At 39.2% G+C, this 284,095-nt stretch overlaps 6 protein-coding genes and 1 long non-coding RNA gene across 17 annotated transcripts; 5 read left to right on the plus strand and 2 right to left on the minus strand.

Annotated features, from left to right (window-relative positions):
• Window positions 1-3,093: 3,093 nt before the first annotated feature.
• LOC114454074 (solute carrier family 12 member 7-like) lies at window positions 3,094-73,745 on the plus strand. 9 transcript variants are annotated; one of them, XM_028434202.1, is made up of 28 exons: window positions 19,471-19,547; window positions 23,511-23,559; window positions 25,680-25,829; window positions 43,822-43,916; window positions 44,288-44,419; window positions 44,695-44,841; window positions 50,526-50,580; window positions 50,737-50,867; window positions 52,542-52,783; window positions 52,894-53,105; window positions 53,218-53,385; window positions 53,955-54,053; window positions 56,521-56,578; window positions 58,002-58,176; window positions 58,255-58,373; window positions 58,542-58,640; window positions 58,969-59,088; window positions 62,010-62,114; window positions 62,414-62,582; window positions 63,032-63,227; window positions 63,315-63,484; window positions 63,618-63,749; window positions 65,697-65,804; window positions 66,002-66,118; window positions 67,814-67,989; window positions 69,103-69,117; window positions 70,115-70,248; window positions 72,309-73,745. In XM_028434202.1, exons 3-28 carry the CDS (start codon window positions 25,730-25,732, stop codon window positions 72,398-72,400), a joined length of 3,366 nt encoding a protein of 1,121 aa, XP_028290003.1. In that variant the 5' UTR covers window positions 19,471-19,547; window positions 23,511-23,559; window positions 25,680-25,729; the 3' UTR covers window positions 72,401-73,745. The 9 variants fall into 9 exon arrangements, with proteins under 9 accessions (XP_028289999.1, XP_028290001.1, XP_028290000.1 ...); XM_028434201.1 differs by lacking the exons at window positions 19,471-19,547; window positions 23,511-23,559 and adding an exon at window positions 3,254-3,384; XM_028434205.1 differs by lacking the exons at window positions 19,471-19,547; window positions 23,511-23,559 and adding an exon at window positions 9,099-9,114.
• A 410-nt stretch (window positions 73,746-74,155) lies between these two features.
• cubn (cubilin (intrinsic factor-cobalamin receptor)) lies at window positions 74,156-153,041 on the minus strand. The gene is made up of 67 exons (XM_028434413.1): window positions 152,812-153,041; window positions 152,538-152,667; window positions 145,530-145,625; window positions 144,560-144,598; window positions 144,378-144,479; window positions 143,486-143,589; window positions 141,719-141,845; window positions 141,460-141,628; window positions 141,188-141,319; window positions 139,670-139,765; window positions 139,353-139,477; window positions 139,051-139,243; window positions 138,536-138,654; window positions 136,719-136,953; window positions 135,746-135,927; window positions 134,116-134,278; window positions 132,656-132,846; window positions 131,892-132,048; window positions 131,065-131,240; window positions 128,993-129,158; window positions 127,680-127,905; window positions 124,142-124,272; window positions 123,757-123,946; window positions 121,638-121,798; window positions 120,864-121,045; window positions 120,109-120,265; window positions 119,424-119,611; window positions 117,961-118,120; window positions 117,423-117,604; window positions 117,074-117,242; window positions 116,596-116,777; window positions 115,576-115,732; window positions 115,175-115,291; window positions 114,988-115,101; window positions 114,068-114,196; window positions 113,722-113,854; window positions 110,017-110,222; window positions 109,553-109,734; window positions 108,353-108,545; window positions 106,522-106,719; window positions 106,179-106,325; window positions 105,495-105,685; window positions 102,217-102,385; window positions 101,182-101,356; window positions 98,700-98,878; window positions 98,103-98,312; window positions 97,641-97,781; window positions 97,076-97,260; window positions 94,934-95,105; window positions 92,609-92,812; window positions 92,112-92,261; window positions 91,883-92,004; window positions 89,404-89,629; window positions 88,091-88,278; window positions 87,442-87,598; window positions 84,487-84,636; window positions 84,209-84,394; window positions 82,682-82,811; window positions 82,299-82,516; window positions 80,805-81,004; window positions 80,442-80,604; window positions 78,623-78,831; window positions 77,152-77,296; window positions 75,574-75,755; window positions 74,843-75,008; window positions 74,463-74,698; window positions 74,156-74,382 (listed from the first exon to the last, which is right to left on the minus strand). The coding sequence occupies exons 1-67, from the start codon at window positions 152,919-152,921 to the stop codon at window positions 74,275-74,277; spliced, it is 10,878 nt and encodes a 3,625-aa protein (XP_028290214.1). The 5' UTR covers window positions 152,922-153,041; the 3' UTR covers window positions 74,156-74,274.
• Window positions 153,042-157,099: 4,058 nt separating this feature from the next.
• trdmt1 (tRNA aspartic acid methyltransferase 1) lies at window positions 157,100-165,937 on the minus strand. Its single transcript, XM_028434443.1, has 11 exons — window positions 165,606-165,937; window positions 164,858-164,967; window positions 163,015-163,091; window positions 162,844-162,915; window positions 161,034-161,099; window positions 159,781-159,850; window positions 159,618-159,701; window positions 159,016-159,314; window positions 158,761-158,818; window positions 158,418-158,547; window positions 157,100-157,412 (listed from the first exon to the last, which is right to left on the minus strand). The coding sequence occupies exons 1-11, from the start codon at window positions 165,667-165,669 to the stop codon at window positions 157,312-157,314; spliced, it is 1,131 nt and encodes a 376-aa protein (XP_028290244.1). The 5' UTR covers window positions 165,670-165,937; the 3' UTR covers window positions 157,100-157,311.
• Window positions 165,938-166,341: 404 nt separating this feature from the next.
• Window positions 166,342-196,734, plus strand: rsu1 (Ras suppressor protein 1). 3 transcript variants are annotated; one of them, XM_028435007.1, is made up of 9 exons: window positions 166,342-166,421; window positions 167,058-167,188; window positions 168,709-168,759; window positions 172,196-172,316; window positions 176,679-176,797; window positions 177,921-178,003; window positions 178,298-178,412; window positions 179,456-179,588; window positions 194,071-196,734. In XM_028435007.1, exons 2-9 carry the CDS (start codon window positions 167,080-167,082, stop codon window positions 194,171-194,173), a joined length of 834 nt encoding a protein of 277 aa, XP_028290808.1. In that variant the 5' UTR covers window positions 166,342-166,421; window positions 167,058-167,079; the 3' UTR covers window positions 194,174-196,734. The 3 variants fall into 3 exon arrangements, with proteins under 3 accessions (XP_028290808.1, XP_028290807.1, XP_028290809.1); XM_028435006.1 differs by lacking the exon at window positions 166,342-166,421 and adding an exon at window positions 166,849-166,959; XM_028435008.1 differs by lacking the exons at window positions 166,342-166,421; window positions 194,071-196,734 and adding an exon at window positions 166,849-166,959 and having other exon boundaries at window positions 179,456-179,589.
• Window positions 196,735-206,872: 10,138 nt separating this feature from the next.
• On the plus strand, window positions 206,873-212,175 carry c1ql3a (complement component 1, q subcomponent-like 3a). The gene is made up of 2 exons (XM_028434592.1): window positions 206,873-207,724; window positions 211,887-212,175. Exons 1-2 carry the CDS (start codon window positions 207,134-207,136, stop codon window positions 212,064-212,066), a joined length of 771 nt encoding a protein of 256 aa, XP_028290393.1. The 5' UTR covers window positions 206,873-207,133; the 3' UTR covers window positions 212,067-212,175.
• Window positions 212,176-230,820: 18,645 nt separating this feature from the next.
• On the plus strand, window positions 230,821-240,419 carry dtx3la (deltex E3 ubiquitin ligase 3L a). Its single transcript, XM_028434659.1, has 5 exons — window positions 230,821-230,952; window positions 233,904-233,986; window positions 234,069-234,217; window positions 237,122-237,330; window positions 239,447-240,419. The coding sequence occupies exons 2-5, from the start codon at window positions 233,905-233,907 to the stop codon at window positions 239,514-239,516; spliced, it is 510 nt and encodes a 169-aa protein (XP_028290460.1). The 5' UTR covers window positions 230,821-230,952; window position 233,904; the 3' UTR covers window positions 239,517-240,419.
• Window positions 240,420-248,534: 8,115 nt separating this feature from the next.
• On the plus strand, window positions 248,535-254,203 carry LOC114482178 (uncharacterized). Its single transcript, XR_003676314.1, has 3 exons — window positions 248,535-248,605; window positions 252,964-253,100; window positions 254,119-254,203. It is a non-coding gene; the product is annotated as an uncharacterized LOC114482178 (long non-coding RNA).
• Window positions 254,204-284,095: the final 29,892 nt, after the last annotated feature.

Here is a 284,095-nt window from a genome sequence, read left to right on the forward strand (position 1 = left end):
AAAACATATGTCTGGAAAAAAAAAAAAAAAACTTCCTGGAATATTAAATATATCTATATATCTTATTCACTATGAAGTGCTCACTGTAAATTCAAAACATGTAAACACCAACAATTATAATATTCAGATGTCTTATTCAGTGAAATATAAAATTTCTTTTTTTTTTTTTATTGTGGTCAATGGTGCCAGCGGGCCACATATTACTGATTTCATGACAGTAGAAATTGGCCCCCGGGCCGGACTTTGGACATGCCTGATTTAAGCATACTGGTAAATCAGTCTCGTCAGCACTGTTGTGCTAGTTACTGAAAAAAAGTAACTAGTTACCGTTACTAGTTACTTCATTAACAAAGTAACTCAGTTACTATTTTGATTACTTACACCAAAAAGTAATGGTTTACTGGAAAAAGTAACTTTTGAGTTACTTAGAATTAAAGAATGTATTATTTATTTTGGGTCATTTGTGTCCATACAGCTTCATATTAGTGCTGTAATAATATAATAATCCACTGTTGATCAACTGCTATAAAACAATCATAAATGATGTGCATATAAAGCACAAAACAGCTGCTCCAAAATTAAAACAGTAATTTTTCAGCCTTAGCACAGTAATGTAAAGTAAGCTGTGCATATTCCAGGTGCACATTCTGCTGTTGAAAATGTTATAAAAATAAATGTGGAAAAACTAATAAGCCAAATCAGCATTATCAGTACGCATGCGCGATTCCCGGGTCAATATATCCGGGTCAGAGTTCACGACTACCCAGTGTGTCAACAAAGCCCCTGTCTAGCGGAACAACCGGCTACTTATACGGACTTTTAGGCATTTACTTTGCTTAAGGTCGTTTTAAGGCAATATGCCAGGGTCCCATTGTTCAGTGCGTGGCTGTTCCAACGGTACACGTGGGCTTAATACGTGGATGAAAGAGTTTTGCCCCGTTCACGAGTGCAATAAACGAACCTCACGATGTATATGCGACCCGCCATACGTACTCATCCCATTTCCTACTGAAAGAAAAGATCCAGAACGTCGTGCCGAATGGATTAAATCAGTAAGTTTGACATATACTGTACTACATTAAAGCTAACTAGTAAACTAGTTAATAAATATTATATTGTGGTGTACATGTTAAAGAGGTGTCTCTCACCCAGCAGGTTTCGGGGGTTTGTTGGCGTCCTTTTCTTTCTCGCCACAATATGCCCGATCCCCCCAGGATCAACTGTCAACATCGATCTCGAGCAGAGATTTATAATCAAGGTTGACAGCCTCTCGTTCCTGCTGTTTTGTCAAAACTATAGGCGCTTTTTGAAATGACAATGCCCAAGCGAGGGCCACCAGTTCTTTCTTCCTCTTCCCAGTAACAACGTGTCCACGTCTCTTACAATATTCTTTTAAAACATCCACTTTACAACGCTCAAAATATTCAATATCTTTGTCAGACTCGGCCATGTTTACGTTTTATGATACGAGCTAGGCGGGAGCTGGGTAGTCCTGACCTTTGACCCGGACCAGCATGCTTTGCGCGCGGCGAGATGCCGAATCCGCTTATTCACAGCATTTTTCTCAGCTACACAATGCTAAACATATCAGGCTAATGAGCTGCTGTTAGCAGTGACTCAGCAGTAGCAACAGGCTTCTGATTTAACAACATACCGTGCAATAGTTTGGCTGATCTGTCCCTGTATAATAGTCACAGTCCATTAAAATACAGCCGCAGCATTAGCTTAGCTTCACTGATGCATCTTTTGGAGACAAAAATAATGCACGTATTTCCACTCTTAGAAGCACGTAATGCTCTCGCATTGACTCGCCATGATTGGCGCACGTGATGTAAACAGAGACATGCTGACAATGCTTCTTCTTCTATTGTTTTACTGTGTTTGGCACGGCGTCCCGCAAAAATATGTAGTGCCACTGTAAACAAGAAGTACACTGCTGCAAACAAAGTAACGGACAAACGCACCATAATGTAACATAACGCCGTTATTTCTTTAGAAAAATATTGCATTACAGTACGAGTTACTGTCAAAAGTGAGGTTGGGGTGGTAACGCATTACTTGTAACGCATTCAGTGTTTCCCAAACTTTGTTGCCCCATGTACCCCTTAGCCTTTTTTTCTCATCGCAAGTACCCCTTAGCTCATGTTATACATTATTTATTTGTGTCTGAAGGCTCGTCCAAACTCTTTCGTCCATCTTGTCCAATATTAACCTTGAATTTAGGCATTTTTATTCATTTATTTTTCATATTGTGCTACTTTTAGAATTTTAACTTTACCTTTACCCCCCACAAAGCCACAGCAGAGGCATGAAAAAGCCACGTGTGGCTCTGGAGCCATGGGTTGCAGACCTCAGCACTATACCAAGGTGCACCCTATTCATTTTATAGTTTATTCTATTTTTTTTTTTTATATTCCTGTTTAGTTATTTTTATTCATTTATTTATTTATTTATTTATTCAGTTTATTTCCGACATGGTTGCAATCACAGAAATTCATTTTGACATTCAGAGCAGAATCACATTATTATTTATTTATTTATTTTTTATCCTTTTGCATGCCGGAAAGGGCGACGGAAAAAAGCATTATGCTTATCCAGATCCGTCCCCTGATTTGAACACAGATAATTTTACATCAAACCTCATTTCATTTATTTATTTTTATTTATTTTATTTATTATTTAGTTGAAAATATTACATCCAGAGTAGGTATGTAATAGGCCCAGCTTTAAAGTTTTTTTTTAAAAAAAACAAAAAAACAAAAAAACTTTTTTTTCCTACATAATTTTTGTGTTTTTTTCCCTTTCCAAAATATTGTATTGTTATCGTGAGCTTTATTATTCTCAACTCAACTCAACTTTATTTATATAGCAAAAATTACAACAAAGTCATCTCAGTGCGCTTAACAAAATATTAAGTCCATAGTAAGAAAAAGAACCCAACAAGCATTTAGCGACAGTGGGAATAAAATCCCGATGGCCCATATTGGACTCTCTGGCAGGCCGGTTTCGGTCCGCGTTCCTCATGATACCAAATGTTCAAAAATATTGAAAGACGCTGGAGGGCGGGTTCAGCTGTCAGTGAGTGAAGGGAGGGGAGGGGTTCGTTGGTACGGAGAGGAAAATAGTTTGCCCCCCGGTTCGCTCTAGTGCCACCACGGATGGCCAGGAGCGGGGTTATGGGGGAGAGGTTTGTCGTTGTTCTCGTGGACGGAGGAGCAGCGGTGCTACCGAGTCCCGTAGACGGGGAACATGTGCAGGAAGTTGGGTCGGACTCAGCACCTGACCCGGACTCCGCCGAGACGCAGGGGGGTCCGACGTTGGAGCTGCAGGATACGGTCGGTGTGGTGCCCATCCTGGAGTACAACCGTGAGCCCAACAAGTACGGTAAGATAAAAAAGAGGTTCTTCTTCTTCTTCTTCCTCTTCTTCTTCTTCCGTTTAAAACATGTAAACACGCACAGGTTTTTTGGTCCGGGGCTCAGCGGGGAACCTCGGGTTGTGACTTGGTGCTCATTGTGTTCCACAATAGAGGGATGTAGAAAACATACCTGTCAAGTTTTGGATTTGAAAATAATTATGGGACATTTTCTGGCGCCTGCTCCGAGCAGACCCACCACCTCAACCAAGCTCCAGTAGCCCTTATATTTTACAACAAGTGTAGAGGAGATGTAAAATACCCACTTACTAAATACAATGAAGTCACGTGACTTAACATTGAAATGCTGTGAACTTTCCTACTAGGGCTGGGCGATATGGACCAAAACTCATCACAATATTTTTTTTCTCAAAATGCTGATATATGATATAAATCTAGATAATTTTATTTCAAATGAAGTCTGACCAGAAATACATTTCTGGATTAAATTTGCTGATGTAAAATGCCACACAGGCTCATTTATAAACAGCTGCACAATATATGCCACTTTTGGTTTTTTCTCCTGTAAGGGACAGCACGTGTGAGTGAGTGAGTTCTGTAGTATGTGGCTTGTTATGGGGAAGGTCTGGGTTAGGACGCACTCAATAATCCATCTAACTGAGCTTTAGAACAAGTATTTTAATACAAAATAGGCTATATATATTTATATACTGTATATATTAGGGATGTTACAACAACTGTTTCATTTCCGATACAATATCGATATTGCAGCCTTGCGTATCGGCCTATACTGATATTGATCCGATATCAGCATGAATCATGCACGCATACTTTTTTTTCCTTTTTTGATTATTTTTTAAATTTAATTATTTATCTCTCTGTTTTCTTTAATAAAAGAGTCAGCAGCAGTAATATGAGAAACACTGATAACATAATATCTACTGTATTCTACAATTGATAAAAATAAATAAAAAAATGAAAAAAAACGGAAAATACGGAAATTTTAATCCGATATTCGCTTTCAGGCCAACATCGGACTGATATCCGATATATATATATATATATATATATATATATATATATATAAATGCAATATTTAAGTTTTCTATATTGCCAAAATAGAAAACTCAATATACTGTATCTTGAATCTCGATATATCGCCCAGCTCTAATTCCTACAATTATAAAACAGCCTAAACGAAAACATAAATGTGTATATGAAGCACATGTTTATTTAATATATTTACAGTTTATATACAAGTCAACACATTGCATATTTACTGTTAATTTCACGTTGCTTGTCTTTAAGTTAGACATTTACATTTTATTTTCATTATATATTTTCTTATAATTTCTCATGCCCACACATGTGGTTCTCTGGTATTCACTAATGACTTATTAGACACATTTGTTGCAGAATTTACATAATCACTTTTTGAAAGTAGTGTATATTTGTGGTGCTTGTGATTGGCTGATTTTTCATGGTGACTTACGTCGCTAGACGCTAAAATCTCAGTTATTAATCTAACAGAACGTGTAACTGTGTCCCATCCTGCTGCTCTTTAGGAAGATAAACTCTGTCACATTTTACAATGTATTTACACCAGTTCTTTGTTGTTTTTGCCAGAACGTCTTCTTACATCCATCTCACTTCTGAGTTGTTTATGGGTTTGTTCCCACTGTCGACACTAATCTCACGAGAACTGCCACTCAGGCCATTTCAGGTGCAGCTCTCGCGAGGCTAGCGACAGCGTTATTTATCTTTGAATTATTATCACATTAAAATGCGGGATATTTACGGGAAAATACCTTGACAGGTATGGCATAAAATAACGTGTTATTAATTTGAATTACAACTAATAACAAATAAAACAGAACGACAAAGCTTCTGTTAAGGCATAATACAGTATGCAACTTTTGATTGGAAGCTAAATAAACAAATATAGGAAAATAAAGTCTTCCTTTATTAAAAAAAAAAACAGTGGATTTTGGCACACAAGTGTCTTTTTGTTTCCTATATTAATTAACAGTAAAAATACTATTTAAAACACAAAACAAAACCACACAAATGATCCACTATGCATAAGGTTTTATTTGTATGTTCAACATCAAAATGCTGGAATAAGTTTTACAATTCAAACTCACAGCTCTTTGAAGAGTTTATTTGACTCCTCTACCTTGAATTTAACAGCTTCCAATTGCCTTCTTAAAAAAGTATTTAACAAGGCAATGCATTGTGGGCTCTTTATTTTAGACCTCAGTAAAACAGGCCCTCTGTGTCAAATATCACTGTAGTACACTCGTGTCGCTCTCCTTCCCCCTTGTTTGGTGTGCAGCACATTGTACTGTGTCCGTAGCCCTGCTCCTCGCAACACAGAGACGCAGACAGAGCGTCATACGTGAGGCCGAAAAACTAACACAATTAATTCTATCTATCCTGTTCTATATTAGGTATCTGCATATTTGACTGCTTGGAGGCAATCCTGATTGTTATATACTGTATATGCAATATTGGAGTATGACATGTGATTACAGAATCTCTCCTGGTCTGTTCTGGTCACACTGCCTTAAGCAGGCCAGATACCGTTGTACCAAGGTCTCTTCCAGGAAGCTCTGTCATTGTTATCACCAACTTTCTCAAACTCAATGGCAATAAATCAGAAATGTTCATCATTACTCCTAAATCCCTCCTCCCCTCCGCTCAGGATTTTACACTTTTCATCAGTGGTTACGTGGTCACCCCCTCCCCGCTGATCAGAAACATTGGAGTCATCTTTGACTCTACAGCCCTACGTACGCCTAATCACTAAAAGCCTTCTTTCATCTTCAAAACATTGCCCGCCTTCGTCCAGGGCCCTATGAAATCTGCGCTTAGTCCGTGTTGTCTTTTAGTTCTTTTTATTCCAGCCTTTTGTCTGTGCCTCATAGGTACACATTCACAGTCAGCGAGCTACCTCAAGTACAACCGTTTCAGTGGGAACTTCCGGTTTACAAAATAAAAGTCTGTTGGAGCAACGTTATTAGAATGTAACATTCTAACAACATCTCACCAGAGCTACAGAAGATAGGGTCATTTAAATTAGGTTAATTTAAACTAAGTTGATCAGAACTTCATTAATAAACCTGCTCAGATTCAGTAAATCATTGATCCCTGAGAGGAAATTGGGTGACATTAACTTTGTTCTCATACATCTTTTTATATGACATATAAATAATTAAAAAGGAGCAGTCAGAATAATCCATGTCACTACAATTTATATCTACCTTTTAATTGTATCTTACTTTATTTTTGACATACATTTTTGTTTAATTATGAGTTTTTATATTTATTAGTATTTATTTTGTTTAAAAACTAATATTTTCTTTAAAAAATGATGAATATTTATAAAAAAAAACAAAAAAATAAAAAACGGAACTTGAGAAATTTAAGTGAAAAACATGGTATTTGGGAAAAAATGAAACAGATTTTATAGGGACACAGAAACCCTAATCCATGCCTTCATTTCCTCCAGACTCCATTACTGCAATAGCCTCCTCTATGGTCTTCCCTTCACCTAAAGTAGAGGCTTTAATCTTTCAGAATCTGGTGTCAGATTTCAGATAGTCATAGCAGAAAAAATTCTGTGGGTCTTTAAAAATCAGTCAAAATGGTCAAAAACGGCTGGCACTGAGAGGGGTAGAAAATGTGAAAATGGCTGGCACTGAATGAGTTAATAAATGTTCCTGTGTGGCATTTTTCATTAGCAAATTTAACCCAGAATTGTGTTTTTGGTATTACTTTATTGAGTTAAAAATATACAGATTTATATCGTATAAATATCGCCATTTTGAGAAAAAATATCGAGATATGATTTTTGGTCCATATTGCCCAGCCCTACTCTGGAACTCTCTTCCTCCAAACATTTTGGTATTAAATACTGCTGTTGATTGATCATAGTACAACTTTAAAAGTATATTCATTCATCGTATTTACGTAGTTGTGAAATGTCTGAGTGACTGCCCTCTAAGGGTTGAACGCTGGCTTTTACAATTGAATTTTGCTATTGGCTGAGACAGATAATGATGCTTCATTGTGACCATTGTGCGTCACCAATTTTCACTGTTTGGTCCCGCCCCTTTTATAAAAGCTGAGGGGAGGGACTAGTTTTCCTCCTATCTCAGCCCTCAGTAAGTATTGATTGACAGCCCCAATGCAGAACTCCATGCATTCTCTGTGTGTGTGTGTGTGTGTGTGTGCGTGCGTGTATGTGTGTGTACAGACACATCGTGTGTAGAGCTGCAACTAACACTTATTTTTGTAGTCGACTAATCTATTGATTATTTTTTCGATTAGTCGACTAGTCACGATTATTTTTCTGTTTTGAAGCACATATTTTACAGTTATTTGAACACCTGTGAACGTGTCCGTGTTGTACTGTGACATCATGTCTTATACAGAGGAATTAAAACACACAAAACATGTATTTGTGGTGTAGTTCTTATATTTAACACATAAAATATAGTTGAAATCACAATAAAATCATGGATAAATGAAATATCATAAACTTAAAGTGTAAGTTGTCTTGAACAAAGTAGTAGTAGTAAACAAAGAGTAAATAAGTAACTTTAAAAAGCAGGAGATAACCTGTAGGTTTGTATAGGTAATGAGGTTTAAACCAATCACAGAGTTCCTTTGACATCTTGTTTGAAACAAGTTAGGAAATGTCTACTCAATGTTACCCAAATCACATGTTTGATATTAAATTAAAGAGGTTTCCTGTTCAATTACAAATTGTGATCCTTTTTTTTTTTGTTTGTTTTTTTTGTTTTTTTTGTTGTTTTCAAAAAAAAAAAAAAACAAATTGTGATCCTTTGCTCTCTTTTTTTGTGCACTACTGCGGAAATGCTATGCTAATCGTGCCTCCGTGACAGTTGCTGTTGTTGGTGTTATTCTGTGTAGTAGAGACATGGGCAGCACGCACATGCACACATGAGCTGGTAGGCGGGGCTGTCGGTCATCTCACAGCAGAAGGGTACAGTGGCTGACTTTATGACAGACTTTAATATATTTGCAGAGGTAGAAACGATTGGTGGAAAAGATCAGTTTCATATGCATGGATCGGCAGATATCCAATCCCCCAAAATCAGGGAAATCGGCACCGATCGATCGGCCGGCCTGTCATTGCCCAATCGCGTTAGATTCCTGACTACTAACCAGGTCTGGGCCTGGTTAGTAGTTGGATGGGAGACCACTGAGAATTCCAGGTGCCACAGTGGGGGGGACAGTCGCTCCAGTGGTGTCTGTCATTGTGTCCTTGGGCAAGGCACTTCACCCATATTGCCTGGTATGACTGTAGTGTGTCAGTGAGTGTCGGTGGTGGTCGGAGGGACAGATGGCGCACCATGGCAGCCTCGCTTTCGTCAGTCTACCCCAGGGCAGCTGTGTCTACAATAATAGCTTACCACCACTAAGTGTGGAGTGAAAGAATAATCCCTTCATTCTGTAAAGTGACTGAGTGTCTGTGATAAAGCGCTATATAAAATCCAATGCATTATTATTACTGAGGTGCAGTTGTGTCCTTATTTGGGTTTTTTTCAACCCAGCCTGTTCCTGTAAACTGCTAATCATTTCAAAGTGATGTAGTGTTTCCAGTAATGCACTAGAAAGAGTTTCCTCGTCTGTTCCCATGAGCCTTCACCTGACTTCAATCTCCGTCCTCAGGAGTGCTTTTGCTGAAAACAAAGTGCTTCTATAGCAACAGTAGGTGATTTGCTGGGGTAATGGCTGAGAGTTTTGTGTGTGTGTGTGTGTGTGTGCGTGTGTGCGTTGATAGGTGATCAGTGGAGCACACACACGAGTTAAAGGTTTACTCAGCATAGAGAACTGGCCCAATGTTGTGGTTGATTTAGATTGTAATTTTTATGTATACCTTAGCCACACAGTGATTGCTTTAGTCTTTTACTGTGGATTACCGCAGGTTACGTTTGAAAGCACATATTCAAGTGAACTACTGTCTTTAACCAACTGGAGGATGTTAGTAAATGGAATAAAAAGAGATTCTGTTGTCGGCAGGTCTTGACTGCAGTGGTCTGATTGTGTGAGAGCTGTTGTCTACAGTGTTATTTTCAGTCAAACGAAAAACTTCCTCTGACGTGTGATCGCTGTGTGGCGTCATAGCCGTGGACGTTAACAATCCACTCATCTACTTGAGCGCAACTGTTTTAAATATTTACACATCTGTATGCAATCCAGTACAAATCAGTGTGTAGGGCAGGGGTGTCAAACTCATTTTAGATCAGGGGCCAAATACGGACCAGTTTGACCTTAAGTGGGCTACGTCATTTTTGTGGGAAAAAGAGCAAATTTCACATTAATGTCCCCATTTTTGCATTTCTGCTTATAAATGATATATAAATGTAAGTATGTGAGTATTTCAGTCCCTGCAGGATCTTCACTTAAATTTTACAGATTTTGGGAATTTGGGTCATTTTGTAAACGAGTTTGAGGACAATTTGCCAGTTTAAAAAAAAAAAAAAAAAAAAAAATAGCTTAAAAATGACTGCCGGGATGTAATATACAGTACAACCTGGGAAACTGAGCTCTGCAAATATTGTGGATTTTAATAATTTTTTTGTATTTGTAGGTGTTGAGAACTGAATTAGTTGGTCATTTACAAAATGTTTCATGTTTTTCTGTCATTTTGACTTTATCGAGCGGGCCAAATTTGATGCTCGAAAGGGCCGGATTTGGCCCCCGGGCCTTGTGTTTGACACAGGTGGTGTAGGGGAACAAAAGGGTAATTCATATTCGAAAATATTGATTATTAATTTTAATATGTTTGTTGCCAGAGGTTCCATCTAGTATTGAGTTTTAAGTGTCCTCGATCACCTTATTTTTTTTATTTTTTTATTTTATTTTTTAATTTATTTATTTATTTTTTATTTCGATCACCTTATTTTTTTAAATTATTTATTTATTTTTTATTTCGATCACCTTATTTTAATTAATTGTAACAGTTCCCTGTTTATGTAGTGGATTCTTGACGTCAGAATAGAGGTTTAATAAAAGTTTAAATGTCAATGAAAACACAGCGTTTACAATATGTACATGTTTATTTTACAGGCGTATTAACATGATGGTTAATTAGGCAGTTTCCCATTTTTCACAGTTATTTTGACTCATTGGCATCACACAAAATGTACATTTTAACATACACACTCTGAGAGTTTTAGATGTTTGTGTAAATTTGGGATTCATAGGGGTTTTCTAACGCTCTGAGGAGGAGGAGGAGGAGGAAGAAGGAAAATCGAAAGTTAAAGTAATGAAATGAATAAAACTTTACCAAAATGAAAATTATAGGCTATGAATCTAGAATTTTCGATTGAGAGAATTTGTGTTCGTTTTTCCTTTTCTGTACCGAAGCAAAAGAGCTTGAATTTGAAAAACAAGGCGATTTCCGTTTTTTCATTTTGGTTTTGGAAACAAGTATCAAATATTGAGTATTTTTTTTTTTTCATTTTTCATGTTTTTGTTACAAAATGAAAACGAATGATACACGGATTAGTACACATTTAATCAGTGATTTCATTGTATGTTTCTGAAGATTCAGCCTTCTGTGTTTTTAGATAAACTGGTGAGTATTTTAATATTTTTAAGCAATTGACTGCCGAGTCATGATGAACTCTTTAACTGCTTTGTGAATGTACTGAGTCATGGCTGTGTGATAATTACTGCTCATCAGTGTTACTAGGCAAGGGAGGCAATGGGTTTTTATTTATTTTTTTCCAAAGAGAAGTCTCATTCTCACTGTAGCTGTTCCCACTCAACGTTTTTTGAAGCCAGAATACGGCTCGCATTTTGCAATTTTGGAGCCAGAGTCTGCGCAGTAGGGTCCGGCAGAAAGATCCCTGGTAACAAGCCCCGCCCATTTAGCATACCGCCCTGATGACTTATGAAGCCCAGCTACGCCAAGAACATATCAACGGCTTAGAAATGTTTACTGCAGAATAACTCATTTTGACAACTCAGAAAAGACAAAAAACTGAACAGAAAAGTTAAATGGCGTCTCCACTTTCCTTCATAACGTAACTGCTATTGGCAACGAGAGCTATGCAAGATCCGCGGCTGTCAATCATCCTCATATATGACGTAAAATTCCGTTTTTTCAACCTCAAATAACTTATTTAAAACGAACTTCACAGAAAAATGAGCACTTGAACACAATGTAGAGGGATAATAACTATTGACCACAGCAGAGTTTAGGTTTGGAAAAAAATTATGTGATAAGTATTTTAAACTTTACAGTTTGACCCACATCCCGTCTGTTATCATTGAGGACCTGTCCATTCTTTTTACAGTCTATGGTCTCATTAGCACCTGGTTTGTGTTTGATAACCAGTGTTTTGGAGGCTTGTAGGAGCTCTTCCAGATGAAGTTTTTGTGTCCCTTTTTGTTGCTCTGTCTATATTCACAGAAAGAGCACATTGCACACATGTCAGGTAGCCGAGTATGAGCATTGTCAAACTGACACCTTCAAACACCAAATTGATGAAATACAGTAAATAAAGATTAATTATTAAAGCTGCAACTCTTATAAAAGTGACTTTTTGTCATATTAGCTAAAGCTGTCACTGTGTAAGGCTCATTGAGTCCCTCCTGCTGCTCCTGCAGCCTTTGGCAGATTGCCAGAGTGCACCGCGACTGAGCAAAAAGAACCAATCAGAGCCAGGATTGTGTTTGATGGGCTGTCTGATAGCTGTTGCTCACAGGCCCCGCCCCTTTCCCGGGGCTGCAGCGTCGTCTTTTTTTTTTTTTTTTTTACAGTGTATGGTCTGGAGGAGTAGAAGATGGAATTAGCAACTTTTCTGCTTAAAAGGTAATTACTGCTTGATTTACATTATGTTTGATGTGTAATTGTTACACTAGAACTCTGTAGTGCATGTGTTGTTCATGTGTGCGCAGCAGCCTCCGCGTGGGCTGCTGTAAGTGACACTGTTGCTGCTGAGGTGTGTGCATTGCAGTAATATGCTTTTAACAGAGCATGTTACATTACTGTGATGTTGCTGTCTGGCTAACATTAGCTTGTCAGCTCCTCTGAGGGAGGGACTTTGGAAAGTTTGGAGGCAGGGCAAGAGCGCAGCAAGGGGAGAGAGGGATCTGACAGTTGCGGACTGCACCTTTAAATGTGTTTTATATTTAATTAGCAATTGATTGTGTGCCAGGACTTTTCCATACCATCTTGTTGTATTTGAAAACACCTCCAATTCTCTTACTTTTAATGTCACTCGTAACTTTTCACACACACATTTTTGCATATTTCATATGGGTCATTTGTGTTCACACAGCAACAGCCTGTAGCGGTACAGAGTTGTAAACAAACACTGTCTCACAAAGCTGCTGGTCTCTCATTGGTCAGAAATCCTGGACGAAAAAATGCTAGAAATTATTTACAACCAAGCTTCCTCAGAACAGCTCAAGAAATAACGAGACGTTTCACAGTTACGGATGTTTTTGTTGTTGTTGTGGAATTAGACCCAAATTGTACCCATTTGTAAATACCTGTGTGTGCGCACACGAGAATGTTTTATGTACTTTGTATTGTGGGTGGATAAGTTTTTGTTTTGAACGTATTCGACTGTATTGTAGAAAGGCCCAACCAGGGACAGGAGGTGTAAACTATCACTAGCTTTAAACTAGGGTTGGGCAAAAAATCGATTTCAGTGATTTATCAAATTTGGAGATCAAAACGATTTTTATTTTGCAAATTCGAGTTTTCTAAAAAAAAAAAAAAATGTTTTGCATTTATTTTTTTCTTTATTTTTCTTTATTTTGTTTTTCCCAACCCTTTTTTTCTGACTTTTTTGCGTTCTGTTCTTGTGGGTTACCGTAGCGCGATGTGCGCATTTGTAAACTTTTTGTTTAGATTTGTTTACCCTTTGAGCAGGCTATATGTGTGCCACAGACATGTTTACTGTTTTATTCACACTATGCTGAGATGCTAAGGGAAGAGTTGATTTTTTTTTTTTTAATTGTAATGTTATATGTTATAAAATATGTAGTTATGTGATTTCTTTATCAGAAAATTGAAGTTGCTGTTGCACTTTTGTTTAAACCTGGGTTAAAGCTTGAAATTCTTGAATGACAGAGAATCATTTACTTTGTATTTTGAGATTGTTCTATGTATTTTAACTCTTCAGGACAATCACAGCAACAAAATTGCACCTTTGATAATATATCTGATGTCTGCAGTCATTTTTAAGTGCATTGAAAAAAAAAAATACAATTTTTTTTTTTTTTTTAGGCAAAATGTACATCACATCACCTGCAAACTTATTTTGTATCTATGTTGAATTGCATTGTTCCTGTCAAAAAATAAATGACATCGAGGGCTTTAAAAGGTGAGTGGATACTTTAAATTCTCAGTGGTTACTCCTAGTCCTAACATCAAATGTTGATGTTTTCATTATTGTTATCTTATTTGTTGTTACTAGACTGTTTCTATACCTGTGTTGCCTTTAAGAGTGTTCCTGTCTCGATTTGAACTATTGTACTTTAGCTAATGAATCTAAAATTACAACAATAACTAAAAATAGGTAGCACATAACAAACAATTTGTCAATGGTAATCATTCTTGTTATTGTTAGCATTGCTGTAAACTATGTGCCTTTTTGTAAACCTGTGAGCGTCCCTACAACGTCACAATAATTATCGGTAACACTTTAGTTGAGGGAACACTTATTAACCATTAATATTAGTTGCCTATTAGCATTAGTAACATATTGGCTCTTAATTAGTCATCATTAAGTATTTATTAATGCCTTATTCTTATTAATGCTTTATTATACACTCCAAACAGGATTAGGCTTAACCTAACATTTTCATGTTGAGATCATAATTCATATACAGTAACTTCCTTACTTACTACTACGAAGTAATAATTCTGAGGTTATTGAGGGAAAACTCTTAGTTAATGGCTTACTGGTTGTATAATAAGGCCATGCATTTGTTACATTTGTGTTGTGGCTCGTTTAATACACATATCAAACGGAACTGCAGGTTTGTCCATTGACGGTAAGAAAAATGCATTGAGAGACACAACGTTCACCATCCTTTCATTATCCTCGCCAATTTGTTGTGGGCTGGTGTCATCGACATCATTGGTAATAATGAAATGAACTGGCAAACTCGTGCATTAACTACAGCCCACTCAATACAACCTTACGGCGTCTCCTCAGCTGTGGGGGAGTGACTGCTGCATACTTATTTCAACTGCATACTGTCTATTTATACTGCATTATTGATCCATATTCATATTAGTAAATGTGGTTATAGTGCTTTGTTGTACTTGTACAGTGTCAATAAAGATATCTTACACTACAAACCAAGATGTATCAAATTACAAGCCTCTTAACCTCTTGTTTCATTTGCCGTGTTAGGAAAATTAGGTATAATGATAACTTGCCGAGCACAGTTTTTAGTTGCCAGTGGCAAGCGGGCGCATGAAAATATTTATTTAGCACTGACATTCCAATAATGCACAATATCAAATAAAAAATACAATGTTTAACTTGTCCCCACTCACACATACATTAAATAATATTGTACAGGCCTATAACTGACTGAGCTGCTGGAAGAGAGTCCGATTAAATATGTTCTCGCATTAAAACACTGAGGGGCGGATTCACAAAAGGTTTAGTGGTATTAAAACGTGTGCAAACGTCACTCCACGCGCTAATAGGGAGTACAAAGGGCAAGGAATCAGAAGTGCACATGAGCTGCACTTTGTAGTGATAGTTTTAGTATGGAAAAATAGTACAACTGAGGAGGAGGTGCAAACACACATGCAGAGATCATCGCTGCAGTGAATGTGGACAGAAAACACAGCAGAGATTAACAGAAGGCTCCAGTTATGTGAGAAAAACAGGTTCTCTGTGCGCAGAGATGGATATATGGATATGACTAGGGGTGGGAACCTCTGGGTACCTTGCGATAGGATACACAATACAAAGCTCACGATAACGATGCTGCGATTATCGATATATTGGTCAGAAATCAATCTACGATATTCTATTACATAAGAAAAAAAAAAGATTAGGTGAAAAAATACAGTTTTTATTTTATATCTCTGAAAGACAATAAATTGAAAAAGTGTCATATGAACAGTGACACTATTTTAGTGCAACATTTCTGTAAATAAGTGTCAACGAATAATTATCTCCAATAGTGCTTTCTGTAAACAAAAAAATAGTCTTTCTTACCAGTGACACCATTATAGTGCAATATTCCAGTAAACAATATATTGGTTCCTTCAATAAACAGTGACAACATTTCTGTGAAGACGTACCTGCACATTTTAGTGAAAAAGCAGAAAAGCTTTTGAAAAACAAAAAAAAAACAAATCACAATCGATATCGATAATCGATCGTGCTAAAAAAAATTTGCGATATATCACTGTATCGAGATATCGTCACACTCCTAAATATGACCATGGATCAATATCGCTTTGGACTCACTGCTCCACTGATCTCCTTTCTCACCTTGTTTAGACCATAAAAGATTTTTTTATTTTTTTATTTTTTCATTTTTTCAGTTTATTTCCGACATGGTTGCATTCACAGAAGTTTTGTGTTTCTTTTTTTTTTTTTTTTTTGTACATGCCGAAAAAGGAGACGAGAGAAGCAGTTTGCTTATCTAAGTCCCGTCCCCTGTTTTGAACACAGAAAATTTACATCAAAGCTTGTCTCTCTGGTCAAACAGTTGTTCTAAACACAATTTCATTTTTTTTTTTTTTTTGTCCTTTTTTATGTAGGATTTATTCTCATCTGTAGTCAGTGTTGTCTTTTTTCATTCCTCCTCCTCTCCATCGTTGTTCATGTTGTCCTTTGTTTGCTCTCCTCCAGTTCAAAATAAGAGTTCCTCTTCTTTCGAAGTTCCTTGTTATCTTCAGATTCGTGTTGTTGTGATCTTCTGTTCGTGAAGATTGAGTCGATTGCGTTCATTGACCAGTTGATAAGTTCCATCTCGTTGATGTGTTGATCTCATATTTGCGTAAGAATGTGTTCCGAGGTTTTTCTTTATATCTAGTCAAGTTTGCAGCTTGTTTTGTCTCTGCATCAAGGTTATTCCAGCTGGTAATAGCTCTATTTACAGTGCTGTGTTTTCCAATGTTAGATTTAACCCTTTCTTGTATAAACACATTACTATGTCTTAGGACATATGTCTGGATATGAAACGTTTCTGTATTTGATATGGGAGTGTTTTAAGTGATGCCCTAAATGCGAGAATTTGTGTGTTGTAGTGTATTATTTCTCACGCAGTTTTAGGTATTTGGCCTTTTCAAATAGTTCGTTTGTGTGTGCGTTGTGTGGTGCTTTATATAGAATTCTAATTGCTTTTTTTTCTGAAGATCAGATGTTTAATTTACGCATAATCACTGATGGCACAACGGTGACATATGAGAGTGTGCGTGACACAGCGCTGCTCAGACCTGCGCTGGATGATGGTCATTAGTTCATCTTCAAAGAATGCAGACTGATTGACAGACTGTGTTGCTGTATTAACTCAGATCAATGGCAGATCAATAGGACGGTTTCTGTCCTAATCTGCCTATTTTGCATGCACTGATCAGAGCAAAGTTACAGGACCGGACGGAGCACCCACATTAAATGAAGGGGAAAAAAATATCATTAGGTTTTTTTTTTAAAGTTTTTTAAACATTTTTATTTGTTTGATTAGTTTTCTACATTATTAAATGTTTGTGCAGCAGACAGAGAAGCCCATCTGCCTCAAATTTAAGTCAGTGTGCTTGTGCGCTTAGTAAAGAGCATTTCTGTAAAACGTGCACTGACTGACTGAAACCAGATCCTACTGCTGAGGGGCAGCGACGTGCATGGCTGCGTGTTAACAGAGGGCTACACGTGACGTAACTACAGTGTCGGCGTGACACAGAAACATAAAACACACTTATGTGCTCTGTCATGTCTGATCAGAAGACACTTTAGCGCTCAGATGTATTGAAATACAGCTGCTACGCGAGTCCAGACAAACGCGTCCCTCATCACCACATCCTGTTTTGCTCGGCTTTTTTCGGTGAGATAACTGTTTCGGCCAAAAACTGAAATTGCACTTTTGGGCCATTTTCGACTGAAAATGTTAGGTGGCCGGAATTTCGGTTGCATCACTGTTCTAATTACGCGCAATGGGAATATCAGGAGCCTGGATGAGAGAATACACGTAAGAGAAAAGCGGGAAAACCGCTTAAGCCCAAACATGACAATAGGGCCCTTAGTGACGATTTCCAAACAGTGTTAGGCCATGTGCTATCCGTGCACCCCCCACAAACCTCCTGCAGCATATTTTTCTGATGCTTTAGGGTATTCTGAACATGAAATACAATGCTGACATTGCATGAGTTCGGACGAACTTGTTGTTTTGACATAAAGTTTCCTAATCCATCTTCACGTTTAACATTTTGGTCATAATAATTTAATTATATACTGTATATGTAATATAATATATAATTACTATCCTCTACCAGAAACTGTGTATAAACACCTTTAATTTGACACTAAAACAAAGTTTCTAACAGATTAAAATGTCAGTTGTGATATTTGTGAACATCCCACAATCTTGAACATAGTTGAATTGCTTTAGCAGTAATATATAGAAAACATAGTATCAAATTAAATCTATGCTTCACGAGACTTATTAGCTAAAGTATGACCACACCCATTGTATACATTTGAATCATGCCCATGGCCTACATGTTAGGGGTGGGAACCTCTGGGTACCTCGCGATACGATACGATACGATACGCGATACAAAGCTCACGATAACGGTTATCTCACGATGTGACGATACTGCGATTATCGATATATTGGTCTGAAATCAATCTACAATAATCTGACATACCAAGAAAAACAAAAAAATTAAGTGAAAAAATAAAATTTTTAATTCATATCTCTGAAAGACAATACATTTAAAAAGTGTCCTATGAACAGTGACACTATTTTAGTGCAACATTTCTGTAAATAAGTGTCAACATACCAATGTAAATGAAGAAGTATCTCCAATGGGGCTTTTTGTAAACAAAAAATAGAGTTTTTCTTATCAGTGACACCATTACAGTGAAATATTCCAGTAAACAATATAGGGGTTCCTTCAACAGTGGCCACATTTCTGTGAAGACCTACCTGCACATTTTAGTGAAAAGCAGAAAAAGTTTTGGGAAAAAAAAAAAACGATACTTATAATCGACTACTATATGTTATGTTCCCCTTGTTTGAGACCCCTACTGAGCAAAATAGTAAGTGTCAACTGAGGAGTGAACAGCTCACTTGTATTCAAGGCTATTTCCTGATGTGGTTCAATAATTTAAAATATTATATATATTTTGACATAATTGTTTATTGTGTGATCTGTTGACATAAATGTAATCAACTATTATTAAAGGGTTTTTAGCATGACACAATGATACATCCCTGACTCATGCTATTAATCACTTTTATAGATGAACATATGTCATAGTTTAGAGAAACAGGCGGTAAAAGGAGGAAGGGAACATTGGAGCAGGGCACACATTCCTGGGTCAATATGAACCACCATGTCACACACTGTCAGTGCGTTCATGTTAAAGGAATTCACCCTGGGTGTCATATGCTGCCCTTGCTTTATTTGGAGCCCAGCCGTCAGTACATGGACACCAACTGTGCCCCTGCCATTCACTCTGTCTGCAGCTCATGTGTGGACTGGGATGTCATGGGATGCCTCCAGTTGACGTCTCCACTTTCCATTAACCGCTACACCTGATAGATCAGTGATTAAACTGAAGGTATCGTTGGTTCTAGTCTGCATTAGGGGCTCTTTCTTTGAGCTGGGAATAGTTTCTGTTTCTCTCTCCCTAGCACACTACATGTGCTTGGCACCCACACACACACACACACACACACACTAGGTTTCATAGACGTGGTGAGAATTGGCCCTGCTCTAATTATAACCCTGTTGAATTTTTTATACAGCTCACACACATGTCTCCAGCTTGTCTGTGTTGTGGGAGCTTCAACAGATGCTTGGTATAGTGCCCCCTGCTGCTCAGCTGATATGCTACTCTGAGTTAAGCAAATGACTGGTCGACCCTACTGAGGGCTTCTCAGCACAACTAAAAGGCTTAATTGGGATTTAATTCTGAAATCATGTAAGTAAGACACTGCGTCCTTGGCATTATTTATTTATTTATTTATTTATTTATTTATGTATTTATTTATTTGATAGGGACAGTGCATAATATATTCATGAACATCTGTAATACAGTGTAAATATGCTAGCAAAAAAGCTCATTTCCATATGTTGTCCCTAGTCAATAGGGCTGCACGATTTTGACAAAAAACCTAATTTCGATTTTTCTAGCAGATATTGCGATTTCGATTCGATTTGCAATTTTTAAAAATATTTTATTCTTTTAAATCCATATGCATTTTATTTTTTTTTTCAAATTCTGTTTTCCACTTAATTTTTTTTAATTCTGTTTTTTTTTTTTTTTTTTTTTAGAAATATGAATCCATCATTTTTTCAGAAAGTATTAGTTTTTAACTTCTGTGAGGAAACAAAATACTAACAGATAAAAAAAACAACCATTATTAAACAAAAATGTGTGTCAAAAACAAAGTGAGATGCGTGAGGAAACAAAATAAATACTAATAGAACGGAAAATTGGATTATTCTGACTGCTCATTTTTAATTATTCATGTCATATAAAGATGTATGAGAGCAACATTAGTGTCACTCAATTTCCCCACAGGGATCAATGGTTTACTGAATCTGATCAGGTTTATTGATTAGGTTTTGAACCCTTAATATCGATGCGATTAAGGTTAATCGTTAATAGGCAGGTAACGTAAAATAGAAATACATATAACAATAGCAAAAAGTAAAAACAAACATTACATCCACAGTTTAAGGTGAAGTTTAAAAGAGGACAGTGTGGCACGTTGGATGTACATCTCTTTGTACATCCAACCTTCAAACACATACTCATTTGGCCATAATTGACAACTCTACTTAAGCTCCCACTGTATGAATCCAGGTACTGTAAAATAAAATAGGTCCCAAAATGCTGCCTTGGGGGACCCCTGCTGGACACATGAGGTATTACGATTTGTTGCCAGAGATGGATACACAATGTTGTCTGTCGGATAAGTATGATTTAAAACAGAGCAGTGTTCTTGTGAAAAATTGAATATGAACAGTTTTGAAAGGAGGATATCGAGATTTACTGTATCAAAGGCCTTCTTGAGATCTAGAAAGACACCCCCTACGCGGGCATTTTTATCAAGAAGACCTTTGATCTTCTCCACAGACATACAGTTTGCAGACTCTGTTGAGTGATTATTATGGAAACCAAATTGCATGTGGTGTCGAGATTTGTGTCCAGTGTTTAGATGTTCATTCAATTGTTTTGACAACTGTTTTGTCTCCAGGTTTAAAAACTGGACAAATCACTGCCAACTTCAAAATATGTGTCAACTCCAAAGGCATCTTTAGATTCTGAGAAATTTAAGGAATTGATGTTGTTAAGCACTTCTGTGTTAGATATTTCTTCAATAATTAAAGACTGCGTGATTGGGATTAGTAGGATGGACGGTACAGTCGGATGGAGTACATTTCCGAGCAATTTCATTCACAGAGTTGATGAAGTACTCATTTCTTTCTGTTGCTATAGCAGCAGGATCTTGTGTATTAACACCATGTTATTGTATTTCAATGTTTTCTGTGCTGCTTTTGTGCTGTTTGCCCTTTTTTGTCGCTACGACATATTGTAGGTCAGTGGTGCACACATTTCTACCATGGAAAGCTCCCCGCGATCTACTGAGTTGGGGCCTATAATTGTAAATAATTTATGTTGAATATTTATGCTATTACAATTATTTGATAATTATTCACTATTTTTACAATAATAATATTGAAATGAAGTTTGTAAAATATACAGAGTAAAAATGTAGCCTTTCCGTTTCATGATGGCAGAACCAAAACTGTGTGAAAGTTTCATTGTCAGCAGTTTTTTTTTGTCCCAGCAGCTTCTCAGATCATCTCACAGTTGAAATCCACTGAGGCTCCAAACCCAGCTGCTCACTTCATTAAAGACCCACAATAAAAAGCACATTTAGTGGTGCCAGTCAGTAGCACACTACTCCTATCTCCTTTCCTATCCACTTTTCCATAACCCCGTGGATGACGTCGCGAGGTTAAGGAAAGATGTTAGGAGAGAAGCTAAGGAAAGGTGATCACGTTTGTTTTGACCACAGACGTCCACTTCCTTTTTTGGTCTCCTTTCCTCAGTTTAAAGACAATTTGAATGTTCTTTTATCATGGCCTCCACTTAAACACTTCAGGTGGTTAAAGAACAGTAGAAAGGAAAGGAGATAGGAGGGACTTCTTCTACTTGTTATTAAAGGTTGTAAATTAACACTTAACATTTGTGCACTAGCGCCCCCTCAAATTGTGGTCATAAGCTGAATTGTTAGGTTTCATTTCTGGTATATAACATGTGACTGTGCTGTTCTCATTCGTGTCATGCGGCCCACATTCGCACTCAAAATGCATCCGTGATGGACCGGTAGATCGCGATCGACGCATTGAGCACCCCTGTTCTAGATATTCTAGAATGATAGGAGAGAAAAAAAATGTGATGAAGGTAAGAGCTAGTATTGATCCAAAGCTGAGAGGTACAGAGCTTCACTGTGAAGACAAAAACACATGCTGTTAAACAACCAAAGACTTCAATGCAAAGATGTGAAGGTTTATGATCAATAAGTCATTACCTTTAACTTAGCTGAGCCTGTAGCTTATTTTCTAAAGACTGAAGTTAAAGTAAAATGGTCCAAGAACACAGCTGCAGGTCACGCTTGGTAGAGCACCATCAGGGACCATATGGTGATTTTCAGTGAGCTCTCCAGACTTCAGGCAGTTATTGATCTCAATCGATTTGCCTCCAACTCTGAGTGAAGCTTTGATTTTTTTTAAAAATTTTTTTATCAGGTCTGTTTTTCCCAAATATATTTGGTCACTGAACAAGTGAAGCACTCAAATAACATCTGCTTGAGTCAGACACTCTCACCTTGAATTGTAATGAAGCTGAAAGTTTGCATCTAAACTTTGTATAACTTTTTCCCCAAATGATTGTGCTTGTGTTGAGTTGAAATGCGTCAGTAGTTGAGTATAGTCCTGTTACCACTCATAATCATGTCTGTTACTGAGCCCATCTCTGAAGGTGCAGTCAGAAGAACGACAGTGTGAGCACCCCCTTAGAGAGGTGTGGGGTGTCAGAATTGTGTAGGACAGTGGTTCCCAAACCTTTCCCAGTCCCGTACCCCTTCACACCTTTAATCTGGTCATGTACCCCCCACACTTAATAAACATAATGTCATATACAATGTAGAACTACAGTGAAATTTGTCCCTGAATTATATGAATAATAATAACTAGAATATTTGCATTTCCTAAAGAAAATGCAAGTGAGGATGCAGGTGATGGCCCCCGTCGTCCTGCCTTAGCTTAGCATTAGCATTAGCTAGCATTAACCCAACATTAACATTAGCCTAACAATAGCATTAGCCTAGTATTAACATTGGACTAGCATTAGCTTTAACCTAGCATTACCATTAGCCTAGCAATATCATTAGCCTAGCAATAATTTAGAGTTAGCATTAGCCTAGCATTAACATTGACTTAGCATTTGCTTTAACCTAGCAATGGCATTAACCTAGCATTAGCCTAGCAACAGTATTAGCCTAGCCTTAGCCTAACATTAGCATTCATTTAGCATTAGCTTTAACCTAGCATTAGCCTTGCAACAGCATTAGCCTAGCATTAGCATTAACCTAGCATTAGCATTAACTGCTTTATTTATATTCTAGTTTCCAATGTTGTCACAGTGTTGTTAATTTTCATTCATGTACCCCCTATGACAATTTGCGTACCCCTGGGGGTGCCCGTACCCCACTTTGGTAACCTAGGGTGTAGGAGGACATGGTATGTGGGTCATGTTCTTTCCATCTGGGCCTGACATAATTTTGTTAGTCTTATTCAAGTCAACATATATGTTTCTTGTTACTCGTCTATCCATTCATCCATTTTCTGACCCGCTTGCTTCTTCTTTCAGGGTCGCGGGGGTCTGCTGGTGCCTATCTCCAGCTCTCAATGGGCGTAAGGTGAGGGTACACCCTGGACAGGGCATCAGGCCATCGCAGGGAAAGTAAAAGTCTAATTTCAGTCAAATAATTAGTTGACTAAAATGACTTCTACCTATATTTTCTACCTGGTATTTGTGTCTTCTACCTTCTATCAGTTTATCAGTTTTATTCATTGAATCAACTTCCACCTTCCTTCTTGGGATTTTGTCCTTATTGACATTTTTGTAGTTTCTTTACATTTTCTCCAAAATCTTTATTGTGTTTGTTGGAGTTGTTGGAAATACTTTTAACTTGACTAAAGTTGTTAAGGAGCAGCCAAAGCCGGTGGCCAAGCAGAGTTTACAGTTGGCAACCTCGTTCTGTGGAATTTGTGAGAAGAAGAGAGAGACTAGGCATACTTGCAGAGAAAACGAATGATTCCCAGAAGGAAAATTCAACCAGAGACAAGAGCGACATCAGTTCCAAAACTACCCAATTTTCCGGCGTATAGGCCGCTTTTTTCTGTTAAAGTTTATGGTGCGGCCAATGTGTGTGTAACCCAGATAAAATATGCATTCAAAACAAAACGCGAGAAAAGCATCAAATTATAAATATCAAAGACATAATTTATAATTATTTGTATTGTTGAATTTTATTAAAAAAAACCCAAGTTCATGGTACAGTTGTTTAAAATATGTTCATGGGTAAACAATATGAAGTTATATAAAGTTTAGGGAACAAAATCAACTTATTTTTGTTATTGTTATCTGATCTGCAACCTTTACTCTCAAAGGAGCCATTTTGCCTCATCTCACCTGGATTAAAGTCCTCCTGGAGCCGGAAAAAAAAACCTTCTCAATGAAGACAATACAGTGAATGAAATTCTATACAGTTAAAATGACATAGAATAATGTTTGATTTCATGATTTGATTTATATTGATCATGTAAATGGCAACTTAAAAACAGATTAAAATAAAATGAAATAAATTAACATCAAGAAATAACAACTAAACAGTATCTTGCATCTTCAAATTCTTACACATCTCAGTTTACATGAACACAATGTCATATAAAGAAGATTATTTTTAGTTAATGTACAAAAGGTAACTTGAAGTTTGATAACACATGATCATGTGATCAACACATGCTAATTTCTCATTTCTTGCCACACATAAAACATGCATATTTAACCTGCACATTGGTGGTTAAATTAATCTGTCCCCACACAATTAAAATCTCTATTTTCTTCCAGAATAGTGTTTTTGTTTGGTTTAGTTATTTACCAGGGATTTAAAACTTAAGGTTAGCCACAGGTGCAGGAAAGTTGATGGTCTGTAGATGTTGCAGGAAGTGAAGTAGGAAGGTGCTGAGTCATTGCACAATGTCATTTATTTTTAGGTTAACAAATTGTTATATCTTGATTTTATTTGTCATTAATCAATAATAGCCTCTGTAGGAAAATAACAACTCTTTATTTCAATAGGTTTTTTTTAAAGCTATAGGGAGCCATTGCAAAAGAGTCAAAGAGCCACATGAGGCTCCAGAGCCGCAGGTTGCAGACCCCTGTGATAGTGGAACAAAGAGGCACCACTATGCTAGAAAATCAGTCTCTCCAATCCTCTGCTCCACCCATCCATTCCTGTTTCCTGCAGCCCCCACCATCTGCTATATATTGATCTCCCATGACATCATGTCAGAGAATCTCAGAATAATTTGATGACATGTCCTCCTGATATATTCCCTTTCATTTTTGGGTTGCTTGGAAAAAATATACAACATTTTCAAGCAGCAAAAAGATGAACAATTAAAAATAAAATATTTTCTCCTTAATGTAATTAAAGTCTGACTTTAATAGTCACTGTGCATCATTTACTACCGCGTCTTATACACTTTTGATCTTACACAGTGTCAACAAGGAAGTGTGTGTGACTGTGTGTTTGAGTTTGTGTGGGTGTCTACGAACAGCCCACATTGGGCGAGGCAGCCCAGCTCTTATTTGGATAACTGGTGTGTGGTGGGAGCCAGGGGTACATAGGTGGGCAGGGCAATTGTAGCAATAGGGTAAAAAAGTGAGTGAGTTTCTGCTCAGTGAGTTAAGTAGAGCAGGCAGAAAATGAGATCATCAACAATGAAGAAACAGAGGATCTTATTTCTTTAGCTGCAGAGTAAAGCACCAGGAGACTCTAAGAGGAAGCAGATGGTGTCAGAATGCCCACCAGCTTCACCGTGGTCCCCGTGAAAGACGGCACGAGAAAGACAGCCAAAGAGAATGCAGACGACAACAAGGAGGAAGATGAACGTGTCTCGGGTGAGATTAGATGTTTCAGATATTTTCAAAGGACAACTTCAGATAATATTCTGCATCATAAAAGGCTTTTTAGAAATAATTTCCAACCGAATGTGAGACGAGGAGAGTATCTGTTTGTTGTTGGTGTATTCTGGGGGAGCTTGTTCTAGCAATTAACATTTGCATTACATTTATGACAGTCAACTTTTGTATTGACTCGTCTCCTAAAGAACTTGCAGTAAACGCTGTTACACACCAAAGGAGGATGCCAAAATGTGCATTAGGCCCCACCATAATTCTAATTGTAATGAAACATGGATACTAGTGGATGCCCCAGTCTCTTACATCGACTATGATGCTCTTTTAAAAAGATATCAAAATGTTTCCAACACATTGACAAACCTAATGTCAAACTAATGACATCAGCGTTTAATGTTGGAACATTTTCTTTGGCTTTTGATTGTCTAAAAAACTCCTAACAGGACAATGACTCTTGGATCAGAACAGTCAATATTAGGAGTTCATGAAGTGCATATTTAACTAACTCTTCCTCCCACGCTATGTATGTCAGTTTTATAGCCCCGACTGAATGTTCTCCTGGAATTCAATCCCTGTTGCACAGTTAGTTATTGTAGTCAGTTGAGGATTTTTCTAATGCTGTATACATTTTTATTTGTCCACGCTTCACCTGGGCGTTTTAGTAGATTTACATACCAAAGCATTAAGCCATCTCCACAGGATTGATTAAATAATAATTTTCCTCACCTGTGTAAGACACATCATTTCTTGGTACACATAATATTGATACAGTGTTCACGTATTCCTTTAAAAAAAGAAAAAGCATAGTCCAGACAAAGGAGACAAACTGTATGTCTTGACTTGCACAGACAATATAATGCAGCAAATGAGGAGTTGAGTTGCAATAAAACCTTTAGTGTTCAATGCTTTGGGGGCTCCAGAAAGACTACAATGAGTTGGCTCTTGAGCATGCATACTGTGAATAGAGTCAAGTAATATTAACTATTATTGATTGTGGCACTGGCTGGTTTCCCGTTGGCTGAGTGAGGGGAGGTGAAGCTCCACTCCCAGACTGTGTCACAACAGCCAACATGACCCTTCCAAGCAAAACAGCAGCGATATCTCCTGCTGTACTAAAACGATTGATGAAAATAACATGACTAAACCTCTACTATTATATATGATCTTTTATGGAGGTTGGAATTAGCATTCACTCCAGGTAGCATTCAAAAGTATAGCAGTGGCCAATATCAGTGGTGATTATACGTCCCCTGGTAGTATCTCCATGCACACATTTACAAATCAGAACACATCCAATCTAGAGGTTGATATTTACAGATCACACATCAAAATTACTTAAGAAACTACTTTAGCTGTTAGGAGTGTGTATTGCCTGCCATCTGGCGATACGATTCATAACCGATACATATGTCACGATAGTATACGATACGATATATCCCGATATTAAAGTATAAGGTGATTATTGCGGTTTTTTTTCATATATGACTTAAGAAACAACTAATCTGCAAATGTCTACACCTTCATGAGAACATTATGTATGAAATATATTTTATTGGCATATTTTACACTAAAAACATTGGCTTTAACATGTCATGTGCCAACAACTTAAAATAAAAAAATAACATACAACCTGCCTGTGGCTTTTAAACCAACCTTGACTTTAGTGCAACATGACTTTAGTGCAACTTTACTGAGGTATATGCCTAGAACAATAAATAGATGCAGAAAGTTAGTACTTTCTTTTTATTGAAAAAACACAAGCTGGTCAACATGCACAGGTTTCAGTGCACTTCTTTGTAGAGTTACAATGTCTCCTGCAGTGTGAGTAAAAAAAAAAAAAAAAACATATATAAAAGTCTTCCTCACCCACCGCGGGCGGTCTCTTCTTCCTCCAAGCTCGGGTCCTCTATCAGAGGCCTGGGAGCTTGAGGGTTCTGAGCAGTATCTTTCCTGTTCCTAGCGCTGCACTTTTCTGGACCGAGATGTCTGATGTATTTCCTGGGATCTGCTGTAGCCACTCCTCCAGTTTGGGGGTCACTGCCCCAAGCACCCCGACGACCACGGGCACCACTGATGCCTTCACCCTCCAGGCCTTCTCCAGCTCTTCTCTGAGCCCCTGGTATTTTTCTAGTTTCTGGATTGTCTCAGGGGCCTCTTTGCACAGTCTACACATGGGGTCTTGTCTGGTGTGGTAGATCTGGGCCTCTATTGCTCTGGTGCTCAAGGTCTCTGCTGTCCTTCAGTCCAGCTCTGTCTAGCCATTGGTACGATTTCCTGATATCCGCCACTTCAGTTATGTTTCGGTGGTACAACCCATGTAGGGGCTTGTCCTCCCATGACGGAACCTCATATATATATATATATATATATATATATATATTATTTATTCTTTTTAATTGAAAAAAAAAAATTCAATATGGATGCATTTAGAACCAATTCCAGAATCGCACGACGTAATATGGCAATATATCGCCAAATCAATTTTTTTCAACACCCCTATTAGCTACAATAATGAGCCCCATTATATATACCTGATTATCTTAAATGCGTAAACTCATCTGTTTGTGGCCCCTGTTAATCACCTTTTATTGAATCACATGTTTATTAAATATGCTTTCTCTATTTTTAACATGTCTGAGAGGATTAGGTTGGTACTGCAGTAAACATTCTTCTTCCAGTTTGTCAATTCTGCATTAAGGAGATTCTTACAGGAAAAGTATTTATTCTTTTTATGAGTTTCTGTTTTTATTGCCCTTTTCTGTATTATTATTTTTTTGACCTCTTTATGCACAGTCATGGAAAAACTTCAAAGCCTTTAAAAATATTGCACCTTTTGCAGCATTTTTTGGAAAAAGCTGTCACAAAATCAGGTGTTTTAGGCCACAACCATCACACAAATTGGCCTCAAAATTCTGGAGGCAAATATGATTACAACTAGGGCTGAACGATTTTGGAAAATCATCTAATTGCAATTTTTTTCCTCAATATTGCAATTGCAATTTTTTTCCTCAATATTGCAATTGCAATTTAATATGCAATAATTTTTTCAAGCGCCTCTTGTCATGTATTTTTCAATGAACACAAGCAATAAATCAATCTGTTTCATAATAAACAATTTCAGATTAATTTAAGCTTGAAATAAATGTAAAATATAAATTTTAAAGCACAGAGTACAACAATAAAGCAAACAAATCTGTGGCTTTACCTCTTCAACATATCTAACTAACTTCACGTCTCATGACTGCACTTCTTAAACACTCTCTGAACTTAACAGGACAGTAGGAGACAGGACAAGAAAAAATAAAAATAAACAATTGCAGCCTTTGCGATTAGAAAATCCCATTTTATATTGCGATAATATCGCAAATGCAATTAATCGTTCAGCCTTAATTAGAACGACAAATGAACGTTCATTTCTTCTGCTGACTATTGGTTTGTTTTCTTTAAATATAAGAACAAATAAAAAATATTTCTGCTCTCTGTCAATAATGCGGATCGGTGAACACAGCAGCCCACATCGGCCAATACCGATACACGTAAAAAAAAATGCAAAAATCGGCCGATTACGCGCGTGTGTGAAACCTACAGGTGCGACAGACATTAGGTATTTATATCAGAGCCCGACCTGAAACTGACAATTAAAACCAATTTTTTTCCTCATACAAATGACATATTTACGTTTGTTTTAGTGGTGAGCCAGTTTTTATTAACAGACAGCTGTCAACATCGGTTCAGCGTAAGAGGAAACCAGCATGTCAAACACATACAGGTGCACAGTGGATCTACTTAGATAATCCATGTATCAAATGAAAAGATAATCCATGTCCTTGTGCAGAAAAAAGATTTATTTGATAGTGTAAGCTTGTGCTTCAAGCCAGTTGTCTTCAGTCGTTCCCTCTCTATTTTCTGCTCTGAGGAGAGCACACTGCACTGACAGCTGAAAAACAACATTTTTTTTTTTTTTTTTTTGCAGCCAGCACTCACTTAAGCTGTTGCTGGTCATAGAATCATGTTTAGGCATTACATAAATTATATTTGTTATTTAATCTTTATCTCCTATATGCATTTTTATTTAAAACGGTATTGAAACTGATTCCGTTGCTATTTCATGACATGGTGGTACACGGTAATACTGTATTACTGCCCAAACCTAATAGTTAATTTCTGGGAAATCAAACCATCGGCCAGTTCTTCTAATGTTCCCTATCATTTACAATTAATGGGATGTCACTCTAAGGAGAGAGAAAGAAGTGCATTTTATTTATGTTTTTTTTCATTTATTTTTTATTTATTTCTGTTCTAGTAATTAATGTTGCTACCATGATTGGTAGCCTTGGCATCTGGATAGATGGGAGGTCTTTGCCCATGGCTGACAGACCAAGTGGTGCTTGGCTTGGGGGTGGGAATCGACCACAGGAAGTGTGGTAGGGTCTCTTCTTTGGTCCAGGTCCATCATAAACATGGAGGGCAGGCTCCCTCCTATGATTTGCCCTCCATGCGGGGGTTTAAATGGCGCTGGGCTAGCCTTTTTCCTAAATAGGTCTGAAGGCAGCCCAGCACCGGAGGCACCTGGACAGGGAAGTCCAAAAGGCCCGCTCCCACGAGCCCCCTCCCCACCCCCTCCTGTGCAAGTAGGTTCTGTCTGGACCTCTCTGTTACTTACTTCATTCATTCAATAGTTTTATTTCTTCTGCCTCTTCACTCTGCTTGCACCCCACCCCCCAAACACACGGCAGGGTTCTTGCCAGCACCGCTGAGTGGAGGGGCCCTCGACGGTTTACTTTTTCTCCCCTATGGAGCAATGGCGCCCCCTACGTTCCATTTTCAGCAACATAGGGGGGATTTTCTGTTGTTTTTTCCACTTCCAAACTATACTGTCCTGCCAAATTAACAATAATAATTTCTTGGACACTCAAAGCACTTTACAATGATGTGCAATATTCTTTAACGCCACACTTAGTGGTGGTAAGCTACTATAGTAGCCACAGCTGCCCTGGGGCAGACTGACAGAAGCAAGGCTGCCATAGTGCGCTATTGGTCCCTCTGACCACCACCACACACACTACATTTATATTAGGCAATGTGGGTGAAGTGTCTTGCCTAAGGACACAGTGGCCATGGTTTCATGATGTTTTTTAATTCGGAATTAAATTGTTCGGAATTAAAGTGTTCTGCTTCATGTTTACATGGAAATAGTAATTCCCGAATTGAGGTTTAAATGGAAAATCAGTTTATTTGGCTTTATTTAATTCCACTTCATGTCTGGGAGTTGTGAAGGGCTCTGATTGGACAGGGGGAGAACGAGACGTGTCACGTCTATCAAGATAAACACACAACAAACCTTTTCTTTTCGGCTACAACATAGAAGACCACATGAGAAAATCTGAATAAATCAGGCACCTGATGAACATGTAATGTACACAATCATAAGTCTGATAAAAAGAAAAATATAAATAGAAAATAAAATACAATTAAATTAAAATAACACGTTTGAAAGGGAGTAGGAAGAAGTTAAACTTATTTGATCCTACCCCCCATTTCATTCTGAATTAAAGGTCCCATATAAACGTGGCCAATGACAGATACTAGTAGAGCGACTGCCCCCCATTGTGGCACCTGGAATTCTCACTGGTCTCTTTTCCAACCAGGCCCAGCCTACTCAGCTTCCGAGATCTGACGAGATCAGGCAATGACAGGCAGGTATGTCTACAAATACAAAAATGAAATAAATATTTTCTAATTCTAATTATACTATTTATATGCTTTTTTTTATGACCGTATGCCTGCCTTTGGATTCAGACGTACGCTTATTTCACTACATTTTGCATGCAAGTCTTTGTACACAAGGCATCTGGTCACCAGCAGCCTGACCCAACAAGGCCATGGAGGTGGCAGCTGCGTATGTGTTTTTGGATATAGTTTTTTACTTCTGGCTTGGAGAGTACCAGCTCAAACAGCACCTTTCAGGGTCAATGTCCAATCCTATATAGAGTGTTCATATTTGGCATGAGGACTTGATTGACAGTTCTTCTGATTGGATACAGCTGCTTCATACTCAACTGAGCTTGTACAGGTGCCTGGACAGAGGAGCCGGGGCAACCAGGACTAGCCAGAGCTCCTTCTAATGTTTGCACAATGAATCAGGGAATTATCCAGTCAGGGGCTTTTTTTTTGCCCCTACCCACACAAGGACTCATTATTGTTTCTACAAATGCATGTCTCTTGGATGTCCTAATGTCCAGAACACACATACTAATTGCCCACTAATGGTGGCGGTGGAGGGGTGGGTGGGGATGTGTGGGGGGGGTGTAATGTTGTGGCAGGCCGACTTTAGAATGCAGGAAAAACCCCTGGAATCAAAGCCATACCTTCCTCTTTGCTAGATCCTTGACAAGGCTTTTGCACTTTATAAAAAGGTCAGGCTTAGTCTAATCGGGTTAAGCGATTAGAGTTCACTTCACTTCACATGCTCCTTGACGACGAGATTAACGAGAAGCCAATACAAAGGCAGGGCAAAGTTACTGGTAGCAGTGTCAACTTCTGTGTGTGTTGGCAGTGTGGCTTTAGTTTGGATGAAGAGTTTGATCTGACGGCTTTGTTTTCAGTCTGAAGCTACCCGAGAATAATCAAAAGTTTCACAATGTTTAAGGCATATATGAAATGTTATTACACATTTTTAAAGCTTTAAAAAGTCTTTAAAACTATTAATGTGTCAGTATAGTATAGTGCGATATTCCCGCAAACAATATATTGGTTCCTTCAACAAACAGTGACAAAATGTCTGTGAAGACGTACCTGCACATTTTAGTGAAAAAGCAGAAAAGGTTTTGGAAAAAAAACAAAAAAAAGATACTTAGCGGTAGCATATCAATAATCGATCGTGCGGAAAAATATCGCGATATATCACCGTATCGAGATATTGTCACACTACTAGTTAGGAATGAACACCCTATGATGTCCTTTAACATTTAAATGTGCTTAAATGGGGTACGTGTAGGACAGGTCTGCCATCAAGAGATACATGGAGCATATACCACTGTAGATGACACCAAGATAGTTGAAGCTACACACTTCTAAGCACATACCAAAGACCACCTGCTCTTCAAAATAATGATTCATGTGTGTTCACTGCTTAGCTTGACTTTAGACCAAAGCCAGGATCCTCTTCTCTGTCTCCTTCTTATTGAGTTGTCATTTGGTTTGATTTTCATCCTTCATCCAGCCATTATTGTATCTGCTCTCACTCATCATGTCTGCCTTCTCTTTGCTCCTCCCCTATGTCTGCACAAGCAAGGATCAGGGCTGTGGATGTTGGAGGATTTAAAAAAGCGTGTGTGTGTGTGTGTGAGTGAAGAAAGGATTAGGCCTACGTGTATGCGCTTATTTATTTGTAGATAGATGGGAGGGTGAGAGTGCTTTGTAATGCATGACTGATGTCGCTGATGTTGTCGTCACAGGCCCCTACACCAACTCACACACACATGTACACACGCTGTCACAGGAATAGCTTATCCTCGTACTGTCCTGCACAGCACAGGCAGCATTCCTGACTGCTGCATCTCACAGAGGGTCATCCTGTTCCTCTGGAACCACTTTTGCCGGTGTTCCTCTGGGGCCTCTCTTAAGACCACTGTCCCTTTGACCTCCTTTTTCAGTGCATGCTCCCTAGGATGGAGCAAAGGGGAGGCTCTCGTCGGAAAGGTACGTTTTTTTTTCCTCTCGTCTGCAGTGTTTCCTGAATAGGCCTTCAAACGAACCACTGGGTTTATTTACTGTGAGGCAGGAAGTATAATTAGTTATATCATGACTTTCCTCTGTTATTAATTTACACATCATTTTTATGGCTACTCTAATTTCGGGTAAACTTCCACACCAACTTGGATTCACAAACTAAAGAGCACTGGCTACTGCAAAGCTATTTACTATAAATTTAAATATTGAAGCATATAAAACAGTAAACAGTGTACTTGTAGTACTTGGTGCACTGAGCCAAGAGTTACCACTGGTAGTGGTAGGCAGCTTAGAGCATTGTGACTGTGGGCAGCTTAGCAGGTATTAATAGATCCATAGTCATTTATCACTAAAGTGATGACAGAGGCTTAGTGGAATCATCAGTACATTGCAGTAAATTAGAAAAGCAGCTGTGTTGGGCTTTGTGTGGAGCTTGTGAATGGCACACGCCAGAGAAGCATCAGCTCAGAGGTGAAAGTCCATCTCAAGTCCCTTTCAATCAAAGTGTGAAGATCCTCTCTGTGTTGTCATTATCTAACAGCGCTCACTGTGATGTAAGACAACACTCTTTAAATCTCAAGTTGTGTGTCATGAAGACATTTCAGTCCCATCTGCACCCCTGCTGTAACTATTCACTCTTTATTATCAGAGATAATCTGCACAAAGAATGAAATAAATGAACGTATTGTCTAAATATATTTATTTTCGAATATATATTAAAATCTAAATTAATTTAGAGTAAAACTGCTTATTTGTTCATATATCTCGAGGTAGAGATTAAATAGAATAAAATAGGTTTCAACCTTTGGGCGATTGTGACTCAGCTGATAGAGAGGTTGGGGGTTCGATCCCAGGGATATTCCATGTTGAGCAAGACACAGAACCCTAAGTTGCTCCAAATGGTTAACTAGCATCTTGCATGACAGCTCTGCTCCATTGGTTTGTGAATGTGAGTATGAATGGGTGAATAAGCTGTTCGTGAAGTATTTTTGGGACTACCTCAGTGGTAATAAAGTGCCAAATAAATCAAGTTCATTTACTACTTTCAACTTATGTTACACTTTAAAGTGTACCTCAATTAAAGTTATGATGATTTTTGTAATGTTTATGAAGTAATATTGCACAGTGTCTAGCAATGTGCTAGTCTTTGAGGTTGTCAGATTTAGAAATAATTTATTGTCATTGATGCAAGAACCAGAGAAATACGAATACTGCTCCTGGGTGGGAGAGAACATAATACATTCATAAAAATGTTCCCAAATAAATTAGAAAATACATAAATACAACAGATTGTGCTGATGAAGACATATCCGTGTCACATAAGAAATGTGTTACTTCGTCCGTATTATTAGGAGCCTTCATGGCTCAAGGATTTAAAAAAAAAAATGTCTCCAAATTTAGAAGTGTTCTGGTTTACCTGTACAGCCTTCTTTAAGAAGCAGCATGACATGGCTATGGCGAGGGTGTGATGAGTCATTTCTGATTGTTTTGGCTCTGCTGAGGTAGCGAGACAATGCAATGTTGTCCAGGGTGGGCAGAGAGCAAGCAGTAAATTTATCTGCTGAGTGTAGTAACTTTTTGTCTGTTGTCTTACAGCTTGTGTACTAAGTAATCAGGCAGGATGTGAGGATGTAATCCATAGCCAAGCAGTAGAGGGACACCAAAAGCTTCGTCTCCGTGTTTGGAGTTCTTTTTTTACAGTGTCAGGAAGTACAGTTGCAGCTTGGCCTTTCCCTTTCTGATGACTCTGGCGGTGTTAACAGAACCCTCTGCACCGACTCTGTTAATCGGCAATGGGGTCGGATCCAACTACCGCTTCCTCCAGGTGTCCAGGATGAGCTTCTTTGTTTTTGCAACGTTCAGATGCAGGCTGTTTTCCTGGTACGACGCTGACGGTCTTGGTAGAGAGTCTTATCTCCCTCTGTAATTAGACCAACAACAGTGGTTTTATCTTTGAATTAGATTATATTGTTTGTTGGGTGGACTGCAGTAGTACATACCCAGGTGTGGAGGGATGAAAGCAGGGAAACCAACACACAGACTTTTGGAGCAAATCTGTTGAAGTGGCTGTGTACACAAATTCAAGCTGTATGCTTTATAACTACAAAGAATAGGCTAAACAACTGATAGCCTCTACCACTTATTAGGGCCTCCCCTAATGTTTCAATATTTTCATTTCATTCTCTATTTTACCTCTACAACATTTTCTGTTGTAGAGATACACCTATCTCTTACGGTAGGGATGCTTTAAAGTACATGCTCAGGGTTGTGTTGTTAATAACTACTGATCATAAATGTTCAGGCTCCTAGCTGGGACAGGGTTTCCCCTGTTATATGTGCAGTATGTCAGTTTAAACAGGGCGCATCAGACCGTGTGAACCTGCACAGGGTAGAGGTTAGATCAGGCCCAAGAAATTCAGCCCGACCCGACCCGGGCCCGTGGGCACAAAGCCCAACCCCAGCCCGACCCATTCACTTAAATTGTACGCCCGAGCCCGAAGCAAACCCGACGCAAATTATTACTTTATTGAAAGTATTATTGCTGCTGGTAGATTAATAGCACGGTGCCTCGCGTGGCGAATTGGGGGGGGTATTGTAATGACGTGACTCAAGCCGTTATCACAGTTTTACAGGCTTTAATGCAGGTCGTAGTAACACGCCAAAAATTAACCATCAGACACACAAAGAACCGTCTTAAACTGTCATACACTCACACTACCGTGGGAACAGAATTGTTCACTCTTTTACGCCCGCCCTTTCCCACACATTGGCAGAGAAAGCTACACATAACCATGATGCCTTTGCGGCCTTGGGAAATCTCAACATCAGTTAACCACTGAATACACACAAGTGGAACATAACCAGAACATAGAACCCAGTCCGTTACAGTATGTAGACCAGACCGGGCGACCCGTGCGTGGAGCGCAGACCTGACTGAAGCGCCAATCATATTTGTTTCCTGCGTTCCAGCAGCAAATGAGGAATGAGCAAAATCAGCAAATAATATTCAGTGAATGTGAAAGCTGAACAACTAAAAGCAACACAACACCGTCAATATCCCGTCCCACTACCAGCAGAAATCGCTTTGGAAATGATACTACAACAATATAGAAGTCTTTTTGTGTTTATTAAAATATAATATTAATGCGATAGAAATTTGCGAAAAAAAAATTAAAATCTTGAAGCACGACCTGACCCTAACCCGACTCTAATGCGTGACTTCTCAGCCCGACCCTGCCCAAATTTTGGGTCGGGCTCGGGCCGGCCTCCAGCTCGGGCCTAAAATCTAACCTCTAGCACAGGGTCAGCTGGTAATGCAGGAGAACAGTCAGGCCCTCTTGGTTATATGAAGTTGGGTGTCTTAATCTGGAGTATTTGTACACATGGGTTGAATATGGTCTATTTTATTTTCTTATGAATCCTCGAATGTAACAACTTTTTAAACTGGAGCTGACTGTAGTGCATTGGATGTTGGGGATGCTCCTCTAACTTTATTGGTTATGAATATGAAATGATTTTGACCAATGAGAATGCCAGTAGCATTTCACGTCACAAATTCACGGCGGAGGAATGAAGTTCAGCAACTAACCAAAGATCAGGGGCCAAATTTATAAAGATGATTACGACACTTTCCACGCAAAGTTTGTGATTTACCAAATCAGATAAATGCTCACAAATCAGAATTTGTGACCACAAAACTTTGCGCTGAGCTGGCAAACTTCCTGGGCACGTCAGCGCCAGCATATGATTAGAGCAAATTCTCTGAGGATACGGTGCTAAAACAGCGCCGATGTTGAAACTGCGGCGCTATCAGCGTTTGTGCTCCATTCTTTGTGGATGTGGACCAGTGTTATATAAATGAGGCCCCTGCAGTCTTCACTGCTTGGAATCAAGAAGAATGTTAAAAACAAATGCAATGTCAATTTTAGTCATTGAAGTACATGAGCTTTATTCGTTAACTGCTATATGACTCTGCTTTGTGGTTTGCATGAGAGACGATGCCACAAGATTTGTGGACTTCTACGTGGTGTCCGCTGATAATGTAGTCGGCTGGTCTGGAACGAAAATGCCAGAGCTGAATTTTTGCTCACAGAGATACAGATGCAGTGAATATTGCCAGAAGAAGTATCAGAAACGAAAGAATGAATGTTTAATGCTCCAGTTTAATCAAACATAGTCTATATTAACCAATCAAAGAAACAAGCAGTAGAAACTGTGTGAGGTGCAGAAACAGAGCTGAACAGCTGAGTCGGCCTAGTGTGGTAATCTGGTGGACGCTCTGGTGCACAGATTTCTTCCACACCCCCAATTTTTTACTGGATGCGTAACTGCAACAGAGCTGATGTGTTTCCAATAAAGTCCAGCACAGCTGCGTGATTACTACGGCTTGCCGAATCCCTCCACAACAGATACACAGCCCTTTTATTTTTGCCGGACACCAGAGCAATGCTGCATAAATTAAAAAAGATAATCTTGTGTAGGGCAGGAAGTAGTGTACAGACAAAGAATTAAATATCCTGTTTATTTTCAAAATAAAATACAGTTACGCAGTTCTGCAGCAGAGACGATACGGAGTAGTTATTACTCCTTGCAGGTTCTCCGTACTCTGCCCTCCTCTTCATGTTTCAGCTGCAAGGATCATGTTCTGGGGTTTCGACTGACGTCAAACACTTTTCCCAATTTCATGAAATTTCATTTGGTGAAAAAATGTAACATGTAGTTTTTTTTAATGCAATTTCAGGAGTCGTTAACACCACCTGGCATTTCTGACTTTCCACTGGTTTGAACTACAATTTTGACCTTAAATCTAAATTCAAAGTCTTCAATTTTAAATTTAGTGGGCCAAATTTGGCATTTTTTCCTCAATTTTAGGCCAAATCACATCTTCTTTAAAAACAAATTCCTCCTAGTATTTATAATTTCCACTTGAAATTTTGGATTTATGCTCTTGACAAGTTGGATACACGTTGTTAAAAGTTTTATCATATTGCCAGGCCTAAGGGGATGCTTAAGTTGCATCAATTTTAAAACTGAAAATTTTGAAAAATTAACTCAGCCAAAACTCCTTCAATCAAAACACAAAGTCATTTGCAGAACGGGGAACATGTTTCGCACCCAATGACATGACCAATGGTGTTGATAGAAAAACACTTTTTACATTCTACTATGCATTGTGTTGACCGTTTTGAACACTTTCTTACCAAATGTGTTCAGAAATGCTCTGGACAAGTGGAAGATCATTTGTCATGAAGATGATGAGTTTTTATGGAATGCACTTCCTGTGGCAGAGGATCTGATTTCAGTGACTCACATTTTAGACTAGTTCTGACCATAGAGGAAAACTTGTGCACATCACTAAAGGACTGATAAGACGTCAATAGGTCTTGAAAGTATTCCCATATCTCACACAGTGTGGGTGTGACAAGCCTTCAAATCTGGTCTAGATCGCCATTTTAACTCCTGAAACAGTAAATATGCAATATCTTTGTTGTACGTGGTCTTACCAAGCACTACCTACTTGTGAGCATGAGATTTTTCCCCCACAAGGTCCGTGGACCCTGCGACCTGCCTCTCCTTAATCAGCATTCCATGGCTGACATTTCATACACTGCAACTTATGGTTTACAAAGACGTCCATCACTCTAACTTAAGATATAAGGTATTATCGGGCGACCGTGGCTCAGGTGGTAGTGGGTCGTCTTCTGATCGAGAGGTTGGGGGTTCGATCCCAGTACCTGACTGTGTCGAAGTGTCCTTGGGCAAGACACTGAACCCTAAGTTGCTCCCAGTGGTTGACTAGCGCCTTGCATGGCAGTCCTGTCCCACTGGTGTGTGAATGTGAGAGTGATTGGGTGAATGAGCTGATATGTAAAGCGCTTTGAGACTGCTTCAGTGTGGTGATAAAGGGCTATATAAATCTAGTCCATATACCATAGTCCATATATTATCATAGGCCAAGAACAAACACATATAACATATCACTGCGTTATTTGGAAAACACACCTTTTTGCAAGCTAATGGCTCTGATTGTGCCCTTACTAACAACGTTTGAACAGTCCAGATCAGACCAACATTTGGATTTCTATAAATATTGAACTTAATCATTTAGTGTGTCTCCCGTCTTTCTGCGCATGGCTAAAAAGCATCATTTTAGAAAGTTGATAATTAATTAATAGTACTTGACTCTAATATAGCAAAATTTGGTCAAAATATTCTCATCAGACAGTTTTGCTACATTTTTGTTTTTTCACATGAAATGGTTGTGACTGTGATAAATCACTCCTCCCCAACCCTGGCTGTCTGAGTACTGCTTCTCAGGTTACACACACGTACACACACACACGTACACACACACACACACACACACACACACACACACACACACACACACACACACACACACACACACACACACACACACACACACACACACACACACACACACACACACACACACACACACACACGCCTTTAGACAAGGCGCAACACAGACCCAAGACAGACAGAGAACGGAAACACAGAGACAAACATGGAGACACACAGAGGGACGGAGACAGACAGGGAGACATGAATGTTGCTCTTTCTTATTATTTCTTATTTTTAGGTTATGTAAATGATTCTTCTTTAATGTTTTTTGTGTGTACATTGTTCAGTGTCACACTTGCTTTGGCAAATATGTTTGTCATGCCAATAAAGCTCTTTTAAATTTAATTTACAGATTGAGACAGAGCGGATCACCATAATGATCAAACTCAAACACACCTAAGCACACTTACACCTGTGGTCAGACGCTTAAGAAAGCCACCATAGACACAACACCTTAACCCACTGAGCTGAGGAGAAAGAGACAGAAAACCTCAGAAATACTTGGATACAGGGGGTCACAGACACTTTCCCCCTTTTTTCTTCTGCTTTTTGTGTTAATATTTACCACAATTTCTTCTACTAAATGTTTTTCTTGCATGCTGCTCCACTTTGAAAACCCCTGTTCTAGAGCATAAGGACAATTTATGAAACATAATCATTTTCATTGCATGGGGAAAAAAATGTACAGACACCACACAGATGCTGATAGAAAACAGATGCCCCACTCCACAACCAGACCACGTGCCGTACGGAATTAGGTTTTACTTTGAACGGGGCCGGTCGAAAGAAATCTCCTCATGCCTCAACGGGCGTGGCAGGTGTGAGGGCCTGTCGTCACGTCACTGCTTGCAGTTTTAATTTCTCTGTTGCTGCAGTATCTCATTATCAATGTCATCAATAGAACAGTAGGAAGAAACTGTCGGTTTTTCATGGGTAGATTATGAGCAATGCGGCGGGGACTGACGGAGTAGCCAAATTATAGGAAAAAACATTACATTTTGAAGTTCATTTAAGTAACAGCACTTTCATAATAATGTTTATATTGTTGGCTACATAACTGTATAGTTTGTGCAGTAGACCAGGACGTCCAGCTGTTGCTCGATTGCACATTTACCTCAAATTCAACTTCTTCAAATGTAATTTTGTGCTTTTGCCCACACAGTCCCCCTACATGTTGAACACACAAAATGCTCATTTAAATAGAAACCACTTCTGCACGTGCACAAATTTACGCTACAATCTTTGTTAATTCCCCACAATAGGTAAGGAAATAACGCCACCAAGGTATTTAGACAGTGGCACGCAAATGGCTTATCATACTTTATTTGAGATCTTAGTAAATCCACCCATATATGTTTTGTGTTCTCTGATGATAAACATACACCACTTATGATTCCTAATCTAAAAAATACATTAGAGGTACCGTTGGATGAGGGTTTAATATCACTCAAAAAGTGCATGCATATTAGAGTAGTTGAGGAAAAACAGAATGGTGAAAATACTTTAAAGAATGTACATAATTCACAGCAAGGTATATTATGTTTATATCCCAATGTACTAAACAATAAAGTCAACCCAGCCATGCTTTGTTCGCTATAGAGCAATGTAGACTTTTTCTCATGTATGATCAAAACAGATGGATATATTTAAATGGAATAATGGATGGATGGGTGATGAACACCTTTGTAATTGTACTGTAAAGACACCTGTGTCTGGAAGGAACAAGCCAATCTCTACCCCTGTGTTATATCATACAAAGCTAGAATATAAAAGAACATAAATATTATTGACACATTTTCATAATACAAGTGATATAATGGTGTATTCTCAGATTTAAAAAAAACCTACAATGTACAGTATCAGCATCTCATTAAGTGCTCAGTAAGACCTTGCCAAGTACAGTGTTTTTACCTCAAAGCAACAAGGCATGTTTTCTGTATAAAGTTAGAAAAAGGTATTGAGGGAGAGACTTTCAAATACATTGGCCCTGCCTAAGATGGTTAGACTGGGAGCGTGATGTCCAAACCAAACAAGCTGCTCACCTGGTTTGGAAGCAGCAGTGCCAGGTTTAGCTCCACCTTGTCTTAGAGAGGATTTAACCTCGATGTCAAGACCGTGATTACTTGTGTTGTTAGTGGTTTGACAGAGCGAGGTAGCAACAGGTATTTTTATTGTGTATGTAGAAGCAACACAAACTTTAATCCATTTCTCTTTGTCCTCTATCACACATAAACTCAACTAAACTGTGTGTCATAGCACTCAAGCCTCCTTTTAAAGAACTAAACAGATCAAGGACATAATGACTTTCTCTGTGATTACACGTCAGCTAAACCCTGCTACAAACCCCTTAATCCCTCTTTCACTGCAACAAGCAGTAAAAGTTACCCAATAAATCCACCAGAAGTCACAGGTTACAACAGCTGCCCTGATACACAAAAGAGACTGGTACTCAGTCGGATTCATTCACTGATTCATTATTCTTAAGCCATCATCCATCCATCCATTTTCTGACCCGCTTGGTCGCGGGGGGTCTGCCGGTGCCTACTAAAGCATCATTATTATTCTCAAACCTCATATATTTCCTTTAATTCAACTAATATGTGGGTCAAACACAAAAAGAAGTGCAGATTGTGTGCACAGTGATGCTTCCAATGTTATGATTGATCAAACTGAACCAGGAGCAAGCAAGTTCAATTTTTGTGAGAGTAAAAAAATTGAGCGCTGAAAAATATATTCAACAAATTAAATTCTACTCTTAAACCAACACATTTTGTTCAGGCAGGTAACCCGACTTATTTAGGACCATGGAATAGAAACATGGGATTACCTAAAAATGAGAACAGATGAGCGTCTAGCATGTGGGTAGACGCAAAGGGCAGACAGGCCTTTAAAAAAACTGGACTCTCCTGCATAATGCTATTCTCACCCTTAAGCTGCAGTGTGTCATTTTCATTTTTTTTGCCGTTGAGCATATTGTAATTCAAAATGTTCTGATAAGACAGTGTAATTTTGCAGCTAAAGTCTAAAGTCACAAACATACTCCGGCTGAACGTACTCCGCAGAGGTCCGGTTTGAGTCGGACCTTCATGACTGTGCATGGTCCGCCCCTCTTACTGGTTTCACAGGGAGAGCGAGAACAGATGGGATAAATCGTGTGCAAACCTAAGAGAAGCATGTCTAAGGTGGAGAGAAGAGACACAATTCATTTGCAGTCTGGATGTGGAATGGAGTGGGTTTGATTGGCAGCTGGTATTGCTGTAGCCATCTGTGTGAGCTGTGTGGCGGGGGAGAAGCCGTTCTGCAGGGCAGTAATTACAGAGTGATATGTGCATTCATGTCAGGGTCTCTAAAACAGCAGAAAACTCTCCAATAACACAACATAAAGTCCCTACATATATATATATATATATATACATATAAAAAAACTCACTAAGGGCTCCTCAGTTGTGCACGTTCGAGGGGATACTGATAAAGGATGATTTCAAAACAGGGAGAGGAGGGGGTAGCGTGGCTGTTTCTATACAAGTCTCACTATTATACATACTGCAGCATTAAGAGGATTGACAAAATCTTAGCAAATATGCGGCAATCTATGAGCACAGATTGAGACATTTTTCAATTAATAACTATAAAGCTACATGTATTAATTGCTCAAAATAGATTTAGGTATGCTATTTTTCAGTTTTTTTCAATTTAAACTTTCTCTTAAAAATGTTGAAACTGCTTGAATGTGTCTTTACTTGTTCAGAACTGTGGCCATTCTTGAGTGATCTTGACGATTTCCACTTGATATGAATTTGTTCACAGCATTTTTTTTTTGATCCAGCTTCAAAAAATGTAACAGCTCTGGAATAATGTTGACATTATGTGTCTGCAGGTGATGGCATTCCAAAAGAAAACAGCCCCTTTATCAACAACACCGACAACGACAAAGGAAACACCTATGATGGCACCAATATGGCACTTTTTGAGGTAACTGCCCTCAAGCTGTTATTATCAGTAGCAGGCACAATGTGCCCAGCACAATATGCACCACAGGATGTTTGGCTGCAACAGCAAGTACTGTTTTACTGTATGTTCACAACTCAACAGGAGAGTATGTAAATTATGTGTTTAAGCTTGTGGCAAAAATCAACACCGTGGCTAAGATACAGATGTAGTCTTTGCTTGCACCAACACTAAACATGTTAGTCTGTGAACTTTACTGCCGTCGGAGAGTTTATTCCTCAGTTTTGTCCAAAACAGCACTCACTCTAAGCTTAATGAGTTGCAAAAGTTGACAAAAGATGGAGAGAATGATGCTGTTTCTTCTCGGTATGATGAAGCATATTTTCTCATTGAAGGAGGAAATGGACAGTAACCCTATGGTGTCATCACTCCTTGATAAACTGGCAAACTACACCAACTTGACTCAAGGCGCCCAAGAGCACGAGGAGGCTGATGATGATGAGGGGCAGAAGAAGAAAACTGTCAAGGTGAAAGCTCAATGTGCTGTTCAATGCAGTGAATATCAGTGACAGAGTGATCTGCAACAGGACCATTAAGACAAACACATTTTTATAAAATGAGAGTAAAGCCTGGTTAAAGGTTCAGCATCAGGAGGACCTACTCGTGCACTGAAACACCAGAGTTTATACATGAAGTCCAGTCACAAACGATCTTCCTGATAACCAACCTCCACTTAAGAGATTTGAGTGTGTTAACCCTTGTATAGCTGATGTTTTCTCCTCAACATCCTCCCAACATACAGAGCCCTCAGATGGGGACCTTCATGGGTGTCTACCTTCCATGCCTCCAGAATATTTTGGGGGTCATTCTCTTTCTGCGCCTTACCTGGATTGTTGGGACTGCTGGCATTTTGGAGTCCCTGGCCATTGTTGGCTTATGCTGCTCTTGTGTGAGTACATAATTACAATGAACAATATGACTTCTCCTAGTGTTTTGATCCTTTTCCAGTTTTGAAGCACAAAGCCAGTCTGATAATAAATAAATAAAAGATGCAACAAAGCCTTAAAAATCCGTGTATCATTCGTTCATTCGTTCATTCGTTTTTCATTATGTAACGAAAACATGAAAAACAAAAAAAACACTCATTATTTGATATTTGTTTACAAAACCAAAATGAAAAAACAAAAAACGCCTTGTTTTTCAAATCCAAGCTCTTTTACTTCGGTACAGAAAACGAAAAACGGAAAACAAACATCTTTATTAATTTTCTCCATTACCGATTTGCCAAAGTACGTGATCCGGAACTGTATTTTGTATTGTATTGTATGCACTGTATGTATTGTGAAGCACTTTGTGACTCCTGTCTGTAAAAGGTGCTATATAAATAAATATTACTTACTTACTTACGTACGCACGGACATTGGCAAACGGAACAGGCTTCATTGAGGCATGGAGCACCAGACCTTCACTAATGACGCACGGATCATTATAAAGTTAATTTCTCACTCAACGTCCTGCATAGTAGAGGTAGAGCAGCTGTCTTAGAATGACCAAAGTACGGTGTTCTCCACTGCTCTATCTCCCTTATCCTGCTCAGCTGGCGAAAGTGAAACCGTGTGTTATTGTCAAGCTGCTGCTTGAAAACTACAATTAAAATAAAAGTGAAAGCAGTTCTTGATATGTGGTCTTATATGTTATAGCCGAAAAGAAAAAGTTTATGTGTTCTTTCCAGATAGACATGATTCGTCTCGTTCTCTCCCTGTCCAATCAGAACTCTTCCAAGCCCCCAGACCTAAAGTGGAATTGAATAAAACGGAATAAACCTGTTTTCCATGTAAACCTCAATTCGGAATTATTATTTCCATGTAAACACGAAGCAGAACACTTAAATTTGGAATAATTAATTCCGAATTAAAAAACATATGCAACTCCCGTTCTATTTCATCTTACTGACCGCCAGAGGCGGTGCTTAAAGCACTGGATGACTTATACCAGAAAGGTCATGAAAGAATCTTAACCTACTCAAGGTCTGAAGCTGTGGACAGCACGGCCATTGCCATAGGCTGGACACCAGCAACGTTCACCCTGTAGAAACTTCCAAAGGTGCATGATGAGCACAGATGTCCTGCAGGGGAACGCCCCTCAAGGCGGCCCATGATGCAGCCATGCCTCTAGTAGAAAGTGCGGTCCGCCTTCTACAGCCTCCATGGCAGACAAAAAGGTTGTCTGTCATTTGTAGGCTAGCTGTCGCCTCCATGTAAGCCTTAAGCGCCCGCACGAGTCACAACAGTGTTGATGGCTCGTCATTCCCCCCAGAGGAGCCCGGAGGACTGAAGGCAGCCAACTTGATAGGCTGGTTCACATGATGAGGGGGCAACCGCTAGGGCAAAAATTAAAGGATTTGGCCTGAGACTCACCCCAGAGCCATCAGCCTTCTAGCGTAGACATGCCTGGCTCACTGACAGAGCATTGTCGTGGCCACAGCAAGAAGAAAGGCAAGAAGAGACAGCCACTTCAAATCAGTGTGTCCCAGCGCCGCTCAGCAGCAACGTGCCGTTAGACCAGTGTTGGCCTCACACCAGCAAATCCACCTGTCAGGGTAACCACAATGGTGCTAACAGAGCAGCGTAGCAACACAGCAGATTAACCTTAGATGTTTAATCACAGTCAAGAGACAGCGGTGTAGCTGCAGAGCTACTGAGTTTAAGCCAGCACACAATCACAAGGTGAATCACTGCCAATGACAATAAAGTGTACAGTACTCACCTCAGGCAGCCCCTGGTTAACTGGTCACTAAGTCGAAGCGGTGCACTCACCTGCTGCAGACTGTGGTGTCCCTGCCCACGTAAAGGGAAAACAGCGAGTCGCAGCTTCTAGCAGATGAGAACACTTGAGGCGCCAACCTTATGGTTATGAAGCTACAAGCGAAAAACTGTAAATAGCAAACAACCGACCTGCTATCGTAATCGCGAGAAGATAGAAGGGAACAGCGGTAGATATAGACTCTCTGGGTCTTCCAGGGGTCACAGGTGACTTTGTTGATATAATTACTCGACCTGCACATGTGCGAGTTGGAACATCCAGTGCTTTGATTATCGCCTTTGGCGGTCAGTAAGGATGAAATGGAACCAGCCATTACCTCTGTGACATATTTGACAACCATCCCCAATTGACCCTTTCCTGAATATTCCAAGACAGCGACCAATTGGCTTAGGCTAACTAGCTAAATATTGACTCTAATCAAAGCTAATACTTTGGTATTTTTAAACAGGCATCTAATGTGGCTAATAACCTAAAAGCTATTAATAACAAAATAAAACCAACATGAAAAATTACTCTGACTATTCATAAAATATCTCCTTATCTTGTTTGTTCTCTGTGAATGAAATGAATATTGCAAACGTTGTGGATGAGCTGGGACATCCTTACATGTGGGTTCAGAAGCTCGAAGGACTTCATTTTCCCAGCGATACCTCGAAAGTGTGTACTACTGACATCAATGATAAACCAGTAAATAATAAAGCACAGCTCAGATGTTTGGTGTGTGTACGTGTGTGCGTGCGCTTGCAATGCCAAAAAGCAAATGCTGAATGTCTGCATTAAATATTGGCTTGCTAGTGTCTAAGTTGAGCTGCAGTAAAACCCAAATTTCTGGTGTTTTGCCTAGAACTTGAAAAGTAAAATTACATAAACACATTTTTTTCACATGTAGAACAAAGCATTACTTCAATTTAGGTGGAGCAAACAATGTAAGAACCTTCAAGCAACGTCTCAGTTTTCCAATCTTTACGAGATGCTTTTACATGTTCATGCATGGAATTTCACTCTATGACTAAAAAGCAACATGCTTTGCAATAGTCACACCATATTCTTTATTTGTCACAGCTACAGAGCTCTTAAATAGTCACTGTCACCCTGACTTAAAAGGGACTCATCAGGGTTCACAATTCTCCATCCACTCAACGTTTCCAATGATTTATGCTTTTAGTGTGTTCAAATGTCCATGTACATTCCAAAATAGCATGTACGCTGGGTGAATCAGAGGTTTACTCAGTTTCCTGTGCCTCTAAAGAGGAATATACAAGAATATAGAAAATGGCTCACAGGAGCACAGCTTACTTCTGTTTTTCTGATTCTACTTATTTAAAACTATAGAATCCTGTAATAATTTTATGCATCAACATAGTGAGCTATCAAAAAAATACATTTCTTGCCTATACCTTTTTCTCAGGGCCGGCTTTAGGTCATTCAGTGTCCTAGACAAGAGTGGCCCTTGACTTTGTTTTATTTAAATTATTTTTTTATACTAGAAAATATACATTTGTTTCCTTTTCTGCTGTGTTTTGTGTCAATATTTACTGTAATAAAGAAAATAAAAAATAAACTGGGGTGGTGCAATTTGGCGCCCTTCCAGCAGATGGCGCCCTAGGCGACCGCCTGGGTTGCCTGGCGGGAAGGCCGGCCCTGCTTCTGCTTTCATACATACCAGTTCCAAATTTTCCACCTGCACAAAGTAGGATGGAAGTTGGTTTGGTAGAAGTCTTTCCTTAGTCAAAAATGCCAGGAAATGCAGGCATTAATCAATACAGAGGCAGTGGAAATGGTTAAGGAAATGGGCTCGTAAAAGGAGGGTCACCAGTTTTTAATCCAGACCCTTAACCCTAACTGCTTCCGGATCATGATTGCAAATGATAACTTGTTCTCAATAACTTTTGTGGTTAAATAAAATTTAAAAAAAAACGTATTCAGTTCTTGGGACTGCAGAGTCAAAAGGTAGACAGAGGCACAGCTGCTGAAAGCAGTAAGGTTATTTCAGTCAGCAGTCGAGACAAAGTGCATCTACAGCCATCCACCGCCTCCGCTTAGCTGCTGTTACATAAGATGTGAGCTTAGCAGAAACAGATTAATGTTCATTTCCACGCATGATGTTGCACTGCTTTCACATCAGTAACACATTCAGCTCATGGCTGATTTAGATAATTGTGCCTCAGCAAAGCTTTTAGTTTTTAATCTTTACTAGCATCTGATTTTGCAGCCTTGACTCATTTGGGGAAGCAGGTGATTTTGTTTTTGTTGTTGTTACTTTACTTGTTTTTGGGGTCCGTAAATTACTGCGGATGATGAGATGATGACAAAAAGTCTATTTTATTGTGTATTTTATTTTTCATGATTAGTTTGAAATTTGAAAAGCTTATACAGAGTTGAAAGTTAAATTAATTTTGATATACTACCACTACTACTACTACTTATACTAATAATAATAATAATCATCATTATATTAATAATACCACTAATAATAATAATACAAAGAAAGAACACTGATCATTTTTTGGTCTGTTTTTACCTTTCAAAAATGGTTTTGGTCTCGTAAAACCAGTACAGTGTATTGTAAAATATTGTAAACTCAGTGTATTGTCCATAACCTTGCCTGCAAGATGGTTTCTCCTGGTGTTCATAAACACCAGAACCCATCTTGTGCTGCTGCAGCCCTTACCCTTCGTAAGCGAACCAATCATTAGGCAGTGTTGTGGTTTAGGGCGGGATATCCGGGTGTGACGAAGGCAGAAGCTTCAAAGCAAAACTTTTGCATGCGCAGTTGAGGGGAGAGGAACTAGCCGGGGCTACCGCTAATAGCATAGCTCCGAATCAAAACAGAAAGATGTCGACGCAGGAGGATGAACGTGTGGAAGCTGCTATGAACTCAGTTTTAGAAGAATCCAGCATTTCCTTTTTGAAGCAACAATAGCGAGAGGTGCTTTGTGCATTGTTGGACGATGGAGACGTATGTTTTCACCAGCGGAGCCTTGTTGTTGTTGTAGCAATAGCAGCGTCTCTGCCGTGTGATTGGCTAAAACAAATCATAGTGGACAGGTGCTTTGCCCAATCAGCTATTTTTTTTTTTTTTTCCACATGCTACGTGTGTGAAAAATCCTGAAACTCTTAACTTTAAGGGACATTTGAATATTACTCTTACAGTTTGCGAATGTCTGTCCACCTATTCTCATGTCCACTACCCAAGCACTCAACTCAGTAAGGCACTTTTGTCATTAACCTTAAAACTGATTCTACACGCGATATACAAGTGTGTCTCAGTTCCTGGTGAATGAAAGGTTTTTGTTGTGATTTGTGGGGCTTTGACCAGCCTGCCTGTTCACTTGGTGAGTCCAACCTGCTAAGAGGTTCTGTAGAAGCTGCAGGTAAAGCTGTCAACTAATAGGCTTTTCTTCAACGTGTGTCCAGCAAAGTGCACATGGTCTATCTTAGTCCTGTCCTTGTCCTTTCACCTCTAAACTCCTCAGTTCACAACGCTCTCCACTTTAGCCTCTCTTTCACTTTTTTTTCTTGAAGCTCTTAGCTTGTCCCTCTCTTTCCCTCCCTGTCCTTACACTTATGCTGAAGCTCTGTTAGGTAACAGGCTGATGGGAATATCCTCCTTTCAACAGAAATCCTAGATCCATTACCAATCCTGAAGATTTCCAGAATAAGCCCCAGATAAGAGTTCTAATGGACTAAATATTGGATCAACTCCCCAGGGATCCCCTTTTAAAAGGAAATATGGAGAACATGTTGAAGCTTTTCTGATACATTATGGAACATAATACATTTGTGATTATTACGCATCTCTCTTCTCAGACAATGCTAACGGCCATATCCATGAGTGCGATCGCTACCAACGGAGTTGTACCAGGTAGGGAAGTCATGTATTTATTTTCTTCAATCATTGAAATTTAAATATAATATAATATTAACCAATATTGGCTCAACCCAAAACAAGCACAGAACTTTACTGATCACCTTCACAGTTTGATACTACATTGAGTCCTGTGTGTTTCTGTCTCTGCAGCTGGAGGATCATACTACATGATATCCAGGTCTTTGGGTCCAGAGTTTGGCGGTGCTGTGGGCCTTTGTTTTTACCTGGGAACAACCTTTGCTGGCTCCATGTACATTCTGGGGACCATAGAGATTCTACTGGTAAGTAAAACTTAGGTTAACAGAGAGTCATAGTAATAAGGATATGATGCAATAAGTATGTGAAGTATTATTGAAATCCTGTCTTAATCAGAAGAGGAGGCAGAGATTTAAACATTGCATAGGTTAGGAAAGGGGCGATACACACGGAGAAGGCACTGGCAACAGGTCAGGATGTCTGTGCACCAACGGCTATATAAACACCACAAAACTGGTTTTATGTCATAGCTGGCCTGTGATGTCAGTTTTTCACAATTTTTACAATCACGGCAACCAGTGTGTGGATTGAAAATTGTTTATCTTGACCAACGCTTTTGCTTTTTTTCATATTTGGTGAGAACAGTACTTTTTTCATCACCTACAAATTCTCTACCTAACTTCAGCTTTAGATGTCACCTGCTTCCCTCCCACATACTATTATTTTTTGAGGAAAGCTAAATAACTATTTCTGTTTTAGTTTGATTTTAATTATGCTGCCTTGAATTTGGGACATGAATGAGGACCTCTTCAATGCAGCCCATTCTTCATGGGTTTTATTACTGTCTGGTGCAGTGTTTCTAGCCTTGCCCGCAAGATGGATTCTCCTGGTGTTCACAAACACCAGAATCCATCTTGTGCTGTTCCCGCCTTTGCCTTTCGAGACCGAACCGAAACGGTTAACACCAATCACGAGGCGTTGTTGGTTGGTTTAGGGCGGGATATGCCGGTGTGACGAAGGCAGAAGCGCCGAAGCAAAACTGGCGCATGCGCAGTTGCAGGGAGAGGAACTAGCTAGGCTACTGCTATTATCATAGCTCTGAATCAAAATAAAAAGATGTCAACTCAGGAGGATGGTTAACGTGTCCTTAACTCGCATACTCGTGTTGCAAAAACGTCAAAAGTCACTCAACGACATAATGACCCGCAGCATTAATATCCCAAAAGAAAGTTTTCACTAGCGGAGCCTTGTTGTTGTTGTAGCAGCGTCTCTGCGGCTCATGCCGATGACGACACCATCATTTGTTACCTTGTGATTGGCTAAAACAAATTATGGTAGACAGGCACTTCGCCCAATCAGTTTCAAGCATTCTGTTCATGTCCCTCCCTGGTTCCGAAAGGTATCGCCAGACACAGACCCAGGATGATGTGGAGAACTCGAGTTAGAGGGAGGGGCTACACATCAATCTGGCTCCTGCCATGTTACAGTGTTACCATGTTTGGCTCAAACTCGTTGATGAATAAACTGTTCCATTTGTTCACCTAATAATTCATTTTTTGGTTTTTATAGTCAAATCATGACTTTCAGATCAATAATAAAACATGTCGATGAGCCAGAAAATGAGGTAATTATCATCTATGATAATCAAAATGAGGATTCAAAGTAATCAAAGGATTGAAAAAAAAAATGTATAAATGTCTATTCGACTGAGCAAAAAATACACTAATATATTGAAGTAAACTTTGACCAACTTAAATTATGCATTGATTAGCACAGAAAATAGAGAGGAAAAAAAAAACAACTACAAATATGGAATTTAAACAGTGGCGCCCCTCTTTATCATGCCAAGTCTTCATTTATAGCAATTCTATAGTACTTCTCTATTGGGCAAATCAATTTGATACCTTGTGAAAAGCACTAGTACTACTCACAAGGAACCTGTCCAGGTTGACAAATGTGTTTTCTCTCTATTCATGCAGACCTACATAGTGCCTAAAGCAGCCATCTTTGTTGCTGAGAGAAAGGAGGATGAAGTCAATGCCTTGCTCAACAACATGCGTGTTTATGGGACCTGCTGTCTGGCACTGATGGCGGTGGTTGTCTTTGTTGGTGTCCGATATGTCAACAAGCTGGCATTGGTGTTCCTGGCTTGTGTTATTCTCTCTATCCTCGCCATATACGCAGGAGTTTTCAAAACTATTTTTGAGCCTCCAGACTTCCCGTGAGTCCAGTTTGTGAGGACCTCCAGAGGTCACCGTAGATTATGAAGAATACCTTTCAGTGCGCAGGGAGAGGATCATGGGTAAAATGTGTTTCTCCTCATCCTCACAGGGTTTGCATGTTGGGAAATCGCACTCTGCAAAACAACAATTTTGATAAGTGCCTCAAAACCGACATTGTCGACAACCTGACTGTCACCACTCGGCTTTGGAAGCTTTTCTGTGATGGAACTGAGACCAACGCCACTTGTAATGAGTACTTTCTGAATAACAATGTAACATTGGTACAAGGCATCCCCGGGCTAACCAGTGGAGTGATTTCTGGTGAGTTTCTTCTCTCCTCCTCCAGAGTATATCATATATGATATATGCATTCTTAAAATGCAGCTGCATTGTTTATATACATTTTCTTGCTTTGTGTTGTTCTTTCCTGAAGAGAACATGTGGTCCCAGTATGGACCGCTAGGCATGTTGGTGGAAAACCAGAAGTTGGAATCCGTCGGGGGAAGCGATCCCGCCCAGGACATTTATCTTCCCTATGTAGCCAATGACATCACCACCTTCTTCACCTTGCTCGTAGGCATCTACTTCCCCTCCGTCACTGGTGAGGCTGTAATATATATATATATATATATATATATATATATATATATATATACATTTTTTTTTTTTTAAATGTCATGATAATGACATCATTTTTAATATTAGACTAGCCTGAATTGTCTCTGGATTTGCATTATATTTGTAGAGTGGCACTTTTTGTACTTTAAAAAGGAAAAAAATGATCTCATTTATGTTATTTTTTATTCTTTTCAATTTTTTTTACTGAGTTCAAAAAGTCATACCCAGTGTTAGCATGCCCAGAGTTAAAGTCAAATAAGGACGTGGTTATTTTCATCTTGTCATCTATACCTGCTTTTTCCTACATATGATAGCAGGGGATGCTGGAGCCTATCCCAGTAGATATAGGGGACAAGGCAGTGTAAAGCCCCTTGGATAGGATGCCAGTCTATCACAGATTTTTCTTTTCCAAAAAAATATTGTTTTGTTATTGTGAGCCCTGTATTGTATATTGTATTGTAACGTGAACTTTGTATATTGTCCCACCCCTATTCGGTACCATGGCAGCACAGTCATGGAAGTTAAAAATCTTGCTGTCACCTCACTTCTCAGGTATCATGGCTGGCTCAAACCGATCAGGGGACTTGAGAGATGCTCAGAAATCCATTCCAGTTGGGACCATCTTGGCGATTGCTACTACTTCCTTCATCTGTATCCTTAATCTAAGCAAGGCCAGGCCTGGTTAATATTTGAATGGTAGGCCACTGAGATTTCCTCGTGCCACTAGTGGTATCTGTCATTGTGGAGGGGCTGATGGCACACTATGCCAGCCTTGCTTCCTTCAGTCTGCTGTGTGTGGAGTGATATAATAGTGCAATGTAAAGCACTTTGAGTGTCTATGAAAAGTGCTATATAAACCCAATGCATTAATTTTATCATTATTAATCCACACACCAAAAGTCAAGCACTAGAGAACATAATGCTGTGTCTTGACCCATGGCTAAATCAGTGAGGATTAACCAGCTACTCACACATTTTTCCCTCAGTGCATGCATCTAAAACCAGCTTTCATGATGCTTTCAGACCAGGATTGTCAAAGCATTGGTCTGTATGGGCAGAGAGAGGATAATATTTCTAACTCCAGTTGCAAACTCGCCAAGACTCGGCAAGTGGACCAAGTTCTGTTTCTTTAATCTGTGCCAGAGTCTTGCTTGTGCATTCAGGCAAGGAAAAACAAGCAGACAAGGGTCTACAAACCTTGGCACAGTTATGAAGAGCTAAAGGGGGCTGGTGTAAATATACTCTAACAGGCTGATTTACTAAGATCTCAGATAAAGGCCACAAAATGTCTTGTGTGCTTAAATGTCGGATAACATTGTATTCTCACTTTTATCTTGTAGTCTAGGGCATGCTTATAATGAATCATTGGGGTGACAGTTGATATCTGTTAGGGAACTCATGATATTACCTCTTTTTTCTCGGATACAGCCAAATTCTGAAATACTTCAGATTCTTCTGCTTTTTTTCAACTAAGTATGCTGAACAAATGTGAAATATGCTTATATTCTGCAATAATTGCAGTATAATATTGCGAATCAACCCTTCCCCCTCAAATTTTTGTCATGTGGTGTGAGCGTTGGTCATGAAAGAATGATGGCTGTCACTTTTGCCCCTCATGTCTTGGAAATTAGTTTAGGGCCTGGTTACTGAAAAACACTTCAGATGGCACTGTGTAGTCACTATTGTTTTAAACACGTGTTTATCATGCCTTTATTCAAAGTTCTTTTACTTAGGAAAGAGCACCTAATGTAAGTAAAAGTACTAAAGCATCACTAGAATGGTGTATGTTCAAAGTTTGATCAAGTTTAAGGCCAGTTTTAAGTGTGTTTTAATAGGATTAGACAAGCACTCACAATTAACATGTTCTGCCATCACATTTGGTGAATCCAAGGTTTGTGACCTGAATGTCATCTAATCAAGCCTGTGCCTGTGTGAGCTGTGTGGTGGGGGAGGAGCTCAGAGCAGCAGCCGCCGCTGCTTTGGAGGACAGTAACTGAGTGATACGAGCTTTCCTGTTTTTAAAACATTACAAACTCTAATAATAGAAGATAAAGTTCATTCTTTTGTCACGAGTCTCTATTGAGAAAAAAGTCACTAAGGGCTCCACAGTTGGAGCGTTCACCAGGATAACGGTAAGGGATGAAACAGGGAGGGGGGAGCATGGTTGTTTGTGTACAAGTTTATTCTACATACTGAAGTTTTAATGCAATTCCTCTGTTTACAATCTCCAGTGTAATGAGTATGCCATGTTCACCTGCTCACTTCCAAGGTCTTTGGTTGAGACATTGTAGGCCTAGTGAATACATAATATAAACAATTGCTTGATTTCTGGGCTTTGACAAATAGGTAGAAACTTCATATTACTGTTTGCATTTTGCATTATTCTTTCCTTTTTTACTTTGGGTTTTCAAAGTCTTGCGACAGTCTTATGACAATTTGTTTTGTAGTAATGGCCAGAAAAGGGTACTGTAAATTATCTTCTATTGTGATATGCCATCCAGTATTAAACATTGTATAAATGAATATACAGTTTCACAAATTTGAAGTGTTTAATGGGAATTAATATAATTGAATCATAGGAAATCCCCATGGTCTGATGATTTGGGAGTGTTGGAGATGAAGGGGTTAATAGATCAAATTGCCCAAAGGGTATCAACTGTTACCCCAGTGATTCATGATAAGCATGCCTAAAACTACCTGAAAGAAGAGAGAGAAAAACAACTTTATCCGACAAAACTAGATTCACCCTTGTGGCTGCTGGACTGTTCTTCTTGCCTTTGCGTCGTCTTCTTCCAACGTTCACTGCAGCCCTTACTGTGCATAAAGCTGTGTCTTTTGAATGTGGTAAATTCATACACAAAAGCAGGCACTGCAAACAGATTTGACAAATTAAATTGCACATGCTGCATTAAGGTATTTGTGTTCCCTTTACCCAATATTTAGCGCACCACAGCTGATCCAGCCACATTGCATATTCATCAGATGCAAACACTCTAAATGGATTGTAGACATTGTGGGTTTATAGATGCCCAGCAAAACATTTTTACAAGCGCAGACCTTTAGTAGATACGCCTCTCAGAGTTGCAGGTGAATTTGTTCTCCTAAACTGCTTTCTCAGACGTAACATGTGTTGTTCTCTTTGGCGCCTGCATTGATGGAGTTCTCCTCCGAGACAAGTAAGTATTACAGTATTCCCTGATCAACAAACTGGGACACCAGTCCTAGCTTTGATTGAGTTAAACTGAGAAAAACGTTCCTGCTTAAAAATGAAATAGCCATCAGTGATATCTCACAAGAAGTAATATGGATTATAATAGGGGCCCTATTATTAGGAATATGAAAGCTACTAATGCTGCGTTCATACCAAACACGTTTCGGGCGCCAAAATTGTGCGTCACGTCCCTAGTTGGACGCTTGTGCTCATTGAATCAGTAAGCTTGTCACCAGTGTCAAAGATGCTCTGGACGCGCATCCAAACAAGTTGGGAAGAGAGCGCGTTTAAGGGGAGGGGCTTCTCTGTTGCCGGTGGTGTTCATACAATGGATGATATTGTGACGATCAGTCATGTTCATAATTCATCCAGTGACTGTAAAGTAATGGGTAACATTGTGTTGAGAAGTCTGTTTCAGGTCGGATGTATTTTGGTGTGACTTAGTGTGTGCACTGGGATGTTAGAGGGCTATAGAGAAGTGTGGGTGAATAAAGTTTGGGACGTGCAGCGGGATCTCTCGACGCTCCTTGAAGCATGTCCACCATATATTGTCTATGTAAACCTGACACTTTCGACGCATTTGGTGTCAACGCGCCATAATAGTTTTAGCACTAGCCACAGTTAGGCTTACCGGAGACTTTCCGAGCTGCACTATTGGGACAACATTTCTGGTGGTCAATCGTGGTAATATCTGTCTAGGCCTGGGCAATATATCCATATTGAAGATATATTGAGTTTTCCACTGGCGATATAGAAAATTACAATATCCCCTATATCAATATTTGTTTTGTTTTATAGCTTATTTTCTATTAATATACTTGTTTTAGCAGTCACTGCTTTTGCTACATCTGAAAACAGCATTAAAAGCACCGTTAGATGGATTGCTGAGTGCGTCCTAACCCTGACTTTCCTCTAAACATGCCACACTACAGAACTCACTCAACCGTGCTGTCCCTTAGAGGAGAAAAATACTAAAGTGGCACATATTATGCAGCTGTTTGTTAATGAATTTGCCTGTGTGGCATTTTTCATTAGCAAATTTAACTGAGAGTTTTCTTTCAGATTTATATCGTGTATCGCCATTTCAAACATAAATATCAAGATTTGAGTTTTGGTCCATATTGCCCAGCCCTACTGTCAACTGCATAACTCTGCCTCTTTTTTTTCACATAGTCCCGTCATCTTTTCAGATATTTTGAAGACGGGGCACTTTTCCCTTTAATCTAATTATGTGCATTAAGACGATTGAAATCTCTATGTTCTTTTGACAAATTACAGAAAATTGTTGCCTAATATATGAAAAGAAGCTCCAAGTCCTTCAATTAACAATCTTACTTCCATCTATTCTTTGAGATTTCATCATTGCTGTATCTATGCTTTATTGTCAGATTCGGAGACTCTGTAAAAGGGAACCTTGTGATCGGCACTCTGTCATGGCCCTCACCCTGGGTGATTGTGATTGGCTCCTTCTTCTCCTGCTGCGGGGCAGGTTTGCAGAGTTTGACTGGCGCTCCTCGTCTGCTGCAGGCTATCGCACGAGATGGAATTGTGCCTTTCTTACAGGTAAAATGTATTTAAACACAGATGGTATGGCCACTTCCTGTAATGCCTAAGCACTCCACTGATTTTGTGCAAGTGCAGGTCTTTGGTCATGGGAAAGCTAATGGAGAACCAACATGGGCCCTGCTGATGACAGCAGGGATTTGTGAGATCGGCATCCTCATTGCCTCCCTGGACTCAGTGGCACCCATTCTCTCAATGTCAGTATCTGCTTTTGAAGATCTTCACATACCCTCTTTTTAACAAAGCTGATTACCAAATGAAACATTCAACCTCCTGAAGCCATTCCCTACAGGCCACAAAGGAAAGGATAGAGATAATGTTTGATTTGTGGAATAATTTTGTTGTTGTTTTTTAATTTCCTGCAGGTTTTTTCTCATGTGCTACCTGTTTGTCAATCTAGCCTGTGCTGTTCAGACTCTGCTAAGAACCCCCAACTGGAGGCCACGGTTCAAGTTCTACCACTGGTAGGGGGAAAAAAAACAAACACATTGGAGAGTTGCATGTCTTTTTGATAACATGGAAGGTAAAAAGAAATGCTAGCCTGCCAGACACTCACCTTATGTGGGCACAATCATGACTAATGAAGACTGTTTCACTCCTATGAGCATGTGCTGAATTAATGATAATTGTGGATTAGTGGAGGACAGGGATGTGCTATTGTTTGCTGGGGCTTTTAAGGATTTTACTTAAATCCTCTTAGCAACTCAAAACTGCTATTGTTTCAAACGCATCGATCGATACAATACAAATCCTAATAATTGTGCTCTCATCTGTTTCTATATTTTTTTTCAGGGCTCTGTCATTCCTGGGAATGAGCTTGTGTCTAGCTCTGATGTTCATTTCATCCTGGTATTATGCCATTGTTGCCATGGCTATCGCTAGCTGCATCTACAAGTACATTGAATACCGAGGGTAAGATGGCCTTTGTGTCTAGCAGATCAGTTTTGAATATAAAAGACACACACACTCACAGCACGGTTCTGTTTTTGGCGGTTGCTTACTCACTAAGGGCCCTATTCTCCAATGCATGTAAGTTGGAAAAGCCATGCAGTTGTGGGGATTGTGGCTGCGTAGTATTCTCCCCCTCCCCTCAAGTGCTACTGCACCCCTTGATCCTAGATCCACGCTCTGTGTGGAGCAGCCCTGAAATGTGGGCATTCCCAGTCAAATCTGGCCGTATGCAATCAGCTGTTTTTAGATGCGTCACACCAGGAAGACTGTCTTTGACAACTCTGATGAAGGCTGTAGTATCAGCCAAAACTGTTAGCAAGGTAAGAAGACATCCTTACCTAATACTTATAGTTTTGTCTGAAAAAAGTATTTAAGTCATCTGCAACACACGCAGCTACCCTCCCTAACCAGTTCCATAGTGCGCTAATCAGTTCCACAGTGTGCACCCAAAACAGATACACCTTTGATGCACACTCACAATAGGGGCCATAGTCTCTTCAGTGTGTCCTTGGCCTTCCCCTGGATTGCCTACCAGAGGGACGTGCCGTAAACATCTCACCAGGGAGCTGTCCAGGAGGCATCCTAATAAGGCAACAGTGCCTCATCTGGTTCTTCTCAATGCGGGAGACCAAGGCAAGGCAAATTTATATTTAAAGCGCATTTCATACACAAGGCAATTCAATGTGCTTTACGTGATGTTCATCAATCTGAGAGACCTGATGGGTTCATACCTGACTAACATCTCACTGATATATTCTGGAACAAACCGATTCACAGATTTATACACCAGCAGCAAAACTTTAAAATCTATTCTGAGGCTGACTGGGAGCCCCTGTAAAGACTTTAAAATTGGAGTAATGTGCTCTTACCTCTTTCTTCTGGTTAATACCTGAGGTGCAGCATTCTGAACCAGCTGTAGCTGCTTAATACTCTTTTCAGGGATTGCTATCAGAAGACCATTACAATTATTCAGTCTGCTGGAGATAAAAGCATGGACCAGCTTCTCCTGATCTTTCTGAGTCATGAAACACTTCACTCTGGAGATGTTCTTTAGGTGGTAGAAGGCTGTTTTTGTAATTAATTTAATCTGACTGCTGAATGTCAGAACTGACTCAATCACAACACCAAGGTTTTGGACTTTGTCTTTAAATTTTAGAGATCGAGAATCAAGATACTCGCTGACAGCAGTCGTCTTTTCCCTGTGATCAAAGACAATCACCTCCATCATGTCATGGTTTAGTTGAAGGAAGTTTTCACTCATCCAGCAGTTTACTTTTTCTAAGTAGTCACACAACATGTCTTTGGGACCATAGTAAACTGGGTTCAGTGATATAGTTGTGTGTCATCTGCTTAGCTCTGATGATCAAACTTAGAGTTCTGTAGAATTTATCCTAAAGAAAGCAAATACATGCTGAACAGAATGGTTCAAAGAACAGAGCCCTGAGGAACCACACAGAATATTGTTATTCAGATTCAATATTTCGTATGCTTACAGAATAACTTTGTTACTCCAAGTAGGACTTAAACCATTGCAGTACTTTTCCATTTAGCCACTCACGTTTGCAATCCCTGCAACAAAATGTTCTGGTCCACAGTGTCAAATGCAGCACTTAGATCCAATAGAATGAGAACAGGAACATTTCCTGACTCAGTGTTCAACCTTATGTCATTTGTCACTTTGATAAGAGCAGTTTCTGTGCTGTGATGAGAACGAAAGCCTGACTATAATGTATCAAATAATCTGTTGAAGGTTCGTAATTAACTCAGTTGGAGGAAAGTTGGTGATCAGTCTATAGTTAGCCACAATGGAGGCATCTGGGGAGGGGGTTGGGTCCAAGACAGACAAAGGCAGACGAGCAGGAACAGGCAGAGGAAGGTCCCAGAAACGGAGACCACAGGAGGCAGAGGCAATCTGGTGAGATTCTCTGTGTTGAGCTCTGAGTAAGCTACGGTCTGGCAATGACTGATGGTTAGGGTGCCGCTTATATGGACTGTTGATTGCCTCCTGCAGCTGGAACTCATCAGCAATCAGGCCACTCACTCACAGCACCACTGAAGATTCAAAAAGAAAAGCAAACAGGGAAAACAGCGCCCCTAAGAGGCGCTAGAGGTGGAGGGCGTGACAGAGTCCTATCAGGCCTTTTTCACCTGTGGGAAAAGACAGGTGCCAACGAGCCAAGTGGAGTGAAGCCGCGGCAGTTGCTGAGGCAAAAACCTGGACGTGGGAGGAGTTTGGTGAGGCCATGGAGAACATCTTCCTGGATGGCTTCGAGGAGGTTGTGGACTACCACTCAGCACCCTGGGAGGTGGAAGCATGGCCCTGTAAACATTATGTATGGTGGGGATGGTGCGCTGTTGACCTCGACTCGTGATGTTGTTTATCAGTGAAAGCAATACTTGGAAGACCTCCTCAGCCTATCCCTTCCCATATTAATTGTTAACAACAAATTGTTTTAGGTTTTGCATTTAATTTCCTTCACTATACTCAAAATGTAATGTAAATATCTAGTTGCTAATACTTGACTACTATGGTAGTTCCAATGACCCAGTACTTATTGGTATTATTCTAAGTCTCAATACCTCTACTGGTAAACATTGTTTTTAACTACATTTTATTTTTCATTGTATTAATATAAATGAAGCAAATGTATAATGTCCTCAATCAAAGCTCACAGGTTCATCAGTTGAAAAAAGTTAATATAGTCAGAGAAAGCTCTAGAAAATGGTTTGTGTGAATGGACTGGAGACCTTAAAATATAATACATCCCCACACATTCATTGTCACTGACCACATGTACTGGAGCAGCATCACCTCTTTATTATTGCTCTCTTTCCAACCTACCTGGTGAACTCATCCTTGGCTCTGTTTTCTGCCTCTTTAGGGCAGAGAAGGAGTGGGGAGATGGGATTAGAGGGCTCTCCCTGAACGCAGCACGCTATGCTCTCATTCGGCTGGAAGAAGCTCCACCACACACTAAGAACTGGCGGTATGTGTGAGACTTGATCCAGACGTATTTATGTTGTGTTGTGTGTTTTCAGGATAAATAATAAAGATTAATATTATACAACAATAAGGCTAAAATCGCTCACCTCCTCTTCTACTCTACTTGAAAAAGTAGGGAGTATTCACAGAGGTGTGCAGTGGTGAGGTTGCTTCTTTTATCAGTTTGCTCTTTTTGAACTAGAATCCTTCACAGGAAAGTGTTTGTTTTAATAATACAATAATAAATGCTAATCAAAAGTTTGGATTGACAGTGTTTGACCCTGTTCCTTGCTTTGTTTTTAGGCCTCAGTTATTGGTGCTTCTGAATCTGGACTCTGATCAAGGCGTCAAACACCCTCGCCTGCTGTCTTTAACCACTCAGCTAAAGGCTGGAAAAGGCCTTACCATTGTCGCGAATGTTCTTGAAGGAACATACCTCACTAAAGACACAGACTCCAAGAAGGCTGAGCAGGTGCTCACCCGCTTTGTGTGTAAATGAAGGTCAACAACATACAATGCTGGTTTACCCTTCCATAGGGAAGGCTGATGACGTCCACAGTTAAGCAAAAATAATAGAATTTAAATATTTAAACATGCATATCTGTCATGCAAAGATTACACTCTGTACAGTGTTAACATCTGACAACGTATTAAGACATGGGGGAAAAAACAAGACAATGTTTCTGCTGTAGTCACTCATCCAGTTACATGAAGCATGGATTCCTTGTACCTTTTTCAAACCATAAGAACAGACAGTGATGGTCGTAGAAGATAGGTAAAAGATGGATAAATACGGCACCAAGCAGAAACTCTTCATTAGAAAAAAATAAGCAGCTTTTCAGTGTGTGCTGTCTGAGGCCAAATTCAGTTTACTTCTGCTCATTTCCTCGTCATATTGCTGATGAATACGTTCCTCTCTAGAACATCAAGTCTGCTATGTCAGCAGAGCGCACCAAGGGGTTCTGTCACGTTGTGGTGTCTTCAAACCTCCGCGATGGTGTGTCCCACCTCATTCAGTCTGCAGGTCTAGGAGGCATGAAACACAATACAGTGTTGATGGCTTGGCCTGGGACCTGGAAGCAGTCAAATGACCCGCAGTCATGGAAGAACTTCATAGGTATAGTGCTGGAGACACGATAGAGAGCATATGGCAGGAACAGTAGATTTTGTGATTGTTCTTAAGTTGATCCTTGGTGTTCTCCAGAGACGATACGAGAGACCACAGCAGCACATCAGGCCTTACTTGTAGCCAAGAATGTGGACAGTTTTCCCAACAACCAGGACCGTCTCGGTGAGGGCACTATAGATGTGTGGTGGGTGGTTCATGATGGAGGCATGCTAATGCTCCTGCCGTTTCTGCTGAGACAACACAAGGTATGTTTTTGTGTCTTTTCTCCGCTCTCATCCACACAGTCCCACAGAATATTTTTGCCTCTCTGCTTTTGAATGGTTCCGCCTCTTGTTTCTACTCTCCCTTTTAACCTTATCTTTACTTTCCCCTCTGCAGGTTTGGAAGAAATGTAAAATGCGCATCTTTACCGTGGCTCAAATGGATGACAATAGCATCCAAATGAAGAAAGATCTCCAGATGTTCCTGTATCACCTGCGACTCGATGCTGAAGTAGAAGTAGTAGAGATGGTGAGGTTTTGATCTCCACTCCTCACAGTCTGTATATACACTATTTTATTGAGAAGTATCAATAAACCTGTCCAAGTAAAAATATGAACTCAAGTACTTCCATATCACAGGTGAATCAGATACTGATAATGTTAAATAAATCATTGTGCAATCAGCACCTCCAGAAATTAAGTATGCAAATTCAGCCAATCCCTGCAAATTCTGCGTGGCCCCACAATTATGATTAAGCACCGCAACATTTCCGCAATTTTGAGCAATATGGCTAAGCCCAGAGTGCAGTGATGTTGATAGGTTTTCAATGTAGTGAGTCCCCGGGACCCACAGGTGGTGATTTGAGTGGGTCCCCAATAAAAAAAAACATATTCTTTATATTTCTTATATTCCTTAAATTATAGTGTCAGACTCTCTTAATGGTGGTATGATATGGCTATAATTAGCAGATATTCATGTATGTTCAAAATGTATCTGAAATTAAACAAATACAATTTCAAATCTGAAAAGTTTATTGCACAACTGTCACAGTGGCAGGTTGTATTGCACTTTTGTAGCAACACAAAAGAGCACCAAAATAAATGACTAAAATTCAAATGAAAACAAAACATTCTCATCACCATGACCAGAGTCAAAAAATAAATTGTCACCAAAATAAGACCAAAATCTTTTTGTCTGAAGATCAACTAAATCAAATGAACTGAGTCAATCACTATGAAACTTATAGCACAAAAATGTAACTTAACTAACACAGTGCAATGTCTGTTGGGCAAAATAAAATGATGCAGATACGTTTGTGGTGTATTGTAAGCAGCTAGTTTACTGGCTGATTGTTGTTGTAGCGGCTAAACTAGCATGTACTCAAGGCGATCATGTCTGCGCTGATTTAATGCGTAAAAGGGTCAGCTGACGGCTAGGTTTCTTTTGCTAGTTACTGTGATTTTAAACATAAGTTGATGCTGACAATGTATCTAACCTAGCAACATCACTGCTTACTACTAAGAAGTTTGTATCTTTCACTTAGGGCCCTAAAATCTGTTTTATTTTTTTCCAAATTTCGTTTTACTTTTTCCCAAATTCTGTGTTTTTTAAAAGAAAAGATTAGTTTTTAAATTCTGTGAGAATGAAATAAATACTAATAAATACAAAAAAAAAAATCATAATTAAACAAAAAATGATGTCAAAAATTAAGGGAGATACAATTAAAAGGTAGATATAAGTTGTAGTGACATCGATTATTCTAATAGCTCCTTTTTAATTATTTATATGTCATATAAAGATGTATGAGAACAGCATTAATGTCACCATATTTCCTCTCAGGGATCAATGATTTACTGAATCTGATCAGGTTTAATGATTAAGTTTTGATCAATTTAGTTTAAATCAACCTAATTTAAATGATCCTATCTTCTGTAGCTCTGATGAGAAATTGTTAGAATGTAACATTCTAATAACGTAGTTCCAACTGACTTTTATTTTGTAAACCGGAAGTTCCCACTGAACCTGTTGTACTTGAGGTAGCTTGCTGACTGTAAATAAGTAGCTACAAGACACGGACAAAGAGTTATTTTTAGTTAACCAGGCACAACACTTCAAACACTGAGCAGGTGAAGATGATTTAAGCTGATCACGTTCTCACGGAGCACCGCCGGACGGAGCTTTCTGCTACTTGATTGAAATTGTACTCAAGTACAAGTAAGTCATACATAAAATACTCAGGTACAAGTAAAAAGAAGCTCAATTTAATATTACTCAAAGGAAAAGTTACTCGTTACTTTCACCTCCCAAGTTTATTTTTGGTAATAAATCTCGCTTCGGTTCTCTTGCATACAGTAAACATCTCACGTGTTAACCTAAACAGACCTGTATACAAACGCACACATTAAAGTCAATACATATTAAAGTAATTGTCATGACGATGAGTCATGTTGGTGGTGCTGTTTCTTTTCTTTACAGCATGATAATGACATCTCAGCCTTCACCTACGAAAAGACGCTGGTAATGGAACAGAGGTCCCAGATGCTGAAACAGATGCAGCTTTCCAGAACTGAGAGAGAGAGAGAGGTGAGGTCTATGTTATTACTTTAAATCTGATCATTTTCTAATCCATGCATTCAAGATTTCAGAGCATCTGCTCAAATCGTTCTGTGTTTTTCTAATGGCCAATAAGTGTAATAAGAGTGGGGGGTGTTAACCCATATAATGCCTGGTCCCTGTCGTCCTAATCCACAATCCTCCCTGGTCCACGTTGCATTACTCAGATTCAGAGTATCACTGATGAATCTCGAAACTCCATCCGGAGGAAGAACCAGACTGCTGATGAGAGCAGCAACCTAAGCCAGCAGTCCTCACAGATGGAGGATACACAGGAGGACGAGGTAGCTGACATCGTCATTTTTTTTATCACCCCATCATCCCTCAGCTCCAGAAACCCTAGATTGTCTTCACAAAACTGTACTATTTTTTTGTGAAAATTAACCCATGGCAGCCTGAGACCACTGCTCTCCCTTTGTCATCCCAACCCCCTCCTCAGTTTTCTGAAATGCCTTTTCGACCAAAACGGCCGAATGTTCGTGCGGTGCCATTTAGTGCGTAGGTAGCTCTAATCCTTTTTTTCTAAGAACCTTAAGTTGGAGCCACGTCCTTGCGTCACCGTTAGCCGTCAGTACATCACTGCATACTTAGCGGTTTACCCAACAACCCCTCACGCCATGATGAAGCCCAGGCATTTGTCTGAATGCTACTGATGACCCAACATGAAGATTCAGGGGCAAACAACGCTACCCATTTTCAGTGTAGTCACAGGAAACCGAGACAACGTTTGAGAACACAGGTAACAATGTCCTAGCCTTTGCTAAGCTACTCACCTTCCACTGTGCTTGCATTAAGTACACAGCAGACAAAAGCAATGAGTTGATTTTGATATGTTTATCATTATAGATCGTCTTAAGGCTGACTGCCTGGTCCGTGATCGCCCTGCTGGTGGGACTCAATAGATTTCAGCACAAGTTTATGCAAAAACTTCTGTGTGTTCTGGTGTCATTCCATTCCATCTGCAATCAGACCACTTTATGTGTGACTGAAGAGATGCTGTTCTATGTAAATAAACATGTGTTTGTGTGTTCTCTTCATCGTGTTGTTCAACTTGCATTTGGTGCTGTTATTAATGCTCAAGGACACACCTTATTGACATCAACATTTGTTCTATATCCACCGCTGCGGTTTGATTTGTTTCAAGAAATTGTTTGTGTCGAGGTAATCACAATTACATTATTCTACTCCTTAGAACAGTATTGCATGAACTTTACATTCCCATAAATGTATGAAAATCAACAATACAAATCTAATAGTATGTGCTCCAGCATAGCAGTTTATTTATCTAGCTTGTGGCAAAAAAAAAAAACCCAACACGCATGCTGCAGATGTTTGAAACCAAGAACGTGTTCATGAAAAGAGCAACTGAATACTTATACAAATGTGTGTATGCATTAGTAATCATCATAATGTATTGGATTTTTCATAGACACTCAAAGAATTTTACATTGATGTGCAGAGAAGCGAGGCTACCATGGTGCACCAACGGTCCCTCCGACCACCACCAACACTTAAACACATTCATACTAGGCAATGTGGGGAGGTGTCTTACCTAAGGTCACAATGAGCGACTGCCATCCCACTGTGGCACCTGGAAATCTCAGTGGTCTCAAACTACTAACCAGGCCTGGCCTGCTTAGCTTCTGAGATCTGATGAGATTGTGCAATAACAGGCAGGTATAGCCATGGAACAAAGGACAAAGTCCCTGTAGAATATAGTCGAAATATGCATATCTTATCACAAATAACTTTATTTACACAAAGTAAAAATTATAGGTTCCAAACTCAAACTGCAATTCAGAAACTTCATCCGGTGCAGCACCGTGACTGTCTGAAACTGTCCCTCAGTTTGATAAACTGTACCCATTTTGTCTGTCAAAGAAATACAAAACTTTACATCTCCAGTTACTCTTCTGCTTCAATTCTACGATAACACTTTAATCTCCTTCTCCTGCACTGAAACTCCTTTTGTTATCCAGGCCCAGCTAATCCATGACAGGAACACTGCCTCTCATGCTGCAGTCAATGACAAGGTTGACAGTGGGCCTGAGCATGTTCACATGACCTGGACAAAGGACAAGTTCTTCACAGAGCGCAATCGGAACCGCGATTTCAATACTAACATGGCGATGCGGGACCTCTTCAACATGAAACCGTAAGTATATATTTGGAACCCTGCACATTTGAAACGTGGATATCCAGTTTGAAAACACTGTTCTTGCATAGTGAGAAATGTCTGCCAATTTAGCAGTTTCTGTCAATGTTGCAAAGCAGGGGTCCCCAATCCTGGTCCTCAAGGGCCATTATCCAGCATGTTTTAGATGTTTCCCTCTTCCAACACACCTGATTCAAATGATAAACTCATCATCAAGCTCTGCAGAAGCCTGATGACGATCCTGGCCATTTCAATCAGGTGTGTTGGAAGAGGGAAACATCTAAAACATGCTGGATAGTGGCCCTTGAGGACCAGGATTGGGGACCCCTGTCGCAAAGTGTTTGAGCGGAGTGAAGCGGGACCTGACCATGAATCCCTGCATCTTTTGAGCTGAGCAGGGAGGAGTGGGACAGCTGTTTGCATGATGTGAACCAGCTGCATTTTGTCTGAGCGCATGTGCGTGTTCACCTTTTGCCTTTTTAGCTGCAGTGCATGGCCAGACCATGGCCAACATCATTATAAAAGACTAACTGTTTCACCCCATGCTTATGATAGTGACGCAGAAACAATTATTAGCTTTCTTTAAAGGCATAGTTAATATTTCCACCTGGTTTCTTCTTGGACAGTGAGTCCTTGAGTCACTGATCTCCATCTCCAATCCGGTTTTCACTGGCCCATGGTCTGAATCGACCCTGTTCATGAATTATCCTTCATTGGGCGAACACACAGAAACCCGTCCACCTTAATTGGACTCCAGTGTAGCCATCATACCTTTTTTTTGTTTCCTTGGGTATTAATGACAGAGTTATTTTTATGATAACTGTTTTTTTTTTTTCATTCTTATATGATTGATTGAATTTGAAAACCTCAGAATGATTGTTTGAGCCTATCCAACCAAAACATGAATTCCAGTCAATAACTGAACTGAATGTTCTGGGAAGCGGTTGAAGTCTGGCAGCCCAGAGTTGGAGCTGATCTCTACCTTACAATTAATGACAATACATTGTTCTTATCAAATAGGTTGATATATCCGAGTTGATTGGGACTGTGCAGAGGCATGGTGAAAGCATCTAAGCCTGTTTCTGTTGTTTTGTTTCGTTTTCCTCCATCTAGAGAGTGGGAGAGCCTGTAAGTCGCATTCTATTTACCTAAGTCCTTTTGTGTAGTGCTTCTGTATCATGTCCTTTGTGATTTTGCTTATGTGTGTATCTGTCCTCACCCAAACTGTTGGAATATTGGGGAGAATTTTTGTTTTCCTTTAAGTTGGCTTTCTAAAAACATGTGACTTGGACTAAGACCTTAACCTGTGCTGCTGTGTATAAACGAAAGAACTCTGTGCTTTGTCTTGTTTAACCACCTTCATGTAATTTAGCTTCTGGCTGCTTTGCCGACTCCTAGTGATGAAGAGGGAACATTAGGCAGAAAACAGAATTTTTTTTTTTTTCTGATTAAATGGTAAAAATAAAAATACAGGATGTTTCTACATGGTAAAAACTCAAGTGAAAAGCATCACTCCATTTTGAAGGTGTGTTCTGTTCTAACATGTGATCTCTTCATCCAAGCATGCATGTCCACCTAAACTCTAGTGTCTGCTTGAAGCTCAGTACACTGTCCACAGCAGACTGTGTTTCCTTTGTGTTTGTGTTTTCAACTGAGTGAGCTTTTCATCTAGATCTCGCAGATTACCACAGCTGCTTGGACCATCTTGGAGATTTCTTCAAAAAATGTCAACCGTTAATCTCAGAAATGTGGAAGACTCTCGGAAACTCCAAATAAGTCAATTTGCTTTAATAATTAAAAAAAAAAACAAACAGATAATCAGGTTCTGATTGAAAGAGATTGTTCTACACTATAAAGTCTTATTGGGAAAGCTCACTGGAGGATTTTATCACCTTGTAACATTCTCAGAGACACTTAGACATGCCCCAGCTCATAATGTCATATGCAAAACTGCTGACAATCACTGTCGTCTGTGTCTGTCGGGAAGAACAGTTGCTGCTCAGTTAGCATTACACCTGTAATCCCCAGAGTGTCATAGAGGAAAAGCTCTGAAACAAAATAATATTAGTGTGATCCTAGTGTGATCCTCACTGCTGCTTCTTCTCCTCACTTTCTCTGGAACCAGGAACCAGTCGAATGTGCGCCGCATGCACACGGCTGTGAAGCTTAATGAGGTGGTGGTTAACAAGTCACAGGGGGCTCATTTGGTTCTTCTCAACATGCCCGGACCACCACGGAGCCGAGGAGGAGACGAAAACTGTATCCTTATGGCATCGAAACTGTCACTGTTACCTCTTTACGCCCAGAAAGGTGAAATCAGTCTCTGCACCATGATGCAGCTGTGGATGATTCTGCATGATTCAGGTGGTATGAACTGTACATCTGACCTTTGAGTGTCACTCCTTGACTGAATGTGACTGTATGTAAAGCACAGGTAGTAAACTTACATGTAGAGGGATGAGGGAACAGGATTGCTGACTAATTAGAAGTATATCTAAACAGAACTGATATTAATATTTGAACAAAGTACAAAACAGAAAATTCCAGGAACAAAATAAAGCACCAGTAGAAACATAAAGAAAAACAAAAAAAAACATCAGAAACATGGAGTAAGTGCAATCACTGTAAATGAGGAAAACACATCAAAGGAAAACACATCAAAGCAATCTAACATCAAACATATGGTATGCAAACAGTCTTTCAAGGGGTTTCAAAGGGTTTCACCTGGGACAGCGAGGGAGAGAGATCAGCACGTGCATTCTGCACTTAACGAGCATAGGGCAGGATCAACAAAGACTCCATAGTGACACGACAACCGTTAGGCCCTGTTTACACGAGAATGTTTTCTAGTCAAAACGCAAACGTTTTTGTTGTATTTTGGTGGTCCATTTACACGGCAATGGCGTTTTGGTGCTTAAAAACAGAACTTTCAAAAAGTGGCGTTCCTCATCGTCTCCTTGTAAAGAGGGAACAACTTAGGTTTATTTAATAGCCACTCTTTCTGCATACAGCTGTAAACATGACAAGCAGCTTCATGTGATGCTGCACGCTACGCACCGGTTTACCGCTGCAACACACACAACTCGGCAACCTGCTCTCTACATATGTGTGTAGGGGGACAGGGTGTTTTAGGAATGATAATTTTAATTAGTATTATTATTACATTATCATTTTGCTGAGGTGCCATCTGAGATATAGTTATAGAATTGGATATTACTGAATGAACCAGGGACAAATAGTTAAGTTTGAGCATTTATGAATTAATCAACATTTCTTAATCAAATGTGTCGGTCAGTACTTTAGTACCTTGACTTACGATGAAAAGAGGCTTTTGTTCTTAGATAAAGTCTAATAAAAGAAAACACTGTGATAAAGAAAGAAATCTAAAAATGCATCGCAACCGGCGCCCGCCAAAATCCAAAGAATTTAGTGGTTTAAGCGTTCCTAATGGTCAACGTTCTTGTGGCAGCAAATCAGACTGCTTTTGGGTGTTAACAGAAAGGAAATGGCATGTTAGGAATATAACAACTGGCAAAGAAATAGCTGGCTTATTCTAAAAACATGTTCTCATATTCGACACTGACCTTGTTATTTTGCTCGAGCCTGTTAAGCTTGAATGTCATGTGATATATTGTAAGTAGCCTGAAGCAAAATGTGTCTTTCAGGTTGAGGAGCCACCAGAGCTCAATAGAACAATAAATCTAAGATTGTTTCCTCGAGAAAAAGATGTGAAAGGTTGAAATTGCTCCTCAAAAGTTTGTTTAGATCTCCACTATAAACACTCTTTATTGAAATTGTCTGAATAGTTTAGCTCATTGCATTGTGGGATGTGGAGTCCCGTAGACAGATGCATAAAAGTGTATTTACTTCATTCTTATCTCCCAAAACACTGCCAAAGTGACTTCCCAATACATTTTCGGAGTTTTCAAGGATAAAAAGTTGTGGTAAAACCCAAAACCATCTGAATCCAGTTGAAATTGAAAGTACGAGATCACATGTGAATTACTGTCCTACTTGTCTGGCACAGAAACAAAAGAAATATCAATAAGACTGAATGAAATACACTTGTGTAAATCTGTTTACAGGACTACACATACCACAATGCAATGTGCAAAACTTTCCTGAAAATGTCAATGAGTGAAAATCAGTGTCCAGTGGAGATCGAAACAAACTTTTGAGTCGCAACTTTAACCTTTTCAACTGTTTCTCAGAGTGAAATGAAAAGTCACAGTGCAGATGAGGAGGAGTTTACTCAGCTGAGGTGATTGCCATGTTTCATTAATAATTGTGTGGATCAAACTTTGACTGTGGCCTGTCAGACATGGAGTTTTTGGAGGTCCTTCTCGAGGGATTGAACCGGGTACTGCTGGTGCGAGGTGGCGGCCGTGAAGTCATCACGATCTATTCCTAAGAAACTTGAAACTCTCACTCCCCACCTTTCACACCTGAGTGTGTGGACACTGCTTGATGGGCATTTTCAAGAAAAGCTGCCTATTGGTTAAAAGGTGAGGTTTGTTTAAAGGTGGGACCTCTTGCGGTTGATGGACAGCATGCTGAAGGACAGCTGGGTGAGGAGAAACTGTTTAACGAGCTGAGTGTGTCCACACCAGGCATCAAACTCTCTGGACATGGGGCATAGAGACACCTTATACCTTGATTTTACTGTGACATCTGTCCCTCCATCCTTTCTTTTTCTTCTGTCCATCCTATATGGATCACTGTCCCTGTGAAATGCTGTAAAGAGATGTTGTTGACTAGGAGGTGTGGCTTTAACTGGAAGTGTAAGGGAGCACGTGGTATTTGCATGCCACCACACACATACACATTTATTTAACTCTGTCTGACAGCATATAGACAACTTTATTGAATATTGGGTTCCCTTCCTTACTCAGTGACTTCAGACCCGAAATCATTAGCGTAACGCACCGCACATACAGAGTTTGGCCAGTTTTTCCTGTAGTTGCAGCCCTGTTGACTTTTCACAACAGCAATTAAAGTGCTTCTGTGCACCACTGAGATGCAGACCTTCAAACTGTGCAGTAAACATTGCTTATACAATCCTTAACCAAGTAAAGATTGGTTGGCTTTTAACCCCGTATTGAGTGCAAGAAGAGTTATGTAGGAAGAAATAAGTGCCAAATGACTTCAGAGAAACGTATTATTTTCATGGAGTGTGTTCAGAGCTCTGTTGTACTTCCACAGATTCTTTGCACACATACTATTGTGAATGCAACCGATGATAAGTTCCTGGGCAGGGAGAGTGTGACCTCCAGCTTGCCAGTCACGCAGCATGTGTATTTTTGGTGTTTTATTGATCAAGAGTAATGGTAGCCCTGCCCTTTGTGTTTGTTCTCACTGATCTTTTGTAATTGTACATGTTTATATTGAGCTGAACAGAGAAGTAGGAGGGTTGGTTTGTTCCCCACAGAATGGAAGGAAAGAGGGGAGCTCCTCACTGACTGAAAAAGAAAACTTCCGATGTTTTATTTGTTGCAATTGTGAAGATAATTTTAAAGAGCTTTGTAGCGTTAGCTGTGCATGAACAACATGCATGTCAGTGATCAGAGGATGCTAAGTGAAATAAGAGTAAAGATCCAGCAGGTCAACTGTGTATTCTACCTCAAGGAGTGTCTAAGGCTTGTCTCACAAAATGGGCACAATCACGAGACGGTCTTTAGCTAGGGGAGAGGAGCGGCCGAGTGTGTTTTGCTGTGGGTGTGTCTGTAGCAATTAGCCCTGTAATCTGTATCTGTGCCTCTGGGTGAATAATAAAATGCTAAAATGAGCCAAGTGTCAGCCAGCCTCCTTTTGTCAGCCGTAACATAGACCTGTTATCTGATGAAAGTCAAGTGACAAATGTATCCCTGTCATTCTGATTGTTTTACTGTTATTCTGCAGCTGATAATGCTTGGTATTAAAAATAAATAACATTTATAAACCATGTAGGAAATGCTTGTTGAAAGAAGTGAGTAAATGAGCACCGGTCTTACAGATACTCACAAATCTTTATTAGTGCTTTACAAACTTCAGAAACAATAAAGTCAGGCAGGTTGGGACAGAAACAGATCTAGGTATAAACCCAGTGCAGGGGTGTCTTTTCTCACATCAGGAGTCTATGTAATAGGATTAACCCATTCAATATTTAAAAAGAGAAGATTAAACATCATTGATCTTAAAAAAATATTCATTTATTATTACACAGAATTTATTTTATGAATTTCATGTGTCACTTTGGCTAAAGTAAAGTGAAATCTGAAACTGTGGGATGCGTAGGGAATAGAGATTTTAGCTGTTCCAGGTGAGTCTGAATCCTGATGGCAGAGTGGAGTATTGACCTTGGAAAACCACGAACACTTGGTGGGAGGAGGCTGTGAATGGAGCGATGTTGTTCTCCTACACAAAGAAAGACATCTCATAATAAACACACGTTGAGCCATTAACCATCTGCATTAATCATTAGTGGTATTACATACCAAACCACAGAAGCTTCCTGCCAGCGGTGAGGACACACTTGGACCATCATACACTTTAAGGAAGTTTCTTTCACAGTCTCCGGGGTCATCAATGCTGATCTGGGCAAAAGTGAGTGTCACCACGCTCCCTCTGGGGGCCATTATGTCCCACTCACAGTAAGTCCCATTGTCATAGGTTCCTGGGTAGTTTGGACTAGAGAATGAACCCCGGTCTCCAAACAGAGTGCCACCACAACCTATCACAAGACAAAGATTCAACAGAAGTACTTCATTCTGACTTTAAATGTGATACAATATATAAGTTTATTCTCTCCAATTAGCATAAGTTCAAGAACAGGTCTGTTTGATGAAGGGTCAAAGAGTGACCATGCTGTGCTGACCGTTGGGGGAGGATGTCCATGTCACTTCAAAGCCGTCTCGAGCAAAGGAATAGTCACTCTTGAAACGTAAGTAAAGCAGGTTAAATTGTGGGAAAATAGGGTTGGGTAAGGCGCTGCCGCAGAAGCGACCAATCAGAGGTGACTGCGCTGTGGTCCCATTGCGTACCTGACAGACACATAAAGGTATGGTAAAAGAGACATCTCACCTTCAGTCAACAAAAGCTTAATGACTATAGAGAAACCCAGTTAGAGATAAGTAAGAGGGAATGCTGGCATGTCACGTCGTTTCCCTATTCTTTTTGCTTAGGTTACAAAGGAAGCTTTTCAAATAATGGGAGATAAGCAAACACTCCCATTAACATCAGATTGACGGATGTCTATTGTCACACTGTCACTTGTAACAGTGAATCAGATGGGAGCTCTTTCTGTTGTCTTGGTGAAGAGTTTAGTTACTTTTTAGTTGAAGGATTTGTTTCAACCAAACAAAATGATAGATAATAGTTTTCATGGACATTGCTGAATGAGATAACTGATCCCAAGACTTTTTACATGTCCTTCTTTAGGAGAGAAAAGAAACGGCCATTCATTGAGGGCCAGTTTGTGCCCCGTCATAAAGAGATTCCTCCTTTTTGTTCTACATTTTTAGACCATTGTGAGACAAGTTAGTTCCACCCTGATGATCTGAGCTTCATTAAAGATATTTACAGTGGCTGAATGTGCTTCAGTTTTACCTCCAGAAAGTCGAACTGACAGTTGCTGTGGCTTTCCAGCTCAAAGCTGTTAAAGAATAAGGAGATAGAGCTATTCTGTGGAGCCTGAAGGATAATAGTGCAGTCCATGTTGTGAGGATAAATGTCTGGCCAGCCCGGACTCTTCAGGTAGCCATACTCCTGCTGGTAGGTTCTGCTGCATCCTGAAAATGTACCAAAACAAATGAAGGGGTGATTCACTGAGGTATGAAATAAATGGTGGTAAACCAGGTGCGTCCCTAAATCCTTTAGTGGTGCTGTTTCCTCACCTGCTGTGGGGAATTCACTACAATGCGGTGAAGACGCGGTTGAGAATGACCTATTTAAATCAACATTTTACTCGTTCAACGTGGAGCGGTGAGGCGCACACTTTGAAAAAGTTAAATTGCAGGCAGGGGGACTTCTCTGTCTGCTGCACGAACATGTATTAATGTAGATAACAAAATAAACAAATACAAGCATATTTAAAAACAAATGTTATTTTTTCCCCTTAATTTAATGTGTCTGCTCCATCAGTTCCTCTAACTTTGCTCTGATCAGTCCATGGGAGACAGGATCAGCTTTGTACAGGAACCGTCCTATTGATCTGTTGATGCCATTGATCAGAGTTATTGCAGCCACTGAAGACGATAATGAGCATTATCCAGCAGGTCTGTGAGCTGTCCTGAGTAGCGCTTTGTCCGAACCTTGTGCCATCGCTGCGTAAATTGCACAGCAGATCAGCTGATTCTGGCCTGACGCTGCTTAGAATCAACGCGACACGAGATTTTGAGTCAAATCATGGAAAGAAAGACACAGCAAAACACAGCTCAGGTGTGTCTGGAGCGACATCCATGGAGCTCGGCGCACAGTATCCTCAGCACCGCAGCATGACACACCGGACTCCACAAGGCCTGTTTCTGTCCCTCACACACACTTTACTCTGCAGTATTACTCTGAGTATTTCAATGGCTGTTAATATTGACTATTGTTTCATTTAAATTGTTTTCTTACTAGAAAGGTTTACTGCAGCCTTGTTGTTTTTAAATCTCCGCTGTGTATTGTGTCAGCATTGACTGCAGCTATGATCTCTGTGTGTGAGTTTGCACCTGCCAGTGGGTCGTACTATTTTCAAGTGCAGAAATAGTCACCGCAAAAAGTTCCAGATTTGACAAATTGCATTGAGTTCACTGCAGCAATTTATTTGCATTTCCTCCTCCCGGTTTTTTTGCTCCCCTTCCTTATTTTATACATTACATATTCATCAGAGGGAAACGAAATGGATTGTGTGCGCATTGTGACGAGCTGACTGCGTGCAGTCCTGATTCCCTGGGATTTGTACCCCTTATTAGCGTGTGGAGTGACGGTTTGATACCCCTAAACCTTTAGTGAATCCGCCCCAAAGTGTTTCTTTCCCCTCACCTGCTAAATTTATGTTCTAGAATGATGACCATGATAGTCAAAGAAATCAATTCAAGTGTTTCATTCCTTCTACTAAAAAAATATTGAACAAGGAAAATGAAAGCTCAATGAAAGTTTGTAATAAGTTTTCATGACATTTCTCTTTATGAGTTTAGGTACCTGCTATTTGATGTGTGAAATTGAGGCCATTTCCAGTTATGAAGGTGTCTGATTTGAAGGTCATGAGAACTGTTCTGCTGTGACTGTAGAAGTCTGGAGGATGGCCATCTGTTGAACAGAACTTCAGAGACTGTCCATAGTCTCCCTGGAATGAGGAGGAACCAATCAAAAAACAAATTGTATTATTAATTTAAAATCAATCACTGCGATTGACATTTAGCCATGTGCTTATACCATATGCAAAGCAACCCAAATAAGTCAGTTGGGGATGCTGTAAAGCATGATCACTATAGAGATTGTTGTTTTTTGGGTACTATAGGTTATTTGAAAGGTAACCTGCCCCCCACCTTTACTGTTAGAATTAGCAAACCTAAAGGTGTTATAGTTGTTGTCATGTAACAATTATAGAAGAGGGTAAAGGTATAAATACAGTAAGGGCTGTGAGCCCTTTGTCATAGGTTCTTGGGTAGTTTGGACTAGAGAATGAACCCTGGTCTCCAAACAGAGTGCCACCACAACCCATCACAAGACAAAGATTCAACAGAAGCACTTCATTCTGACTTTAACTCATTCAGTGCCAGCCATTTTCAGATTTTCTACCCAGCCGTTTTTGAGCATTTTGACTGATTTTAAAGACCCACAGAATATTTTCTACTATGACCATCTGAAATCTGACACCAGATTCTGAAAGATTGAAGCCTCTACTTTCATCACTTTCGTTCTTTTGTAATCAGCTGTTGAATAGAGCAAGTTTTACACAAATATTCAGTTTCAGAGCAAAAAACTGAGAAAAAAAGCCTTTTTCTAAAAAAAAAACCCTGTCAGTGACTTTAAAGCTATTTTTTTTTTTTGCTTTAGTGACAACTCTAACATCTGAACATCGTTTCCTTATATAAAACAAAAAAAAAAAAAAAAAAAAGAACACTGAGACAGGGCTTTTGATGGCAAAACTATTATTATTATTATCCGCCAGGGTGTTTTCTAGTAATCCCCATGAAAAAAACGCAAATGACGAGTTTTCTCATCAATGGCACTGAGCGTTTGGATTTGAAATGATGAGTTATCTTGTCAATGGCACTGAGTGAGTTAAATGTGATACAATAGGAATCTGAGAAGTGTATCATCTCCAATAAGTGTAAGAATAGGTCTGTTTGATGATGGGTCTAACAGTGACCATGCTGTGCTGACTGTTGGGGAGGATGTTTTAGATAACAGCAATGGTATAAATAAGGGCTATGAGCCCATTCTCAGCCTCCCACCCACCAGGGAGTGTTGAAATGACCCTGCACAAGATTTGCAGATATATTGAAATGAATTAATAAGTATAACACTTACAAAAATGCCAGGACATAGAAAGATTCTCAATAGTCAAATGGTTTGGTTTCTTCATGATTAGCACAACCTAACTTAACATGGCTGTGGTTGGCTTGAGTTTTTCAACAAATAAGATCACGTAGTTGGTTCTGCTCACCAGTGGCCAGTCCTTCAGCTCCACATAGTTGGTGGAGCAGCTCTGACTTGGCTGAAGGGCAAATGTTTGAAATGATACTTTGATGGTTTCCTGGGCCGGAGCATCAAGTACCCAACGGCAGGAGGTGTACGGAGGATAAGCACCAGGAAAGGATGGCGAGGTCAGGGCTTGGGTGGTGGTTGTGGCATTGAAAGTCCCACCACAAATCACTGAGGAAAAGAAGATGTTTAAAGTTGTTTAGTGGAATAAATCTAAATAAAATTATCAGCCTCAAAGCAGTGTTGCAAAGAAACCTTTAAACTATCATTTTTGTATTTAAAATTTTGAACATGAATCATACATACTTTTATTACTTATTTTGTAGTTTGGAATGTTAGAAAACAATAGTCAGCAACAGTAGGTTACTTTGTTGGAGTGTGAACCACAGTCACCTATGAATAAAGTGCTGGAGCAGAAAATTTTATCGAAGTGCTTTTATCGGTGATTTTAGATGAGTCCGATAAAATCCGATTTTCGTTTTCTGGCTGATATTGGACCGATATCAATATTCGGTTCGGGACACCTCTATTGAGGGCAAATATAATATGTAGGGATGTAATGATTCACTCAACTCCCGATACGATTTGATTCACGATACTGGGTTCACGATACGATTCACTCACGATTTATTTTACAAAATGGGACTGTAGACAAATGACTGAAAAATATTTTTCATTGTTTTTATTTTTAATTGTCAAAAGAATCCCTTGATAAACTATTCAAAACAATGCAATTTAACTAAAAATAAATCTTGACTGAAATAAATAAAGGAATCATACAAATGAAGAAGAAGCCTATTAATTTGAATTCTGGTTCTATAGTAAACAATGCAAAACTGCATAATAGTTTTTTTTCTTTTTAAAAGTGCAACTAAAAATGTTTTTTTGTGCCTTAACAATTGGACTTAAAAAAAAAAAAAAACAGTCATTGCACTGTATTTACATCAGATATTTGTTTGGACCAGCAGATGGCGCTGGTAACCCAGTGGTCGATTGGCATGCAGATATTGTTGCAGTGAAGAAGAGATGCTATGCGCTAGCAGACAGATCTAATACAAAAACGTGACTTTTACAGATATTCACGTAATATTACAGATATTCTTTCGGTGCTAAAGGGGTAAGGAATCATTTATGAGCATGTTTAAGAGTAGAAGGCGGCCAGAAAAGTACTGTGATTACGTTTTCAGAATATCGATGTGAACCGTGATACCTATGAATCGATTTTTAACTGCCTTACGATTAATCGTTACATCCCTGATAATATGTTAATGTAAATCATATTAAAATGGTTAAATCACCTGTTAACAACTTTATGTCTGAGCAGACCGCCGCAGAGTCCATTACCAGTATGTTTGGGCCTTCGAACTGTTGGTTCTCCTTGTCAGTCTTGGTTTTTGTTGGCTTGCTTTGCCATGTAAGCTGTTGTGTGTATAACGCCGTGATGGGGACAACTGCCATTACACCTTCACTACTGATAAGAACTACCGGTAGGAGGTGGACGCGTATCAATCTTTCACGAGTATTCAATAGCAATGCCCAAAACCGCTCATGGAGCATTTCTAAAGCTTCAAAACAGATCCAAGAGACTGCGCAGAGGTCCAGTGTCCTCTCAGAACACTTTGAATTACAATATTGTTCATTATGTTATTATGGATTTTTGACCAAATGATGCCAAAAAAAAAAAATACTTAGATACTGCAGCTTCAAATCAACTTATTTTCAAACAGTGTCTGTTGTGTTTAAGCCAAAGTTTCATCTTTGACTGCAACATAGTGTCTTACTTGGAATTGCTCTATATGTAGCATTGAAGCCTCGTCTCTGCACTGAGCTGTCAGTGACAAATCTAACAGTAAGAATGTTCCCACTCGAAACAAAAGGAGCAGGGATGTTGTTTCCACAGTATGTTCCAACCAGCGGGAAGTTGGTGTTGTCTCCATCATACACCTGAGAAATGAGCAAATGTTTTAGAGACAAAACAAGTTCGGAGAGAAGAAAAACTGTACAAATAGGAAACAGTGAAAAGGTTTGACAGCTGGACCTCAACATATAGCAGGAAATGTAATGATGTATCTCATTAATTCTAATTGAAGCTCCTTTTTTTTAGTGCAGCTTCAAACGTGAGATTTGAGTGTTGGAGACCCTACTTTGACGTAGTCATATCGGCAGTTGGACGAGCTCTCCAGCTCAAAGGAGGTGAAGGTCAGATTGACTGCTTTGTTGACTGACATGTCAATGATCCAAAGGCAGTCCATCCTCATCTCATAGATGCCATCCAAGTTTGGATCTGGAGAACCGAACATGCCCATAGGCGTGGACAAATAGCCTCCACATCCCTGGGCTGGGCCTGCAGAAAAACAACTTACATTATTCACTGTGCACTTTAAATGCCTTATAAGTCCTTTATATTTCAGTACATCAGTAAAATTACAACCCTATGGTAAAAACTATGTATGATGCTACAGTGGTAAGAATAAAATGTCTGATTTATGTAAAAGAAACACAGTTTTAACATAATTGTGCCCTAATTTTTCATCTGTAGGTATGAATTACTACTTACTGAACAACGGGCATCTGCTCAAGAGCAAATAATTCAGTCATAAACATTAGAATTTGAACATTATGATGTTTTACTAAAGAATCAGTTTTCCTAGTGAGGCCAAACATAAAGCCTGCAGAAGAAGCAGCCCAGGCTTTTTCCTGGATGAAATCAATGGCGATGACAATGCAGACACGCTTTGTGTGCACCAGTCCTGAAGTGAATGCAGCCTGTGATTGGGGGGTGGGGTATGTGTGTATTGTCTGATCGGCAGAGTTGTAGTGTTTTAGTCATGTGCCTCAGTGCCGCAGATAACCTATCAACGGCCAGCACTCGGTCACGTATCTAAAAAAATCCACTATTGTCTGACTACAGGTACCCTCCATCCATCCATCCATTCTCTGATCCGCTTGTTCCTGTTTTCAGGGTTGTAGGGTTCTGCTGATGAATACCTCCAGCTCTCAATGGGCGTTAAGTGGGGCTACACCCTTGACAGGGCCACAGTCCATGACAGGGCAACACACAGACAGACACACACTCACATTCACTCCTAAGGGCAACTTTGAGACTCCAATTAACCTAACAACCATAGTTTTGGATTGTGGGAGGAAGCCAGAGAAAACCCACAAACAAGCATTTCAAAAAGCAACGACGACTATTGGAAAATGTATGGATGAACATATTGTGGCCATCGGACTCTTTTGCTTGTTGGTGAATAACACAGGGCACATACTGTTTCAAATACTGATGCTGACAGAGACTGAATACATTTTCTCAGGGGGTTATTTGAAGAGTTTGAAACCTGCTATGAATCCTTCAAGTCATGTGATCATTTCTTAGAGTTTGATCCTTCAAGATGGCCTCAGGAAATGCAAGACATCCACAGTTTTGGAAGGAAACTGAAAATGTTACGTTGTGTGCACCCCTGCATTTAATAGTCTTTCAGTTGAGCTGTCTTTGTAATTTTGGAAGAGTATTTATTATCTTTAAAAAATGTATAAAAGGGACAATGCATATAATAAACATTTAAGTCAGTATGTGAGATTGTAGACTGCATGGCCTATGTGGCATTTCCCTTTAACATACACTCATTTAGACCTACCAAGAGTTTCCATATAAGTTGCTCTCCATCCAACTCCACTAATTGAGGCATCCGTCCTGAAGACAATGAACAGTTGATTAGAGGACGACTGCAGCTTTGGTGGGAGCACGGTGCCACAGAATTTTCCAAGCAGTGGGGCCGAGGTGTCTTGTCCATCATATACAGCCACATAGTCATAGCGACAGGAAGAGGACGCCTCTAGGTGGAAGGTATTAAACCTGCAAAGACAGAAGAAGGCAGTGGTGAGGTCTATACAGAAATAATGCCACATTTTCAATCTCTACATTTGCAATTACTATTGTTTAGCTTTGCAACATTAAACTTAGTTATTATGTCAATGTTTCAAATATCATTTCAGTTCAGTGATTTTAGTGCAGCCTTACTTGAGGTCCATGACTCTGCCTACTTGGACACTAATGTGGTAGGTGCAGTTGATGTTATGGTGATAGTTAGCGATGGAGAGCGCTGGACTGCTTACTGTGCCTGCAGAGCTGTTAAAGAAACCACCACATGCTACAACACACACACACACACACACACAGAGAGATACAGTTTATATGTACTGTAGTTTCTAATACAGGTATTTGTTGATTGCTCTTTCTGTTTTGAGAGAAACACATGAGGAAACTGAAATGTCCTCTGTCGTTTGACTCTGAACTCTTCCTCTCAGGTTTAGTGTGTGACTGCCGAGTATGCACAGGTGGAAATATGGTCGGGACTACAGTGTCGGCCTTAAGCAGTTCGGTGCCCTATGTGAAAATGTAGGTGGCGCCTCTTTGCGCCAGAGTAAAATTCTACCACCATTTCAGAAAACCTCACACAAGAATCTAAATATCTTTGCCAATCAAAATAGTTCCATAAAAATAATACACTTAAGATATTAAATTAAAATGCATTTCAAATAATTAGACACTAAATATTATTTATATACTGGCTAACTATAGACCAATCAGCAACCTTCCATTCATAGTCAAGATCATTGAGAAGGTGGTCTTCAACCAAATGAGTCAATTTTTAACATTCAACAAAATATTTGATAAAATTCACTCAGGTTTTTGTTCTCATCACAGCACTGAAACTGCTCTGATCAAAGTGATCAATGACATAAGGTTGAACACTGATTCAGGAAAAGTATCTGTTCTCATTCTATTGGATCTAAGTGCTTCATTTGACACTGGAGATCATACAATTTTGTTGCACAGATTGCAAACATGGGTTGGACTAAATGGAAAAGTAATGCAATGGTTTGAGTCATACTTGGAGGAGCGAAGTCACTAGTGATCCTGGCCATATCAAAAAAGTGAAATACTTCAAGACAGATGTTGAGTGGTCCCGGAAGTAAATGTCATGCCTGTTTGTGGTGATCTCAGACTTCTTGGGACAAACTCAGGTTTTAGAATAACTTGTTGGCCAATACCAGCAACACATAGAGTCACAAATACTGAACTCCAACAAGGAAGAATAAATGAAATGAATCCAAAAGATTGCTATACTGTACATTAGGGCCTGGGGTGTGATAAGGGGTACAATGCAGTGTTCATTTTGTAGATTACAATGTTTCGTTGACAACATTTTTTCAGGTGACAATAACTAGATGAAATGGATAAAAATGCATGTTAACAAAAACTATTTCAAAATATTTCTATATAATTTTGTCACATGACACAAAACCCAAACTAAATTCATGTTTGTGGGCATTTAGTTGACTGAAACTAGACTATAACTGAAATAGTCCTGATGACTACATTTTGACATCTGAACTGGGTCCGTACGCAGTAAATACAAATACAAAAATACAAGTAAAATCACATGCAGAGGAGGTTAGTGACGTGTAAAATCAAAAGGTCTTCATGAAAAGGCATTATTTATTTCTACACACTGTCTATGATGGGCTCTTTTCATCTACTTACGGATGACTTGGTATTCTGCCATGAAGCCTCTACTGGTGATTACAGAGTCGGAGTAGAAGTGTAGCAACATGGGACCAAAGGTGGAGAAAGGCCCTGGAATACTGGAGCCACATAAAGTAGCAATAGCAGCTCCACTCTGGGCCTGGTTATAGATCGTCACACCATCATAGCGACAAGTGGAGTGAGCTTGGCAAAAAAATAAATACATAAACAGACTGTAAAAGAAGGAAGACTGACTACAATGCAACACAAGCTGTATATTAGTGATGTAAACTTGCCTTCTATCTGGAAGCTCTTGAAGGTGAGGAGAACCACAGCCTGCTCTCCAGCATCTAGAATGTAGTTGCAGTTTGAGTTGTCGGGGTAATCTGATGGATAGTTCGGAGAAACCACACGGCCACTGGGGGCTGTGAAGTTTGCGCCACACCCTGGAAGTCAGAAAACAAGATGGTGCTACTTGTGCCACAAGAGACTCAAAGAAACCAAACTGAACATTTCATTTACAGTTATCAGTAATCTGTTCCTATAGTGAGAAAAGTTCAAACCCTTTATGCCAGCACAGTGAGGTGGCAATAGTAACAACCAATCAGAATCAACTTTATTGGCCGGGTATGTCATACACATGAAGAATTTGACTTTGTGAACTTTGCTCTCTCAAACAATGTGAACATTAAATCAGTGGTTCCCAAACTTTTCACAGTCCCGGACCCCCTTCAGACATTGAACCTGAAGCCATGTACCCCCTATACTCCTGCTCACTTAAAAGCATAATAATGTAATGTCATATACAATGTAGCCCTACAGCACAGATCTGTCCCTTTAGACCATCAAATTCAGCCTGCAGGAGAAAGTTAAAAAGACAGAAAAAACATAAATTATTGATAACTCAGTATATTTGGAGAATCACAATTTTCTAATGCTTTTTTTCCCCCATGACTGCATTCGTTTTAAATTTAAAATTGTTAAGTCAATTTTCCTGCAATTATTTAACATCATTTCCCCAAATTAAATAAAAATTGGTCTCAAAATTAATGAAATTTGATAGAGAAAGTCCTGCAGGGACTGATATGTCACTTATTGCTTGGATATTGTTGGCGCCTTATATACTTTATGTATGAGTGTAAAGTACAAACTTGGGTACATTAATTAATGTTTTTTTTTAATTTTTTTTTTATTCTATTCACCCTATGACAATTTGTGTACCCCTGGGGGTACCCGTACCCCACTTTGGGAACCTAGGCATTAAAAAATAACAAACAACTAGAAAATGTAAACAGTAATTAAAGACTAATATGTACAAAACTACATAGGATAATATAATAAGATAATACAATTGTTGGGTTAATATTGCATACTAGGAATATTATAAGTACTTTATGTCAAAATGAGAGATTTATATAATTTATTAACACCTAAAAGATGTTGCGCTTTCTTCATATTTTATGTACTCGAGAAATTAGCATTAGTTTAGTGAGCTTAACGCTCTGTAGTATTGTTTGTTTAAAAATGTGCTTGTTGATAACAAAAATGCTTAAACGTAACCATTTGTCTGTGAGTCATGTTATCAATATGGTTTTGCAATAGAAGAGTGTATAGTTTGACAATAATTCACACCCTGAGCTGTTATGAATTATTGATAACTGCTTTACAGCATTATTCCTCTTTTATTGAGGTGGGACCCCAAAATATTAAACATAAATTCATAATATAACCTATTATATTAACCCCGACACGAATATTTAATTGTAATGTTTAATACCGCAATTAACCGTGAAAACGGGTAATCGTGACATTCCTTGTCACTAGGGATGTAACGATTCACTCAACTCCCGATACGATTCGATTCACGATACTGGGTTCATGATACGATTCTCTCACGATTTTTTCGTTCACAAAATGGAACTGTAGACAAATTTTTTTTTTTTGGGGAAAATACTGTATTATTTTCCTTTTATTTTTCATTGTCAAAAGAATTCCTTGATAAACTATTCAAAACAATGCTATTTAACTAAAAATAAATCTTGAAATAAATAAATAAAGGAATAATACAAATGAAAATGAAGCCTATTAATTTAAATTCTGGTTCTATAATAAACAATGCAAAACTGCATTTTAGTTCTTTTTCTTTCAAAAGTGCAACTGAAAATGTATTTTGTGCCTTAACAATTGGACTTAAAAAAAAAAAAAAACCGTCATTGCACTGATTTACGTCATATTTGTTTGGACCAGCAGAGGGCGCTGGTAACACAGTGGTCGGTTGGCATGCAGATATCTTGCAGTGAAAAAGAGATGCTATGCTAGCAGACAGAGCTATTCTTTCGGTGCTAAAGGGGTAATGAATCATTTATTAACATATTTAAGAGTAGAAGGCGGCCAGAAAGAAAGTATTAGCAGACTCCGCCCGCCGCCAACATTTCCGGATGTACTGCGATTCAATTTTCAGAAAATCGATATCAACCGTGATACCTATGAATCGATTTTTAACTGCCTTACGAGTAATCGTTACATCCCTACTTGTCACGACTAGAATAGTAAATGTAGAACTGAATAATTGTGTGTTTACATCTATTTCTTACACTATAGACTGACATCTACTTCTTGATGTTGCCTTGTGGTTGATATTGGAAATGAAATGATGTGTTTGTGACTTTTCAGCAGATTCAAAAAAGCATGAACATTCCGTAAAACACTCATTTCTCACCGCGCTGACAGCAGAGCCACAACAGGAATAACTTTATAGGAGGATCAATACAACCAGAAGAGACATGAGACTTGACTTGGACTCATGAGCAAAGACTGCATTAAAACTTGACTTGCAAGAAAAGAACATCTTGTGAACATCTCTGTGCTGTTATACTTGAACTGTCATCATGTTATTTTTTCCAAATGTACTGTACACTATCCATCCCCTTTAAATATGTCATATCCGCCCAAGGACAATAGGCACTGGCATCAGTTACAGTTTTGATAAATTTGATTGTGAATGCTACAATATTGTATTTCCATATTCTTCTCCCATTATTTTGCACCCCATAGCTAATCTGTGATTGTTATGTTGCATGCTTCACACATGTAATTGTTATTGCATAGCGTTAGTAGATGCCCTGCAACACATATCATTGTCACTGACATTTCATTAAGTAAGAAAGTAAATAAATATACCAGGAAGAAAACAGAAAGTTGATAAATATACTGTAGCACACTAAGCACGATTCCATAGCATATTTTCTTACTTGATATGAAGTTAAGTGAGAAACCTCTTCCTGGGGATTCTGCACTTTGAAACCGGCTGGTGATGATGTTATAAGGAGCAATGATGGGTCCAGGTGCCACCGAACCACAACCTGTTGCCAGCAGATCCTCCTGGTTCTGAGACGTGCCAGACCACAGCTGGAAGAACACAAATTCAGTTTCAATGGCTCCTCTGTCTCCTCACACTTTTAGTATGTTACCTTACTCTCTAAAGATAACCAAGAAGTTCACCTTATTATTATTATTATCATTCAAGTTAAACAACACGCAATGACTTTGTTTAGAGCAGGATTGGAGGTCCATGAAGATTTCATTAAAACGTACACAAAAATGTTAGCAATAATGATTTCACCAAGTGATGCAAAGCCATAATCAAACTCTGAAAGCTGTCATGTTGTTAGGTGGTTCTATGGACTAAGGATCACTGCAGGTTGGTTGTTGTACCACTGTTTTTTAAGGGTTGCCAAAAAATGTAATGTCAACGTACGAGTACAAATAGGGCCTTAGAAAACAATAAAAAAAAAATCCCAATTCTGATTGACCTGAACTAACTAATACCAGAATCAGAGTAGCTAAAATCACATTTCACTGGTAAATATGTAGGCAGTAGCAGTATATTAAGGTTGAAACCTTAATATAACTTCTCTGGCAGGCTCCGGTGCTGTCTGGAATCTCAAAATCACTGTTGAATGTCATTTCCAGATGGTTTCCTTCATGGGCAACAATCTGCCAGGAACACTCCACATTTGCTGGAAAGTTCTGGGGATAGTTAGGGGACTTTAAGGTCCCTGAGTCTGCATGGATGACTCCTCCACAGCCTAGCAGGAAAAACAAAAAGCAAAAAACTGCAGATTTGTTTTGACTGAACACAGAGAAAAAAAGGCAGAATGGATGATCTGCTTTTCATGATTTCTAGTGGAAGCCTGTACCTCACAAGAAGTCTGTGGTTTAATCCTTTAAGTGGTAAGATGTTACGAGAATAAGTTCATCCACATGAGTGCATCTTTGTTTATTATTGATCCCCTTGGATGATAATATATATTATTGTTAATATTCTCAAACCTAGTCTACCTTAAAGGTTAATTTAAATCAATTTTTCTGTACTTTAAACATCATAAAGTGTTATTAGGGCTTCATACACATGCTCAAAGTGTTTTTTTCATTAATTCTCTCAATCATTAGTTAGAGGGTGATTTGCTCCTTTCTTACTGCAGGGTGAGCACAAACACCTCACTCCAATTTGATGACGCGTTCCCACTTTGATGACAAATTTGACGCAGCACTGATCTGGAGAAGCCGCGCCTCCAGGAAGCTCTCTGCCGTGATTGACATGTAAATAGACATGCCCACAACGGTGAGCATGTCAGCCTCCTTCACACAGTGATATGTATGTATTTTCTACAGTCTATGTATGTACCGGTGAACACCCCGCCCCCACGCTCTGTCTGGTGTTTATAAAGCAACATGAGCTCAGCTACGGAGTGGGTGGGAGGAGGGCGGGCCGTCCTCTGGCCCTACGTCACCGTGCGGGGAGGAGGAAGTCAGTGTCCCATCTATAGACACGCCCACTCATGAATATGCATAAGTAGGACGCAAATCAGCCTGTTTGTGTAGAGTTGCTCAGAAAGTGACTTTTCAGAGGCTAAAACTCTGGAAAACCTGCGAGTTTAGGAAAATAAACCTCAAATACTATGTTTTTGGGGTTCTTAGAACATATAGAGATGGGTAAAAAATAGCATGATATGACATTAATATTAATGTAAAAACAATGAAATTGTATCTCTGTGCACACTCTTTGTTTCATTTTCACATTTATTGCCCCTGTTTAGTCACCAACTGAGAATAACATGTTCATTGTGCGGTTATGTTTATGGTAAACCCTACTCATCATGCTGGCACATTGTCTGATACCAGCAACAAGTTTTTTGTTAACGTGAACCCACCTGAGGAATCTGCATGCCAGGTTGCCAGGAAGCCTCCCCTGGATACGCTATGGTCAGCAAGAAAAACCACAGCTAGTTTGTTTGATCCTGATTGGATGCTTCCTGGGGAGGTGGAGCCACAGTACTGGCCAATGATCGGAGAGCCAGGAGATCCTCCATTAAAGATGGTGAGAGAGTCCCAGCCACAGGAAGTGTGAGCCTCCAGGTTAAAGTAGCTAAAGGTGAGCTGCAGAGGAAGGACAATTAGTTACAGAAAGATAAACATTCCCCAATGGGAAAAAAACTAAAAACAAAAAACTTTCTGTGTTTACATTTTTTGAGAACGGTACATTTGGCTCAATTTCAATATGAATGTACCATGTAAATGATTTTCATATAAGTTTCTCATCATCAACTCCCTCAGTCTGTACAAATACGTTTCTGTGAGGTGAAGTAAGGTCTTTCAGACTGGAAATGAAAAGTTTGACTAATAGTCAGTGTTTAACTCCCATAACCTGACTGGGAGCTAAGATGACTTATACATGTGTTGATGGACAGCAGTTGACATTGAATAGTTTAAACCATGCTAACCTACATACCTGTTTGAAAACACATTTGATAGGTACTCCTAGCTGTGAACTCGCAATGAAACGGACAACAACAGACACACCTACACTTTACACTTTAGAGCGGCGGCTACTCCTCCAGCCCAGCACTGCTTTGCACCCCAGCCTGACCGACCCAGCCCTTAGAACCAATCCTCATCCCGAAGTTACAGGTCAACTACTGTCTGCATACACAATCAAAAGACAAGGGAGGCTGACCCGACTGACTGTTTGTTGATTTTTGCAACAGTGCTGCGGTCACTTGCTAGGGGCGTTTGAAGTGAAAGTTACAGGTCTAGCGCCCCCTAGTGGTGAAAAGTTATACAGTGTGCCTTGAAGCTAAGATTCCTTGCTAGGAATTGTTAGGCTAAGTTAGGACCTCTCTGAGAGGACTCTAAATAACTTTGTGAATACAGACACTGGGGTTTTGGCTGAGCATGCCAACATCTTTTACACATGGTGCGGATTCACTAAGATCTAAAATAAAGGGTGGTAAACCGCTAGCGTCCCTAAATCCTTTGGTGACGCAGTTTACTGAGGAATTCACTAAGATTGCAGCAGTCATTTGTCCACACGCAGAAGTAGTTGAGACCGCCTTATTTAAAAGAGCATTTAGTGTGTCTTATTTTGAACATGGAGGGTGAAGGAGAGCTGAGTGCACAGAAGCGAAACATTACATTTGAAGCAGCAGAATTGGAGATGCTGTTGGTGGTGGAAGCAGATAAACACATGATTGAATTAGAGCAAAGAAATTTCATTGTTACTATAGGAGAAATGCAATATGGGAGGAAATCAGTGAGAGACTTAATACATGGCATTTATTGAGTTACTTTATCTGATAAAAATGAAATGAATGTTACTTTGTAATCCAGCCAAAAATGAAAAAGTTGCTGTGTGTATTTAATTGTACAATGAGCACAATGACATACCATTCCTATAGGGAAAATAAACAAATAAATAAATAAGTCGTCTAAAAAATTTAAAAGATGGCCTCAAGTCCATAACTGCGGAGCTCAGACCAGTGTTGGATGGGAGGCGGGAGCTTGATACGTTCTTAAAATTGTGGATTCATTCTCCCCACTCACTACTCGTGGTCTGAAATTGCGATCTCTCGGTCGCCTTTCCTCTCGTCTGCGTCATCTCCTCACAAATATCACTACTGCTGCCATCACTGTGCAAAAAACTTTGACAGTTATCATATGGCCGTGGGGCATGCTAAATTTAGAGAAAAAATGGGTGCCACAATCAAGTCCTGGTTTGATGAAATGCATTGTGTCCACTGCATTCATTTATTTGCATTTCCTCCTCCCATTTTTTTGCCCCCCCTTATGTGATCTGCCTACATTACATTTCATCAGAGGTAAACGCGCTAAATGGATTGTGGACGCATTGTGATGCACTGAACACGCACAGTCCGGATTCCCTGGGGTTTGTACCCCTTATCAGTGTGTGGAGTGACGTTTGCACACGTTTTAATAAACCTTTAGTGAATCCGCCCCATTGTGTTTTGGATCCTTTTGAGGTCCTTTTAAACTGGTGACTGACATCTGATTCCGTCACTGAAGAGATGCATTGCCTTTAACTGCATTAGATTATGGATGCTCCAAACAGATCAAGAACCGGTTGTGATCTGATCATATATACAAAAACAAATCAGTCAAAAACAGTCTCTCACACTGTGAGAGACTGCTTAGGTGTGAATGTATATAAAAATAACATTTCTAAGTCACAACCTCATTCATTTGATGGCAGAACACAACCAGTTATGACCTTAGCATTCTAAATGTAAGTCATTGGTAAATAAATCCACATCACCCTGTAACAGTAACTGGAAATTGCCATGTTTGAAATAAAAAAATAAAAAAATGAAAATGCCAATGCCTGTACACACTTACTGTTATAGTGTGACCTTGTGGTGCTTCTAAAAGCCAGGCACAGCGGCTGGGGCTGGGATAGACATTGGGGTAGTTGGGAGTGGATATAATTCCTCCTTCACCAGTCTGCCAGCCTCCACATTCTGCAAAGAAGAAAATCACCTATAACCTTTTGAAATGACTGCTATATTACTACATGACTGGTCTAAAGGTAAGTTACAAAAAGCATTCAAAACTCATGGCTCCATACCAGAGAACATGTATTTGGCCTTGAAACCCAGATCTCCCTGGGAAGCATCCGTCCTAAAATGGACCCAAAGCTCTGGGGTGAAAACGACAATGGGAACTCTGGGTGTCGTCTGCCCACAGAATTTAGCTAGCAGCTCGCCATCTGAGTCACCTGAAAAAGAGAAAGTTTGATCACATGTGCACATCATGCGGCACACACTACAACGCCTAGTGAATGCTTGGAGTAAAGGCAGAGTGATGGTTTAAAAGTCTTGAAGGGGAGGTTGGAGAGAAAGTTATAAATAACTAAAACAAGTGCATGGAAGGACACACTGCTGGTATTTAAAACATGGGTCTTTGCGATTTATCCATGTCTTAATCTTTAAACAAATGATCCATAAAGACAATAATTGTTATTTCGGTTAAAGCTTAACTTGTATGTGCTCCAAGCCTACTATTTGGTGTATCTAGCAACCCCAGTGATATAACTGGTATTAGGAGTACATGCATGAGGCTCACCTAAGCGGAACTGCAGGTAATCTGAATCACAGGTCTGATGAGTCTCCATGTGCAGGTCCTCCAGTAGCACCACGATAGAGGAGTTGGTGTGCTGTGAGTTTTGAATCAACCACTCACAGTTAAGGTTGTTGCTGTAGTTACTCATAAGGTAACCAGGAGATGTAAAGTTTCCACCCGCTGGGTTGTTCAGAAGTCCACCACAGTCTAAAAACAAAAAAATGGGAACGCTGTTTAATCTATCAATAACAATGGAAACATAACCCCAATTATAAGTCTATCAATCAACAAAATGCTCAACAAATGACTGCTATGCTCAGAAGATACAGGGAATATTGTATATAGCCAGGAGGGTTATGGGGGTCCTGTCCTGGACCAAGTATAGGGGCCTGTTGACAAGCACCTATGTGGCCTTTGGGTCTGAGCAAGGCCAGACTCACCTTCTGCAGGAAGTTGCCGAAGCATCTGTTGGAGGATTATATGGTTTGTGCCTAAATGCCAAACTGCAAAACAGAGCAGCCAGCCTTTTGGGAGTCCCTCGGATGGGTTGTTAGCAGCATTTGTGACTACTGTCCCACTCAAGGATGTCATTACATTGTAAGAGATAACGTTACATGGATTTGGTCATGATTGAGAGAAACAGCCTCAGAGAAACAGAGATTTTTGGTCATGTTGTTGTTGATGTAATGTGTTTGTTGATGATTTTAAATGTTTTTACTGATGATTTTTAACTGTTTGTTTGTTTTGTTGCCTACTTTAATTTTCTTATCGATTTTAATCTGTTGAGTTGTTTGCCTTGCCTTGCCTTGCCTTACTCGATCCAGCTTGACTAGTTGGACACTAGCACCAGGACAGACTCGGCCATATTGTTCAATGATCGACTTTGTAGTTATACCATCTAACCTTCAGCCTAATGTTTTGGAAGGAGTGGAGTAGACCTTTCAGCTGCTGTCACTACCTGCTGGTGAGTTGTTTTTCACAAAGCTTCTCAGAGTCCTGTCAGAGAGCTCCTAACTTAGCCTAAATATTCCTAGCAAGGAATCTTGGCTAAAAAGTGATTCAGGAAGTTTTTGAGAGCAACTCTGAGCAAGGAGGGACAGAAACGTTTATCATACTGAGGAGGTGTGGTTGACCCCGTTGCTGGGTATGATGCAGTCTGCTAAAAGCTGTGATTGGTTGTTAGCGAAAGGAAGAAGAAAAAAAAAGTGCTCTGTGCTCCTAGCAACGAATGGAGAGTGATACTTGGACTGCATTAAGAAACGTGTAATCATGAAATAGCAGCTTAAAATGTTTGAACCTCATTCACATGTCGATTATTATACTGATTTACGCATTGTTGTTAACTGTCCACGTTATTAATTTAACCGCTTTATGTATTTAATATTAATGGTGGATGCAGACGCAGCTGTCAGTGATTACTGTGATTGCTGGCGCTCTTTTAAAAAGTGAAATACAAGAGTATTGAGTGGGAAATCTGGAGAAGGCATGGATTAACAATAGTTGGTGATTTATTTAGAGGCCCATCTTGTTTCAACAGCTGGAAGAAAAATTTAATGCGGTCATAAAAGGGATTTTTTCAGGTTCCTAGAGAGTCCGGATTAAAAGCCAACAACACCACCTCACATGTTGAAAAAGTCTTTCCTTTCTCCTTAAATAGAAAACATATCACAGGGTCTGGTCCAATGCTATGAACATTTCTGTATGTAATTGGAACAAGTCCATACAGTTCAGAATATTAACAACAATACAAGGCTGTGAAACTGCTGCATTGGACTAACTGAGCACTCTGTGTTACGTTACGCTGTGTGGGAAAAGTACACGCATCCCCAATAAAGTCAACCACAAACGTTATCCCTCCACAGTCAAACTCGTTGCATGTTTTTAAATCAGTGTTGTTAGAGAATATACTATACCCTTTCTTTCTGTCTGTTTAAGACTTTTTTAAGCTTCTTAAAAATCCTTCTCACAACAGTTTTTCATCTTTTAGGTGCTCTTTATCGGGCTTAAGTTGCTTTGTGAATTACTTTTATCTTAGTAAGGGAACAGTTCCAAAAAAAATCTTAAAATTCGAGGACATCTAAGATATTTCTAAGAGTGACGTCACTAAGAGCTACTGTCAGGATGCTTTGTGAATACGGGCACTGGTCGACAAACGCATTGTGAGAATCTATTGAAAACTCTTGGAGAGGAAGAACCAAGGAAGAACAGAGTTTAGGGCAGCATAAATTATAGTAAGAATCAATATCTCATTGCATTGGGTGTTTTGTTAATAACAACAGACCGAGCAGTTGCCAGTATTTTGTGGTTGTCCTTCACAGGTTGTCCTACCTGCAGGCTCGTTGGAGGAGTATGTGGCCATAAAGCCACCACTAGACACAGATGCATCAGTGCGAAACACTATGGCCATGGTGTTACTTGAGGAGCGGATCTGAGTTCCTGCTGGTACAGTTCCACAAAAACGCTGCAGACGAGGGGCGTCAGTAGAAAGTCCATTCAGCACCTGCAATGACAAAATAAGACTATCCTTTTAAACTCTGATTTTTACTTATAAAAGCTTTAAGTAGAAAAACAGCAATCATGTTAGATCACTTTTATATGTATGTTTTAGTTTTTTACGTTACCAAAAACCTAAAAAAATTACAAAGTTCAAGAACCACCTTCTGATCCTAATGAAAAATCTGCTCATTGGCTTCTGCATGAGTTTGAATGAGTAATTCAATCACCAGGGCTTTGTTTTTCAAAAGTAATCAACTGTTCACAAAAAAAATGGCATCATGCCTCAGTCCGCCTCCCTGGCTTCAGTGTGGTACTCTGACTGGCTTCAATTCAAAACTGGCACCGCCAGTTTCCTACATCTCTAAAATGTTTGTGCGCAGGGATGCAACCTGACACAGCACACATGTTGTGATCAGGGACCAGTTATACCACGTGGGCCATGACACTCAAATCTATAGTGGAAACAATCAGTTGTTGGTGCCAAAAAGCCATCCTGAAATCATTTTCCAGACAACTTATAAATAATCGGCCGGTGAATCCACCATTCCTAAAGCATCATTGCACCCCTTACCTCCTAGTAGATTCTTGGTCCAAGCCCGACCTGAGTTTGGGCCTGGCTCGGGTTAGGGTTAGGTTTTTTTTTACTTTTTTTTAATCTTTATCACATTAATATTATTATTTAATAAACACAAAAACACTTCTATATTGTTGTGGTATCATTTCTAAAGTGATTTCTGCTGGTAGTAAGACAGGATATTGACGGTGTTGTGTTGCTTTTAGTTGTTCAGCGTTCACATTCACTGAATATTATTTGCTGATTTTGCTCATTCCTCATTTGCTGCTGGAACGCAGGGAACAAATATGATTGGTGCTTCAGTCAGGTCTGCGCTCCACGCACGAGCCAGCCGGTCTGGTCTGCTTACTGTAACGGACTGGGTTCTATGTTCTGGTTATGTTACACTTGTGTGTATTCAGTGGTAAACTGAGATTTCCCATGGCCGAGAAGGCATCATGTGTGTCTTTGTTTACATGTGTTCTGAGTGTTGATTTGCTGGCAGGCTGGGGAAAGGGCGGGAGTAAGCGGGGAAAAGACGAGTGAACAATTCTGTTCCCACGGTAGTGTGAGTGTATGACGTTGTAAGACGGTTCTTTGTGTGTTTGTTTTTGGCGTGTTACTTCGACCTCCATTAAAGCCTGTAAAACTGTGATAACGGCTTGAGTCAGGTCATTACAATACCCCCCCCCTCACTGCACGAGGCACTGCGCTACTAATCTACCGGCTGCAACACATTCAATAAAATAATCATTTATGTTGGGTTTGCTTCGGGCTTGGGCCAACAACAATTTAAGTGAATGGGTTGGGCTCGGGTCGGGCTTTATTCCCGCGGGCTTAAGTAAAGTTGGGCTGGATTTTTTGGGCCCAATCTAACCTCACCTCCGAGGGCTCATATTTGCGCTCTGTTGGGACCATGCTTGGCTTCAGTGGCCCCACTGTATCAAGGACTGCAAATCCCAAAGACTGGTTTAGCCAGTGTTCAATAGACAACAGGAATAAACATGTTTGACAGACACTGCTGTCTCTGATTCAATGTTTATGGAACCCTTACCTCAGGTCCAAACTTACCACAGGTCATTTTTCATTTTATGATTTATATGTGGAATTAAGTGTCCTAAATTGTTACTTCATTCACACTACATTTGGCAAGGCAGTAGCTTAGAAAGAAGTGTATAGAAGTGTTGATGGATTTAACCACTCACCATTAGAACTTGTTCACAGTTTGCTTGGGCCAGTTTAGCAATATTGTCTAATAGAAATGCTACTAGGTAAATGGGTTTAGTTGGTGTCATTTGGAGGCTTTTAAAAACATTGTTTCAACTTTGTGACTCAACGTTTAATCAATTAGCAATGTGAGAAACCGACATGGGAAACAGTAAAGTGATGAGGTGTTTGAATCCATTCAAGAAGGCACTTACATCAACATAGTCATAAAAGCAAGAGGTACCAGACCCTTCCAGCCTCAGGTCATGAATAGTGAGTGTGACCTTGCGGCCCGGTGTCACCACCACATCCCAACGACACAGTCGGCTGTGAGGATACAGGTTGGGGTAGTTGGGAGAGGAGATGGTTCCAGAGGGAGCATTCAGCTCGCCACCACAGGCTGTTGAGTAGAACAGTCATAGAGACATTAAATAACATGTTTAATAAAAGTGACTTGAATCCATTTCTGGAATGATATTGTGACAGTTTCTGTCAAAGAGATCATTTGACCTTGACATTGATTTCCAAAGAAAAACATTCCGTCTGCCTTGAATAATAATGACAATGGCTTTAAAAACGGTTTACATCTGAATTAACCATAAAATGTTTCATGTATTTTTTACTTTGTGTTTTGCTTTTCACTTATCAACATCGCTGATTTATTAGCAATGCCTAAAAGGCAGAGCAGACGCGTTTTTGAAAAATAATTAAATGATTAAAACTAAAGTCTTGTGTAAATATCATGTGAATATCTAACTATTACGTACTAAAATACTGTACCTTCAACACTTGCTTCAAATGACAGTGTAAAGCCAGCTGCATTTCCACTGGTGTCGCTGAAAAACTTGACATATGCGAAACTGTCAGATGTGTCCAATGGAACGGGGAGCTCACTGCCACAGTGTCGGCCCAGTAAAAGCCCTGCATAATAGTACAAATAGAATGACACCTTTCAGTACAACAGTTATTCCAACAACATGTACAAAGGCTGACGTTGTATGGCGATTTACAGTGAGAACTATCTGAAAACCTGTGTTACTTTATTATTATTACAAGTTAAAATGCAATCAAATCAGTCACATGATATTCTGAAGCAATGCTGCAAAGTGCATCTTATTAGAGAACCCATAAAGAAGCAGACAACAAATTGTTTTTTGTATTCCTCAGTATTTTCTGTGCAAAAATAATGACATCCAAGAGTGTATAAAAATGTGACTAATAGTGTTGTTTATGTTCCTTCACCTGAGCCATTGTACTCTCTGATCTCCACATAGTCAGCGGTGCAACCTGTACTGCTCTGAAGGTTAAAGTTCTGGTAGCTCAGGGTGAGGTAGTGTCCTGTGGGCCCCTCCAGGTACCACTCGCATTGAGTATTATCAGGGTAGTTGGAGTCTGGAGAGCCTGGGCTGTGGATTGTGCCGCTCTGCCCAATGTAGGTACCTCCGCATGTTGCTGTAAGGAAATGAGACCAGGACCATCAGTGTTTTATTGTGGATCACTCAGAGTACCCTAATACTGACACAAGTCCCCACTTCACCTGTCTTTTAAAAGAGAGAATTGTTTGATGTTGAAAATGTAAAAAATTAAGTCACAAATCCACGTTTTGTGTGTCATTGTTTTAATTTGTTCCTGTAAAACATGCATGTGAAGATTTAAGTAGGTGCATTTAGAAGCAGTCCAAAATATGTGCTATAAAATAGAAAACTTATCATGATAAATCAAAAAAAATATTGAGTCGACAACATCAATAATCGTTAACTGCAGCTCTACATGTCACACGTTGAATCCCTGTTTAACGCCATTCTTTGAAAGTGCATGTGACAGCTGTGATAGGCTTACCTATGGAGTACTGTGCTTTGAATCCTTTGTGTGTGACACTGCTGTCAGTACGGAACCTGAGAAGCAACGAGGAACCCGTAGAACGTTGGGTGGAGGGCTTAGTGTTGCCACAAAGCCGGGAAATTAAGTCAGCGTTGGTTGTTGAACCATCTCGCAGCTCAAGGTAGTCATATAAACAGCTGGGAAGGAGAAAGGAAGCACAGAAACACTTTGTTTTTGTTCTGGATTCTTAGATTATTTACCTGTAATATCATATCTATATAACATTTAGATTTAGATTAAATATTTAGACTTAGATTTAACATTTAGATGTAACATATAACATTTAGATTTAGATATAAAGTTTAGATTTAGATTAAAAATTTAGATATAGATTTAACATTTAGATAAAACATATACCAATTAGATTTAGATTTAAATATTTAGATTTAATGCTTTTTTACCTCTATATATGTGGTTAAATGTAGGGAAATGTGCTAAATATGAGAAAAGTGAAATAATGAAAATGTGTTAGCTACAACTTTTATACAAAATGTTTACACTTGGCACCCCATAAGACACTGTCACTTTATGGGCCAGAGCCATTATTGGCTACTAGCACCAGCCTCGCTTTCACCTTCTGCTCTGTGCCCGTCTACTGGTGCTCACTTTCGCCTCCTCATGCAAGTCACCGACTATAACTAAAGTCTTATTTTACTCCAACATTTATTTACATGGTCAAAGCTGTAATAAACTGTCATTTTGGAACAGTGTCTCTTTTGCCTTTAGTTTTAGAATTAGTTCCCCACTATTGGGATGACGTTGTTATATATATTTAACTGTCTGAATTGAACTGATAACTACTGGATTAAATCCACATATAGTAAAATATCAAAACTCAGAACACTCAACAATGGATGTGATGACATTGCCCTTAAAACATTTAAATCTGCGATTTACAATAATGATGTGAGTGATTTTTTTTATCAGTCCATAATTTATTCGTTAGAAACAATGACTCAGAGAGTGGGGATGTGTTTTTTTTTGCATGAATACATTAGTGCTGGTCTGCTGCTGCTCTGTAGAGCTTTGAAGCGTCGCTTCTCAGCTTCATGCTGCTTTTAAAAAAAAGTCAAGAAACATTTTCCTGTCTTCTTCCAGCCTTCTGTCTTCGGTCTTCTCTGCGGCCTTCCTGTGGGCTAAAATCGTTCCCATCCGTCATACTGGTCTCTTTAGTTTGCGGCTCTCAGCACCAGGGATGGCCCACCCAGTGGTGTGTTGCTCCTGCTGCAGCCTGGGGCTCTGCGAGCTAGTGGAGCTCTGTGGTTCAACATGAAAAACCATACAGCTTTAAATTCCTGTAGAAATACACAATTATACACTTGCTTTGCAATGATTCACTAATACGGATTTAAAGTATTCTCTAGAATAAGAAGCAGTTACCACGACAACAACACAAATACAACAGTAAAAATGAGTAATAATCTCAATTACAACATATAAATGCAACTAAAAGAGTATCCTCACCACTTCTGTTTGGCTCCACGTCGACAGAAGCATAGCTGGTTTCACCCATCTCTGATGGTGTGGATGTACATGGAGTTGCGAGAGCTTCTTCATTCTCCATGATGCATGCTGGGCTACTTGTTGGACGTGTGCCTAGTATATAAAGGGAATTTGTCTCTTTTTTTCCCCCAAGCGACCACTCCTAGCTCCGTAGCAAGTACCACACTTTGAGGTACTGTTGCCGCAACATTTTTACCTTATCACCACTGCTCCCCGGAATGGTTAAACCCCCAGGCTGCTAACCGCTTACGACACATCCTGTTTACGGGTCTTGACGAGCATCCGTTAAATACGCTCGTCGGCCCAGATGTCTTTACCTCCTCGTTACACCACGTTTGTCTGCGCACCATTTCCAACCTCAAACAAATAAGGCAGTGGCTATCCGTATGGTTTCCGTATCAATATACCAACATTCTATCTGTACGCAGCGCCCCTCATTGGCCAGTTTAGGTCACGTGACTAAGACTAAACCTAATCCTAACCCCTAAAAATCTTTGTGATACGGGTTTATAACCTATCCCTAACCCTAAGACGCTACGTACGTGTACTTTGGTAAACATATCAATAGCACCGGGGGTTGTCCGTAAGGCAACCGTACAATAGACATTTTCAACAAACAATGAATGAATGTTGTTTTCTTCCTAATCACCCACAATGCTGCTCGCTTGACAACATTGCCCATACTTCCTGTGTTTGATGAGCTCCGAGAGCGGTTGTGTTCAAGGGGCTCCTAAATGCTCTAGGCTTTGTTTGGGATCACTCCGTGACCTGCAGAAACAATCGCTATATAATACTGTTTGAGCCACTCTAGGCTCCGTTTGCATGTTCACACCACCCAAACGAGGCAGACTATCTGACCAAACAAATCCTAGAGCGTTTTAAATGCTCTTTGATCCGTTGGTGTGAATGCACCTTTAATAAAAGCAAACAGCAGTACCTGGTTGTAGGCTCAATGTAAAATTCATCCTCAAAGTTGATTTGGACAGCTTCTCCATTGGGCACAACTATCAGCCAGATACAGTCGATGTTCTGAGGGTAGTTCTGAGGATAGTTAGGTGACATGATGTAGCCTGGAGGATCGTAGTCATTCATCTCGATGAGGCCTCCACAGGCTGTGAAAACAGATTCATTCATTTTACTGATTATTGCTTTTGTTATGTTTTTACAGGCATTATCTGTATGATATTTAACTTGGTTTACGTTCAACGTTTTATTTTTTAAACATTTTTAAACAGGTAAATGAAAAGCAACACATTGAATGGATTCGCCAAGAATAAAGGTAAAAGCCAAAGTATTTTAACATAAATATTTTGTTGCAGGGTTGAGGCCAGTTATAATTGTAATCTCATCATTTATATTTAATTACAATTATTATGTAATTGTAATTAAAAATATGTTGCAGTTGTAATGGGTTCTCGGCTCCTTGGGGCTTTCTGTGTGTGGGGGGGGGTGGCACAACAATATGCACAACTATAACATCACAACTATCACAACAGTCGACTCTTACCCACTACTTCCATGTTCCTACCCTGACTCCCTCTTCCTGTTCCCTTCCCCCTCACCGAGGTGTAACACTGCCCTCTCTTTTTATATTCTCCCCATAATCAAGTTTTTCTTACCCTTTCTTAGGGAGGGCTGGTGATGGTCACAATTATGCAATAAAATGAATGAATTAGGTTAGGATATAATAGAATTTTAATATACTGTAAATAGGGACTTGCAGCAATACTGTTAATGTAACCGATGTTTTGTACAAAGAGTTTATAGATATTGTTAAAATTCCACCTCCTGTCCCTAGTTGGGTCTTTACATAAGCTATTATAATAATGTTGTTTGTAATTATAAGGTTGTCAAAAGGATCAGAACACTCAAAAAAATCATTAAAGATCTGAATGATCTTCAGTAACGTCATATAGTAATGTAAGTCCTGTTGTCACCAGACATTAAAAAGCTGTAAAGCTTTTTGACGTACCCTGACTATGGGCTTCAAAGACCAGCTTAAAGCCACTGGCCTCATTGCTGGCGTCTGATACGAACTGAACGTGGAGCTGGTTGTCAGAAGTTACAACAGCTGTTGGTGGGCTTGAACCACAGATACGCTGCCCAAGTAGAGGAGCAGAACCATCTGGGCCATTCCGGAGCTGCAATGATAACCAAAAGAAAAGATTTATTGAATAAATAAATAAATAAATAAATACATGCACTAATTAGAATGGAAAATGGGTGCTTTTAATAGAGCAGATGTATGTGACATTTATCCGATTTCAACCACTCCATTTGTAATCCACAATACTGTATACATAGAAGGCTATGGGGTGCCAAATGTAAAAATTTAGTATAAAAGTTGTAGCTAACACATTTTCACGTGTGTGTCTCTGCTTGTGTATTGGTTAAGGTTACAAGGGGCGGGGTCAATTGGCATATGTGCGAAACATTTAGGTTCAACATTTAGATTTCGATTTAACATTTCGATTTAATATTTAGATTTAGATTTAGATTAAACATTTAGATTTAGATTTAATATTTAGATTTAACATTCAACATTTAGATATAAGATTAAGCATTTAGATATGATATATAACATTTAGATTTAGATTTAAACATTTAGATTTAACATATAATATTTACATTTAGATTTATTATTTAGATTTAGATTTAACATTTAGATATAAGATTTAGCATTTAAATATGATATATAACATTTAGATTTAGATAAAATATTTAGACTTAGATTTAACATTTAGACATACCATATAATATTTAGATTTAGATTTAAAATTTAGATTTAGATTAAATATTTAGATATAGATTTAACATTTAGATATAACATATACCATTTTGAATTAGTTTTAAATATTTAGATTAAATTTTTTTTTTTACCTCTATATATGTAGTTAAATGTTGTGTTAAATGTTGGAAAATGTGCTAAATATGAGAAAAGTGAGATAAATAATGAAAATGTGTTAGCTACAACTTTTATACAAATTTTTTACACTTGGCACCCCATAGAAGGCCTCGCAGCGGTTATACTTCAGACGGTGACCTTCTATCGATCCATTATGGAGAGCCTGATGACCTACGTTGAAACGGTGTGGCACTCCAGCTGCAACGAGGCTGAGAGAACAAGGCCACAGAGGGTTGAGTTACCACGGTGATTTAGCCCAGGAAGATGTTAGCCACAGGACACACCGAATAAATTCCGAAAGTTAGCGCAATAAGAGGAAATCCAGCTTCGTAGTGCTGGCCTCTAATGTCAATTTGTGCAGGACTGATTCTCTAATGAATAACTCTGTCGGGGCACCTGAAGCCTGGATCTGGCCTGGATTCTTAGTGAAAAATTTAAATAGTTCTGGTTATAAAGATTTATTTAGCTGAAAAGATGGCGAGCAGATGAAACATCTGCGCTATAGAGTGGTTGTGACCAGTTGATGCCATTTTAAGGATATAACAACAAATTGTATTATTTTTAACAAAACACAACTAAGTAAAAGTACAAAAACCCATTTTGTCTTTGTGCATAATGATACAAAACTCCCATTACAATAACTATAAAACAACATTTGCAAAGACCACTTCGTTGGGTAAACTACAAACTTCTGTTTCTCTTAGAACTGTTCCAAATCCAGATCTAAGTGCTATCCATGGTGTTCTTTCTGATGCGACTGTTGAGATTTTATTTATTTTATTTATTCAGTTTATTTCCGACATGGTTACATTCACTTTTTTTATTTTTTTACATTTTTTTTTTTTTTTTGTACATGCCGAAAAATGAGACGAGAGAAGCAGTTTGCTTATCTGGGTCCCGTCCCCTGTTTTACCATCGCAAATTTACATGGGTTTACATGTCTCTCTGGTCAAACATTCTTGAGTTGTTCTGAACAGTCCTTTTTTGTGTATTCTCATCTGTAGTCAGTGTTGTCTTGTTTTTATTCCTCCTCCTCTCTATCGTTGTTTGTGTTGGCCTTGTTCCCTGCCAGACGTTGTTAGCATTCCTCCAGTTCAAGAATAGTTCCTCTTTCGACGGTGTTTGGAAGTTTTTTTTTTTTCCCTTTTCATCCATAATGTCACCACTCGGGAATGTCTCTTTTGGACACACAAGTTTGCAGCTTGTTTTGTCTCTATATGAAGGTTAATCCAGCTGTTGTTAGTTCTATTGGCAGTGTTGTATTTTCCACTGTTAGATTTAACTTGTATAAACACATTATTATATCTTAGTTCACAAGCAAGGTAGTAATTTCATTGTATTATCCTTCAGTGAGCTCATTGCGCTGTTTGTAAGCCCTGATTGACATTGTTTGAGCTTTGCGACATGGAGCGTTGTAAACCGTATTGATCGTGGTGGTTGTATGTTTTGAGGGTGATACTGTATTTGCAGATGATTTTCAGAACGGATGCACCAAAATGAAAATTCTTGGCCAAAACCGAAAATGAGAAAACCAAGGCCGAAAACCAAAACACAAGAAGAAATGATGCTAATTTATACCATTGCATTTAAAGATATACTGTAAATGTGCACTAACCTCACTAAAATTAAAACATTGCAATTGAATTAATATTAATATTCATTTAGCACTGACATTCCAACAATGCACAATACAAAATAAAATAAATAACAAAAATGTTTAACTTGACCCCACTTATGTTTACATTGATAAATAGTGTACAGGTCTATCACTGATTGGGCTGCTGAAAGAGAGTCAAACCAAATATATTAAAACACACAGAACATTTAAGATATTGATGAAGAGCAGCTTCTCTGCTTTATTACAGTGACTCTGTGAGCTCTGCTCTCCTCTCCCGTGGGTGTCTCCAAGCAGGTTCTTTGCTTTCATTGCGGTGTGTGCTTGTTTAATCTTATCCAAGTAAGTTTTGACCAAGTGCAGTCGTGATAAAGTGCAGAGGATGTCAGTGAAACGTGTGCTGAAACCGGATTCATGCGGTGTAGGGGTCCATGTTGACAGAGGGCTACACGTAAATAGTGTTGACGTGACACAGAGACATAAATCACACTTGCTGCCTGGTCTCAACATCTGCTAAAAAGCCGCTTTAGTGCTCAGATGTATTGAAATAAAGCCGCTCGACGAGTCTGCAAAACATTTCCAGACAAGCGCGAGCACTGACCATGGTGTTTGCTCATGTCTTTACATGAGACATCGGGTGGTTTCAGTGAGAAAAGTGTTTCGGCTATGTGGCCAAAGATATTAGGTGGCCGAATTTTTGGTGCATCACTAACTTTCAGTGTAAATTCACCTCAAGATAGTCCCCAGTGCTGCAGCCATCTCCAAAGCCTTGGATCTGGAAAGGGCTCTCAAACGTGACAGAAACTTTGAAACCAGGGCTCACTAACACTTTCCAGCTGCAACTCAAGCCAGGCAGGTAGTTTTGGGGATAGTGCGGAGTGCTCAGAACACCCCTGTTCACATGCAGGGTGCCACCACAGTCTGTAAAGACAAAGAAGACAACATTTATTGGCAGCTCAATTCTATATTAGATTCAGATCACATGAACATCAAGCTGCTTGGAGATCTTATTATATCTTATGCAATCACTCCTGAGGTGAGAGTACAGGGCAGTGAGGGGTGAGTTCAAGTGGAGATGGAAACTCATCAGAATACACAGAAATCTGAGTTTAAACTGAACAAGATTATAATAACCTTGCCCGTTCTGATTAGCCGAGTCATTTGAAGGGCACCCTCATCAGCCACTAGAGTGTTGCCTATGGGATGGAACAGCCTTTACTTGGATTTTTTGGGAAAATTGCTAAATTCTTGGAATGCGGCCAATATAGTGGTGCGTTCTATAGCCCGGAAAATACGGTACATTTACACCTAGACAAATGACTCATTAAAGATGAACACATACAAATGAGAAACTAGCAGCTGTTCAGAGTTTCCCTGATGCAGAGGTAGTACAGTGTTTTCAGGATTTTCTGACCTTTGGCATAGGAGGCGTTAAAGCCTCTCCCGCTGACCGTGCTGTCAGATACAAATTGGATAAACATTGAGTCTTCTGTTGAGTGAAATGGACCTGGAGGATCTCTTCCACAGACATTGGCCAGGATGGGGGACATACTGGTTGAGCCTGAGGTCACAAAGAACACATCATTTTAATGTTGGATCAAACATTTGTCTCCAGGCTGTTAGAAACTGTTGCTTAAAGGTAGTTTTTGCTCTTTTGTTTTCAAATCTCAGCACAGCCAAACCAAAAAACCAAAGGAGCTTTGAGCAGCTTATTACGTTGTTTTCTAATTCAGGTAATGTGGGCTTTCGAGACTTACCATCTCTTATAACAAGGCTGTCTGCAAAACATGAGGGATAGTCTTCAATATCAAAAAATAATAAGTTCAACTCCACACTTGAGTCTGGAGAACGTATCAGCCAGGTACACTCTTGGTTTGGAGGGTAGTTCTCCGGCCACCCCGGGGAGTAAAGAAAACCTGGAGCTTCCCCTGCCATTAGCAGACCACCACACGCACCTGATAAACACACATAAATGAACACAGTCACACACACATTTATCTAATACGAACACAGTACTTGATATCATTCGGTAACAATAAAATATCACATCATAAAACTCCACTTTCTCCATCAAAGAAAGTTTCAACTTTGAAACACAATGCCAACTGAAATGAATGTTTTTCCAGGTATGAAAATGTTTGCAATAAAAGTTTTTTGCTGGCTAAAACAAAAACAAAGTTGTACAATTGACTTTATGGAGGTCATATTAGGTTATGGTTGATGGTAGTGCTGGTGCTGTAGTATGTATTTTGGTTTACCGTCATGCAGTTTTACTATGCAGGTTCTGTGTCTTGCCCAAGGACACATATAAAGGTATAACCTGGGATTGAACCCCTGCCTCTTGATCAGAAGTCGACCCCTCTACCACCTGAGTAGTAGAGGCACATTGATGTGAGGCGCTTTGAGTGTCCATGAAAAGCACTATATAAAACTCAATGCATTATTACTATTATTAATTATAAATCATAGGTAAGGTTTGAAACTTCCGACTTCTCTTGCGACTTGTGACACGCCATTAACACGTCCCCCTGTGGCGTTTTGAGTTAGTTAAAGATTCAGAAAGTTGCTAAGCTGACATCTCGTGCTCACAAGTAGGTGGCACTGTGTCTACAGTTAGTTCATTTTATTGGTATGTGTTAGTTGTAGTAAAGTAATAATTTGTGTGACGTTTCAGATAGATAAGACCATGTACAGCAAAGATATGACATATTTACTGTTTCAAGAGTTATAATGGCAATCTCAACCAGATTTGAAGGCTTGCCACGCCCACACTGTGTGAGATATGGAAATACTTTCAAAACCTATTGACTTCTTATCATTCTTTTAGTGATGTGCATAAGTTCCAGGCCTCTGTGATGAATATTCTTGGAGCTAGAAGATAAAATGTGTCCATTAAATTTGATCAAAAATGAACTGTGATTGAAAATAACAGGTTTTAGAACATGGCTTCAAGAGACTTTTTTGTGCATCTTAGTTGATTCTAAAGCCTGTAAATTTTGGGATGTCTACTGCAAATGTGCACGAGGGGCTGTTACTTTAAAGTTCAAGGGGGCGCTAGAGAGCCATTTTTGAAAAAGTCAATCCAAAAATGTTTTGAAATTTGAGGTTTTGGTACCCTTAACATACATGTGAACATACTTGCAAAAATGTCTAACTTCTCCAATTGCGACATTCCATTTTTTGGCAAATGGCGCTTTGCCACAGGAAGTGTGTTCCATAAAAACTCATCATCTTCCTGACAAATGATCATCCACTTGTCCAGAGCATTTCTGAGCACATTTGGTAAGTATGTGATGAAAAATGCCAAAACCATAAGTAGTAGAATGAAAAAAGTGCTTTTCTATCACCACCAGGGGGCAGTAAGAATTGTCATGTCATTGGTGCTAAATTGTCCTTTAGTTCAGGTATCTTTCATCCATTAAATATGACAGTTTTCTGCTTCAAACTTTTTGTATACAAAGCCACTCTTTTGAAGAAAATGCCTCCTTTGAGCCTCGGAGGACTTTTTTTTTTTTTTTTCTGAATTAGAAGAATAAGCCATCTCATGCTGTGTGTGAAAATTACTGAACAGTGGTCTTTGTTCCTGACCTGGTGCTATAGTGGGTAAAGTTCCAGAGTCTGGTACAGCTGTCCATTCAACCAGGAAACCTCGTCCATTCACCACACTGTCAGAGCGGAAGTGCAGAGTAATGGTGCTCCCAGAGCTTTGGAGTGGAGAGGGCAAGGACAGACCACAGAATGTACCCAGAAGGTAGTCATTGACACTGGGACCATCGAATACCTGTGGAGGGAAGCGTGATCAGTATGAGGATGAGGAAGTAATATTCATAATAAAGGCTTAGATTTATACATCGCTTTTTTCAGAGAGACTCAAAGCACGTACAGAAATCATTATTCATTCACATCAGTCATATTAGTGGTGGTAAGCTACAATATAGCCACAGCTGCCCTGAGGCATACTGACAGAAGCATGGCTGCCCTTTTAATAGAAATGTAAAGAAAATATGCTTGTCATAATATGACATGTTCAACCATTTTGCATGGAAAGACTTATGTGATAAACTAATGCCTAAATGTTGTGAAGGGTAAGATTAATAAACAGAGACTTTGAGAAAGCTTCATCTGTCTAAAATTTTAACAATTTTTAGAGAAATCCAAAGAAAAAAAATGTAATTAATGATTTCATACAGACTAAAACAGACGTCACTAATAGACTGCCACTTCTCTCATGGTTTAACTTTCAATCTTCAGTTATTTTCAACTTAGTTTGAGTTTTCTTTTTTTTTTTTACTTCATCTGCTTGTTTACCACAGCAAGGCTTTCAGGCTGGGTTTGTTTGAATCTCACTTACCATTAATCATTCTTGACTGTCTGTAACATCTCTATGTGACCAGATCAATCCTTCCCACATGACACGTCTTTGTATTCAAGAGACAAATCTAAATGGACATGATTTGCTATTTTTTCACTCTAGAGATTCATTATTACAGGGGTAGGCAACTCCAGTCCTGGTTCTTGAGACTTTTAGATGTCTGTCTTCCTGCTCAAACACACCTGGTTTAAACCAATGTGTTGTCATCAAGCTTTGCAGAAGCATGATAACGAGCCATTCTTTTGATTCAGGTGTGTTGGAGTCGGGACACATCTAAAAGTCTTAGGAGTCAGACCTTCAAGGACTGGAGTTGCCTACGCCTGCATTATTATGTTCTCGAAATGAAAGCCAAACTACTGAAGCTCTGGCGTAACCCTCCTGTTAGACAAGTGAAGAGTAAAAGTTGAGAAACCTACTTTCAGATGGTCATAGTAGCAGTCATACAGGTCTTCAATGTCTATGTCAAGGAAGCGAATTTGGATAAAGCTGTCTCCTTCCACAGTTACAGTCCAGCGATAGTTGGCGTTATTCGGATACAATCTTGGATAAAGAGGAGAGGCTATCTGACCAGATTCCCCCACCAGATCATTGCCGTACACTAAAGAGAAACATAGCAGATTTAGTCTCTTTCTTTTATGAAGAACAGTAACCCAACTGATAAGAACATAATAGAACACAATGATACAACCAGGCAGTGTTGGCAACATCCTATAGCATTCACAGCAATGTCTGTTTCATCCAAACCTTGGTACCAACTGTATCTTACTAACTTTAACTTGTTTTAGTTTTGGTAACGTATAATTTGTTGACTTGTAATCCAAAGCCTTGGATGGAAAGACACGCTTCTGTTTACAGGGATGCATTGAATATTGGCACTCACGGTGTGAGAAGGTGGCTCTGAATCCAGCTCCACTCAATGATGCATCCGAGACAAACTTCACCCACAGGATGTGACCAGTCAAAGAGGTGTAGTTTGATGGGAGAGAACTTCCACAAAAGCGTCCAACGAGAGGGCCAGTGGAGTTTTCTTCTCGGACTTCAACATAGTCGTTTTGACAGCCCACATTTCCCTGAAGATTAAATACACTGAAAACAAAATCAGAAGCAACAGTTAAAAAAAAATACACTGCATTTATTTGTCACTAATATATACATAGTTAAAATACATGTATGAAACATGCACTTATTTTTTTGTTTTGTTTTTATTATTGCTGCTTATACTGAAAGGACGGTAAATATCTATATAAGTATGATTTTCTGATACATGTATTTTAATTATTATTATATATAATTTTTTCTAGTGTGACTTAAGCAGAGAGTTACTATATTTTATTTGGTACAAGTTGAATTTCTACAAACATGTCTATTACTGTTACGTTACAAAGATGTTTAAGATATGTTTTGTTGTGTTTAGACTGAGAATCTAGAAATAGTCATTTTAGACATCAAGTATCATTATATTGAAAGTATTGAAACCCCTGTAATTTGTAGTCTGTTTTAAATAAATAGATGCCATTCATAAAAAACATTATCTATCCATAAATATATTGTGATTTCTTTAATCAAGATAGAGGAATTAATTTAAATAACTAGGATGTGGACCAAAAAAATTTAATTATTCCCACCTTTGGTTTTATTTTAATTGTCATTTCCTTTTTATATATGTAGAAATCATTAGCATTTCCCCACCCTCTAGGAATAAAAACAAACCATTATATCACAATTTTTGTCAACCTGCTTTTTGGACTACAACCACTTAATTCTACGTTAAGTCAGTGGAGTAGCGTGCCTACGTCATGCACAAGACGTGCAAGAAGTAGGGGGTGGGGCTCGTAGCCCTCAGTGACTTTATGAGCAAATACAAATGTCAGCAAATCTAGCTGCTCTTCCAGTGGCCAGTTACTCAACGTGCACCCACCACCTGGTCCTGTGCACCCTAACCAACCACAGCTTTTCTTTGTTTAGTAGTGTCTCAACTACTGTATTCCATTCATCTATTTAATTCCCTTTTTCTTGTTTTATTGTTTATTTAATAAACAATAACATAAATAAGAGTGCAAAAAGTGCCAGTGTAAAATAAAAATGAAATCATGTCGTCATCATGACATACAAAAAAATCTGTGCATTTACAGGTAAAAGCCAGTAAATTAGAATATTTAGAAAAACTTGATTTATTTCAGTAATTGCATTCAAAAGGTGTAACTTGTACATTATATTTATTCATTGCACACAGACTGATGCATTCAAATGTTTATTTCATTTAATTTTGATGATTTGAAGTGGCAACAAATGAAAATCCAAAATTCCGTGTGTCACAAAATTAGAATATTACTTAAGGCTGATACAAAAAAGGGATTTTTAGAAATGTTGGCCAACTGAAAAGTATGAAAATGAAAAATATGAGCATGTACAATACTCAATACTTGGTTGGAGCTCCTTTTGCCTCAATTACTGCGTTAATGCGGCGTGGCATGGAGTCCATGAGTTTCTGGCACTGCTCGGGTGTTATGAGAGCCCAGGTTGCCCTGATAGTGGCCTTCAACTCTTCTGCGTTTTTGGGTCTGGCATTCTGCATCTTCCTTTTCACAATACCCCACAGATTTTCTATGGGGCTAAGGTCAGGGGAGTTGGCTGGCCAATTTAGAACAGAAATACCATGGTCCGTAAACCAGGCACGGGTAGATTTTGCGCTGTGTGCAGGCGCCAAGTCCTGTTGGAACTTGAAATCTCCATCTCCATAGAGCAGGTCAGCAGCAGGAAGCATGAAGTGCTCTAAAACTTGCTGGTATACGGCTGCGTTGACCCTGGATCTCAGGAAACAGAGTGGACCGACACCAGCAGATGACATGGCACCCCAAACCATCACTGATGGTGGAAACTTTACACTAGACTTCAGGCAACGTGGATCCTGTGCCTCTCCTGTCCTCCTCCAGACTCTGGGACCTCGATTTCCAAAGGAAATGCAAAATTTGCTTTCGTCAGAAAACATGACTTTGGACCACTCAGCAGCAGTCCAGCTCTTTTTGTCCTTAGCCCAGGTGAGACGCTTTTCGCGCTGTTTCTTGGTCAACAGTGGCTTGACACGAGGTATGCGGCAGTTGAAACCCATGTCTTTCAAGCGTCTCTTGGTGGTGGATCTTGAAGCACTGACTCCAGCAGCTGTCCACTCCTTGTGAATCTCCCCCACATTCTTGAATGGGTTTTTTTTCACAATCCTGACCAGGGCGCGGTGATCCCTATTGCTTGTACACTTTTTCTGACCACAGTTGTTCCTTCCCTTTGCCTCTCCATTAATGTGTTTGGACACAGAGCTCTGAGAACAGCCAGCCTCTTCAGCAATAACCTTTTGTGTCTTTCCCTCCTTGTGCAATGTGTCGATGGTCGCCTTTTGGACAGCTGTCAAATCTGAAGTCTTCCCCATGTTTGTGTAGGCTTCAGAACTGGACTGAGAGACCATTTAAGGCCCTTTGCAGGTGTTTTGAGTTAATCAGCTGATTAGTTTGTGGCACCAGGTATCTTCAAAATTTAACCCTAACACAATATTCTAATTTTGTGACACACGGAATTTTGGATTTTCATTTGTTGCCACTTCAAATCATGAAAATTAAATGAAATAAACATTTGAATGCATCAGTCTGTGTGCAATGAATAAATATAATGTACAAGTTACACCTTTTGAATGCAATTACTGAAATAAATCAAGTTTTTCTAAATATTCTAATTTACTGGCTTTTACCTGTACTTTTCCAAACGAGTTTAACAAACTGTATCAGTCTTCAGATATAAGATATGGGCATGCTCTTGTTCAATAATATTAGCTTGTTTACATGTTCTGGCAGCAAGTGAGACATTTGAGCGTTCAATGTTGAAAATACATGCTTTGCCCCCCTCGACCGACTATGATTGATTGTGTGAAATTTTATTTTCGCAGTATATTGTCACACAACATATCATTACACCTTATCTTTAAACAGTCCTGTAGGGCCACTTATGTCTACCAGTTGGATTACTCCTACATGAAGTCATGACGACCATGAAGTGTCATCAAGAAGCTTTGCAGAAAATCTGGTAGGTAATGAGCTGTGTTGGAGCAGGGAGCAATGTGAATAACACCTGATTGGGATTATTTGGATTGGTGGCTTCTCACGTCACTGTTGGCCCCACCCATGTTATAAAAACGATCACCTGTGGACTCCCAATCAGTGGTGAGTCGGTTGGTTTGACAGAATTGTGAATAGAGAGGTACAGTATAGTGAGTATACTGACAGAACCGTGGCTGCCAATTCTGGCCTACGGCCTCTCTGACTACCACCAATATTCATGTACAATTCATACCCACTCCAAATAAGCAGTGTAGGTTAAGTGCCCAAAGACTCAACAACAATAACTGGGATAGCACTGGATTGGGTTACTAGATGACCCACTCTACCACTAAGCCATAGCCACCCAGATATTTGGTGCTTGATGGAGGTTCGGCTCTCTGAGTGCTCTTGCCATTGGTTTGATTTGTAGAAACTTAACTGTGACAGTAGGGCATTGTTTTTTAAGATAACATGAATGAAGAACAACACTTTGAAGCACTAACATGAAAGAGAGCTGTACGCGGTTTCCAGGTGAGCTTCTTAGGGACCACACACATTCCACATTAGGTGGGTAAGAATCCGGGTAGTTGGGACTGTTGAAGGCGCCACTCTCCATTACAAGATCTCCTCCGCAACCTGAAGAAGAAGAAGAAGAAGAAGAAGAAGAAGAAGAAGAAGAAGAAGAAGAAGAAGAAGAAGAAGAAGAAGAAGAAGAAGAAGAAGAAGAAGAAGAAGAAGAAGAAGAAGAAGAAGAAGAAGAAGAAGAAGAAGAAGAAGAAGAATATAAAGCCTGGCGGTGTCAAAGAGTGGCAGTGACTGAAGTGTGAGTGCATTAGCAGTAGGTCATACTGGAAGTGGATGCTGAGTAGGTTGCTCTGAAGCCTCTTCTGGAGACAGAGTGGTCCGACAAGAAGTTGACAACCATAGAGTTGCTGAAGGATGTCACTGGATGAGGAACTTCGGAGCCACAGTAGCGCCCTGAAATCAAAATGCCCACTTAAAAACAGCTTTGAGATAAGAACGGGGCACTGTTTCATCAAAAAAAATGATGGAAATCCCAGATAATTTTTCAGAAATTTCAGAGATTTCATAAATCTGGCTCGGCATAATCCAGTAGTAGTACTGTACTTTGATCTGTAGGCGTAGCAGTTACTTGGTTCACTAACGTTTTAACACACTGTACCGCAGGTTGCCTTCTTCATACCCCTATGGGCATGTGTCTACAGACTTTATTAGGCCCACGTCCAGGATGAAAAACAGTCGCTGTATTTTTTTTTGGCTCTGTATTTGGTTTAATCGCCATTTTAGGTGGTTAGTATTTTCTTTTTGTTATATCTTGTTTATGTGTCATACCAGCCTCTTGCAAACAACTACATTTGGGATTTTTGTTACTCTACTGTATGTAAATAATGCATGTTTATAGTTTTCCAGAGAAAATAAGAATATATTTTGTACCAGGAACAACATCTCACGTTCCATTTGTTAAACAAACCTGAGTGCCTTATTACTATTATTTAACCCTAAATATGTCTACCTATAGTGCCAAACGGGGTGGCAGGGACAAGCTCACGACAGCAGCCGCTGTTTAGGGCAGTAACTACAGAATATGTGCATTGATGTCAGAGTTTCTAAAACACCAGAAAACTCTCCAATGACACAAGATAAGAATATGTTGAGCTACCTTCTTGGGATAGAGCTCAGATAATAAACCAGCACTTAAACAGTTTTCAAAACAAATAGAGACTTAGGAATGTAAACTTTATATGCACCTATGGATGGGGCCAGGTAATTGTCACCATCAAGGATCTCCACAGCATCATGAGTGCAGTTAGTGTTGATCTTCTCCAAGTCAAAGTCAGTGAATGACAGGGTCACATGATTGACTAGGCAAAAGAAGTGGTTAGTAGTTAGTAGTTCTCAATATTGACACTAAAGTCTGTTACTGAAGCAACTCACAGGGCTCCTGTGCTCTGATGATCCAACTACAGTTCTGATTGGGCGGGTAGTCTGATGGATACATTGGCGATGCAATAGCCCCACCCACATCATCTGCCATTATTGTTGCACCACAAGCTGTGAATTCAAATGTACATGTTCAGATGCATCCAGTACTCACTCATTGTAATTGGAAGTAGAAGAGAAGATGTAAAAAATATGCTTCGTGCTGCAATGCTTCGAGATGTTCCATAAAGTCAACATTAAGATTGACTCCAAAGAAAACAAAGGAAATGGCAGACTTACTCTCAGTGTTTAGGTTTAGTATCATTACACAGTGCTAATGGCTTACAGCACAGTTTGATTAAAACAAAACCACACCAGGGTCCAGGTTTTAAAAAAAAGTAGAGAAACAACAAAACCTTCAGAGAAGCGAGCACTGAAGCCACGGTGGCTGAGACTGGAGTCAGATCTGAAGCGAACATAGATCTGGTTCTGGGTCGAGGTGACGGGGGGAGGAACACCAGTGCCACACACCCGGGTAAGCAAAGGAGAGGATGATGTTGAGCCATCGTAGATCTACAGTAAGCAGACGGGTTAACCTCTTATACAACAGTCACTGAGCACAATGATAAATCAGGATAAAGTTACTTTATGTTAAAGTATCTAAATATTGGTTAGTATTATGGTTTCTATTGCCCAGCCTCATCCAGCAGTCAGCAAAACATTGTTTGTGCAGTAATTTAGGGTCACATGCTTATCCACACACCAAACAACTCACAAACTAATGCATTTTTTGTTTTTGTGCAAAAAAGTAACAAACCTATCAAACTAAAACAACATGCTTTACACATACAAAGAATCTCTTTACAAAAAAAAGTACAAAAACTGTCCTTCAAGTGAAGAACAGGACTTGTTTGTGAATACGAGGGCATTTGTGTATGGATATGCAAGACTGAAAATTAGTACCAAAAGTCATGTGGCAAACTTTTGTTGTTGTAAAATATTTTTTTGTACTTAAAGCAACTTAGGGCAGGATTTGTGAAGAAATAAAGAATAATTTCAAGTCTTTTAATGTTAAAAGACCTTGCTTTGAACAGGCTGTGTGATGCATCATGCGCAGCAAATCGTGGTTTGAATTTTGCGTGCAGTACTGCGGATGTGGCGTCAAATGATGCTGAATGCGTCATTGGACATGCGTTCATGCGCGCTCCCACACCGGCTTGGCTGATGGCTGCAGTTACCCTAACGACCGTCATGTCACTATTGAGTCTTATTTTTTGATCCTGCCCTAAGATCTTTTAAAGAACATTTTAAAAATGCATTAGTTTGTGAATGATGTGTTGTATTTGCAAACCACACTGAATTTATTTGTGAATCAATGGGTGTGCGTAAAGCATGTTTGTGAGTTTGTGAGGTTGTTTTTGAATTCATACACCTACAGCAACATAGTCCCAGGCACAGTTACTATGATTCTCAATGTCGAGATCTGTGAAGTTCAAGAAGACACGATGGCTGGGATCCACACTGATGACCCAGGAACAATCCGCATTGTTGGGATAGCTGTTGGGATACGAAGGAGAGTGAATCTCTCCTGAATGAGCTGTAACTGGGCCTCCACAGCCTGCAAGAAGAAAGAGTGGTTAGCATTGCATATTTCATCCCAGCGAGGCTGCACTTTTGTGCGACTGTATTTCACAACTTCAACTAGCACAAATAAGTCTTTTAATAAGGTCTTGGAGCATTTTGGTGAGATAGATAAGTTCACCTCCAACTGGTAAGGCATTGGACTAGGACATTGTATTTTGAATGATATTGTGTGTATCTATCATATTTTGTAAAATGTTACCAAAGTTTCTCTTATTTCTATTTCTTATTTCAACTATGTTGTGTTATATAGTGCTGGTGATGCTGCCCCACCTCCCAGGACTTCTGCGTAGCTTGCATTAAATCCTCTTCCACTGACATATTCATCAGATTTGAAGCGCACTGTGATCAGATTGCCAGTACTGGAGACTTGCATTGGGTTTGAAGTAGTGCTGCAGAGCTTTGCTAGCTGAGGGGCAGTCAGATCTGGGCCTCCATACACCTATGATGAAGGCACAGTAGAGATCAATAGAGGTGAAGTTGGTTTCATTTCAACTACTGATTATTTCCCAAGAGTACATTTTCTAACATGCTCCATCACAAAGTTAAAACGATTGACTGGATTTGGATTTGCATTCTGACATAAGCATGGATAACAAACAGAAAGAGATTCATAGCTTACTTCCAAAACGTCATAGTTGCAGTCCTGGTGGAACTCCACATCAAACTCATGGATAGTCAGGGTGATGCTGCTGCCAGCTGATGTGGTTATATACCAGACACACTCTCTGTTATCTGGATACCTATTTGGATAGCCTGGGCTGCTAAAGGAGCCAGTAGTGCCTGATAGATCCCCACCACAACCTGCAGAACACAGAATACAAAAACTCAAAGTCAACCATTTCAATTGTTCGGTTTCCAAGGTTACTCATGGGAATCTGCAGTCCAACAGATTTTAAATGTCTCCTTACGCCAACAGACCTGTGTTTTGAGTCTAATGAAGCACCATTATGCAGCTTTGCTAAAAAAACATCTCCTTACAATCAAGTATCTTGTAGTAAATGCATGACTTTGGCCCTGTAGGACTGATTTTTTTACACCCTTGCCTTAGGCATAAAGGACAAGACTGGTTGATATGCAAAACTGCAAACTAAAACTTATTTTAATGAAGCATGGACCACACAGGGTTCAGACCAAAACAGGGCAACTAGTTTTCTTACCATTTTGGTACCACAACATTTGGAAGCCGGGTCGGGAAACAGATGAGTCACTTCTGAACACAACAGTAAGGGCAGAGCTTGTGGTGGTGTTTGGTGATGGAGGTGAGAGTCCACAGTATGTTCCAATGAGAGGAGCGTCTTCATTTGGCCCATTATACAGCTAGAAGAAGTAGAAAAAGTAGTTAAAGAAGTAAATGGGCATATGAGGATGTATACGAGTGTATACACATCTTGGATTGTTCTTACTCTTTCATATTTCAAGTAAACTTGTACTTACATAACTTATGTCAGTTGTATGCAGTTTTACAGTTAAATGTACAACCAAACTTTCAAGATTTACTATTTTGATCTGGCAATGGTCAACGATATTCTTTTAAGGCTGTTTCTGGCCTTTCACTTTGAGTCAGCTATGGGCTATATCACACTCAGCATGAAAAGCAGTGTGTAGAAGATAGACCTTAGTGCCTCTAGCAGTTTATGTTTTTTTTTTTTTTTTTTTTTTTTTTTTTTTTTTTTAAAAAAAAAAAAAAAAAAAAAAAAAATAGCAGTTTATGTTTAGATGCTGACTCCATTGTATGTTTTATAAAATAGGTTCTTTAAATGACATGTGACGGGCCATTATAAAACCATCAACACGTTTTGAGGTATTTCCAGATTATGAAAGTGTGGACTTTGAGATTTCCACTGGTGTCATACTCACATAAACCAATTAATGTTTAAAGAAGTTATGGCTGTTTGAATGTTGTCACTGACATACAGAAGCGAGAAAACACTCCTCAAAGATCCTGTAGCTTTAGGCCCTGTTTGCACATTTTCAAGTCTGTCTGTCCATTACTTAGTGATTGAAAACAGAACTTTTGAAGTTTTTGAAAACACTTCCCTGCGTCTGTGTGTAAACAGGGAACCGACACTTTGTGTCACGGGCATGTGCACTGCGGCTCAAAGGCACACTGTTTGTGTGCATCAGTCATTGGAATTTAACTGTACTTCTCCAAGAAAGTGTTGATTTACTTCACGATCACTAAGGTGTTGCACTTCTACTTAGCTGTACGTATTTGCACTAACCCAGGGTCAGGCTTAATTTCAATCTTTTTAAGACAGACTCTGCTTGGACTCGGCTTGGATGCTGCGTGCACAGTAAATAAACAGTCAGGTGATGTGTTTTGATTAGCACAAGAAAGACACCCAAATGGATGCTGAGGGGGTGAATGGATGGCTGGCCCCTGGTATATGAATAAATGATGTTAAAAAAAAGGCAAAAACGGCTCGTTCTTAACTTGTGGAGCTGTTAAGAACACACCTCAGAGTGGACACGATACGCAAACAGCATCACACACAGAAGGACAAAGACAGAAGGATACATGACCCTCACGCAGGCATGTATCAGACAAGCACCAGCCACACAAACACAAATTAATTCACCTGAAACACTTGGAGCATCTTCATGTTTTGCATTCATGTACCTTAATGTAATCATAGTAACAATTGCTGGAAGACTCTAGCTGAAAGGCAGGGAAGGTGTAGTTAATGGTGTTCCCATTTGTGGCCTGGATGGTCCAGCTACACTGGGCATTAGGTGGATAGTCATTGGGAAAGTTGAGGGACTCAATCACTCCGCTGTACCGGCCCGAGATGAGCATCTGTTGGCATTCTGAGAACACAATGAAGCAAAAACATACAGTTTTGTCATCTTTTTCCCAATAAACCTCAATGATTTTATCTTCGGTCTCCAAATACACATTAATAAATTAATTTTAGAAAAGTATCTTAAATATAATCATGTAAAATTGACTGCATCCTGGTCTATTGTGACATCCGGTGGTAGGACATTTGCTCGCCCAACAAATGCCCACAGGTCATTGTTTTACCCAAAAAGATAAGATAAAACATACAAATTGTACAATATATAGGATGTCCTACAATCGTGACATCCACAACCTCCTGACCAGGATTGTTTTCCACGTAAGGATAACACTACTTTACTTGATGGTCTGTTTGTATTAACACAGTAAGAGAACTCTTCCAGGGCTATTTTTGCAAAGAAACTGAGACCCAAATGAAACAAACTGTAGAAGAAAAGCAAACCCTCTGGTTTGTTTAAACTATTGTATCATGAAATGTCATCGAACCCAGTGTGATTTGTCTTACTAGTGCTGTACGATGCCAGGAAGCCTCCGGCGTTGATGCTGCTGTCTGTGCGAAGTTTGATGAATAGCTGATTGCTGGAAGCATTGATGCTGCTGGGCAGCTGACTGCCACACAACTTTGCCAATTCTGGGGCACTGCTGCTGTTACCATCATGAACCTAACACACACACACACACACACACACACACACACACACACACACACACACACACACACACACACACACACACGTCAGGTGTTCCATTTCTATGATTCATATATCCTCAATTCATTTTTGAAATTGAACTGTTCTTGAATCCTGACTATTGAACCAGGTCACACATGGCACCCCTCAAATCGTGGAGGAAATAAAAACCCCTGTTTGGTCTGGATAGTGGGCAAATCATACATATGGAAAATAAACGTTAGTTGTGAACACTGCAGCATGTAAATGTATTCCCTGAGTACTCTGCTGTACGGATATAATCACCACAACATAGTTTAAAAACCAATAATGACCAAATCTTGTAACATGAAATTCATTTATTTCTGTTTGTTGTTGTTTATGCCCAAATGAATGCTCCTCCTGACCCATCGGCCGTGGATCCTTCTAGAGGACCAGAGACTGAAGCTGCCCGAAGGATACAGTTTTTCACGTCACATTTTCAACTCCGAAACACTAAAACCTACATTACCACTGTTATGAGCCCGAGTAAAAGCACATAGATTTGGGTACAACCTTCAGACTTGTGCACCTGTATGTGAGCAATACTTACAGCTAGATAATCATAATTGCAGTTTGAGCTTGACTCCAAAGAGAAGTCAGAGAATGTGAGTTGGAGTTGACTGCCTTGGCTGGTTCTGATGTTCCAGTAGCACTCAGCATTAGGGTGGTAGGTCAGAGGGTAGTTAGGAGAAGAAAATGCCCCAGATGTAGTGGTCATCAACCCTCCACAGCCTGAAAGACAAAGATGAAAAAAATATAGAGACACAAGGAAATTCTTTAAAAATGAGCAAAAAAAAATGAAATGTCTTATGTGATTATTTTGCTTTTTGTGTGTCTAAAAAAATGTCGTGATATTTGAGGATGTTTAAATTGAGTAGCGTCCTGTGATGGACTGGTGCTACCGCGACCTTGAACAGGAAGTGGGTCAGGAGACGATGAATAAATTAATTGTGTAGATTTTAAAATATTTTCTCAAATATTTCACACAGTAGCATAATTTGCATTTTGAACAATTGTTTGGGCCTCTGCCAACACATCAAACACCTACTGTATATATATAAGATAGATCATAGTGGGCGTGTATCTAACACTGGCTGAAACAAAGGAACTGTGTTTCAATCAATATATGGACAACGAAAAACACTATATAAATACAAAACAGTAGCTTTTTCCCCATAACTCTAGTGTTTTGGTTTCTCAGAGACCATTATTGATGACACTATTGTAAATGCAAATGTCACTGAACCATCACACTCTACTTTACCATATTTCTCTGCTTACAATAGTTCATTTGACTATCATCCCTCCAAATTAAACTACTCACCAGTTTGTGTTCCATCCCAGTGGGCCATGAATCCAGGTCGTGTGACTGAGCTGTCAGAGTGAAATCTCATCCACAGTCTGTTACTATGGGACACCAGTACTGGAGGTGTCTGACTGCCACAGTATCTTCCAATCAGTGGTGATGTTTCATAGCCTCCATCCCTGAATAAGCAAAGGTTCCAAACATTACTCCAGGGCACCACACCTCCACATCAATATGCTTGCACAGTAGGGATGTAACGATTCACTCAACTCCCGATACGATTCGATTCACGATACTGGGTTCACAATACGATTCTCTCACGATTTATTTTACAAAATGTGACTGTAGACAAATTTTTTAGAAAATACTGTATTATTTTCCTTTTATATTTCATTGTCAAAAGAATCCCTTGATAAACTATTCAAAACAATGCAATTTAACTAAAAATAAATCTTGAATTAAATAAACAAATGAAAATGAGGCCTATTAATTTAAATTCTGGTTCTATAATAAACAATGCAAAACTGCATAATAGTTCTTTTTCTTTTTAAAAGTGCAACTGAAAATGTATTTTGTGCCTAAACAATTGGACTTTAAAAAAAAAAAAAAACGTCATTACACTGATTTACGCCATATTTGTTTGGACCAGCAGAGGGCGCTGGTAACCCAGTGGTCGGTTGGCATGCAGAAATTCTTGCAGTGAAGAAGAGAAGCTATGCTAGCAGACAGAGCTAATAGAAAAACGTGACTTTTACAGATATTTAAGTAATATTACAGATATTCTTTCGGTGCTAAAGGGGCAATGAATCATTTATTAACATATTTAAGAGTAGAAGGCGGCCAGAAAGAAAGGATTAGCAGACTCCGCCCGCCGCCTACACTTGTGGATAGTTTAACCCTCTGCTGGTTAAAAAAAGTACTGCGATTCAATTTTCAGAAAATCGATATCAACCGTGATACCTATGAATCGATTTTTAACGTTTAATCGTTACATCCCTATTGCACAGTATAAAAAGTCATTAACCTGTTGGGAATGGACTATGCTGACCCGCACACTGTCATAGTATGAAATAAAATTAGCATCCAGAATATTATAAAGATCTTAGCAAAGGATTAACTGCAGATAAGGTAGGCAGGCAGGTAAGGTAAATAAATTAACCAGATTACATTTCAAAGATGACAAAAAAAGAACTAAAATCTGAAGTTACAGTTAATCGACCATTGGAATAATATAGCAAAAGCCTAACATGATGGAAACACTGCAAACATGACAAAAAAGAAAATACAGAAAAGCAATAATGTTTTCAACTTTTCAACCATAGATTTCTGGCACAAAACAGATAAAGTACACAGCCTAAATTCCCAAAAAAGATACACAAAGAATTCAAACAGACCTACAAAGTCTGAATTTACTACAGTAAGCTATGGAGCCAGGCACTAAGCAGTCAATAGTTTTGAAAACAAAACACAAAAGTCTACAGTACACTGACTAACTCAGGGGTTCTCAACTGGTCTCCTGGGACCTACATTTTGCCATTTTGTCATTAAATCGCAACCCACCTTTTTTTTTTTAATTCAACCAATCAAATTGAATTTTTTCAAAAATGAAAACACACATATATATACTTTTTTTTTTTAAACATAAATCTATATATTTTCCTGTGCAACATGCATTTCACAGCATGCCTGTCAAAAGAAAAGTTTCTTTCAAAATAAAAGGCAAGTTCAACATGAGAGACAGACATCAAGTTTTTATTGATTTTTGACCAGCCGTACACGGCCCGCCCAGTACAGGTCCGTGACCTACTTTTGGGTCCCGACCCACCAGTTGAGAATTGTTGCACTAACCCACTTGTTTCATATCGTTTTCTTATGACTACTGAATGACTGGGGATAATCAGAGCTACACATCACATTTTCATCACGCCACTACACATTCAATCTCTAATGAATCCATCATTCATATCATTTGTTTATCTTTTAACATCCTTTAAATTTCTGCCAATCAACAAATAGAAATAGAAAAAATAGATATGATCATTTCACTCACCCCTAGAAAATGTAAATGTAATTAGTATTGATAATGTAACTGAATTACAATCAAATCAATTCAGTGTATTACTATTTTTTTTCATACCTGATCTCCATGAAGTCAAAGCTGCAAGAAGGAGGCGAGCCCTCCAGCACAAAGCTACTGAAGTTCAGCATGATTTGCATGTTGACCTGCACTATGATTTTAAAAATGCAGTCTCTGCTGTTGGAGTAGTAGTCTGGGTAGTTTGGAGAAGTGAAGGATCCGGTAGCAGTAGTAAATATATCACTACAGTCTGATGATAAGGATGGTAAAAAAAGAGATTTTAAGACATCTAGAACTCAAAATATGATATTTAGTTTAGAAAAAAAAAAATTACTGTAGTTTTGGTTGCAGTTACAACACGTTTCGTAATGTCGGAAATAAAAAAAAATCATTTAAAAATATTTGCTGAATGTGAGCATGGTCTGAGTTAAATGTGTCTCCGTACCTGTCGATGCATTTAAGGCGATGTAACTTGCAGAGAATCCTTCTCTGGTTAAACTGGAGTCAGATACAAACAGCAGGGTCAGAAGGTTGTCGATGCTGGTGATGGATGGAGGCACTGATTGACCACAGTACCTGCAAAAAACAACACATTGGAAAAACACACCCATCACTAGGGCTGATTATATTCATTGGCATTAGCATTATCTAGCTTTAGCATTACCCTAGCAATAGCATTAACCTCCCATTAATATTAGCCTAGCATTAATATTGACTTAATATTAGCTTTAACATAGCATTATCATTAGCCTAACAATAGCATTAACCTATAAATAGCATTAGCATTAACCTAGCAATAGCATTAACCTAGCATTAACATTAACATTGCAATAGAATTAGCCTAGCATTAGCATTAGCCTAACATTAACATTGACATAGCAATAGCATTAGCCTAGCATTAGCATTAGCCTAGGATTAACAATAACCTAGCATTAGCCTAGCATTACCATTAACCTAGCATTAACATTAACTGCTCTATTTATATTCTAGTTTCCGATGTTGTCATTGCTTAAGATTTTCATTCACGTACCCCCATGACAATTTGCGTACCCCTGGGGGTACCCGTACCCCACTTCGGGAACCTAGGTTATAGAGTAACTAAAACCCCAAAACGACCTTTTTTCTGTGGAAAACTAATGTATTTGGGTATCAAGTAGTGTTGTTGATTGAAGAATTCAATTTGGCAAATTTTGTTGACTGCCCTCCATTGATAGAAACTTCTTACGTCAGTGTTGGCCTTGCCCCTCCTACAAAAACTAGCACCTGTGGACTCTGCAATCTGTGGCGAGTAGGTTGGATTGAGATAATTGTGAACAGAGAGGTATAGTGAGTTGGTAGTTAGCATTATGAGGTGTATTTTGTTCCTCTTTATTACACTTATTAAAGGTTTATACTCTTTCTGAATAAAGAATTGACTCTAGCCAAAAATGCATATGAGTGACATTAGATGTATGAACAGAGGTCCTGATTTAAGTATAATACCATGTTTTCCATAAGAATTTGAGACTGTTTATGATAATGTGGGAACAACATCATTTTCTAGACTCTATCTTTATGCAGTAAATTTTAAGGCTATGGATATGTGAAGTGACACTAACATGATGTGTCGCTCTCCTAGGTGAAGAGGATGTTATTCTGCAGTTCCGTGTGTGCAATAAGACATACTAATTCCATAGAACAGGATACCAGATGTATGACACAATTACGTTAGTATACATTATCTGCCGGAGCTATATAGATTTGTATTCCGGTCCAAGTTCCAATTTGATTGACAGACTGTTTCCTCTGTATATTGTCCAGAGTAAATTGATTCCCTATAGGGTAATGAGCTATTTTTGTAGTTATGCCTTTGGAGGATATATACGGTTTGCTTTCCCTGACCAGACAGAGTTTGCTATTATTTACAAATCAATGTCCCGAAGACTTCTTTCACATCACCTTTTTGTCATCATCATCCACACCCCAAGATGCAACAATAACAAAGATTGTTCTTTGGAAATTTTCAGGTATGGACTGGAGATAACCACAGCCTTTTTTATTAGGGAGGTTAAGCCCAAAAAATAGGCGTTTGACTTCAACTCATGACGCAAAGGTCCCCTTTGGTATGGATGTACCTTAGGGTCATACAAGTAAATGTATCATAAGACACAAAGTGAGATCACAGTTTGTATCGGAAATGGGCACCCTTTTTCAAAAATGGTCGCCAATTTGCCGGAAATACTCTAAAGCCCGTATATTTGCTTCTGTTATAGTTATAATGATACATTTGGTGTCAAAACGTATTTATATTTTGGGTTCAAGGAATCCAATAACATAGGTTTCAAGTTAAGAAAAAAAAATCCCCCTTACTATGACAAAGTAAGGGTAAATATATGCACATTTCACATAAAAGTTGTGTCATCAGAGATGCCTCAGAAGTTCAGTTGTTCTTACTTCACACACTTTACTCAGCATTTTCTTTCAGTGGCTGTTATTATTGAATATTGTTTTATATAAATTATTTTCTTATACTAGAATGGTTAACTGGAGCATTTTTTTTCCATCTTTGCTGTGTATTATGTGTAAAGCTTACACCAGCCTGTGAGTCGTACTATTTACAGGTGCAGAAACAGTCACAGCAAATATTTCCAGATTTGATAAATTACATTGCGTCCACTGCTATAATCTATTTGCATTTCCCCATCCCATTATTTGGCTTCCCTTATGTGATCAGCCTACATTACATATTCATCAGAGGGAAACGTGTCATTCTAGTGCCACTGTCATTCTAGTGCCTACCATCCCTCACTCAGTGCCATTGACGAGATTATTCGTCATTTCAAATCCGAACGCTCAGTGACATTGTCAACTTTTTCAAGGAAGTTGCTGGGATACACTGTGACGGAGTTCTACTGTGAATATAAGGCTTCACTGTTGATGTAGGGACCACCTGGTGCCCTAAAGGTGGAAGCAATGCACCTTTGAATGATAGATTAGCCACTGATGCTACCATTAGCTAAGGAGGGAGAAGCAAGGACAAGGGAGATTATGGCGCTATGAAGTGATATTGGGAAGTATCCAGCAGCTCACATACTAACACAGAACATGTGTGGACCTGAGTGGATTATTGATAATGTTTAAACCATCAACTAACCGGGCCAAACGGGTCATCTCTGCTTGTCAGAGAAAGAGGAAGTTACGTCTGTGTGATTGACGGGGGGAACAAATACAAAATAAGCGGTGTCAATTGACCGGCAATCTATCCGTACGCAGTGCCCCTTGTTGGCCAGTTAAGGTCATGTGATAGATGCACCACGTGACTTAAAGTTCCGTCAGTTTTATTTTAGCTCATATGTATTTTTAGCTACCCAGTTAACCCTTTTATTTTAGCCCCAACCCCAACCCTATCCCGGACCCTAACCCGAACTATAACCCTGACCCTAACACTAACACTAACCCAGGAAATACCCTAAAATATTTATTTTTTTCGTATATGTATTTGTAAAGGTGGAATTTGCCATGTTAAATATGTTAAAATATATATAACAAATGTGGGATTCAAACCCATGGCAGCAGAAGGAGGTATCCTAGAGTCAGGCCACTCAGCCATTCTGACACAGGACTAACACAGGCACATTACGCTTAAGTAGAAAAAGTCCGGCAACGTGATCTTTCGTACGGATAGACTTCTGGTATATACTGTAGATACGTATTACATACTAGGAGTAAGTTAAACATTCCACTGTGAGCCAGACAGCAAAATAATAATATTTTGCCATCAAAAGCCTTGTCTCAGTGTTTTTTTTTTGTTTTTTTTTTTTTTTTACAATATAGTAGTAAAGCGATATATCCTGGTGCTACAACTAAACTATGTATTACCTTTTCATTGAAAGGTGCCTCACTTTACCTATTTTGAGCCCACGTTTACATGTAAACAGGCAAAAACAAAAGTTGATCAGTTCACACTAAGATGTTGTGCATGCATGTGATTTTAGTATACATACCGGCCAATCTTGCTCCCAGTCTGCACAGTACCATTGTCGTAGACTTCGACGTAATCATAGTTGCAGTTGAAGTGGTACTCCAGGTTAAAGGAGTCAAAGGTCAGTCTGATCAGATTCCCCGGTGCCACACTGATAAACCATGTACAGTTGACTCCATGAGGGTAGTTGTTTGGGTGACCAGGGCTGGTGATAGTGCCTGTAGGGCTGGTGAGGGTTTCACCACACCCTGCCACATGGTAAAAAAAACAAAACAAAACAATAAAATACATTTTACAGATATTTTAGAGTTTGGCGCTCGATGCTTTGAAGAGAATGAGCAAACCAACACCCTGACTGGATGTGTTCACATTAATCTGACACTGCTAAATCTGAGCTGCAGAAAGAGAAGAATGTAATGGTGACATAGTTGATAATGATAAATTTGAAAGCTTGTGCGTTCAAACCACGTTTGGGTCCTTTTTTATGTTCGATTTTTATCTCTTTCATCTTTGTGGTTGTTTTTGTTAAGTTTTAATTGTTTTGGCAGAGGTTTTCTTGTCTCTGGATTTAGGAATCCTTTTGTTTCAACAGTTGTCTTGTCAGTATGTCTTTGCTGAGAGAGTAAGTATGAGACATGGCTGCACACCTGAGCCACGGCAAGTCAGAAACCCAGCACTGACATTCCATCATGGTTCTGCTGTCAAGAGACGGCATAACCTAGTGAACTCCAACAGGTAAAGAACGCACCACAGAGCTGCGCTCACTCTTCCTAAATTCCAATGTGAAATAGTGCGCGTAAATAAAAGACGGTTACTGCACACATGCCTGACAAACGAGTGCAGCATATTACAGTGTCTAGTTCTTCTTGTGCGTTGTCAATCTATCCATTTTCTGACCTGCTTGTTCCCGTTTTCATGGTCACAGAACCTTGTGCGTTGTGAGATAGGTAAATATGCTGGTTTTGAGGAATACTGCTGGGTCCCTTATCAACTCTAATCTCAGGCACGTTTTTCTTACTGAATCATGGCCCTGAATAATGAGGGAGTTTGATTCACATAATGAAGTGGGTGCAATTCGGACCACAAAAGAACCCCACCTGTATCCACAGTGGCCATTCGGTGCACCATACAGACTCAGCTGCTAAAAAATAGGGGCCTATGTCTCTCATACTTATTATTTATTATAAATATACAGTAGAATGTTTTTATTGGGTCTGCTGTGCTGAGATAACAACAGTAATTATCAGAAGAAGAAAAAAAAATAAAAACCCAGCGAAGCAATTCTCAACGACTCAGAGAAAAAGGTGTAGTATCAAAAAATCCTACTGTTCTCACCTTCTAATGCAGAACCATAATCTGCTTCAAAGCCATGGTTGGTGACGGACGAGTCAGTCCTGAATTTGATATACAAGGATCTTTGAGTAGACTGGAGTCTGGGGGGAATGTCAGTGCCACAAAATGTTCCCAGCAGAGGGGAACTAGCCGTAGAGCCATCCCTCACCTAGACGGAAGAAGCAATGATTTAATCTGTCGACTAATAATGTATAACATGATACAAACATATGTTCAGCTTTGAGTTAGTCTTGAATCTGTTTATATATTGGGGGTGACCAGGGAAATCTTGGCAAATCAGTAGCAATGCGTGTGATGAAAATGTATCCTTATCAAATTATTTCACAGTGTATTTGAAAATCTTGAACATCCAGCCCACTCAATACATTATTTTTGCTGTGACTCTTTGTCACACATCACAAACCTGTTCAGCTAAATATAAGACATCTTCTATTTCAGATCTGTTCTATGTTGCTGTTTTTGCTCTGAAACACCTCTGCTCTGCCTATGTTAAGACCAATGCAGTAGTAGAATTATTCACAACCAGGTGTTGATAAGTGTCTGAACCTTTTCACAAATGCAATTGAATAAAGGAAAGACACTTTAATCCAAAGCGATTTACAACACAAGCAGTTAGGGTTAAGGGAGTTGCTCAACATCCCACAGTGATGGCCGTGTTGGATTCGACCCCCTGATTCCAAGCCTGATTCCTTAACCGTTACACCACGTTTTTAATTGTCACCACAGTTGTACAGTTTGTAGCTTCTCTAAAGAGAACAGGATCCACAATAAGATCCGGTGGAAGATTGGGAACATCCAGGTGTTCTGTCTCACCTTTTTTCCCATCTTCAAGTGCTACGTTCTACAGCATAATCAGACTTGTGCGTTGACCTGGATAACCATGGTCTTACAGCCTGCAGAAGTTTGGGGTTGGGTTGCACTGTTTTCTTTGAGAGTGTTGGAGTGTAGCACTGATTGACTATAAACAGTCTTTTCTTCTCAATTTCTAATGGGGGCTGTATGTCTTGGTGTCCAGATTCTGGTATTCATCACTCAGGATCAGCATTACCCTAGCTGGAAATTCATTCTTTTTAGGGCCAGAGTACAGTATCTCTTAGGGGCTTAATGAAGTGCATATTTTAGTAGGTACACTTAATCAAACGTTAGGTTAAATATTTGCAATAAGGTATGAGGAAGAAACCAACTAGAAGTCATACATACATGTACATAGCTAAACTAAACAGGTTACTTGTATTTAGTACAGTCTTTGTCATCTCAGTGAAAAAGGGTTTACTGGTTCATTAATACTAACTTTTCACTTGTTTTGTTGCAAACATGTTTATGGAATTGTATTCTCAAATAACAATGGCAGTGGCTACCCATACGGTTGCCGTATCAATATACCGACATTCTATCCGTATTTGACCATTGGACAGTTTAGGTCACGTGACTTAGATTAAACCTAACCCTAACCCTAAGGCGCTACGTGCGCGTACTTTGGTAAACGTACCAATAGCACCGGGGGTTGTCCGTACGGCAACCATACAAATAAACACTTTGAACAACATTATAGTTTAAATCAGCATTCACAGTATTTTACTATTGATCTGTTTCCAGTTCCACTATAAAATGTTTGGTCTGTTTTGTAGAGTGCTGAGGTCGAACTGTGACTCTAATATTACTTAGAAACATCACAAAAGCTGTTGATGAAAAATGGTGACAAAAAGTGAGCAACACTCATCCATTTTCTCTGACATTCTATGAACAAAATATTAGCAATCTCCAGAGCAATACGATTAGCAATTTCTCGTAAAATTTAGTAATATCACAGAATATATTCTTAGACAATTGGGAATAAGAATGATCATCACTAAATCAGTTCAGCTTCATTGTATCCATAAAATAATTATATTTCATGTGTTAGTATAGCATTTGTAAGGGAAATACGATTGTATTATTTAGGTTGTAATACAGATGGCCACTGTCAGGGGTTGACATGTCCAGATTTAGTTGTGTTTTGATTCTGATTTTCAACGCACACATGAATTGATTAATACTTTCATTAAATATCTTACCTCAACAAAGTCATATCGGCAAGATCCTCCCTCAACATCGAAAGAGCGAAAGCTTAACGTGACCACGTAGCCCTCTGGTTGGGTTATCAACCATTCACAGACCTTGTTGTGAGGATAGGCATTGGGGTGGTAAGGAGAGCGCAGTTGCCCTGTTCCAGATAACATTCCTCCACAGGCTGTAAAAAAAAAAGGGAAGATAAGGGGTAGTTGTTAGATGAGCAAATGCAAAAACGATGCTCTACTGATCTTTCCATGCTTTATAGAAGAAAAAAAAACCATAACATGTTTTCCTTTTCCTTTCCTGAATGACTGAATGTAAATACATTTATTAAAATATATTGACAACAGAGTTAGATTAGAAAAAAAGGTCCATATTTTCTTTTTAAAGGGGGTCTAAAGTGTGGCTTGTGGGGTACTAGTAATCAGTTCAACTCCTGCTGGTAGCCCCTTAACTTGTCTGTCTTTGCTAGCCCTGTGATAAGCCTAATTGGGAATGGGATGGGGCATTTTCTCAGTCATGTTGAGGTACCAGGGACCATTGTGTGTGTTTGTCTACCTCTGTGTGACACTCCTCTACATACTGGTGGAATGCACCAACATAGGAAGGGTACAGGTGCGTACAATCTGCCGTGTACCCTCATTTTATACAAAATGAATTATTGGATAAGCCACCAGCAGACCCCACCACCCTGAGTAGAGTTTAAGCACTTCAATCAGCTGTATCCATAATGCCTTATATAAACTTAGTCTGATTTAGAAAAAATGATGAAAACCATATAAAACAACTCGTTTTATACTTTATGATACTTCCACATGTGAACTCTTACCTACAGTGTAGATAGCTCTAAAACCAGCTCGACTGACTGAGCTGTCAGACCTAAATCTTATCCATAGAGAGTTGGCAGATGAAATTATCGGAGCTGGTAAGAGGCTTCCACAGTACCTCCCTATCAGTGGATCAGTCTCCAAACTCCCATCCCGAACCTTAAATGAAAGCAAATAATTAGACAAAGAAGCTATTTATTTCTAGACTATGACTTTAGCTATCGCTTGATTAAATGTTATTGTAAAGACAATCTAATATTACACAGTTAAATAATTAATAAAGGTGGATGGATGGATGTGTTCATAAATTCAAATGATATTCCCAATGTCGAGAATTGTAATTGTGCGTGACCTCTTTACAGTACTTGGTTGGATGTGCTGACTGTTGGTCTTAGTTTGAGTGCTGTTCAGAAATGCACAGGTTGTTTGTTTTATTGATATTAAAAATCACCTCTTCATTATCATGAGGTATGAAAAAGTAATGATTTAAACAAATGTCAACGATTGAGTCAAATCCTATTATCTGGCAATGTGATGCAGTAAATGCTTTGAAACACATGATTTGGTCAATTTGTAAATTAAGTTTCTTAATATTCATGAAAACAAACTCAGAATCAGGTGTAGACAGAGGAGAATTGAATGCTAAAGTGTTTATTAAATTGCAAAGATCTTTGAATTCTCAGGCTGGAGATTAGAGACAAAGTGAGTATTATTAGTGGCAGATGGGGGCAAACAGGGACGTTTGTCATTGATAAAGAGCTCCTACCTCCACATAGTCAAAAGTGCAGCTGCTGTGACTCTCCAGATTCATGTGGGTGAAGTTAAGGCCCACCATCTCACCCACAGGCAATCTGATTAGGTAGATGCACTGGCGGTTATGGTTGTAGTTGTTGGGCCAGTTCGGGGAAATTATAATCCCTTCAGTGTCAGTAAATGTACCACCGCAGCCTGGGTCACCTAGGAAAAATATTTAGAAAAGTTTACTTGTTTTTACTGTCTGTCATTATAGCGGGTGGAAAACCTCAGACTATCAAACACTTTTGCAATCATGCTTCCTACTGAGCAAACTACCACGGGCCTCATGCACAATGTTAAAAATGGCTTATAAAGATTCAGATGGATGATTTTGTGCATAAGACTGGATCAACGCACCTACTGTATCCTTTGAACATCCAATTCATTGTGTGAGCGCACATGCCCCTCCCTGTCCACCCCTCCATTTAAATATGCAAATCATATTAAAATGAGAGCGGAACAGGGATTACCCCCCCCAGCATGGTCAGAAAAGTCTGCAGCGCTTTTCACCAATAACACAGGAAAGGATCATTTACTAGTAAATATATTTGAATTCATATAGACAGAGAGTTTGCTTACTGTATTTGTGTTTGGCTTAGTATAGGAAGATAATAATAATAATAATAATAATAATAATAATAATAATAATAATAATAATAATAATAATAATAATAATAGCAAAACATGTTCCTGAGTAACATTCTTGGGCAGGGACAGAGCATAGCAATATAAAACTTCTCTTTGGGAGTGAATAAGAGACATTCTGAAGACGTTCATCTATGTAGGCCTAATATTTGTCTCACTGTCCTCCATCTGAACATAAAATAGGCTGAAGGGAATATGTAACAGGTCAATGTGACTCATCGTATAGCGCTTTGGAACTAAAGCTCTCTATAAGTGAAGACCGCTTACCAATAACGCCACTTTTCACGGATTTCAATGACATTTACAAGTGCAAGGAAAACCCTATGTCCCATGATGCACACACAGCCGAAAAAAAATGACATCATGGCCCAGTCCGCTTTCTTGTAAATAAACCACATCAGGCCGCCTTCATTCACAGCCTTATATGCGATGGGTCTTGATAGGCCCGGTGGGTGTGTCAGGACTTGGAATTCGATAATATGCCTGAGAGAAACGCACGTAACTCAATGCACGTAAAAAAAAAAAAAAAAACGCTGAGATGCAAATGAGAAAATATAGCCCAATATAAATTCTAATGTATCATCCAGGCTCAACTTGAACCGTCAGCTTAACAATTTCAATCTTGGTGGGACCTCCAGATTGTTACACCACCCAGGTCAAAAACAACTTGGTGTAAAAAAAAAAGCAGTATAGTATGATCAGATATGCATTTCTATACAGGACCCTCTTACTGTTCAAATAAACCTTTTCCAAAGTACACATTTAATATGTTCATCATTTTCTTACTTGGTGATGTTGTGTATGTAATGTGAAATCCTCGGTCAGAGACACTGAAGTCAGAATGGAAGTGAATCCACGCAGCTGGACCTGTGGTCTGTAAAGGTGGTGGTGATGCTGTACTGCAGAATTTCCCTAGAACTGTGTCTTCAGGCAGAAGACCGTCCCTGATCTACAAAACAACACAAGACGACCACAGTGAGAGGCGGAGCTTACAGTAGGCCTGTTGTAGACCAGGGGTATCAAACTCCTTTTCATTCAGGGAGCAAATAGGGAACAGTTTGATTTCAAATGGGACATAGACTTTGAGCGGGGGGAAAGTACTTCCAACAGTACTGTGCCATAGTTTGCACTTCCACATATAAGAGATCTGGACGTACAGTATGTAAAGCAGGGGTTTTCAAAGTGTGGGGCGCGCCCAAATTGCAACATGCTAGAAGAACTAAACCAGAGAGAATTGTAGTAAAAATTAGGACAAGAAAGGGGGAAAGTGTCTGTGACAGCCTCCAACCAGGTATTTATGAGGCTTTCTGCCTCTTTCACCTCAGCTGAGTAACTTGGTTAAATGGTGACGTTGTAACTGATGCTTTCTCAAGCGTCTTACCACAGGTGTAAGTAATGTAATCATTATGGTGTGTCTGTCAACCTCTCTGTCTCTGTGTCTCCCTGTGTGTCTCCCTGTTTGTCAGTTCAGCGTTGTCATTGTCTTGTGGACCCACAGTCCGCTGTTTAAAGATACGTGTGTTTCTATTGTCTTTGCTTTGACTCAATATGTGTTTTGGCCGAGACTTTGTCTGTTACCTGAAGCGGACATTTACAGGTTAACCCCAGAAATGTTTCAAATGTAAAATCTTGTGATTGTTCTAGGCCCCTTGATATTAAAATGGGTGTTTTAAAATGTGCAACTTGCTCAACAAAAAAAAGGTTCTGTGCTGTTTGAGTGCAAAAACGCGATTACTTGCATCATTTATTGTGTGTTATTTTCTGTAATTAATTAATAGCAATTCACCCGATAAAGTCCCAGCACTAATTTTGCTAAATCTATTCGAGTGTAACAAAATTGTCAAATTGCTTAAAAATAATAAAATGACACTGATTTTCACTTGACTAAATAGTAACTAAAACAAAAGAAAACTGAAAGACTAAAATGGGACGAACTAAATCTCAGTCTACAATGAATTATTTTGTGATTTACACAGGGATTATTATTTTCTCACTCATTTTTATTTCCTCCTACGGGCCCAATTGAATGCCCTAAACTAGGGTCAGATTTGCCCCCGAGGCCTTGAGTTTGACACATGACTTGTAGATGCAGTCAAACACCTCTCTGTTTGTAAGATAAAGCATCAGTAACTTAGTTGTTAGTAAAGACAAACACTGTAGGGACTGTGCCTTACTTACAACCTCCCCAAACAGGAGCCTCTGAAACAGCCTCTTGTGTTTTTCTTAGTTGATACAAGCTATTGCTCGACAGTTCAATCCTGTCGCTAATAAAACAATTATGAATGATCAGTGTGGTAGTTAACATTGACATTAGATTTTCCAAGGGGATAACTACAAAAAATAAATAATAAAATTAAACCTCACACTAGACATTTGTTTTATTCTGTATTCAATGAATATTCAATGTCTTATGCACCTCAAGGAAGTCATAGTTGCAATTGGGGTGATTTTCCAGACTCAGGGTTCCAAATGCAAAGGTGATCAGCAGGCCTGGGTTTACTGTCACTGTCCAGTAACAGTCCCGACTCGGTGGGTAGTTTCCAGGGTAACCAGGTGAGTTAATGTTCCCATAGGGTGCAGTTAATTCACCTCCACAAACTGAGACCAGAAACACATTATATAGAAAAATGATTAGATTGTTCAAAGGTTGTCCTTCAACAACCTAATTCAAATGCTGTATTTAAACTATAACCAACATATATTGACCACGATGTATTCTAAAAGCCATAGCTTTCAAGGTCTTTATATTGGCAGTTATCTGGATAATAATAGTAATAATATTGGCTTGTATATATATATATATATATTTTTTTTTTAATTTAATTATTTATTTATTTTTACATGAGCCTCAAAACGTAATACAGAAACCATTATTGATTCACAACAGTGATCCTGATCATGCTACCGTGATCATTCACACTTTAAAGGCTTGTAAATAATGTATAGCAGGTGGCTGTGCTATACGCTCATAACAGAAAGTGAAACAAACGTATTACTAGAGCATGTAATGTGCAAAGAGCTCAGCAGAGGGATTTAAACAATTTTTCAAATTGATCAATAATCAGTATATTGATCCAGATCATCCCCAAGGTCTAATCACTTGTTCCTTGTCCCATTTCAAAGGTTTTCTGAAAAATTATCAATTTATTTAAATTATTCGTTTTTGAGTTAGACTTTCCAGGGACAAATAAATCAATAAAATAATTTCTATATTCGCATGGCTCATCCCCATTATTTAGATATTTTAAAAGAAAAATTTAAATAATTCTTTAAGCATTACCTCCTTGGTGGAGATAAAACTGTAAATGAAATCATAAAATAGTTTAATGTCCTTTGCTAAAATAAAATCTATGTATAAAACACACAAACAAAACATAACACACACACACCTGGGGCCTGGGACTGCCACGCTACTGTGAAACCACCAGCACTAACAGAGTGGTCCGACCGAAACCAGAAATACAGTGAATTATGGGAGCTGTAAATCTCTTGCGGATTGTTTTGGCCACAGTATTTTCCAATCACATAGGCAGATGCACTGTCGCCATCATGGATCTGGAGGAAGTCATAGTTGCAGTTGGTGCTGCTCTCCAAATCAAAGAAAGGAAAGGTAATACGCAGAATCTGCAGAGGAGCACATATCAAACAGGAACAATCAGTGATGAATAGGATCAGGTGTACATTTATCTTACTTTAGTAGCATTGAGTAGAAAAAATGCAGCTATATTCTGAAAATGAAAAAGCATTTCTGTTAATCCCTTTTAAATCTAATTATGGTACAGATATGCTTCCATAAACAGCTATCAAATAAATAATATAACTGTAAGAAACACAATTATGTGACCATCCACAAAGGTAAAATATCCAGCCCATCATCATCCAGACACTGCCTTAGTAAAAGTAGAAATATTACCTATTAGATAGAAGCCACATATGTCAATGTTAATAGTATCTCCTCCGTACATAAGAAAGGTAATCATGGAGTGCCACAAGGCTTAGTTCAAGGAACTATACTTTTTACATTAGTATATCTGTTGTTATTTACAGTATATTCTATCTGCCATTATTATATCCCCCATCTGTAGCAGACATGCTCTGATGGTGCTACGAGACTCTCCATTTGCACTCCACCTTCAGACAACTTTATCTTCACCTTTGTAATTCTTTGCTCCATGGCATTGAGCAGTGACTACTGTAAATAACTAGCTTTTTTATTCATTAACGATGCCATGTGCCATACTGTGATCATTATACAGTATATAAAATATTTTATACTTACAGACCAATTTAGATTATATAGGGCTTCAAACAAATAGAAACTGCTCTCCTGAAATGTGGTTATATCTGGATCTTTCCTGGCTGTACTGGTGCAGGTTTTGATTGCTGGGGAGCTTTTTTCTATGCATTGAGCAGTTCTGGATCTCTAGGTTTTTAGATGTAAATGTTGATGCTTTAACATGGTTCTCTCTCCATCTTTAGGTATCATGGCATTAGAGCTGATCTCTGGTTTACGGTTTGACCTCTTGCATGCTCATGTGGGAATATTAATTAATTTATTATTATTATTATTATTATTATTATTATTATTATTATTATTATTATTATTATTATTATTATTATGTCACGTTAGTCACGTTAGGTGGCTTTGTTGCATCTGGCACTGTGTAAATTTAATTAAATTGAAACATAGGCATTAAAAATATAAATTGAACCCAGGTAGCTCCCCTATTAAACTCCATGATGCTGTCAAAAACTGTCACTTTCTCTTTCTGTAACTAATTCCAACATACAATAAAAATGAGAAAGAGAGAAGAAAAAAAAAATGTATAAAAGTATAAAACGAAACGTGTTTGATGCCATTATCCTATAAATTTATGGATTACAAGCATGCTTTCACATTTGCAATGGTCTGCTGAATTGTATGTAATGCCATAACTTGTGGCGCAGTGGTTAGCGCCCAATGACAGATGGAGATAGGCACCAACAAACCCCCGCAACCCTGAAAAGGAGCAAGCGGGTCAGAAAATGAATCGATGGATTTCCATGCCCCCTTATAATAATATTGCTTTTGTAAGTGTCATTTGAGAAAAACATGTGGCGTTTAAACAGAGGGTTAAAATAAAGATTAATTATTAAAGTCCTCTGAGGTCAGGTCTATGAACTGTAAATGGAAAAGGAAAACACAGGGACAAGGAGAGGAGCTGACCTTGTTTGATTCCACACGAACCACCCATGCGCAGCTGACCAGGTGATCATATTCATCATGACCTGGTGTGTTTGGATAACTGAAGGAACCAGCAGGACCAGTTAGTTCGCCTCCACATACTGTAAAACAAATTAAAGTTCCTCAGCACCCAGTGGAAGTCTATCTCTCACGTGAACAGTAAAAAAAAAAAAAAAAAATGACCAATGACCAAAGAGAAAGTGAGAAAGACTACGTCATGCTGCTTTGGTTACAGACACTAAGCCCTATCTGTAACTGGAACACGTACATCGTGTTGTATTCTATCTGGGTTACTTGCTGTATGATCTGTTGCCTTAGTTACTGTGATGAAACTTGTGATTTTCACATAATTGTTTTGATGTGCACCAGAGTTTAAAGGCACTATTACACTTGGCCAAACAAAGTGAACTGTCCCAGGAAACAAACTCTGGTTCTCAAAAAAAAAGGACAAATCTGAGCTGGTTCATCAGTAGTTCTTCATCCATGGTCCATATTACCTTGCTGTTGTGTCTGACACATAGAACCAGTCCACTGAGCAGTGCAGGTGCACGTGAATCCATTGATGTTGTCGGTGCAGGTTCCCCCATTTTGACATGGACTGCTTGCACATTCGTTGATGTTCTGGTCACAGTTCACTCCTTGCCAACCAGGGTTACAGTTGCAGACGTAGCCAGGAGCCAAGGTTGAACCCTGTTCATAGTAGCAGTTCATCACTGAAACTTTTCCTCATTATCATTACTATTTTTCTTTAATCATTCTCCATTCAACATGTAGCAGCACATATAACATAAGCACTCACCACACACTGTCCATTAACACAGGGGTTGTTGGTCTGACAGATATCACTGCTTTGAGTGCAACCAGTTGGTCCATATCCATTGCCTATGTAACCTTCTGGGCAGGTACACACAGGGTAGCTTGAGCCTGGAAAGCAGAAAATATTCTATAAAATGTAAAAAAAATAATATGAAGATGAAATAACCTGCTCTTCTTGTTGTGAGATAGAAGGGCTTAACACTGTACCACTGTGCAAAATAATTATATAAAAACTAATCTTTATGCTAAAATGTTTTATTAACATCACACCCTCACCATTGATGTTTGTCTGTGTGTTACCTGGAGTGGAAGTGCACGTAGCCGTGGGGAAACAACCTCCATTGTTGGTGGCACAGATGTTAATCTGTAAGCATGTTCTTCCATCGCCCTCATAACCTGCACAAATACAAACACATGTTTGCCAGGTTAAACCTGAGAGTAATCCTGCCTTAGATAGTCCAAGATGTAACTAGAAGAGCCGTTTCATCAAGGAGAAATAACCTTCGTTGCCATGGAAACACCCCCAACCAGTTTTAAGGTCAGGCTTGGTTTACCTGCTGCTTAGGTCAAAAGCAACACAAACTATTGTACATTTTCTCACCATATGGCTTCAATGTACTCTTTTAAAAGGACATTTAACAGAACGGTTAGTGCTTGGTTTTTTAAATTGATACAAATTAATACCTCCTAATCATAGAATCCCTGTCCTATTACATGTTTAATGGAGACCATATTTCTTTATTACAAAGAGAGAGGGTGTTCAAGGACAAGACCGACCCCTTCCTCTGTGCATTTGAATCTAATGTTTAGTGCTGGGTTAAAAAAAAAAACTATTCTTCAAAAACCTCATAAGACTCATAAATGACATGATTATTTATTTGTGTCATTCTTTCAAACGTTGACAATTTTTAAATATATATTGTAACTACCGTATTTTGCGGTGTATATGACGTAATTTTTTTCCTGTAAAGTTGAGGTTGCAGTCAATGTGGCGGGGCGCTCTATGGGGTGGATTCCCTAAGATCTGAAATAAAGGGTGGTAAATCAGGTGCGTCTCTAATTCTTTTGGTGGCGCTGTTTCTTCACCTGCTGTGGGGAATTTACGAACATTGTGCCACTAATAATTACGCGTATAGACGTGGTTGAGACCGCCCTATTTAAATGAACATTTTGCTCATTCAACATGGAGAGGTGAGTGCACAGAAGCATCAAATGACATTTGAAGAAGGTAAATTAGAGGATGGTGGACTTCTCTGTCTGCTGCAAAAATATTTAATAATGTATAAAACCAAATAAACAAACAAACATGTTTTTTTAATTTTATTTATTTATATAATTTTTTAAACAACAACTTTAAAACCTAATTACATTTTCCCCCTAATTTAATGTGGCTGTTTTGTCAGGTCCTCTAACTTTGCTCTATGAGTCCATGGATTTGGAGAGAAACCGTCCTATTGATCTGTTGATGCCATTGATCTGAGTTAATGCAGCAACAGAGTCTGTCAATCATTTGATCAGCTGCATTTTAAGATGATCTACTGACCACCATTCAACAGGTCTGAGCTCTCGAGCAGCGCTGTGACACGCACACTCTCATATGTGAACATTGTGCCATCACTGCATAAATAGCCCTTGTGAGATTCGCCTACTTTATATATTCAACAGAGGGAAACACGCTAAGTGGATTGTGGGCGCATTGTGACCCGAAAAGACAAAAGGAAAAAATATCAATACTTAGAATAACGAGTTAAAAGTGAGTAAATAAGCTGATACAAATTCTACTGGTTCAATTGGTGTCAAAGCAGTTTCCTTTCGTACCTGGAGGGCAGGGACCACAGTGGAAGGAGCCCATTGTGTTGAGGCACTGCACCATTGGAGTTGTCGAGCAGCCGCCATTATTAGTCAAACATTCGTCCAAATCCCGACAGCTGTAGCCATTGCCTTGCCACCCTGAGTGGCAGAAAGCATTAGGTCACTAGAACTCTGTTTCGTTTTGTCTGGGAAATATGCTTTTCTATGTGAGTTCTTTAAAAACGTTGATTATGTTAGCGGTCTTTAGGAAAAACAGACTCAAATCAGCCTAAGATTACCAGCTGGACAAGAGCCACAATAGAAGGAGCCCTGGTTGTTGTAGCAGGGCACAGGGGGGTTGGTGGAACAGGGTTTGTTGGCCAGGTTACATTCATCGACATCAGCCACACATGCAGGGTTCCCAGCTGGAGCCTCCCAGCCACTGTCACAAATGCACTGGTATCTCGGCTGCATCAATAGAAATAACGTTCGTGAGAGCACTGCAGTGAAGTAATATGAGCGTTTGTTGGCCTCTGCATTTTGATTGTCCTGGGTTACCTGCCCAACGGTAACTCGATCTGCGTCGATGCATATGCCGTGGGTACATAGGTCCTGTCCTGCGTTCCTGCAGTCATCATAGCGCTCTGTGCAGAGTCTCCCAGACCACTCTGGAGAACAAGTGCACCTGCAACAGACAGTAGCATAGAAATGAGAAGTTCACGTACTCTGGTGCGATTACGGCATGTTCTGCTGTAAATTAGTTTGTGGTTGATGTAGATTTCTCCTCCAGACATGGGAAACGGTCCTTGTTTCCACACACTACAATCGTTAGATGATACTAAGCAAGTATAAACTGTACAAAAATGTGAGCCAAATCCCAAAATAATAGGTGACATGTAGGAGGTAGCAGCGCACCTTTGGATGAGAGATCATCCATGCTCAGCAGAGCTCAGAGGGAGAGGAGGAAAGGTGTTTATGAGACAGAAAATGGCGTACAGAGGTGACGTTCCCAGCAGCGCACACTCGACCAGAGCATGTGTGGAACTGCATGTCCGGGAGGAAGAGGAAGCTACGTGTGTGCAGACTGACGGGAGAGAAACTTGGAGGAACGCCAAAATACAGTAAGAAATCCATTTAACTCTGACATAGATAGCAAAATAATAATCATTTTTTGTTTGGCAGAACTTGCAAGTGTACCTTAACTTTCATGCAAGTGGGGCCATACTATTACCATGAGTTAATTTCCAGGCCAAACAGGACTGGACCGCATGGAGGGGCCAAAGAAACCAAGAACCAATTGATCAGTAGCTCGAAGGGGAATCCGCCCCTCCCCACGGCCAGCTTGGGCTGTCCTGATCCAATACTGATATTGGATATTGACCAATAAGAAAAGCCGGTATTTTTAATGTTATTCAACTACATATATTCAGGATTTGTGTTTATTACCCATCGTTGTCTATATTTCTTAGAGTAATTGAACCAAACAAGTAAACAATATGTGTTGCATGACATGTAAATGCAGAGACTCTGTTAATGGCTGGTCAGTATATTGAGTTTTTGAGATATTGACACATTTTCAGATAAAAGGTAAAGTGGCATAGGTTTGTGACTTTGGGAAAAACAGAGGTCAGGCCAAATACTGAGAAAAATGTATTTTACAGAAGGAAACCATAACAGTTATACGTTTTTTAATGGGACTTATCAGTTCTTTATGCTTTTAAGGATGTTGTATTTTATATTGTTGTGTTTTCAATATTATTTTTTATAATACTAATAATCTATATTAATAGAGCATTATAGAGCAGAAGTTGCTATTACAGATCTTTGAAGCTGGCAGCCATTGGCTGACCGCCTTTTTCCTTGCAAACTCATGTTATAAAAGGCTATCCAAAGGAAACTGTCCAAAAATAAGAAGAAAAAAAAAGAAAACAACAAGGCCAGCAGAAACTGACATAGTCAGATTATGACATAACTTTTAAGAAAAATAAGAGAAACCCCATTCTGACCCAGAAATCTACACTCTTGCAAACCCCTAGTCTTGGCTTCCGTGTTGGCCATAAATGTGCTCGTCTCTGGTTTACCGCTTCTAAATCCTTGGATAACCTTTGATAAACACCATACTGTTCACTGCAGACCAAGAACACCTGACAAGAGTTGCAACTAAGGATACGCTAACCATCAGACCGTGGTCTATATCCATCTGGCTTTTTAAGCATTGTCCATTTTTATGTAGATATATGTCGATCTGTGGTATCTGGAACATCTGCAATTGCTCCTAACAGACATACGGAGAGAACAATTATGCTAATGGGCTCAAGCACTTACGTGAATGATCCTTGTGTATTAACACAACTGGCCCCATTCTGACAGCCCTGCGACGTTCCTGAGTACAGCTGACATTCATTTACATCTGCAGCACAGTTAGGACCCTGGGAGTGACACACAGACAGAAGTGTAAAGAGCACTGTTATATCCGACTCAGGTAGAAGTAGAAGTAGTGTTAATTGATTTAAATTGTACTCAAGTACAAGTAATTCATACTAAAATACTCAAGTACAAGTAAAAAATAACTTAATTCAATAATACTCACAGTAAAAGTTACTAGTTACTTTCACCCCCCATGTTTATTTTTGCCAATAAATCTTGCCAGTGTTTCCTGGCATACAGTAAATATCTCATGTATAAAGTTAAAAAGGAAGAGACACAAAGGCATCTGTATAAAATAAAAGGTTTGTCCACATGTACAATTTAAAAAAAATAAAATAAAATAACACCAATGAATTTAATTCAAAATTTCAAAAAAATTCTAAGCATAGCTAAATTTGTGCAACTCATTTTTTGTAGTTTCACAATTTCCCTTGATTATTTAAAAAAAAATAATAATAATTTACTCAGTAATGGTTCGGTGTACTGTAGCAATGTAATGAATTACTTTACTTCTTTTAAAACGTATTAAAATAATACGTTTTAAAAGAAACTTATTCTTATACTTGAGTCATTTTACTCAAGTAAAATTACTGAGTACCCATAAAAGCAACTCAATTACAGTGACGCGAGTACTTGTAATCCATTACTTTCACCTCTGCACACAGACACACACACACAAATTCACACTGACTGTCTGACTGTGATTTTATCAGGATTTTCAGGTGTACTTCTGCAGTTTAGGAATTCTTGTCAACCAACCTACCAACAGTTCATTATAAAGTGAACTTACAGCCCAGTTGCTGGGACACAGGCAGTAATATGCATTAAGCATGTTTAGACAGCTTCCTCCATTCTGACAGGGGTTACTGCTACAGGAGACTTTCTGCACCATCTGATTGGACAGAAACAAAAAAAATGTGACTTGTCTGCTTCCCACTACAGTCCGAGCCAAACTGTGGTCACAGGTCTCACCAACTCAATGTCAGTCACTTTGGTCTGGAGTGTGGAAACCTGTGGACAGTAGAAGTATCTTCTTTGAACATGTCACACAAGTCATCAATCATCATAACATCCTTTTAAAATATCTTAAATCTGTCAAATTTTCTACTTTAATGTTTGACAAAAATCTCCGTCTCTTGTTTTTTACAGTCTATATTTGAGAATACTAGTAGAGCTGCAACTAACAGTTATTTTTGTAGTCGACTAATCTATTGAACCTTTTTTGATTAGTCGACTAACCACGATTATTTTTCTGTTTTGAAGCACATATTTTGGACTGCTTTTTTAGCGCACCTGCATAAATCTTTCCACTCGCGAATGTGTCACTGTTGTACTGTGACAGCATGTTTTACACAAAGGAATTAAAACAATGACAATGACAAACATGAAACATTTAACGTGTAGTTTTTTGATGCAATCTCAAAACCCGTTAGCGCCACCGAGAGTTTGTAACTTTTCACTGGTTTGAACTAGCTGCAAGGCATTCGGTATGTTTATGCAGTGGAACGTGACCAGCAAAAACAGAATTTGGACCTATAACCTAAATTCAACAGGAAGTTTGCAGTTTTAAATTTAGTGGGTGAAATTTGGCACTTTTTCTCAAGTTTTGGCCTTACCACACTGTCTTCAAAAGCGAACTCCTCCTAGTGTTTATAATTTCCACTTGAAATTTTAAATTTATGTTATTGACAAGTTGGAGACCAATCATGTGGATGCTTAATTTTCATCAAATTAAAAACTAGGAAATGTTTTAATAACTCAGCCAAAACGCATTCAATCAAAACCCAAATTCACGTGCAGAACAGGAAACACGTCTGCAATGCAATGACATGACAATTCACACGACACCACCCCCTGGTGGTGATAGAAAAAATGTTAAAATGGGTGCAATAATAGATTACACAAGAGGTAAAAGGTTAATCATGTGGGGAGCTTCTCCTACCTGGGTATCCAGCTGTTGGAGCTTGTTGGTGACATCTGGTGGAATAGCACCACCGTGAGCTTTGATGTAATCTATGTCTCCTTTGTTGGTTTTGATCTGAAAACAGTCAGTTGAGACACATTTACAGGCAAATAAGTGACAAGCTTTTCATGCCAAAGTGCACTGCACACAGTCTGGTCCAGCTAACCAAAGTGATGATTACGTTAGTGCTGTGTCCAAAATGGGGGACAGAACTAGCTCTGCCACCATTTATTCATGAAAACACATAACAGAGCCTAAATGGAGATAAATGGTCCAGACCATGAATTCATGAACCCATTACAATCAAAATGTAAGAGATTTGATAACAAAGCAACACATTAAGAGTAAAAAGCAAATTATTTCATAAGACAAAAAAACAACAAAAAAAAACTTATATTTTCCATTTAGACACTGCATGAAGTTAAGGCTTGAGGCCAGCGTGACATCTAACTTTATAACTTCCCTACTTTGGAGATGTTGTGGTATAGACCACTTGATTGCCCACGTCAGCTGGAGGCAAAAACAATAAACGCATACAGTGTATATAAACACTGACGCAAGCGGGATTCGCCAGCGTAGCTCAACGGCGGCCATCTTACCTCAGACAACTGACGTTCTGACATTATGACGCACTCTACGGTAGCTGTTGGAAGGTGAGTGATCAGCTCAAACAAAAATACTCTTAACTGGATGAAATATTGACGGACTATTACAAACCTTATTATACATAGGTATGACATAGGATTGTATGTTGAAATTACCGCTTGCCATTTGAAGGTTGGTTGAAAGATGAGCAAGTTAGGGTTATTTAAATAGTACATGCACCATTGACATTGATGTAATGTGTAGGGCCAGCTGTCTAAGGTAAGAGGGCCGCCACGCTGCTACGACGCTCCCCATTGTCTAACAGCGTGGGTAAATGATCTATGGTGGTTTGCCTCCAGGCTAAGCCCCGCCCAACAAAATACGTCACAATGTTTACAAACAATCAAAGGGTATATGCGTTTGTGAAATGATAGCTACGATTATGATTTTAAACAAGGGCAAGGTAAAAAAAAAATATGTGAAGAGATATTTTAGGATTCATAAGTTTTGGGATATTATTTCCTGCACCATGGCTGCAACATCTACTCTGGATTGGCTGTGCATTCAAGGTGTGATCCATCTGTCCCAACCGTTTGGAATAAACACTTTACACTCAACACTGAGGACAGGTCTCACCTCACACAGTGGGTGCAAAACACCCTATGGTGCTGTCACCCCCACATTTGTACAGTGATCTCCTATTGATATTGAGAATATGACATAATAAATGGATTGTGTTCATCATGTCTTCTTTTTATAATAGTGTCAGCTGTAACTTGTCAGCAGGGTAACAAGATATCCTTAGTTGTCTGTCTAAAAGAAACTTCAAGTCACTTACATGACTTCATTAAGGCTCAAACATACTCTGGCGGACTGCCCACACTCCTCATAGCTTACATACTCGAGTGCACCACCACGTAGTACTCTCCAGTAAAATCCTACATTTTCCACAATCCTTAGCGCTTCTCTGTAGTTCTTGTACTCCTTCTGGGATGTGTTTTAAAGGTGACTGTACTTTTGTAGCTCGTCTGCTAGTCTCTCCTCAAAACGTGTCTCCTTCCCTCCTGCTCTGTTTCACCAGGCAATGAATTTCAGGTCGGTGTTACATTAATGCGGGTTGAGTGTTTGAGCCTTTATGAACAACTGAAGATGATCTACTAAGAATCATCCAGCAGGTCTGTGAGCTGTCCTGAGTAGCGCTTTGTCCGAACCTTGTGCCATTGCTGCGTAAATAACGCAGCTGGTCAGCTGATTCTGGCCTGAAGCTCCTTGCCATTACGCGACACAAGAGTTTAATGGTCAAAACATGGAAAGGAAGACACAGGTCAGGTACATCAGGAGCAACATCCATAGATCGCCGCACACAACGACTCTACACGGCCAACCTCAGGCATTCAGCTGTTTCTCTCCCTCTTACACACACTTAATCTGCATTTTCTTATTCAGTGGCTATTGATGTTGACTATTGTTTTATTTAAACGATTGCATTATACTAGAAAAGTTAACTGGAGCCTTTTTTTCCTTTTCTGTTGTGTATTGTGTCAACATTTACTGCAACTATTCCTCCTTCCTGTTGGAGAAGACGGACACTTTTTCCTTCGCGCCCTCCATTTTTTCATGCCTGCTGCTCTTTGTCTTGTTTTTATCTTGTCATAATCTAATAGGAGCCACACTCCCGATCCTAAATCTAAATCATGGAATTGATCTGCTGTTCTCCCTACGCTATTGGTCAAATTTTCTCAACAACTAGGTCGGGCAAGGGGAAGCCCATATGTCCTGAGGATATGGAAGACGTCCACCGGATTGGAATTTACGATAACAGGTCTTCTGCTGGTTGGAACTGGTATTTTCCTGATTTATCGCAAAGATTGGATTAAGTTGGCAGCATTATTGGAAGCCGTTAGTCATCAATGGTAGGGGCCGAACTCTCAGAACTCTCAGATGGAATCCACCGTGGTGAACTTTTAAGGAGGAGTGGAGAGTTTGTGTCAAGGGAAATGGCCACAATATTGGATATGAATGACCAGGAACAATAGGGCTGGTAGTCAATGTTGTGACCAGCCCGTCTGAAAACACCTTATCTTTATCTTCATTCGGCTGCCTGAGATGAACAGCCTGTTGTCAAGATCTGTTTTTTTCTCCACACTCTTCCATGGACGGTATGTTGATTCAACACTCTGACCTTTCTCTCACTTTCCCATGAACACATGAGATCTTTGTCTCGGCTAACAAACTGTCAAGGTCATCTCTACGGCAACGCGGTCCCATCGGCATGGAGACGAACTGTGAGAGAGACTGCAGCAGAGTCTTAGAAAACAGGCACATGGTCACATGATCACTCCCCCATACTTTCACACACAACCCATTTTTTTCCACCGTCGCCCCAACCCTTCCTCCTTCCTGCAGTTGGCAGCAGGAGGCAAAGCGCCTGCGAACTACCCATCCTAAATACTCATCCCCCTGGTACTAATGTGCTGTTGTATTGAACTGAATGTTGTTTTGTTTTGATGCATGTACGCTGAGGAGGTTTTTTCCTAGTTTTATACTGTCCTCTACCTGTGACAATAGATAACTGCATATAGTTTAATATGGGGAGAGTATTTGTACAGTCTGTCTTTGGGCACAAGTGAACTTTGTGAGGGTTATGCATTCTCACTAAGCCTAACACTTTATTGTATTCCCAGCAGCTGTAGTGGGAATATAGTTTAATGATTAACTGAATGCCTTGTGTAAGAAGCTTTGAGCCTCAATCTGTTTCTGGTAAATAAGTCACATTATCATGTGATTAGCAGCATGTTTGAGCTGTGTAAAGTGATTATAGATAGACCATGACTGATTATTATCATTTTATTAGTTGATTTACAATAACAGGTTTATTGTTACGGTGCTATGACAGAGAAGAACAGGGATATCCTGTCCAAACAAAATGAATGGATATGAACAAAACATTATAGAGATGGTACTGGAAAGCTTGAGAGAAGGACCTCCACAGACACAGGCCTGGAAAGTCAGAAGCTAAAACAAAGAGCATGTAGATTTATTGTATGTATTTAGCAGTGAACTGTGCCATGTGATATATTTTAGAAGTGCTTTAAATTGTAAGAAAAAAGAAAGGATCATCACGGTCAGGATTATTTAACAAACTAGAATAATTCATTACATTTTTTTACCTTTATCTTTGTGGGAATGTAAAAAAACCCAATAATAATTAGATTTGATCTCAAATTAATAACTTAATAGCTTAATAATTTTTCCACCTAAAACACACCCATGTTCACTGAAATGTAGGTGTTTGGCTCCCGGACTATATGCAGCATCAGAGCCACAGATAAGTCTGCTTTCTCAGGTGAATGATCATTTGTGAATCATTTCACAAATTTCAGCATTAACTGTCATCAATTCCTTTATTTCTTCCTTTCTGTTTACACTGCAGCAACAGAGTTGTTTTCGGTCTGAAATACTGATTTGAATTCTTCATATTCTTCATAACACGATCAAATGCTGCGTTCCAAGCAATTCGGATTCAGGATTTTCTGACCTCCGACTTGACTTTTGTTTCTAAAAAGTTCTGCATTCACATGGCATGTTTTCAAAACAAATTCTGTTTACATGAGACCACGGTAAGCATCAAAAACTATGTAGTACACATGCAATAAGTGCATAGCAAAGACACTTCCTCCAAACACAGGTAAGTGTGGAGCTTATGTGCCGCTTTACTTCAGCTGTAAAGCATGTGGTAACAGTGCTGTAACGCACAACTCAGAGAGCGGCTCTCTTCATGTGTGACAGCACACAGCTCCAGAACAATTCAAGAATGAATTGTGTATGCATTTATTTTAACATATTTAGTCATGTGCCAGAGGACAGCCATCCGTTCATCCCCTCAGCATCCATTTGCGAGTCTTTCTCGCATTATTCAAAACACATCACCTGAGCGATAATTTTTTAGAGAAGTACAGTTAATTCCAAAGAGTCATTCCTCTCGCTGTTTACACAGTGAGAAGGAGGCGTTTTCAAAAACTTCTACTCTGGAGCCTGATTTTAAAAAGTTCCGTTTTCAAGCACCAAAATGCTGTTGCCGTGTAAAGAGACAGCCAAAACGCAACAAAACTTTTGTGTTTTCACTTAACAGCCCGCGGAACATCTCTGTGCTGAATAGCACGTACCACGTTCCAGTAAGAGTAGTTAAATGACTCGGTTCCACAGAGTAAAATAAAGTCTCAGAGAGGCCCTTGACATCCGCTCATAGAATATCCATGTCAAACATAGTTATTCAACAAGCATTAACAGAGGAGTACTTATTTGAAAAATAAGTCCCTCTGGTGCCCCGTGGCACATACGGAGTAATGGGCTCCTTTCATATATTGGTATGTGTCAATGATTCAGTACCAATAAACTGTCGCAATATTTGATTCACAAATAAATGAGAAAACGGCTTTAATGGAAATTAAGTATCTGCTACAAAAACTGGTTGACTTTGAATTATCTGCAGATAAATTCTGGCAAAAAAGTAGCTCTGATCATCGCTCCGGGTAAAAAGATCCCTTTGATCAAGAACTCCCATGGTGCACTGGCACGTCTGTGAAAAACAATCACAGAAACCTTGTGGTTGTTTTTGATAAATCAATGTCTTTGGACTGACTCAACTGACTAAAAACAGTTTTTATCATCTGAGAAATATCTCCAAAGTGAGGAATCTGCTGTCCAAACCAGATCTCAAAATAATCATACACGCATTAATTTCATCACGCATTGATTACTGTAATTAGGTTTTCTCCTGTTTTAACAAGTCTAAACAGACTTCAGATTTTTCAGAATGCTGAAGCCAGACTTTTGACCGGTGCTCCCACATTACCCCCATTCTTTCCGTTCTTCGTTGGCTTCCAGTTCATTTTTGCATTGAGTTTAAAATCCTAGTCCTTACTTTCTGTGCGATGCATGGTCAGGCCCCTCAATACATCACTGACTTGTTGTGCCCCTACACTTCAGGGCGTACCCTTCGGTCATCAGGTCAGGGTCTCCTCATGACCCCAAAAATGCATTTTAAAACCTGGGGTGACCTAGCGTTCCAGGCGGTGGCGCCAAGACTCTGGAATAGCCTACACTAGTCCCTCCGTGAGCTTGTCTGTGTGGACTCTTTAAAAACATTTGAAGACCGCGCTTTTCAGAAAGGCTTTTGATTAAATTGCTTTTATTTTTTATTAACCTTTTATGATGTTCCTACTGTTGTTTTAAATTATTAGTTTTATTATCCTTTTGTGTCGTTGCTGCTGTTTTATTTTCATTTTTGCCTGTGCAGCACTTTGTGATTTTATCTGTGAAAAGCACTATAGAAATCAAATTTACTTACTTACTACGTTGAATTACCTTTGAAACGATATATCACAAAACTATGTTCCCATAAATTTTGAAAATACCGTAAATGGGGGTGGGCCCCTGGGCCCCATTTCAAAAAAAGGGCTCCGAGCATCTCGTCATATTCATTTATATTGTTCATACCAAACTGCATTCCGATCTAACGAGAACTAACGGAGGAGTAGACATTTGAAAAATGGGGCCCCCTTGCGCCCCCGTGACACGTATGGGGGTTTTGGGCCCCATTTATATATTGGTATGTGCCAATGATTTGATACCACCAACCGTTATAATATTTGACTTGCCATTTTTTTTTCTTTTGGGGCCCCAAATCAAGGATAATCTTATAAAATAAAAAATGATCTGGCATTTGTCGTTCTTGATTAGGAAGGAGGAAAATGGGGTCAAAAACTGCTCGATTGTCATTATGTGCGTACCCTGTTTAAGATCCTGACCTTTTCTGGTAGAAATGTTTTTTTTTTTTTTGTTTTGTTTTGTTTATTTATGCTACTGCTCCAAAAATAAAGTCATGTCTTAATAACATCAGGGACTGTATTCCAGATGAACTCATTACATGTATATTCCACTCAAAGACTGATCCCTATTTACAATATGTTGAACTCACACTATCATCGACTTTTTTGCAGGGATTCCCCAAAGTCATCCTAATCTGTTTTTGTTTGCAACCCCCTTATTTATGTACTAGGACGTATATGATTTTAGCTGATATCCTACGTGGCTTTGAATATGAACGGAGATAGATTATGTTGTGTTGTTGCTGTGTTTGCTGATTATGTGAATATTTAATTATAATTATAAAAAAGATTATTCAAAACAAGCAAATGTGCCTTTTATAATTTGATGTAATCAATAAACTAACTTAAATTAACTTTTTCTTTTCACAAATAACCCCTCACTGAGAAACACTGTGTAGCTCAAAGCATTTACAGCTAAGGACCATTGTCCTTGTTGGAGAAGTTTTGGTTCAGCTTGCAATTATGTTTAGCTTGAAGTTCTCACATGCCGGTTTGTGCAGTCGCAGCGTACCTGACTCAGCAGTTGGCTGAGGTTTTCATCACCCACTATAACTGCTCCTGATGCTGAGGGCTGGAAGCGGATCTCTTTCTGCTCAGCAGTGGCGAAGACAAGGTGTCCATTGTCAGAAAGCATGCGAGGTCTGAGAAGGCACGCAGGATTCATTTTAGTATTAACATTTGGACCTAAATAATGCTGAAGCTCAATGCTTTTGCAATATTTAGTTGTCAGCATATGTAACACAACATGTTATGTAAAGCAGCAGAACCCATTCCACCTCACTCACTGGTCACTGATGAAGCTCCTCTCGTTTTGCCTCTGTGCCGTGTCATGTTGTCCCACCAGGAGCAAAAAAATCACAAAGAACAACCATGGCTGCTGAAAGGGGGCAGCCATTGAGAGCAAAGGATCAACCTGGAACACTTCACTGGGGGTTACGTGCTGCTACACTGACTTTTAGGAGCCTCACTCTTAAGACTTTAACCGAAGCAGACAGTAAAGATCATCTGACTACCAGCGCAGCTTCCTGTGGGTCATTTATTTGAGTTCATTATGGTTTCAGTGAAGGTGTCTCACATGATCATAGGAGATGAGTAACTGAGTAAGCTGAGGTGACAATAAAGCTGAGGTGAGTTTAGTATCATACGAAATATCTGTAAAGCTCAATTTGTGGACAGAAATGTTTTCCCCATGTATTAGATGAAATAGGATTGCCACAGGATTAATTTACATCAAACAGTTGTACGGCGTTGAAGCAGAACGATAGATGAATGTCAGCTCAGCATTGCATCATTTCTGGTAACTTCAATAAAGAGGACGCAGCGTGAGGGCCAATTATTAGATCCCTAGGGTCCAAGCCCCAAGTGTGGGATAAAGATCATCACTGAACGTGCAGGTTTTTGTCCTTAAAAAATGATATGTTTTTGTGCAAAGTATCGAATTTTTTTTTTTTTTTTTGGATTTAATATTTATTTTGTTATTTTCAAAACCTTTTCTGCTTTTTCACTAAAATGTGCAGGTACGTCTTCACAGAAATGTTGTCACTGTTTGTTGAAGGAACCAATACATTGTTTACTGTAACATTGCACTATAATGGTGTCACTGGTAAGAAAGACCTTATTTTTTGTTTACATAAAGCACTATTGGAGATAATTATTCGTTTACATTGGTATGTTGACACTTATTTACAGAAATGTTGCACTAAAATAGTGTCACTGTTCATAGGACACTTTTTCAATGTGTTGTCTTTCAGAGATATAAAATAAAAAAAATTGTTTTTTCACTTAATCTTTTTTTTTTCTTGTTATGTCATAGATTATCGTAGATTGATATCTGACCAATATATCGATAATCACAGTATCGTCACATTGTGAGATAATCATTATCGCGAGCTTTGTATCGCGTATCGTATTGCGAGGTACCCAGAGGTTCCCAGCTCTAATTTACTGTATATTTGGCTATGTTATTATCCAGCAGCTGATATATAACATCCAGTTGAACAATTCAAGATCATTACAACACACACACACACACACACACACACACACACACACACAGAGAGAGAGAGTGAGAGAGAGAACAAGGGCACAGAGACACACAGAAGGACAAAGACAGAAAGAGACCTAAATGTTAATACATGAATGTTGCTATTTTTTATTTACCTTTTTAATGGAAATGATGCTTCTGTAATATATTTTTGTGTGTATATTGTTCAATGTCACACTTGCTTTGGCAATTTAAATATGTTTATCGTGCCTATAAAGCTTTTTCTTTTCAATTTGATGGAGACAGAGCAGATCACCATAATGATCACACTCCCACACACCTATACACACTCAGACCTGTATGGAAGCCCGTTTCCGCCACTAAAAAAAAATAAAAATCACCAAGGAAAGTCATAATTATGGGAAACAAAGTCCTAATTATGAAATAGAAAGTCATAATTATGAGTTAGTAAACTCATAATTATGAGAAAGAAAGTCATAATTATGAGTTAGTAAAGTATCTTTTCAAGGTTGCGTATACTCAGCATATTTCTATGTGAATTTGCAAGCAAAGTATTTCATCATTTGTAAAGCACCGTCTAAAGTAGTCAACGGTAGTCTTATCAGCCATCTCTCAGTGTCAGCTCACCACATGAACAAGCTGCTGTAAATGTGTTTAAGTATATCATAATTATGACTTTACTATCTCATAATTATGACTTTTTTTCCTCATAATTATGACTTTACTATCTCGTAATTATCAATCAATCTTTTATTTGTATAGCGCCAAATCATAACCAATGGTATCTCAAGACACTTTACAGTAGAGCAGTCTTAAGGACGGACTCTTCATTTTATGGATACACACATATGCATATATACGTATATACACATACATATGTATCCCACACCCAACATGAATTCATCATGGTGGCAAGGAAAACCTTCTGTTAAGCAGCAGGAACCTTGTGTGGATCCCATTCCTATGATGAACAGCCATCCACGTTATGCTGTGACTTTCTATCACATAATTATGACTTTTTTTCTCATAATTATGACTTTACTATCTCATAATTATGACTTTCTATCTCATAATTATGACTTTGTTTCCCATAATTATGACTTTCCTTGGTGATTTTTTATTTTTTTTTAGTGGCGGAAACGGGCTTCCATACACTTCTCTTGATTAATGAGATGCAATATTTTATATAACAGAGTAAAAATGGCATAATAATTCAACTTAGAATCCTCACCACACAGACAATCAGACATCAATACACCAGTAACCTCTTCAGACTGCTACCTAAAGTATGACAAATAGGAGTAAAATAAAAACTTAAACTGATTCATTGTTAACTGATTCATGAAACCAGAATGTTTAAATTGAAGAAATACATTTTTACTATTTTTCATTTCTTAATAAAACCTAGTTAAAATCATGAAAAAAGTTTTTCTTTTTTTTGCCAAACCAAATAGAACCCCTTGGCTTTGATAGAGTTATGCCATTAGTCTACAGCAGTGTTTCCCAACCAGGGGTACGCGTACCCCCAGGGGTATGTGAGCACATTGCATGGTATGTGGTAAAATTAAGAATGTATTTTCCAAGATAATAAAAGATATTCTCAGTCATTTCACAAGTCAATAAAATGGTACGTGTACGCTATGACTTGTTTTTAAAGCTTAAATGTCTGTTTAAAGACGACATATTCAAAGAAGCTCCTTTTGTGGTAAATGTCATGAAAGTTAAATATAACACAGGCAGGTTAATTATTTGTTTTGTATTCATATTATTATTATTTTTTCTAATTTCAGCTTTATTATTTAAATTTAATAACAATATAATCATAATATGTTACTATTAATAATAAAAACGTTTACTATAATATTAATTCTTATATTTATCATTTTTATTGCCTTGAAGGCAACATCATTTTATGTTTAATTTTAGTTAAATAAGAAGATTTCAATATTGTTTAATTAAAGAAGATGAAATAAAATGACTTGCGTTAAATATTCAGTTGTTATGTTCTACTGTTGGAGAATCATGAACACATGAGTGAGGGGGTACTCATGGTATGACAGAAAGGCTTGAGGGGTACACAAGACAAGAAAGGTTGGGAACCTCTGGTCTACGGTACATTAGAATGAAATTAATAAATGTTATTACTAATAAAAATCCATTTAAAATATATACTTTTTGTCAAACAAAGTGAAGGCTTCAGTGAGTGAATATGAATCTTTGGCAGACTTCAATACTGCCCTCTAGTGGAGGGATGGTGCTTTACACACACATGTGGATCAGGAGCTAAAAAAAACATTCACATGTGAAAATCTAAAAATAAAAATTAAAAAAACCACACACAAACCATGTGAAAATGTGAAGATTTTTGAGTCAAATCTCTCCCCATAATGCACCATTATGTGTTTGATTGGAGCGACAGACAGGTAACACAAAACGACTCTTATGTGGAGTCCTGATGCACATCACTGAAAAAAGTCAACTTACAATAAAAGATGTTCATGTGTTTTTCTAATGATCACATTCCTAATAAATGTAATAGTGTACTTTATCCTACCTCTTACATTCAGCCAGGCCAACATGCCAAGCTGCTTCATTTTGTCCACCTTAAATTTGTAATTGTTGTGTTTTACCAAATAACTGAACAATATTCTAAAACCATTAATTCCACTAATACTTTCCTAATTTGAGTTGGTATGTATTTTCTGCATTCTATTTAATATCTGCTTTATTTGACTGTTTCCTGTTACCATGCTGTCCACTGTCACTCCAAGCCGCTTAGTCCCAGTTACCAGTTCAATAGAACAAATTCAAAACAGGAGAATCTTTGAAAACATCATTTGACCTTAATTATAGTCTTTTCAGCATTAATCATCAACTTATTTTCATTAATCCAATACTCAACAAGTCTGAATTCATAATCATATTCAGATTAACTGTATATTTAGGAAAGTGTCCATTCGTACGGTTGCCATACAAACAATCCCCGGTGCTATAGGGTTCCGCTATCCAAAGCACCTTCATGAAATTAACTGACATTAATAAGAAATTAAATGATTTGACATTGCAGGTTAGAGAAAGTACAGTCTTTATACAGTCAGGTAAAAAATTATGAACTAACCAACCTTGTTTACTGAACTTATAGAGATAAAATAGATTATCTGAGTGACGGATTACAGAGATAAATTAATACATTGAATTAATCACATGAAAAAAAAAAAAAAGGTATGTTAAAAAAAAAAAAGACAGAAGGTAAGGCAACTCCTCCGTGTAGTCTATGAAGTTAGGAACCCAAGAGCTGCAGGAGTTTGGACACCACCACTACATTGAGGCTATTTCCTAAAACTCGGTACTGCTGAATCTTGGAGATCTGCTTTGGAAAGTCTGCAAACAAAAGAATCCACACAAACATATTCAATATTTAGTCACACAGTCTCAATCTAACACTCACACGGGTGGATCAAAACTGACGAGTCATACTGGGAGTTATTTACTAAGTTAGTTACCAATAGTAAAAGCATATATGCTCATAATTGATCTCAGTATGAGGTAAACTCATGTTTATTTACTTTTGGCAAAGAATGGAGGTTGTATTGAAGTGTTTAGAAAACCCTTTGGGTCCCTGGCCAGCAAAACCTTATCGGCCCGTAACGTACGGCAACAAAAAGAGAAGGAGCAATATCAGAAGTCAATGGTAGATCATGTCCTGCTTTGCACTATGTGGTAAGAATCTTTTTTTTCTGTTTGTAACCTTCTATTTAATACAGCTGGCTAGCGCTAGCAGTAACAGCACCAAGCTGTGGTCAAAAGCCTGACCAGCTGTTTTAACATCAACTCACACTGTTTCATGTCTGTAAATTTCAGCTAAATCTCAGGCTTTGGTTGTCCCGTGTGAATGCGCCACATAAAAATCAGATGTTGGGGGGTCATTTATGTATTACATGTGGTCCCTAGGTAAATCTAATCCTGTGTGAATAAGGCTAAAAATCTACTTCACAAAATGTTCAAAAAACCTACTTTAGTAGAGTACTTAAGTATTTTTTACTATATACCTCAGTCTATAGATCATATCAGCATTTCATCTTCTTATTTCAGCATTATTTCTATTTAAGGGTTTCCACAGTGGATCATCATCCTCCAATCATCTCTGCGTGTGTCCAATTATCCTTCTGGTGAAATCCACTGCCATCTTTCCTTCTGAATGTCTTGGTTTAAAACCAAACCTCACTATCACAGCCTCATTATCTTGATTCCCACGCCACTTATAGAAGGTCATTTCATGTGGAGAGAGGTGTAATGACATTTCATTGTGAAAAAATATGTTAAAAAAAAAAAAAAAACAATAGGGCTGACTTAGTTGCACTGGAAGCCAGACACATGACGACTCACTGAAACTCGGGGGAAAGCCCATGAGATTGGACACCTCTCTGGGAGTGAAGTAGCGGAGCTGCAATTTTGAGAGCCGCTGGAGTTTCTCTTCATCAGAGCACTGGTCAAAACCTGTAAATGCAGCATCAATCTGTACACACACAAAACACACAAATGCACTTAATTGTGGAATATTCGAAACAATTGACGACACCGCACTAAAACAGAGTCGTGAACTCTACAGGCATATTCAGAACCAAAGAACCTAATGAAGGTCTTGTTGATTGAATGCGTGTTCTTTAGCTAGCAATTCTTCAGCAACATTGGAAGTGTTTTTCAGGTATAGAATCCATGCCGACCATACCGTATTGTCAGGGCAGCACTGTAGGACTGAACCAGTTCCCTCTATATAGCGCCCATAGCTGCATAGAACACAACAAAAAGAAAACAACCAAATGAGAAGAGTCCTGTAGCCAGAGGTTGAAGTCACAGGTTAGCTAAGAATACTTAAACATCTTCTGCTTCTTTCGTTAAGTGTTCACTGACTAAGCCACACGTTTCCATCTCCTTTAACTGATAAAGCATCAGGTGGTGCAGACGTGATGCTGTCAGAACTTACTTTTTGGTAAAGCAGATGGATCTCCGACATGTAGGCTGAACAATATCAAGAAGAAGAGCGTATCGCAGCAGAGTTTTAGGAGAGAGGAGATATTGTGAGATGTGTTCCTCCATTAGAGGTTCCAGGAACTCATGGATGCATCTGACAGAAAGGTCTTTGTTCTGCTCTGACTTTCTTTGGACATCCAGCGTGGTTTCTACTTTATACAGAACAGGGTGCGCCCCCTGTGGACACGGTGCTCCAACGACAGGCTGCTTGGAAGGATTGATCTCCACAGACTGTGAGAGGACATCTGAAATCTACACAAACAGTGTATTTAGTCCTCAAAAAAAGATGACAGTGTATTCCTACGGTTGCCGTACAGATAACCCCCGGTGCTATTGGTTTAGTGCTTATTGTTTTAGGGTAAGGTTTAGTCTTAGTCACGCGACCTAAACTGGCCAAATAGGGGCGCTGCGTACGGAGAGAATGTTGGTATATTGATACGACAACCGTACGGATAGCCACTGCCAAAAAAGATCCAAAAGCAGGTGTTTAAAGATTTGCATTCAGACTGCAGTTCAAACACATGAATGCCAACTTCAGATGACACTGAAACGTACCTTTGCTATTGCAGCAGTGGGCCAGCTGTCACTGGAGAGTTTAGCAATCAGAAAATAGCGCAGTCTTGAGTTAGGGATTCCAACCTGGACAATAAAACAGTCACATGAAATCAACTACTAAAGAAACATCCACAAGTTTCTCTACCCAATAGGTCCTTCTTACGCTTGTGGGTGAGACCATGAGCTCCTGGAAAAAGTATCCACACTCTGTCAACACCTTGACTAAACGGCCCCTGGAGAAGAGAAGCAGGAACTTAGGACAGGGTCAAAATCCAGTTCCAGATGGGATCCTTCCTATTGTCAAAGAGATAATGAACCTCTACCTACCCCCCATACAACGCATTCATTCTACATCAGTATGTTTCTCATTAATACAACTATTTGCACACAGGAATAAACAAACATCTTTTTCCAATCTCGTTCCAACCTCCCAATTCACTCTAGCTCAGACATTCAACGTAGTGGCCAGCAAGCTAAACCCAGTCCACTCTGGCTCACTGGTCTGCACGAATTAAAAAGGCAGTGGCTATCCGTATATTTGCTGCATCAATATACCGACATTCTATCCATACGAAGTGCCCCTATTTGGCCAGTTTAGGACGGGTGATAGGTCAGTCATTGGCCAGTTTAAGTCACGTGACTATGACTAAACCTTTCCCTAACCCTAACCCTAAAAATTGTTGCGATAGAGGGTTATAACCTAACCCTAAGATGCTACGTACATGTACTTTGGTAAGCGTACCAATAGCACCGGGGGTTGTCCATACGGCAACCGTACAAATAGACAAAACCTTAAACTACTGGTGAAGAAAGGAAAACCCTGTATAGCTAGTTGCAGAAAGGTGTGGCTGAATGTGCTGTACCTAAAAAAGTATTTGATTCGTATGAAGTTATTTACACCAGTAAGCAACACTACACTGTACTTGTTTTCATTTGCTTTAAAAAAAATATTTGTACATTGAAATCAATAACTGAATAGTATTATATATCACTTTGCATTTAAATAGGATATAATAATAGGATGTAATAATTGTAATTCAAAGAACATACAGTATCTTTCATTGTTTTAACTGGTACCAGACAAACATTCTTGGCTGAGTGTAAGCCCTGAAAACAAGTCTGGTAAAAGCTACGTAAGGTCAAAGAACATCATTTCTCTAGAGGCCTGAGTTGACCATGAGATCATGTCCCTGTTGGCTGTGCCTCCAAAGTTAAAGCAATCAGACGGTGTTTTATCTATAACTACCAGCCATTCTGGAACCCTAAATGAGTTTTAGAAAGCTTAGCTTTTATTTAAAAGTTTGGTTTTTCATGTAATTTGTCAACAATGTCATTACCAGTTCTCTGACTGGTAAAAGTCTGTTTTCTAATTCCAGGACAGTCCCTTTCTGGGGTGTGTATGATTGCCTACGTTACCTGGCAGAGGACGTCTCAAAGCCTTTCACGTTTTCCAGCAGGATTAAGCGAGGCAGCTTCAACAGTCTGGTAACAAGTTGAAAAGTTCATGGAATGCAGACAAAATGAGAATGGCTTTACTTTACAGCACAGAGACACAATCGCGGCTTTGCTTTGCCTCAGTCTAATAAAACTTTTCCTTTGAAGACAAAAAAAAAAAAAAAACACAAGTGGCAACAATATAAACAAAGAAACACCATTTCTGGCAAAAACAAATAACTTAAAAATAATTTAGACAGCGTTGACATTTCTTTGTTCTCCTACCAACAAGATTTTGCTCATGTTTGCAAGAGGCCTCAAGTGACCGCACATAATAAAACATCGAGTTGGGTATCGAAAAGAGCTTGCACAGCTCAGGGTGTGGATTGCTAACTCAAAGGACTATTTCCCAGAGGTTTGTAAATTGTTTTGTTAAGCTTCCTGTTTGTTATTACTTTTACATAGATGATTTTAAAGAGGAGAACGATAGAAAACAAAGGTCTGAAAAACAATCCCTGGACTGAGAAACGGTAGATCAGCAAAGAATAGGAGGATTTCAACGAGCGCTAAATATATTTTTCTTGAAACATCCTAAATAATCTGTAGTGAGGCTTCATTTGAAAACAATCTAATGTGTGTTTTTGCCTGGGCAGGTTCTTTCACAGCCTGGGTTTACGATCAGTATTATATTGGTCAGGAGAATTGCCTGTAATTTAAACACTATTTAAAAAAAAATTAATAAAATAAATGGATACAAACAATGACAAATATCAATACATAGATGATCCCAGTTGCCAGCCGTTCTGAATGGACTGACAAACATCACCTTAGATCCAGACTTCAAAATTAATTCACCTTGAATAAGCTTCTCTTAGGTTTACACGCAATTTATGCTAGAGGCTCTGGAAGTCGGTGCTCATTGCTCAGAGACCCATCAGTGGGACCAGGGGCATCTCTGGTGCCCCTTACGGGGCAGGTAGCCTCGTCCCTGGGTAGAGTCCTGGCTGGTGGGGCCTGGAAGTCTCTCTCATCGATTTTCCAAAAGTGCTCCGATCGGGCAGAACGAGGTATCAGCGGAAAGGCGTCTACAGACACGCCTACTCATCCATATGCATGAAGGCCCACCAGTGGTCATGAAAGTGACTTTTCAGAGGGCTAAAACTCTGGAAAAATATACCTGAAATACTATGTTGTTGGGGTTCTTAGAACAATTGGAGATGGGTGTAAATAGCACAATACTGGACCTTTAAAAACAACTAAAATAACAAAACTTATGTCAGTGTCATAATATATATGGACCAAATTCTATACAAAATAGATAGCTGAAGAACTTCATTCATGTCTTTGTGAGCTTTGTTTCAATCTTACTGGATTAACTCTTGAACTCTGGGCCTCAAAGATCTCACAAATGGATGTTAATGGTAAATGACTCCAACTATTCCAGATATCTGTCACTTTAGACAAACTTTGTTTCTCAAATATTGGTGTTCATTTAGCATACGACATGCTGATCACAACCCAATTGACATTAGCTCTAAGCCAATCACAAAATCACATTACAGTTCTCTGATACACTTAATGTATTAAAGATCTCTTCTGATAATTAGGAAAAAAACTTAAAACAGAAGAAGTCACTGACATCATATTGCTGCTGCAATCAGTGAATCATGGATCAGTCCTAAAAGTTATTTCAAATGCAAAGATAGTTTGAAAATAAAAGGCAGCTTTACTGAACTGAAAGGATTCCCTTCACTTGTACAACTGTCTAGTCAGCATGAGTAAAGATAAATACCTGGGCAGAAGATCAAGAATGTAGAGGAAGCTCTTAGTTCTTGGATCACTGATATCACCTTGAAGCCCAATCCTGTAAAATATAATTAAAAAATAAAGAAAGAAAGAAACTATTCAAGGAGATAATTACTTGGATCTGAAAAAAAAAAAACACAACTTTTTTTTAAATTACCTTGTGAAAGGTTGACAGGGTGGGCTCATCAGAATTGCATCAAAAGATAATTTGTCAAAGTCCTCCAAAGGTATTCCCTGGCAGACAAATACACACAAACGTTACTACTCGGGGTGTGTATTGCCTGGCATCTGGCGATACGATTCGTATCCCGATACATAGGTCATGATACGATACAATATTATATATATATATATATATATATATATATATATATATATATATATATATATATATATATATATATATATATATATGACTTAAGAAACAGCTAATCTGTTTTCAGTGTAATCATATTTTACACTGAAAACATTGGCTTTAACATGTCTTGTGTCAACAACTTAAAATAAAAAAAAATAACATACAATCTGCCTGTGGCTTTTAAACCAACTTTGACTTTAGTGCAACTGAAGTGAGGTATAAACCTAGAACAACAAATAAATGCAGAAAGCCAGTACTTTATTTTTAGATTTTATTGAAAAAACACAAGCTGGTCAAAATGCCCAGGTTTCAGTGCACTTCTTTGTGTAGTTGTATTTGTAGTAGTAGTAGTAGTAGTAGTAGTTGTAGTTGTAGTATAATGTCTCCTGCAGTGGAAAAGACTTTCCTGGTTTTTTTTCCCCAACACCCCTAGATACTATGGTGGCCACCTAAAAAGCATGTGACCTAGGTGCTAATTAAAGAATCGTATCAATACCTTTATCACTAGGGCTACCGCTAACACAATGTGATGTTATCCCTGTGAACCTGCTCTGTCTCAACAAAGGAACAGGGCGTCTGGCTGATGAGTTCTTTCTTTGTTCTCTGCTAAAGCGGAGGAGCACAATGACGCACTCATCCAGCTCACCACACATTTCATGCACACAGCAGTCCTACTTTTACTCTACCTGGTAAGCCACATGTCTGCGACATCTGAGTCACTTTCCCAGCAGTGTGATCAGCAAATAAAAAAACCAACTACGGCTGTGATACTTATGGTTGCCTTGCACAAAACTAAATGAACATTAGTCCCCTCCTAGTATTTATTCAATGCTTCCCACTAGGGGTGTTGAAAAAAGAAAAATCACAATATTTTGTCTAAACGGATCCATATCGATTTATTTATTTTTTTTAACCTTTATTTAACCAGGAAAGTCTTTTCCAGTGCAGGAGACATTATAACTACACAAAGAAGTGCACTGAAACCTGGGCATTTTGACTAGCTTGTATTTTTTCAATAAAATCTAAAAATAAAGTACTAACTTTCTGCATTTATTTGTTGTTCTAGGTTTATACCTCAGTTAAGTTGCACTAAAGTCAAAGTTGGTTTAAAAGCCACAGGCAGATTGTATGTTATTTTTTTATTTTAAGTTGTTGACACATGGCATGTTAAAGCCAATGTTTTGAGTGTAAAATATGCCATAAAATACATTTCATACATAATGTTCTCACGAAGGTGTACAAATGTACAGATTAGTTGTTTCTTAAGTCATATATCAGAATCAGAATCAGAATCAGAAATGTTTTATTTGCCATGTACAGTTTTAAGGACAGTACAAGGAATTTGACTTGGTGGTTGGTGCACAAAAACAAGCAACAAAAAGAAATAAAAGAAATAAAAACAAAACAACAAAGAACAACGAACAACAAAGAACAACGAACAACCCAGCAACAATAATAATAATAATAATAATAATAATAATAATAATAATAATGATAAATATAAAGGATGATATATATATATATATATATACTTAAAAAAAAAACGCAAAAATCGCCTTGTACTTCAATATCGGGATGTATCGTATTGTGACCTATGTATCGGGATACGACTCGACGATACACACCCCTACTTCCCACCTACCTCTATGGTCTTGTTCCAGAGTGGAGTGTCTGGGAAATTATGCTTGTAGATAAGATTGGCTGTGGTGTTTATGTCAATAGCAGCTACAACCTGTGCAGGAATTCCACTTTCTGTCAAACAAAAAAAAACAACATAAAAATCCTTTAGCTGGATTCAAAAATGTCATCTCCCACTCACATTTTCAGATATAGATATTAGGCTTGTGAACGTTGTAGCATTCACTTTTTGAATTAATTTATCTAATTAATTTCTGTGTTAATTCGTTAAGAAAAAAAATATTTTATGCAAAAAAAAAAAAAAAACTTTATTGAAACATGTGCAATACTCGACAGAACTTCTTCCCCCCATGAAAATGCAGGTGTGTGTGTGTGTGTGTGTGTGTGTGTGTGTGTACAGTATGTATAAGCATTCTATAGGACTATTTAGTGATTTGTCTTGGTAGGAGGATTACTAATGTTCACTGCAGCTTGAGCTACTGTAACGCCTGAATCCACCTTTGGATCGATAAAAATAAATAAATAAATAAATAAATAAATAAATAGTTGAAGCACTTTAAAGCTCCTCATCCATCTGTTGCCTCACACTCAGCTCTTTGTCGTTCTTTGTGATCAGTTAATGACTGTTTTATAACCTGGAAACTTCAATTTCTTACTTTGCATTTGATCTTTAAAAAATAAATAAATAGATAAGTATTATTCTGAAAGCCTCCCTATGAGCTAGCGTGGATAGTGTCTGTCAGAACACGAACCTTTCAAAGCCAAGTGCATCCCTCCGATGCCACAGTACAGCTCCAACACTCTGAGCGCCTCCATCCTTGTTGCTGCCGGATTCTGCTCTTCTTCACCTTCATATTTTACCTTCCTTTCATTACCAGCACTGCCATCTAGCGGTTAGAATGGGTACTCTGGCAGCTTTCGCCTTTATTGCTGCGCTACCGCCATCTTCTGGAGTTTCACTTTTACAGTTTTCATAAATTGTCCATATCAATCCCGTCCTCTGTAATAATTAATACACCCATCATATGCCTTCTTTGTATCTCGGTTTCCCCACAGGCCAGTATGTGTTTTAATTCTGATCCCCCAAGTACGGTGGCTGAGAAGTGCCAAACACTTTTACAAATTATTGCAACACTTTTACAAATGCCACAACAAATTTACAAATTTGAAAACAAACATACATACATAATTTTCTAAAAAAAAAAATATACAATTAAAAATAATAATAATACAAATAGCAGTTGTTGTTTTTGTTTTTTTTGTTTTTTGTTTTTGTTTTTTTGTTTTTTTTTTTTTTTTTTACAAATGTTGAGATAGATTTACAAAGAAACGTTGTAATTGTGTGTTTTCGTATTTTTTTTTAATTAGTTTTGATCTTTTGCAAAAGTGTTGCAGTAATTTGTAAATGTGTTGCGGTCATTTGTTAATTTGTCGCGGTCATTTGGAAAATGTGTTGCAATAATTTGCAAATGTGTTTTGCACTTCTCAGCCACCGTACTCAAGCCCTTCTTTCTCCATCCTCCCCAACAACATGTCCTTTTCTCTTTGGCAGTTGTAAATATGATTCTGTGAGTTCCCTGATGCTGCACGGATTGTATTTAAATATAGCCATGTTTTTTTAAATTATTATTTATTTTTAAATAAATAAAATAATTTAAACTCAATAAAGTTGTACGGAAAAAGGTCAGTGTTGTTCGTCTTAAAAATACAGGATGCAGCCGATTTCTTAAAGAAGCTCAACAGCTGCAAAATTGATGCCTTTTCAATAAACAAAAGGCTGATGCGCACAGTTAAAAATGAGTTGCTTTAAAATAACCATGATTTTCTTAAAGTAAAAGGACCTGTGGATGAGGAAAGAAAACACAGACTGACGCAGGACAGGGCAGGGGCTGCGTCCTATAGACATGTAGGCATAGATGTCGCATTGACTGTTTCTCTGCAGCCAGTACAGCGTCTATTGAGTATTATCTATGGGCTTCCCCTTTACACCAACAAAATGAAAATTCCTTTTATGGAATGGAAGCTCGCACACACACTTCCGGTTGGGTTTGAGCTCACAGCGAAAGATTGAAACTCATTCCTGTTATTTGTGTTTTATTCCCCACGGTAAAAATGTACTTTATGTGCTACTGAAACTCCTATGGCTTAAAAGTTAGCGTACTAATGTGCAGTGTCCTGTCCTGTTTTTGTGTTTGAATTCACAGCTGAAGTTGTGTTTGAGGAACGATGTCCAAGTCTCTGAAGAAGATGGTGGAGGAATGTCGGGATAAAAACCTGACAGAGGTGGAGATGTGCGACAGGAGCATTTCCAACATGTTAGACATCCCTGGACTGTGTAAGTGACCTGTAACATGATTTCTCTACGAAGCACGGTAACATATGTGCTAGTGTTATAGAAATTACACCCAAGATGTGCTACTTTGGGGGGCTTTTATTTTGACATTAAACATCAAATTGTTCCAAAACTTTGTGGGTGAAATTCTCCTGGGATGGGCTTCCATTCCCCTGAAGTGGAATGATGCTGTAACAACCGGGGATTTATTATTTAATAATTTTTTGAAGTTTTAGGAATTATAGTCCAGATGTCCTACTTTGAGGGACTTTTATTTTGAAATAAAACATCAGAGTGTTCCAAAACTTTGTGCGCTACATCCCGGGATGGGCTACTGTCATGCTGAAGTGGAATTGCGCTGTTACAATCGGGATTAAAAAAAAAAAAAATTAACACGTTTTGAAGTTATATGAATTATACTCCAGATGTGCTACTTTGTGGGGCTTTTGTTTTGAAATGACAGAAGCAGATTGTTCCCAAACATTGTGTGTGCTTTTCTGGGATGGGCTACTATCCTACTTAAGTGGAATGGTGCTGTTACAATGGGGACATTTTTTTTAATAATGTTTTTAATTTGAAGGGGATTACTCCCCAGATGTGCTACTTTGAGGGGTATTTATTTTGAAACCAAACATCAGACTGTTCCAAAACGTTGTGGGTGATATCCTGGGATGGGCTACTTTCACCCTGAAGTGGAATGGTGGCGTAACAATGGGGGCATTATTTTTTATTTATTTATTTATTTATTTTTTTTTTTAATCATTTTTTGGATTTATAGGAATTACACTCCAGATGTGCTTCTTTCAAGGGCTTTTATTTTGAAATGACAAATCAGATTGTCCCCAAACAAAGATTGTCACAAGACAAAGTATTAGTCTAAAGTGGAATTGTACTGTAACAATGGAGTGGGGTTTTTTTCTTCTTTTTTTAAAGTTTCAATATAGCCAAAATATGTTAGTTTGTTGGTCTTTGATTTTGAAAGAATGGGTTGATGTTAATAATTAGTCATAATAATAATCATTATTAGTGTCATTATTATTAAGTTAAATCTATGAGAGAAACTGTGTTGTGCTACTTTTACACATTAGAGATAAACATTTGCTTACAGTTGGTATTTTCCTTACAGATTTATTATTATTTTTTAAATCTTGAAATGTCACCTTAATTTAAAACGCATGTCTATTACTTGGTGATTAAGTTTTAAGTGGTCTTGTATTAAGAATGCCATGATGGTAAATTATGTTATTTGGGAAGAGACGCCTTTACGTAAAGTTTAGTATACTAATAGACTGGCGGCTAGCTTTACCATACATGTACTCTGAACAGAAGGCTCACTTTACCGCAGTAGTTAGTGTTAGTAAGAGACAGTACGATACACAATACGGTGTTAGTGAGAGACAGGGTTGTTCTACCTTTTCTGAAACACACGATAAGGATTGCATCGCAGAACCATGTGTACTTTTAGCATTGTTGTGTACATGCAGTTGTGATCCATCTTTGACATGTGTTGTGTCTTCTTACAGTCACTTTATCGAACATCACTCAGCTGGTTCTCAGTCACAACAAGCTAACAGGTAAGAAGCTAGCCCTGGTGAACTAGAAATCGTGACTAAAGCTTGAGATTGGCTGATTCCTTTCCACCAGTGTTAATTTTGACAATAAATATTCATTTAGTTTTAGTCTTAGTCTTTTGACTAAAATTTAAAGATTTAGTCATCTGATTTGTTTTAATTTTGGTCTTATTTTAATCAACTAAAATACCAAAAAATTTTTATTCTTATTTTAGTCGACCAAATCAATAACAGATTACGAGACATTTTTTTTACCGCTGGTATAGGAAACAACTAAACCTACTGTAATTTATGTGTGAGTATGTAATATATAAAACTCAACTGTGTCTTTAATTGAATTCAACTGTCTTTTTTGCATACAAAAGCAGTACTGAATAACACAGACTATCAAGTTTGGAATGGTATCTTTCTCCCATAATAATGCAAACAAAAATTTGCAACAAGTATTAATTTGCAACTCAATTTATACAAAACAAATAGTGCAAATGTCAAATGTTGGTCTGCATCCCTGCTAGCACCTGTGCTAGCTGCTTCATGGTAGCGTAAGCTAGCCACTTACTCTCCTAACTGCGTCACGAGGTGATGGAAGCTAAGGCTTCTCACAGAGGGAGCGGGATGCTCTGGGGCTCGCCTCTGTCCATTTGGGGGTAAAATCTACACTAAGGACAGGCACAAAGTCTGCCCCAACTGCCTGGGTGTGGAACATGCCCGCATAGCGGTCAAAGCCTCCAGGTCCCTCTACGAAGTGAAGAAGCTCCACTTTTCGAAAGGCGCTGCGAGACAAATCCTTCCAATCTTTCCTGAGCTGCTGTGGAAGTAGCTCATCCCTGGAAGGACCATCCGTTCACCAGGAAAACCCCCGTGTCAGGTGCCTCATCCCTCGACTGTGAGGCGATGGAGAGCCTTGGACTGCTTCGTATGCCGCCGGTGGAGCCTCTCGTTGCTGCTCTGTGCAGGCTATGGGAAAGGTGATGAGCAACATGGTTGTTCAGGAGCATGCAGCGGTTCTGCAAGGAGAAAAAAAGAGACAATGAGGCTCTCCGCCTTTGTCTCCCCGGCGCAACGAAGACCTTTTCCTCAGACCACTCCCCAGGGGCCGCAGTTTAAGGCGGCAAGACCTTCCGTTCCCCGGCTGGCCCCGCCACATCCTCGACGAGGCCTACCTACCCGGTATCCCTGCAGCTCCGGCGGCTGCTGCTGTTGCTCCAGCACAGCCTACTCAGCGCGTGCAGACGAGGAGGATGAAAAAGACTGCCTGACAGCTTTCTTCTCCTCTGATGACGAAACTGACGTTCCCTCGTTTTCCAGCTTTGTCCCCTTTGCTTTCACCCGTGCATTCTCGGGCTGTTCACGCCCCGTCCTCCCCTCTGCCAAGGCTCGGCCCTCTGCTATTCGGGAGAGACAGACTGGTTCCGCAGGATGTTCAGCTGTTGCCCCTCCTGCATGTCCACAAACACGCACTCATGTTCAAAACAGAGTGATGTGTTCATCGCTCGCACCCCTAGGCCAAAGGCCAGCGGCGCATCATGTAAAAGCAATGTCTGCCACTGTAAGCAAAGTAATGACGGGTACTGTTATTTCCACTCGCAGGGAGGCTCTGGTCCCCTCCTGGTCAGGAATAGTGGTTTACCCATGGTCCCCCTGTCCTCTGGAGCGAGAAGTGTGTGCTCGCCCCGGGGTGTCTTTCCCTGTCCCACCGACAGGGGGCTCCTCCGCTGTGCGGTAGATCCCTCAGTTGTTGGTCGGGCTGCCACCGGCAGAGGGCTCCACCGCGCTGCGGCCCTCCGCGCTGCGGCCCTTGTGTTACAGGAGGAGATCACGTCCTTGCTGCGCAGGGGTGCAATCTCAGTGGAAGGTGGTCTCCACGGACACCAGCCTGACAGGCTGGGGTGGGACCCACGAGGGCGGGTCTGTGAGGGGTCGCTGGGATGTGATCCTCCGGCGTGCTCTCATAAATTACTTGGAACTGTCAGCGGTGTTCCTCTCGCTGATCCACTTCCTTCCGTCTCTCAGGGGACATCATGTCCTGGTGAGAACGGACAACACCATGGCGGTGGCATACATCAACCCTCAGGGCGGGTTGCGCTCACGTTGGTTGCTGTCACTGGCACGCAAACTGATCCTGTGGAGTGTTGGCATCTCCTCTCGCTGAGAGTGACGCACGTCCCTGGGATCATGAACGTAGGTGTCAACCTGTTATCCAGGGGCGCGCCGCTTTATGGGGAATGGTGTATTTGGCAGGACACGACCCAGAGTAGTGGGACTTCCTACACTCTCAGACCATTGATGTGTCAGATTGATCAAAAAATAATAAACTTCTGTAGAATAGAATAACGCAGGTGGCCTAGTGGTTAATCGGAGGGTCGCCGGTTCGAGTTTCACCCGGGCCAACACTGTTGGATATTGAGCAAGTCTCTTAACCCCCAACTGCTCCCCAGCTATGGGATAAATAGTGTCTGGTGCTTCCCAGTCTGTCTTCTTCAGGAAGATGCTAAGACTCCACCTGCGTCTACTTGAGGCCGTATGAGGGCGCTAGTTCTCCCCACCGACCTATGGAGCGACTACAACATGGAAAAATCATGTGTGGTCTCTCGCCTGAAAAAAAGAATAAATAAATAAACCGGAGTGGGTTGCAATTTTCTGAAGTACTCTGGTACTATTACTCAGGTTCTGCCACAGACCCTGAGACGGACAAGGCTCAAAAGCACTTGGGCAGTAAAGGCTGGTCTGTGGGGTTTATCCAACAGCTGAGCTGTTGAAAAACTTCTGCTAGAAAGCTGTGAAAATACATGTCTGAATAGTTGAAACAAGATGGTGGGTTACGGCTCTGACCTCTGTTCATCACTTCAGCCTTGGGAATTGAACTACGGAGCAATGGAAGATGTTATACTCTGATGGATCAGGTTGTCTCTGACATGGGGACGGTCTGTTTGCACCCCCTACCTGGAACACATGGAGCGGGATACAGAAAGACAGTGTTTTTTCATACCGAGGACCACTTAACCCACAAGACAACTGGTCATTCACAGACCACTCTTTGAGAAAGGCTACACTAAGAGAAAGTAGGATGCTTTGAAAAATGTTCTCCACTTTGATTAAACAGTGTAACCTTACAATCTGTGATAATGTTGTTTTGATGAAATAAACCTACAATGTGTCGTACATGGCCCAATGGTTCTGCAGCTAAAATGTGGACATTTAAGTAGTTATCTGTTCCAGCTTATCTATAATCCTTATCAAAGTGTTATTCTCCCCGTTTGTCCACAACTAAACCACACAGAAGAATAGCCATCACTGCTTTGACATTCAGAAACTGCATGGATAGCCTGTACAATGTGCCATGATTGGTGCCTAATACTGTAATTTTTAAGGGCTGTTGTCTGCTGATTTGATCTATCATGATCAAACTAATTTTAATGGTCTGTCTGTGTTTTTCTAGTTGTACCTCCAAACATTTCTGAACTGAAGAACCTTGAAGTTCTCAACATGTTTAACAACCAGATTGAGGAGCTGCCAACTCAAATCAGCAGTCTTCAGAAGCTGAAACACCTCAACCTGGGGTAGGGATGGGTATCTTTCACATTTCAACTAACACGCTACCAACACTTGGTACCGGGGAATCAGTATTGCTACTCAATGGTATCAATTTTCTATACTTTTGAGTGTTTTTGTGTTGTAATAAAAATTCAATCTAAAAACACTTTGCTTCACAAATGTTGCAGCGAGAGTAATCTGCATCACATTTTGAAAACCGCCATCTAGCAGCCTTTGCTGATACTGAAATCATTACGCAAATGTGTACAAAGGTTAATAAAAGGTAAATATAGAAGGATTCGAATCATGGGGACACTGGCCACCTACTTAAGAGTTGTGCAGCAAAATGTCATCTTCAAAATCATTTTTTCTAATTAAGATTTGAAGTGCAAAAGGAATTTAAAGGCTGGAATGCTGGAGTGCACATAGTTAATTTCAAACAAAATTGTATGTTACCTAAAAAAGATGTGAGTGTTTTAAAGCTCAGCCCTGAAGAATTGTGTAAACAGTTTGAGTACAACTTTGGAGCAACTTTGAATGAATGCAAATGCCATAAATGTCACTTTGCCAGTGTGTTTGAAGCAAACTGGCATCGTAGTGCATACGAACATCTTTTGGATGAAATACAGGTGCAGTTAAAAATGTCTTAGTTGTTGTCCCCAGCTTAAAATCATATTTAAAACCATCTCTCTGATCAGGACTTGGAAAATAAAACCTCCATCCTAGATTTTTGAATGTGATAATCTTTTTCTTTCACATAATGGATGGCATGTCTGCTCATACAGGAAGTCAATGATGGGGGGATTTGGACGCAACGCTGTATATTGATCCACAAACATGGTTGGGGTAGTCTAAGCCTCACACCGCTATTCAGACGGTGCATTCACGTCTCTTTGTTTGTTCTCCTCCCTGTTATTGCATGTCTCAATGTGGACATACATTAGTGGGATTGAACCTTGGTTTGTTTTTCTAATCTGCCAAACACATTTGAAATATAAGGGCCGTCTCCTGGAATCATGTATGTCTATAGGCTTAGCATGCGTGTCCACTCCCCATGGTGTTGGCTTGTTTTTATTCTTCCTGTAGTGGTCATGACATTGTTGAATATTGACAAAGGCGAGCAGCTAACGTCGCCAAATCAATAGAAAATTCTATCACTGCAGTGAATAAGTTTAAAATCCCCAGTGTATCTTGTCCTATAGCAATTCATAAACATACACTGTTTGATTTGATCATCAAATCTTCAAGAACAATTGTTTAACACTCAGTTTACCTCTCAGCAAAACCTCATTTGTGACCTGTTCTCACAGGGGCAGTTAGCCAGTGTCTGAATGTGCTGTAAGGCCTGACCATCATCAACACATCACACAGTCCATCCCATTATTGTCTCCTGGGGTTTCACCTTCACAGACATGAAGCCTTGTGCTCATAGATAATGTTTGAATTGTGTGGGTTGGATTTGATTATTTTGGTCAAGACACCATCACATCCTCTGCTTCCCCTTCATGTTCTTCTCATAAACTCGTAAGGAGGAAGGTGGCGGTCAGTAGGGCTGAAAGATTTTAGAAAATAATGTAATTGCGTTTTTTTTTTTCCCTCAATATTGCGATTTAATATGCAATTGTTTTTTCAAGGACCTCTTGTCATGTATTTTTCCATAAACACAAGCAAAAATCAATCTGTTTCATAATAAACAATTTCAGATTAATTTAAACTTTAAATAAATGGAAAATATACATTTTAAAGCACAGATTACAACAATAAAGCAAACAAATCTGTGGCTTTACCTCTTCAACATATCTAACTAACGTCACGTTTCATGAAACATGTAAACATGTGGACTGCCCTTCTTAAACTCATAACAGGACAGTCTATAAATAGATAAAATAAACAGATAATATTATAGAACAGTGACATCACACATTCTCAAGCGCAGGAAAAGTAAGCAGAACTAATCTCTGCTTTAACCTATTGAACATTTTTAAGGTAAATCAAATTCCCAACAAACTTAAAATACATTTTTACTAAAAAAAGAAAAATTGCAGCCTTTGCAATTGGAAAAATGTGTTTTACGATATCGCGATATCGCATGTGCAATTAATTGTTTAGCCATAGTGGTCAGGCATGTAGTCAACCGAGTATTTTCATGCGATTAGTGTATTAAACAAAGTAATTCCAAAACAGCTCGATTCAAGCAAAAAATACAAGGGCAAAACATGTTTTTTTAAAAATCTGTGTGCCTTTAAAAAAAACATCTGAAAACAACCTCTGAACATCAAGTTATTTAAAATACTGCGGAGATTTGCACACTGAGACCAGTTAAACACTGCTGAACATCCAAGGTTATTTCCACAGTGATGAATAAAAGTAATCAAATCACACTGAAAAGAAACCAATGACCACTGCACGCAATGCGTGGCATTTTCAAGCAAATATTTACTTGAATGCACTGAATTACAGACATTTATGTAATGAAGTTCTATATATATATATCTTGACGGGCATAGTGTAATGTTATAATCTGAATAAACACTGGCAATTCATTGTACAAAAGGCCACAAAATAAATTGTTAAACTCTCAAAAAACCATTCCAAGCTTTATAATTTGTATTATGTTCTATTGTATCAAAGATCTAACGACAATGTAGTTAGATCTTTGGAGTGGATGTAAAAATGTAAGAAATGTTAGTGATTGTGAAGATAATGGGAAACCGGAAATTCGCCGGTTCCAGTCCACTGTGGACCTCTTCCATCACTGTGGGACCATGACTAATAAGATGCTTGACCAGCAGATGTCACCAGAGTTAATTGTAATGAACAACAAATCATTTTAATCCAATTTGTTTACTTTGATTCAGTCATTTAAAAGGCTTCAGTTTCACCTGCTTTACATGTAGAATTGTTTATACCACCAGGCGATGGTGGTTTAGTGGTTAAGGAAGCAGGCTTGTAATCGGAGGGTCAGCAGTTCGAATCTCACCTGGGCAATCACTGTGGGATGTTGAGCAAGTTCCTTGACCTCATCTGCTCCCTATGCGCTACACCATGGCGGCTCACTGCTCCACAGGATGGGAACACATTTCATGTGTATTTATTTGTTTAAAAATGTTCTTCTTGTAGGCGAATTTTTGTGTTGCTTTATATTCATATATGTTTTATCCATTGCACTTACATGCATTTAAAATACGTTTTACTGTTAGTATTGTTACATCACTGAAAAACAAGCAAAAAACACCTAGTGTTTTGCCAATTAAGCAATTACATGCCAACAGCCTTAGTGATGAGTGCTGACATGCGATCAGCGCACTCTAAACCTGCTCCATTTAATATGCGGTGATACCATAAACTTCTTGGAAGATGGATTCTCCTGGTGTTCACAAACACCAGAAATACATCTTGTGCTGCTCCCGCCTTTGTCTTTCGAACCTGAACAGAATCGGTTTGAACCAATCATGAAGCAGTGTTGTGGTTTAGGGCGGGATTACCGGGTGTGACGAAGCCAGAAACGCCGAAGCAAAACTGGCGTATGCGCAGTTGCGGGGAAAGGAACTAGTTGGGCTACCGGTATTAGCATAGCTCCGAATCAAAATGGAAAGCTGTCGATGCAGGAGGATGGTTAACGTGTCCTTAACTCGCATACTCATGTTGCAAAAACGACAAAAGTCACTCAACGACATAATGACCGCAGCATTAATATCCCAAAAGAAAGTTTTCACCAGCGGAGCCTTGTTGTTGTTGTAGCAGCATCTCTGCGCGCATGGCGACGACATCATCATTTGTTACCGTGTGATTGGCTAAAACACATCATGGTGGACAGGTGCTTCGCCCAATCAGCTTCAAGCATTCTGTTCATGTCCCTTCCTGGTTTTGAAAGGATCCACCAGACACAGACCCAGATCGAAGAATTTAACTAAGAACCAACAGACTTTCTCAGGACTCTTCCATTACTACCATGCTTAAAGCCAAAGTGGAGCCTGTATTAATATACAGCTGACTGTGATTACAACAGCCAATGTGATTTCAGACACAGGTTTAAGACATTCACTGACACAGCTAAGAGGTCAAGCACTCATGTAAGGAATCTAATTATCAACCCTTAATCGATGCAGATTTTTGCATAGTCGCATGATGATGCTCCACATCCTCTGCTCACGTTTCAACTGTTGAACAACCGCCCTGTTGTGTTAGACAAGTTTAACCTAAATCAAGCACTTCTCAAAATCCAGGTTTTTGAAACTTTAAATTAATAACACCACTCAGTGTTGACATTACAGAAACCTGATTGAGGGTTTAGTAGGTGATTCTGTGGGTAAACCACTTTTATCTCTGCTCTTGTCGCTTGTGCTTTAAACATGTTTTGTCTTTCTTTGGTGTCTCTGTGAACACAGGATGAACCGTCTCAGCACTTTGCCCAGAGGGTTTGGCTCATTGCCAGCACTTGAGGTGTTGGACCTCACTTACAACAACCTGAACCAGAATTCCCTGCCAGGAAACTTCTTTTACCTCAGTAAGTGGGTGCACCTCTGTTCACTAATGTGCAGCTTTAGTCAATTTTGTAGATATTAAAGGGATCCTCCACTGTTTGTACAAATGTGGCCTAAAACCTTTGAAATGTCCTTATTAGTAGATCTATGCCTAACAAAACACATTATTTTGCACCATATTTGTTTTCTTAACTTTTAAAAATGGGATTACTTTACCGTTTGGGAGCCTGTGCTCCGCCATGTTGAAATGACATCATTGATGATGCCCTTGATGATCGCCCCTTTCAGTCCATTAAGTTCTATATGAGGTGAAGCATTCAGGATCATTTAGCAGCTTTTTCAGTCAAAATGACAACTTGTGCAGCTTTGGATTGCTCTAAAACTCAGTAAAAGTTAAAAAAAAAAGTTGACGTAAACCTCTTTTGTTTACCGAAATTTGATAAACAAAATCTATGAGCCAAAGAAATCTGTGACTGCAGGGGGCGACAGTTCCATCTCCGCTGTTTTGTAGACAGCATGAAGAAGAGAAGAATCGAAAAACAAAAAATTGATTTAAACCATTAAACCAGACCTTCAACCATTTCTGACAAGAACACCAGTTCTTTACAGCAGACATATTCAACTAGGGTCAGCATTAACGAGCAGCAGTCGATCCTGGTTGCCTGTATTTACATGCACAGAGCTCTTCTCTTCTTCATGCTGTCTACGAAACAGCAGAACAAAAGAAAAAAAAGAGGTTTACATCTTTTTTCTTTACTTTTACTGATTTTTCAAGCAAGCCAAAGCAGCACAAGTTGTCATTTTGACTGAAAAAGCTGCTAAATGATCCTGAATGCTTCACTGCTATACAACTCAATGGACTGAAGGGGGCGATTGGCGTCATCGATGATGTCATTTCAACATGGCGGCGCACAGGGTAAAGTAATCCCAGTTTTAATAATTAATAAAACGAATATGGTGCAAAATAATGTGTTTTGCTAGGCATAGATCTACTAATAAAGACATTTCAAAGGTTTTATGGCACATTTGTAAAAACAGTGGAGGATCCCTTTAATGACATTAATGAACCTAATATAGATTTAGAATGGACTTTGAATCTGACTGTAATCCACTAATTCTCCTCCCCTCTTCTGTTCTCTTTTGCAGCTACCCTTCGAGCTCTTTACTTGAGTGACAACGACTTTGAGGTTCTTCCCGCAGACATTGAGAAGCTGATCAAATTGCAAATAGTAAGTGGATTTCAGCATGCCTTTAATCAACCCATGTAATGTGCTGATTGTGTTTTTCATTTTTAAATGTTATCAGTTAAACTCCAACAGAGCAGCCCTCAACTGCTCTGAATAATTAGTTCATTAGTTACTTTAATGCTGAGTGTGTACTATACCGTTACCCCACTAAGATGGGATGGGATAGAACATTAGACATTCTAGTTTAAACCTCTAATACCATGGGGATCATGCCTGAATGTGTGCCTTCAATGGTACAGTAACTGTGATGAACATTCCTTTTTTTTTTTTGTTCAGCTGAGTCTCAGAGATAATGATCTGATCTCATTGCCGAAGGAGATTGGGGAGCTGGCTCAGCTCAAAGAGCTTCACATTCAGGGCAACAGACTGACTGTTCTGCCTCCAGAAATGGGTACACACACACAAGCACACCCCTCCACCTTATTCATTCATGTTTTTTCTTTATTTGTCTCTTTATTTGCACTAATCAAAAGTCATTAGTAACCGCAAAGGTATTGGAATAAACTTAATTGACCATAAATGTACATATGTCACACTAATAATACAGTTTGAGAAGTGACAGAAAGAAAAATCTAATCCTGCCCCTTCCTTACGCTCTGTGTTGAATACTTAACCAAACAAATGCACTTATTTGGCTATCCCGTTAAATTAAATATCAATAAGTAACTAATCAATGCACCTTTGACATGGTTGTATCAGCATTGCTCAGCCAACAAACAAAAAGTAAACATAAAACCAAAACATGCACGATTTAATGCCCAAACTCTATATAAACCCACTAAATATACAAGTCTGCACGTACATATGACAGCTGTGTGACATTTGGTTTTTATTGCTTGAACGCATTATCTGATCAATGCAAATAATTATATCTTTAATAAGTTTCATTTATATGCATTGCCCCAGAAACAGTAATACTGGTATGGCAGCATCAGTGTGCAGTAAAGTGTATGTCACACTTTTTGTGGTCATAAATACTTTTTATTATTCCTATACTCCCTGATATTTTAAAACAGTCATATCGTTTGTATGGTTTCACAAATTGTCAACTATAATTATGTAATTATGAAAAACATTTCAACTAAAGAATGAAGACTATGAGATAATAAACAAATAATTAGATAGAATGTCTAATCTGTTTTACGGTCATTTTATCATTCATTTCAAATCAACACAAATGTATAATAGTGACGTAAGCTATTTTAAGGGAGAAGAAACTGCGGTGATGAAAACATCTCTTTTGAATCAAACCTTATTTTCAAAACTATTTCTGGTTGTGCTCTGCACACACGTGTAGGCATATAGTAAAAAGTGCAAATATTTGCAATTTGTCCTCTTCAATCTGCTGTGCTGTGGATATTTAGCTGGTTTCCATGCACTTTGTCCAGGCTATGCAGACAATACATGAACCAATGCTGCGTTGTGTGTCCTCAGGTAATCTGGATCTGACTGGTCCCAAACAAGTGTTTAAAGCCGAGAATAATCCGTGGGTCACTCCCATCGCAGACCAGTTTCAGCTTGGAGTCTCCCATGTGTTTGAATATGTTCGCTCAGAGACCTATAAGTAGTAAGTACTGGCACACAATCTTCTTGCATTGAAGCTTTAGGTTTGTGTGTGTTTCAATAATGTACACTTTCTATTAAAAAGACAATCATTAGAAATGCTCCGTTCATAATTTCCAAATCTTAGTAGAACCTATGATTTGAGCTGAGTAATTCTGAATTTAATGTAAGGTTTAAATGTGTGTGGACCTCCTCAGTCCTGTGAGTATGACAGAGGTTCTCTCAAGCGAAGATAAGCCGATGGGAGAAACGTGCAGTGTGCAACCGAAGGCTGCTATCAATTCCTTATTTTAGATGCCCTGAGATGCTTCAAATCCCCTGTATGAATGTTCTAAAACTGCAGCTGTGAAGCATGCTGTGGAACTGATCCCTGCCCTGCAAATGTGTTTCCACCATGTGCCCCTTTTGCTGCTTTTCTTGTTGGAAAGACCCTGGGTGAGACTAAACAAAGATTTATTTTCAAAACATGGGAATTGTTTTGATTTTTAAGAAAACTTCCTCTCAGCTATTCAGAAATATATATATATATATATATATATATATATATATATATATATATAGAGAGAGAGAGAGAATTGTGTAGTCTTACACATAAATTTCACATCTGTCAATGCGTGTCTATCCGTGTGTGTGTGTGTGTGTGTGTTTGCGTGTCCATGGGATGTCATCTGTAAAGCAGTAAACATTGATCTTCTTGTGTCATTGCAGTGTAGATGACATCCAGATAGAACTGCTTGTACTTGTGCTGGATTAATAGATTCCAACGCTGACTTTGATGCATGTCCTGTACACTTTGTGAATTATTTGGGGCAGATGTGCTCTTGCCTTACCTGCTGCACCTCATCTACTACCATTGCAGTGCAAATCAGTGCACATGCACACGTAGTTAAGACCACGTATTTAAAGAGTAGCTAAACCCCAAACCCACTTTTTTCTGCTGAATACGTATGTATTTGGGTATGAAGTAATAGTGTTTATTGATCTTAGTCTGACTCTTCACAGTTTAGTAAAAGTATTTTAATTTTGCGTATTTAGTTGTAAAATGTCAGTGACTGCCTCTAAGAGTTGAACGCTGGCTATTACAGTTGAATTTTGCTATTTGCTGAGACATTATTGTGACCATCGTGTGTCACGAACTTTCACTGTTGGCCCCGCCCCTCCTATAAAATCTGAGAGGAGGGAGGAGGGCAGGGGCTTCGGACTGGGGGGGTAAAGGGTACTGAGTACCCAGGGCTCAAGGCAGGGGGGAGGGGGGCCCTCAGAAGTCTGTTTTATATATTAAATATTTTTATGTAATTTATATTGGAATGAAAATGGCCCTGTGTGATAATAAGCTGGTTGTTAGGTACAGTTTTGCACAAAAACAATTATTCATGCTGCATCAGGGCCCTACCTACCACCCCTTTAAAACAGTGCAAATGGTACGACCCGCATGTGCTTCTGTTGCTGCGCTGTGGATGTGACTATCAGATCAATTTTTCTGAGGTGAGTTTTAAAACACCGAGGTGAATCTTTTTTTTTTTTAGGCAATATATTATTTTGTTTGAAATAAACTATCTGCACTCTTAGACATTTAAATGCTGGAACATTCTTTTTGCACATCAAATTTTAATTGGAAATAAGATTATTAGAGAAAAAAAAATATTTTGAAGACGACATTTTCCTGCCACCAACTGTTCAGTAGGTGGTCGGAGTGTCCCCATGATTCTAACCATTCTATATTTACCTTTTATTAACCTTTGTACACATTTACAAATGTCTGGTAGTTGTTAAAAAAAGAGATAAGGTGGTGCACTTGTCACTAATCCTGGCTACTTGGTTATTTGTAACACACTTTAATAAACATGATCAAAAACTAGATCTAGAAAAAAAATGTCTCTGGGATCGCCGAACATTTGTGATATTAAAATGGGGTCACGACCCAAAAAAGGTTGGGAATTTTTGGGATAATATTAAGAAAAAAGAAAGCATATATATAATAATGTCAGAATACTAGTATAGTTTCCGGGTGAATTTTTTTTTTTTTTACATAACTTACAGGAGGGGCCCAAAATGTGGTGCTACACCCCTGGAGGAGGGTTTTCCCCCTATCACAACCCTCAGTGAGCATTGATTGACAGCTCAAGTGCGTAACTCCTCTCTTCAGCTGTGACGTTTTTGACTCTGTGCTTTTATAAAGAGCAGATTCTGCACTAATTAGATGGTTCATCAAGCTGTGTGTGTATGTAGAGACACATCAGGTGTATACCCGTCTGTCTCTGTGTGTGCGTGGACTTGCGTGTACTTCTTATCGCTGTGTGTGCGTGAGGTGGTGGGAGGCTGATTGTGTGCGCCTGTGATTGTAGTTACACATCTCAGCTGTGAACTCACTGTGCAGCGTTGACCGGCTGTCTGACTGGGTGTGTCTTACTGCTACAGTAACGCCCATAATCAAGGCTTTTATTGAATTTCCCCCCTTGTGGCAGGTCAGGAGAAAGCAGGGGTTTAGTTATTCTTTAAGGGCTCTATTCTCCCGTCTGGACTTAAACGCTTTTTTACGCGCCTGCAGTTACGCTCTTCTGTCCTACGCGTATTCTCCGGTCCAGTCTGCTGACACGCCCACCGCGTGTAAGGTAGACCAAAAGCGCGTATGTGTGAATGAAGGCAGGTTGAAGGAAAGGAGGTGGTGATGTCATTGTTTTTGGGCTGTAAATGTCATTGAAATCTGTGAAAATGATAAAGTTCACTTTTAATTTGAAACACTTTCATTGATAAACAATGTAACAGGTTGATTTGATCAGATTATTGCAGTGTGACTGAGTCACAGTTAAAATCTCTCTCCTTGATCATCATCACTGTAAAGTGTGACAGAGTTAGATGCTGGAGATATGAGGAAATAACGCGGCCGCAGAGCGTCCTGTTTTAATACAGAGGGATGTTTACAGTGAAACAGAACTATTGGCTTCCATAATACGCAGTTTTAAATATAAATAGTTTAAAGTGACCTGAGCTGAGCCTCATTAAAATATGTGTGGGAACAGTTTGTGGTCCATCCTCATCAGCATATGACTGCTTGTTTCACTCTGTCGTGGATCAAACTGTGACTTTACGTTGGACATAGTATGAAAATAGTTGAATCACTGTGACCAACGTGGACATAAGCCTGCATCTGTCAGAGTTTTAATTAATCGTGCAGCAGCAGCTGAGTGATCACAGCTTTTGGACTTCCGCACATGGGAGAATAGAGCCCTTAATAAGCATTTTGTGCATCTTCGACATAGAGAATATAGGACAGGAATGAAATCAATTCAATTTAAAATAGTTGAATTGGAGGTGACGGTGCAACTGAGTAGCAGTTTTTTTTTTTTTTTTTTACGCTCAATTTTTCTTTCAGGAATTCCATTTCATTTATTTGATGTCCGTCCGTCACCGTTGCCCTTCTCAAATCAACCCAAAACAAACTGTTGGCAAAGGCTAAAACAGACACAGTGTCCCCCACTGGAGCGCCCACACACAGGAACGTCCCCCATCTGAGCGTTCCACTCCGCTGCTCAGCTCTCCCAGATACAGAGTTTTTGTACCTCACACATAACTTACACTGCTTTTATGTTAGATGGCTGCTTGGCTGCTAATATAGATTATAGTTTTATTTCAAATAGTTACCCTGCATCTTCTGGTTGCAATAATAACTTCAGCCATGACCTGACTGTGAGACGTGCTTAATGTATGCGCAAAAACAGACATTGTAACATGTTCCAACTTTGATATGCATGCTGCATTCGTGTATTTGCATTTCCTCCTCTCGATATTTAGCACCCCATAAGTTGATCTCATGGTGAACAATCACCAGAGGCAAACATGCTTAACGGATGTGCATGTCATGTGCCTGATGGATGAAATCCTGATTGCGTGAGGCTAGTAGGTGCCCCGCAACATTTATCAGCCCATGTAGTTATGTTTGCACCTGTTTTTAGAGGTGCAGACCTTTAGCAAATCTGCACCTTTGGGTGTTGAAATGACTGAATCACTGGGCAGGAACTCAGCTGCACAAACAGGAAGTGATGGATTATGTCTAATAATAACAGTTGGTTGAACACTCTTCCTCTTCATGCATCATGCACTAGCACTGTTCCATTGCTGTCATTAAGTCAGCATTGTTTTTAAAGCCACCACCTGTCACTCATCTAATAAGATAGAGCAACTTGATCCCGAATAATACCGATTGTGTCTGTGTTTGACTTTATCTACAAAAAGAAGGCTGGAAGCTCAGTATCTAAGAAATTAGTGCACGGTTCATGTTGTAAATAACCCTTTTCCTTCAGGTCTTGCAGTCATTGGTAATTATGGTAAATATACATACATTTTTCACCTATAAGGACTTAAAGGTGGAGCAAAAAGAGATAGTAGTTGTAATGGCTGAAATGTATGCATATTTTTACTCATAACACTCAATGGAAACAGCTGACCAGCAGTTTATATATATATTTATGTATATATATATCCACTAACTGGAAATGAATTAAACGAGAAAGTACTTCAAAAGACAATGTCGTAAAAAAAACAAAAAAAAAAACCATCATCTGATTAAAGTTGTTGTTTAAGATGATACAAGAAATGTTTACCTGGTATTATTCAAAAAGTGCTGACCTTGTTGCACTATCCTCAGTGGATTCCTATCAGACATTCAAATTTGTAGGATGTTTAAAATGAGTTGAAATCAAAACTTCCTTCTGCTTCTGTATGCAACACAAAATAGCATTGATGAGGTTATTTTACACTGTGGACTGTGGTTTGCGGCTGTATGACAGCATTCTCCTCTGAGGCTGATTGAAAGCCATAGATGGAAGATTTGCTACTTCTCCGCCTGAGTCAGTGTCAGGACAAAGATACTGATTATACCTGGAAGGAGGGTGTCTATCAGGCCCCCGCAACTAAGGTTCAGTTAAACTCAATAAATCCAATAGATGACCAGTTATTAAATGACAGGGAAGTGGATGAGAATAGCTTACTATGGTATAGAGAAGGTCCTGTATGCAGTTAGAAAAAAAATATTTTACAAGGCTGAAAGACTGGTACATGGAATTGTAATGTTCAATCATCTTTATAAAAAAATGCAGTTATATTTATGAGATGTTTAGTTTATTTTTTACATTCATGTTAGCCATCTTTATATACATATATATATATATATATATATATGTGTATATACTTCCCTAAATGTCTTTTCATTTGTTAAATTTTGGATGTATCATTCTTTTAAAGCTGACACTGCTCAACCCTGTGTCACTCCAAAGCCTGTAATAACTATGCTTGTCCACTGCACAATGCGTATTATTTATTATTAATAAAACTATACTGTTTAGGTGATTTAATTATTTACATTAGCATTTTTATTTCTATTCATTTACTTTTGAATATATTTCCACGTATTGGTTAAGTGCTGGAAACCTTGTAATGATGTAACGTAAATAATTTTTTTGTGTTTAAAAAAAAAGGTGATGCGAGTCATTATAAACCTGCCTTTTCTTTTTAAAAGAAACTTTAAAAGATATTTCACCTATTTCTGTTAAAAAACATGGACGATATATGTGTTTACTAGTCGCTCCAAAGGCTAAAGAAAATAATTTTAAATGTTAAATCTTGTCATGATTCCTTACATGAATTGTTTAATAATGATCTGAGTAACTGTTGGTTTTGTGAGATTGTTGAGACTTTTTTTTTTTTAAAGTCTTTTTATTAAGCAATTTTAATTCACATACATTAATTTATACAATCTATTTTTTGTACTTCACAGAATCTTAAATGATTTGTACAACGATTTTAAAAAACAACAATACAATAAGTAGAATATCTGTAAATGTGCATAATTATTTACTAATGCTAAATACTAAAATAAAATGTGACAGACAACTACATTACTCATGAAATATATATTAACGAAATATTTAAAAAAAAAAAAAAAAAATTAGATATAGAGTATTATTTTTGTGTAGTTGTATATTGCAATATTTAGGGCCCTATAAAATCTGTTTTATTTTTTTCCAAATTCCTTTTATTTTTTTCCCAAATTCTGTGTTTTCCACATCATTTTTTCATAACATGTTAGTTTTTTAACACCTGTGAGGAAACATAATGAATAAAAAACCATAATTAAACAAAAATGCATGTCAAAACAAATAAAGTAAGATACAATTAAAAGGTAGATATAAGTTTACATGGATTATTCTGACTGCTCCTTTTTAATTATTTATATGTCATATAAATATGTATGAGAACAACATTAATGTCACCTGATTTTCTTTTAAGGGATCAATGATTTACTGAATCTCAGCAGGTTTATTGATTAAGTTTTGATCAACTTGATTTAAATTAACCTAATTTAAATGATCCTGATGACATCATTCCAGACCGTAACGATTACACAAAAACAAATGGATGCATCAGTTATTTCACCACTACAGGCCAGAACATTTTGAAGTTTTAGAAGTTGTCATTAAATTACGATGTTTCAGACTCTACAAACCCTGGCATCGATGGTCTCGTCCAGAACACAACTTTTTCCCACAGATCTTCTGTAGCTCTGATGAGATGTTGTTCAAACGCAATCAGCAGGTGAAGCTGATTAAAGCTGATCATGTTTTCATGAAACGAGCGGAATTTCAAAGGAAAAACAAAGTTAAGCGGGCACTGGTCGGCTCTGATTTTGCAGTCAGTGATGATTTGTATAGTTTTTTGGCAGTTTAGACGGTGTTTCGGGTGGTTCAGGCAGTGTTTAATGCGGCCAGAATGGGAGGTGGGCGGGCGGTGCACTTAATAAAAAAATGTTCCTTTCCTCACGGTGATGACGTTTCATGCCGATTCTCTCCATTTCTGCTTTCACCAGTGGATTCTGTTTTTGTTGGTTGATTCCGTCCACGATTCCGTTAACGTGGGTTTTATAGGGCCCTAAATAATAATATTTGGTCGTCACAAAATCCCACGGCACACCCAGACTGGCCTCGGCACACCGTTTGGGAACCACTGTGCTAGGTGATATGTTGCCCATTTAGGTTTATACCATATTTTCCGGGCTATTGAACACATCACTGTATTGGCCGCATTCCAATAATTTAGCAATTTTCCAAGAAAAATCTACGATCCGCATTATTCACAGTTGCGGGGAGAGGAACGAGCTGGGCTACCGCTATTAGCATAGCTCCGAATCAAAATGGAAAGATGTCGATGGTTAACGTGTCCTTAACTCGCATACTCTTGTTGCAAAAACGTCAGAAGTCACTCAACGACGTAATGACCGTAGCATTACTATCCCAAAAGAAAGTTTTCCACCAGCGGAGCCTTGTTGTTGTTGCAGCAGCGTCTCTGCGGCGCATGCAGACGACGACATCATTTGTTACCGTGTGATTGGCTCAAACAAATCATCGTGGACAGGTGCTTCGCCCAATCAGCTTCAAGCATTCTGTTCTTGTCCCTCCCTGGTTCCGAAAGAATTTGCCAGACACAGACCGAGATTGATGTGGAGAACTGGAGTTAGAGGGAGGGGCTACACATCAATCTGGTTCATGCCAGGTTAACTTTTCATGGAGATCCTCTGCCCTTCATTACGACTGTTCTTGGCCCGCGTCATAAAGATCATTACTTAGATAAGCAGTGTGAGAATTGGTGCACACTGCAGTGGATGTGGAGATTTCCATTATTATATTGTTTGATAAAGTATTGTTTTAATTGATATTATGTAAGGTGTGACTTTAATTTACTATTTTACTTGTATGTTATGTTTATATTGTTTTATATATGTTTATATATTGTGCATTTTGAGATGACCTTTTCAGGTACCAGAATCATTGAAATCCAGAGTAATAACTGGTAAACCCAACTGATAATCAATTCTATAGATGAATTAGTTACATTTTGATTTCCTTAATTAATGTCCTCTTCTATGATGATCCTGTCTTCCTGGAGTTCTCCCCTTCTGCTTTGGAATGACAGTGTGTGATAATGTTGGTTATGAGAGCGACGTGGAAACATGCACTTACACACCTTGCTCTCGACAGGTGTTAATTTCTTCTCAGCTTCATTTACACCTGACCAAATGTCCTTCATCCACCAACTGTTTCAACACACACACATCTGTTCACATCTTTGGTGTGAGACTAAGGGAAGTGTGAGGAACACTTTTTAGTAGCAGGAGCTTCTCACACAGTTTAGCTAGCCATCCTATACTACGCTCTCTTTTCTGTTCTCCTGCTGTCCACTAATCCCAACCAGTGTGTCAGGTGGCTTCTACCAATGAGGTTTCTTCCTGTTAAGAGTGTTTTTCCTATAGACGCCTCATCGAACACTGCTGCTGAATGGAGCTGACGCGGCGTCTTCTTGCTTGGGTCCTACGCGCTGCTGTAGTCCATTAAGGAATAAGGAACTATTTAAGTGCTCATAAATCCCTGATTTGTCCAAATATATTAACATGAGTTCAGGGTTAATGTTGGACAGACAGACCTAATGAAAAACGAGAAGAACCAATGGAACATTTAGTTATATTCAGAGCTTTATTTAGACAATATAATAATAGTAATAATAATAATAATGCATTGGATTTATATAGCGCCTTATTTTGATGACACAAAGTGCTTTACATGATGTTATTCTTTCACTTAGTGGTGGTAAGCTACTATTGTAGCTACAGCTGCCCTGGGGCAGACTGACTATTAGTGAGAGCAAAATGATGACAATGAAATGTTCGTGGACAGTTTTGAACTAAACAATATTTATTTCCAACACCAAATCTAGTAATTAACAGATAATGTATTTTGAAAATTGTATTTACCAGTTTTTTAATGAACCTATTTATGGTAAAAATATCAATAATACACGCTACATAGACTATGATGTTTACATGCATATTATTTAGTATACAATGCATCTGATTATCATTATCATCACTATTGGAAATGAATTAGGAACACATTTGTCAGGTATCAGGCATATGGGAGATGAAACACTTGAAACAATCAAATGTAATCATCCTTCACATTAAGGGTTAACTTAGTGTTGATTACATGGAAATTATTTCCTATTAAGTCAGTTATTTTCAGACAGACCGGGGAAGTTTATTGCTAAAATAATCATGCATTTTAAACAAAATTGTTCTTTCAAATCGTATGTTTCACTAGAACCTGAACGCAGAGCGGTTGTATTCCTCCTGTCTATATTTATTTTACACTACAACCTGCTCACTCCACATTATTCCTCACTTTGCCTGTGAAAGGTGATTGGACAGGATCTACTTTCTTCATATTTATTTTCATTTTTATGAGATGACTTTATTGTATTTGGTGCTATATAAATAAAATGGAGTTAAGTTGGATTTAAATAAAACACCTAGAAAGATGGAAAACTAGGACCCTAAATGGTACCTGTAGTGAATTTGAACTGAAATGTCTGAAAGATCGTTAATAATACTAGAAGTTCAGTCTGGTAACGTTCTTTCATAGTCCTTGTAGAGCAGCTTGGGGGGAGAGAAAGGTGTTCTAGAACAACTACTTAACATCACGTGCCTTAAAGGTATTGTGGACGATGTTTAGAAAAGAAACGCCCTCTCCACGTTTTGAAAAAAATGCGCATGCGCAACACGCCTACATGTGCGGGAGAGCATGCCCCGTGTGCCGTGCACAAGCCCAGTCTTCCTCGTTCACAGCTCTGTTTACAAGTTGGTGGACATCAGTCATACAAGCATACTTACCAAGGGAAGATTTGCACTTATCCCACTATGTCAGACTCACCACCAGTCAGTGAAATCCATTTTTAAAGGACCCGGTGCGCACCGAGCACGTACGACGGCCTTACGTAAACATGATTGACAATTAGGAGGAAAAATAGTCTTGATGATCCACCTGGAAGTTAAACATCATCCACAATACCTTTAACATGGCTGCTTCTCATTGATTGTTTAAAAATCTTTTAATACATTAAACATATGTTATGTTACATACATGACTAGTACAGGTACCCTTGAATCCCTGCAAATATACTGTAAATAATGACATATTTAACTGAATAGAATAATTTCTTGTAAAAAGCTTTGGTTTGCATATAGAGCTCTAAAAACAAATGAGTAGGTGATTAACAATATACAAAACCATTGCACTGGTTCTCAGATCAGCAACCAGATTAGTTAGAACGTATTGTTAGCATTGCACCTGCTCCTTCAGGCTTGGTGTCTGAAATCCAACAAGAAGCTGGAACCATTTTCAGATGTGGTGATCCATTTGTATAGGGCATCACACCGTAGATCCAGCAGCCTGTTCCAAAGTAATCCATTGGCTGGAGATCATGTGACTGTGGATGTGTTTGGATTTCAGTGAACTTCTTATGGTGGAGAAATGGTCCACCACTTTGATTAAACAGGCTTGTAAAATGGGAAAATTATGTTTTATCTTAAATAAATTGATTGTCTGAATAAGTCTTTAAAACCTGGTATTCACAAACCCCTGAATTGGAATCACTGTTGAGGATTATAGGAACCCTCCGGCAGCACTGGTGAAGTGGAGTTGATTTCAGTTGGAAGGCCGCATTCAGATCAATGGCCTCTGACCTTCTCGCTCACACATAGACACACAAAAAGATCACTTCTGTGATTAATTAAGCCGTATGGAATAGCAGAATAAAGAGATCATCGTGAATGCTGAGGAATTGGCCTCCCCTCTATTTAATTGGCCCAAGCTGTTCATCAGTGTAGAACATGAACCAGTGCTCACAGCTGAAATAAATAGGAAATCTTTATGTTGATCTGTGTGTGTGTGTATAGACTTTTTTGTGTCAGGTTGAACTTTGCGTGTTCTCTGGGGTTCTGGCCTCCTCAGCTCACACACTGAGAGTGGAGTTAGAGCCACTGGGACCACACGTCTTCTTTTTGTCTTTAGTGTGTCATAGATTTTTAGCTAGATGAAGGCCAGGAGAAGCTCTTGTTCGTTTAAAACCTCTTTAAATAATGCTCACTTTGTTCAACAACTGTACTGTGGTTGATACTGCAAAAATTGGGTTAATCTACGAACATTAGATACTTTGCGCGAGACCTTTTCATTGTCATGTGGACTGACAGGGCCATTAAAGTCCCATCATTATCTATTGTTTTCTTTTGCTTTTTTTAAACAATGACATATTCAATGGCATTTCATTTTCATTTTATTTTTGATGAATATTTAGTCCAAACAAGCTCAACAGAAAATCCACACCGTGCCATCACACATGTAACTTTTTCTGCAATGACAAATATTCGCTGTTGCCCCAGTTGCTATATATAAACATATATAGTCCACCTGCTGTGGCCTGAACGCCTAGTTTCACACCTTCCCCCTGGTTTTCATGGACTTAAATTGTGTGCTTTCTTTTGCATAATCAAATGTCCCAAGTGGAATCGGTCAAATAACCGCTTTATTGAAAAAGAAAAGATGGTCTTTTTATCCTTTTGTTTTCCCCTTTTAGCATTTCCCCTAATAGAAGAACTTTTTGGGACATTTTTTTTTTTACAAAATAATTGCACCCATTGAAAATACATTTTAAAATACCGTATTTTTCGGACTATAAGGTGCATTTAAAATCCTTTAATTTTCTCAAAAATCCACAGTGTGCCTTATAATCAGGTGTGTCTTATGTATGAAATTAATGTAAAAATGTTTTAGTACAACTTTGGTAAACTATGACGCTGCACCTCTTGATGGATTTTTAGCGCTTCAGGGCTACCGTAGTCAGGTGCCTCGTGGAGTGATATGTATCAGTACTGTGCTTCAACATACTGAACTGAAAAAGTGAGTGTATTGTTCTATATTTTATGTGTTAAACCTGAACAATGAGTTATTTTTAATGAGTTGAATAAAGTTTGACTCATCAGACTATTTTGTTTCGCTTAATGAGCCGTAATAATAATAATGATAATAATAATAATAACAAGACGGTGCGCCTTATGTATGAAAATAGACACGGTCAGACTCATTCATTGATAGTGCGCCTTATAATCCGGTGCGCCTTATAGTCCGAAAAATACGGTATCTTCTCAATATCAACTTCACAAATGGTGCTTTGTTTTTATTTTGGACCCCAACTTTGGGGTTATATTACCACTCGCCAATGTTGAAAATCCTTTACATGAGGCCATTGTTGCTTGTAGAGAAATAAGGACTGCATTGTCCATAACTCAAAAAGTATTCATCCGATCAAACTAAACATTTACAGTGTGCCTATTGAATTATTAAGGAACAATTGGTACAAATTTCAGATTTCACTGAGACCAAAGTGCGTGAATGGTGCTGAAAATGTGTTGAAATGAAATGGAATGACCAATTTCATTTTTAAGATGAAATGCAGCTACTGATAAATACTAGGGAAGGAATGTCTAGAATAATTTGCCCAAATGCTGATCTTGCTCTGTCTGAGGCAGGGTTAGTATTATATAAAAGTATGAATGAGTTTAGGATTATTTTTTTTCAGACAAAACAGTACAGACTCACTGATGGATATAATGAAGGCACTACAGAAGTAATAAATACGTCTTTATCCTGATCATGAGCTAGCTGCTGTCTTCACATTGATTTCATTTTTCCCCTTTGACATGCTGAAGGATCACTTCTCTCACTGCTCTCTCCTTTCCTACCACTCATCAATCAGTGCTAGATACTTAGAATTATGCAAAGATGAACTTGTTATGACAGCAATAAGTGTGGCGTACAGGCCACATATTGACTTAATGAGTGATCACCTGCTTTCAAACACAATCAGTCAGCACGTCCCTGATTACCTCAGCAACTGCTCTCTTGGCTGCCTCAAACCCTGTCTGTAGTTTACTCAATCCATCAAAAACTTTGTACACATGAAGCCCCCTCTTACATCTTCAATTGTTTTTGCCATTTTTAACACTTTATAAACAAAGTTTTAAAATCACTGTTGAATTCTTTAAGGGCTCTATTCTCCCATGTGCGCAAGTCCAAAAAGCTGTGCAGCGGCGCTGTTTGTGGGTGCTCGCTATTCTCCCTCTGTACTTAAGTCAGTCACTGCGCGCCTTCATCCCAGTTACGCACTGTGGGAGGAGCAGCCCTGAAATGTGGGTGTTCCCATTTAAATCTGGCTTTACGCGTATCCTCCAGTGTGCGTAAGTCATTTTCCTCCTTCGCGCTTCTAACCCTGGAATAAGTGCAGCGCCCCCATAAGGTTCAACATTATATTGCACTAAAAATATGGACTTAGTTACATTTTTAGCCACACGGACTCATAACATTGCAGAAGAGACTCCCGGAAAGAATCGATCCAAAGCGACACTGGTACGCTGTCACGGGGGTGGGAGGAGTCACACGAGCACGCCACAGGATTGACCATCAGCGTTACTAATATGTTCACATTTACCAGTTTTAGACATTTTATTTTACCCATGCGTCGCAGAGCTTATCAGGTGTGCCTGTGCGCGCGTGTGTGTGCGCGTGCGCGTACTGCTGCGCTGCTGCAGCTCGTTACAAACTCTGACAGATGTCAGACTGATTAAACTGTTTTAACACTGTTACAATGTGAAGCCAAAGTTTGCTCACACTACAAGAGAAAATAACAAGTGAAACATTAATAACAGAATGAAAAGTTTTTTTTTTTATATATACATTTTTTTTACAAATTAAGTGGTGAAGTGAAGCCCATCCCACTTTTAATAACTAACATGGAAAGACACACCCCGGACAGTTGTGTTGCATCTCTGTTTTACCACATCTGCAATCAATGTGTCTTCTTGAGCTACTCACATGTACGCTGGAGTGAATCTGTTCTGGACACGAACTCAAACATTAATAATAAACGGTGCATAATGAAGCAGAAAAATGCTGTGAGGCCTTCGATCACTGATTGCATAGTAGTTAGTACCATGTGCTACGTACTGACTGAAGTCAAAGTCACAGATGAAGGTCAAAACCTAGAATAACACCCATTAGTTTACATCCAGCTGCTCGGAACGAGTCATAGAGTGGAAAAACTCTAGTTTTTGTGAGAGCAGAGGCACCCATGGGAGAGAAAGTGATGGGCTGGTGGGGTTCCACTGTGCCCCTCTGGATATGTGGAAATAGTGCTAACTATGAATGTGTCTGTGAAAAATGAGTCATGAGTTGTGTTTGGCCCAAATTAAACAGACAGTATCTTTAGTGCTGCTAAAGATCTATTGCTTGTTTAGGTTTTCACTGAAAGTGACCACGCCTCCTACTTAGCTGAGGGTCCACAAACATTTTCTTATTGTAGATTTTTTTTTGAACCAACAGTTAATTCTACAATGAGGATTCATTTTCTTTGTTTTCAATGTGTAACCTACATCAAACATGTAGATAAAACTGTATCTCAATCCCTAATAGAAGAACTTTTTTATTTAAACTCATATCCTTATCAAACAAACCTTGATGTATGGGTCCTCTGGGGTCATGTCATGTATTTCTGAACTCTAAAAGTGCCTTTATATCTCTCTCTTCCCATTCCCTTTCTCCCGCCCACAGTCTCCATGGCAGACACATGCAGGCCAACCCAGAACCTCCAAAAAAGAACAGTGACAAGAGCAAGAAGATCAGCCGCAAGCCACTGGCAGCCAAAAATAAGTGAAGACAAAGCCGAGATCACCCACACTCATGACTGCATGTGCCTTTATCAAATGAACAATGAGATGTTACAAAAAATGTTGTATTATATCACACACTTAAGCTTAGAATTTATATTTTCTTCAACTTTCGGTCCATTTTCTCAATTTAACCCTTGTGTGGTGTTTGGGTCTGTGGGAACCGTTTTCAGATTCAGACTCATTTTCTGTAAATTACATACTGGAAAACTAATTTCAATGACCACAGACTGTAAATCCCCCATTACATATAGTGTGTACTGGCCACTAGTGATATTCTTTGACATGTTGGACATCTCCGCGTACAACTACTTTGTCATCTGGATGGCACTGAACCCAGAGGAGACACTTCAGAAAGCATCTGCTTAGCCTGAAGTATAAGTGTCTGATGCTGCTACGTCACATGTCTGATACTCATGCTTTGCAAGATGTAGAGGCAATAATAAGAAGCGCAGAGTGTGTGGACCCTAGATGGACAGAAAAAACTCAATATACATGCTTCAATTGCAAGAAATACATAATACACATAGTAAATCTCTGCCCCTCATGCATTCTACAGGCTAGTATGTGGCCTACAGGTTGTCTAAACTGACATGGTTCCAATGTGAATGTGCCAAATTTTAAATGATGTAAAACAATTGTTACAAAAAACCTAGCTCCATTTTTAAATTTGTAGAATTTTTTCCACTCATATTTTAGCTGTAGTTTTTTTTTTTTTTTTGTAATTTTTATTACATTTGACTAAGTCATACAACACTCAAATAGCACTTTCATTCATAAATGTCAGGTTAAGAGCAAATATTATCCATACAAATAAATGCTGTTTACTGGTATTGCTTGTAATTAGGATGAATTGGCTTGTTGCACCGGGCAACAAAAATGTACTTCCGCATTCGACGGTGTGAGGCACCACACTTCCGATCCAGTCCCTGACAGCTCTCGCTGCACTCTGCCCCATATGACGATGCATAGACAAGTGTTTTGGATTTTTGACAGTACAGTCTGTGACGGCTCTTCTACTCCAGCAGCCCAGAATGTTTACAAAGCTGTCTAGCAACTTAGCTGTAAGCGCGTCACGCTTCCAAAAAAAATCTAAATATGATGCACATTTTTTTCTGTATTAGTTGAAACGCTTTTAGTCAGTGCAGTCCGCCCCAAGTCAGACGGAATAAATAGCTTATTAAAAACATCTGCAGTGTGGTGTATGTGTGCTCTGATCGGCTGCTTATGTCTGAGCAGCAGCTGTGACTCTGACCCTCTTACTCTCCTCACAGCGGTGAGTGATACGTGCTTTCATGTCTCTAAAACATTAGAAAACTCTCCAATAGCACAAGATAAAGTTCCTACATTTTTTTGTACGAGTCTCTATGGGGAAAACAGTCTCAAACAATTCCACAGTGTGCCCGTGCACGTGAGTTTCATTCAGGAGGGGAGGAGGGAGTGTGGAGCGCATCACAAAACTCGCATCCTGCAGCTTTAACTTTGAATACTACATGCATCTGTTACTACGACTGAATACAGAATATAAAATGCAAACTCACAGGGTATAATGGTGAATTTGTTCATCCGAGTTAGCAAAGCGCTCCAATACACGTCCGCAGCTGCACCAACTCTCTTTGACTCAGAGCCAGCTCAAATCGTCTACGCAAGCCTTCGTTTTCAATTTGGTGTAATAAATGCCGTTATCTGTCCGGATTTTGGCTAACCATTGCTTACGCGCTGCATTATCAGCAGAGAAGCAGTGGAAGCTAATTCAGGAATTATACCATGAAGAAAAGGTAGATCTAGGTACACAACAGTGTAATGCTGAACCTCCAACCCTTTGATAGACCAATCGCCTCTTTTGGACACCGAACATGCTCATTTTTCCCTCCGCTCGCTGGCTTTGTAACAACAACAATGGACCGGAAGTCAGCGCCCTCACAAACTGTGACCAGAAGTTATTGGACGCCATATTGTGCACGTAGCCAATTAAACATCTGTTAAGTACTTTAACAGAAAAGTTTGTATTGTGTTAAATTAAAATGCAGCGGGTCCACCATACCCACAAACACTGACTGAATAACAAAAATATGAACGCCACACAAGGGTTAAAGACTGAATCTTTTTGTCCGTTTTCTAATCTTTGCTTTTGTTTGTCACAGAAATGGTTCTGATTAATATTTGTCAGTATTCTCAAAATTCCTTTGCCATCAGAGGAAGTTTGTTGGTTTAAACCCCAATGTTTTCCTTATTCTCCGGAGGGTCACTCCACACCCTCTGTTCCACAAGTCACAGATCTGCCGTCCTGTAGCTATAACCATAGTTCTGGATTCCTCTTATCTCATCTTATTCTTCTTATTAAATTATTATTTTCTCTGCACCCAGCACCACAGTCGGCAACCAAAGGAATTTAACTTAATTCTTGTGAGCAACTCATTGACATGTTTTTAAGTGTTGGTGATTGCTGTATAGAGTGACATTACTGTTGTTTTTTTATGTTGTAAAATTCTTATGTGTTTTTGTGTATGTAATACATATAACAATAAAGATATCTATCACCCATTTATCTTTAATCTTATTTATAAAACCTCAGTGTTTCTCTCACTAAATATATATTAATTGTACAACTGGCAAGAACTTGAAATGTTTTGAGAACTAAAAACAGGCAGAAAATGTCGCACTGCTCAGCACCACAGGCAGTGCCAGCTTAACTTGATTTTTTTATGTGAGCATAAAGCTGCAGTATGTATGTTTTTTGACATCATTTGGTCAAAATCCCATAATCACCTTTGAGCATATTGTAATTCAAAGTGTTCTGAGTGGACCCTGTAATTTTGCAGCTTCTCTTTGCCCTGTGGAAGAGCTTTATGAGCCCAGGGGCGTGACCTGACTTTTCAGCCAATCAGAGATGTTTTTACTAACAGTGCTCCGTGAGCTGTTTTGAGGTGTCACTATTTGAACAGATTGGTTTACTCGCTATCACTCTGGCCATCATGTCCTACCACAATTGTTCTATTGGATTCAGGTCAAGACTCTTATGGTACGTTCACACCAAAACGCGTTTCGGGCGTCAAAATCGTGCCTCACACCTGTAGTTGGACGCTTGTCCTCATTGAATCAGTACGCATGTCACCGAGCGTCGAAGACACTGTGGCCGTGTGTCCAAACTAGTTGGGAAGAGAGCGTGTTTTGGGGAGGGGCTTCTCTGTTGCCGGTGGTGTTCCTTTAATGGATGATATTGTGGCAATCAGTTACGTTCATAATTCACGCGGTGACTGTGAATTGGTGGGGAACATTATTGATAAGGTCGGATGTATTTTGGTGTGACTCAGTGTGTGCACTGTGATGTTAGAGGGCTATAGAGAAGTGTGGATGAATGGAGAACAAAGTTTGGAGTTCCTTGCTGAACATGCCGCCTCCGACCCCTGTTCATTGGCTCTGTTATTGAGGGAGTGGCTTGGCTTTATTTGATAAATAAAGCCAGAAAACGTCGTCGAAGGGCACCTCGCCGTCGTTTCTGGATTCACCAGAGCTGCCTTCCGTCTCTCCCGTGCCCAGGTTCACGACTTGCTGACCCGCATTTCCACTCGCATCTCCTACCAAGACACCAACTACAGGCGTTCTATTAAAGCAGAAGAGCGCCTGTCCATCTGTCTCCGGTTTGTATTTCTTTTTTTTTTTTTCATTAGTCTGAATTCGTCACGGTTGAGGAAAGCTCCTGATTGGTCGACGCACCGCGATATGCCCCAAAAGTTCAACAATCCCTAACGTTGGCCATGTTGGAGGCGCCGGACGCACGTCAAAAGCTTGAAATCTCAAAACGCGCCGCGCGAAAAGCTTCAAAACGCGCCGCACAGGAGGCACGGGACACGCAGCGGAACCTCTCAATGCTCCTAGAAGCACGTCCACCGTATTTTGTCTATGTAAACCTGACTCTCTTGACACTTTGGACGCGTTTGGTGTGAACGTGCCATTACTTGGCCATTACTTGGATATTGACATAATTGTCATTTAACCATTTCGTTACTACCTTTAAGATCTTTGTCTTGTTTGTACTTCCAGTTGTGTCAGAAATGGAGTGTCCTAGTGGATTTCTTCATGTTTTCCTATTAAGGATCATGATTTCCCTGACCTTGACAAAGTTGTCGAAAATCAAAATGCACAAAGAGCCTTGGCCTGTCCCAGTTTAAGTGGTCACATGACAACTTGCTGTCAGTCAGTCACCCACCAGCTCTCCTCGCCACCATAAAACCTTCTTTGAATTGGGTCACACCTTCACACTGAGTTGTTCCTGTTTAGTTCCCACTTCATCTCAATTCATCTCACACTTTTCCAAGGACAGGAGTCCCAGGCTAACTAAAGCTCATTGATTTTCACCAGATGATTTATGTGTGGTGTGTGTGTCCAAACAAGCTCGATTGTGAGAACGGGCTGCAGTGTGGCTTCAATTAACAGAGTAGTGACAGAGATAAGTGGAAAGTCCACCAAAAATCAACTGATTTTATATAACTGCTTGCTTTGTCCAAATGTCAATGTACAGGAAATATAAGAACTACAAATCCTGTCTACCAAATTTTGGGAATAAACTTTAGAAATGTGATGCCAAAACTGCTGTTTATGTTTTACTATTACATCAGATGTTTGTTTGTTCTGCCACTGAACATTGTTGGTAGGCATATTGTTTGTGCTCACAGATACAATGAGGTCAGAGATTGACTCTCTGCTGAAAAACTTCTAATACTGTTGGTTGCATGCAGGTCAGAAGTTTTAAATTGGTGGTTAAACTTGATGCAGTGACGTGCCGTGAACACTAGGTTGAGTTGAGTTTATTTGTCATTGCACATGTTACAGAGCAACAAAATTACATTTCAGTTTCATCCCATCCAAGAAAACATGAAAAGACAATCATAACATGGGAGCACAGGAGCGTGAGAACTGTGGTTCGCCACAAGGGCGGCGCCCCTTATTCAGATGAGAAATGGGATAACAACGATGGGGAGGAAAAAGGCAAAAACCAAACTAGGCCCTTGTAGAGAGGGGCAGAGTTTGGGATCATGAAAAAAACTCTTCAGCAACATTGCGACAGAAACCCACAAACCCAACATTGTATTCAATACAACAGCACGTTAGCACAGGGGATGGGTCTTTAGGATGGGTAGTTCGCAGGTCAGCCACAGTGTGGCGCTGCCCTTATGGCGCCCCTCCTACTGACCAACCGCTGGGAGGGAGGAGGGTTGGAGCCAGAAGAGACAGTGACAAATATAGGATATGTAGTGATGTAGGGGGAGTGAAAGTGTTCGTTGAGATAAGCCTGTTTACTCAGACTCTGCTGCTGACTCTCACATAGAGATGACCTCGAGAGTTCGTTGTCAGAGCCGGGACCAGGTGTACATGAAAAGGGTAGGGTAGGCAGGGCGTTCCAAATCGAGACCACCAATGACAATTCCATATGTTTCTGCTGGCAAGTGTTAATTCAATTCAATTCAACTTTATTTGTATAGCACAATTTACAACAAAGTCATCTCCAATGCGCTTATCAAAATATAAAATTCATAATAAAGAAAAAACCCAACAAGATCCACATGAACAAGCATTTAGCCATCTAACAAAATCAACATCGTAAAACACCATTAAAGAAACATAAACAATTATTTAATATAACCTCCATACTCTCCCAACAAGATTTATCTCATGACACGGCAGCACATCCGTTGTTTGAGTTGGAAACACAGAAACACAGAGAAAATGACAAAGCTGTCGTTTTTCCTCAAAAAAAAAGTTTCTTTATCGTCTCTAGCGCTGTCATCCTGCCTGTAGTGTTATCCCGCCCACTAGCTAGACAACGTAGCAGCAGCGGTCACATGATATCAATTCACTAATGCACTGTGAACTTACGTATAGCATTTAGCATAGCACGGTTATGGTTGTCATCTTGGGGAACTGACAGCGCATGCGCAAACACATAAAAACACACTATGGAAACAGAGGCAGCGCAGCAATGTGCTTTTGAGAAGGGGTGTGGCCTCCTTCTGCCTTACAGGTTAGGAAATAGCGGTTTAGCGATTTGGGTTACGAAAAGCACAAAATGCTGACACTTTCAAACTTATAGATATTGTAGGCTATCGGAAATTGAAAAATAAATAATTTATAATTATATTATAATTAAAACAAATAATCAAATTATCAATTAACCCTTGGGTAGACACTGCCTACCTTGCCTACCCTGACTGCACGTCACTGCAAAAATGTCAAGTAGGTTGATTTTATAGACTTACTAATGTTCATTTTCATTTGGTATAGTAATAATCAATGATGCATCAAATTCAAGTACAGGAAATTGAATAGAATTGGAAAACCAGTATTGACAATCATTCCAAATGAACACAAACTCTCAGAGGCTTAAAAAGTGATGATTAAATGTCAGTTAGATTCAATGACTTCGATACATTCACCAACAGACCATTTATCACCAACTATATACTGTAATGGGCAGATATGTAGAAACCAAACATGTGCACAAACAATATCAATCTTTGGATGTGCATCCTTTTACTGGGACATAACCAAATTTATTTACCTTGAATTTTCCGAAATGAATGATCATAGCCCCAATGTTGCGCATCGAAACAAAAAAATATTTGCCAGGCTTAAAAACAAGTGTGTTCTGTTTATCCCACTAGTTATGAAATGCAGGTTTGTTTTAATTATTATTATTATTTTGATTAAACCTGTGTAGATTTGTACAATAAGCTAGTGTATTTTAGTGCACAACAGACAATCTTATACTGGTATTCTAATCAAACAATTCACACATGAAGGAAAAGCTGTCTTCCAATCAGTTGCTAATGTGTCAAGACTTTTATTTTGGAAACTTGTGTCTCCTACCTGCTACTGTTTAAAACAAACCGCCAAATTCTGACCTTTTCTTCTAAACACGTGAAATGGGTCATAAAATGTATTCCTTAACACATGTAAAAAAAAAAAGCCTTTCAACCATCTGTAATTTAATTGAGGAGCTAGACTTCACAAACTGGATTTAATGGGCGGGTCAGAAATTATAGCCGCGTTACGTAACGGAGCCATCATTAGCGTAAACCCGCCCCTGCTGCTGAAGCACACAAACTTCCACGGTCTCCAGCGGGCGTAATTCGGCCCCTAGCCGAACACAAACCACATATTTGGACTCGGGGTCTTAAAATGAAATTCACACCACCAAGTTTTTAAATCTCACTTTCTTAAGGAGAGCAGCTCAACCGTCAGTGTTATTGTCTACGTACAGTAAATGGCCCGCTGAACCAAAGGAAAATGATGCACAAACTGCTTGAAATGACGTGTCTAATATTAAAGCCTCTGAGATAAAAGCCTGTTTGTGGGAGCTGTGTGTGTGTGTATTGATTGTATCCTTGATTCTAACAGTCCCTGCTTTGTGTGGCATTAACGGCCTCGTCACATTTATTCAGAAACTTTACGATCAGCATAATTATGACTCTCACGGCACTTTGAAGCCTAATAAGCAGTGATTTATCTTTCAGTTTGCTCATATTGAGTGAATTGTCAATTCAATGATGGTCTTTTACCTTCACAGCTTTTTTTTCAGGGACTCCTGAAAAGTGGCCATTTAAAAGACTAATGAAGACAAAGCAGACAAGGTTAGTGGTTTTTTTTTTTTTTTTTTTCTGACAGGATACACAATCATGGCCCAGTGGAATGCTTACTAGACAAACCACTGCCCAAGACATCAATGGTAGGAACATATCCAGCTTTGTTTGAATAATACCAAAAACAGCTGGTCACCACCACCTACAGAAAATGGTGCACCGACAAGACTGGTGGTAGGGGGACACCCGAGCTACTGAACTCAATACGTTCAGTGATAATTGGTCTGCGAAATCATTTGTATGAAGGTATATACAAGTAGATGGAAGGGAAAAGGTGGTATTTTTGCAGGTCTTTGTTCATATATTGTACAGCAGAATGTAATATAAAATAATCTCATTTTTTTTTTCATTTCTGAAGTCAACTTTTTAGAATCGATTTGTTTTCAACTTCGAAATTGGGGAAAATGTGTCAGTTTGTGACAGGTTTTAGAAATGGTAATGTGTTGACGTATTGGACAAAATCCTTGTCAGCTCTAGTTTGCCCTCTCGTCACCAGCCAATTGTACATTTTCTTCATGCTTAGGCTCCAGACACACTCATATGAAACCACTTCGTAATTTTGAAACATGAACTAATCGACAATGTTTTCTTTACATTTTGGCTTATGACATAGCAGGTCAACCAAGCCTGCTGCTCAAACCAGACTATATGTTTCCATGGCAGCTAAAGTGTTTATTTTTTAATGAAACAGTTGTTCCAGTTAGATCTTGGTTTACCTGAGCCAGACTCCCAGGTTAAACCTGGTTAAACCTGGAAATTACCCTGAGCTGGATTGGATGAAATCCCCCCTCAGACATAGGGGACACAGAAAACACAACAGACCCTTACAGATAATATTTATATGATGCATAACATAATAAGCAATACAATATTTATTAGGCATTGCACCGAAATGAAGATTTGTGGCCAAAGCCGGATAAAATATAAACGCCTGGCCGAATGCGTTTAAGTTTTTCACAATTTTTTTAAATAGTGCATAAAAAGCCTAGAATACATTTTTAGACATGTTTTTTAAAGAAAGTAAATGTGTATTGAATATTCTGACATTTTTTAGATATTCTAGTAGCCTTTGTTGTTTTTTCATTTATATTAGCCCTTAAAATAAAACAAAACGTACATTTGAAAAAAAAAAAAATCTAAAGTGCATTAAAGGGGAGGTAGGATGAAAAATCACTTTGTAATGGTTTTGCTACAGTGATATACATTTATTTAGCCTCATTCAGAGGGACAAAGTTGAAAAAGTTCTGTTTCCTCCTTCACTTGTTTTTCCACATTTTGTAAAAAGTCAGCTTTAAACGAACAGTCGGATTTTGCCCACGTTGGCAGGTGACATCACCTAACACACCTCCTAGAATGTGAGCTCCTCCCTCTCCAACTATCTAACAGCTAAAACAAACACTGCTGTTTAATATAGAATATATATTATACTTTATTACTATATGTAAATACAAACTGCACTACTTTTTCTGCTGCCGATCGTGTTGGGAGTCACTGCTTGGAGCCACGGACTCATTGTTTACACACATCAGCCGTTAGCACGGACACCAGCTTATGCAGCGAGACCCGGTGTAGTGTAAGGAGAAAACGATGGGGATGTGTAAAGATTCGTGGCTCACAGCGATAACAACGGAATGTTGTGGAATTTAACGGCTTCCAACATTTACGTGATGACAGAGAGCAGAAAGAAGAGAGTCTGGCTGTGTTTGTGTGCTGCTGCAGAAACGCACACACACTTTTCCGACTGAAATTCACTGCACGTTGTTTGATTGCGTCATTGCGTCACATGCTACTATTCGGCCTTGCTTTTAACTCACTAAACCGAAAGCTTAATGTGGCTTTTTTTGCAATATTCGGCCGAATATATTTGGCCACCGAATATTCGGTGCATCCCTAATAAATATACTTTATTTATGAATATATAATGTTATAATATAATTCTAAAAACAGGGGTGCACATAAGTGTTTTGGTCTAGCCCTTAGTCCTTACAGGAAAAATACAACAGATTGATGTGTGGATACCCTGGCTTGTACATTTAATTTAAACTGACAATGAATAGAGGCAGTAAAACGAAATGCATGTTCTTGAAAGCCTCCGAATATGAAGCTTTCTAATGACATGAATGAAAACCATAAGTACAATTTTTTTTCTTCCATAGACCGTATGCAAGGACAGCTTAACAAGCACTTGCAACAATTACTATTCTAACAGTGGTATAGTGCTCCCTTGAGAAGTGAGTGTACTCTTAAAGTACTTGCTTTTTTTTTTTTTTTTTAAACAATCTAAAAAAAAAAAAAAGACTTTTTTTAGAAACAGTCACATGTAAGACACTCTATTTACTCAAAAAAATATCAAATATTCTCTGACCTGACAAGTCAGAATAGTTTCTTTCTGGGTAACTATTGCAATTGTGATGTCCGTGTCAAATAAAGAGAACAATAATAAAATGTCTCTTTAAACAGTTTGCATGAAGTGTGCCACATTAAGAAATGATCTCGACTCAATCGAGAAACAGTTTGTAAGGGTTATTACTGTTGACTAAAGAAGTCTGCATGAATGTAAAACATATTGTATAATATGTGGGACAAAAAACACACACAAGATGAATACAAATATACACAAAAATAACAATAAAAAATATACAAAACAAAAACACACTAAAATACTCCAATCACATACAAAATATTAATAAAAATACACAAAAAGAGTACAAATGTATTTGTATAATTAACATAAAACTGACTGTTACCCAATAATAGATAAAATACATACTCATCTCCCTTGTGTATTGTACTCTCTGTATCTGAATATATCTGTTCATTGTGTCCTGTGCAACGCCCCCAGAACCCCAACACACAAAAAAAGCAAATGAGCTCCGTATGAGGAACAGACTCCTGTTGTCCACTCCGATCAATCCCCAAACCTTAGATGCGTTATGGATTTGATAGTGATCCTGTTTATGTACATGAAGTGGTGCTGTTCTCACATGGTCATGTTCAGTCTACTGTAGAAATATGCTGTATGTTTGCTATCACACAATGAGCAGTTGCTTTGTCAAGCTTTGCCTTCTTAAGTCCATTGGTTCAAATTTAGCTGCTTTTGTGTGGATATGGTGGCTTGAACCAAAATGCTTACTTAAAATGTTCTAATCTTTGTACTAAAGAGATATTGAGAATATATGTTCACACCATATTCACACTAAACCCTTCATAATTGTAAAATGTAATATGATTTCTTTAAAGTACAGGTATATAGTACATTTTATTCGGACACATACATGTTAGCCTAATATTTTATTTTTATAAATTAGTATATATATACAGTATATATATATATACACATTTACTGTGTCTTGATCCTGGCCAAACCCCTGAGACTTATTCCACAAACTACTTTGGTAATATTGACTATTGTTTGATCTAAAAAATGTTCTTATACTAGAAAAATTAACTGGAGCATTTATTTCCATCTCCGCTGCGTTTTGTGTCAACATTTACTGCAGTGGATCTCTGCGTGTGTGTTTGCACCTGCTTGTCAGTCGTACTATTTTCCTGTGCTAAAACAATCACCGCAAACAGTTCCAGATTTGATTTATTGCATTCATTTATTTGCATTTCCTCCTCCCGTTTTTTTTTTTGCGGCCCTTATGAGATGCCCCTACTTTACATATTCATCAGAGGGAGAGGCGCTAAATAAACTGTGGGCGCAGTGTGACGCTCAGAAGCTGAGCAGTCCTGATTCCCTGGGGTTTGTACCCCTAATTAGCGCATGGAGTGACGTTTGCACATGTTTTAATACCCCTAAACCTTTAGTGAATCCGCCCCTAAGTCTTTTTTTCCACGTTGCCTGGCCAGAGGAAACGTAGCTTGTGATGTTGACGAGGTCCTGTGGCCTGACCACGCTGAAAGAATTGATGCAGACGTGGGGTAAAATTTTGCATACTGTACTGTGTACAGATTCATTCATAGGATGTATTTATGTTAACTGTAAGTTGTCATTTTTAAGGACTGTATCATACTTCATGTGAACACAGTGAGTGTTTTGTAATTAGTGAATACCTTTGCTCTGTGATGTGCTGATTTTGAAAACAAAGTTTACATTTTCACAGTAAAGTACTCTTTTGACTCTCGTGTGCAGGGCTTTGTGAATTGTGTCCTAATAGAGAAACTATTTACATTTCCTACCCTGACTCCCTCTTCCCCGTTCCCTTCCCCCTCATCTAGGTGTAACACTGCCCTCTCTTTTTACATCCTCCCTATAATTAAGTGTTTCTTACCCTTCCTTGGGGAGGGTTGGTAATGGTCACAATTATGCAATAAAATAAATTCATTTATTTAATTGCAATAACAAAACATGCATTGTTGTCTTAAAAAGATTCCACTTCTTGTAGTGTTGACCTTTGACAGCATGTGCATTATGGAATAGTGGTTAGCACACCTGCCTCACAGCAAGAAGGTCCTGGGTTCAAGCCAGACACTTGGGTTTGTTCTGTGTGGAGTTTGCATGTTCTCCCCGTGCTTTCGTGGGTTTTCTCCGGGTACTCCGGCTTCCCCCCACAATCCATAAACATGATGATTAGGGGAGGCTGAATGGAGTCTCTACATTGAGTGTGACTGGTTGTCTGTCTGTCTAGTGGCTGATGACAGCTGGGATGGGCACCAGCAAACCCACTCCACCCTGAAAAGAAGGAGTAGGTTGGAAAACGCTTTATCCAACAACAAGTTGCTGACAATAATTCCTTTAATAATTATTTTTCCAACTTTTATTTAAGGGTTAATGAGTGAAACAGTTGTAGTTATATCTTTATTTGTTTTCTGACCCTTTTTTTTTTTTTTTTAAATCTCCTTTTATGTTTGTTTATTTACAACTGAAACAGCAAACAATCTGTGTAAGTTGCCAGTTTGTATTATTGGAACAGAAAATCCTGGAAAGAGAAAAGGGAGAGAGCTACAGAGCATAAAGAGTGAGGGTCCCCCACCTCCTCTGTGTCTTTGAGCATTCAGCACCAGCATCTCCAACTCCTCATTCTCATATCGTTGGATCAGAGATGTTGGAGCAGAGATGTCCGTGCTGAGGATGAGGGTGGACTTTTCTCACCTCTCACACAGGGCGAGTTAAGAGCGCGGGAGCATCTGCTGCCTTCCAAAAGTTGCAGCATCTCCTCAAAGTAGCTCAGCTACGTCCTTCCTCCTCAGCTTTCAACTCCAGCCACCAACATTCCACCCAAAGGCAGGCAGCAGGATCGCCCGGCGCTTACCCGCCTTGTGGGCAGGAGGCGCCTGCTGGCGGCGGGGGTTCTGGGGGTCGTCATGGTTCTGGTCCTGGTCGTCCTCATCCCGGTGCTGGTCAGCTCAGCGGGGACGGCAGCGCACTACGAGATGCTGGGCAGCTGCAGGATGGTGTGTGACCCGTACGGAACCAAGTCTCCGACGAGCACCGCCTCAACGGACCCAGTCCGAGACACCGGTCTGATGCAGTCTCTGCCCACGTTCATCCAGGGTCCGAAGGGCGAGCCGGGCCGCGCAGGCAGGATGGGTCCAAGGGGACCACCGGGAGAACCGGGACCCACCGGGCCAGCCGGACCACCTGGAGAAAGAGGAGAACCGGGCAGAGCGGGTTTACCGGGAGCTCCGGGACCGAGCGCGGCAGCTGGTGCGATCAGCGCAGCGACCTACACCACGGTGCCAAAGATCGCCTTTTACGCGGGACTAAAGAAGCAGCACGAAGGATACGAAGTGCTCAAGTTCGACGACGTGGTCACAAACCTTGGAAATCACTACGATCCGAGCACGGGGAAGTTCACCTGCTCCATCCCCGGGATCTACTTCTTCACTTACCACGTGCTGATGCGCGGCGGTGACGGCACGAGCATGTGGGCCGACCTGTGCAAGAACAACCAGGTAACACGCGCACCTGTGGCTGTGTCACGCACCAGTGACCAGGAGCCGCTGAGCAATGCCTGACAACACAGCAGCACCTCAGTCCACTGTAACATGTGTGTGTGTGTGACACTGGAGTTTGGAGTTTGATTCCCGGAACAGTTCGGTTTGGGGTTTGAATGACCGCTAACAGTCGTGTGTGTGCATGTGCGCGTGTGTTTTTTTTTTTTCCGGGCACGCTCCACAGTGCTCAAATGTTAAAGGTTCAGTAACGGCTTCCGGTGGTCCTTTGAGCAAGTATCCACACAGAAATGTGTGTGTGAACGATGCAGACACACCTCCATATTATTATACTACAGGGTTTATCGCTGTTGTGGCGCTTTGGATACTTTCAGATTTTTAAATTTCGGCAATTTGTGATTGTTGTTATTAATTATGACAATAACAATAATAAACAATACATTTAATGTATTTTTTTTAAAATTATGTACAGGAGGATCTACTGAAACCAGTCATATCTGACTTAATCTTATCTGCCGTAAAAGTAGTAATAATAATAATAATAATAATAATAATAATAATAATAATAATAATAATAATAATGAAACTCATTAAAATGAGTGTTTTTTTTAGAAAGCACTGATTAGATTGGGGTTGAAATGAGAGTTGCGTGTGTGCCATGCACTACTAATCAGGCTGTCAGCAGCAGCTCGTCTAATGCGCGCTCCAGCGACCACCGTGTTGCCTGTCATGCCTTTGGCAGTAACACCGCCGCAAAGAGCGGCTCAAAGGGGCAGAGGTTTCACACTGTGACTGATCACATGCAGACACACTTCAATTAGAGACCCTCCACCTGCGATTGAACTTATGTTGGGGGGGGGGGGTCAGACCTCACTTAAGGCTTTGGATCGTGTTAAATAAAGCCTATTAGAAAGTGTAAAACCGTTCCATCCCATTGATTTTCACTGGACTTTACGTTCAGACAATTATAAATCCCTTTTGAGATGAGGGAAATTAATATTATCCTTTGTGCAAGATTGAATAATAATAATCATCATCATCATCATCAGAATTGTTCTTTTTAAACTTCTAATACAGCCATACAACAGATTAAAAACCGTTACCAAAAAACACTGCAATGTAAAAAAGACTTCTGAATTGATTTAAGTTGGTGCCAAATATACTAGCTGCCCCCCCCCCCCCCTTTTTTTAATTATAAGTCAATTACACAATTCACATGATTTTTTATTTATTTTTTAATAAAAATGATTTTTAAAAAAAATACAGAAATGTGTTGTTAAAAAAAAAAAAAAAAACAATGTAAAGAAGGAACTAATAATAAATATAATAATAATAATACATTTTATTTGTAATGCACTTTACATTTGACACCAAATCTCAAAGTGCTACAGGATTAAAACAATACCACACAGCATATAATAAAAGACAGGACGAAAAACAAGCATTAGCTGTTAAAAAAAAAAAAAAAAAAAAAAGACAGGACTAAAAAGAGGAATTAACTGTTAAAATAAGCTGTAGCGCCTCTTCGCGTCACAGTACATTCATCTACCAATTTAGATATCCTCACACAAGGATCTGAAGGATGTATTTTTATTTAATTTTTTTAGAAAAAAGACCCAATAAACAAAAAAAAAGAGGTTTCAAAACTAATTACATATAAAATAAGAAATACCAATACAATTCAAATATATACATAAAAATGTAGACATAAAAGTGACATGAAATAAATTATATATGCACAATAAATAAGGCACTACGCAAATGAAGTTATTACAGAAACCAGGATTAACACAGCAAATAAGGATATTGAGCACAAAGATACATATATTAATATTTAGTTTTTAAACAGAGACCTCTGGTGGTGCATTTTGGGGTCACGTTAAAAAAAAACAAAAAAAAAAAAAAAAAAACCAACTTCATCCCCCAGAGAGTAGGTACATTCAATTAGTGGCAAGGGTTGTTATTATTATGTTATAGACTTTGCAATGTAGTGTCATCAAATTAATGTGGCTTTGTTTTTTGTTTTTTTTTGTTTTTTTTTATTAAATTCACATTACCAAATAGAATCAAGTTATTTTAACTGAAGAACTTTACAATACAATGTATAAGAAGAATACACTTATTTTCTTTCACCATAATGTATGTGGCGCCCCCCGGATGGACGGCACCCTGAGCATTTGATATATTACAGACCAGGGGACCGTTCTTTATTCTCTACATATATTTGACATGGAGCTGTAAGCTTTTTATAAAAAACTGCTTGGCTGAATAGTGTCATGTAGACATGTTGTCTTTGCCTCACAGCTTATTTTTGTTTGAGGTGTGTGTGTGTGTGTGTGTGAGTGTGTCACCATTATGATATGATATTCTAAGAAAAGGAAAAAGAAAAATGTAGTTGGAAAGATAACCATGCTTTTCTTTGCGTATATTCTGAGTATCAAGAGGAATAATAAAAAAATAAAATAAAAAAACCCCCCAAAAAACAAACCATAACAATCTGATGTGTACAATATAGTATGGATTTTAATTTATTTATTTATTTATTTTACTGATCCACCACTACTTCCACTGGTTCCCTCTACATTTTCAGATTATTTTTATTTTACCAGGGGTCTGCTGGGAACCAGTTCTCATTCACAATGACGACCTAGCTCGTCCCACTCTCATATTAGAATCAGAAATACCTTAATAATCCCAGCGGCAAATTATTAGCGTTACAGCTCCAGATATACAAACAATACAAACAATATATTTGATACAAGCCACATCTATTAAAATCAATATAAATAAATACAACTATACATATATTTATTTATATATACAGTATATATATATATATATATATATATATATCTCATCTGTGAGAAATGTCTGTAGCTATGTTTCCATTACAGTTTTTTTTGCGATATGTTTGAAATCTAGACAAAGTATAATTGCTCCTTGAACGTGTTTTCATTGAAGGTTGTTTTATGTGGGAGGAGCCTCGTGACTCGTAAAATCTCATCCCACGAGAATTCTCTGCGGGAAGATGGACGCTCCAAACCGCCATAACACCCTGCATTCCTTTGTTGTTTGAGTGGGTCGTCCAGTAACCGAAGGGTTTGGGGGTTCGAATCCCGCTCTATCTGAGTCATTGTTGTTGTGTCCTTGGGCAAGGCACTTTAACCACATTGCCTTGTATGAATGGGTATGAATTGTGCCTGCATGTTGGTGGTGGTCAGTAGGTGCGAAATGGCACCCATGCTTTTGTCAGTCTGCCCCAGGGCAGCTGTGGCTACATTGTAGCTTCCCACCACTGGTATGACTGTGTGAGTGACTGGCGTGAATAATGAATAATGGTTTCTGTAACGAGCTTTGAGTCTCCTCGAAAAAAAAAGCGCTATATAAATCCAAGCAATTATTATTATTATTATTATTATGTTTTCTCAGCGATAAGTGGTCATGTGACCGGATACGTCACGTCCTGTGACGTGTAATTGCGGAAAAAAACGTTTCCATTGCGCTATTGCGATATATCTCAATATTGAAACCTCCTCATGAGTGCGTAAAAACTTTTCATTGATAATTTGAGTGTTTTTTTATTTTCATTTCAGGTGTTTTGATTGACAGTTTTCATTGCGATGTTTAGATTTTGCGCATTTCCAAGGCTAACGGCAACGCAGCAACTGTCAGAGTGTGTGATTCAACAACCCGGATATTTCTGTTGCCTCGACCATTACATTGTGCCACACATTTTCAAACTTCACTCCAGATCAAAGAATATTTAACACTCTTTCACATAGTATACATACATATGGCAGTAGTCCACAGTCAGGGGATCAGATTGTAATACAGAGCTGTCACATTTATTCAGCAACGGTCGTTGGTACATGTGTATTGATTTTATGCCTTTTTTTTTTCCTTTTACTGTATGCATGTGCAAGACCGAGCGCTGTCTTTTTCCTATATCAACAATCCCCTTCCAAAAACACAGGAACTGGGTTTTTGATTGGTTTTCAAACTGCATCGTTTCTCCTCCTTGATAAATGTGGACCCTCCATCATTTAAGTAGATCTGTGCCGTTTAAGGAAGGGTTCATATTATTATTTGTTCATGAGTTCATGGACAGCGCAAGGTGTTAAAGTTTGTTTGTTTGTCTGTTTGTATTTGTGTGGCTCTACAGGTCCGTGCCAGTGCCATTGCCCAGGACGCAGACCAAAACTATGACTATGCCAGCAACAGTGCCGTGCTGCACCTGGAGTCAGGAGACGAGATCTACATTAAATTAGACGGAGGAAAAGCTCACGGAGGAAACAACAATAAGTACAGCACCTTCTCCGGATTTATCATCTATGCCGACTAGACTTTTCTTTCTAGAATCCAAAAATTGTATAATCATTATTACTACAGGCATTGTGGCCCCATCCTAGATATCTTTTTATTTATTTATTTTTTTTAATAAAAAAATAATTATAGGGCGTTAATTTATCAAATTGATCATTATTACTTTTATTATCATCTTAATCAATCTCATACTCTGTGTTATATTTATTTAAATGTCATCATCCTGCCTTACTTTACATCAGGGCTATTAGACTATATATTCTCCTTTCAGAAAGTGATTAGCAAGTGGGCCAGACATTATTATAATATTAATATTACATTATTAATGTGTGATTTTTTGTCACCGATACTGATCCAATAACTAAAAAAAAAAAAAAAAAAATATATATATATAGATATATATATATAAGCTAGATACATCATGAAATTACGAAATCTAAATATATTTCCGTGACCTTTCATTATCTTCAATTCTTCAAATCTAGGTCAGAATTTTAAGTTTATTACATTTACTTTTTCAAATTATACTTCAATGATTATAATTCATGATAACCTTTGGTTCAGAAACAATAGAACAGTAATTATATATATTTTTTTCTTCACTATAAGGGAGGGGGGAGGTTTCTGTCCTATTTTCTCTGTACCTGTAGCCCTGTCTTTTATTTCACATGGTTTTTATAAACACTGTACTGTAACGCTACAACTGTATTTCAATGGCTTTTTACGAATCACAGCTCGCTGTCATTTTAATTTAAACCCACACAGTGCTCTTTCTCTCCTCCATCCTCTGCTCTGTCCCTCCACTCTGTGTGTGTGCGTCCGTGTGTGCGCCCGTGTGTGTGTGTGTGTTTGTTACGCTTAATTACGTGACCGTACTGATATTGATCAATTTCAGTAGTAACATTGGTGATGATCAATCGATCGGCCCGCTATACCAGACATTTCCCTGTAATATTATTTTTGTGCTGAACATACGACTGACACAAAATGCTGCCTTTTCGAAGTAAGAAAAGAAAACAAAGGTTTAAAAACTCCTGGCACGTATCGCCATTAATACAGAAATCAAAAACATATTGTCCGTTGTTAAATTGAGTGCACACAGGCAGTTGTGTGTGTGTGCTGAAGGGATGAAAAGATAAAGACTGAGGACTCCTTTCTTAAGTAATTGTTAAATATAAATATTCACCCTTCTTACAGTTACCATATCAGATATAGAGAAATTGACGGAATAGATCACGTTATCTGTGTTTCCAATTTTCCATCTGTTGCTACCTCAGCACGATATATCCTTTATTCATATTTATAACACGGATTTATTTACCATACAATATATAGACATAACATTCATCCGTTTTATATAATATTTTTACATATCAATAGCTGAAACGAGCCAAGGCCACTATTAATTGAATTCGAAGCCGAGGCTGGGAATGGCGTGTCTAGTGTTTACATATATCTATGTTCTGGCAAAAGCCATAAACAGTGACAGTGCTGCACAACTTGCAAGTGTCACAAATTGACATATTTACCAAGTAGCTTATTATAATAACAGAACAAAAAAACAAATAAAACAAATGATAAATCAGTTATTATGGGTAGATGGCCCGCGGCCCACAATGCACTGGTGTGCTGTCTAATGAGATGCTCTCGGGGACATGACAGTGAGGAAAAGGTGAAGGAGTGTGTGATGGCTCTCATCAGTTTAATTGGTCCAAAAAGACGTGTGTATCACACCTCACCCACCTTTGTTTTTGTGTTAAAGCCACTTTTTCGCAACACTCCAGCTCTTTGGAGACAGTTTGGTCAGGGTTATAGCAACAAGTTATACATCGTGATGTGTGGGGGATATGTTGAGTTTCCTTAAATCAGGAGAAGCCTTTTGGGAAGGACACAAGCAGGTTTATGTTAATTTAAATGATTAAAGAAAGAGTTTTGCTGCTTCAGCAAATGAAGTGATTGGATCAGCCTCCACATTTAGCTCAGGATTCTTTATTAAGTTGAGTTAAATTCACAGTTGTCTTTATGTAGAACCCGTTGGAAATCTGTGTTCATATGGTACATGCTTTATTTATTTATGAACCAAATCACCTACAGCATGTATGCAATGATAAAAAGCTTTTATCATAAAGGTATGGATGAGCTTCATTTTTTACAAATCCATACTACACTCAGTTCAACCATTGCCTATGGAATAACAGAGCAAACGAGAAAAAAAATTCATTTTCAACATATATACCATAGAAAATTGTTTTTTTTCCCCCCTATTTTGCCTTATATTTGATATACTTTGCCTCCTTAGAACTTTATTTTAACTTAAGTTTTTTTTCATCATAATGACGTTCTCATTTCAACCCCTGAGGTCTCAAAAACAGAACTAAGATTGTGAACAATGTGAAGTTAATGTCTGTAGATGCTAAAGGAAGGTTGACAGCATGTTAAAAGCTCAAAATGAACATGCAAATATAGATAAAAGCACATGGACAGCACACACACACACACACACACACACACACACACACACACACACACACACACACACACACACACACACACACACACTTCAAAGCTTTTCATGCTTATATGCTAAAGAACAGCAGGACTTGTGTATTGAACAAATTGTATAGTTGGTTGAACAGGTTTCACCATGCCCTTCAATTTATTTTATTTTTTTTTTTACATCCGATGGTTTCATCAGTTTACCCCACGTTTATAACTGTAACGTAAAATGAAGGCACTGTGCAGATTAATACCGTAAACCTAAAAATGTGGGTGACAGTTTTGAGTTGTGTGTATAAATCTGTAGGAACACAGTGTCATCCTTTCTGCTTAACGCCTGTTAAGCACAAAATGTTTAACGTGTATTAACGCCAATACCTGCAGTTGAAATGACTTGCACTTATTGTACAAGAAATAATTGAATTGATTCAGTAACCTCTGGTTGTCCTGAAGTTGTAGCTTGCAAAGTGTGTTGCTCTCTATGTGTGCAATTCTATAAACACTGCACTTTTACTGTCCTCAAACACTCTCCTGTGTATGATTACCTCAACAATGTCTACATTAAAATTGTAAAAAAAAAAAAAACTGTGTATGTGTATTACTGCAGGTGTTCATTCATCTCAAGAATCACCCAAACCACCAAAATGCAAGGGTAGAAGAAGAAGTTGGGCGGCATAGGGCCTTGCTGATGTTGCGTAATAATAATAATAATAATAATACATTTTATTTAATACAACACAACATGTATTAAAAGACAGGACTAAAATGAGGCATTCACTGTTAAGTTTCTGTAAAAAGGTGATATTTAAGTTTTTTCCTAAAAATGTCCACCGTTTGCGGGGCCCTGAGGTGGTCTGGGAGGGCGTTCCACAGGCGGGGGGCAGCGGCTTCAAAGACCCCGTCGCCCATAGGCATCACCCATAGGGAGCAGAGTCGGGCCAGATGTGGGGCGTTTCGGATTGGGCTACAAAACCGCTGTAGTGGGGGTTTCGGTAGCTTTTGAAAGGGTTTGAAAAAACGTAATTTCTGCTACTTGACTTCCGTCACAGTCAAGTAGAAGTAACCCTAACCCTTTTTACTGCTGGTTGGATGAAATACCAATCAGGACCGGACGTTAAAGCTGATATTCGGAGTTTCTGAGAAACGTCTCGATGTCCCGCCCTAAACAGCTCCACTTCCTCCGACTGCCTCTCCCAATTTACCAGAAGCCACGCCTCTTCTGTTCTGCACGTGCATCGTGGAATATAAGCTCGCATCGGGTCACATTGATATAGGTCTATGGATCAGGTAACAGCCAAAATCATATTTACCTGTTTGCTGTTGGGACGCGTGGCCTTGTTTCCGTGCACAGTTCCGCATTCACTTTGATTGACAGTCTGAAAAACAGGAAGTCGAAGCCTATTGGCTGGGTGCACTCTGCAATCATTTCCATTTGTATAGGGGTCTATAGGACGAAGGCGGGACTTATATATATTAATGTACATGAATTACCACCGGCAGTAGACCATAGTAAAAGAATAGTTAGGTATTTTTTTGCATTTCAAAAGAATCATTCATAAACATAGATTTACTCCGGATATTTGTTACAATTCAGAAGCAAATAAGAAGAAGGGGGTGTTTCTGTTTTTGAAGTGGGTGTACCCGCTTACAAACTAAAACGCCCCTTTTTGCTGCTGGCAGTCATCTTCAAATAAATAGAAAGATACAAGATGAGAAACAGCATCAGTAAATTTTAATTACCACGTATGTTTGCATTTACAGGCAATTTCCTTTGGTGTTTTGGTGATTGAAATAAACCAAATATCAAAAATATTATGTGTATAAAGAAATTATTCTATTTACAGTGAAAACGTGAAACCAGTGACATGAGATGAGCAATAGTTGTCCAGAACCCGGACTCAAGTGCACGACTCAGAACTCAACAGTGCTAGTTTATTCAAAGGTCAGCGAAAGTCCAAAATCTGAGAATCAGTGCAGAGATATGATCAAGGGGTCGGTACGCTAAAAGACAAGAGAATGATACAAACTGGCATGAAACTGGATCACACGAGACAAACTGGCAACAGGTCCGAGGAGAACCGCAAATAAATCGCAGAGCTAATTTACACACAAGTGACACAATTATGAGGACAGGGGTGGCCAGGGGGTGATGGAACAAAACCACAACAAACCCTGTTCTACAAAGCTGGATTTCTTCTTATCAATGCAACTTCTGGGATTTCGTCCGTGTGTGCTTTACTACAATGCTGGTTAACTTTTTACTGGGGTAAATCTCCATGTTAATTTACGCAGAACTGCTAACCTGGTCGGGAGTAGGTTAGATTAAAGCCCCACCTCCTGACCCGCCCAAAAATAGATGGGTCATTCTCTAGACACGTCGCTGTGCGATCTGATCGCATCGATGCACCCTTTCATTTACCCGATGACATCATATAGGAAATATTTTTATCTGACAGACTGGCCTACATTAGTCAGCTGATAAAGCCGGCATGTGTCAGGCACTCTGTGACCAATAAATTCAATAATGTATTCATATACGCCGTGGTGATGCTGAGAGCCTCAGTCACGTAAACGAATCCAGACTTTTAATAAAATACAAATATTGTCTACCTTATGAAATAGGCGGAGCTATTTGAAGGCAGCATGGGAACCACAGACAAGGTCTGTACCTTAGTAAAATGAAACTGATCAGTATGTGCATTTATTCTCCAAAGATATAATATTGTCATCAATTATCTGACAGCATTCTTTCCTTCCTGCTTTTTCTACAGCAACAGTTTAGTAGCTTTTGGTCTAAATTATGGATTTTAATTCTTCATATTTTTAAAGAATTGTTCCTCGATTGTGACATAAGCCTTCTCCGTGTTTGTGATTGGTCAGATGCTGCAATCTCCACCCCTTTCATGTGCGCGCACATGCAGCCAGCCTGATATCACCAAACTTAAGTGAACGTGTTTATAACCTTATTCGTAGTACAGGTGCTCTGAAGCCCGCTAACTCAGAGACATCCTAAATATACTTAATCAGCTTCATAGTACAGGCCCTGACTTTTTTTAGCCCCGCCCTTTTTTGTTGAACGCTTACGCCCCGCTAACTGGCCCTGCCCCCTGCCTCTCACCTTTCTTGTGTTTTAACTATAGCGTAATTTATGGTATACAAGCCGCTACTTTTTTTCTCATGCTTTGAACCCCGCGGCTTAAACAATGACGCGGCTAATTTGTGGAATTCTACCGGTTTTCAAGCTTCATGCCACCACAAAATTGAGCTCAGTCACATTGGAAGCAAAGGCAGCACCCTTGTTTCCACACAGGTGACCGCTGGTGGACGAAAACACTGACTACCTGGCCTCTAGCGGGCCCGGGAATGATGCACATATGCGAGCACTTTTGTAAAACCGACGGGAGAAGCAATATCAAAACTCCTTCTCCCAAGCTTTTTACTTATGATTGCTATGAGTTTTCTGGTATTTACCTTTATTGTTGTTAGTTTATTTTTTATTTTTTTACTTGTGTAATTGTTTTAACAACTGTAAAGTGTTTTTGAGTTTTTGAAAAGCGCTTATTGATAAAATGTATTGTTACTATTATTTTTAATTCAATTTAAAAATTTGAATGAAGTGCACAAGATGGACAGGTTGATGAGTGAAACACCACTGTTTAGCTGATGGGTCACTGTTTAAAAAGCAGGAATAAGCTACATTTTCAGCTAGTGTGCAGCATTAGCTTTAGCAGCTAACTCAGCATTTCTGCCTTGGAGACCGATACCACTTTTCCGCAAAAAAATCTTTCAATGGGAAAAATAATCTCAATCTCTGTCTACACCGTCGGCCACGGCGAGTTTATCCATCTTGACCTCATGCACGAGAACTGAACGAGAGCAAGATTCTGAGAGTATTATTTGAGGCTTATTATTTGACGGTCAGCTGTCAGTGACGGTGCACTATGGAGAGGGCGACACCGAGTTTAGCGCAAGCGCCGTGTTTTGAAAACGGCGAGCTCTGTGAGAGCGGTGCGTCTGGAGACGAGTCCTTAGATTGAAAAGATACATTTTAACGCCCGTAGTGAGTGGAATGAGGTACGTCATTCATTGATATTTTACTGCAGGTAAAGCATATTGAGTTGTCTTATTTGTGAATAAGTTGGTTATGGAATTTGTTGCATGTATTTACTTTGTTTGTTTCATATGTTTGTAATATGATAAGATGAATTATGTCAGCCTTATTGTGTTATTAGTTTAGGAGCATAATGCTAGTGTGCATTTGAGTCTGGGTTTGTGTTTTGTCTATGTCTTTGATATTGGGTTTAATTAAGCGTTGCAATATTGCGAATGAATTGTTTTGCACTGTATGAAAACTAGAAAATAAATGACTTGTAATTGTATATTATTTTCCGGTATGCTCATCAGTGAATAAAATGCATTGAGGAAGCATCAGTCGAGAATCCAGCGTCTTATTCATTCAACTCAAGGGTTGTTACTATACAGTATATATGATACAGTATATATATATATATATACATTCATACTAAGCTTGTCTGTTCTTTGCCTGCCCCTCTAGTAACAACACCATCCCACCCATCAGTTCAAACAGTGCTGTGGAGTTTTCCTCTATGAGCTGGAGGTTGTGGAGCACGGCAGTGGTCTTTGGTTCTATTCCATGAACCGTGCCTCCGACTGCTCCATGGAAGCTAATATAGCATTACAAGGTCAGTTAACAGACGCTTGTATCCATAGCAATCTACAACACAAGCAATTAGGGTTAAGGGACTTGCTCAACATCCCACAGTGATGACCCAAGTTGGAATCTAACCAGTGTCCCTCCAATTACAAGCCTGCTTCATTAAAGGGCCCATGTCAATCAACTTTTCTGTGCTTTAAACATCATAAAAGTGCTATTTGGGCTTCATACACACACTTAAAGTGTTTTTGCTCCTTTCTTACTGCAGGGCGAGCCCAAACATTTCGCTCCAATTTGATGACACGTTCCCATTTTAATGACAAATATGACGCGACACTGAGCTGGAGAAGCCGCACCTCCAAGAAGCTCTCTGCCATGATTGACATGTAAACAGACACGCCCACGAATTTGAGCATGTTACGCAGTGCTTCCACGGTCTATCACCGCAGCACATCGAAGGCTGTCGTGGTTTCTGCTACTGCCGCTATTGATACGTGTTGTCCCCATCATGTCAACAGGGTGGGAGGAGGGCGGGCCGTCCTCACCGTGCAGGGAGGGGAGACGGACTCACTCTCATTGCAGCTTAAGTAGCCATGCGTTTTACTGTAATGTGCAGTTTTTTGGCAGAAAACAATCACAACTGCAAAAATGATTTTGCTTTGGTGACTACTGATCCCCCTCGTAACAGAGCGAGACATGCAGGGAAGTCAGTGTCCCGTCTATAGACACGCCCACTCATGAATATGCATATGTAGGCCGCAAATCAGCCTGTTTGTGTAGAGTTGCTCAGAAAGTGACTATTCAGAGACTAAAACTCTGGAAAACAAGTGAGTTTGGGAAAATACACCTCAAATACATTTTTTTATTTATTTTTGGGGTTCTTAGAACAAATGGAGGTGGGTGAAAAAAAGCATGATATGGGACCTTTAACTGTTACACCACCACTGCCCTTTTTATTTAACGGAATGACTTAGGATTTTAGTCGACTAAATCAGTTACAGATATAGTCAACTAAAGATTCAGTTTAGATTTGGGTTGGTATTAATGTTTGTAAATATACACAGACAGATTTGATTTGATCAATGTGTAAGGCCCAGTAACTAGGCTGCTTCATTCAAGGCTAAAGCCCTGAATATTATTTAATTAGCCCCAAATGTAATTTAAAAAAAAAAAAATATCATTTTTCAACTGCCTTTGAACGCCCCTCGTTTACGCTACAACAACAGAGCTAAATGTGGCGACTTTTTTCCCCAAAAGCGACTAATGACAAATGTAGCAACTTTTTTTTTTTGTGTTATTGAAGAGTTTTCGGAAGTTTTTGTGACTCTGACTTGAAATCACATATCACTTAGAAATGCCGCTGGTAAGACCAGCTTGTCCAACAAACATACGCACACTTTAGTACACACACACACACACACACACACCCAAAACCAAACATACCCTCATCAAACCTACTTATCCCAGTCCCAGGTGATTCTGCCCCTTGCTCCCCATTGTTATTAATCTACTACAACTTTATTTCTTTTACTAATCTTAGGAAATGCTAACAACAATGTTGAGAGCCATATTCTTCCTGTGACACTATATTATATAAATATCATATACATCTGGTCACGTTACTATAGGGTTGGTCACAAAAATGATCATTTATTATGGTGGAAAACAAAGAAGAAAGAAAGTGTAGTTTTTTTTCTGTTGCGGGTTGTATTTTTTCTCGACACTGACAGCAAACGGAGACATCAGCTATATTAAAGTCGACAAGCATCCTTTTAACAGACTTGGCACAATGTGCTTGGAGTTAATAGTGTGGTTTTGGTGATTTGATCAGCAGTGAGCCAGGCAGACTACGTCCACCCCAAACACTCTAAGAATGCTGTCACTTTTCATTGCATCTACAATGGCGCCTACACCAGGCTAACTCAGACAGGAGGGTGAAGTTAGCTTGTTTGTATGTTAGCTAAATGTTTGTATTTCTGACTTAACCAAGCTCCAGTACACAGTATGTACAGTTTCACATCTCTGCTTTCAACTAACACAGGTTAGGTGGTCAGGAATAGGATGCATATATTTTGAAAAAGAATGTAAACCCCTTAATCAAAATGACTTCCAAACACAATCATAGAATCTTGGGTCATTATGACAAACGTTGGTACAGCTTGACAGTTGTGGCTGTTTTCAGACTGCCCCGGTTAGAGTTCAGAACTTTCTAATCTAGGGTTTCTGAACTGGCTACCGTCATGCCACTTTAAAGAGTAACTAAACCCCTGCTATCTGCTGACCTGCCACTAGGAGGGAAAATTAAAAAAATGCTTTGATTGTGGGCGTTAATCCTGTAGCAGTAAGACACGCCCAGTCAGGCAGCCGGTCAACTCTGCACAGTGACTTCACATCTGAAATGTGTCACTACTATCACATGCACACACAATCGTGCTGTGAAGCTCATACACAGCCTCATGCTGCGTTCAAACCAAAAACGTTTCGGGCGTCAAAATCGTGCCTCATGCCCGTAGATGGACGCTTGTGCTCATTGAATGAGTACGTTTTCACCAGCATCGAAGACGCTCTGGAATGCGCGTCCAAACAAGTTGGGAAGAGAGCGCGTTGTTGGGGAGGGGTTTCTCTGTTGCCGGTGGTGTTCATACAATAGATGACATTGTGACGATCAACGTTCATAATTCACCCAGTGACTGTGAAGTGGTGGGGAACATTGTGTTGAAAAGGCGGTGTTTCCTGTCGGATAGTATTTTGGTGTGACTCAGTGTGTGCACTGTGATGTCAGAGGGCTATAGAGAAGTGTGGTTGAATGGAGAATAAAGTTTGGAGTTCCTTGCTGAACACGCCGCCTCTGACTCCCGTTCATCGGCTCTGCATTATTCAGAGAGTGGCTTGGCTTTATTTGCACCTCGGTGCCATTTCTGGATTCACCAGAGCTGCGCTCGTACAAGAGTCGCTTTCGGCGCTACTTACATCTCAGCCGTGCCCAGTTTGACAACCTGCTGACCCTTATCGGCGCTCGCATCTCCTACCAGTCCAGGACACAAACTACAGGCACTCTATTCCAGCAAAAAAACACCTGTCTATATGTCTCCAGTTTGTGTGTTTTTTTTTTCATTAATCTGAATTTGTCATGGTTGGGGAAAGCTGCTGATTGGTCGACGCGCTGTGATATGCCCCAAAAGTTCAACAATCCCAACTCTAGCGTCAGCGACGTTGGAGGTGCCGGACACACATCAGAAGCTTGAAATCTAACAACGCGTAGCGTCCGCCGCACTTAAAGCTTCAAAACACGCCGCACAGGAGGCGAGGGATGTGCAGCGAGACCTCTCGACGCTCCTAGAAGGGCGTCCACCATATACTGTCTACGTAAACCTGACGCTGTTGACACTTTGGACACATTTAGTGTGAACGTGCCATTACAGACGCCACTCAGGGGCCAACAGCCCTACTCTCTCACCACCTCACGCACATAACAATAAGACGTGCACGCACGTCTGCGCACACACAGAGACAGACGGGAATACACACGTGATGTGTTTGTACACACACACATAGCTTGATGAAAACCTCTGATTAGCACAGAATCTGCTCTATATAGAAGCACAGAGTCAAATACATCACTGCTACAGAGAGCTGCTTCACACGGAGTAGTGGAGGCTGTAAATGAATGCTCACTGAGGGCTGTGATTGGATGAAACCCTCCTCCCTCCACTTCATCATGTTGAAACACTGTGCTGCGTCTCCGTTAATTGAACAGCACCTGCTCCGGTCCGTCATCACAGGTCACCTCACGTTGGTAGGCCAATTTATTTTATTTTTTTAATGTTGGCTGGCCATAGATTCTGATTCAACATCATAGTGACGTTGACATTGTTTTTTTGAAGGACTGGTGGTTAACAAGTAGGTAACAGTTCGCTGTAAATAACAGGTTAAAAAAGTGTGATGGACAAACATCGTGTGAAGGGCCCCTAGGGCCGAGTCTAAATCTGATACTATTATTATGATAATGAGTCACCCAATAGGTTAATCAAGTCTAATAAACTCCATAGTATAAATCCTAGACCAAGACTAATAACTAATCCATTTCAGAACTGAAGAAATGTCCTGAATCCAGTTAGTAAAGTACCTTGGATAACTGATACTCATAAAGAGTAATTCTGTTCAAGAGTCTACCACATTAAAATAAGAGAAATTAGAGATGCTTTATGCTTAAACTTATCTAATGATGTGTGGATCCTACCCAGCCCTATTTCAATATTGTATGCATTTAAGAATTACACCAGATGTAAAATGACAATTAAGTAGTTCTTAGGTGAGAACTTTAATCAGACATGGATATTCCTCATGCTGACTTCTTACTGTGCTCATTTCAACCCAGTTTTCACACATCTTTCCTTCATGGTTCACACAGTGTTGGGACTATTGTTAGAAGCATATCATCCATCATTGGAAAAATTCCCTGTATAGACCATCACCTAAAACTCTCACACCAGATTTATGAGCAGTTTAGAAACTGTCTCTGAAGACCAGGAAGGTCATTTTTGTTGTGGGGGGTCTGAAATAGGCTTCACGTGTTAGTGTAAACTGGTTACCTTTGGCTTCCTTACACGACAAACAGCTCTGTATTGACTCCCCCCTCACCATTAATCATATAAAGCACATTGAATTACCTGTGTATGAAATGCACTATTCACATACATTTCATTGACCAATCACTTAACTAAACTTGTTTTTTTTTTCATGTTTATGCTGGAAATCTGATTGTACCTGAAAGGACCCGTTATTGATACACCTAAAATTTAGCCACTGAAAATTTTCGGCCAAAAATTACCCAAAAGAGCAATTTGGGTCAAAACCAAAACAACCTGGACAAGAAAGGATGTTGTAATGATGCAAGCTTCTTCTAGTGTTGTTTTTGTCAACATTGACGATGACAAAATGATATCGTTGACGCAACTTTTTTTCGTGACGACCCAAACTTGGCACGACGAGACTTGACGAAAATGTTAGTGGGTGGCGTTCAAAATGCTAGATATTTCCTCCTGTTGTGAGTGTAATCTGTCAGTCAAAAGATAAAAAAATATCAGCAATGCTGCTGCATCCTATCTTTGTTTGGTCACGCCCACCACTTGCGGTCACAAGTCACACACGCAATTGAGTTTATTAACTCATTGATGGATCATGGCTGCAGCCCCAACAAAGGGGCTTGGTGGTCTGAAAAGACAAAATGATCTATGTGTTAACTGTTCCTGTTCAGCTGGTCAAGAAGCACAGGGCGGAGGTTGATTCTCCAGACCTGAAGTTACTATCATCAATAAGAGCAAAGGTGCGTTCACACTGAACCTTAGTTGTTTAAATCGCCCGTGATGAGTCACTTGAACATAGTCAGTATGTGTGCAGAGCCAGAGGCAGCGCTGAGAGGGCTGCACACTTCTGCACAGTGCCACTTTGTATGTGAAACGTCTCGATGTCCCGCGCTAAACAGCCTCACTTCCTCCCCCTGCCTCTGCCAAACTACCAGAAGCCACGCCTCTACTTTTCTGCATGTGCATCGGTGAACATAACAAGGTCGCATCAGGTCGCATTGATATAGGTCTATGGATCAGGTAACAGCCAAAATAATATTTACCTGTTTGCTGTTGTGACGCGTGGCCTTGTTTCCGTGCACAGTTCCACATTCACTTTGATTGACAGACTCAAAAACAGGAAGTCGAAGCCTATTGGCTGGGCGCACTCGCCGATCATTTCCATTTGTATAGGGGTCTATAGGACAAAGGAGGGACTTAAATACATTAATGTATATGAATGACCACCAGCAGTAGATCATAGTAAAAGACTAGTTATGTATTTCTCATTTCAAAAGAATCATACATAAACATAGATTTCTCAGAAACTCCAGATATCAGCTTTAAGTCTAAAACTAAGATGGCTGTCCTTTATGATTTTGTTGGCTATCCTGTTGGAAATGAGAATGTCCATGCAATTCTTGAAACACACAATATGATAAATATTAACCAATATTTTATTCTGTTCCATAGCTTTACACCCAAGCTGTAGTTGAGACCTATTAACAACAAAAAGAGAGCATAGAGCATCACCTCCTTCCAGACTAATAATTACAACATATTTTAAAGGGTCAAATTTAAATCTGTTTAAGATAAATTTTTCCCAATGTGAGGCAAGCTGTCTCTGATGTTGTTAGGTTCTAAAATTGTGTTTCGCTTCGAATCACATGCGTCATACATTAAAGATTAAGATTAAAAGATTAAATTGGGGCTTTCGCCTTTAATTGGCCAACTACATTAATGGCATTCATCCTCTGCATTTAACCCATCCCTGAGGAGCAGTGGGCAGCCATTTTGCGGCGCCTGGGGAGCAGTTCGGGGTTAAGGGACTTGCTCAACATCCCACAGTGACGACCCAGGTGAGGCTTGAACTGGCAACCCTACGATTACAAGCCCAGCATTCTTAACCACTAGGCCACCACTCCTCTACTAGGCCACCACTCCCCTATGTATGAAGATACATGTGGGATAATGAATTCTGCTTAGGATTGAGTTGTTTTTCTGGAAATAACAACTTGAACAACTTGTGGTGGTCGTGCAGCAAATGCTTCAAGAAAAATATGTCATGCCATAAGTCACAACAGATGAAAATACTATGTTTACAATCTGAATCAATAAAAGCTGCAGATTCCATAAACTGTCATTTATTTTCACTGCACCCCCCAAAATAAGGGGAGCGTTTCTTACAAGTTACCATGACTATATAACATTCAGTCCAAGATCTTTACTGCCTTCGTCCATTCTAAGGTATCTTGGTCAATGTTTTCTTTCAGTGTTGAAACTAGAAGTGAAGTCAGGATTGCTCCAGGATCAACACTGTCCTCACTGGTAAGAAACCAGAAGATCCATCATTTTTTTTAAAATTGAAAGCACGTGATTAGCGTCATTAAGTCTATGCCTGAAGGTTGAGGTTTCTGTTCAGCTCATGTCACTGTAGGTTTTGACTGAAGGTTCTAATGACTCCCTTTTCACGTGTGTGTTAAATAGGAAGAGATGTGGTGGTGAGACGATTATTCGAGTGCTGGTCAGAGCAGAAGAGAGGTTGAGAAGATAATTGGGCTCCTTTCTGTATTTCCTTTTCCTGTCTGGATTAGTGGAGGAAGTCAGGCAGGATATGGGACACATGGTAATTGTCCCATCTGAGATTCCATCTGCAACCTGACTCCTTTACCCCAGCCTGTTTTCTGAACCCCCTTAGCCCTTTGAGATTATGCAGGATTGTCTTTTTCTGCTCTATGGTCTCTGAGGTCAGCAGAGCTGGATTTTTTTTAGTTGCAAAAATAAAGCTTTTTTTTATCAAGAGCTGGTTTGCAGGCCCCTGTGATGCTTTCAAATGGCTTTGTATTTTAAACATTGTTTGAGCTGTAGACCGATTTGAATGAAAAACGTATTGACTCTCATTCAGTAGACTATTAAAAAAAAAAAAAAAAAAAAAAAAAAAAGGTTAGTTTTACCCTACTGATGATGTGTTGTTGCAATAGTAATCCTGCTATCCCGCTATGCGTATATATATATATATATATATATATATATACACATAGCGGTTTAATTATGCAATCAATACTCATTTTTACATTTACTATCAATTGATGTCTTATTTTTTTATTCATCTACCTCAGAAATGATTTAGTTTTCACTTACCTGATCTAGAAACATTGACTGCATCATCCTATTTACCCCTTTCTAGCCACTTTCTGTTTATTAAATACGTTTAGTTACAGTATGTTAACATATTTCCGTACTTACCTGGACATGTCCTCTTTTCACGTCCTGCCCTAGCTGTCCGGGGATATTTAATGAATTACCGTAATTTCCGGACTAGAAAGCGCACTGTTTTATTGGCCGTATTACAATAATTTAGCAATTTTCTAAGAAAAATACACATAAATGCCGTAGCCTAACATAGGCCGCACTCTATTGGCTGATGAGGGTGCCCTACGGACAACTCGGCCAATCAAAACGGGCAGGTAGGCGGGCTGCTGTACTCAAGTTAGGTTGCAGGGAAATGTCTGTGTTTCAACTGATACATTTCCTTTACTACATGAAGTCTCCTCTTCACTGCCCCACGTCTACATATCAGTCCATTTACAGCTTTTTATGGTCACTTGTTACTGGAACCAGACTGATACACCGCTTTGTCCGCTCTTCTTACCGTGAACTACAGCGGAACGATCACAGCGATGTGGACTCAATCGCTTCTGAACAAATCCAACGTGGTGATTTGGTAACTTCATGCTGTTATGTTGCTTAACAAACTGGCTGACTTTGACTGCATCCACACTGTTGCGGCTCTCTCTCTCTCTCTCTCTCTCTCTCTCTCTCTCTCTCTCTCTGACAGCATCTCTCCGCGTCGTTGCTATGACGAGGTATGTGCATCATGACAAAATGAGTGATCAGAATAATTCTGTGCGAGCAGCAACAATTTAATGTTCACAATTTCATTGTTCCACCTGATCTAATGTGACAGAGCTCAATTTTGTGGCGGCACGAAGCTTATAAAACCGGGAAAAATCCACAATTTAGCCGCGTCATCGTTTAAGCCGCTGGGTTCACAGTGTGAGAAAAAAAGTAGAGGCTTATAGTCTGGAAATTACGCTAATGAATTTCCCAAGAATCTTGAACGCTTTGTTTTGATGAAATCTTCACACACGTCTGAGAGAGAGAGAGACCAAATACCGGTGGGTTTAATTGAGGAAGACCCTGGATAATAAAAGCTCCATGGATGGGGGTTTAGAGAGGAAACGTAGCCTATAGGAAGCATTCAAATCTACTTTTTAAGAAGTGCTTTTCAAACTGGTTGCTCTCCAGACTATTTACTACCTTTGAAGTAGCTTGCCGTTTCAGAAGGTTCAAGTGGTCCCTTAAGCTGTCCTTAAAGCTTTGTATAAACACAGGTTACAACAGTGTTTCGCCTTCCTTCTAATTTCATTTCCACGGCAACACTTTCAATGAAATAATCAATTACAGAGTGCATGCATTTCACTGGTCTGCATACTAAGGTGCTGTGCACATTGAGGGCCACATCCTGCTAGATGACCGCTTCTGGTACCTCTACTGGAGACATCGTTCATAAACATTCATTTGTAAATCAATATATTTCTCTTTGTTTTGCCATTTTTTGGATTTTGTTCTTAAATGTTTTTTTTATAGACTTCTGCAGTTGAAATGCATTAAATGTAATTTAATAGCTCTATTGAGAGAAACATGACTAGTTGGAATGTTGTGAAAGCCAAACTATTTATTTAATATTTCAACAAATGGAGCAATATAGTGGAAACAGTGACAAAACACAACTAAGAAAAATCCCAAATGAAAGGTGAGACAGTCTTTTTTGCATGTAGGGGGAGTCTTGAAAGAGGCGGGGACCAATCCCAGGTGTGCACCGACTCAGGGGCACCCCCACGGAGTCAGCTCTGCATACATTCCGCTCGAGAGAGTTTGTGTTCCACAGATCTGCTTGCAAACTACAACTATAGCTAGTAAGTTAAAGATGGGTTGCAGCTAATATGTGTCGCAGCTTGAAGTGAGGATGAGGTTAAGGTTTTTTTAAGGTCCTAAAAAAGTTTTAATTTGAGACTTTTGCAATTACTGTTGCAACAATACATCATCAAGTATGGTAGAGCTGTCTCACAATGGTCTGATCCCAGCTCACGTAACCTCAATATTGCTGCATGTACCCTAAAAAAGGCAAAAGACAGAAATGCTCCTTCGTGGATTTAGCGCTCTTTTGGTCAGTTTAAAGTGTTTGAAATGCTAATGCTAAATGATGCTGGTTTTCTGAACTAACATAAGTAATGTCTAGTAAAAAAATACTTTATTCTTAATGTATTGTAATGTACATGATGTATACAGATGTTAGCTACTTTTGGGGGTTATCTGCCTGAAAATAGCTGTTGGGTAAAATTCAAAATACTAAAACAAAGATGTTTCATGTTTTAGGGGCGTCTGCTATTAAGGCATTGAATTTCAACATTACTAATAAATGACTGAATCATTGGAGGAGCAGCAATCGGCTTTGCTTTTTACTCTAGTCCTGTTTTAGTTTATTAAGTTGCTCCTTCACTTGTTTTGCCATGTGGCAAATCCCCAGAGCTGCCAAGCATCCTGCAAAGTCTAAAATTTAAATATGTGGTTTGCAGAAGTCAGGTCATTGAAATTGCAATCAACAGTAGGAATTGGATAAAAGCTAAAAAGCTATTTTAATGATAAAGAGGTGACGGTTGTCTGTGTTGTCACTCGGCGTGCTCCAGCAGAAAACAACAAAACGAAGAAGCCGACGAGCGAGAAATTGATCGCTACACCTATGGGGTCCAGTGAGTGGAAACACTGTGGCTTTAGCACAGACAGAGATATTCTAAAGGAGACGCTCTCTGTGTCCACCATTGACCACCAGACGCTTCTGGCAGCATTTATTGCAGCAAGAGCAGCACATGTAGCATTAGCTCCTTGGCTCTGCAGAAGCCTTAGGCTCACCATCAAGTTAAAACGAAAGGTTGCAAGTTTAACCACTGCTCATTAAACTCGAACAGATCTTGGTTGTTTTTTCTTTTTTTTAAAAATATTAATATTGTGTTATTTTTATGTTGAAAAACAAGCTGAAAACTCAGTTAAACCTAATGTGTATTTTTATGACAGTGGCAATCAGTATGGTTGCCATATCAATATACATTATATCTGTAAGCAGCGCCCCTCATTGGCCAGGTTAGGTCATGTGACTGAGACTAAACCTAACCGTAAACCTTTACCTAACCCTAAAAATTGTATTTTTTATTGGGTTATAGCTTAACCGTAACCCTAAACCTAATCCTAACCCTAACCCTAAGATGCTAGGTATGTGTTCTTTAGTAACCGTACCAATAGCACGGGGGGTTGTCCGTACGGCAACCGTACAATGAGACACTTTCTATTTTTTTTTTAAAACAAAAGCAAAGAAGATGAATTCTGTTCATTTAAACTGAAGTGTTGGTTGGACTTTATTCAAATAAAATGTGAATACATTTGACATGAAATGTTGTTAACTTGTTTGTTTATGTCCATAATAAATGTTTAGATGATTTCCGACAAGAAACATCCAGAATTTATGAAACCTCACCTGTGCTGCACAGTATTCAGGTATTTTTTTCAGTTACACTGGTTGAATTATTATTTTGGCTAAAAAGTTACTGAATCAATTGCAAGTCACTGAATCGTTTTGGATCGAATCGCTCTAAAATAACTAATATCGTCCATGAATCAAATCCGCAACAGCAAATTGGAATTGGAATTGAAACGTTGCTAAAACAAATCATTACACCCCTAAAATTGAACCTTCTAGGCTGCTGAGAGTTTAAGGCCTGTCTTTTCTTCCTTCTGTCCTCCTAACACACACACACACACACACGCACACACACACACACACACACACACACACACACACGCACACACACACGCACACACAACCCCATCAAAATACCTGCAAAAGCTGCTCAACCAGTTAAACAGATATTTTCCTATAACCACAACCCATAACTACACACACCCACTTTTACTCTGTTCCTTTCAAACCAAGTTGGTCTCAACGCTGCTACTCAACATCATGAGCAAATAACTTTCTCAGATCCATGACTGTTTCGGAGGGGAAGCCCAGAAAAAAGCAATTTTCATTTATGCGTGGATGACAAGACAAGCAGGTATGATTGAGACAATGATAATGTAGGAGTTGTAACTCTTGAGGTTACCCCGTTTGAGGTTGTGGGTTAGTAAAGAGCAAGGGGACAACTTCTGTTTGTCTTCTTGAACACTTTTTAATGGCTCAGTTGAGCATAGCATCCAACATTCTTGTTTTTATCTGGACCATCCGAACAACTTCACCTATTCACTGCTCCTTAAAGTTGTATAACTCAGCTAGCTGTTAGATAGCTGTTGGTGGTAAAACTAAAAAACTGTAAAACTAAAAAAGGTAAAGAGCAACATATACTAATAAATAAATAAATAAATAAATAAATAAATAAATAAATAAATAAATAAATAATAATAACGAAATAATAAATAATAAAATAATAAATGAATAATAAATAAATTTAATGTCTGAAAAAAGAACCAAAAAAAAGTCTATCTTAACAGGAAAGTGTAGCATACAAGTACCCTTCTAAATATATTTTTAACTTCAAACAATGAATGTGATACAAAATTAATGAAATCAATACTTGTTACTTGCCTTGGTAAAAAGTAAAATTAATCAAATAAAATGTAACAAAAATAAATCTCATCTTTTAGTAGTAGTAGTAGTTTATTCTGTCATTTCATTCCATTAAACATTAAACAAAACATTTCCATTATTTTGTGTACAGCGCAACCGAAAGCGTTTAGGCTGAAGTTAATACTTATTATGCCTAACCCTGTTTACAGACTTCTACGAGACCAAAACACAAAGATTTATAATAAACAATTTCAAATGTCTAACAGAAGAGAAATACACATGTATTTAGACCTGGTATTTTAACATACATTTCAATATCTCAATATATATGTATATATACATTTAGTTTAATGGTATTTTATTTTTAAACTAAATCATGTCATCATTTAATTCATTTCATCAGTTATGGATTTATTAAAGTCTTTTCATTAGTTACTTAATTTATTCATCCTGAGCTTATATATATTTTTTAATTATAATAGATTTATACATCTTTTTGAATGCTGTGACTGTTCCGAACTGTTTTATTTGATCTTTCAAGTCGTTCCACAGATTAACACCTCTAACAGAAATACATCGACTTTTTTTAATTTGTTCTAGATTTTACTTTTTTGAAAATGCTGGTTCCTCTGAGGTTAGACTGACTTTTCCTGTGTTCAAAAAGCTCCTGGATGTGAGGAGGGAGAAGATTGTTATGAGCCTTGTACACCATTACTGATGTGTTAAGGTCAACAAGATCATGGATTTTCAATAGATAGGGTTAGGGTTAGGGTTAGGGTTTGTTGTTGCACAGAAATCTGCTTTAGTGATAATTCTTTTTGCCTTTTTTTGAAGTAGGACAATAAGATGAGTATTGGATTTGTAGTTGTTTCCCCGTATTTCCAAGCCATAATTTAGGTAAGGAAGAACGAGGGAGTTATATAGTAATAGAATATATATATTTTTTGTCAAGTACAGTTTTCATTTTGCCAAATACAGCAATGTTTTTTGCTAATTTTGTTATTAATATACTTATATGTGATTTACATTCAAGTTTTCCATCAATGGTAACTTCTAAAAATGTGTTTACAGAAACTCGTTCAATTTATGTATCATTTATTTTTAAAGTTGTGTGATCACTGATTTTTCTATTTCATTGAAAGTTTGTTTAGATCAAACCATTTTTTTAAGACTGTGAGTTTGTCTTCTACTGTAGCAAGGAGCTGTTTCAGGTCGTTTCCTGAGCAGTACAGGCTGGTATCATCTGCATATAATAAACATTTCACGTTTTCTAAGACATCACAAACATCGTTAATATACATGATAAACAGTTTGGGACCCAATACGGAGCCTTGTGGAACCCCGTGTGATTAGCTTTTTTTCAGAGTCAACCTGTGTATATGTACACATTGGTATCTGTTGCTAAGCTAGCTTTACAGCCAGGCATGTGCTGGTCCCCTGACACCAAACCCTTCATTCTTTTTTAAAAGCCTTGTATGGTCTATGGTGTCAAAGGCTTTGCTCAGATCAATAAAAACACCAACTACATATTCACTATTGTCTATTGCTGTAGCCATGTCTTCCTCAAGAGCCATGATTGCAGTTGTAGTTGATCGGTTTGATCGAAAAACCGTATTGATGTTTATTTAAAACATTGTATTTGTTAACAAAATTATCAAGCTTAATTACAAATAACTTTTGCAAAATCTTGGATAATTGCGGCAGAGGCGAGATAGGTCAAATATAATTGTCAAATATATTATTATTTCCATTTTTATGAACTGGAACAACTTTTGCAGTTTTCATTTCTCTTGGGAAGGTGCCCGTGAGAAAGGACTGATTGCAAATGTATGTAAATGGTTTTGCCACATAATGAATCATTTCTTTTACTATCGTCATATCAATGTTAAAACAATCAGTTGACCTTTTGTTCTTGATTTTTGTTTCGAACTGTTACAATTTTATCTTTGCGTGACTTTGGGTTCTAGAATTTTGTTAGCTAATCTACGTAGGTCCAATGTTAGTGAAGAAAACATTTAGGGCATTTGCAATTTCCTTTTCATTTTCTATGATTTGATTGTCATTGACAAAAAAATAGGGCAGATACAATAACAACAGCAGATGAGAGACTTCTGTTTGTTCATACACTTTAAGCAAGCGTTCACCCAGCCACAATTGGAAAGGATTGATTTATCCACTCAGCTTCTGAAGTTTTTCTTAATCGCAGTGTGTGTACATTTCTTTCAACTAATTTGGTACAATTCGTAGAAAATATCACTGTATAAAATAGTGTATGTGCAAGGGTACGCAATATTCAAACGTGTAGCATATTTTTAAAAACAAAAGTGACTGTTGCTAATGTTCAGGCAACTGTTTAACAGTAAAAAGTCATTTATTGAGTGCGTTTGACACCGACCTGTTTTTCTTTTCTGTACTGATCTATGACTATCTGCTGTTTCTCAGTATGGGCTCCAACCAAAGCAGTGACACGCTCTACTGTAATCGCTACCTGAATGGACAGGGTCCTCTATCTCTGGAACAACAAGGTCTGCACTAAACCTTAGCAGCCCATTCAAAATGTTCTTTACTTCTGGACAGTTTCACTCATTTTCTTCCTGCTTCATACAGCACATCAGGTGACAAGAGAATCCACAAGACTAAATGGCTGCCAACCTGAGGGCCAGATGACTTGGGAGATCCTGAATAAAAGCCTGCCAGGCTATCATAAGTGCAACACAGTGCAGATAAACTACACATTTCCTGATGGATTACAGAAGGTAAGGCCTCCTCTTCTACTGTGTATTGCTGTAAAGATAGGGCTAGGAGGTACCAACTTTTTAAACATCTATTGCCTTCTAAAAATTTTTTTTAACCCATTAAACATGGTTGTCAAATTCATCATCATCTGTTTTTAATTTCTGACCACTGTACTCAGTGAAAGTCAATGAGTTACAACAAATCTAATATGGGAAAGCACAATGTTTGATATTCCATAATAGAGCTACAGTGGTGTGAAAAACGCTTGATTGCAGTAGTTGCTGCTAAGGGTGGCCCAAGCAGTTATTAGGTTTAGGGGGCAAACACTTTTTCACACAGGGCCGTGTAGCTTTGATTTTTTTTCTTCCTCATTAATAAAACCCTTCATTTAAAATTTGCATTTTGTGTTTACTTGTGTTATCTTTGACTAATGTTTACATTTGTTTGATGAACTGAAACATTTAAGTGTGGAAGACATGCAAAAAAAGTAAGAAATCAGGAAGGGGGCAAACACTTTTTCACACCACTGAGTTTACTTATAATGATAGTTGGAAACCAACTAGACAGGCATGAAGAGAAGACAGGAAGGGGGATGCAATAGGCCAGGGCTGTCAGCAAGTGGCCTTCTTAAAAGTTCTCCTCACTCCTCTTAACAGTTTTTCACCTTAAGAGCTCTCTTAAGGCCCAAGATGCAAGATTCTTAGAATGATGTCACTAAGAGCTACTTTTAGCCTTAAAGATTCTTTGTGAATATGGTCACAGGAGTCTTCTCTGCTTGAAATCAAGAAAGGTGTTAAAAACGAATTTTGATGGGACTGGTAAAGTAAAAAACAGGACAAAATACAACGAAATGACCAAAGCACTTCAACAATTTCTGAGGAAAACGGACATGGTTTAGAAAGTTGTTGTGTGTAATGCAATGACCTGATTAATTATGGTTCCTGTGAATGTGTTTCATTGTTGGATCATGCGTCTTAATTAAAAAAAATGCAAAAAAACTTGCTATTCTCCAGACCAGCTATTCACTGGGGTCTGCATTTGCAACGCAATCAATGACGCTTTCCAAAGTCAAGGAATTATCTCACTCGGGAACTTTGTCGGAAAAGATTGCATCTAAGAACAGTTTGATTTTGCTTTCACTCACACCTATTGTCAATAGACAGGTATGTATTATTTTCGTTCAGGGGCCAAAAACTGAGCAGTTTGATAGAGTGGGTCGTCCAATAACAGAAGGGTTAGGGGTTAGAATCCTGCTTTAGTTTCTTTTATTCATTATCCTAACATCACCCGCCCAAACACACACACCTCACCCCGGGACCCCAAACACATTTCAGCTGAAAATAGATATTGCTGTTGCCATCCCTGTATAAAGAAAGAGATTGAACAACGTAAATACGAAAGCCATCATAGTAATGACGTCAAGAAGTTAATCAGCTTTGATGTGTTCCAACCCCAGACCCTCTCCGTGGAGTGTGCGGATGGTGTCACGCCACAAGGCACAAGGAAAACTGGGAGCATGGGATAAAAACATCACGGCACAAGAGGAGGTTAACGTAGACAATGAAACCAGGAACCATTCTGTCTAAACATTTAGCCAAATAGTGAGGGAGGCTTGACTAGGAATGGGCCATACTTGAGTGCAAAACACGAGGCAGCTAATCACTGTCAGTCACAATCCAAACACACTGACATCGCTGGGAGATGGAGACATGAGCATGAATACCTGGGAACACAAAAATACAAGAGTTAAAACATGAAACAAGAACTGAAACTACACAAACCAAAGACTTACAGAAGTAAAAGAGGACCACAAGGGCTATACGCAAAGAAAACCCTGACAGATTGGACCAAGTAGAATGGAATGGCACAATAAAGAGGTGATCTAGATGAGATGCTCTACACATGCCATTGTACGCACATATCTTCTCATTGGCAAGAGCAACAAATGCAGGAGCTGCCATCACCTTCCAGAAGGGAGACAACTACATTAATGATACATATGAACTTATGCTTGACATACATGACAGTAGAATTATTTATTACTTGCCCACAGTTTAGAGTAACACTGATAAATGGAAATTATGTCATGATTTGCAAACACAGTATAACGACTGTGGTTCAGGTGTTAGAGGGGGTCGTCTTCTGATCGAGAGGTTGGGGGGTTCGATCCCAGTTTATACCTGTCTATGTGTCTAAGTGTCCTTGGGCAAGACACTGAACCCTAAGTTGCTCCCAGTGGTAGACTCGCGCCTTGCATGGCAGCTCTGTCCCATTGGTGTGTGAGTGTGAATGTGTGAATGAGCTGATTGTGTAAAGCGCTTTGGGACTACTTCAGTGTAGGGATAAAGCGCTATATACAGTAAATCAACTCCATTTACCATTTATCATAACGCTACAAAAAGCAGTGAGAGATGTTGAGATGCAAATCAGGCAGTTAAACATACACTGTAGAGCTAAAGATCGTTGCCCAAACCCATTTTACACAAGCTCAGGCGCTGTGTCGTTAATAAACAGTCAGGTGATACATTTAGATTAGAGGGAGAAAGATGCACAAATGGATGCTGAGGATGTGCATGCGCAATTTGAATAATGTCGGACTGTAACGGGTTTAGGCTTGAAAGAATTGGCTTCATTCAGGTTCAGGCCATATTCTATGCGGTGTCGAGTCTAATTTATGAGGCCCAATTACAACTCTACGACACTGTGAGGTCTGTACACAGGGCAAATTTAATCAGACACAAAGTAGGGAGCCAGACAAAAAAGCTGATAATACTTGCAACTAGTTCACAATGATTTAACAGGCCCAGTGTTAACATCGACTATGGTAAGCCAGATGAAGGGGAAAGGATACATTTTTTCAGCATCAAATCATTCAACCTCTTCATATACGTTTTGCCCCTAAAACGTATCTTTTATTCTTGCAGGACAAACACCCTCACCCTGGTAAGCCATATCCAGGGCTGCAGCTTTGTGCATACTTGCCTGATAATAATGAAGGAAATAAGGTTCTGAATCTCCTGGAAAAGGCTTTTGAGCAGCAGCTTCTCTTTACCATAGCAACCAACGAAAACTGCGAAGATGTGATTGCAACTTCTATCCCGCTGAAAACGCAAGCAGAAGGAGGGAACACAAGGTAAGTCAACATTCAATCTGTTTCTGTGTGTCAATAAGTCAATACTGCAATTAGAAACTGTGGTCCATATTGGTGTCCACAAACCCACAGTGATTATTTTGGTTTAAATACACAAACAGCACAAAAAAAAAAACCAAAATCCAGACTTTTTAAAACAATCAGTCAATCTGTCAGTGCCTTCTTTATGATGCTAGTGTGTGTGTGTGTGTGTGTATGTGTGTGTGTGTGTGTGCATGGCACTTTGGGATGATGATGTTTGCTGGGGGGTGGCGCTCGTTGTTTTGGTGGTTTGGGTCGCTGTCGATCGCCTGGTGGGTCTGTCCTGCTATCTGTGGGCTGATGGGTGGGTCTGGGCGCCTTTGGTTGGGGGCTGCTATACCACACCAGGTTTGTGCCTTTGGTGTGATTTCTTCTTGCAGTGGTGGCCGTCGGTTGGTTGGTCACCAGTAGCCCCGTGGCCTGCGCTGTCCATGGGCGGTGGGGCCTGGGCGGCTGTGCTAGCGCTGTCTGATGCTGTACGGTCCTACTGGATGGTGGCTGGTTTGTGGGCTGGGGTGGGGGTGCTCTCCCTGTGGGGCTTCAGCTGAAGGATTGCCCTCGGGGGGTTCCCGGTCCCGGGGGGATGCCCTTGGGGTCCGGCAGGCCTAGCCTGCTGGCTGGGCCAGTCTTGGCAGGTGTCTTCCGGGGCAGGCCGCACCCTTGCATACCTGCGGGGTGGCCTCTGCTTGGGCAGGGCTGTGCGCACTGCATATCGGTATAGCAGTCTGGCTGGGACCCTTGTGGGGGTGGATCCTGACTTTGACAATAACTAAGACTCATCGCGCTGTCGGCATCGATGAACACACACACGCACGCACACACACACACACACACACACACACACACACACACACACACACACACACACACACACACACACACACACACACACACACACACACACACACACACACACACACACACACACACACACACACACACACACACACACAGAACTTCCTTGGTTTCCTTGACACCCTTTACTTAGGTAAAATTTGTGTAACAAAGAATATATGAATGATTAAATACATTTTTATCCTCAATAAACCTGATTTTCTCCTGATATCCCTAACATCCCAAAAAAGATTAACTGCCAAATAACTAATGATAAAGAAGAAGGAAAAAAATTATAATTTGAACATTGATGCATCGAAAATGTCAAAATGAAATGTTACATTTCGTACAACACAGAGTTGAAATACTTCACAATTCCAGGATCATGGAAGTCAACCAAAAAAGTGTGGAGCTAATTGTTTTTTTTTTTTTGATTTCCAACAACACACTGAACTCTGCATCACACACACCTTTTCACCCATGTCCTCACAGCATCAATAGTTGTAATATATGAAGTAAGATACCACCTACATGTCACCTACACAGATGAGACGAGCAGGGTTAAAATGTTCTCTATTAGCTCTGAGTTTATCGACCCCCAAGTCGTTCAGTGACAGGAGGTACTCGGCTCATTCAGTATCTGACAGCTGATATAAACGAAGCACTAAAGGCACTGCTTTCTGGTGGGTCTCTCAATAGTTCCATTACAGGGTCGGTGGTGGCTGCATCCAGGACAGCATCCACATAATAACACTCATTCACCGTGATGTGGCATGCCACAATAAATGTGCCTCTATGTGCTGTAACCACAGGTCGAGATCATGCTCCCAAAAAATGACTTACTCAGAAAAGCATAAAATCCGTTAAAACGATGCCTAACCTCATCCTTAGAATAAATAAATCAAACTTGACAATGCAGTTTTTACACAAGTTGGCTTTTCTCTGTTTCGTTTTTGTTTCTTGTGTTTTTGTTTTATGGGGGGAGGGGAGTGTTTAGTTTTTTTTTTTGTTTTTTTTTTTGCGAGAAAAAGTTTGTACAAAGATGCTGTCAATTTTTTAAAACCAATGTGTAAGTACAAATGACATACATTTGTGTATAAATGTAAGAAGTAAAAGTAAAAATGTACAACCTAACTATAAGTATTAGATACTAACTGTGAAATGTGAAGGTGCATGTGATGACGTCTCATTCTTAGGTTTTAATGTACTGTATTGAAACATATCTTTTTGTTTTCATTTGAAGTGACGGGTACCCGGACCCTGCATACATGAGGACTGTCACAAAGCTGCTGAAGAATAAGGGGATTCATTAACTACTCCAGCTGAAAGCGCAGATGAAGGTCATTTAATACTGCGTTTAAGATGTCAAAGGACCATGGACACGTCTCATTTCTGTGTCAGAAGTTCAGTTTACCCAACAATGCCTAAAAAAGGCCCCAAAGCCCTACATATATCATTGAAAACCGTAAAAAAAGATCAAACGTTTTTGTTTTTTGAGTACAATAATGTATAATATGCATATACAGGAGTTTATAATGTCACATGAATATGAAACAGTTGTATGAAAAGTATTGTTCTTTTAAAATATTTGAAACAAGTGTCATTGTTTTTGTTCAGCATTAATTTCTCATGCTGTGCTTAATAAAGATAAAAGAATGCCATGTCAAATGTACTTAATTTTGGTTTGTTGAAAACAAAAGAAACAGTTTTTTTTTTATTTAATTTTTTTTTATTTACCCATTTGTTTTCTTAATCATCGTGGTAGCCTATTTAAATTAGTTGTTTTTTGTCCAAAAATATTTAAAAAACTAAAATGAATTCCACATTACTTAGCTTAGTAATAAGAAGTAGTAATATAATAATAATAATATTAATAATATATTGTATTATCAAATTTTAAATGTATTTTATGTGTGTTGTGAATGGATGACCTGTGGGGAGGAGAAGATAGCTAAGATAGCTTTGATAAGTATATACTGTAGCATGCATACTTCGCACAATGGACTTTTGCGTCAAAATCCATAAATATTGACTTTTTCTTTTTCAGTCCACTGTTTAGGAGAGAGCTGCTTTAGCTGTGGAAAAGTTAGGCAACAGGACATTAAACGTGGCTAGACTTTTGGTGAGGGGGAAATAACAATGTACTGTGCTTTCCGCTATTTGTTCATCCTTCATTTGCAATGACTTACACTTCCAATAAAATGATTTCAACAAAATTGAGAAATTCTTGAGTGACTTGATCGGAGAAGCCTTCAGCTTGTGGGAACGCTGGTGACTGGATGAGCTCATGCTGTCCACATCCTGCCCTGCAACATAGCGCACATAGCTGTAGCATAGCACACATATGTAGCACATCTACCTGTATGCACTGTGCAGAGTGTGTCCTGGTATTGACTTTACAACAGTGTGAAAATATCTCCTAATATCGTCTTCCTTAGACAAACTTATTCAGCCCTAATGTGGGTTTGATGTTGTTGAATTAGCTTTGGCTAAAGTGCCACATCATTGTAGTTTCAACACTTTGGGACCATTAAAATGATGACATAGTGGCACTTCTTTTTAAAAGGTCAACCTACTGTACTGAGGGGAATTGAGGCACTTAAAGAGGAACAATTTTCAATCACAGATTCTGAGCTCGATTCCACTACTTTTGGGGCGATACCTATTTTAGAAGGGGAGAATTTAAAACTGCATGTGTTCCAGCTGAATGTGGAGGAAAGAGCTGTGTGCACTTTATTGGTTGTATTTCTCCTTTCTACCTTGATACCTAACCAAAGGCTCACAGCTCCTTTATCTGTCCATATTGCACAGTGTGAACTTTCTCACTTTAATGCAGGCCTGATGTTTTCTTCAAACTTAATTACAGCCAGGTCCTTGCACTCACAATATCAGATAATCTCATTTGGGGGCCTCCGTCAGTCAGGAGCCCTTTTAAACTATTTTCTCCTGGATGCTCACATACATGCACACTCACTCATCTGTCTGCCACCGGCAGGTCACCCAGACTGTCAAATTTGCTATCTGCTGCCACACACATATATCAGTAATGCACAAGCCAATACCAATGTTTGCAGCTTCAGGGGCGGTTGGACCACAGTCCCATTCCTCAGCAGAGAGAAAAAGAAGCCCTTCACTCTTTTTAAGAATAATCAAAGAGTACGATTTCAATACAAACAGTATCTGTTGTCCTAACTTTAATCAACACCTGAATATGTGATCAATTACAATTTCACTATTAATATGGCCCTCTGACTAACTGAAGTGCACTCCAGGCTGAACACCGCTTTGTAGCTCCAGCACCCATGTGACCTGACCTTGTATACTGCAATGATCATAAATGGCAGCTACCCATTTTTTTTTTTTTTTTCCAATAATTTACATTATTGTGACTCCATATTTATCCTTTATATCAATGTGAATGTCAGCTTTATTTATATTGCACAAAAAACAGCCATCGGCATACCAAAGAGCTTTACAATACTGCCTGATAATGGTTTGATTCTGATTTGGACTGACTGTGTTTACAATGTAAATAAAACCGGAGATTATTATCAACTTCATCTACCTTTCAACAGGATTGATCAAGTTAGTAGTTGTAACCAGATGCCATTTTGCTTCCGATGTTACATCACGTAAATGAAAGTTCAGAAACATGAAGCAAGCAGTGCGTGTTTTATGAGACTGTTAGCACAAAGGCTAAGTAAACTTAACTGGATAGAATATTAAAATATTTAATGGTCATATGTGTGTGTGTGTGTGTGTGTGTGTGTGTGTGTGTGTCAGGAAGAGATATTTCTGTGCATACGTTAGCATTCCTCACTTTGATAATCATTCTAATGTATTGTAGCGAAGTAGAAAAGTAGCCAAATACAGCGCACTGAAAAACAGACGTAAACAACTTCCATGCGTGTTTGTATGAGTACTGAAGGGGGCGTGTTCATGGGCTTGTCAGGCAAACTTGGAGTTTTTAGAGAGACAGATATCGAAGCGTCACGTTCCCAAAAAAATTGGGTAGCAGTTATTTGAGTGTGCTAAAAAATGGTACTATAACATGATGCCCCCCCCATATTATGAAATACACCTTTTTTTTTGTTAATGGTGTGTGTGTATCTGCATGTGAGTCCACATGTCAGTTTGAGTTTGGCCTGTGAAAGGCATAAAACAAGAATCTGTTACAGAACTCTGTTTATCAGAGCTTTGGTATGAGACCTTCAGCAGAGACTGTTTGTCGCTGGCACTGTGAACACAGCACAATCTGTCTGTACTGCGGGTAATCTAATCTAACATGACTCAGCAAAGGAGCAACGTGCCTGTTCAAAAGTACAACGATATAATGCAGTCATTGTGTATAAACACATGACAAATTGTACACGTGAACACACGTGATGATATGATGATTAATATAATAATCGCCATAACACATGTTAAGCAGTAAGTTGGACGACATAAAAGTTATGATTAATGTAACATTGGACGACATAAAAGTTATGATTAATGTAACATATCACATTTCTTTGCTTCACACCCTCAGCTTAAAACTCAAAGAAATGAATAAAACGGCTCAAAAGCCAAACAAAGCTACTCTACTTTAAATCCACACGGAAACAAATGAGTGAAAATCACGCACAAACGCAACATGTGGCAAAACAAGTTCCCTTGTTTGAATACTGTTGTATTTATACCAGAACAATCATTTATCCTCTTTTATCTTTTTCTGACTGCCTTTGTTTAAAGGCAATGGAAATGTATTGGAGCCACGCTGTGTTACTCATAAATGACCCAGAAGCCTGTGACGTCGACAGGTGTATTGACAATTCTATCAATGAACCTACTCGCCACAGATTGCAGATTGTAGTCTTGTCGACTGTGCTAGTTTTCATGGGAAGGGCGGGGCTAACAGTGCTGGTTTGTGACTTAAGAAGCCACCAAAACAACACAAACCACCACTCTCAGCTAATCTAATGGGTTTCAACCCATAGAGGACAGTCACTCTTAAATTCTGATTATATAATGTTCCAAATTAAAATGCTTTGACTAAAACAACACTACTTCATACCAAATACATTAATGTATAGCCCGCTAGACATCTTAGTACTAGAATGTAGTGGATAAATTATTTTTCTTGATACCATTTCTGAATTCATTCCCCTTTTTGAAGTTTCTGGCTATAATATTATCAGAAACTCTGTCAAAGACCCTGACGTTCCCCTGAGTCCACACTTTATAGCCTCACAAATCCAACAATGCCAATGTGGCCTTATCATATTGTGAATGTACTCCCAGTGTAGGGTTGTGCCTCTGTGCCTGGACTCTTTATATAATAATGGGCTCATCGCTTCAGTGTGATAGCTTACACGTGAGCATATCTGTCTGCTTCATCGTCACCACAGCCATTCAGAGAGTGGCCATGTGCACCCAGCCACTGATCTGGACTGAAGGGTAGAAAATGGCTTTTGTTGTGTTTTAACAAAGAGAAAAGAAGAAGAAGATTTTTAAAATCTTTCTGAACCGTTAACTGATTAAGGAGGAGCCAACGTGTGAAGTTTGATACAGTTCAAGCTAAACTTTATACATATAATGCTTATTAATAAAAGTAAAAGCCTATTAAAAATAATTCCATAAACTATGGTTAACGGAAAAGTAAAAGTCATTTTACTTTACGGGGCGACCGTGGCTCAGGTGGTAGTGGGTCGTCTTCTGATCGAGAGGTTGGGGGTTCGATCCCAGTACCTGACTATGTGTCGAAGTGTCCTTGGGCAAAACACTGAACCCTAAGTTGCTCCCAGTGGTCGACTAGCGCCTTGCATGGCAGTCCTGTCCCACTGGTGTGTGAATGTGAGAGTGATTGGGTGAATGAGCTGATGTGTAAAGTGCTTTGAGACTGCTTCAGTGTGGTGATAAACCGCTATATAAAATCAAGTCCATTTACCATGAATTTCAGAGTGAGGTTGGAAGCCAGAAAAGCTTGGCGCGCCATCAACGCACAAACTTTCAGGCAAGAGATCTCAACCCTCAATCTGCGAGTAGCTGCACTATTCCTCTCAATCCAAAGCAAATTCTGTATCTCTAAGGGAGCTTTCACACATGCCTCTTTGCTCCGCACCATGCTTCGCTTCCTCGGATACTCCAGTCTTTTTGCGATATGTGAAAAGTCACTGAAACTCTGGTGCGGAGCAAACAAGCGAACTCTGTTCCTCTGAAAAATGTAGGTCTCGGTTCGGCCTTTAGCCATGTGAGAAAACAACCAGGAGTAAACATGGGACTTTACATTTTTTGTCAGCACACACACACACACACACACACACACAAAAAAAAAAATATGTCACATTTCCTCACTTCTACATCATTCATTCATTTACACTTATCTCTGTTTCCACAAACTGTTCACATGATCAGCGATGGCTGCACATTTGACTGCTCTGTTTTATCTGCGTACATATATTCTCATTTCTTCACATATTACATCGTGGCATCGTGTGATTATGGGTTATTTTGAATGATCATTAATGACTTTTCTGCGGGGATTGTTTTAGGCTTTCCTTTGGAAAACATAGGAAGAGTCCTAAATTTATAGGACGTGACAGCGCGACTGCCAGTAGTGAAAGGGCAGCGGCACATCGTCACGGCATTGGAATGTTGAAGTATTCTTTTTTTTCTAATTTAATTCTGTCCAATAGGAGACCGACCGTTTCGCCTGCGTGACGTGGTTCAGAATGTGTGAAAGCGGACCGGAGCAAGTTAAAATGTAAAAATGTTGCAGATTCACCGTCTGAATCTCACCGAGTCCACCGGACTATACGTATGTGTGAAAGCACCCTGACTGCACTTGGCGCCAGCATAAAGAAAAGTCCAGACTTACCTTCTCATGCGGCCAAGCCCCATGTGAAACTGTCTGTGATACCACAACTGTCTCTGAGCTGCCAATGAAACTGCTGCAAAAACTGCATGATGTGGGCTTCAACCATACTTTTTTCCCCCTTCAATATTTGTTAGAGATTTAGATACTGTTAGGGAAGGCATGGCCTGAAAACACTATAAGTTTCTGTGTTCTCTCTGACTCTTGGCATAGACAGATAAATGGCCATGTTCTGCCTCTAAACAGTTCTCCCCGCCCACCTTTTCTGTGATTAATGACCTTTTCGTTGACAAATCACCCCTAAGGTTGGGTGAAGGGAGGAGATGGACAGACGATGGGTGCTAGATCTAAGATGCAGCACAATCCCTCATTCACCTCTTTGAATTACACACACAACATTGGGCATGATTACATGATGTTTTTTAATTTGGAATTAGTTATTGCAAATTAAATCATTCGGAATTAAAGTGTTCTGCTTCGTGTTTACATGGAAACAATCATTCCTGAACTGGGGTTTACATGGAAAACCGATTTATTCGGCTTTAGTTAATCCCTCTTTAGGTCTGGGGGTTGGGAAGGCTCTGATTGGACAGGGGGGCGAACATGACGCATCACGTCGATCAAACCTTTTATTGTCGGCTGTAACACAGAACACCACACATGAGAACTGTTTTCACCGTTATTTTGATTGTGGTTTTGAAGCAGCAGCTCAGCAATAACACACTTTGGTTCACTTAGCGGAAGAGAGTTAAGACCTAATCACCAGTAAATAAATCCCAGTAAAACTCCAGAAAACAATAACCAGGAATAAATATTTGCTCTCTGGTAAACAAAGTAGCTCTAACAACAGGTACAATGATATACTTGGTGATATTACAGCCTGTGCAGCAGTATGGGGACGCATTTACTCCATCTCCAGGTTTCAGTATCACCCGCCCGGTGAAGCCGTTCCGTTTGCTGAGCTCCGTGTGTGTTTAATAAGTCCATGTGTCTGTGTTAATTTACGCACATTCATGCCTCAGTCCGTCCACTCTTTACATTAAGGCTCTTATTATTATTTTGTTGGTGGCCATGTTGGATTATGTTGTCATCAGATGCGTCATCGCCGCAAGTCGCGCATGCGCAAAACGACAGGAATTAAGTGTTGTGAACTGTGTACAAGAAAGAGGAATTATTTAATTCGGAATTAAAAATGGAATAACCCAACCACCTAATTCGGAATTAAGTTTAATTCGGAATGAAATTAGCATTAGGAATTAAGTGTTTACAAGGTCAGGTTAAAGAGGAATTCACTTTTATTCAGCTTTAAAGAGGAATTAAACGTGTAAGCGTGGCCATTGTTAAAAATCAGGCCTAAACTGTACTAAATAGTTTAACTTGCTCTATCTTTATACAGGACTTTAGTGGATAGCTTATGCTATCTTCTTTTAACACCCACACCAAGAAATGCCGTTTACCTCACTGTTTCTTCCCCAGAACAAAATGTGTATGAATTTACCAGACTGATTCTGTGGAAATAAAGTAGCCATTTCTTTGCTACTGATTAAAACTGAGCTATCTTTTTCATTTTAATAGGACACCACAGTGAAATGTCCTGCAAACCAGTTTAGCTCGAACAAGAATTGAGAGTCGAGCTTCAATTAGCAATTTGTTTGTTGTAATATTTAAATATGATATAAAGACCTTAAGTACACAACAATTTCACTGCTCTATCTATGGGCTTAAGAGATAATTTTGGTGGAAATAAAATACAGAAAAAAATTTAATTTAATATTTCTTTTGCTGTGGCTTGACCTTTGACACCATATCATTCCTGCAGAGTATTAAGAAGAGCTCACCTTCTTCGGTTATAGATTAATGGTTTGCTACCAGCGAGCCTTTAGGGATTGGTGATAAAGTTGTTGGGGTCAGCATGGCCAGTGATTCTTTGTCGCACTTTAACTGGCCTTTGTGTGAATCCTTTGAGAACCACTGAAGGTTTTCTGCCTGGAGTGCTTTTTAAAGAGCAGGCATGACATTGACAGGTGCCTCACAGATACAGGTCAGGGGGAAAGTTCACCATCCTGAAGTGATAGATGAACTGAACATAATCGCACATTTTCAGTGCTTTCAGAGATAAACATGTGCTATATTTAAATGTATTCCAAGTTCAAACACAAAAGATGTGTAAAACCCAATTTTAGTTAAAGCTGCAGTATGTAGAATCCTCCCTCCGCTCCCTGTTTCGAAACCGAAACTTAACGCCTCTTACCGGTATCCTCTTTGTGATTTTTTTCTCAATAGAGACTAGTGACAAATGTTTTCTTGTGTTTTAGAGTCTCTGACATAAAAGCTTGTACCAGAAAGCTCACAGACGTGGCTGTGATTTCAGCTGTCTACCGCTCAGGGCAGAGCGACAACCACCACTCCACATCCAGACTGTAAAATGAATTGTGTCTATTCTTTCCACCTTGGATAAGCTTCTCTTAGGTTTACACTCAATGTATCCCATCTGTTATCACTCTCCCTCTGACACCAGTACGTAGAGCAGACCCCGTGCAGAGGGTGCAAATCGGTCCGTTCCTCCCAAACACGTTTGTGCCTTTAGACTGGTGCTTCTCCACTTTGGTCTCCCTTTTTTTTTCTTGCTTTGCTGTGTAACCGTTGTGCCTAACGCTGGCATTACGCTTTCCCTACTCAGATCGTCAACTAGTAGCTGAAGTGTGCCAGTGCATATTGTGTTCCAATCGTACAGAGTATGCTTTAGCTATGCTCTCTATGCGTCCTTTATACATATCTGCGCTAAGCACAGTGACTTCCTGGTGACGATGCAGCCTGTGGGTAGGCTTGAGTCCACATGTGGGGTGCAGCCAATAGTAATGCCCAAAACAGCTCATGGGGCACTCTTTCTAACCCTCATTTACAGGGCCACTGTCGACACTTTGAATTACAATACGCTCAAAGATGATTATGGATTTTTGACCAAATGACGCCAAAAAAAACAAACTAACTGCTAAAGTTGGAGTGAATGAATTTTAATATTTTTTAGTATGAGTGAAAAGAGTCAGAGCGTAGTAGGTGTTAACGTTTTAAAAAGGTCCTTCTAGGATGGGTTTGTGTGCTTTTTAATGACTTTTGCAATGATATAACTCGGGTATGTCAATGATGTCACTCTTGTTCAGGTAAACTACTTAGTTTATGATCTAAAATGTAAGTTCTTAAAGGATAAGTAGCAATGAAAATTATTTTAACATTAATTTGAATGTAATGATATCACCAACAATGTGTATGCCTTTTAAACACAGGTGGTGTAATATGACGGAGGCATTGTTCAGCTATGCTGTTTGTATAACTCAAAATCACCATTACGAAAAACAAACAATCCCAATGATCCCATTCATTAATCAACAGAGACAAACCAATCTACCACGATGTGACCTTTAATGTTTGAAGCTATCAGTGTGTGTGTGTGTGTGTGTGTGTGTGTAGAGGGTGTGTGTGTGGTGATTGTTGTCCCATGAAGTCTTAAAGCAGTGCTTCCAAACCTGGGGTCGCAGCCTTACACAGGTAAGCTAAGTAACTAATACGTTTTCAAATGTATATTTGGGCATATTGAATTAAAAACGTATCACTTACAAGTTAAAGTTATAGTGTGGAAAGCTATCATTACTCCGACATGGACTACAGGGCAAGTCCAAAGAAAATCATCATATTTATAGCTTAGCTGGAGTGGAGCAATTGGGGCCAGTTCAACCAAACTTTTATCTGTTTATAGTCCACAGCTCTGAGGAGGGATCATGGTACAGACACATGGATTGTATCACGCACACATAAATTGTTTTGTTACAAAAATGACCCCGTATGAGTCAAGAGTAATTCAAGGTGTGCTCTCAGCCGAACTATATGTAAGAATGAAATAAGCAACACAAATATAAAAGACGGGAAGAAGATATTGTTTTTAACTTTGAAATTTGGGTAGGGGAAATTTAGTCATTTTTATTGGTTTAAGTAGGGGACGTTTGTTGATTAATGTGTGTCAGCACTAGGCTTCTCTCTGTCACCAGCCAATTAAGCATTTTCTATCTGCCATAAGAATATGTCAAGATAAAAATAATTAAATCGATTATATTACTGTCATCTGTAGGCCTTTTCATTTAAAGCTGCAGTATGTAAGTTTTTTTTGGCATCATTTGGTCAGAAATCCATAATATTCTTAGAGCATATTGTAATCCAAAGTGTTCTGAGTGGACAGTAGGTTTCCACTTTAGTCTATGTGTTAACTTCCACTGGGTCCGCTGTGGTGCGTCTGCTCCTTCCCAGCTCCCACAGTCCGGTACCCTCCGCCAGATATACACAGGACTTCTATTTCTGGCGGACACCGGAGCACGACGCATCAATCAGCACAGAGCAATTGAAGCTAAACAGGAAGTTAAGCACGTACTCTGCAATAAATTACCTGGTTACATTTCAAAATAAAACACTTCAGATTATTATTCAAGTAAATAAATCACCAAAATGATCAAATCAGTGTGCCTCCGAGCCCATTTTATTGATGGTGGAATTGTGTCAGTGATGCTCAAAAAAAAAAAGTAGAGTAATAATAATTGTGCCGACTCATGCTTTTTACATGCCCCCCCCCCCCCCCCCCCCCCCCCCCCCCCAAAAGACCGAGGTCTGGTGACCAGTCTGAGCATAGGCGGAGTTTGCCGGGGGCAGGGAGGGGCATTGTCTCCCCTAGTGGTCTAAGGTTTTCATTACAGTTTTCCCAAATTAATTCTAAAAAATACAATGATTAATGTAATGTACATAATATACAGATATTTTTAAGTGCCATAAAACACAGTGAATGTACAAATGTAAAAAAAAACTAATTTGTTGTTCTTTTAAAAACAGTAGTTATTTTTTTGGCGTGTGAAGCAACACTGCACCTAGCAGGTCATGTATGGTACTGCAGCAAAAATGAAACAGATAGCAGCCGCCAGCCTGGCTTTATCATTATTATTACAACATTAAACGATGCGTCGACGCACATTTTTGTAGTAAATATGATTAATTATGTTACTAATCACTTTTGCATTATTGTATATGTTACATGTTGTGGTTGGCGCAAATCTCGAGACAGTCTATGCAAAAATCTCAAACTCCGCCTATGGTAGCGTCACTGTTAAACATGAGTCCGATGCAACAGAAGTTTGAAATAAACATGTAAGTACAACTGAAATAGCTTTGCTCATTCAGCCAATTCAACACCAACACAGCTCAGTGATTCCTTGGTGTTTTAGTAGCATACATACGCGTGTTATACTTTTTGAATAAACACTTGAGTTACCTCCCCACCACCTTGCCACCCCGTTTTTCATTTGTCATCCAGCTGACAACGGCTGTTGATGTTGGATGAGCGCCGAATCCAGCTGTGACAACCATTTATGGGTGATTAATGGAGAAACCAAATCCTAGTGTGAGCAGCTGGAGGTCGAAGGAACATCAAACCCGTTGCAAACCACAGCAATCAACCCAGGACAGATAACATCGTCTGTCATCTGCTGTAGGGTCTGCACCAAATTTCGTTTCATTTACTGCATAGATTTTAACTGCTGTAGAAAAACGCTCGGAGTTTATTCCTTAAAAATCATTCCAGAAACATAGAAAACAAGGCTGGGATGAAAATAAAGCAGCAAAAAATATTAACTCTCAGGTACATTTTCTTTGATGGAGCAAATAGAACAACTTTCACTCTTTGTGAGGTGGAGGTATGAATTGTTGAGGTGGACACACGCACTCGTGTAATTTGGTGACACGGTGCACATTATGAATGATAGAAAGGTGGATCGCGTTGCGTTGCCTCAGAGCGTCAGACTGTGATTGAGGTGAAAAAGAAATGGTCGGAGGAGAAAATGTGGATTATCTGTTCAACAGGTGGAGGAAAGAACGTACTGGAGCTTATTTCACAGACAGAAAACTGGTGGATTATTGGGGAACCCCTCTGTGTTATAATGGAGGCTGAGGGGGACACAGATGCACTATTTGTGCCATAAGCATGAGATTAAATTGTATTTTCTTGTTTGAAATAATAAAAATGAACAGGTAGTAAAACACCTTTGGAACTATACCTAATTTAAAATATTTAAGTTCAAGTAACACCATATTTTTCATCAGTCCCAGGATGTTTACTGATCAGTGGTGCTGTGGCTGGGGGCTCCGCAGCACCTGGTCCTCACGGGGAGGTCCTGCATCTCTGTAGATCCTCTCCTTCTGGAGTCTCCCGTTTATTGTGTCCTCCAGCAGTGCCAGATAAGCCACTGTGTTCCTTTTTATAACAGCTACAGGTGTTATAAAATGTTTTGTGCAATGATCATTTGATTTCAAATACAATCGTTATTAATATAAAATTGTATTTGTAGGCTCGCGCACAGGTCACTCACTCCCTGGGGTGTCAGTTTAAATGTTCCCCCTTTCGTTTTTGCAAATAAATCCTTTTTTCACTGAGCTGTTTTTAATGTCAACCTTCTCCTGTTGGGGGCGGAGTTTCCTGTTTCTCATGGTTTTGTGCGTACGGCAGGGTCAGAGCCGCCGTGGAGGTGCGCACGTTATCACGTCAAGTTTGTTTTTTTTTATAAATCCCAAACGTTGCTTTCTTTTATATGTATGCAGTGTTTATAAATTAGGCCACTGGTCACAACAACGTCCTTGAGACCAGACGTTGTGCTTTGTCCTCTGTCTCTGCAAGGCAAGTGCTTATGATGGAAGTTTCAGTCATGTTTGCTATATTTTGATTTCTTACGATGAATGTTTTGGTTTAAATTGTAATTGTATTAGAAATTGTATTAAAGTCTTTACGTTGGCTTTCAGTCAGCCTCAGACTTTAAAGTTCTGCTGCTAGTGTATAAATGTGTTTGGTCCAGAATACATCACTGAGATGTTAGTCAGGTATGAAACCAACAGGTCTCCCAGATATATGGACACAGGTCAGACATGGTGAAGCTGCTTTTAGTTGTTATGCTGCAAAGAAGTGGAACAAACTACCAACAGAGCTGAAGCCAGCATCTAATTTTTTTTAAAATAATTTTTATTAAAGATTTTGAACATTTTAACTGAACAACAAACAAGCAATATTAATAATAATGATAAAAAAAATAATAATACATAAATGAATTTAAAATTAAAAAATAAATTAAAAAAAGGGGTGAATGTGAATGTTTTTAAATCCAACTTAAAGACACTCCTTTACACTGCTGACTATGACTGAAAGGGAGATTTTTGATACTATTTTGTTAATTTAAAGTTTTTATTGTTGATTTTAAATCCTGTTAAATGTTTTTAATTGGTTTTCAAACAGTGTGTCTGAAATGTGCAAATAGTATAATATATAATAATAATTTGGCCTTGCCTAAACCTTAAATACTTCAAAAGGCCAGTAGAAGCAATCAAAAAACTAGAAACTTAGAAATTCTTTAAAAGGCTTATATTTAATGCAAGGAGAATGGAAAATCAGTGAAAATCAATACATTTGTACATTGGTTAATCCTGGTGTTTATGAAGCCCAAAGGCAACAGTTTGATAGCTCTGATGTATGCGTTTTATTTTGAAATCTAAAAAGGAGTTTAATTGGGGAGAAATGTAATACAGAGCTGTAACAAAGCTCACTTTGAAAATAAAACAAGCACCCACACTCACACACACAAACACTAAATGAGTTGTTTAAAGATCCCGCCCCTGTTTTTCATTTCCATTCTGGTTAATGTTGTTTTTGAAAGCCGCGCCCACTTTCAGCCTTTCTTTACAGAGAGGCAAATTAAGAAGATCTATCATTGTAATGTTCTTGGTTGGACACGGGGAGACTTTGAAACACGAGCAAGAGATGGCTTTGATTTATGACTTGGTCCAAGCAACAGATTAATATTTGGATGTAATTATTACTTCAACAGCTATCACCGACACTGCTCACAGAACTCATCTGTGTGAGGGAGAAACTGAGTAGGACACCAGGATTTCATTAAGGCCTGAACAACATCGGAGGAGGTGCTATTACCAGCAAAACCTGGCCATGATTGGATACGTGGAGGTGAAAATGAAGAGACACTAAGCATCCTAATGAGAAAATACCGAATTTTGGCTGCTATCATAGATAGACAGTTCCATTTGGGTAAACATGCATAATTCTATTAAGTAAAACATATTCATTTGAGTTAAGAGGTCACTAATTTGCATGTATTGTCCCTAACAATTTTAAAAGTATTCAATATTTTTGGCGTTTGCACATGACCTCTTCCTATTTGCTTTATAAAGATAAGTTTGGGGTTGAGTGTCCTTTGACCAACTTTTTATCCGTTTCTACTAATGGTTGTTAAAAGTTGAAACTTAAAGGTCCCGTATTATGCTATTTTTCACCCATCTCCATTTGTTCTAAGTATTTGAGGTTTATTTTCCCAAACTGGCCTGATTTCCAGAGTTTTAGCCTCAAAAAAGTCACTTTCTGAGCAACTCTACACAAACAGCCTGATTTGCGTCTGTAGACGGGACACTGATTTCCTCCTCCTCCATGTGCATGAAGCCCAAATAGCACTTTTATGATGTTTAAAGCACAGAAAAGTCAATTTAGCATTACATGGGCCCTTTAACATGAGTTATAACTCTGACAATTTGTAGGAAGTGGCAGCTGAAGACGTGATTATCATTCTTGTCAAATGTAAGTTGTTGTTAGCAAGTGGTTAAGGAAGCGAGCTTGTAATTGGAGGGTCACTGGTTTAAATCTCACCTAGGCCATCACTGTGGGATGTTGAGCAAGTCCCTCAACCCTAACTGCTCCCCTGGCGCTATACACTGTGGCTGCCCACTATTCCTCAGGGATGGGTTAAATGCAGAGAAAGAATTTCATGTATATAGCTCTATATACGTGACAACATTAAAAGTGACCTATCAAACCTATGATTATTATTATCATCCTTGCGTAGAGCTTTCATGAACTTTTTAGGCCATGCACGGACTAGAGTTTTCTCAGAAATATTTGAATAAATAGAAAATAACCTGTATATGACTTTTCTTATCAAAAATACAAAGAAACTATTATTTCTTCCCACTAGAGCCATAATGGGGGCAAGCTCCATCTGCTGCCAAGAAGAGGAAAAAATGGTGGACAAGCTTGTCAATGAAAATGCATCACCCAGCAACAAGGCATGACTTAATCAGTACAAATAGCAAACATAAGTGAAATAATTTTTTATTGTCAAACATTTCCAATATTGCCTAGCCTGTTAATATTATCATCATGCTTTTCTCTCTTGCTCAGTATACAGCAACAGAGTTAAAGACGTCCAGCCCTAGAGAGGCACACCCTTCTGAACAACCAGTACTCAGCGTCATCACAGCCACTGTTCCATTCACCTCTGAGAGACACACCCTTCTGGATAACCATTTCAGCATTTGATCTCTTGTCACGTCATCTTTTCATGTCAAACCAAAATGTTTACAGACTACAGCAAAAATAAAAGAATTGGCCTCACTGTACCAATACCTTTGGAGGGGTGTGTCAAGCATTATCTTTCTTTTGAGACTATTGTTGTTGAACCAGCATCTAAAGTTTTCAGGTGAATTTTGTTTAGTTTAGAATGTATTTCAGATTGATTCTATAAAATATATAATGTAAAATGAACATTCTTTGTGTATTTAGTATTAATTGGTCCAATCTTCCTTTGCCATTATTTTGAGGCCGGGCAATCGGACTCAAAAGGCCCTTTACTTTGTTCTTCTTGTTGTTGTGTACACTAGTTAAAATCGCTACTTCTCTGTTTTTCAAAAACAGATCGGGCTGAAATTTGGTAGGTATAATCTATGGATGTGTACGCATTGGCGCTCAGAGCCCGATTTTCGATTTCGAAGAGGCCCCAAAAGAAAAAAAACAAAAGTAAATTTCTCATCTGTTTGCAAGTTAAATATTACTACGGTTGGTGGTACCGAATTATTGACACACACCAATATATAAATGGGGCCCATTTATGTCACTTTGTTAGTTCTCGTTAGATCAGAATGCAGTTTGTATGAATACTCTACGAATGAATATGATGAGACGCTCGGAGCCCTTTTTTTGAAATGGGGCCCAGGGCCCACCCCCCATTTCCGGTAATTTCCAAATTTATGGGAACATAGTCATGTGATATATCGTTTCAAAAATAATTCAACGTAGATTATGATTATTTGATTACCATTATATGAATGGGGCCCATTACTCCGTATGTGCCACGGGGGCGCCAGGGAGCCCCAATTTCAGATGACTACTCCTCCGTTAATTCTCGTTAAATTGGGCTCTAATTTGACATGGATATTCTATGAGCGGATGTCAAGAGCCTCTCAGAGACCTTTTTGAAATGGGGGGGAGTTGAGAGGGGCCCACCCCCTTTTCCGGTATTTTCTGAACATATGTAGCCATGTGATATATTGTTTCAAAAGCAATTCATCGTAGATTGCAATTTTAGGACGCACAATTTGATTTGTTTTACTCGGTGGAATTGAGTCATTTGACCGAATTCTCGGGAAGGTGGTACATGCTATTCGATGCGGAGGCGTTCAGCAGGCCCTGGCCGTGGTTCATCAGAACTTGTTGTTTAGCCAAACTCTTTTGAGTTTTTAGGACAATGTTACAATATTTGTAGGTCTGGCATACAAATATTTGAAACACATGTGGTCAATGTGCACTATACCGTCCATACATCATTTTGCAAATCATTTTTGACTTTTTTTTATTTATTAGGTATTCTATTTAGTGATAAACAAATGGCTATAAAATCATGTGCGGTTTATTGTTGAGATTCATATGAGTTGTTTGTCTGTTATAACAAATGTAATTAAACTAAAATGCACTATCAATAGTTATGAAGCCATAAAAAGTTTATTTCAGTAACATGAAGGCTTATTTACAATATAAAAAAGTCCAAATCCAAACTCTGATTTAGCCTAGGGCTCCAAAATGGGTAGAAATTGCCCTGATTTCTGTTTAGTTATAACTGCATTGTGAAGTGTGAAAATAATAATAATAATAATAATAATAATAATAATAATAATAATAATAATCAAGTAGCAGCGTCCTTGCTTGTAACATATACAATAAACAAAAAGTACTGTTCTAAATTGTATATTATATACAGTTTATTATATTTAAACTAAATAAGCAGCTCAAGTACCATATTGATGTAGGAGATCAAACCTCTACTAATAATTATTAAAGACTCAAACTGCTTGGAACACTTTCCCCAACAAGGAATTCAACAGGCCTCTGGGTAACCACTCCCTAAATCGATAACTCCTCAACTTTATGACCAGAATTAAAGTCGTAAAACCTGACATGAGGACAGACAACAAGGTATTCCCAATCGCAGCAAACATTTTTCCTCTCATAGAGATCCGTAATACAGTTTATTACAGTTTTCCCAAATTCATTTGAAAAAATACAATTATTAATATAATATACATAATATACAAATATTTTAAGTGCCATAAAACATGGTGATTGTAAAAAATATATGAATTAATTCAAAAGTTATTTTTTGGCGCAGGAGTCATGTGACTTGGTTCTTCTACTATTGCAAAATTCTTCTTCACAATGTAAATGGTGAAGCGACACTGCACCCACAGCAGTTCCTGTATGGTACTGAAGCAAAAATGAAGCAGAAAGCGGCAGCCATCCTGATTTTATTTATCATTTATCATGAATTTACAACATTAATCTAAAAATGAGGATTTTCAATGACACGGTCAGCCTCACAGAGCTAAAAAACTAAGAAGAAATCAGGGTGAAGCTGCTTTCTTCTTGTAATTTTTTTTTTACAGCAGTTTTACTGTATTTGGGACTAAATGCTGGGATTTATCAGAGTTTTGAATGTCTTCAACAACTTGGGTGGAGCGTGTTACCAGGGCTCCTCCCATGACATCAAATTTTCAAGATGGAAGTGCCGTATTTTGGCTTCAAGAACGTTGAGTGGGAACAGCTACAGTGCGCGCCCACTAGTTTGAGCTCCTGCCACCCAAAATGTCTGTGCACATGCCTCATCATTTTATAATAATAATAACAATAATGCACTGGAATTTATTTTGCGCTTCATCATAGACAAGCGTTTTACAGAATTAAGGCATTATTATTTCACTCCACACTTAGTGGCGGTAAGCTACTATTGTAGCCACAGCTGCCCTGGGGCAGACTGACAAAAGCAAGGCTGCCATAGTGCGCCATCGGCCCCTCCGACCACCACAAACACGCACTCACACACTAAATTCATACTAGACAATGTGGGTGAAGTGTGTTGCCCAAGGACACAATGATAGATACCACTGGAGTGTCTGTTTTACGCCACAAAAACATACAAAATCTGGTCAGCTTCATCTTACATGTCACAGACACCCCAAAATGTACATAATTTGGCCTGCGGAACATCGACTCAATCCAAACAATTGAATTTGCATAGAACTCCTGAAGAGCAACATCATATCTGTTTTAAAAGCCACCTCATCTCCCCTTTCAAAAGGACATTGAGTGTATATCCTTTACGGGGGACTCCCTTCTGCACCTATTGAAGTTGGTTGCAACACGCCACTAACCAAGAAACACACAAACCTCCCTTTTCAGATGTGGGCATCTCCAGTTTGCAAACTTGTTGAACATATTTCGAAATGTTTTCATTTTCTTTGTTAGATAGCTGAAGTACCGGTTGGGCGGTGCGACGGGTGGCAGGCCAGACAGGACTGTGGAGCACTGGTGGGGCGGTCTGCCGGGTAGGACTGGAAATACTAAGTTCGGCACCCGTCCCAAGCTCTGGCAGGTCAGACAATGACAACTCCGGCAAGCCAGAAGAAGAAAGCTCTGGTGTGACAGACGCTGCCACTGGCGTTGACGTAGGCGGCCTGGTGCGGGGATCCGGCACAGACGGCAGATGGAATTATTACTGCCACATTAGATGTGAAACAACAAAGGAATACAGAGTGTTATAAGAAAGTTCTGGGCATCCGTCTTTCTGCAGTGAAGTCTTGTTGAATAAGATTTCATGGGAGTTGTGAGGCACTCGCAGTGGAGGAATACTAGCCTGGAAGCTAGGGGACTAAGGAAGACTAACTTGGAAGCGAGGGAACTCAGGAAGACTAGCCTAGAAGCTAGGGGACTCAGATAGACTACTACGGAAGCTATGGGACACAGGAGTAAGATACTTGCCCGATGCCTGTAAAAGCAGCTCATCAACAGGGGCCAAAATGTTGTTGAAGGGCAGATGTGCTTACACCTGAGGTCTTGATGACAAAGTGTAAATAATATGTTCTCCATACTGCTTCAAGCCTTGCTAAAGGGTTGGAAACCACTTCACAGAGGACACTCTCCAGTTTTCAAAAAGCAGTTCTTCCAAGTCCTCTGCTGGGTGCTTTAGTGGCTGGATCATTCTGTCACATTTGTGAGTTGTGGTTGAGGATCCAAGCGCAGAGACAGAATCAGGCAGCAGAAAGGCATTGCGTTCAAAATATGAGTCCATGTTTAATGATCAAAAAACTTACAAAAACCAAAATTCAAAAAAAGCACAAGAAGGCACTAGGAAACCAGGGTGCATGGGACAAAACGCAGTACACGAGGAGGGAAACATTAGCTGTTGTTCCACTACCCTTGGAAATGCACAAAATCTAAATAGCACAATTTAGAAAAAAAAACATTGAAACATCGCTCAAGAGGAGGTATTTCAGGCGTTTCGATATTGAAATGTGACTCAAAAGCGCTACGGGAATTTTTTTTGCCGCAAATACACGTGACGTGAGGTACCTGGTCATATGACTACTGCTCTCTGAGTAAACATGTACATGTAAACAGAAGAGAAGACCGGGACATTTCTTAGCATTGTACTTTAAAATTATTAGTGCCACATTAGACGTGAAACAACAAAGGAATAGGGAGTGTTATAAGGAGGTTCTGAGCATCTGTCTTTCTGTAGCGAAGTCTCGTGGAATAAGATTTCACGGGAGTTGCGAGGCTCCAGCCCAAAACAACCTTCAATGGAAACACATTTTAGGTGTATTGGCTGCTTCACATGTGTAGGAAACAAATCATCTAAGTTTAATTTTGACTGAGATACTAGTCTCAGCATTGGGGTCAGAAGGTCTGTCTCCCTCTGTGAAGTGCAAATGTGCACCAAAGGGGGGACCCTTTCCCCTTCCTGGCCAAACAGAGGAACAGTAGAATCCAAGAACAGGTTGAGGTGTGAAAGTTTGTGGCTTTCTTTCTTTGTTCTAAGGCTAAAGCCTTAGACTCCTCCCATTGGTCTCCAGTTTCCTGTCATATCATATATGCCTTTTTTGGCTGGTTTTATTCAGAGTAAATCTGACCCCGGCTGCTCTCACAGGGTTTTTGTCTCTCCCCTGTTCTCTTGATTCTGCTTGTGTTAATAAACTTTGTATTATTTTGCAAAAGTACGTTTCAATGAAGATCCTTTTTCCACACAACATCTTTTTCATCGTCCACATCACTACCTGGGGAAACCACGACACATTCAAAGTGCAATTATACTTTGTCGACATTTAGAAATAGAGCTTTCATTTTGTGAAAATACGGAATGGAAACCCAACTGTTGACTACGATCCAGCAAGCATTTTGTGTGGAAACACTCAGCTAAATAGTGAGGAAGGCTTAATTGAGAACGGGCCACACCTGGGTGCACAACATGAGGCGTGTAGGCCCAATCCCAATGTCCACACTCACTGCCTTGAGCCCTGAGCCCTCAGGAACTTCACTGACATCACCTGTAAAGTGATGGAGTGTGTGAGGCTGTGAGGGCTTGAAGCACTAGAAATAGAAATGGGACAGTCCTTTGTTTTTTCGTTGACAGCAATACATAACAACGCTCCTTACGATTGCAGCTTTGGGACATTGGGCTATAGAACACTCACACACGCTTCTTTATGATTGTGTTTACAGTCTCGCTGTTATATTGCATAGCCAATGAATTATAAACTCTCAAGTCAAATATCAGAGTTGAATACTCGCTCAAAACCTTGAGCTGAGTAATTTATGTAACCAGTAAATAGATTTTCATGTGACAAAACTTTAGGGTTCACTGTTCAGTCCCTGTTGATGAAAAAATGGGGGTCAATCAATGCATTAAACAGTGTCAGAATGAGGGAGCCAGTGCAGTTCTGCTACAATATAGGAGTCATTTTACCATCTCATTCTTATTTTGGTTCAAAGTTGAGCAGGATTCTAAATGAGCCGGAGTTTCACAAGCTTTAGTGGAGTCGTAAAGCATTAAACATCTACACCCACAAACTGCATGAGTTTAACAAGAGATAATTAAAAAAATATATACACAACACAAAAAGGAAAAAAGAAACTACAAACTACAAAGCAAGGCTATTAACTCCACATATTAGCATGTAAGGCACAATACAAGTTACAACAACTTTCTACAATTACACAAATTTAAGCATACATACACAGATTTACAAATTTTTCTTTAAATACTTATATACCTCCACATACACTGTCAATATAATCTCCTGTATCACAAAATGATTTCACATCACACAGACCATGACTGCAACAACAGATGGATTTAAAAAAATAAAAATAAAAATTGCCATTTGCTTTTGTGTATATGGTATTTGGCCACAATTATCACTATGTTACAATGTTTTTGTTTAATAATTCGCTCATTTCACGTTGCTTTTAAAAGCGGTGGTCAGCTGGTCACAGTGCGATGAACGACAGGGTAATTCCCTTACGATAAGTCTGCGGAGATGACCACTTACGGAAAGGGCACAAGAAGGCCTGACAAAGTCACTGGAAGTTCCCTCACGCACGTCATGATTTTCCAATGGGACAGATTTGAGCCCTCGTGGACTTAGTGAGAGCAGGCCTCAAAGTCAGTGAATGTGGCCCTAATCGCTCACAACCCAAACACACTGACGAGAAAGAAACACAAAGACAAGAGTTAACCCATGAAACTAGAATAAACAGAAAGAGGACCACAAGGGCTCAGGACAACAAAAACTAAACCGAACCTGCCACATACTACTTATTTAATGTTCTTTTGTTTATTCTTTTGCTAATATTTCACTTTGTACACATTTTTTTGTTCATTTATTCTTCCTGTGTTTACTTTGTTCATCTTTATTTAGCAATTATTATTAGTTTAGAGGGAACTAGTAATCAAGTAGTCGGTTTCCATTTTATAATATTGGTGTGAGCTCAAATACCATTAACCTCACCTCGCACATGTGTTTTAATACTGTTTTTTTTTTTTTTTTTTGTGCACTGTTGAATGTTTTGATAATAAATGGTTAACCCTGGTCCATTGGAGTTTAATAACAATTTCTTTAAAGAATATTTTTTCTTCCCAAAGAGGGGAAGTGGCATCCTAAACAAAATTTTAAAACATCACAATGAAATTAAGCCATTAAAAAAAACTTCAACTAACCCCCCACTGTGATTTAAAAATAAAACAAGTTAAACCGTTAAAATATCCTTCTACAGTATTCCTTGTAACTTACCATTTAGATAAATGATGATTGGAAATGTATGCATTGATTATCGACTGATTGACCGTGCATCAATTATTTTTCCCACCCCTAAGTGGAGGGGGAAAATACTGGGCATTTATCTGAACGAACATAAGGTTCCTTCTCTGTCTTACAGCTGCTGTATTAGCGGATGGTATGTGTTATGTGTTCTTTCAAACTGTCTCTGCAGAGAGACCATGGAGTGGTGTGGTTTAACAGAGCAAATCTGCCTAGAATCAAAAATCTAAGAGTGAAGAAAGAGAAACTCTGCCACAGGCCCAGCAAACTAAAGGAGTTGGTCTTGTCAACCACCAACTAGGCGTGTACCAAAAGTCAACTCACGATGCGATATGAAATACGTTATAGGACTCGTGATACAAAATATTCACATATGATATAAAAAATGAATAAGATTCCCCATGAAGAGTAACAAATGTCTAACAATTCTTTGTTGTGAAAAAAACTGTTTGACTGCAAAAGTTGGAGACGATGGCCCTCATTTATTAACCCTAACGGGTGTACGGCCATATTCACATTTATTAATTATGACGTGAACATACGCTACGATCAGATCTCACGTCCGGTCTGACCTTGTGTACGCAAATCTGTTTTGTGGATTTGTGGTACAACACAGCAAAATGTGAGTGAGACTGAAAATAAGATATTACACAAACCTCAGCTGTCACTTACGCACGGAAGCATAAGCAGACGCTTATTATGTACACAAATTAAACAAAATAAAATACATTTAATAAAAGCCCACATTATTGTATTTACAGTATATTACAGATACCACTTTTTTGTTTTGCGAGCAGGGGAACATGGGTTCGCCCCTGTGCTCCCATGTATACACACACACGGGACACAGCGCAGCTTCTGCTCTGTCTTGGACTAGAGTTAAGCTGTTGTTTACCCCAGAGAAAGTGTGTGGAATTATTTTTAGCCTGAACAGTTTTTCCACAACATCGCATTGGTACATGGAAAGCCTTTTGATGTGCGCGTCGCAGCCTGTGGAGGCTGTACGGAGAAAATCATTCATACTTTTAAAATGTCAAATGTTGTTCACAGATTAAAAATGACATTTATGAAATGATTTTGCTAAGTTTACGCACAACAGCTGCAGCAGGCTGCGAGTAAGAGCTTACAGTGTAGCCTGGCTGCAGACGTGAATGTGAGGAGATGGTAAAATAGCAACTTAAATGAGTGATTAATGTTTGAGAGTCAACATTACGGGCACCACCAGGTCCCGGGCTGATACCGTCCCAGGGCTGTACGGCCGAGCAACGTCACAGACGCGCACAGACCACATGCACTTACAGCGACACCCCACGCTGCACTCACTGCAACACACAGAGGACATACACAGCCGCCCAGCTTCATAGCGCTACACAGCACAGAGAAGACAGAGTTCTGTACCTCAGGCACACAGTGCGCACAACCAGTGCCCCAGCACACACATTGGTAGGGGTGCACAACCGGTTGCACAGGATGCACACGCACTTTGTGAGATGGCTGAATGAGGTTTAACTCTGTGTGGAACACCGTCGGATCATTTTTCCACCTTCCTCTCAGGCACGTTCATCTTACTGAACCACGGCCCTGAATAATAAAGTTTGATCCAACTGAATGGGGTAGGTACCCGCCTCTCTCCTCCGAGAACACACCTTCTGATCACACCTTGAATAATTTACACAACTCGGCCTCTATGTGCACCGTGCGGGATACGCGGCAAACTCAAAATAGGGGCCATGAACTTTGATGTCACATTAGAACTGCTTGGTGTACATAAAAAGACAAACAGCCACATGCTAAAGCAGATCATGTGTCCTGTCAGTGTCCAACACAGCACAACTGTCAATCATCAACATCCGTGGACACTCGTGGCAGTAATCATGCTGGTGTGACCACTTCACCAGTCTAACTCTGCCCTCTGTGGTCAAGCTCTGTTCTGTCAAGTCTAATGAGCTTTCTGAGGGTTGAGTGATGGACTAGAGTCGAGCTGTGTTGTAGGATGTCCATTCATCCATTTCCACAGACATGAGAAGAGTCCTGAATACTAAAGATCATTTTTTACTTTGTTTGAATGCAGTTCTTTCTTACTTTCCTTTACTTTCCTGGATACATTGCAGAACAGTATCATAATCTGTTAAACGTCACTTTTGCAGTTATAACACTAGGCTGTCGCTGCACTGGTTAAATATGGGTTATAATCCTATGTTTTTGGTCTCTGTGATTGATGGACCTCAGGATGGTTTACTTTTGAATCACATCAGCTCCACCAACTCTTAAACACTGAAAATCAATATTTTGTCACATAATGCTCATTACTATAATCCAAGCAGGGTTTGCAAGCTTTTCGTCTTGTGATGTATAATTTTGTATTACCTATTTTCAATGACGTGCAGGTAGGCAGTGTCTACCCAAGGGTGAATTGATATTTTGATTACTTGTTTGAATTATAATATGATTATAAATTATTTATTTTTTAATTTCCGATAGCCTACGGTACTTATACGTTTGAAAGTGTCAGCATTTTGTGCTTTTCATAACCCAAATCTCTTAACATCACTATTTCCTAACTGCTGTAAGACAGGAGGAGGCCACACCCCTTCTCAAAGGCACATTGCTGCTCTGCCTCTGTTCCCATAGCGTGTTTTTATGTGTTTGCGCTTGCACAGTCAGTTCCCCAAGATGAAAACCATTTACGTCCAAAGGCAGCTCTCTACGCCGCCTTCGAACGTAACCTTGCTATGCTAAATGCTATACCTAAGTTTACAGTGCATTAGTGAATTGATATCACGTGACCGCTGCTGCTACGTTCCCTAGCTAGTGGGCGGGATAACACTAAAGGTAGGATGACAGCGCTTGAGATGATAGAGATTGTCATTTTCTCCGTGTTTCCAACACAAACAACGGATGTGCTGCCGTGTCATGAGATATATCTTGTTGGGAGAGTATGGATGCTATATTCAATAAATGTTTATGTTTCTTTAATGGTGTTTTACGATGTTGATTTTGTTAGATGGATAAATGCTTGTTCATGTGGATCTTGTTGAGTTTTTTCTTTATTATGAATTTTAGATTTTGATAAGCGCATTGAGATGACTTTGTTGTAAATTGTGCTATACAAATAAAGTTGAATTTAATTGAAATGAATTGAATTAACACTTGCCAGCAGACACATATGAAATTGTCATTGGTGTTGACATTGGTGGTCTTGATTTGGAACACCCTGCCTACCCTACCCTAGTGCTCACGGCACATCACTGCCTACTTTTAATAAACCTACCATTAACCCCTCATTACTTTCTTTTTTGAGGAGTGGAAATAAATACCTTCAATAAAGGCCGAAACACACACAACTTCCTGTGTAGTGGCAGAGGGAGTAATTAGCGAGTGACCAACCAATGACATGAGCATTTAATCCCTGAAATAAAATCTTTTGTAAATATTTAATCATCTTTTAACAATAAACAGGAAATAAAATTTCAAGGTATTAATTCTGTTGATCACACAGGAAGTAGCACATACTCAGCCTATCATTTAGGCTCACAATAAACCTGTTTATTACATGTTATACTGTAGCTTGCTGATGCTAGTTTATGGGATGTAGTTATAACAGTTTGAAATTTGTGATAATAGATAGATAATCTCTGGTCATAATCCCATATTGTAATCCACCTGTTGTGCTTCCATTGTCAAATCAAGCAATTTTCATACTGAGTACAGCTCGATGTACTTTTTTAAATTTCCTATTGTAACCATGGTGATCCTGTGCCGTAAAAACTAGGGGTGTAACAAAATAGTCAACTCACGATACGATATGAAATGCGATATAGGGCTCACGATACAAAATACTCATGATACTTCACAGAAGAGGAGACCGTGCAAGTCGGGTGCGCGCATCGTTCCAGTTTTACAGCCCCCGATTGTGGAACAGTTTGCCGGAGCACTTCAGGGCTGCTGAGAATGTCCATGTTTTTAAGACCCACTTGTTCAATTTAGCTAATTATTTATTCAATGCTATTTTATTGTTTTATTTATTGTATCTACTGTTTTGTATTTTACCTTGTTAATTTGTGTAATATAGCTCTTATCTAATTTACATTTCTCATTTTACCTATTCTATTCCTTCTATTATAACTTTAACCGCATTTCTATATTAGAGTGAATGTGAGTGGTTGTGTGTCTGTCTGTGTATTGCCCGGCGATGGACTGCCGCCCTTCCAGGGTGTACCCCCGCCTAACGGCCAATGAGAGCTGGTGATAGGCATCAGCAGACCCCCGTGACCCTGAAAACAGGAACAAGCGGGTCAGAAAATGGGAGCTGTGATGGATCGTGGCGACAGTGGTGCCGTCTCATGGGCCCTCAGTGGTGGCGTGTCGGCGTCCTGTGGCCGCAGTCTATGATCAGCTCCTGGTGCAGATGTGATCCTTGTGATGCTGTCCTCCCTCTAAGACCCTCTAAACCAGCCTAAACCTATGTTTAAGATGAGGACAATGTGGGTTTGCGTGATGATGTTCGGGTTTCTTGTGGATTGTTTGTGTAGGGTATTTTTTTTTTCATCTAACGTAAAGTTTTATTAATGTAAAGCACTTTTAATTATATTTTAAAGATGAAATCAGCTCATTCACCCATTCACACTTATATTCACATGCGAATGGGACAGAGCTGCCATTGGGAGCAACTTATGGCTCAAGGACACTACGACAGGCACAGCAGGGGGAACGAATCCCCAACCTCTTGATCAGAATGTTCAGTGCTTCCACTTTAGTGTAAAAGTGGAAACACTGAACCCTCAGCCTACAGCTAAATGTGTCTCTTGTCTGGTGTTTCTGTAGATGTATTTAATGTTGTATAACATTATCTTAAATAATCATAATCATACTTTTTGAACTGATTGACAAAATAGGCCTATTCACAGTGTTTGATAATAGGTTTGAAAAAGAAATTATAATGCAAGATTCAAAAAATAAATAAAAGGTTTGACTGGATACTTATAACATTCGTTTTGCTCAATTTGTTTTATTATTTTAATTTTTATTTAGGTCAGCTCCTTCAAGACAGGCCTAGAAACATTGCGATTTAATGTAGCATTTTCCTAACTGATCATTGGTCACGTCTACACGGGAGCTTTAATTCCTCTTTAAAGTGGAATAAAAGTGAATTCCTCTGTAATCTGACCTTGTAAACACATAATTCCTAATGCTAATTTAATTCCAAATCAAAGTTATTTCCGACTTAGGTGGCTGGTTTATTCTGTTTTTAATTCCGAATGAGATAATTCCAATTTCTTGTAAACACTTGGTTAATTCCCACCGTTTCGCGCATGTGCGACTTGCGGCAATGACGTGCTGGTGACGACACAATCCAAGATGGCGACGGGCCAGACTCCAGCCGAGACTATTTAGTAAAAGCCTTAAAAGACATGGACATAATGAAAAGAGTGGATGGACAGAGGCATAAACATGCGGACCTCGGTAAACACGGTAAACGGAACAGGCCTCACTGGTCGGCTGGCACTAGGACGTACTGCATTCACAGGCTGTAATATCATCAGTTTATCATTTTACCTATTATTAGAGCTACTATCTTTACCAGGGAACTAATATTTATTCCTGGTGATTGTTTTCCAGAGATTTACTTGGCTTTTTTTTTTTTTACCGTTAATTAGTTCCTATCTCCTTCTGCTCCGCGGTCCAAACTGAAACCGTGTGTTATTGTTGGGCTGCTGCTTCAAAACTACAATCAAAATAAAGGTGAAAACAGTTCTCATGTGTGGTCGGCTGTGTTATAGCCGACAATAAAAGGTTTGTCGTGTGTTTTCCTGATAGACGTAATACGTCACGTTCTCCACCTGTCCAATTAGAACCTTCCCAATCCCCAGACCTAAAGTGGAATTATCTAAAACAGAATAAACCTGTTTTCCATGTAAACCTCATTTGGGAATTATCATTTCCATGTAAACACAAAGCAGAACACTTTAATTCCGAATGATTAAATTCAGAATTTTTAATTCAGAATTAAAAATCATCACGTAACCGTGGCCAGTGTTGTTCAATCTTTTGCTCGGTTTTTGAAATTCATGCTTATAATTCATCTTAATTTACTGAATTAATCTTATTGTGTAAAACATATTGAGTATAAAATGTGCTTTACAAATACACTTGCCTTGCCTTACTTCACCTTAGGGGATCTTTTCACAGGGATTGTGACGTGGGCTCTCATTTGTTTTATGATTTTAATCTGTCAACATAGTCTTACGATTTAAATCACATCACAGTCAGTCCACTACTTCAAAGTGTATTTAGGGCCCATGGTTGTTGCACTATGAAAACTCAATGACTACAGCAGGCTGTGATTGCCTCTCCAGACCACTTGACACTCTGCTGTCACTGCAGTGACCTCTGAGGACTTTCCCGACACTGTAATTGGTTTGGGAAGGATTTGGCAGTATTTTACCTCACAACAGACAGAAAGCAACATGAAGAGGCAGAGCGACAGGGCAAAGGAACCAACAGCAAATGAGGGACTGCTCTTAGTTTTTTTATTGACATTTCAAAACCAACCTCAACACTAAACAACATGATTAATTTCACTCTGGAATTATTTGCATTGACATATGCGGTTTTACCATGTGCATGCAAAGTACTACTCAAATTGGACAGTTTGAAGCATGCATTCACATGCGGATGCAGAATGGATAAAATGTGTCAGACAGACCAAAAAACTGTCAATTAAAAATGATCTGTGAAAGCTGCCCCTGTCTGAACCACACTCTGATTTCAGAGTCTGATGAGCAGTTAGTTTTGAGAGCCAAATATGGGCTTTGCTTCTCCATAAAAACTCGTTCTAATCACTATGGTTATATCAGTCCAATGTAGTAACATGTTTTTTTTCTACCAGTATACACAAACCCTTTAGAATGATGGCTTACAAAAGTTCAACTAATACATACTGTTAAACCATGCCACCTTTGAGGTGTTTCTGATAAGTACAGGATTAAGTCAAGCATGAACTGGAATCCTCTTTGAATAAGCCAATTTTTTCTGATAGCAAAGGCCCACTTGAACTGGCAAAAAATTACATTGACATGCCACACACATTTTTAGTAGGTTGCAAACAATGGAGGTTGTTGGCATGTACTTCATCATTTGTAACTCCTAAAGCCACAGTTCAGTTTCAATATCAAACTATGAAAAGATCTTTATACCCAGAAACATTCAGCACTGAAAATTAAGTTTGAAAAAAGTATCCAATTCCTAAATACATTTAAATTAAAATAAAGAACATGGCATTTTGGTGCCAGCCTGACCTGACTGGCAACTGAGGCATGATTCCATCATTTATCACATCCTATTTTAGCCAAGCTTGTTCTCCTTTTTAAGGTTGTCAATTTTTTCTTTCAAAAGAAATAGAAATGGGTATCAGAGCACATAATCCAACATTTAAACAGCAGCTCCCTCTCTCTCCACCCCATGCAGTTTGGCTTTAAAACCAAACACTCAACAGAGATGGCCACTTGCCTCAGGAAAGCTTTTGATACCATAAATCTTGTCGTCCTCTGCTCAAAACTCTCAGATTTCAATTTCTCTGATACTATGGTGAATTAGGTGGAATCTTATCTGCGTGGCCGTGCGTGTGTGGCAATTATTATCTGTAAGTCTAAGCCACTTACGATTGCCACAGGAGTACCACAAACAAAGGATGTTGATAACCAAATGATGCTTCAAATGGGGACATACCAGTGGCAGAGCTGACAAGAGAGTTGTGAGCGTATTCGATCCAAGGCAGGTATGAGCTCCAGGCAGATGGATTAGAAGCAATAAGGCTGTGTAGTGAGGTCTCCAGATCTTGATTTGCCTGTTCTGAGGTTAGGCTTACAGATGCACCTAAGTCATGACAAAAGGTTCGCCATACTTGTGACATAAACTGTGGACCTCGGTCAGAAACAATATCCTGGGGAATACCATGCAGTCGGAAGACGTGAGTTGTTATGAGATCGGCCGTTTCTTTTGCTGAGGGAAGTTTGGGAATGGCCACAAAATGTGCTGCCTTAGAGAACCGATCAACTACAGTGAGAATGACTGAATTACCTTGAGAAGGTGGTAGACCAGTCACAAAATCCACTGCTATGTGGGACCAAGGGTGCCTAGGAACAGCTAGTGGCCTTAGTAATCCAGACCAAAAAAGTCCTGGTCTCTTTATGCAAGGTGGGCCACCAAAAATGGTGTTTGATGAGGGACAGGGAGTGGTTAATGCCAGGGTGGCAGGAAAAACGGGCGCAGTGAATCCACTGAAGAACCATGGACCGGACTGAATCTGAGACAAATTGACGACCTGGAGGGCCATTTTCTGGAGCAGGCTGAGTCTGTTGTGCCTCCTTAATGAGGGACTCAATCTCCCAGAAAATGGGTTCCACCACATAGGAGGCAGGGAGAATGGATTATGGAACAGATGAAGCCGCTTCAGCACAAAACTGGTGGGATAATGCATCAGGTTTTACATTGCGAGACCGGGGGCGGAAAGTTACGGTAAAGTGGAATCGACTAAAAAACAACGTCCAACGAGCCTGGTGGGAGTTGAGTCGTTTTGCAGATTGGATGTAGGCCAAGTTCTTATGGTCCGTCCATACCACAAAGGGTTGTTCCAACCCCTCCAGCCAATGTCTCCACTCCTCCAATGCCAGTTTTACAGTCAGTAACTCCTTGGTGCCAACATCATAATTCCTTTCAGCAGGGGAAAGCCGTCGAGAGAAAAAAGCACAGGGATGGAGCTTGGAATCCTCACCTCTTCTCTGTGAGAGTACTGCTCCCACGCCTGTGTCTGAAGCATCAACTTCCAAAATTAATTGTAGGGAGGGATCTGGGTGCACAAGTACTGGCGCTGAGGTGAACAGGTCCTTGAGTCTCTTGAAAGCTGAGTCGGCTTCTGGTGACCAGGCAAACTGCACAGAGGAAGTCAGGCGAGTTAGAGGAGCAACTACATAAGATCTTCATGAATCTCCTATCGAAATTTGCAAACCCCAAAAACCTTTGAATTTGCTTCCGATTCTCTGGCTGAGGCCACTCCACCACCGCCTTGATTTTATCAGGATCAGATCTCACTTTTCCCCTCTCAATAATGAAACCCAAAAAACTGACCTTGCTGGAGTGAAACTCGCATTTCTCGGCCTTGACGTAGAGCTTGTTTTCCAAGCGTCTCTGGAGTATTTGATGGACATTTGCCTGGTGCTCAGAAGGATTCTGAGAAAAGATCAATATATCATTCAGGTATGCAAAGACAAAATGATTCAAAAAGTCACGAAAGACATCATTGATGAGAGCTTGGAAGACAGAAGGGGCATTTGTTAAACCAAATGGCATTACCAGATATTCAAAATGGCCAAGCAAAGTGTTAAAGGCAGTTTTCTATTCACTCCCCTCCTGAATGTGCACCAGACGGTAGGCATTACGCATGTCCAGTTTAGTGAAAATGGTTGCTTCTTGTAGAGGGGCAAAAGCAGAATCAATGAGAGGCAGGGGGTATTTTTTCTTCACAGTTATATTGTTTTGTCCTCTAAAATCTATGCATGGTCTGAGAGAGGAGTTCTTCTTAGAAACAAAGAAAAACCCTTCGCCCACTGGGGAGGAGGAAGGCTTGATAATACCTGCAGCAAGGGACTTCCTGATGTATTTCTCCATGGCCTCTCTTTCAGACTTAGACAAGTTGTATAGGTGGCTGGAAGCCAGAGGTGCACCGGGGAGGAGATTGATTGTGCAGTCGTATGGCCTGTGTGGGGACAGTGAGGAAGCAGTGAGGACAGATCTGGTGTTTCTGGTTGAGATGCTGACAAGGCTTTGACATTTCCTGGAGGAGATCAAGCAGATTGCAAACACAGAGAATAACAGTGTGTGCTCCAGCTGATTACTTTTCCTAAAGACCAGTCTATCTGAGGGTTGTATTTAGCCAGCCATGGATGGCCAAGAAGCAGAGGTGTACACAGGGCAGAACTGACACTTATTCGGAGAGTCTCCCGGTGGTTACCAGGCACGATAAGTGTTAATGGTTCAGTGCAATGGGTTACCTTAGCAAGTAGTCTGCCATCAACTGCTAAGGCTTAATTCCAGCCTGTAGTGCCACCTGCTTGTCCAAAGAAATTTCCTCTGCTCCTGAATCAATCCAAGCAGAAAGAGGGAGAGAGTTCATTACAACAGAGGGTGGCAGGGATCTGGAGTTGTGAGTCTTTCTCAGGGGAGGGCTTGGGCTGACCCACCAGTACTCCCACAGTTACTGGTGGGCCTTGTCTTTTGGCAGAATGGGACAGGTGTAGAGAAAGTGTCCAATGTTGCCACAATAAAGGCACTCACCCGCCCCTCTGCGTTGAAGATTCTCCTCAGGGGTAAGGTGAGCTCTGCCTAGCTGCATGGGCTCATCGATGGCGGATGATAGTTGGTGGTCAGAATTGGTTCTCTGTGAGGCAGAGAAACTGCAGATTTTACCATGGGAGGAGCAGTGTTAACAGAAGATCTCTCACGCTGACGGGATCTCAGGTGGTTGTCAATGCAGTTGGCTAAGGAGACCAGAGAATCAAGGTTCGACGGTTCATCACGTGTAGCTAGCTCATCCTTAATAAAATGTTTTGAACACTAATAAAAAACATTATATATTAACTCAATAACAGCAGCACACAACACACTAAAGTGCAAAATTAATATGACATTGTCAGCCAGAAAGATCATGCTGTTTGGTTTCAAGTAGCTCACAGAAATCAACTTTTGCTGGTTTTAAAGATGAGCGAGTGCAAGTCACTATATTTCCTTCACTTGTGCAACAACACAAAGATACCATCTTGCACAGTAATGGAAAGCTGATCTTGTGCACCTTCCCCCAGGCCAAGGGTTCATCTTCTCTATCAATGACAGGTGTCATGAGGTAACTGTTTAACTCATAGATGCCACAGTGGTCTTGTAGAAGCTTCAAGATTTCTTCACCTTTTTGTCAGAGGGCTGTGCACATTCAGGCTTCAGAGTGGTTTCAATGTGAGACCTCTTCTGCTTCCACATTAAAAAAAACAGCAATTAGTGTCATGTGTGTTTGTGATATCATAGATATATAATTATTACTAACCAGATTATGTGCACGCCTTGCCGATTCCAGCATTTCGGTCTGGTCTTAATGATAGGAATGTTGTCTGCGGTGATGTAATGGGATTTGAACCTGGGTCCAGGAAGGATGCAACATCCAAAAACTCCTGGGTACTGGAGTCATAGTACTTGTCATTGAGGTATGCCAGGACCTTGATTTGATTGTGTCAGTGTCCTATTGATCCTCAGCCAGGACCCATGTGGCCAGAAGGTGAAGAACTGGTTTGAAGTAGGAGATGTTCACATACTTCTCTCCAGAGAGAGCATCTGTAAAGTCCTGGAGAGGATGCAGTGCCTTGTGAACAGATTTCAACACTTCAATATCCTTCCAGGTTGGGATGAGGGAGCATGCATATCGGTCACCTGACAATACCTGAGATATGCTCCAGCATCCTGGCAATCATATTTTCATTGGATCCCGATCTTGTTGGGCATTCAATGATGAGACTGTGCTCAGGAAGTTTGAGCTCCCTCTGTGCTTCAGACAATACTGCTTTCTTTTTCCGACTGAGGGAGAAGTGCCCCACCACCCTCTTGCACAGCCCTATTGAGCTTGACACTCATCTTTCATTACATGTCATGTAATACAAAATAATATAAGAACAGTGTGATTTATAAAGTTTGACTTTTGTGATACAAGGTTATCAATTAGAATAAACAGATTAAACAAACACACATCCTCTCCTTCCCTCCAACTATTACATTCACTCTGTCTCTCTCACACACACACGCACACACACTGTCTCTCTCTGCTCACACATGCACGCACTCACATAAAAGTCACAAAACTAATTTAGGTACTGATGGCAAGATGTAATCGGTGTCCAAAACACTGGAATCTAATCCATTCATTAAGCCGTGCTGCCATCACCATATTCGATGCATTGTCCATCATTATGGGTACATGGTTTTCTTCATGGCAAGCCCTTCTCTCAGGATGGCTGCAGTGTTTTCTTCGGTGTGGTCATCCGGGAAGTATGATGTTTGAAGGCAACAAGCTTTGAGGTATTCATCAATATAATGGACCGTCAGACTCTGGTATGGCTCCGTTGTATGGCTTGATCATAGATCAGTTGTTGCAAAAAAACACCAGTGTTTTCAGTTCCGCTGCGACTTTCTGTCTGCATTTTTTATATAGCTCAGGTAAAGCAACATGGCTAAAATGTGTGTGTGATGGTGTTCTGTAGCGCTTATCCAGTGTGTTTATCAAAGCCATGAACCCAGGCTTGGTCACTATGCTAATAGCTATCATATCTTTAGCCTGAGTTATTACCACGTATCGCTTTGAATTATGTTCATAAGGAGTAACACTTTGTAACTGTTTAGTCAGGGATGTCAGTCGGCTGGTAGTTTGCTTACTTGAAGTTGAAGCACTGGTCAATGGCGTTTTAGCCATGCAACTATTGTAGATGGATTTGTGGTGTGTTTTCAAATGTTGATACAGGTTCGTAGTTACCTTGTGACGTAGTAACAGTAGCATGGCAGGTTCACCACAATATTTTACGGTTGCGCAGCATCTTCTTTTTTGTGTCCAAAATAGTTCCACACAACTGATGTGCTGCTCCTCTTTGGCACTAAACTTGCAGTGTCGACTTCTGTCAAGCCTGACTGCGTAGCATTTACTTCTCCACCTGCCTGCTTTGCGCTACTTCGCTCGCAAGTCACGTGACTATATCTTTTTTAAAATTTTTTTATTGCAGTCTTTGTGTTGAGGAAATCTTGTTAAATCATATTGTGATATCGTCGAGGCTGCACTCTGGGAAGGGAGTGTAGGCCAGTCTGTCTCATTACTGATATTAGGGCGCTTTGCTCTGCCCGTTAGCCTTTAAAGCGGAGATAAATTTGTCATGCCTTTGAGTCAAAGCCATTAGTAATTTCACAAGACTGATAAGTTAGTTAAAAAGTTACAAGTAAGTTCATAGTGTATAGCATAAACAAAAAAAGCTGTGGTTAAAAAGTTATCAGAGTGAAGCTTCTCACCACAAAGGATCCTTTGTTTACAGCAGAGTGGGTGCTCATTTCTTCTATAGACAATTTTTGGCATATTTCTCATGCAACAAGCTAGCAGTGCGGCAGAAACAAGGTTGGAAAAGCCATGTGGACACGCTGTGTTGGCTCTAAAATGTTTGAGCCTTTGTGATGATTATTGTGTGTAGAAAGCACTTACTGGTATAGAGAGGCCAGAAATGTGTGGTTTTATTACTATGAGTAAGTTTTGTAAACTCAATGGTGTTTCCATTAGCCGTTACTAATGTATTTCATTTGTGTTAGCAAAGCTGTTTGAGTTAAGCATATCACATGAACAATATAGTTAGCTACCATTTTTCTGTATGTTACAGTTACCAGTTGTCAACGTTTTTCATATTTGACTACAAGACATTTCCATAAATGCAAGAAAAGCAAGCCTTGTGTACAGAGTTTTCTTTAGTGGTTAGCTGACTGTCTTAAAGTTGTAGAACAAGTAAAAGATGTCTGGTATGCTACAGCCGTGGATTGATGTTAATCACTTTAACATACATTACAGGCAAGAATTTTCATTGTACAAGGAGGGCACAAAAAGTTGAAAACTTAGATGTTTTTAAATGTAATTTTTTTTTTTTCTACTTTGTTTGCACATGCTGTTGAAGGTCAACACTACATGAAGTGCAGACTTTTTACAACAGCATTGCATGTTTTGTTATTGCAATTAAATAAATGAATTTATTTTATTGTATAATTGTGACCATCACCAGCACTCCCTAAGGAACGGTAAGAAACTCTTTATTATAGGGAGAATATAAAAGGAGAGGGCAGTGTTACACCTAGGTGAGGGGGAAGGGAACACGGAAGAGAGGCTAAGATTAAGCCCAGTACAAGCTTATCCCACAGCCCAATGCATGCCAGTGCATCCACGATGTTTGTGCAAGAACCACTTCTGCGAACCCAGATGCCGCCCCGGGCTCGAAGGTGCTGCCAGGCTGGCAGCAACAACAGAAGTCAATGAGCCACAGATGCCAGCATCTCCCCACACCGTGCAACTATCGTGGGGCCCAGGCCGCCCTGGGCCCCAAGACCACCAGGAGATGAGGCTAGCACCCAGTCACACACCCCGCAAGGCTGACACAGCCTGGGGAGACCCAGCGAAGCCAGCACCCAGTAACACCCCCCGGAGGCCCACCGCCCCACCAAGCCCAACAACAACAAGCAACTTTTCCCACGGATCTTCTGTAGCTCTGATGAGATGTTAATACGCGCTGCTGCTTTACACAAGAAACGGACGGAGTTTCAGAGGCACATTAAAGTTAAGCAGGCACTGGTGGGCTCTGTATTTAGGAGGGGGAGGGCGGTGTGCCTAATAAGCGCTCTCCAAAAACACGTATTCCCCCCAAAAAAAGGTTCTTTCCTTCTCACAGTGACTCATTTCATGCCAATTCTGTCCATTTCATTACGTCCTCAATTTCGTTAACATGCCTATACTTAGATTGTGTAGTAGGAAGGATATATATATATATATATATTTTTTTTTTTAATAAATTAATAAATATCGGTGTGGCACCAGTGAATCGATAACGTATCGCTAGACGAAACATCACAGTATATTGTCATATCGAGATATTGTCACACTCCTAATTGCAGTAGTGGTCTCAAAGCAAAGACTCAAATGTTGCTGTTGCAGTATTGGCTCACAAATACATTTAAACACCTACCACCACAGTTCCTTGTGAAATACTTTTTTCAGTTTCAAGTCATGTAGTTCACAAAAAGAGAGCTACTCTCTGTTCCACTAATGTAAACAGACTGGTGTGCCTAATACAATACAAATACAATTTCATCCAGCAGATGTTTTTATCCAAAGCAATGTACAAAACAAGTAAGGGTATAGGGACTTGGTCAACATCCCTCAGTGATGACCCAGGTTGGATTTGAATCAGTGACCCTCTTATTACAAGCACGCTTCCTTTGCCACGAGACCACCACAGCCGTCAGTGAGGACACATCCACTGCAGCTTTTTTTCTTAATGAACAGTTAATAGAAACCAATGCTGAGACCAACAGGAAGTTACATAATCTGTTAATGAGCAGCAAACGAGAAGAGGAAAAAGAGAAAAAGACATTTCAGAAGTTTCTTGTCGTTTCAACAGTTTAAAAGTAATGCGTGTACTGTATTATAATGTATAAGATTTGTAAATACTGTCTATGGTCTATGGCATTTTTTCTGTAAATGTCTCTGTCTAAATAAAATTGTAAAAAAGAAGAAAAAAAAGAAGTAATGTGTGTTTAAAGTTTTCTCTTGATTCTTTTTTGGTGTGGCTAGACCGGCAGATAATACGTAGTGAGTCCAGATCCAGCCAACCTTTAAGTGGTCATCAGCCATGATACCATAAGCCCTGAATTCAATATGAGGCTAAGTGTGACAAAATGCTAGGTTTGGAGGGATGGGACTTCATCTGTTAAATTCAATGAAATGCTAGGCTTTCACACATCGAGCCCCTTTGGGTGCAAGACAATGGTTTTGGACTTCACAGCAAAAATGTGAAAAATGCAGGCTTGTATGACAAATTCAAAGATTTTGTGTGACTGTTTGATTTGAGTGATGAATTGTTTATTACAGCCTATCTATATAAGAATAGAGAAAATGAGGATGAGGTGATGCAAATGTGGTCATCTATAAACAGAATATAGAGGAGGGATGAAAAGAGTGGCACCATTTCCACACAATTAGATCATTGAAAACAGGTTCAACAGTCATTGACCCTGGTAGATTGAGATCCTTGGTATCTCAAACAATTAAAATTCCCTTAATTTTTTATCAAGCATCGTATGGGGAGATTTTTGCTTTCCACTGTATTTATATATGTGTGTGTGTGCGAGCGTGTGTGTGTGTGATGAATGGGAAAACCCAGCTGAGCATATTGCTTCTTTAATAAAAGCTGCCCTGCAATCCGCAGACAGCTACGAGCGTATTTTCTCCCCCCACCGTCCACACTCCAGCGTCATTTTTAAGACCTGAAACTGGTTTAGGTGTCAGAAAGAATGATGCCCCTCGTCAGACGGTGACTCACCTTTGAGCAGTATCCACTGCTATATTCACATCATATGGCTCTTTGTAGGCCCATGCTGTTTTCTTTTTCCTCTTGTTTCTACCAAAGGCCCAGAACAAACAAGAAAAGCAGCAAACTTTTTTTTTCAATGCCCTCCCACATGAAATGTCCTGTAAGGACCTCTCTGTGATCATCAAGCAGACACATTTTTTGGTTTGAAAACCATTTAAATCCTTTACCTGATCGTAAGTTAGGAGCAAATATTAGCGAACCCTTACACATACACTTTATCTTTAGTGCAGCAGGAGAAGGAGAAGTATTGTGCACTAATATGTAGAAAATAAATTGTAAGTAGATATTATCTCTCAACTCTCTAATACAAGGCATTTTTTCACAAAAAAAATACAGTGTACAGTTTGGTTTTCTTAATTGCCTTTATTTGAAAATTTAACCATAGCTTCATAAAAAATGACACAATCTAAATGTGTTCACCTCCAGACTCTGACTTCCCCTGCCTGTCTTTCTCTGCTGGATGGAAAAGGCTGAGCATCATGTGCTCCGTGGTGACATGAAGAAGGTATAAAAAGATAAATGGATAGAAGAGTGTGCATGGACAGCAGGGAGTAATAAAGAGTCAGAGTGCAGCAGTGTTTCTTACCATTTTCACACCACCAACAGCTTGAAGGATGGTGAGTTTTTGCAGTTTCACTTGAGCTGTGGTGGAGCAGCTTTTCCTCTGATCTCAAGGTCAGACGCCGATTCCAATGTTTCGTGTGTAATATGACCTCATATACAACTCAGACGTAGAGGCCCCATACTACCAAGCTGGATAAACATATTCAAACTATCTGTACTACGATCTGGTTATTAACATGTTACCAGAGGTTTCCAATCTAGATCTAGATGCGCACTTAAATAAAACGAGCAGCGTTTGACCAATCAAAAACACGAAGAAACCTGCAGAGCAGCCTGTGTTATCTTTAAGGAACAGACAATTCTTTAAGAAATAGGAATAATTAAAATCCATAAACGAGGCCAAAAGCAACACAGTTACAGCAGGAAAAGCCAGTAGTGAATGCTGGCAAAAAGATAGCGACACTGTTAATGCGTAAATGTGTGAGATTATACACTAATAATTCATCAGGTAATAAACAGACAATACTCTGATCAGTCATTTTCACTTTATTACAACCCAGTCGTTTTTCTGTTCTTTAGTCCATCTTATTTTCCCTCACACTTCCAGTTTTTTAAGCAAGAAAGTGACCAAGTATAATATCAACATGTGGTCATTTGATCCATAAAATTCACAGAAACACATTTCATGCCGACATTTCGGAGATTTTCGGAGACCCTTCATTGCGCTGCTGACTAAACTCTCAGTTAACTTCAAAACAAAAGCCTATTTACAAAAGCGTTAAAAACTAATGGAAGACAAGATGAGATTTTGCCTTTTAGCTTGAAGCAAGTCCCAGGACGATTTTACATTCAGCCCACAATGCATCATGGGGCAGTTAAGTACGTCTAATGTGCCCACAGTGCGTACTTCAAAAATGTCCACATATACTACGCATCCGGGTTTTTCGCATACTCAATCTTTCCATACTATCTAATGTGAACTCATTAACATACTCATTTTGACATCAGACGTAGTATGAGTAGTACGTTAGTATGCAATTTCAAACACAGCCTTAGTTTATTTATTTCTGTGAAGTTTCTTGTGTTAACTCCTGTGTCTTTGTGTTCCCAGGTCATCCTGATCACGTCTCTACCTTCCCAATCAAGCCTCCCTCACTAGAATGCCTCATTGTCGTTTCTGTCTGTGCTACCGTCCCATTTCTTCCTCTCCAGTTTTCCTCGTGCCTGCCATGTTTTTGTACTTTGAGGGTTTTTTTGGACTTTGTTAAATGGAATGGTAAATGAACTTGATTTATATAGCGCTGTATAACAACCGAGGTAGTCCCAAAGCGCTTCACAATATCAGCTCATTTACCCACTTACACATCAGTGAGACAGAGCTGTCATGCAAGATGCTAGTCAAGCATTGGGAGCAACTTAGGGTTCAGTGTCTTGCCCAAGGACACTTAACCACATAGACAGCAGTGGGATCAAACCCCCAACTTCTCGATCAGAAGACGACTCCTCTACCACCTACGAACGATACTCCAGCATTCTGCTTTCGTCCTTCGCTGCAACTGGGTCATCCACCACCACCCCACCAAACTTCTGACAGCATTAAGTTAGCAACCTGGCAAGACTTCCTCCTTCAGGTGAGATGCAGGAACTCTCGGTTAGTGGAGGGTTCTGTCAGAAGCCCTTACCTGGGCACTCTACTAGCCAGAGGAGAGCAACCAAAAAGCCCGCCAATCCACAAAGTTGTCTCCAGCTGTTAGTCTTGTTCTCAAGTAACACCTAGCTCCAAGGCTAGCCCCCGAGTTCCCTAGTGACCTTTAGCTCCCGGGCTTGTCAATAGTGAAGATCAAGACATTCTGTTAATACAATACGGCTCTAAAAGATTGATACTTTGTCGATCCGCCTGCTTCTAAAGCTTCACCGCTATATTTGTAAATCTGAGTGTTTGCCACCATGAACCATGTTTTGTATATAATTGTAGTTGGAAAGCATGATGAATATAGGAATATCCTTTAAAAATAATGACCTTAACGAAATCCGATTATAGAATGAAAATGATAAAATAGGTGCCTTATGGGGAAAAAAGAGGAGAGGTAAAGGACATCAGTGTTTCAAAGTTATAAGCTGTAAGTGAACCAACACCATCTTATTCCAGGTGCTCTTCGGCAGACGGTGGGTCTTCAGTAAAGTGTACAGTTAGCAGAGGAGCGTTGAGTACACAGGAAGTCACTGGTGACTTCTTTGTAGCCTCTGGACTCAGTCAAACCACTCCCTGTTTAAAAAGAAACTTCTCATCAGCATTTGTCAAAAGCCAATGGTTGCCTGTGGTTACGTAGTCTCACCTTCCAGCAGGTTGTAGAGGTTACAGTAGTTTCTGCCATGATCTCTAATGGCAAACCAAGACTCAGACACAGACATGGCCTAAAGAAATGAAATGCACACAAAACCTGCTCAATCTATTTTAGAAACACAGATTACGTAAAAATATGTTGTAACTACAGTGCAGAAAATGTTGTGAGTTTATATGAAGTGGCTACTTACAGAAACGTGACAAGAAGAGAAGAAGTGGTATGGAACCATTCGAAAGTTGATGTCAGCAACATAACCCTCAAAAGGAGTGGTGTGTTTTGCAGCAATGAAGTGAACAGATGCAGACTGCAGCTGCAAATGGACACAGAAGAAGAAGACAGGAAGGTCCTCCAGGTTTAGCATTGAATACCCTTGTCTAAAACCTTCAATATTTTTTGTCCATAATTCATTTTAAAAAAGGGAGACATCCAAACTAGCTGAAAGTTAACTAACATCTGCTGTTCGGAACAATTTTAATTTGACAATTTCAGACACCAAAGTCCAAAAATGACCTAAATTATAGAGGCAGATAATAGATAAAGTGTTAATGGATGAAACACAAGGAAGTGTAAGTGCATGTTAGTCTTTGAAGATGTCAGACACGTACCTTGTACAAGCACTTCTGCCCTCCCATTGTGCAGCTTGACATACCCCTCCACATCTTTATCTGAGACACCAGGGATTCATACACCTTCTGACAAGGTATCCCAAAGTACCTGCAGTATATGACACAACAGAGCAAATCAATGCTGCCATCTTATGGATTCTATTATCAGTGCAAGTGGTTCTGTGTTATTGACTAAAAACTTACAGCATAGTTTTTTTTGGTTTTTTTTGTTTTGGTTTTTTTTTACAATTTTTTTTTAACTGACAATAACCATGATCAATTAAGAAAAGAAAAAAAATCTGCACCAAAGTCATCAAAATATATTGATATATATTGACTTGTATATATTTTAGACGACTATATCTTTGACAGATTTAGTTTAAATTGACTAAAACTTGACTATAACTGAAAAAAATTTGCTGTCAAATTTAACACTGGTGTGGCATTATGTTTCTGAAAAACCAGACTTCTGCAGCTCATTTCAATTGTATTTCAAAGAAAACGGGTTTACTAGCATGACGATCTATGAACACCAAAGGTTATTAATCCGTCACATTAGTGGAACAGGTTTTTTGTCTTTTGTTAAATTGTGGCAAACAATACATTCATGGCACCACTAAAACTAACAATGTTGTGTTAAAAGCATAAAGACAGTTTTTTTTTTTTTTGTTGTTGTTGCAGTTTTGTTAAAACTGTTACACTGAAAACACAACCCAAGACCAAAATATAAACAAATGCAAAAAGTCATACCATTCCACTTTGCATTGTGCATGGAGAGGTCCGGCAGAACAGATTTCCTGTGAGCCCAACATCAGGAGAACAGCAGAAAACCAGTGAAGTGGAGCCATTTTTCCTGGTGAGATCAGCTTTGCTCTGAGATCTGAGACTAAATGATGCAGGGAAGATAATGAGGAGATCACGGGGCAGTCATGTGTCTTTGCACACAGGAAAACGCCTAAATTAAATTCACTTTGGTCAAAAACACAACACAGGGCCAAAAAGACATTTACTTAATTAGAGAGCACTTGTATGAGAGCTGCTTGGAGGATTCATTTACAACATGAATAAGCCTGACAAAGTTACATCGGGGGTAAACTACTGGGAACTTACATTATGCCTAGTACAGTGCCTGTCGGAGGTATGCATTCATGTGGGAGCTTAAGTAGAGTTGTCAATTATGGCCATATGAGTCTGTGTTTGAAGGTTGGATGTACAAAGAGGTGTACATACTCTGTACTCTGTTGTGTTTTAAAGGGGTATATTTGTGGGTGCAAAGTAAAATAGCGTGTGCAATTTCCCTGGTTTAATTGTATGGGACATGCGCATGATTAATGTGTTGTTTTTTTTTTTTTTTTTAATTTGGTGTATGTTTCTGTAATGTATGTTTTTTGTGCATTTTTTGTATAATTATTGTTTTTGTTGCCATTGCAGTGTGATTATGTGTGTGTATTTTTGTATATTTTTTTGTGTAGTTTTGTGCATGTCTGTTGTCATTTTTTGTATACATATTTAGTTTTGTTTATTTTGAATCATTTTTGTTGTTGTTTGGTGTATTTTTCTGTAATATATGTTTTTTTTGGAGTCATTTTGTGTGTTTTTGGAGCCTTTTGTATATTTTTGTGCATTTCTGTTGTCGTTTTGTGTACTTTGTGTATAAATATTGTTTAGTTTTTTTTGTTTTATTTCATTCATTTAGTATTTTTATTATAAATACCTCATGTGTGGTGAGGGAATGCTCCACAAACACACAAACACACACACACACACGCATACAGAACTTCCTTGCTTTTATTATTAGATATAAGTATTCCCAGCACGTGTGCATCTCTCATACAAATACAAAGGTCAGTTTTTGTTGCAGTGGAGAGGTTTTATATGTTCTTACACAGTCAACTGATATCAAAAGACTCCCACACAGAGGTTGGTGGGTCGCCTAGTTTTCCAGTTGTGGTGGTTTGTAAACTAGTTGAAACACCAGGCCGTGGAATGGTCTTGGTCAGTGAACAGTGAAATAATAAAGTTTTTTTTTTTTTTTTTTTTTTTTTTTTTAATAAAAGGATTTTATTTTGTCCATTGAGTCAATCAATCTCCACTCAGGACACCAAATAGGATTAGTGTACTTATTTTCTTACTGAACCTTGAGAAGAAAGACTGTCATGTGAAATAGATTAAAACAAAATCAAAAGCTTTTTTTAAATTAAGGTTAAAATTGTAATCAGAATGTTTATTGTGAATTATCTTGAAACGTGTGCCATTTCAGTACAAGAACATACAATATATGCAAAAATATATTATTGCTAAAGCAGGTTAAAATACAATAAAAGTAAAAGTACAGGAAAATAATTGCTCCCCATTCATGAATAAGAACTGATATTAAAAAAAGAAGAAATGCATTTATCTACTGTATGTGTGCGCCTGATTCCAGAGGAGTCAGTGCCTCACCAGTCATGAACCTCAAGCACACACCACCGTCCTATTTGTGTATAACAAGATTTTTAAAAACATCCAACTAAAACAGTCTATGCAGGCCAGATTTCAGGAATAAACATGTTCTTTTGTTGACGTGTCTACTTTTTTTTTTTTTGAGACCTTTGGGTATTGACTATGTCTGCTCCACCCTTGAGATACTCGTCATACCATCAACGACAGATCTTGTGCGGTTGTAAAATCGTGATGAATAGTTCAACCTTTAGTATGTGAGCATTACAGTCAGACAATTAAATAGAAGTGGTAATTGATTTTTAGTGGAATATGTTAGATTTACATTTCAATTAGAATATATTAATTTTTAACTCCTGTGAGGAAACAAAA

The sequence above is a fragment of the Gouania willdenowi genome, chromosome 20 (genome assembly GCF_900634775.1).
Source record: "Gouania willdenowi chromosome 20, fGouWil2.1, whole genome shotgun sequence".
NCBI lineage: Eukaryota > Metazoa > Chordata > Actinopteri > Blenniiformes > Gobiesocidae > Gouania > Gouania willdenowi.

Bases quoted from the DNA above. Each gene is read 5' to 3' on its own strand.
- LOC114454074 (XM_028434198.1), top strand. From the start codon at position 3,159: ATGGCCAGGAGCGGGGTTATGGGGGAGAGGTTTGTCGTTGTTCTCGTG. The intron at 44,842-50,525 runs GTGAGTACATAA...CTCTCTTCTCAG, and splicing joins TTGGCTTATGCTGCTCTTGT to ACAATGCTAACGGCCATATC. The intron at 58,641-58,968 runs GTAGGGGGAAAA...ATTTTTTTTCAG, and splicing joins CGGTTCAAGTTCTACCACTG to GGCTCTGTCATTCCTGGGAA.
- cubn (XM_028434413.1), bottom strand. From the start codon at position 152,921: ATGGCTGCCCCCTTTCAGCAGCCATGGTTGTTCTTTGTGATTTTTTTG. The intron at 92,813-94,933 runs GTAGGACAACCT...TTTTGTTTTTAG, and splicing joins CTCCTCCAACGAGCCTGCAG to ACTGTGGTGGACTTCTGAAC. The intron at 82,517-82,681 runs GTAAGGCTGCAC...CTGTCTTTGCAG, and splicing joins GGCAGAGTCATGGACCTCAA to GTTTAATACCTTCCACCTAG.
- trdmt1 (XM_028434443.1), bottom strand. From the start codon at position 165,669: ATGGAGGCGCTCAGAGTGTTGGAGCTGTACTGTGGCATCGGAGGGATG. The intron at 164,968-165,605 runs GTTCGTGTTCTG...TTTGTTTGACAG, and splicing joins GATGCACTTGGCTTTGAAAG to AAAGTGGAATTCCTGCACAG. The intron at 157,413-158,417 runs GTGAGTCGTCAT...TTTTGTTTGCAG, and splicing joins GGGCTTTCCCCCGAGTTTCA to ACTTTCCAAAGCAGATCTCC.
- rsu1 (XM_028435007.1), top strand. From the start codon at position 167,080: ATGTCCAAGTCTCTGAAGAAGATGGTGGAGGAATGTCGGGATAAAAAC. The intron at 178,004-178,297 runs GTAAGTGGATTT...TTTTTTGTTCAG, and splicing joins AGCTGATCAAATTGCAAATA to CTGAGTCTCAGAGATAATGA. The intron at 179,589-194,070 runs GTAAGTACTGGC...TCCCGCCCACAG, and splicing joins CGCTCAGAGACCTATAAGTA to TCTCCATGGCAGACACATGC.
- c1ql3a (XM_028434592.1), top strand. From the start codon at position 207,134: ATGGTTCTGGTCCTGGTCGTCCTCATCCCGGTGCTGGTCAGCTCAGCG. The intron at 207,725-211,886 runs GTAACACGCGCA...GTGGCTCTACAG, and splicing joins ACCTGTGCAAGAACAACCAG to GTCCGTGCCAGTGCCATTGC.
- dtx3la (XM_028434659.1), top strand. From the start codon at position 233,905: ATGGGCTCCAACCAAAGCAGTGACACGCTCTACTGTAATCGCTACCTG. The intron at 233,987-234,068 runs GTCTGCACTAAA...TGCTTCATACAG, and splicing joins TCTATCTCTGGAACAACAAG to CACATCAGGTGACAAGAGAA. The intron at 234,218-237,121 runs GTAAGGCCTCCT...TTATTCTTGCAG, and splicing joins TTCCTGATGGATTACAGAAG to GACAAACACCCTCACCCTGG.